We start from the raw sequence: 249,254 nt of genomic DNA, 5'->3' as shown, positions 1-249,254 counted from the left end.
CAAGGGGAAGCCTCCCACACTGTTGGTGGGAATGTAAATTGGTGAAGCCACTATGGAGAACCGTATGGAGGTTCCTTAAAAAACAAAATAGAGTCACCACATGATCCAGCAATCCCTGGGCATATATCTGGAGAAAACTCTAACTTGGAAAGACACATGTACCCCAATGTTCATAGGACTATTTACAATAGCTGAGGGAATTCCTTGGCGGTCCAGTGGTTAGGACTCTGCGCTTCCACTACAGGGAGCATGGGTTTGATCCCTGGTTGGGGAGATCCTGCTTGCTGCATGTCAGGGAGCTAAGATCACACAAGCCTTGGGGCCAAAAAACTAATAAAGACTTCAAAAATGGTCCATGTCAAAAAAAAAAAAGTCTATATATTCCATGGAATATTATTACTCAGCCATAAAAAAGGAATGAAATAATGCCGTTTGCAGCAACACGGATGGACCTAGAGATTATCATACTAAGTGAAGTAAATCAGAAAGAGGAAGATAGGTAGCATTATGATAACGCTTATATGTGGGATTTTAAAAAATGATACAAATGAACTTATGTACAAAACAGACTCACAGACATAGAGAACTTTTCAATGGGGAAAGGGGGAGGGATAAATTAGGAATTCGGGATTAACAGATACTACTATACAGAAAATAAACAACAAGGACCTACTGCATAACTCAGGGAACTATATTCAGTATCTTGTAATAACCTATAATGGAGGGACTTCCCCGGTGGCGCAGTGGTTAAGAAGCCACCTGCCAATGCAGGGGACACGTGTTCGAGCCCTGGTCCGGGAAGATCACACATGCCGCGGAGCAACTAAGCCTGTGCGCCACAACTACTGGGCCTGTGCTCTAGAGCCCGTGAGCCACAACTACTGAGCCGGCGTGCCACAACTACTGAAGCCCGCATGCCTAGAGCCCGTGCTCCGCAGCAAGAGAGGCCACCGCAACGAGAAGCCCACACACCACAACGAAGCGTAGCCCCTGCTCGCCACAACTAGAGAAAGCCCGGGTGCAGAACAAAGACCCAACACAGCCAAAAAAAAGAAAAAAACCTATAATGGAAAATAATCTGAAAACGAATACATATATATGTACAACTGAATCACTTTGCTGCACATCTGAAACATTGTAATCAACTATACTTCAATTTAAAGAAAAGATGCAAGAAGATTGGGTAGAGCAGAAAGTCCTCGCAGGGTCAGGACAGAAAACAGTGTACGGTTCATGATGGCAGGTTCACCGTCTGCGTTTTTACTCCATGCTTCGTAATGATAGTAGAGGAGTAACAAAACGAGAGTTTCCATGAGCAGTGGAGATGTCAACACATTTCTGGACTAAAGATGAAACAGGACGATGGTGAGAACACTTCAGTCTGCTGACCACTTGAGAAGGAAGCCATCCATCAGCCTTGCAGAACCCTACAGATGCTCAAGATTACAACTCCAGGTATAACAAGGGTAGAAGACTCGAGTAGGATTTGTACACAGAAAAATCGCCCTCTGTTTAAGCAGTCAGGATGCCTAGGAGCCAGGCATTTGCTGCCTAAGCAAATATAAGACTTAACTTTTTTGTCTTTTTTAAGTTTCTCAGCCTCAAGGCAAACTTGGTCTGATAAACCAGAGGCAGTCTGTCATGTAATCTGACTGACATACATCAGGATTCTAGCATGCTTTTTTTTTTTTTTTTTTTTTTTTTTGGCGGTATGCGGGCCTCTCACTGTTGTGGCCTCTCCCGTTGCAGAGCACAGGCTCCGGACACGCAGGCTCAGCGGCCATGGCTCACGGGCCCAGCCGCTCCGCGGCATGTGGGATCCTCCCGGACCGGGGCACGAACCCGTGTCCCCTGCATCGGCAGGCGGACTCTCAACCACTGCGCCACCAGGGAAGCCCTCTAGCATGCTTTTTAAAAAAATTTTTATTTATTTATTTTTGGCTGCGTTGGGTCTTCGTTGCTGTGAGCGGGCTTTCTCAAGTTGCCGAGAGCAGGGGCCACTCTTCGCTGCGGTGCACGGGATTCTCATTGCGTTGGCTTCTCTTGCTGCGGAGCACGGGCTCTAGCCACGCGGGCTTCAGCAACCATGGCTCGTGGGCTCTAGAGCGCAGGCTCAGTAGTTGTGGCCCACGGGCCCAGTTGCTCTGCGACACGTGGGATCCTCCCGGACTAGGGCTCGAACCCGTGTCCCCCACATTGGCGGCGGATTCTTAACCAACTGCGCCGCCAGGGAAGTCCTCTAGCATGCTTTTTAACTGCCTCAGTTTTTTTTTGTTGTTTTTGTTTTTGTTTTTTGCGGTACGCGGGCCTCTCACTGTTGTGGCCTCTCCCGTTGTGGAGCAGAGGCTCCGGACGCACAGTCTCAGCGGCCATGGCTCACGGGCCCAGCCGCTCCGCGGCATGTGGGATCTTCCCTGACTGGGGCACGAACCCGTGTCCCCTGCATCGGCAGGCGGACTCTCAACCACTGTGCCACCAGGGAAGCCCATCATGACTCAGTTTTTATAAGCATATAAGCAAAGATCCCAGACATTTGAAAAAATTCTGCCAAAAGGGACCACAAGATAAATAGAGAAACTGGTCCGGGAGGAAACAATTTAGGGAATAAAAGAACTTAATACTTCTAGTGTATTTTCATGGATATCCCAGATGTTGAAACTAGACTTCTGGGCTTGGCTATGAAGAACAACCCATTTTGGACTAGCCTGGCACAGGCCAGTTATATAAAGACTGGACAAAACACATACAAGTAACTTGTGAAAGGCTTTGGGGAACAACCAATGTAGGCCACACCTGAGGGGAAAGGAAAGCATACAGAGGTGAACTTCATATTTACTCCTGCTTTTTCTTTCAGGACATTTGCCAGTTTAGTGTGGCAGGATAGACTCAGAAAGTGGTAGAAAACTCTCAGTGGTGGAATAAACTCAGAAAGTAGCAGTCTTTGACTTGGCTGAGTTCACGGAGGTTGGACCAGACACTTGGGACTTGAGGGTGAAATTCCCAGGTGGGCATTGAGCCCCAGAATGCACATGCAATCTTCCCTCCAGGCATCTGCCAACTCCTAAGCTGCTCGTTGTGGCGAGACCCCCAATGGTCTCATCGGAAAGCAATAATGGAGGCTAAGTTACTGAGGAGAGAGCTGAGCAGCCACGCAGTCCTAGGGGAGGCAGGTTGAGGTTCAAAGCCTCCATGGTTTTTAGTACTGATGCGTATTAGCATCTATTCAAAGAGAAAAGCAGTAGACAATAGAAACAGATCCAGGGCTTCCCTCGTGGCGCAGTGGTTAACAATCCGCCTGCCAATGCAGGAGACACCGGCTCGAGCCCTGGTCTGGGAAGATCCCACATGCTGCAGAGCAACTAAGCCCGTGCGCCACAACTACTGAGCCTGCGCTCTAGAGCCTGCGAGCCCCAACTACTGATCCCGTGTGCCACAACTACTGAAGCCCGTGCGCCTAGAACCTGAGCTCTGGCAACAAGAGAAGCCACCGCAGTGAGAAGCCCGGACACCACAACGAAGAGCAGCCCCTGCTCGCTACAACTAGAGAAAGCCCGCACGCAGCAAAGACCCAATGCAGCCAAAAATAAATTAATAAATTTTTTAAAAAAAAGATAGAAACAGACCCAGATTTGATTCCAATGTTGGAATTATCAGAGACTGAAATAACTATGTTCCCAAAGGAAAAGATGGAGAATTTGAAGAGATCTTTAGGGGATTTCCCTGGTGGTCCACTGGGTAAGACTCCACACTCCCAGTGCAGGGGGCCCAGGTTCGATCCCTGGTCAGGGAACTAAAACCTGCGTGCTGCTACTAAGAGTCCGCATGCCACAACTAAGAAGCCAACAAAGATCCCACGTGCTGCAACTAAGACCTGGCAAAGCCAAAATCAATCAATCAATATTTTCAAAAAAATGTTAAAAAGAGATCTTTAAATTAAAATTTTTAAAGTTTAACAGGAATTGTTAAAAAATAATCGAATGGAAATTTTAGAACTGGAAAACAGCAACTGAAATTAACTAGTAGTTGCCTTCGGTAGTTGATTAGATACTAGACGTGCTAAGGGAAAAAAAGAGGAACTTTCCTTTTTTTTTTTTTTTTTTTTGTGGTATGTGGGCCTCTCACTATTGTGGCCTCTCCCGTTGCGGAGCACAGGGTCCAGACGTGCAGGCTCAGTGGCCATGGCTCACAGGCCTAGCCGCTCCGCGGCATGTGGGATCTTCCCGGACCGGGGCACGAACCCGTGTCCCCTGCATCGGCAGGCGGACTCTCAACCACTGCGCCACCAGGGAAGCCTTAGAGGAACTTTCCTGAAAGAGAAATCTCACAATCTTTTCTTTTTTTTTTTGCCTGCACCACACGGCTTGTGGAATGTCAGTTCCCTGACAAGGAATCGAACCCATGCCACCTGCAATGGAAGCATGGAGCCCTAACCACTGGACAGCCAGGGAATTCGCTCCACAATCTTTTTAGGAAGTTAACTGAGGATATACTTTACCAAAATGAGAGATTTAAAAGAGAGGTTCCAGTTCAGCAGAGCAGTGGAGGGAAATCCCAGGATGGCAGTTTCTAGAGAGCATTTGGTCCCGATTGGGGTCAGAGGATTGAAGTTTCCAAGGAGCTTCAGAATAAAAAGATTCAGTAATATATCTTGTGATGGAGAGTTTGAAAGAAATTAAGAATGTGATGAAGGGGCTTCCCTGGTGGCACAGTGGTTAAGAAGCCGCCTGCCGATGCAGGGGACACGGGTTCGAGCCCTGGTCCGGGAAGATCCCACATGCCACGGAGCAACAAAGCCCATGTGCCACAACTACTAAGCCTGTGCTCTAGACCCTGTGCTTTGCAACAAGAGAAGCCACTGCAATGAGAAGCCTGCGCACCTCAACAAAGAGTAGCTCCTGCTCGCCACAACTAGAGGAAGCCTGCGCGCAGCAACAAGACCCAAAACAGCCAAAAATAAATAAATTAATTTTTTTTAAGTGTGATGAAGGAAACAAAAGTAGATAGACATTACAGAAAAGAACAGAAGCTGTTCAAGATAGGAAATGTAATCACAGGACAACATTTGAGCTCTACAGCCAACAGTAAGTACTTAGACATACGGTGAGTGCTTTATTGATTGACCTAAAAACTGGTACCATAAAGCTACCATGGGAAGAGAGGGGAAAGGTTGTAAGAGCAGAAAATCAATGTGTAATATATTGCTAACATCTAAAATTGAAAAATTGAGAAACGGTATGTTACTTAGCTGCAGAAGCAACTAGCTGATGAAACATCTACACCTTGTTGCCGCTTGCAGTGGGGAGAGTTAGGACAGGGGCTGGTGCTTTTCATTATTCGTCCTTCTGTATTATTTGATTTTGTTTTTAACTCTGTAACTACGTTATTTTTTTGTTAAAATAAGAGAAATATACTAGGAAGGAGAGAGGGATAGACAAACCTACTCTAGTCCTCTCACTTTGCAAAAGCCCTTTTCTGGACTCCATCCCACTAATGGTGAAGTTAACTGAGGATAAACTTTACCCATCCAGCTGATGGTATAAAGCAACAACCAGACTTCTCCAGCCTTGTCTACATCTACATTTCTTTAGAGCATCTGATACCACTGCCTACTTCTTTCTTCAGAAACACTCTCTTCTCAGGACCTCCCTGGTGGTCCAGTGGTAAAGAATCAGCCTTCCAGTGCAGGGGATGTGGGTTCGATCCCTGGTCAGGGAACTAAGATCCCACATGCCACGGGGCAACTAAGCCCACACGTGTCAACTACTGAGCTAGTGCACCTCAGCTAGAGAGCCTGTGCGCCCCAAACTACAGAGCCCATGCACTCTGGAGCCCACAGGCCACAAGTAGAGAGAGAAAACCCACACGCCACAACTAGAGAGAAGCCTGTGCACTGCAACGAAGAGCCTGCGTGCAGCAACTAAGACCCGAGGCAGCCAAAAATGAATGAATAAAATATTTTTTAAAAAAATAAAATAAATAAATAAAAATTAAAAAGAAATTCTTATGGTTTCTCCCACCTGGGGTTTCCTCCTGCATTTCTGGCCATTCTTTGTCTTCTTCTGAACTTTTTTTTTTTTTTTGCGGTACTTGGGCCTCTCACTGTTGTGGCCTCTCCCGTTGCAGAGCACAGGCTCCAGACGCGCAGGCCCAGCGGCCATGGCTCATGGGCCCAGCCGCTCCGCGGCATGTGGGATCCTCCCGGACCGGGGCACGAACCCGTGTCCCCTGCATCGGCAGGCGGACTCTCAACCACTGCACCACCAGGGAAGCCCTTCTTCCTGAATTTTAAATGTACGAGTTTTGAGGACTCAATTCTAGGTTCTCTTCATTCTATATTCTCTTGCCTCCAGCTTTCTTGTCCATGCTTATGGTTTTATTTACCACCTTCGCCCAAATTCTCAAAACTGCTTGCAGGCCTTGGATATTGCACGGGCTCCTCAAAGTCAGAATATCCACTATCCCTCCGCCAGCATAGACCATCATAGCAAAAGGCCTCACAAGCACCTTAATATCCCCTTCTCCTCCACCTCCCAGTCCTCATATACAGTTAAGACACGTCCCAACATTTCTAAATCTGTCCACTTATCGTCCATGCCTCTGCGCTGGTCTAAGCCATCATGGGGTTACTGGGATAGCCTCCTGATCTGCCCCATGCTTCCACTCTTCCTCGCATCCAATCCAGTCTCCACACAGTGTCCACAGTAACCTTAAAATACACATTTGAAAAAAAAAATACGCATTTGAATATCACATTTTACTCTTAGGAGTTACCATGAAGTCCAAAATCCTCAGCGTGAGTATGCCAACACACAAGGCTCTGCATCAGCTGTATCCTGCCAACTTTTCACCTTCATCATAAACCACTCCAATCCTTACGCTGTTATCCAGCCACGTGGGCTCTGTCTGGAAAGTGACCCACGCCCCACCTCTTGATGATCTTACCTCCAAGGGCTCTATGTCAGTGTCCTTCGTAGATCATCACCTCCCCACTCCCAATTCTGATCACAGCCATAGTTGCTTGTCTACCCTGCCCCCCCGCCCACCCATAGACTAAGCTCCGGGAGGGCAGTGGGCTTATCTGCCCAGCTCACCATCGTGTCCATGATCTTGGGCCAGATGTTTAACATAGTTTGTCCAGTGAATGTGGGAAAAAGGGACAGACAGGAGACAGGTGTGGCGAGCAGGACAGATGAGATGTCAGGCGGTGCAGACAGACAGAGGCTGCAGTAGGAGACGTCACAAACCCGACCAACAGACCGATGGGGTCTGACGGCAGGGCAGCGAGACCCGAGCGGTTGCAGATGGGACGGTGCGCTCGCTGGGCCTCGCCTCCGCAGGAGGCGCTCGTCTCCGGGGCGTGGCCTCGCGCAGCCCCGCCCTCCTCGCCGGCGACCGCCAGGCGGGTGCCTCGCAGCAGCGGCGGCGCCGACATGGCTGCTCTGGTGGAGCCACTGGGGCTGGAGCGGGGTAAGCGCGCCAGGGGCCCCTGCCCACCCAGCCCCGGCCTGCGTCCCGGAGCCCGGTCCCCTGCCCCTCCCCCGGCAAGGCCCGGGCGGGTGGGCGGGCCCGGCGGGGGTGGGCGGGGCGCCGAGAGTCGGGCAGTCGGTGGGTGTGGGAGGGTCCGTGGGCGAGCGGGCCAGAGAGGGGGCGCCCGCTACACACCCCTGCCAGGGTGTGTATGGGGATCCTGAGGACGCAGGGCGCCCGACTGGCCGCAGTCTCTGCCACGGGCGACTCTGCGCGTGTCCGACTGGGACTCTGCTGTCCTTCCCGGGGTCTGCGCTCGCCCTTACTTGGTCTCTGGCCGCATCTCTCCGTCCTTCTCTGCGTCTTCACGTCTCTGACACTTGTGTGTCTGTGCGCCCCGCCCCCGCTCCGCAGACGTGTCCCGGGCGGTGGAGCTCCTCGAGCGGCTCCAGCGCAGCGGGGAGCTGCCCCCGCAGAAGTTGCAGGCCCTCCAGCGAGTCCTGCAGAGCCGCTTCTGCTCTGCCATCCGGGAGGTGAGAGCAACGCGGCGCCGAGCCCAATCGGGCGGCCGTGATCCTCTTCCTGGTCGCCCCGAGCCCGGGGACTACGCCTCCCAGCAGCTACCGGGGCGGCCCTCCTTGGGTTGCCCGCGCTTCAACTCAGTGGTTCTTTGGGAGCTGTAGTTTCCGCGGCCTCCAGGTTGCGGGGGCGGGGCGGATCCTTGGGTGGGAGGGTCTGGGGGCCTGGACTACTGAGTTGAAGGGAGGAGGGGTCTGGCGGCTCCTTGATGCTGCTGCGTCCTCACCAGGTGTATGAGCAACTCTATGACACGCTGGACATCACCGGCAGTGCTGAGATCCGGGCCCACGCCACAGCCAAGGTAGGCGCCCCCCAGCCCATTGCTCATGGTATCCACTGAATCGCATGGTCCAGCTCAATATCTATCTAATGTCAGTCATTCATTCCTGTTTCCTCCTTCATGATTTTTGCCATATCTATGTACCACCCTTGCTATGATTTATTTATAATGTATTTTAAATAATCTTACATTTTTAGTTTGTGTCATATAAAGACATCTTTAGCAAAAAAAAAAAAAAAGACATTTTTAGCAACTACAAATGGAAACTAGTACCGAATGCCTGACTAGAAGATAACCAATGAAAACAGTGAACTAGCTTTAGTAAACACTGTAATCTTATTAAACTACAGTTAGATGCTGTTTCTTGCTGCTTGCTGGAGGCTCTCAGCTCTGTCCAGGCCTTGTTTCCCTCTGTTAAAAAGCGATATTGACAAGTGTTGAGTATTTAAGACGCACGCACACCAAATGGAGACTTTCTCTTTGACAGTCTGAAGTGTCCAAAGTGACTAAAAGGGATGTACTGTCACTACGGAGTGATCTTGTGTTGAGTTCTGTGGCAGATGCCCCGTGCTTGAGGGAAGCTCTCTGGCCTAAATCCCTCTCCCTGACGCAGATCCTCCACCCTAGTCCGCATACGCATCGTGGAGGGGCCCTCACCTCCTGAGGCTTTCTCTCTCCCAGGCCACGGTGGCCGCCTTCACAGCCAGTGAGGGCCACGCACATCCCAGGGTAGTGGAACTACCCAAGACGGATGAGGGCCTGGGCTTCAACATCATGGGGGGCAAGGAGCAGAATTCGCCCATCTACATCTCCCGTGTCATCCCTGGAGGTGTGGCTGACCGCCACGGAGGCCTCAAGCGTGGGGATCAGCTGCTGTCAGTGAATGGTGTGGTGAGTGGGGATCTGAGGCAGGGCTGGCTGGGGTCACAGCTTGCCCAAGGTAGCACAGTCGCTGTTTTTCACATTCACTCAACACGCACTGAACACTGCCTCTGTGTCCGGCCCTGTGCTGGGCTTTGCTGCAGACCCTGAGAGTAATTGGCCACTGCTCCTACATTCGAGGAGTCCCTCTCTGGTGAGGGAGATAGACCCTGACTGAAACAGTCCTAAACCAAGGAGATAATGAGGAAGCACAAAGCACTGTGAGAGCCCAGATGTGGCAGCAGACCAGTGTAGATGAGGGGAGTTTTTGCAGATGAAGGAATATTTGAGTTGGGTTTTGAAGGATGAGTAGGAGCTGGTGGAGAAGGGTGTTACTGGCGGAGGGTGTTGTGGGTAGGGTCTGTGACTCTGCACTCCTACGAGGTGAAGAGAAAGGGCTTGGTTCTGATGAAGGACTGGGGCATGCCGGTGATTAAAATCACTGTGCTTAGAGTAGATGGAGGCATGACTAGGTAGGTGGTTGGGGCCAGTCATGCAGGGACTGAGTGCCAGCCTGAGAAGCTGGGACTTTGTCTCAAGCCTCCTGGGGACCCATGGGAGGGCTGTGAGTAGGGGAAGGATAGGCTTAGCCCGGAGGCATAGAAAGACCCCTTTGGGACTCTACAGGGGATAGACTGAGGGAAGAGACTGGAGGCCAGAAGGCCAAGGAGGAGGCTAGGGTGAGGTCCAGTGGGGAGAGGATAAGGTCTGAGCTGGGGCCTGGTGGTGGGGACAAAGAAGAGGGAGTCAGGGCAGGAGGGATGGGGCTGGGGATCATCGGGCTGCCGGGAGGGAGGAAATAAAGACGAGTCTGGAGGTCTAGCTCGGTGACTGAGGGCATATGGGGCTTGTCCCTGACATGGGGAACTTGGAAGGTTTGGGGGGAGGACTCTGAGCCAAGAGTGACTCTCTCATGAGTACATGAGGCCTTTGCATCTTGGGGTTGGTACCAGGGTGGGGGCGGGGTGAGGGTGGTGGGCCCCAGGCCCAGCTGTCTGCACCGCCCCTGCAGAGCGTTGAGGGTGAGCAGCATGAGAAGGCAGTGGAGTTGCTGAAGGCTGCCCAGGGCTCGGTGAAGCTGGTGGTGCGCTATACACCTCGAGTGCTGGAGGAGATGGAGGCCCGCTTTGAGAAGATGCGCTCTGCCCGGCGGCGCCAGCAACATCAGAGCTACTCGTGAGCCCTTTGCCACCACACCCCTGGGGCCCCCACTGCCTCCGGTATCCCCAGACTCCCAAACCAGGCCAATGATTTCTGAGGCCCTGATTGCCACTTCCAGCCCTGGCTCCTTTCCCTGGGATTCTGACCCTTGACCCAGGCTCTCACTCCAAGCCATTCTGACTAAATACCTTAGGGACTGTTAGCTCACTCCCATCCCAAGATCGGGAACCTACTCCCTCTAGAACCCTCAGCCCACTTCCCTGGGCTCTTGGCTCTGGAACCCCAGTCCTGGATCTCTCCCATGCCTCCCCCGGTACGCTCCCCTGAGCTTGGCTCCCCTCTCTTCACCCTCCTTTTAGGTCCTTGGAGTCTCGAGGCTGAAACCACAGATCTGGACCCTAACCCTCACCCCCTCCCCTGTACAGTATTTATTGTCACCAGCTCCTTATTTAAAGATCTTTGACCCTCATTGAGTGTCTGTGTCTGTTCTGCATCCGGGGGTTAGAATGTCTGGAGATGTGGGAGAAGGAGAGAAGCCGAGGTCACTACCAGACCCTTTTCAGAGTCTGAGAGCGGAGCTTTGAGACTTTTCCCCAGGTCCGAAGGGAGAGGCTGGCCGGCTTCCTAGCGGCAAGTCCAGGTTGGAGGCTGGGACCCGGTCTGGGTCTGAGCGCTGGGTCAGAACTGAAGACAACTCCCCCTACCTTTCAGAGATTCTGAGGGCGGAGGCCAAGCCCCCTTCCTCTGTATCTGGTCTGACAGAGGAGGCCTGAAACGCGCAAAAGTCAGTGGGCGGCCTCTGTGTGGGCGGGGCGGAGCGAACCATTAGCCTCGCCCGCCGGGGGAGCCCTCCCGGCCGCGTAATCGTCTGAGTGGGAGGCGGGGGTGGAGGTGCCACGTGCAGTTCCCGAGGCGGGCGCAAGGGGTACAGAATAAGGTGCGCTAGCCGACTCGGCATTCACCCCACCTTCCAACCCGAGCGCGTGTCTCCGGGAACTGCCCCCGCCTTAAAATCCATTCTTCACTCCCACTCTCCTGTCCCGTGCGGCGCGAGGGCCGGCGCGCGCCACCGCCGGAATCCGGGGTCGCGACTCGCGTTCCACGCCGCGCGCCACTCGCTCCAGGTGACATCATCCCCCTGCCGGGCTCCGCCTCCCGCCCCAGCCGCCGCACGCCGCTTGCCTATTGGCAGTCTCACCTTGAGCCCCGCCTCCCGCTCTCCGCCCGTGAGACCCCTCCCAGGCAGTTCGGAGGTGGGGTTTAGCGGCCGGCCGGCGCAGACACCGCCTCCCATTGGCCACGCGGCCCCGTCTGTCAGTCTCCTGTTAAAGGGGCCACGACCGCCCCGGAGCTGGTTTGCGGGGGGGGCGGGAGGAGGGAGGAGGAATTTTTTGGCGGGGGAAGGTGGGATTTGGGGGGCGCTGGTGAGCACCCCTGGATCTGGCGGCTGAGGCCTCGCGGGGGGAGGCTGAACGGTGAAAGGGGCAGGGGGCTATTTTAGGGGGTAGAGGGCTGTGAGACCGTCAAGGGGAGGGGGGATCCCCAGCGCCCAAGCCGGAGCAAGAGACGCGGAGCCCGCGCGAGCGGCGGAGACAGGGCTCCGGAGCCACAGATCCGGGCCCCGGCCGCCGCCAGGGGCCCCGCCCGGTCCCCCCACCCCACCCCACGTCCCTCCTGCAGCCCAGCTCCGCCCGCAGCCGCCGCGGACCAGGTAGGTAAGAGCCCAGCCCGGCCCGCCTGGCAGCGCCCATCCCGGGGACCCGTCGCCGAGCTTCCCCCGCCTCCCTGAGATCCTGGATTCCCTTCTTCATCCCCTGGGACCTCAGAGCCCAGATTTCACAGCCCGACCCCAGAGACTCAGGCGTGCCCCTCCCGGCTCTCAGAGTCCCCAACCGAACCCTGGAATCCCAGGCGTACTGCCGCCTTGCGCCTCCTCCGGGGCCCAGGAGCCTGGATTTCCCAGGTCAGCCCCAGGAAGCCCCTCTGGACCTAGATCCTCCTCCTCGGCCCAGTCCTGGGAGCTCCAGACACCGGCCGCAGCTGTGTCAGACTCCCCCAGCTAGGGCCGGCCGCCCCCCCTCCGTCGCGTCCGCATAGTCCCCCATTCGCGCACCCAGTCTGCCCATCTCTGGTCCGCCGGCTTCAACAGCCGGCCGAGTTCCTCAGTCCCGGCCGGCTCGGCGGCCGCCCTGGACACAGGCCCGCTCTGGAGCTGTCCATGGTCACCGTTCTCGGCAGCCTCGCGTCCCCCATCTCCTGCTGCTGCCGCCGGGGAGGCGGCGCCGGCGGCGCGGGGATCTCCCCCGTCGCGCCTTTGACCTGGGGATACCCAGGCCCTCCCCGACCTGGGCGCCCGGGCCTCAGGGTTCCACTGGCCAGGCTCTCAGCTCCACCCTCAACAACCCAGGTTTCGGAGACCCCAGCTTCTACTTGAGGAGTCAGGGCTTCTGAATGTTCCTGCCTGGTGCACCTTAGGGATCTTGGCATCTGGGGACCCAGATCCCACCGGGCTCTGGGAGCCCTGTCAGTCCTCACTTCTTCTGGCTAAAGGCCCCAGCTGGTAGCCCTCACCCCCTCAGGATCTAGGAATCCAGATTTCCAGCTTTTGCTCCCTTCAGAGACAGTTCAACAGCCCCTATGCCCCTCAGACAAATATACCCATCCACCTGGCACCCCAGCATCTGCCCCCTTAGGGATTCAGGCGCCATGACTCTCTTCCTTTCAGGGACTCAAAATGCAATTCTTAATGCAATTCTCTGGCTTCTACCCACGCTGCCCCCTGGAGACCTAGATGCCTTGTCCCTGATCCTGCCTCCCCTCAGGGACCCAGGAGTTCAGACCCCACTTTCTATTCTGCCCACCAAAGCCATCTACCCCGGCCCTCCATCCAACAGGGACTCAGGCTCCAAACTTCCATCTCCTGGCTTTGGCCTCCACAGCGATTCAGGAGTCCAGTTCCCCAGCTCTGCCACCCACCACCCCAAGTGTCTAGCCACTCAGCTGTTACTCTTTTGAACCCAAGTCCCTACAGCCTCACAATTGCCCATCAAATTGACATCTCTGGTGGCCTTGAAAAACCCCTGCTTCATCTCCGTATCATCTCAGGTTCTGGGCTCCCTGGGGTTTCCAACATTCTCCCCTGAGACCAAGCTTTTTGAGATGTTTCCAGCACTCCATCACGATTCTTTCATATCATGATGTCACATCCTTCGAGTACACTCTCAGACTGGTGAGCCAAACATACATCCCTTCCTCCAGATGTGTTCTATGGCCTAGGTTCATTCTGTGATCTAGAATTGTCTTCCACATTTCCACCTAAACATGAGCCCTGGCAATGCTTCGTGTTCTAGATTCTTCCTAAATCCTAGAACACTCCCAGTCAACATCTTTGTTCCTTTTTCACCCAAGGTGCTGTTCTGAAGTCTAGGCTAGATGCTAAATTCGAGGCATGACCTTCCCCAGGTAAATTCAAATATCTAGCTAATGCTCCCAAGCCAAATTCTGATCTCACCCTCCCCTTCGACAAGTTCCTTTTTTTTTTTTTTTCTTTGCTGCACCATGCTGCTTGCTGGATCCCCGACCTGGGATTGAACCCAGGCCCTCAGCAGTGAAAACGCAGAGTCCTAATTACTGGACCACCAGAGAATTACTGACATGTTCCAATTTTTAAGAAGCCAGTCCTTGCTTATTTTCTTCTAAAATTTCATTTTGGGTGTGTTCTAGGTTCTAGCCACATCCTTGGCATTGCTCTAGATTCCATTCTCTTCCCAGGGGCATTCTAAGTGCTAGAATATGTGTGTTCCGGGCTTCCCTGGTGGCGCAGTGGTTGAGAGTCCGCCTGCCAATGCAGGGGACACGGGTTCGTGCCCCGGTCCGGGAGGATCCCACGTGCCGCGGAGCGGCTGGGACCGTGAGCCCTGGCCATTGAGCCTGCGCGTCCAGAGCCTGTGCTCCGCAACGGGAGAGGCCACAACAGTGAGAGGTCCGCGTACCGCCAAAAAAAAAAAAAAAAAGAATATGTGTGTTGCATTTATGTGCTCTAGCCTTTCTCCAAACTGTGCTATCCATTCTAGAATGCACTTCCTATTTTATTTAATTATATTTAAAATTTTTATTTATTTATTTTGGCTGCACTGTGTGGCATGCAGGATCTTAGTTCCGTGAACAGGGATCGAACCCACATCCCCTGCAGTGGAAGCGCCAAGTCTTAACCACTGGACTGCCAGGGAAGTCCCTGCACTTCCCTATTTTAGATTCCATCCAATTCTACAGTCTTAAATCTCGAGGATTCCCACTGAAGTGTTGTACATTGCATCTTCCTTCCTCAGGTTCTATGTTCTCGGCTCATCCATTCCCACCTTCTCTGTCCATCTTTTCCCTGGTGTGACCTTGGCTTAGAACTTGTCCCCTGGTGGATTGGGGGCTTCCTCCATCTGCCACTTCAACATTCTAAACATGCTCTAGGCTCTGTCCTCTTTTGGAGTCTTCAGCCTAGAAATGTCCTCATTTCTAGAACACACCACCCCCATCCCCACCCCCTTTGCCAGCTCAGTCCTTATGCCAGGAAATTCTCAATTGCCAAAATGCATCTTTCTGCATCTTCCCCCAGGCGATTCTAAGTTCCAGGCAAACTCCTTGCTATTTTCTAGGTTTTCCTTTGCCTCCAGGGCGTGCTCTGAATTCTAGAGCATATATTCTGCCTTCTGAGTTCTAACATTATCTAGATGCATGAAAAAACCAAGCATGCGATCTCTGCTTTATTCTGTAAAGATAAAATATACCTTTATGCCTTCATCCCTGGTAGGTTCTGAGTTCTAGATTATGTCTAGATTATGTCTCCTGACTTAGGTTTGTTATGTACTGCATTAGGTCTGTTCTTAGATATCATTACCCTCCCCTCTGTGTTTGGGGTTCTGGGGTGACCCAGACACTCTTTTAAGTTATTGGATTGCTCTTGGCTTGTTCAAAGTTCCAGACCTGGGCTCTAGAATATGCCCTTCTATCTGGCCCCATGTGTGGATCCTACCCCAAGCACATTGTAAATGTGGAAGTGTATGGCCTTTCTGCACTCTGTACTGTGTCTTCTTGCACGTGGCCTTCTAGATTCTACACCCAGCCTAGCTGAATTTTGTTTCCTTCTCACGGAATTTGAAGTTCTAGAACAGCCTCCCTAAAACATCCCTAATTGCATCTCATGAGTAGATTCTGGGTTTTAGATACCATGTTGGGTTTTGGTCTAAGTCTGGCCTGCCCTCTTATAAACATTTTCTTGAATCTGACCTCTGAGTGTTGGGATTCAGGTGTCTAGATTCCCAGATGCACCTCTTCAAAGACCCAAGGTTACAGGCACCCAGCTGCCTCCTCTCCCAGGTCCCAGGTCCCTCAGTCCCCTCCTGTCCTCCCAGGAGTCCAAGGCCCCAGTCCCAGGCTTAAGACATAGTCCGAATATTGGGTGGAGCTGGAAATTATCCACTCTGAGAACCGGTTATGCCTCTGCCTGAAGGGAGAGAAAGAAAGGAGAGAAGGAGTCAAAGTCCCTCCTGCTTTCGGCTCAGCTAGATGGACCCGTCTGACCTGATGTGTGTGGAGGGAGTGGCTCAGGAGACCTCCCTTCATCTCCACCCGCGGCTCATGCACCTGGACCCCTGGGTCCTGGGGGCCTTGACTTCTGAGTTCTGAGGGGGCAGACGTCTGAAGGCTGAGATTTCTGGGTCTAGGGTTGTTGGTTGAAAGCCCAGACTCTTGTGTCCTGGGAGGAAGGGGATGTGGTCTCTGATTCCTGGGACTGGGGAGAAGGCTGGAGGCTCAGACTCCTCAGTCTGGGGGAAGGGAGGGATAGGGGACCTAGATTCCTGTGACCTGAGAGAAGAGGTAGCTGGATCTTAGACTCCTGTGTAGTGGGAGATGGCTAGCATTGTCCCCACCATTTTTGTTTTTCCCGACTGGAGTGGGTCTTTAGATTCTCCTGGAGCTAGATATCTAGATATCTGGGAAGCTGAAGGAGGCAGGAGTTGGGCTGAATAGCAGGTGAGGACCATCCCTGTGACATTATACAGGTGACTATGTACCAGTGACCTAATTCTGTGAGCCCAGTTTTGTGGCCTCCTGAAGACATGGTCTCCTTCGCCTGGGCCTGAGTTTTCTAGCTCATGCAGTAGGTTGAAGGGGATTCTCAGCAGGGCCAGAATAGACAGTGATGGGCTGGGCCTGAGTCGCTTGAAGGGGCGGGGCTTGGACCGGAGGGGAGGGGCCTGCAAACTTTCCACATTCACTCAGGCAACGGGGCACCCGGCTTCGGTTTCTCTGACTCGGCTGAGCCTAGATTTGCTGCCAGTGTCTGATGGAGTCTGACCTGTTTCTCCAAATGCTCTCATCCAGGTAGCCAGGCCTGGTTTCCTGGGAGCAATGGGTTTCCGTTTATCTTGTGCCATGATTGGAATGTATGGGCCTCAGTTTCTTCTGTGCAGTGCTCGGGTTGTCCTGCCTCAGTTTTCACTATGTTGTATCCCAGTGACCGTGCCTCAGTTTCGCTGCCTGTGCTTTAACGAAGCCCCTCTCGGTTCCCTGCCCCCTCCCCGTAGGCCAGCACCGCCGCCATGATGTGCGAGGTGATGCCCACCATCAGCGAGGATGGCCGGCGGGGTTCGGCGCTGGGCCCGGACGAGGCGGGCGGCGAACTGGAGCGCCTCATGGTCACGATGCTCACGGAGCGCGAGCGCCTGCTCGAGACGCTGCGCGAGGCGCAGGACGGACTGGCTACGGCGCAGTTGCGGCTGCGCGAGCTGGGCCACGAAAAGGACTCGCTGCAGCGCCAGCTCAGCATCGCGCTGCCCCAGGTCTGGGCGGGGCCGGCGCGGGGCCTGAGGGAGGCGGGGCCTGGACTCGCGGAGGCACAGGGAGGGCGGTCCGGAAGGGGCGGAACTTGGCACTTGGAAGGGGGAGTGGCTTGCCGGTGATGGGCGGGGCCTGAGCCGCTTGAAGGGGCGGGACTTCGCAGAGATGGGTGGGGCCTCCAAACCTCCCAGTCCTAAGGAATGAGGGAGATGGGGAAAGGGATTGATCTGATTGTCCGATCCTGCCCACACCTGGATAGGAGTTTGCGGCTCTGACGAAGGAGCTGAACTTGTGTCGGGAGCAGCTACTGGAACGGGAGGAAGAAATTGCGGAGCTGAAGGCAGAGCGGAACAATACTCGGGTGAGGGGTCTTGGAGCGGGACCTAAGTGCGGTGGGCGGGGCCTTGGGTGTTGCAGCCTGACCCATTTTTTTCCCTCTATTTCGCCTTCCTTTCTTCTCCCTGCTCCTACAATTTGGTGGGTCTCCTCTGGTCCCCTCCTTCCTTCATGTCCCCTCCCCAATCTCCATAATTGTTCTCGTTTCCTGTACCACTCCTTCCTTGACCTGCCCCCCACCTCTGTTATCCCTCTCTTTTCCTGACCTGTCTCTCTCCATACCACTTTGCTTGGCTCCACCTCTTCCATGCGTCCGACCCACCCGTCTGAATCCTCTTCCTTCACTTTGCCTCTCTTCCCTTCACACTTTTCCTTGGTCCTGTGCCCTATCTCTGTAGCTTCTCCTAGAACACCTGGAGTGCCTGGTGTCCAGGCACGAGAGGTCACTGCGTATGACTGTGGTAAAGCGCCAGGCCCAGTCCCCGGGAGGGGTCTCTTCTGAGGTGGAGGTACTCAAGGCTCTAAAATCCCTCTTCGAGCATCACAAGGCCCTGGATGAGAAGGTATGAGAATTGGAAGAGCCTGGTTGTAGAACAGAAACTCGTGGTTGGCTGGGGCTGTGTTGAACGGCAGAAATTCTGGCCGTGATTGGTTGGGGATGGCCCAAGTGGGAAGAATGTTGACTGAAATTGACTGAGACAGGCTATGCAGACTGGGACCTGAGTGGCTGATAATAGAAAAATGTAATAGGATGGGGAATACCAGCGGGTGAGGCTGCCTTGGTAACTAGTTGGGGATGCACACATACTATAAATAGAGGAATGCTAATGTCACCCTATCAGGTCCATCCCAAAGGTGTTCTGCATCAACTGTCCTCCATCAGGTCTGATCTCCATCTCACACTGTCTTGCCCCCATCCCCAGGTCCGGGAGCGGCTGCGAATGGCGCTGGAGCGGGTGGCAGTGCTAGAGGAAGAGTTGGAGCTGAGCAATCAGGAGGTGGGGGCGTGACCAAGAAGGAGGAGGGACTAATGAACTACCAATGGGGTGGAACTGATTGGGTGGGTCCTAGAATCTGTTGGGAGCAGGACTAGGGCAGAAGACCAATGGGGTAGTAGGACTATGGAGAAAACCAGTGAGGTTCCTAAGGAGGAACTCATTGGGCAGGACTAAGGGGAGTACTGCCCTGTGACAGTGAGACTAAGGTGAGAACCAGGGCTGGGGCTAAGGGAAAGAACTGACAATGGTGGAAATGCCTGGGTGGGGAAAGTCAGGACACCTCCACAAGGACGCTAAGGTTAAGAATAAGGGTGGACTTCTTCTCTGGTGGGGGGCTAAGGAGACATATAATGACGGCACAGGGTCTAAGGGTAGACTGTGGGATAAGGGTGGCCCCAGCAGGACCAGTGCCAGTGGGAAGTAGAAACAGGGTTTCTAGGACCTCCTGTGCCCTGATCTCCCTTTCCCATTGCCAGACTCTGAGCCTTCGAGAACAGCTGTCTAGGCGCCGTTCGGGGCTAGAGGAGCCCGGCAAGGATGGGGATGGGCAGGTAAGAGGTGGAAGTCTTTCCTTCCGCTTGCTCTTCATTGGTCCTCCTCACTGTGATCCCACTCAGCCCCCTGACTTTGTGATGGTCCTTTTAATGTTTGGTACGATTCTCACTGACCCTAGGACATCTGAACGCCTCAGACTCTTACTGACCTTTGACCTCTGATTCAAGTCCGCTAGCTAACTTTTGTGACCTCCATGGCCCTTACTGATCTTTGATCCCCCCTCACCCCCATCAGTTTTCTCCTTGCATTCTCGATCTCTGTGTTCCCCACTCTGAGTTCTGTCCCTTCCTCCCTCACTGTCCCCATTCCAGACTCTTGCCAATGGCCTGGGTCCTGGCGGGGATTCGAACCGGCGCACGGCAGAGCTGGAGGAGGCCCTGGAGCGGCAGCGGGCGGAGGTGTGCCAGCTGCGGGAGCGCCTGGCGGTGTTGTGCCGCCAGATGAGCCAGCTGGAGGAGGAGCTGGGCACGGCCCACCGCGAGCTGGGTAAGGCCGAGGAAGCTAACGCCAAGCTCCAGCGCGACCTCAAGGAGGTGAGGCCGGAGCCCCTGGTGGGCTGCCCTCTGTCCCTTCCCTCCCCGCAACCCTGCCTGTCCCCCTTTGCCCATAGTCACAGAACTCACGAATCTGGATTCAGTCCACAAGCTGTGTGGACTCTTCTCCTCTCTGAGTCTCAATTTCCTCGCCTAATGGTATTTATGATCCTTGTCAGAGAGTTGGCACATGGCACATACTTGGTAGTCACCCAGTATCTGGTTGTAGTTATTATTGTTATCATTGGGAAATTCTCTTGCACCTCTTAACTGAACTCCTTTGTCTGCATTTCACCCCATCCTGGCTGAGGTTCCTTGACCTTAACTCCCACGCTGCGGGGACTGCTGTGAAACGTAGGGCATGGATTCTTGAAAGCATTGAATGAGAAAGAAGAGAGAGCACTTTAGTTTTCATCATCCACTGGGGCTTTTACCTCGGATTTCAATTGTGGATGGCCCCAGGGCTTATTGGGAAGTGTGGTCCCACCACACCGGCTCCCAGGCAGGAGTCCTTCCCCCGTGAGACCCTGGAGCACCTTCTCTGGTTTTCTAAGCATGCGCTACCCTGGGGGCTCTTGGGAGATGCTGCCTCCCAGGTGGAAGGGACCTTTGTTTCTTATGAGACCCTAGGGCACTTGCTCTGTGATTCTAAACCTGAGCTGTGCCAGAAGTTGCTGAAAAATCTAAGGCCTGGATTTTTGAGGCTAGTGGGCTAAGAAAAGTGGAGACATTCCATCTCATGGATCTTAGGTCATCCATATGAGGAAGGTCTAAGCCAGTACTACCCCAGAAATTTATGGGAGGGGCTGTACCACCATTTTAACTATCAGGTGGCGGGGGATCTAATGTTGGCTACGCCTGGGAGCTCTCGGCAGGTGTGGTTCCACCATTCTGACACCCTGAGGGCAGGGGACTTCATTTCCCAGGATACCTTGGGGTGCCTGAACTGGGGTTCTAAGCCTAGGCTACCCCCAGGGCCTTCTGGGAGCTGTAGTCCACGCGGCCTTCTGTCACCTCTGCAGGCGCTGGCGCAGCGGGAGGATATGGAAGAGCGGATCACAACGCTAGAGAAGCGCTACCTGAGTGCCCAGCGAGAGGCCACGTCTCTGCACGACGCCAACGACAAGTTGGAAAACGAGCTGGCCAGCAAGGAGTCGCTGTACCGGCAGGTGGGAGCACGGCCGAGGAGGGGCGGTGGGGGCGAGGCCGTGGCTAGTTTGACCTAGCTCCTCCCTTCCCCCCCGTCTGTGTCCCCCAGAGTGAAGAGAAGAGCCGTCAGCTGGCCGAGTGGCTGGACGACGCTAAGCAGAAGCTGCAGCAGACGCTGCAGAAGGCGGAGACCTTGCCGGAGATAGAGGCACAGCTGGCCCAGCGAGTGGCGGCGCTCAACAAGGTGAAGGGAGGCCTGGGGCGGCGCCTTGAGTCTCTGGGGCAAAGGGGCGGGGCTTGGAGGAGGCAGGGCCTGAGTCTGGAGGGATAGGAGACCCACAGCCCGAATTCTGCTGGAAAGGGTAGGGCCTGGGGTCCAGGGAAGGGACGTGACTTGGGATGGTTGAAGGGCCTGGAGGTTTGGTGGGGGCTGGTGCTCTCTAGTTTGGACTGAACAGATGGGGAGAACATGAGAAGGGGACAGGGCTGGAGACTAGAGGAGAGGGCAGGGCTTGAATCACAAGGGCAGGGTCTGGAGTCCTGTGGGGGAGGAGCCTGGGGCCTGGAAGCCAGCCTTGGAGGAGGTGGGGCCTGGAGGCTGACTGCATCCTAGTGGGACAAAGTCAGATGCCATGGGTTCCATCCTCTAGGCTGAGGAACGTCATGGGAATTTTGAGGAGCGGCTTCGGCAGCTGGAGGCCCAGTTGGAGGAGAAGAACCAGGAGCTGCAGCGGGTGAGGAGGCTTTGAGGCTTGGGGGATACGCCTGGGTGAGGGGGCTGTGCCGGGGGTCGGGAGCTCGGAGCAGGGACAGGGCTCAGGGCTTGAGCGCCTCTGCTCTGTTCTCCTCTGGGCAGGCCCGGCAGCGGGAGAAGATGAACGATGATCACAATAAGCGGCTGTCCGAGACAGTGGACAAGCTGCTGAGTGAGTCCAACGAACGGCTGCAGCTGCACCTCAAGGAGCGCATGGGGGCGCTGGAGGAGAAGGTGGGCGCCAACCTAGGATTCCAATAAGCTGGAATCTTGGGGCCCCAGACCTTTCCCCAAACAGTTATCTGAGATCTCCCCCAATGTGGGCATCCTGAATTTGAAATTGATAGACTGCTCGATTGCTGGGACCACCACACTTTCACCTAGTTTAAACACCCTAGAGCTGAATTCTGGGGCACCCACGGCCTGAATTCTTGGCTTTTGCCCAAGCCTCTAACCCTATGGACCCTCAAACTCTGAATCCGTGGAAATTTCACAGGACGCTGCATTTTGGGCTCCCAGGGACTCCCTGCCTTAGCAGCATCTTCGGCTCCACAACCCTCTCCCCATGCAGCTCACCATTCAAGCCCACCTCATTCCCCCTGGGGTCCCCTCAGGCCTGTCTCTGTTCACTGGAGGCTGCTTCCTGATTCCGCCCCCTCACTGCACCCCTGCCCCCCACAGAACTCACTAAGCGAGGAGATCGCCAACATGAAGAAGCTTCAGGATGAGCTGCTGCTCAACAAGGTAGGGAGGGGGCCGGGGGCGGGGGGTGGGCCTTGGGTGAGGGCCAGAGAAATGGAGCAGGCATTGCTGGGGCTGGAATCAGCCTGGCTGGGAGGGGCTGATACTCAGTGGGGGGGAGGGGGCAGATTCTGACCTGACATCTCCAACCTCCTCCCCCCAGGAGCAGCTCTTGGCGGAGATGGAGCGGATGCAGATGGAGATTGACCAGCTGCGGGGGAGGCCACCATCCTCCTACTCCAGGTGACAGTCATCTTCCTGTCCCACCTCTGCCCATGGAGCCCCCTTGGCCAAGCACATCCCTTCTGATACGAAGTCTCCCCCACCCCACTCCCTGTCCTCCTGAGATTTCCGCTGGTCCCTTTTATTCTTGACCCCTGACTTCATGACCTCTGACCGCAGACCCTTTTTCCTGACCTTTGACTTCAGATCCCTCTCCCAATCCTATGACCCCAAGCCCTTCCCCATGACCACTCACCTCTGTTTCCTTTTCCTGACCCCTTGGTCTCTGACTGCCCTCTCTATGCCCACAGATCTCTCCCTGGCAGTGCCCTGGAGCTCCGTTACTCCCAGGCACCCACATTACCTTCTGGCGCCCACCTGGATCCCTATGGGGCTGGCAGTGGCCGGGCAAGCAAGAGGGGTCGCTGGTCAGGGGTCAAAGATGAGCCCTCTAAGGTCAGCAGCCACTTCTGGGGCCTGGACTGAGCAGGGCTCGGGAGGGCAGCAGTAGGAGGTGGAGCCCAACATGCAGGGCTCTGGGCGGGGACTGAGTTGAGAACCAAGGTCTCCTGGACTCACACTGTCTCCTCTTCTTCTTCCGTCATCCCCGCTTGCCCCGATGGCTCTTCACGTCGATGTCCTGCTGCCTGGTGAGAACTTTAGAGGAACGATGGGGTGGGAAGAGGGGTGGGTTTGGGGGGATGGTATGCAGGGTGTAGAACCCTAGAATGGATGGGGCCAAGTGAAGAAAGGAAGTGGGCTGGGTCAAAGGAAACAGTGGAATCAGGGGAGAGGGCAGAGTCATGGGTGGTCAAGAAGAAGGACCCACCAAGAGAGAAAGCTGGGCTGGGAAAAGTGGGGGGGGCTGGGTCACATGGTGAGGGCAGTCAGTGTCAGGGGACATGGGCAGGGTTATAGAGGGTGGGCAAGGTCAGGATAGGTGAGGAAAGACCCAGCACCTACCTCGGCCCTTGTCCACCTGGCATCTCTCTGTCTCCACACAGAGATAGGAGTGGGAGCGGTCTACCCCTGCGGGGTCCATGCCACCTCCATTCCCTGGGGAGCTGGATGGCTCAGATGAGGAGGAGGCGGAGGGGATGTTTGGAGCTGAGTTGCTATCTCCCAGTGGGCAGGCTGATGTACAGACACTGGCCATCATGCTTCAGGAGCAGCTGGAGGCCATCAACAAAGAGATCAAGTGAGCACTGGCCCAGTTCTTCCCCACCCAGCCTAAGCTTAGCCCAAGGCCCCTCTGGCACTGGAGACTGATTTGCACACCTAAGCCCAACTCCTTTCCTAAACATCCTCAAGGAATTCTGCCAGTCCAACACACTATCCCGGAATCCCTGAGGAAATACCAGGAAGTCTCCTATGTGCTATATATGCATTACACACGCCCCGGCCGGTACTCACAATTTCCCAATATATCCAAGACTGCATCCCCAAATGCCAAAATTCACAATCCAATCCGTCAAGAATCCTCCATTACATCATGGCTTTCATGGCTTCATGCAACAATTACCCAGTGACTCCCAGTACCCTGCGAATCTCAACACAACACAAGGTCCCCCAGTCCAAAACACCTTGAGAACCTCAACTCTAGATAACAAGAATTTCTACCTAATATAACAACAATCCTCAATCTATTAAGAATCCCCCATCACATAAAGTCTACCCTGATTCCTCAGAAATTGCCCTATTTAACAATTCTCTAATAAAACTAAAACACTTTCCATGGGCCCCAGCAAATGTATCAACATGACCATCATCTTCCACTCAAACTTTTTGTGACTTGAGACAGTGACTCTCACCAAATGTCTCTATGACCTTCCCAGATCCTAGGTTGACCTCAGAGTCCCTGATCTCACTCTGCTCTTATTATGAGCTTGCTCTTGCTGTCCTCCTTGGAACTTGACCTCTTGCCCATAGTAATCCATTTATGCTTTTCCATAACCACTTGTTTATTATCAGCATAGTCCTGATGCAGATCCTGATCATCCTGTCATCCCTAATCTCTCCACGACCTCCTGAGCCTATCATGATATCTTGACTCCCCTTGAACCTGTGAGGCCATCAGGGATCCACCAAGACCCTCTAACTTCATTGTCCCTTCCTCAGAATTATTTTTGCTCCACCAAGCCTTCCTGGCCCATTGGGAGTTGGGGAACTCCCTCTCCTATTGTCTGCCTGAGTCCTCTCACCCCATCTCCCCCTTTTCCTCCTCAGGTTAATCCAAGAGGAGAAGGAGACAACAGAACAGAGGGCAGAAGAGCTGGAGAGCCGGGTGTCTGGCTCAGGCCTGGACTCACTGGGCCGCTACCGCAGTAGCTGCTCACTGCCCCCCTCCCTCACCACCTCTACCCTTGCCAGCCCCTCCCCTCCCAGCTCTGGCCACTCAACACCCCGTCTGGCACCCCCTAGCCCTGCCCGTGAGGGCACCGACAAAGCTGTGAGTATTCTTAAGTCTCCTCAGCTTGGTGGTGGTGGTGGGAGGTCATAAACAGGGCTCCCTAACAAAAAGCAACAATGACCAACACACCAGTGATTTTCAAAAGCAACCTTAGCTTTCCCTAAAAGTTCCAACTCAAAGGGCAAATGGGAGGCTGAGCCACTGGGTTCCTGAACCCTAACTTGTACTTTAGTCAGATGTGATCTACTTTTACCTGTTTTACACATTAAGTTTCTTCATAGGATTTTTATTTTTATTTTTTTACTTTTATTTTTTTATTTTTTTGGCCATGCCATGCAGCTTGAGGGATTTTAGTTCCCCCACCAGGGATCGAACCCTGGGCCCTGTCAGTGAGAGCACCAAGTCCTAACTACTGGATGGCCAGGGAATTCCCACTGCATAGGATTTTTAGAAAAATGTCTCTGTGACCAAATATACATTTGAGAACTACCATTAGATCCTCAGAATTGACCTTTGAGGGAGGCACAATATCTATATGCCCTATTTTATTGCCTTAAACTCAGATTTCCTACTTTCAGAACCTGTAACTCATTAGCTTTCCTTGAGGCTGAGCAGATCCCACTCCTGACACCAGAAGCTAAGACAGTATAAATATGAGCTTATCAAGCTCCAGGGGGACTGCAGTTATTGCCTTTATATTTCTGCAACTCACCCGCACATAATCTAGGCTATCTTTAGAAGTGGTTCCCCAAATCAGGGGGATCCCAGACACCTCGTAGACATCCCAACTAATGAGCCCCCAACATGACCCCTCCGATTCAATATAGCATCTCTGTCTCCAGAATCATGCCCCCAAGGAGGAAGCTGGGGCTCCACGAATGGAGGGACCAGCAATCCCAGGAGACACCCCACCTCCCACTCCTCGTTCTGCCCGCCTTGAGAGAATGACCCAGGCCTTGGCACTGCAGGCGGGATCCCTGGAAGATGGAGGACCCTCACGGGGAAGGTCAGAATAAGGGATGGGACAGGGAGGGACTTGCTTGGGAGGAGGCGGTGGGAGTGGACAAAGACTTGGGATGAGAGGAGGCATCCCAGATGGGATCTATCTGTCCTGCTCACGCAGTGAGGGCACCCCAGATTCCCTGCACAAAGCTCCCAAGAAGAAGAGCATCAAGTCATCCATAGGCCGTCTCTTTGGCAAGAAGGAGAAGGGGCGAATGGGACCACCAGGTCGGGACAGCTCTTCTCTGGGTGAGTCCCCTGATTCCCTCTCTCCCTTCCTTTCTTCCTTCCTTCTTCTTTACATATTCATTTGACATACAATCCTGTCTTCATTCATTTGGTAATTCATTTAGAACGCTGGAACCTTGGCAGAGGTAGAGGGGAGGAGAAGGGACAAGGAAAGGGCACTCTGGGGCCTGCCTGAGTGACTGGTGGGCAAATGAATTTGTTATGTTATTTACCTATTTTTTAAATAGAGAAAGAGGGAGGAGCATCCTAAAAGCAGGACCTCTGATGGGCTGGAGGCTGCTTGTCTGGTTTGTGAAATCCAAGTTAGTTAAATTTTCAGGAATTTTACGAGCTGCTTTGACATCACATTGGTCGCTTGAAATTGGTGGGATTATTTACACCATGGAAATTGGCATATGCTACAAATCAGGAAATACCTTCTCCTTCCCCAGGGAGCCAGTTGTTAAATATTTACCAGCACACTACTGCCAGCTTACCAAGGCCAGCCCAGTGAATCCAGCCCTATTTTGGGGATTTCTCCAATTCCTTGCCTAGGAGGTGACATTGGTCCCTGTCTGGTTTTATCACTCCCTCTGTGTGGCCGCATTTACTAATCCCTCTGGGCCTCTGCTTTCCTGGCATCCTTCTCAACCCCCCAGCATCAAAGATTCTGCCTCCCCTTTGAGACTCTCCAAATTTTGGCCCCTCCCTGCCTCCAGCTGGAACACCCTCAGACGAGACATTGGCCACTGACCCTCTGGGGCTAGCCAAGCTGACAGGCCCAGGAGATAAGGACCGAAGGAACAAGAGGAAGTGAGTGTGGGTGTGTGCTGTGGAGGTGGGGAGGGTTGGTCATAAGTGAGAAGAAAATTCTGGGAGGGGGTGTCCAAGATCCTGAACTTGCTTGCCTGGGAACTTGGGAACCCCTAGTTTTTCTTTTCTTTTTTTTCCCTTTTCTCTTGATTAGTATGGATCTGTTGTGGGGAGGGAAGGTAGATTACAAAGATTCACATGTATTTTTTTAGCCTTCTGCCATGTTTTTTACATTCATAAAAATTGCTTTGGTGGGGGGATGCGGTTGGTGAAGGGGGCCATGCAAGAGGGCTAGGTGTCTCTGTGTCTGCGATCTCCTGCCCTTCTCCCCAGGCATGAACTTCTGGAAGAGGCCTGCCGTCAGGGCCTGCCTTTTGCTGCCTGGGATGGGCCCACTGTGGTCTCCTGGCTAGAGGTACTGGGGCCCAGAAACGTCCTGACTCTTTATCCCCAACTGGTCTGAGAAGCCCACCCTTAGGGCTGGCTGGGTCCACCTAGTACCATCCTCCTAACTCAGAGGTGGCGGTGGAGAGGAGTTGGTGTGGGGGGAGGCCCTGGGAGGGGTCAGGCTTCTTGTAGATCTTCCTGTTGCTCTTTTTCCTTCTCCCCTCACCCCTGTCCTTCTGGCCATGCCCACCTTGGTCCTGTTGTCTCTCTCTATCTCTTTGTGTCTTCCTATGTCTCTCTCTCTGTGTGTGTCTCTATTTCCCTGCCTCTCTCCCCATCTCTGTGTTTTTGTCATTCCCCGTATCTCTTCCCATGTCTCTCTCTGTCTTTTGCTCCTTTCTTTCCCCATCTCTGCCTCTCATCTCTGTGGGTCTCTCCTCGTCTCTGTCTCTCCCCATCTCTCTCTTTCCCCTCTGACTCTGGTCTTACCCTTCTATGGCTCTCCTCCATTGTTTTCCTGTGTCTCCCTCTGACCCTCGCATCTCTTTGCCTTGCCCTCCTCTCACTGCTTTCTCATGTCTTTCTGTTTCTCGCCCATTTGCCTTTCCCCATCTCTCTGTCTCCCTCTCTCCCTTTCTTTCTGTCCCTCTCCCATTTCTCCCGTTTCTCCTCCCGTATGTCTCTGTCTCTCTGTCTCATTTTTTCCCCATTTCTCCCTTCCTCCCTCTGGTCCAGCTGTGGGTAGGCATGCCTGCGTGGTATGTGGCCGCCTGCCGGGCCAATGTCAAGAGTGGTGCCATCATGGCCAACTTGTCAGACACGGAGATCCAGCGCGAGATCGGCATCAGCAACCCACTGCACCGGCTCAAGCTGCGCCTCGCTATCCAGGAGATGGTCTCACTCACCTCACCCTCTGCTCCTGCCTCCTCCCGCACTGTGAGTGTCCAGGGGCCAATCCCAGCCCTTGCTGTCTCAGGGCCCCGCCTACTGTCCTCAGAGTAGCCAATCCTGGGCCGCTCACTCCAGCTCTGTCTGATACACCCTGCTCCCCACAGTTTCTCACCTGGATTATCTCTTGAGAGCGAGGCTCCCTTCAGGTCCCTCTGCCTCCCCTCAGGCTGTTTTACACACTGCAGCCAGAGGGATCCCATCCCGGAGAAAAAGCCAAATTCATATGGTTCTCTACAGGGCCATTGATGAGGGGCCCCTACCCACCCCTCCCTTTTCTACTCTGCTTCTTGGCCCTTGCTGCTCCCTTTCCTAGGAGCACCCCTCCCTCTTTTTCCCCCAAGGCTGGCTCCTGCTCATCCTTGAAGTCTCAGCTCAAATGTCACCACCTCCAAGAGGCCTCCCTAACTCAACAGCTAAACTAGTACCGGCCCCATCACCCCAACACATGAACACCTATTTTTTTCCCCATAGCACATACTGACTTCTAAAATTTTATCATTTTGTTCCATACAGAAAATTATGTGTTCCCATGCCTAATTCGGCTCCTCCAGGAGCACGACCCCCTTCCCCTCCCCCCTCCCCTGTTCAGAAGCCCTCTCTCAACCTCTGTAACACCCCTCGCCCCTCAGTCCACAGGAAACGTGTGGATGACACACGAAGAGATGGAGTCCCTTACCGCGACGACCAAGCCTGTGAGTGCCCCCTGCCGGTGGCCTTGGGTGGCACTAAATTTCCTTCGGGAGGAGCGGCGGAGTTGGGGGGCAGATGAATCTGTAGCTGTCTGTCCGTCTGTTCGTCCCTCCCGCCCTCCTCCGCCTGCCTCTTAACCCACCCCTTCTCTCCCCTCTTCCCACTAACTGGTCAGGAGACCAAGGAGATCAGCTGGGAGCAGGTAGGGGGCGCGGGGCGGGCAGTGGGCGCATGAACAGGCTGTGCACGCTGCATGGACGCCCCTCCTTCTCCGAGCCCCGCCCCTCCCCTCGCCGGAGCATTCCATCCTCACCGTGGGAGGGGGGCGCTGCGCGGAGCTCTGCTCTTGTCTGTGGCTTGGTGGGGGTCGGCGTAGAAGCCCGGCTATTCCACTGTTAGTGGTGCACGGATCATTCCATTATGCTGGGTTGCGGGGGCTCCAGGGGCAGTTTCATTGCTCTAACTAGAGGGAGGTGCTGAGCAGCTCTTTTACCTAGAAAAGAGGGAAGTGGGATTGTTCCACTGTACTGGGGTGAAAAGGGAAAGCATTTGGGGCGGGGGGCGGCAGGTCAGGGTGAGAAGTTGGGGAGAAGGAGCTACATTTTGTTCTCAAGAGGGGAGCGGGATGACCTCACCTGAGACAGAGGAGCTATGCTGGGTCTTTGTTTCCCAGCAAGGGGGAAGGTATGGATTATTTCCTTATGCTAAGAGGAGTGAAGGATTTGGGGTTGATCCAGAATATTGTCCTGGGCCAGATATAGCTAGACTAGTATTTTGGGGACAGTGCAAGAGTGGTGGATAGATCCATTATCATTTGTTGGGGAGAGAGCTACATTGGACAATCCGTTGTGCTGACTTGGGGGAGTAGTGATGTTGGACTGATCCATTGTTCTGAGTTGGGACAACTTTAGACTAGAGCTTCTTAAACTTTAATGTACAGTTCAGATAACCTGAGAATCTTGTGAGAATGCAAATTTTGATTCAGTAGCCTAGGGTCTGAGATTCTGCAATTCCAGCAAGTTCACAAGTGATGATAATGCTGTGGGTCCAAGGACCACACTTTGAGTAGACAAGGGTCTATGCTGTCATAATGAAGGAAAGGGAGACAATTTTGGATTGTCCATTGTCCTGAGCAGAGATTGGCCATTGTCCTGCTATAGGATGGAGAAAGAACAACCTCGGATCTGGGGGAGGGGGGTTAGACTGTACCCTTGCATACATACATGGGATGGGGTCAGAGGGCCTGACTCCTCCCCCACCTGCCCATGGCCCCAGATCCTGGCATATGGCGACATGAACCATGAATGGGTGGGGAACGACTGGCTGCCCAGCCTGGGGCTGCCCCAGTACCGCAGCTACTTCATGGAGTCGCTGGTGGATGCCCGAATGTTAGATCATCTTAACAAGAAGGAACTCCGGGGCCAACTCAAGATGGTGGACAGCTTCCACAGGTGGGGGTCGCCTGGCCCATGGGGGCAGTCCAAGGGGGTAAGCCCCACTTCTAGAGAGTCTTTGGCAAATAGGACCAGTGATGGGGAATTCCTTGGACTATCTTTGGTCCTCTAGCCCTGATTGTCAGGCAATCAAGACTCCTGTGCCCCTTCCACCCATAAGAAGGCCCACTAGGAAAAGCCCAAGTCCTGAGACAGCTTAGCTAGTTGACCCCATACCCCTTACAGGTGGGCTAATAGGAACTGCTTTTTGAAAATATGGCAACTCCTGGGAAGGTCAGCAGTCAGTAGAACAGATCCAATGGAGCAATTCCCCAACCTCTGCCAGAAGACCACAGACAACGGGGAGAGCCCAATAGGAGTAGCAGTCATTGGGGTATGAGGGCTCATCTGTAACTCCACTATCTCTGCTACTCAGGGTGAGTCTGCATTACGGGATCATGTGCCTGAAACGACTCAACTATGACCGGAAGGACTTGGAGCGGAGGCGGGAAGAGAGTCAGACCCAGATCCGAGGTGAGTAGAAAAGGGTAAACGTCCCCCTGGGAGCCAAGTTGGAGGGGTTTGGAGCAGTGCTGCAGGAGGCATAAATAGGGGAGGGAAGGGAGGCCAGGGAAGAGAGGGGGTGGAGCCAGCATAGGGGCGTGGCCAGGAAGAGGAAGTGGGGATGGAGATATGGGATAAATTGGAAGGGCCTGGCCCCAGGAGGGGAGCAGCTGAGGGTCCCTTCTGTCCCCAGACGTGATGGTGTGGTCCAATGAGCGGGTCATGGGTTGGGTGTCCGGGCTGGGACTGAAGGAATTCGCCACGAACCTCACGGAGAGCGGGGTGCACGGGGCGCTGCTCGCCCTGGACGAGACCTTCGACTACTCTGACCTGGCCTTGCTCCTGCAGATCCCCACACAGAATGCACAGGTGAGCTGCCGCTAGGCCCTGGGCATACTGGGCATCCCCACCTCACAGATTGCACGCTGAAACCCCTCTCCCACCTCTCCTCCCCAGGCCCGGCAGCTCTTGGAGAAGGAATTCAGCAACCTCATCTCCTTGGGCACAGACAGGCGGCTGGATGAGGTGGGCGCAGCAGCAGCACAGGAGACTCCACTCCCAGCTGCACCTCTAGGCTGGGAGCTGAAGGGGTGGGGCTTGACTTTGCCAGCGAGTCGTGGTTGGAGGAGGTGCCAGAAAAGGGGCGGGGTTAAAGGAGGGAAGGACCCGGAGAGGGGTGGGGTCAAATGAAGGGGCGGAGTCGGAACGCGGCCCTAGTCCCTCACCGGCTGCCGGGCCCCTATACCTAGGACAGTGCCAAGTCCTTCAGCCGCTCCCCATCCTGGCGGAAGATGTTCCGAGAGAAGGACCTCCGAGGCGTAACGCCTGACTCAGCTGAGATGTTGCCCCCCAACTTCCGTTCGGCCGCAGCAGGGGCCCTGGGCTCGCCGGGGCTCCCTCTCCGCAAGCTGCAGCCGGAAGGTGGGCGGATCCCAAACGCGACAGCCTCTCCTCCCCTCCCTTTCCTCGGGGGTAGGAACCTCCCTCTTCAGGTTCTGAAATGGCCTAGTCCTTTCTCCCCCAACCATAATAAATGGACCGCTCCTATAAGCCAACCTCCTCAACCCCACTACACCCCCTTTCCAGGGTGGGAAATGAACTCGTCCAGTGTCACCTGGGATACTTTGAAGGAATCCAAGGCTATGGGAAAGGGGGAGAAACCGGCTTGGAGCTAGGCGGTCGTTGTCATCTCGGAAGGGGAAATCCAAGGGAGGACGCTTGGGGTTGAGGATCGGAGAAATACTGAGGGAGGAAGTGGGCGTGTGTGTGTGTGTGTGTGTGTGTGTGTGTGTGTGTGCGTGTGTGTGTGCGTGCGCGCTTTCCAGGCTGAACCGCTGCTCACTCTCCCTCCAGGCCAGACTTCTGGGAGTTCCCGGGCAGACGGCGTTTCTGTCCGGACCTATTCCTGCTAGTGTACGCCTCCAGGTGAGGACTGTACTGGGCGCTCTTGGGGTTCTGGGCGGCACAATGGATCTTCACAGCTGCACGCACTGCCTGGCGTCAATGCAGGTGACCTTACTCGGACGGAAGAACCTTTCAGAGGCTGGGCTGTTTCCCCTCCTGCCCAGAGTATGGTCTCGCCGGGGAGAGCTTGCTGGGGAGCTCACGCCACGGACTGGACCATCTGTACAGACAAGCGGGGAATGCCGGTCCCTGCCTCACAAATGGACTGGGCCTGGACCAAACCACATGCACTGGACTGAGAGGGGGGAAGAAGAAGGCAGGAAGAAATCCCGCCCCAAACTTCCGCCTCTCTTTCCAATACTTTGTAATTTATTGATCAGTTTCCGATGGGAGATGGGTGCCCTTTCCCCGCGGGAAGGGGGCGGGGCTTCCCTCCCGGGCCGCATGCGGGGAGAGGCTGCCCCCTCCCCTTTCTTCCCAGTCGCGGGGCCCAAGTCGTCCTTCTTCGTCCGAAAGGAGGGGAGGGAGGACTCGCTGCTAAAAGCCTCGCCCTTTGTGCCACTCAGCCCTGCCCCGCGGCGTCCGGTCGCCGCTGCCTGGGGTCAGCCGCGGGCGGGGCTCCCTCTCTCTCCCCAGTGTCTCGTGTCCCCGAGGCCCCTCCGCCCCCCGTGCTGTGGCCGTGTCCGTGCCCCGGGGGGGGGGGAAGGGGGTGCAGAACTGCGCTCCCCGTTCCGCTCCAGCTCCGGGGTTTGCATGGGAGAATCCTCTTTCCACGATGCCCCTGGGCGACGTGGCGTGGGGAGAGGAAAGACGGTGGGGAAGCCCTCGCCCCCGACCCTTGGTCGGCCTCCCTGCCCCAGGCGTCACTCAGTGATCACGGGTAAAGAGAACTGTTTCAAAAAGCTCCCGTGTTGACTGATTTATTTATCAGGACCTAGCAACCAACCACTTCGAGGAGTCCAGGCCCCTTCTCCTTCAGACCCCACCCGCATTCCCCGGTGCCCAGAGGATCCAGACCCCAGGCCTGACAATGAGGTTTCGGGGAGCACGTTTATTCAGAGAAATAAATATGGCCCGTGGAAAGGGGTTGGAGGGCCAGGGAGATGTATCTGCGCCGCAGCCGTGTGTCTGGGTTAGGGTTTCGGAGTTTCCAGCATGTCTGCCAGGGCTCTGGAGAGAAGGACGCAGAGGTTGGACAGCCGAAGTGTCCAAAGCTCACACCAGGGCGCTTAGAGATCGTTAACCTGCTCATTTCACCAAGGGGGGACTAGAGGCTCAGGGCTTTCCAATAATTCATAGCGGGACAGCACCTTTCTAAACGGGGCCCTTAAACATCCCCCCTCCACACACTTACTGGTACAGGGACGAGGAGAAATAGTCGACGTAGCTTCCTGTAGGAGAGAAGAGGCTTGAGGGGTACACCACGGGTGAAATTGGGGGCCACTTTTCACTCAGTCCAGGACCAGGACTAGCTCCGCCCCCTTTTCTGGATTCCTTCCCCCAAACTAATTCCTTCTACAGCGACTCCTCCCTTCCTCCTGGCTCTAAGTGTTCTAAGTGTTCCCATTCTCCAATAGCCCCACGCCCCGCCCCGTCCTTCGAATTCCACTTGCTTTGGCCCCAACCTCTTGGTTCTAGGCTAACCCCTCAATCCGAACCTCTTAGGTTTTGGCACCTATCCCCAACCTTCCCTCTGCCCGGCCCCGCCCCTCCGTGCTCCTCCCGCTCGTCACAGAGTCCCAGTCTTGGCCACGCCTCCGCACATAGCCACGCCCACAACCTTCCAGCCTGCTCCTCAGGTTGGCTCCACCCACCAGGCCCCGCCCCTTCATCAGGTTTCTTCTGGGCCCCACCCATGCTCACCCGGAGTGCAGACAGTTTCGCAGAGCAGCGGGCAGAGGTAGCAGAACTGGCAGTGCTGGGGGCGGGGGTGGGGAGAGAGAATGAGCGGTACGAGGTGGTCAGGGGCGGTGTTAGGATGGGGCGTGGGCCGTACTTGGGCAGGAGGCTAGCTAGGCGGAGGTTAAGGTCAGAGGCAGGATCGGGTTTGGAGTCAAGACTGCATCAGGGGTAAAGGGTTAGGTCATTTTGAGGGCAGAAGATTTGGGGCTGGGGGTGCTCAGATGGTCCCGGGCTGTCGGGAAACCTGGTGGATCCTTGAGTCTGGGAGAAGTCTCACCTGGCACTGGTCGCAGTGCTCTCCCATGTTCTCCTCGTCACAGTGACAGTTCTCACATTCAGTGCATCGCTGGGGACCAGAGGAGCCTGGTTAGGCAGGGAGGGACGTTTGGGAGCCACCCGCCAGTCCTCCACCCTGCCCACTGGACATATTCCCAACTTCTCAGCCTCATTACTTCTGACACTGAGCTCAGTATCTTCCTCCAACCTGCTTAACCTGCTTCCCACCCCCTCATTTCCCTATTGCAAGGCGCCCCGACGTCCCCTTGTCACTGTGGGCTGGACCTTTGGGTACTCTCTTCACCCCCTCTCTTCCTATTCTCCCCATAGCCTGTCAGTCTCCAGTCCTGTCCCACCTCCCTCGGCTCTGCCTTGAACCTTCCTCCCTGTCCCCACATCTGCAAGTGCAGCTCAGGCCTCACCCTCTCTTTCCTGGACCACTATCCCCGCTTCCCCTCCTCCCCAGCCTCCTCCCCAGCCTCTGTCCCCGACTTGGCCCCAAAAGTGTCTTTGTTTACTCGGGCCCGTTGCTCAGGGCCCTCCCAAGGCACACCAGAGCCCAGGAACAAACTCTAGGAACAGCTTGGTGGGTGGAGCTGGGTTGCGGACATACATTGCAGAAGGAGCAGTAGCCACACAGGGACCCTGGCTGGTAGTTCCCATACTCCTGGGCATCCTGCTGATCTGTGGGGACAAGAGGGCAGCAGTGACCCAGGTTGACTCCGCTCCTCCCCACCCCCATCATCCAGTCAGATCACTTACCCATGTCCTCACCACTCTCCTCTTCACTGGAGGCACCTCCAGACACCTCCCTCCTGGCCAGTGGGTTGGGGATGATGGTGAAGGGGAGCTCATCCTCTTCCAGCCCCTCCTCCTCATCTTCTTCCTCCTGGTGGTCTTGGCTCAGTGGGACCCAAACCTCAGCCCTCTCTTCCCTCCTCTCCTCCTTCTCTTCTTCCTCCTCTTCTTCCTCCTCTTCCTGGCTCAGGCTGAGGCCATGACCTTCCTCCTTGTCTTCCTCATCCTCCTGGTCCAGGCTGCCATGGTGGGTACCTTCTCCTCCCTCCTCTGAACCTTCATCATCATCTTCATGGGAGCTGTGATCCTCTTCCTTCTCTTCCTCTTCCTCCTCAGAATCACTCTCTCTTAAATGGCTTCTATCCTTTACACCCATGTATTCTGGGGACTGGTGGTTAGTCTCCTCTTTGATGGACTCTCTGTGGCCAGTCCCTTTATCTCTGTGGCTTTGCTGCCTGTGGCTGGGAGCCTGGTGGCCAAGCTTGGCAGAGGTGTCCTCATCTTCCTCCTTGGGGACTCCGCGGTGGTGATGGCCACGGACTGCTCTTTCATGTTCCTCTGGGAAGTCCTCCTCCTTAGTGCTCTTGTGGCCTTGGGGCTGGTGGCTCGCAACATGGTGGCTGAACTTGACTGTGATCTCCTCCTCGTCGTCTCCAAGGCCATGGTGGGTGTGTCTGGGAACCTGGTGCCAGTGTTCAGTGGACACATCCTCATCCTCATCTTCCTTGTCTCTGTGGCCTTGATGTCTGTGGCTAGGGATATGATGGTGGTGTTCATCTGAGACATCTTCATTGTCTTCCTTCCCATGGCCTTGACTCCTGTGGGTCTGGTGTATGTACTCAGTGGAGACATCATCATCATCATCTTCTTCTTCTTCATGGCCTCGGTGTCTGTGGCTGGGGCCATGATGGTGGTGTTCATCTGAGACATCTTCATCCTTTTCCTTCCCGTGGTCTTGGTGTCTGTGGACCTGGTGTCCATACTCAGTGGAGACATCCTCCTCTTCCTCTTCTTCATCCTCCTCTTCTCCATGGCCTCGGTGTACATGCCTAACGATATGATGGTGATGCTCACTGGACACAACTTCGTCTTCGTCCTCATCTCGACGGCCATGGCTCCTGTGGCTGGGGAAGTGGTGCCCGTGCTCAGCTGAATCATCCGCCTCTTCATTCCCATGGCTTCTGTGCCCACGGGCCTGCTGAGCATGCTCTGTATGTTCCTCCTCATCAGAGGTGTTCTCATCTCCCACCTTGTGGCCTTGGTACCTATGGTCTTGGGATTCTCTGGAGACATCTTCATCCTCTTCTCTGTGGTCTCCGTGGCCCCACAAATGATGCCCACTCTCCGTGGAAACATCCTTGTTCTCATCTCCGTGGCCTCTATGGCTGTGCGTGGGGTGGCCAACCTTGCCCGATGCGTCCTCTGAGGGCCCCGAAGCTCCTGCATTGTCGTTCCAGTTGCTGGGCCCCAGCCCAGCCCCTCTCAGCTGCTGGGTCACGGCAGTGGGGAGAAGCAGGCTGGCCACTGCAGCCCAGAGGAGAAAAGTGTGCAGCCATGGCCCACAGTGGCCCATGGGGACAGACAGGCAGCAGAGCTTCTCCCAGGGCTGGCTCCCACTGTGGCTATGGCTATGTGGATGAACGTTGGGCTCCTTCTGTTTCTTTCTCCCTGTGTTGTTCCTTTGCTGTGTCTCTCTCGGCCTCTGTCCCCTGGCCCTCACAGCCAGGCCCTCTGAGGCAGTCTCCAGAGCCCCTTACCCTCCTCTCCGGCCCGCCCTCCCGCTTCCCAGCCAATAGGGTCTCTCCCCTCCCCTCTCTGTGGCTAAATTTACTCTCAGCCCCGAGTTATTCTGGGTCAGTCCCCACCTGCCCCTCCCCTCCTGCTCCTCCCCCTCCCAGCTGGGGAGGGGGTGGATGAAGGGGTCTCTCCTTGGCCAGGAGAGGGGAGCCAAGGGATTTGACTTTGGGTTGCCAACAAGTTCATGTTCGGCAGCTGCAAAGACAATGGCTAGATTTTTAGTAGGCCAATTTGGGGGGAGCCTGGGCCATGGGGGAGGGTAGCAGGAGGGATGTATCTGAGGGGAGAAACCCCTGCCCAGGAAGGACTGGGGGTTAGATTATGGGGAGTTTCTGGCCAGAATGGGCTACTCTGCTGAGAAGGTGGATGCCAATATGGAAGCCCTGGAATGGCGTGAAAGGAATTTTGCTCCAGCACACGTACCCATGACCTCCTGTCCCTGGAACTCAGATCTGGGGGCAGGGGATGGCGCCAGGCCAGGGCTATAAATACAGCGAGGGGGGGCAAGGGGCTCAGGTTACCCAGCAGGCCGCAGCTGTCCCTGTCAGAGAGTCGGCAGGAGACATGTGGCCCTGCCTGTCCGCATAGCAGTACCTCCCACTCCTCATCCTGTCACTGTCGCCCTCACTCTTTGGGTTCCCATCCTTCTTTATGGGTCTCCCTCTCTCTGTCATTGTTTCTTCACCAGCTCTCTCTCAGGGTCCCTGTTGCCCCCCTCCTGAGGATTCTGTCCCCTTCTCCCTCTCACTCTGAGTGTCTGCCACCCATCTAAATCTTTCCCTCTCCCTCTTTGGGTCAATGTAGCGCCCCCCCAATCTCTGTTCCCCCTTTCTGATTCTCTGCCCCCGCCTAAGTCTTAGTGTTTCCCGCCCCCCATCCCCCGACCTGGGTCAGTGTGCCCTCTCTCTCATCGCTGGCATTTCCTCTCTGCGTCTCTGTCCCCCTCTCCCTGGGTTCCTGTCCCCCTCTCCCTGGGTCCCTGCCCGCCTCTCTCTGGATCCTGTCCGACCCTTTGCCCCGCCTCCCGCTCTACGCTTCTCCGAGATTCCCCGCCCCCCAGACCTGGCCCCGCCCAAGGCTGGGCTGGGAAGTGGCGGATCCGGTTTGTTCAGGGCGCATCTAGAACCCGGGTTGGTGGATCGAATGCCGGGAGTCGGATAGGTTTCGGTGGCTGCGGCAGCATGGTGGGTGCAGAGAAGGAGCAGGTACAGCGGCCGGACCCAGGCCTGAGGGAACAGGGAGCTAGGGCCTGGCCTCCTGGTTTCCAGAGAGGAGGGTGCTTGAGACCCAGATTCTTGGGTCAGACAAAGGAAGGGGTTGCTGGGGGCCCGGACTCCAGGGTCCTTGGGGACGGATTGGGGAGGGGGTTGGGGGGGTCGAGTCTCCTGAGTCCGGGAGAGGAGGGCACTGGGGTCCCGGACTCCTGGGTCTCCGGCTAGGGCGCGGGTGGGTCACTCCGTGACCCACAGGACCTAACTGGATCCACCCCACCACTCCTTGTTCCTGTTTCCAGAGCTGGATCCCCAAGATCTTCAAGAAGAAGACGTGCACGACTTTCATCGTTGACCCCACAGATGCGGGGTGAGGAGTTCGCCCCGGGGACAGACCCCAGAGTGTCCCGGGTCCGCTGACCCCGCCCACCGCAGACCCCGCCTTTCGGTTCCTTCCCTTCCCCAGTCAGAGCCGATACTCCCAAGGGCGTTCCCTGGTGGCTCTCTACTTCGGGGAGGGCTTGGGTCAGTCTGCAAACACTTCCAATTTCCCATCCTCCCGCTCAGGTTCAGTGTTCAAGACCCAGGGCTGGGTTCTGGTTTTTTCCTTCCCCGTGTCCCTTCTGTGTGTCTCTGCCTCCTGGTGTCACTTTCTCTGTCTTTCTTTCTTGGCTGTCTCTGTTTCATCCATTCACTTGTTCATTCATTCCTCCAAGAAATTCTCACTCAGCACTTCCAAGGGGGCATTATTTTCAAGAGCACAGGCCCTGCCAGGGTTCAGATTTCAGCTGGGACACGTGCTGTGTGGCTTCGGGCAAATCATTTCACTTCTCTGGGCCTCATCTATCATCTGGGCATAAAAACAGGCTCTAGGGCTTCCCTGGTGGCGCAGTGGTTGAGAGTCTGCCTGCCGATGCAGGGGACACGGGTTTGTGCCCCTGTCCGGGAAGATCCCACATGCCGCGGAGCGGCTAGGCCCGTGAGTCATGGCCGCTGAGCCTGCGCGTCTGGAGCCTGTGCTCTGCAACGGGAGAGGCCACAACAATGAGAGGCCCGCGTACTGCAAAAACAAAAACAAAAAAATCAAAAAAAACCAGGCTCCATTTCCTGCGGATATTGTAAGAATTAAACAAGTTACTGCTTATGATATTTCTGAAACAGTGCCCAGCACATAGTAATCACTGGAAAATATGTCCATAGGAACCACCGGAAGGTAGCAATTACTAGCATGTGTAGGGCCTGTGCTTGTGCTGGGTGGCTGAGGGGTGGGGAGTGGCCACCATTAGGAGTTCCTGGCCTTCAGTGATGGTCTCTCAAGTGGGTTCTGGCTTTCTAGTGTCCTCAAGGCAATCTTTGGGGTATGGGAAATGTCAACGTTCCTAATTTAATGTGTGTTTTATTATGACTATATTAGTGCAGGATGGCTTGAATTATGTATAAATAAACATATATATTATTTGGGGGTGAGTGCTCAAAAACTTTTACTGATGGAAAGGGCGGTCAAGGAATTTTAGGAACCTCTGGTCTGGTGGGAGGAAGATGATTATAAGGCAAGGAGATGGGAGCTGCAAAGGACAAGCCACTGGGCCCAGTGGGAGCCAAGAGGAGGCATCTGGTTAAGTCCGAGGAGGGGACACAGGGTGTCACCAATGGCTTCTGTAGGAGGAGGGGCTAATGAGGTGACATTGGAAGGTGATAAAGTTGGAGTTTGACAGTTGAAGGTGGGTTGGATTCCAGGAGTGGGAACAAGTATAAATTGCCCCCTATTGACTATGTGGCTTGCAAATGGGGCAGAGTTCAAGGTGCAGAGAGCATCTGAAAGAGGATATCAAGCAGGAGGGCAGGGCCAGTAGTCAGACAGCCTCAAATGTCACCGCGAGGGGTTGGGACTGAGTCTTGGTGTTCCGGGGAGCCATGGGAGGGGCAGAGTCAGCTCTGGGTGTGGATAGATGCCCTGAGGGCCACATGAGGATGAATAGGAGTTCAGGAAGCTGGGGAAGAGGCTGGGCAAGGGACAGGTGGGAGGAGAACAGGCCTGAGGCAGGCCAGGGCTGAGGGGATACAGAGAGGTGGGGACAGGGCAAAGATTCAGGGGCAGGAGCTTGGGGACCGATGGATTTGCAGAGTGAGAGGGGCGAGGGGAGGATGGGCCCAGACATCTGGTCTGGGGCCTGGGAAACAGTGAGCTTGTCCCCGAGATAGGAACCCAGGTGCATGAGTAGGTTTGGGAAATGTTGCCCAGCTCAGAGTGGGATTTCGTGTGTGGGAGGGGCCTGGGGGAGCCAGGGGCATTGCAAACCTGGTTCAGGGACTCAGGAAAGGTCTGTGACTTCCATCCAAGATTTGAGAAGTCCTAGCTGTAGGTGGTAATGGAAACTGAAGTGGAAGTAGGATGGGGGGAAGAAAGTGTAAAATCAGAGGAGGTTGCAAACTGGCAATTCTATGGCCGATGTTTTCTTTTTTTTCTTCCACGGAAGAAAGGATTGCTAAACACTTGTCTCTGAATGCTTCAAGACAGACATGCTGCCTCAAGTCAGCACAGCCTCCGGCACATCCGCTTATAATTTTCCACCTGATGCTTCTTTCTCTTATGTAATTACCTGCCTGGCCCTTGGGGGCATTGAGTTTGAGACCCATGTAGGGAAGGCATGTGGTCCTGGCTCTGGGGAACACCTACACTCAAGGGAGGCACAGAGGAAGAGAAAGCCACAGATGAGGCAGAGACAGAGCAGCCAGGGGAACGGGTGTACTCTGCCAGGGAAAAGCTTTTCTAGAGTCGGCCTTTTAGATATGACCAGTGCTACTTTGTCGGAGTCAGATGAGACCTGAATAGGAGCCATTGTACTCGGGGATGTGCAGGTAATTGCTGATTTTATCGGGAACAATTTCGTTTTCAGTGGCCACATAGAGAAAGGGGGGTAGGAGATGAGACGGACAGAGGGGGAGTCTGCCAGTGCTGTCTACCAGAAGTTTCTGCAATGGTGAAAATGTTCTATATCCATATCCAGTATGGCAGGCACTGGCCACGTGTGGCTCCTGATCACTTGAAATGTGGCCAGAGCAACTGAGGAACTGAATTTTTAGTTGTATCTAATTTTAATTTATTTGACTATAAGGAGCACGGTGTGGCTAGAGGCTACTGTACTGGACAGTTCAGGTTCTGGAACATTCCATGAAGAAATTTTGCCAGGAAGGGCTCGTGGGAAGTAGATGGACAGGAATGGAGGGGGGAGTCCAGGGACGGGGTTGAGATAGGTGAAAGGATCAAGTGGGTAAACTGAGGCATGCCAGGACCCTGGAGGTAGACTCAGGAAGAGGGAGGGATGTATCCTGTAGTTCTCACTGTGCCAGGAGCTGGTGTATTCTGTTTGGATTTGTTGGCCATTCTTTTAGTGACTTCACAATTCTTGTCAAATCCATGGACCACCTGTGCTATTCTTTCCGTAAAATTAGTCCTTAAATCATGGCTCACTCTGTTTACATAAATGCAGGTCTCCCCCGATATTTGAATCCCTTCTGGAATCAGGGACCAAAGAGATTTAGATACATTTTCAAATAAATCCCTCATCTCCCAAACCTGTGTGGCTTGCTGTTTTTAAACTCAGGTGCCAGTCCCATTAGGTAACAAGGGATACTTGCGTATTTATTTGGGGGGAAAGAAGTTTCACATGTGATCACCATAAATGCAAAATCTGTTCCATTTGCCACAAAGAGAAAGAAACAAGCCATAAAAGACAATCACAATGAAAACCAGGTAAAAAGTATTTACCGTCTAAGTGGATGCTGTTGCCAGCCCAGTTTTCTGAGCCTGACGCCAGCTTTTCTCTGTTAAAAAGAAAAAGTAAAGAGTTAGGCATTAAAAACATTCTAGCACCCAGCTGATCCTCTCTCCTTGACAGTAATTAGGAGAACTCAAAAAGGAATGACTTTCTTACTGTGTTGTTCAAGGTTATTTAAAGCTCAGTGTGGAGTTCACGGAGACCGGATCTGGTATGCGGGCCCCCATTTTAGGAAATGTTGTGTTATTTCATTGGCCCCTCACAGTTCTATGACGTAGGCTGGGCTATCATTGCCTTTCCATTTGAGGTGGAAATTTAGGCTCAGAGAGATGAAACTACTTGCTCAAAGTCACACAGCTGCCTTGGCCTCTAGTGCATGCGTGCTCTGTGATCACTCTCTTGATTTTCCTTTTCGTGTGAATACCATCTGTTTGAACTGGGGGCGGCAAGGACATCCCCAATGGCCCCCTGCACTTTTCCACGTCAGGCCCTGAAGGCAGCAGCGACTGTGGGGTCTGGTATGCAGACCTCCCTGCTCGGGTGCTCTTGAGCCACTGTGGCTTCCTGCTGGTGGGTGAGGTGACTGTGGTTGTTCTGCCCCAGTCTCTCCCTCAGGCTGGTCAGAACCATGGAGGGCCAGGGCCAGGGGCAGTATGGACTGTGAGCTCCTCTGGAGGGAGATGCGGAAATACGGACATTTCTACAGGATGCTTGGGGTCGGTGCGGACGCCTCTGGGCTTCATCCTCCTCCTTCCCCTCCCCCCTCAGGGGGACCTTGTGCCAGTGTGGGCAACCCCGGTGTGCCCACCCATCAGTGGCTGTGGAGGACGCATTCGGGGCAGCCGTGGTGACCGTATGGGACAGTGACTTGCACACCACGGAGAAGCCCACAGATGCCTTCGGAGACCTGGACTTCCTGGGCGCCGGCCGCAAGGCCAGCAATGTGAGGCTTGCATGTCTGGGCAGGGCCAGGGTTGACCAGTGGGGCTGCATGCCTCAGGGGCTCCCGCAGCCAGGGTCTGGGGGTATCCCAACTGAACGCTGTGTCTCCCCGTTTACCCATCCCTATCTTCACCTCTCCTGGATCCCTGTCCCCTCCACCCCTGTCTGTCTTTTCTAAGCCTGTCCCCCTCTCTCTGGGTCTCTGTCCTCCTCTCTCTGGGTCTCCATCCCTCCCCTCTGGGTCTCTGTCCCCGTCCCCCCTCCCCCCATCTCTGTGCTCCTCTCTCTGCGTCTCTGTCCCTTTCTCTCTGTCTCTGTCCCCTTCCCCGTGTCCCTTCCTCTTGTGTGTCCACAGTTCCTCCGGCTCTCTGACCGCACGGATCCAGCTACAGTTTATAATCTGGTCACAAACATATGGGGCTTCCAGGCCCCGAACCTGGTGGTGTCAGTGCTGGGGGGGTCGGGGGGCCCCACCCTCCAGACTTGGCTGCAGGACCTGCTGCGACGCGGGCTGGTGCGGGCTGCCCAGAACACAGGTGACTGAGGGTGGGCATCTGTCCCCCCCATCTCCCCCATTTCCCTGGAATTCTGTCTTTCCCCACTCCCGTCTTTGTGTGTGGGGTTTTGTCTCACTCTCTAGTCTCTGTCTGTCTCTGCATGCCTGTGTGTCTCTGGACCTCACCACCAGTCTGTGTCGCTGTGTAGGGGCCTGGATTGTCACCGGAGGGCTGCACAAGGGCATTGGACGGCATGTGGGTGTGGCAGTGCGGGACCACCAGACAGCCAGGACTGGGGGCAACAAGGTGGTGGCCATGGGCGTGGCCCCCTGGGGTGTGGTTCGGAATAGAGACACCCTCATCAACCCCAAGGTGGGACCCAGGGTCTTGGACAAGGTGGGGGTTGGGGGCCAGGAGTCTGGGGTCTGAGGGGGGAGGGGCTGGGGGCCTGGACTCCTGGGTATGAGGGAGGAGGGGCTGGGGCCCTGTAGTTCCGGGTCTGAGGGAGAACGGGGCTGGGTGTCTGTCCTCTTGGCCCTGATGGAAAGACTCCCTGGTCTGGCCACTTGTCCCCCAGGGCTCGTTTCCTGCGAGGTACCGGTGGCGCGGTGACCCCGAGGATGGGGTCCAGTTTGCTCTCGACTACAACTATTCGGCCTTCCTTCTGGTGGACGATGGCACCCACGGCCGCCTGGGCGGCGAGAACCGCTTCCGCTTGGGCTTCGAGTCCTACCTTGCCCAACAGAAGACGGGCGTGGGAGGTGAGTGGCTCCTTCCACTGGGGATTCACAGCCCAAGGCTCAGGATCCCAGTGGTCAGATCTGGTAGGAATTTGGCGGTTGCGGCCAGGGGGAGTTTCCTATGGTCAAGTGCCTCCTCCCATCATTTGCTGTGTTTGAAAAAATCATTATCTTGAAATCTACAATACCGAAAGGTGGACAGCTTGATGATTTTTTTTTTTTTTTTTTGCGGTACACGGGCCTCTCACTGCTGTGGCCTCTCCCGTTGCGGAGCACAGGCTCCGGACGCGCAGGCTCAGAGGCCATGGCTCACGGGCCCAGCCACTCCGCGGCACGTGGGATCTTCCCAGACTGGGGCATGAACCCGTGTCCCCTGCATCAGCAGGCGGACTCTAAACCACTGCGCCACCAGGGAAGCCCAGCTTGATGAATTTTTAACAAATTGAATCCACTTATGCAGCCAGCACCCAGATCAAGAAACAGTAATACCAGCCCCCAGAAGCTTTCTGCCCACACGCAAGAGCCACTCTATCCTGCTTGTCACAGCAAAGAGTAGTTCTGACCGTGTTTCATATGAATACAATCACACCAAACCCATGTTTTAAATTCTGCCTTCTCATATTCGACATTATTTCTGTGAGATTCATCCATATCATTTCATGAACTGTAGTTTGTAAATAACCCATGGATCAAAGAAGGAAAAAAAAAAGAAGCTAGAAAATATTTTGACCTGAATGATAATAATGTTATGACATACCAACACTTTGGGGATGCAGCTATTGCAGTACTTAGAGGGAAATCTGTAGACTTAAATGCTTACCTAAAATGAAAAGAAAAGAAAGATTGAAAATCAATGATTTAAGTCTCCAATTAAAAAAAATCCTAGAAACAGAAGAGCAAATCAAATCTAGAGAAAGTAGAAGCAAGGATATAATAAAGACAGGGCAGAAATCACTAAAACAGAAAGAAATGTCCAATGTGGAAAGTCAACTAAACAGAAACCTGCTTCTTTATAAACATTTCCTGTATTTTAAAAAGTGTCCATTTAATTCTTTTTTTTTTTAAGTATTTATTTATTTTTGGCTGCATTGGGTCTTCGTTGCTGTGCGCGGGCTTTCTCTAGCTGTGGCGAGCAGGGGCTACTCTTCGTTGCGGTGCGCAGGCTTCTCATCGCGGTGGCCTCTCTTGTTGCGGAGCATGGGCTCTAGGCGCATGGGTTTCAGTAGTTGCAGCACGAGGGCTCAATAGTTGTGGCTTGTGGGCTCTAGAGTGCAGGCTCAGTAGTGTGGTGCACGGGCTTAGTTGCTCCACGGCATGTGGGATCTTCCCGGACCAGGGATTGAACCCATTTCCCCTGCATTGGCAGGCAGATTCTTAACCACTGCACCACCAGGGAAGTCCCCCATTTAATTCTTAAACTTTACTTAGCTTTTTGGCAACTTTAATCTTATTTGTAAAATTATCTTTTTGGGGTGCAAACTGACTTTTTTGGGGTGTATAATTCTGTGAGTTTAGGCGTGTGTAGAGATTCATGTCCACAGTCAGGACATAGACCAGTTCTGTTACCATGAAGGCATTCCTTTTGCACCCAGCCCCTGGCAGCCACTGATCTGTTTTCCATCACTCTAGTCTTCTCTTTTCCAGAAGCTAAATAAATGGAATAATATAATACATGACCTTTTGAGACTGGCTTCTTTCACTCAACATAATATTTTATGGCAGCTTTAATATGTGTTTATTGGAACTAATCAAACCATGCGAAGGTATATAAGGAAATTCATAGCATTGCCTGAATTGTAGTTTGTAAATAACCCACTGGTCAAAGAAGAAAATAAAAAGACGTTAGAAAATTCCCTTCCCAGCTCCAATCCCTTCTATTGGGGTAATCTGTGTTACATGGTTTGGAGTTAATCCTTTTATATCTTTGTCTATGCTTATAAAATCCTATGCTATGCTCAGTGGTGTTCCTTTCTCTCTTTTATACTATACATATACATATCACTTTCTTATAACCATCCCTTTTAGGTACAAACTTCTCTATCTTGTATCTCCTTTTAATAGTTGTATGATATTCCTTGGTAATGGTTGTACCATCTGTTATTTAAATTTTTCTCAATTGGTGGATGCTTAAAGTGCTATCAGTGTTTGGCACTACAAACAACGCTGAATAAATATCTTTGTATGAACATCCATAATTACATCCAGGTGTTTTAAATTCTATACAGTAGATCCCCCAAGTGAGATTGCTCTGTGTGTATACTAATAGATAGTACTAGATCACTTTCTTAAAGTGTGTAGCAGTTTTCACTCTCATCAAGAATGTGTGAGAGTTTCCTTTTCTGTCCAGTCTTAACCAGCTCTGGATACTCTTGGTTTAAATTTTTTTTTTTTGGCAAATTTGATGGGTAAAAAGTGACATGCCACTTTTCATTTGATTTTTTAATTTATCTAACCACTGTTAAAAGATATAAACGTATATTTTGTTGGCCAATCAGATTTCCTCAATTATGAATTGTCTATTCATATTCTTTGCACATTTTTGAATTGGGTTATTTCTTTCTTGTCTTTTTGTAAGAATTCTTTGTATCCTGTCCTTAGTAACGCTTTGACTGTTAGATGTAAAATTTTTAGAAGATACTTTAATTATGGTGTCTACTTCCATAAAAATTCTATCATTTTTATGTGGTTAGATATATTTGTTGTTCCTTTTATAGCCCCTTGGTTTCCCTTGGTTTTTTAGGAAGGTCCATTTCACTCCAATGCTATACAAATATTCTAAGTCTTCTTTTTTAATATCTTATATTTTTATGTTTAAACTTTTAATCCATCTGGAAATGATTTTTAGGTGTTTTGAGATAGGGAGTCTACATTTTTTTCTTCCAAATGGGAAACCACATTCTCTTCATGTCCATTTAATAAATAAACCATCTTTTTCCAGCTAAATTGAAATGCCACTTAAGTTGTATATTCAGTTCCTTTATATGTTGAAGTATTTCTGAACCTTTTTCTCTTCTACCTCTCTATTTATTCCTGTGCCAAAAATATATTTTGTTTGGGACTTCCCTGGTGGTCCAGTGGTTAAGACTCTGCATGTCCAATGCAGGGGGTGCAGGTTCAATCCCTGATCAGGGAACTAAGATCCGACATGCTGTGCAGCATGGCCAAAAAAAAAAAAATTATATATATATATATATATATATATATATATTTGTTCCTGTTGTTTACAGCAGTTTAAAGACGTTTGAATATATATTAGGGAAAGTTTCTCCCTACTGTCATTTCTCAAAAATTTCTTAACTCCTCTGATATTAATTCTTTCATATGAATTTAAAAATTATTTTGTTCCATTAAGAAAAAAACAGGAAAACACTGCCAACCTCCTCCTACCTCCCTCTTTCTCCAAACTGCATTGAATTTATGTGTTACATTGTGAGAGGTTAACATGGTATTTGTTTTTCCATTTATTCAGGACTTGTTCTTATATAATGTTTATCAATTTCCTTATAAAAGTATTATACCTCTGTATGAATTAATTCCTAGGTATTTTATCATTTTTGTGAAAACATGGATAAGATACATATTATAATAGTTGTAGAAAAGTTTTTTATTTTTGTGTATTTTTTTGTATTAATTCTCTTAACCAAATTCTCTTATTAATATTTAGTTATTTTGAGTGGAGTCTCTCCAATTTTCTGAGAATATAAATCATCTTTCCTTCAAATAGATACCTTTGTCTCTTTCAGCTTAAAAAATATATGTACAAGTTTTCATTCCAATTATTTCATTTTCTTGCATTGTTACATTAGCTCAAAACTCCCAGATAAGTGTGAATAGTAGTAATGTTGTTTCAGTTCTTATTTTATTGGGAATAGAGTTCGTAAAAAACTTATATGAGTTTGCTATTGGGCTTTGATAAATATCTTTATTGTATTTGGATAGTCCTTTCTATTCCTTATTTCCTTTATTTTCTATTTGCACTTTCATCCTCTCCTGGCTCCTGGATGGTTAATCAGTTATAGGATTGACTCATGCCTCATTCGGGAACCCAGGAGTCCAGGCTCCCAGCCCTCTCCTCCCTTGAGAAATTGAACATTACTGTCTTCAAGATCTGGCCCCTCCCAACATCCTCAAAGGCATGACAGTTCTCATGTGCCTCCGGACAGAGGATTAGGCAGAAGCCAGCGTTTGCCCTGGGGACTCCTGGGAAACGTGGTTCTCTCCCATCGCTGACAGAGGCTGATGGGAGGCGACCAAGCCCTGTGCTCTCTTCTCTCCTCAGGGACTGGAATTGACATCCCTGTCCTCCTTCTCTTGATTGATGGTGATGAAAAGATGTTGAAGGTAATAAGGGCTCAGGTGCCTGGGTCTAAGGGGGGGCAGTAGCCGGGGGCTGTACTCCTGTGTCCTAGGGGAGGAGGGGGCTGGGAATCTAGACTCCAGGAGGTGTGAATACTTTCCTTCCCTAACCTGACTCCCCCTTTTGTCCTGTAGCGGATAGAGAAGGCCACCCAGGCTCAGCTCCCCTGCCTCCTGGTGGCCGGGTCTGGGGGAGCTGCAGACTGCCTGGCAGAGATCTACACTCTGGCTCCAGGGACTGGAGGAGGCAGGCGATGTGAAGCCCAAGATCTGATTAAACGTTTCTTCCCCAAAGGGGACCCTGAGGTCCTACAGGCCCAGGTATGACATTGGGGGTCCAACTCTGGAACCTGAGATGGGAGGGAGCTGGGAACCTGGGCTCCTGGACCTTGAGAGGTGAGGATGCTGAGGATTTGGAGACCTGGATCCAAGGGAAGGGGAATGGGGGCCCAGCCTCATGGATATGAGGGAGGAAAGGCTGGGAGCCTGGACTCCTGGGTTTAAGGGAGGAGAGGCCTGGGGGCCTGGATGCCCCCTAGGTTCTGGGAGTAGAGGGTGCTAGGCACCTAGACTACTGGGTCCTTCAGGGGAATGTTCTATATCTCTGTGGACAGGGCCAGGGAGTTGGGTGTGGGTTGCAAAACTTGGTATTCTGCAGGTGGAGAGGATCATGAGTCGGAAGGAGCTGCTGACAGTCTATTCAACTGATGATGGCCCTGAGGAATTTGAGACCATTGTTTTGAAGGCCCTTGTCAAGGGTAAGGCTTGGAGTCCCAAAACTTCCCCCATTGTCAGCTCAACTTTGGACACCTCTCTTGGCCTCGGCACTTTATCCATCCTCTCTAATCTAAATTGTGCCCGTTTTTTTTTTTTTTTTTTTTTTTTTTGCGGTACGCGGGCCCCTCACTGTTGTGGCCTCTCCCGTTGCGGAGCACAGGCTCCGGACGCGCAGGCTCAGCGGCCATGGCTCATGGGCCCAGCCGTTCTGCGGCATGTGGGATCTTCCCGGACCGGGGCACGAACCCGTGTCCCCTGCATCGGCAGGCGGACTCTCACCCACTGCGCCACCAGGGAAGCCCTGTGCCCGTTTTTATCTTTTTCCTTTTATCATTGCCTTTTGGGGCTTTGCACGGTGCTATTTGGACAATTTTCCCAAGATACTTTCATTATGTTCCAACGTTGCTTTCCTTCTGTTGTATCCATCCACCCATCCTTTCATCCCTTATCCATCTATCCAGCCATATGTACATTGATCTTTCCATCTACCCATTATTCCATTCATCCTTCATTCTGCCATCCATCCAAGCATCCATCCATCTTGCCATCCACCCATCCTTCTACCAGTTTATTCACACATCAAGTAACAATTCCATCCACTCATCATTCTTCCATCCATCCATTCTTCCATCTATCCACCCACTCACCCTTTCTACTTTCCCTATATGCTTCCAATATGTTTTAAGCCCTGAGGGGTGGTGGAATCAGAGAAAAACCAGAGTGCTGTCTCCCAGCAAGGAACTCCTGATATTTCACTAGAGGAATGAATGATGAAAACCAAGGTAGGGAGCATAATGGCTGCTTGGTAGAGGCTGAGGATGGAGCTCATTATTCATTCAACAAAGATTAGGCTCAGAGATAAAAGCAGATCCTACCAGGGTTGTTTGGACATAACCTTAAGTAAAATTCAAGACAAAAGCATGGGAGAGGAACTGCTGTCAGAAAGGGGAGAAAAATGGGGAGGTGGTATTTAAACCGGGCGGCCTTGAAGAGCCAGTAGAATTGGGAGTTAGTAAGATGCGGAGGTGGGATAAATAAGTGGTAAGGGGGATACCCAGGGCTCTGTGGGGATGTGGGCGGGGAGGGTCATTTTTGGTGTCAGAAGAGTTTTACAGGGAAAACACCCACTTAGATAAAAACTCCCAAGAGGCATAGTGTCAATTTGTAATGCGTTCTGAGTTCCAGGTCCCCACCCCAATTGCATCTACCATGGTCTGTGGTGTGGTAGTTATTTTTGACTTTGGAATCAGATAAAACTAAAATTTGAGTATCAGCTTGGCCCCCTCTCTGCTGTGTGACTTTGAGAAAGAGACTTTCCCTCTCTGAGCCTTAGTTTCTCTCTCTGAAAAATTGAGATAATACCTGGCAGGAGTGTTGTGAGCCTCAGAGGCAGATGATGGGCAGTGCCTGGCCCCCAGGGGGAGCCTAATAAATGGGAACTCTTCTTAATATGATTCCGTTTCTTGTGGGGACACATCCTTTAATAGAGGATGACAGTCAGTCGGCAAATCGGATTTACTTTACAGAAGTTAACTCATCAGCCTCCTGGGAGGAAACACAGCAGCTCTCTAAGATGTGGTTTGAGGGGGTGGTGTTTTAAGTCTGTTGCCTGCAGAAGTACAAGTGATCACACTCTGCTGGGGAAACTGGAGATGGCTGGACAGTCTCAGTGTTGGCAGAGTTGAAGGGATGGGGTTTCAGCAGGTGAGGAAGGAAGAGGGAAGGGGATGAATGCTTCCTAAGAGTCTAGGAACAGCCAGGCACTGTGCTGAGCAGCTGGCACACATTATTGCCCCTGATCCTCTAACCCTTCCTGTAAGGACCGTCTGCCCAGTTTGCAGATGAAGAAACTGAGGCTTAGAGAGGGGGAAAGTGACTTGCCCAAGGTCACACGAGGTTGGCCGCACACTTTTGGATCCATTAAATTATCCGATCAGATTTTTAAAGGCCACTTGTTCTTCCTTGTTCTATTTAATGACCTCCAAGGTCTTCCGAAGTCCGGCTAATGTTTACATTTTTTCTGCTACTTTTCGCCTCACAAATACTGCCAAGTTGCAGGAAACCAGAGTGACTCACATTTGCCATCATAGCCTGTGCTTTCCTGCACCAAGGCTTTTGCTCAAGCTGCTCCTGCCGCCCTGATGATTCTTTTCTCGTCTTAGATGCACACTTCCAAGTCCTACTGGTCTTTCAAAAGCCCTACCTCAATGTGCATCCCCTAGGAGGCTCCCTTGGGTCTCTCCATACCTCTGTGACTGTAGCCTCCCCTGGGTCCTAATCACATTCTATGCCCTCCTCCAAGGGCACCGATCACTCTAAGGGCAGTTATGTGGTTCTGGGACATATTTCCCAGGAATGAGCTCCTTCAGGGTAGGGACTGTATCCAATTTCTCTCCATCCCTCTCACTGCCTGGTCTGTAGCCTACCTCAGTAAATGTTAAATGAATAAATGATTCCCTTTCCTTGTCTTGGGGCCTCTCAACCACTGGTCTGAAGAGTTTTACATTCACCTCTGCCCCTGGGTTTGAATGACCTTATGCTTGTAATAGCCTGACTTCTTAAGACCCCAGACTCTGCCCAACAACACTGCCTTTATACGGAGTTTAAATGTCAGGCATCTCGAGTAGAAGCGATACAGACACTCATCACATCTTCCCAACCTCCCCTGACTTCTTGCCCCCTCTCCTTCTCACCCTTTCAGCCTGTGGGACCTCTGAAGCCTCAGCTTACCTGGATGAGTTGCGTTTGGCTGTGGCTTGGAACCGTGTGGACATTGCCCAGAGTGAACTCTTCCGGGGGGATATCCAGTGGCGGGTGAGGGGTTGGGGCCTGGTGACTGGGGATCCTGACAAAAGGGATGCATTTCCCCCACTCCCTGACTCCTTTGACATCTGGCTCTATCTTCCTTTATGGCGTGTCCAGCCTTCTCTTAATTGTCCATCCATCTCTGGTTGTCCATCTGTCCCCATCTTGTTCCCTCTCTCCCCATCCATCCATCCATCTACTTGCCCACCCATCCATCCTCTCATCCATCCCTCCACCCATCCATCCATCTGACCATCCATCCATCCATCTGTCACTCATAGCTCTGTACCCCCATCTCTTGTCCTTAATCTCTGACCTTACCTGGCCTTCTGCCTGTCTCTGTGCTCAACTCTTCCCCCATTCATTCCACCCCCACCAGTCTTTCCACCTGGAAGCCTCCCTCATGGACGCCCTTCTGAATGACCGGCCAGAGTTCGTGCGCTTGCTCATCTCCCATGGCCTTAGCCTGGGCCACTTCCTGACCCCTACGCGCCTGGCCCAGCTCTACAACGCAGCGCCCCCGAACTCACTTATCCACAGCCTTTTGGACCAGGTGTCCCACAGCACAGGCAACAAAAGCCCAGTCTCTGAACCCTCTGCGGAGCCACAACCCCCTAAGGTGGGGCAGGTGCTGCGGATGCTGCTGGGGAAGTCGTGCGCGCCGACGTTCCCCGCCGGGGGCACCCACCTGGGCGATGGCAGCATGGAAAATGTAAGGAACGGGGTGGGTGGGGGAAGCACAAAAGGGTCTGAGGGCGGGGCTATGCCAGGATGGGGCGTGGTCAGAGCACGGGGTGTGTGACTGAACGGGGTGTGGGGCTGATGGTTGGGGCGGAGTCAGGAAAGGTCTGGGGCGGAGACAACGCTCACCACGCCTTCCTCGCCTCCAGTCGTTTCTGCTGTTGGACAAGGCCACCTCAGAATTTCTGCTGGAAGCCGTCCCCGAGCAGGCACCCTGGAGTGACCTGCTCCTCTGGGCACTGCTGCTCAACAGGGCTCAGATGGCCGTGTACTTCTGGGAGATGGTGAGTGCTGTCTTGATCTCTGATTCTACTTGCTCCTACATTCCTGTCCTTTATTTCTACCGAACTCCAATGCTTGAGCAGTAAGATTCCCTGACCTAGGATATCCCTCGTCCCCCACCCCACTCCATTCTTGATATATGACCCCGAGTGCTGTTTCTTCCTCCCCACCCCCACCCCCCATATCATGCATTTCTTGTAACTTGCTTTCTCCATTAACAATATATATTGGGCATTTACCCTTGCTCATATATATGCATCAATCTCATCCTTTCAAAGTGGTTGCTTGTAGGAGGAAGTTAGACATTATCTGTAGCTGATGGGGATTCATTTCATCATAAATGTGCTTGCAGTTTAGATGCATTGTTGTAGTTGCAATGCAGAAGGGGACAAGACTAGAGGCAAGGATGCCAGGTAGGAAGGTAGAGCTTCAGGCAGCCAAGATGGGGGCCTGGATTAAAGCTGGTGAGACATAGGTGTTGGGACACATTTGAGAAGTTTAAAAAAAAGTCATGGTATTCGAATAGGATCAAAGATAGACCCTATCTTTATGTCAAAGAAATACCTTGACAGGAGTTCTTCAGCCCTGGGTTATTTTCAGCCCATCCGGTCATTGGTTAAAAATAAATAGATTTTTTTTTTTAACTGAGATAAGTGTTCCTCAGTGTTGTAGCATGTATTAGAACATCCTTCCTTTTTAAGGTTGAATTATATTCCATTGTGTGGATATACTACCTTTTCTTTATCCATTCATCTGTTGATGGACATGTGGATTGTTTTGACCTTTTGGCTATTGTGAATAATACTGCTATGACGAATGTACAAATATCTGTTTGAGTCCCTGCTTTCAATTGTTTTGAGGACATATCTAAGAGTGGAATTGCTGGACCGTATGGTAATTCTAGGTTTAATTTTTTGAGGAACTGCCATACTATTTTCCACAGTGGTGGTACCGTTTAAATTTCCACCAGCAATGCACAAGTGTTCCAATTTCTCCACATCTTTGCCAACACTTGTTATTTTCTTTTCTCTTTTCTCGTCCTTCCTCTCTCTCTCTGTCTCTTTCTTTCTTTTTTATAATTGACATCCTAATGGGTGTGATCTCACCGTGTTTTTTTTTTTAATATATATTTATTTACTTGGCTGCGCCGGGTCTTAGTTGCGGCACGTGGGATCTTGGTTGCGGCACGTGAGATCTTGGTTGCGGCATTCAGGATCTAGTTCCCTAACCAGGGATTGAACCCAGGCCCCCTGCATTGGGAGCTTGGAGTCTTAACCGCTGGACCACCAGGGAAGTCCCTCTCACTTGGTTTCTTTTTTCTTTAAGTTTTATTTTTATTTATTTATTTTATTTGTTTATTATTTTTGGCTGCATTGGGTCTTCGTTGCTGTGCGTGGGCTTTCTCTAGTTGTGGCGAGCGGGGGCTACTTTTTGTTGCAGTGCACGGGCTTCTCATTGCGGTAGCTTCTCTTATTGCAGAGCACAGGCTCTAGGGGTGTGGGCTTCCGTAGTTGTGGCACGCGAGCTCAGTAGTTGTGACTCATGGGCTCTAGAGCACAGGCTCAGTAGTTGTGGCACACGGGCTTAGTTGCTTCATGGCATGTGGGATCTTCCTGGACCAGGGCTCGAACCCACGTCCCTTGCATTAGAAGGCGGATTCTTAACCACTGCGCCACCAGGGAAGTCCCTGGTTCCTTTTTATAATTTCTATATCTTTATTTCTATTCTCTATTTGCTGACACAGCATTCTCCTGGCTTCCTTTAGCTCTTTGTTCATAATTTCCTTGAGCTTTTTGAGCATATTTAAGACGGTTGATTTAAAGTCTTTCTCTAGTAAGTAAATCCAGTGGCTACGTTTCCTAATTTCTTTTGTCCTGTGAATGGGTCATACTTTTTTGTTTCTTTGCATGCCTCATAATTTTTGTTGTTGTTGTTGAAAACAGAACATTTTGAATATTATAATATGGCAACTTTGGAAATCAGCTTAACTCCTTCCTTCAGGGGTTGTTGTTGCTGCTTGTTGTGGGTGGTTTGTTTAGTGACTTTCCTAAGCTATTTTTGTAAAGTCTGTATTCTTCGTCATATATGGCCACTGAAATCCCATTTTGTTAGCTTAGTGGTCAGCTAGTGACTTGACAGAGATTCCCTTAAATGCACAGGGGTGGGGGAATAAAGCCCTTCCACTTTGCAGGTTGGCTCTTTGTGGAGCTGACTTTTAACACTTAGGCAGGCTGTTTACAATCTGGCTTTAGCCTTCACTGCCTGCTTTTGCGGAGCCTAAAGGTGAGCCAGAGGTGAAAGCTTAGGGCTTTCCATGGTCTTTTCTGAGCATGCATCCAGTCTTGGTCATGTTTGTAGCCTTCTAGATTTCCTGGTACATGTAGGAGCTTTTTATTTTTTTGTTTTATTTTTACTTCTTGATTTATTTGGCTGTGCTGCGTGGCATGCGAGATGTTAGCTCCCCCACCAGGGATCTAACCCATGCTTCCTGCAGTGGAAGCTCAGAGTCCTAACCACTGGACCACCAGGGAATTCCCCATAGGAGCTTTTAAAACCCCTTACTCCCTCCAGCATCTCCTTCCCCAGCTGCTTCCCTCTTCTCTCCCAAGCTGTTCAGAGTATCTGTTGCTTGCCTCAGCTACTTGAGGCCTGTCTCTGTCTCTCCAGGGTTCCAGTTCTGTGGCCTCAGCTCTTGGGGCCTGTTTGTTGCTGCGAGTGCTGGGGCGCCTGGAGGCTGAGACTGAGGAGGCAGCACGGAGGAAGGACCTGGCAGCCAAGTTTGAGGGGCTGGGTGTTGGTGCGTGGGGCATGGGTGCCTGGCGGGGCAGAGACAGGGAGCTGCCATGAAGGGGGTTGTGAAACTACCCATTCCTCCTCTCGTCACTCTGCCTCTTCCCCTTCAATGCCCTCATCTCTTCCCTCACACCGTCTTCCTACTACTTTTCCTCCCTCTCACGTAAATGTCCCGCACCCAGACCTCTTTGGAAAATGCTACCGCAGCAGCGAGGAACGGGCTGCTCACCTGCTCCTCTGGCGCTGCCCACTCTGGGGGGATGCCACCTGCCTCCACCTTGCCATGCAGGCTGATGCCCGTGCCTTCTTTGCCCAGGATGGGGTACAGGTGAGCATCTGAGACACCAACACCCCAAACAGTTCTCAGCCGGACTGTGGGAAGTCTGGAGGATAGGCCCCTGCCACGGTGGGCAATCTGTGGTCTTGACCAGACTCTCCACCTGGAGACAACCCCTCTCCAGAAAGTCCCAGCCTTCTCCTGGAAGGGTTGCTCTTCCCAAAAGAAGCCTCACACCCTGCCACAGGAAAGCCAACCCTCCTAAAAAGTTCTACTCCAGGGAATCCCCCTGGCAGTCCAGTGCTTAGGACGTGGTGCTTTCACTTCCGTGGCCCAGGGTCAATCCCTGGTTAGGGAACTAAAAAAAGTTATATTCCGGATAGAGGAGTACCCGGGACTTTAGTAAGAAGTCTCACCTCTCACACAAGAAGTCCTTCCCATTTCCTTAAGAGGTGTCCACTGTCAGGCTTCAACAATTAAAAGGGCGTCATCACTGGACAATTACTTAGTGTTTTGGACATAGACGAACTCTGGTTTAGGAAATCCTACCCTTCCTTTGGGAAGACCTGTGTGCCCCCATAGTCACTCCCATCCTGCTAATCCTGACATTCTGAAAACACTCTCGGTCTCCTTAATCTAAATCTGACAGGGGCAAAGAGAGTCCCATCCTCAATACAAGAAGTTTTGCCTACCCAGCAGGAAGTCCCATTTCACTTCTTGGAATTATCTGTTGGCACCTCACATACTTTCCCAGAGTCCTTTGCTTTGAATGGTGGTGAAACTCATGGATTGCAGCTTTTGCCTCTTCTGTAACCTCCCTGTGCTCCATCTGTGAAAAAGGAGAAAATATTAGTACCTGTCCTCCTGGAGGTTTGGAGGGTTAAGTGAGCTAATCTATGTAAAGTGCTTAGCCCAGTATCTGGTATATCATGTTAACAAATGTGGGCTGTTTAACGCTATTACAATCTGGGACAGGTGTTCCTTGCCTTCGACTCCTTTCCCCCCACCCCCAGTGGTTATGGCCCTCACAGTGAGCATTTGCCCTGTGCTCTGGAGTGTGGCTTGATCCTTGTCTGGGGTCTTTGGGAGAGGGCTGTGGGGAGATTCAGGCTCCTAATCCTCCCCACATCCCACAGTCTCTGCTGACACAGAAGTGGTGGGGGGAGATGGACAGCACCACACCCATCTGGGCCCTGGTTCTCGCCTTCTTTTGCCCCCCACTCATCTACACCAACCTCATCACCTTCAGGTCAGTCCCCTGGGGTTAGATGGGCAGGAGGAGGGGGGGAGGGGAGATCAGTCTCTACTTCCTGCTGAATTCTGGCTGCCTTTCTACTTGGTCTGTCCAGTGCTTCCCCCACCCTTGTTCATTCTCTTTCCCTCCCCCAGACTGGGAGCATGCTGTGGGAAGCAAGCTTTTGGGGTGGGTCTCTGCAGTATCTCTAGTGGCAATTCCTCTGTCCTCTGGCCATGGCTCTGGGGGGAAGGTCACTTTGGGATGATACCTCTCATTCCCTGCAATGTCTCTGGGCGACTGAGTTTGGCTTGGAGAATTCCTCTCCCACCTGCCCTCCCCTTATTTCTCACTCTGTGTGTCCCTCCATGCCAGGAAGCCAGATGAGGAGCCCATGCAGAAGGACCTGGCATTTGACATGGACAGGGGCATCAGTGGGGAAGGGCCTGGCGAGTGAGTGAAGCACCAGCACTGTGTGGGGGTAGGGGGCACCCTAGGCAGCTCCAGGAGCACCAGGTAATGGGAGCAAGACCAGAGGGGAGAAGTGGGGCTTCGGGAGATGGTGGTTTCATGAAGCCACTGAAAATACTGAGGAAGTTTCCCATATGCCAGGCTCAAGGCTTGGTTCAACTTTGGTTCTGCCACCAAGGAGTTCCTCACTGAAAATCAATTTGCTTCATGATACATGTATTTCTGTCTTGATAAAGCAAGTGGAATCGGGTGGATTTGGTTCATTTAGGGATCTTTTGCCAATTTTTTTTTTCTGACTCCAGGGCCTTTGCTCTTAATCTCTGTGCTGTGGTACCCATGAAGGTGTTTGCAAAATCAGTCCTAAGCAAATGAAATTGAATATTTATCGATCTTCTGTTAATTCTGCAGAGCAGAGGTGCTGGGGGACTTGGCTCTGAGTCAAGCAGAGCGGGGTTCAAATCCCGACTTTGCCTTTGTAAGTGAAGTGGCTTCACCCCTGAGCCTCAGCTTTCTTTGCTATAAAGAGAAGGTTGTACGTGTGTTAGTCAGGTTAGGTTGAGTAATGCTGCAATGACAAAGTATTCCAAACTCTCAATGGGCTGGCAACAGTGAGGATTTAATTGTCATTCACGCTCCATTTTTGGGTTGTCTGTGGCTCTGCTCCACGTGGTCTCCACTTCAGGATAAGCAAACACCTCCTAGCTGAGATGTTGCTGGTCTCATGGTAGAGGGAAAAGAGACATGGCAAACCAGGTTCTGGACCTTAAAGCCTCCACTTGGAAGTGACACGTGTCACTTTTGCCCACATTTCATTGGCAAAAACTAGTCATATGATAATTCCTTAGCTCTTAATTCTCCCACTGGGAGGGAACCAAAATATTTGGTCCACAGTAATACAATATACCACAATGCCTGATGGAACAGTTGGGAGGATTCATGGAGATAATGTGTATTAAATGTGCATATTGTAGTGCCTGGCACAAAGTAAGTGCTCAGTTAATGGGGACTAGCATTACTACTGCTATTATTGATACACTTGTTTTGTTGAATGGTGTGTGTGTGTGTGTGTGTAGGTATAAGGGTCTAAATCTATGGTAATAGAGAAACAGAGGAAGAGGCCCCATCTTTGCACCCTCCATCTCTACTTTAATCATCTGAATGGGAACAGGGAGGAACCTCAGCCCCAATATTCCAGAAGAAAAAGTGTTTCTGGTAACTGTTAGAAACATCATCAGACTGCCAGAAGTCTATAAAACCTACCACCTGCTGTGAAACAAGTCAAATTTAAATGTATTACGTATATACAAATTTTTTTGAGACAATGCACAAAGAATACAAAATATTTGTCAAGGTAGAAGAGAATACTAAGAAAAAAATTTGGACCACTGAAAAAAATTAGACAGAGGCTCCCAATGTCAGGATCCATAGTGGTATCCTTGTCTGGTGAGTTCCCAACATTTGTACCATATGATGAGGACAATAGCTGAGGTTTCAGAACACTCACAGTGGGCAGCCAGTGCGTTAAATTGTTTTGAAAATCAGTTCATTTAATTCTCTCAACAACCCTATGCCATAGGGCCCGTTATTATCCCCATTTTACAGATGACATAACTGAGGCATTAAGTCACCCACCTCAGATCATGTGATTGGTCAGTCGTGGAGCTGGGATTTGAACCCAGATCTTCTTGTTCCTGAATCTGGGCTTTTAGTCACTGTAGAAAGCCACCTCCCTGGAGAGCTTTGTAAAAGGACAGATTCCTGGATGCTTCTCCTCCAGGGAAGCATCCAGGAATCTGTGTGTCTCCTGCCTGGAGGTGATTCAAGATGGCAGACTTTGGGGAGCATTCTGACCCACCACATATTTTTGTTACCAGGTCTGTTTTCTCTTATTATTGGGGAGCTGGTTCTCCTCTCTGCATCTCACTTTCTTTAGCTTTTACTGTTCTTTCTGCTTATTTTCTTTAGAACAGCCTGAAAGAAACAAAAAAAGAACAGCCCTATTGAGATATAGTTCACATACCATTCAGTTCACCCATGTAAGGTGTACAATTTTCAGTCGTTTTCAGCATATTCACAGAGTTGTAAAATCATCACAAAATTTGAAAACATTTTCATCGCTGCAGCAAGAAATCTTGCACCCATCAACAGTCTCACTCCTCACTCCTCCCTTCTCCCAGTCCCAGGCAACCACTAATTTACTTCCTGTCCCTACGGATCTCCCTGTTCTGGACGTTCCATATAAATGGAGTCATACACCAGGTGGTCTTTTATGACTGGCCTCATTAACTTTAACATCATGTTTTCAAGATTGATCCACTTTGTAGCACGTGTCAGTGCTTCATTCCTTTTTATTGTTTTTTGATTTTTTTTGCGCGGTACGCGGGCCTCTCACTGTTGCGGCCTCTCCCGTTGCGGAGCACAGGCTCCGGATGCGCAGGCTCAGCGGCCATGGCTCACGGGCCCAGCCGCTCCGCGGCATGTGGGATCTTCCCAGACCGGGGCACGAACCCGTGTCCCCTGCATCGGCAGGCAGACTCTCAACCACTGCGCCACCAGGGAAGCCCCTTTATTGTTGAATAATATTCCATTGTTTGAATCTACCACATTTTATTTATCTATTCATCAGCTGATGGACATTTGGGTTGTTTCCACTTTGGGGTTTTCTTTCCACTTGGTTTATAAAGAGAGGATGCCTTTCCAAGCCAGTTTATTTTTCCTTTTAGCTTTCTGAATTTATTATTATTTGTATTATTCATTTTTCTGTTTCTGATTTGAGGTCAGAATTAAGAGTTAGGATGAAACTGGGACAGAGGATCAAAACTCAGGTGAGAAGGGTCAGAGATATGAGTGGACCTAGAAGCTTAGAATTCAGATATGGCTGTACAGTCAGAGATCAGATATAGGGAAGGAAGAGTTATCTGAGAAAACTGTGCTGGATAATCTGATATCAGAATTTATGGGTTAGAAGTTAATATTCAGGGATGGGGTTGTCAAACCTGGTGAACCAAGACCATGAAAGTGAGGGGGTGAGAGGTCATATTTGAGGGCCAGAGGTCAGATAGATGGTCCAAGGTCAGACAGAGAGTCAGAGGTTGTGAAGGTGAAAGAAGAGGGACTTGGAGGCAAAAGCCAGACAAGAGTCAGAGGTCAGCCCAGAGGCCAGAGGTCAGAAAGGTGGAAAAAGTCAGAGGTGCAGGCTCAGCAGTCTTGATGGTAGATTTCAGAGGTCAGAAATTAGATACAGGGGTCAAAATTCAAGGTGATGGCGGACATCAGACTTAGTTTCAGGTCAGGCAGGGTCAGAAGTCGTGAAGGTGGGGAATGTCTGGAAAGGAGGATGAGGAGGATATGAAAGTTTAGAGGTCCTGATAATGGTGACAGTCAGGTGCAGAAGTCAGATTGAGCCCTTCTCCCTTCTCTCCCCCAGGCCCACAGACCCTAATGAGAAGATGCCCTTGAGGGTGTTGAGGCCGCCCAGCCGCAGGAGCTGCTGTGGGGGGTGCCGCCTGCGCCGCTGGCCCCAGTTCTGGGGAGCACCGGTGACTTCCTTCATGGGCAACGTGGTCAGCTACCTCCTCTTCCTGCTGCTCTTCACCCACGTGCTGCTCATTGACTTCCAGCCCGAGACACCCAGCGCTCTGGAGCTACTGCTCTACTTCTGGGCCTTCACCCTGCTCTGTGAGGAGTTACGCCAGGGGCTGGGTGACAGCTTGGGCAGCCTGGCCATGGGGGCCCCCAGGACAGACTCCCACCAGGCCCCACTGCGCCGCCGCCTGCACCTCTACCTCTCAGACGCCTGGAACCAGTGCGACATGGTGGCCCTGACCTGCTTCCTCATGGGTGTGGGCTGCCGGTGAGTGCCCCGTGACCCTACACTCCCGGCCCATGGCGGCCTCTGACCCTTCCTTCCTGGGGGTGGGGGCGTGGGAGTGGGGATGGGGGTGAGGGGTGGGGTTGGGGGTCTCAACTGTTGGCTTCCCTGCGGCAGGCAGAGGCTAAATCCAACTCCACTTATTCTTTTCTTTTTTTCATTGAAGTATAGTTGATGTACAATATTATATAAGTTGCAGGTATACATATAGTGATTCACAATTTTAAAATAACTCTGCTTATTCTTTTTTAAAAATAATTAATTAATTTGGCTGCACTGGGTCTTCGTTGCAGTGCGTGGGCTTCTCATTGCGGCGGCCTCTCTTGTTGCGGAGCATGGGCTCTAGGCGCGCAGACTTCAGTAGTTGTGGCTTGCGGACTCTGGAGCTCAGGCTCAGTAGTCGAGGCGCACTGGCTTACTTGCTCTGTGGCATGTGGGATCTTCCAGGACCAGGGCTTGAATCCGTGTCCCCTGCATTGGCAGGCGGATTCTTAACCACTCTGCCACCAGGGAAACCCCTGCTTATTCGTAAAAAAAAAAAAAAAAAATCCCATCTTGATTGAAAGTACTGCCTAAAGATGTTCTGTAAGCCGTTTGCTCACATGTGGATATCGGGCTTTAGGGCTGATAGGATAAAATGAGAACCCCACTGATCTTCATTCTAGATCTGAACTTTACAGGATGTTTCTCTAGTCCTCAACATGGTCCTGTAGCTGCACCCCTGTCCTGGACCCCAGAAATCAGGCTACACACCGAGTACCACCCTCACCTCCTCCCTCCTCTTTCTCTATAGCCCTGGGTCCCAGGCCCTGTCCTCCTGGCACTTGACTTTCTGTCTCATCCCCCTGTTTACTTCCATGCCTGCCTCTCCCACTTGGACCCTTGCCCCAGCCTCTCTTCCCTCCAGTCCATCCCCCACAGGGCCCGCAAGGGTGTTTCTACACCCAGAGCTGGCCTGTCTCTCCCTGCTTCTTGGAGCTCGCCAGCGCCCGTGGACAGCCCCTGCCCTTCTCTGCCAGGGCTGCCTCCCTGATTTCTTTCTCTTTTCTTCATTTACACTCTGGCTTGTCTGAGAGCCACTTGCAGTTCCTTCTTCACAAGGCCAGTGGCTTTGACCGTGATCCTTGGTATTTTGAATCTGTGTAATTATAAAATTGCAGTTAGAATTTTACCAGTACTGACGGATTCTTACCAAGGAACTATTTTCTAGTTACTTTAAACTGCCTTGATTGATTTTACATTGCAGGGCAGTGAAAGTACCTTCAATTATTTTCTTTTTCAGTTTCTGAAATTATTTCAACTTGATTAATTACTGTTTGGGTTAAGTTTTACAACAAATATTTGGTTCAACATTTGTGTTTTTGTCCTATCAAATTTTGCCAAAATCTAGGGTCTGTGTTTGTGAATTTTACTTTGTGGCTTTTATTTCTTGCATGTCTGGTTTTCCTGGGTCAAATTTCATAATTTTAAATTTCATCAGGGAGGCCTCAATGCTTTGTCAACTTTTTACTCCATAAAAATCTTGACTGTTTCTGCTTATTTCTTAGCTAATTTACAAAAAACTTAACTGTGAGGAATTACCCTCAAATATTTTCTGTTGCGCAGACTGGGCTATATAATGTTAGTTCATTTCTTCCATAGTTTCTAGATTGTATTGTGTGGTGCCAGAGAGAGGGCAAAGGGCAAATCAAAATGTCCTTGGGAATAAATTGTGTTGTCTTTGGGTCTTGGTACATGCTGTTCCCCCTTCCTGAAACACTTTTCCCTCCTCTCCTTGGCCAAGCGAACTCCTACACTTCCTCTCAGCCTCAGCTTTGCTGTCTCTGCCTCTGGAGGTCTTCCTTTCTCCTACCCAGACTCTGGGTCTCTTGTGTTCCTCTAACATCCTGAGAGTCCCCCCAGTAGTGCTTTGACCATGACTTTTGCTGTCGCTCTCCTCACACAAGATTATAAACTCCTCAAGCCACATCTATCTTGTCTCCCAGCAACTTAAAACATCTTTGAATATAGTCTATGCCCAAAGAAATGCAGAAGTGTGTCCTTATTGAACAAGATTATATTCAAATGAAGAAGAGCATAGAACAGAAACGGATTATCTTCCTCAGCCATTTCAAGCTTCCTCCTTTTCCCAGCAGTTACCTCCATCAACAGTTTGGTGCACATCCTGCCTGTTCTTTTTCTATGCATTTACCTACTTCTTTTATACACAGATATTATACACAGATGATACTATATTTTATTATTCTTTTGCAACCTCTTCTTTTCCTCTGTAATATGTCCTGACATTCTTTCCATGTCAGTATTTGCAAATATTCCTTATTCTTTAAAAATGTTGCATCAGATTCCTGAAGAAGGGTTTTAGTCTTCGCTGGCTAAAGCAGACAAGACAGACTTCTTCTTGCCAGATTTAATAAATGAATGAATTCCTTTCATGAGGCAGTGGGACAAAAATTCTGAACTTCAAGAGATAGAATTAGGCCCAAAATTTCTCTACAAAGCTTCTTTCATTTTCTACTTGAGATAACATGAAGTTATAATCAGATATTAGCTGCTCTGGGTCCAGTACTCTGATGGTGAGTTGTTTTTTTGTTTTTTGTTTTTAAATAAAAGTCCTACCTGGTAGGACACCACTGCTTTTGAACAGAGCAGACAAAGAACTTTGTGGTCACAACCTAGTGACTGTTTACAGGGGATGAAGTGTCCTGACATCCCCTCTTATAATCTGGATGGTTGACAGCAATGACCCCCTACTCTTTTCTCAGTTGACACACTGACAGGTATGCTTCCTCTATGCCTTGTTAAAAATGGCACAAAGTAATTCGACATGAATAATTTATTAAAACAGCAAGACAAGAAAGTTTTGTACAACACTGTGCTTCTGTTTATTCTTTGTATTTTGTATAAAGTATCTTCTGAGAGGAAAGGGCTAGGACCATGTGCTACCACCCTTTAGGAATACCAGTGATGTTTTAGACATTTTTGTCAAGCTCATCGTTTTTTAGGTGGGGGAAGAATTATTGGACAGGAAAAAAAATTCCAAAAAATCTCATTTTACACAGGAGAAATTTCCTGTGTTCTCCAGAATTGAATGGATGAATCGTTTTATTTTGCCGATCCCTTCCGGATGGACATTTCAGTTGTTTCTAATTTTTTATGATTCCAAAGTAATAATACATCTGAGATGTACACTTTGTGGGTCAAAGGGTATGTGTATTCTTGATGTGGAAGGCTTTCCTTGTAAAATAGATTCTTCCGGTTACACATCCACCATCTGGGTAAGACACTGCCCCCTTGAGGACATGCTTGATGATACCTGATATTTTCAATCTTTAAAATTTTGTAGCTCTCAATTTAACCTTTACATGTTTTGACAATCTGATGGGAAAAATGACCTCTCCTTGTTTTAATTTATGCATCCCTGACTCCTAGTTGGGTAAGTTGGGCATCTTTCATAGCTAAATGGCACATGTACTCTGTCAACTATCTTTTCATACCCTTCGCCCCAGTTTTTAATTTATTGTGTTCACCGATCTCTTGCATGTATATATTTTTTGGTAGGTGTTCTCCTTATACTCTGGATCCCAATCCTTGGTAGTTTTGTTCTAAGTATCTTCTTACAGTCTGCAGCTTGTCTTTTCACTTTTGTATGTTCTTTAAACATTCTTTTATTCTTTAACTTTTTTTTTTCTTTAACTTTTCATTTTGAAAAACGCCTAGACATAAAAAAATTTTGCAAAAACAGCACAGAGAATTCCCATACACCATCCATCCAGATCCCCCAAATGTTAACATCTTATATTATCAGAACCAGGAAATTTTATTTAAATTTCATCAGTTGTCCACTGATGTTCTTTTTCTGGATCAGGAGCCAATCCAGGATTCCATGTTGCCTTTAGTTGTCATGTCTCCTTAATTGTCTCTAATCTGGGACAGTTTTTCAGTCCATCTTTGGCTTTTATGATCTTAACACTTTTGAAGAGTCCAGACCAGTTAGTTTGTAGAATTTGCCTCTGTTTAAGTTTGTCTGGTATTCCCTCCTGATCAAATTTACGCTATGTATTTTTGGCAGAAAATTTTGTCTTTCTCTGTCCATCATATTTATGTTATCTTTTAATACACATGAGTTTTATATTTTAAAGTAAATATTCAGTCTTTTCCTTTATTATGATTTTGTGCCTTGTATATAAGACTCTTTTTCTTATATAACATTTATCTTATGTCAAGCTTATGAAGAAATTCTATATTTTCTTACTAAGATTTTGATGTTTTGCCTTTTACTCTAGGTTTTTAATCCCTTCAGAGTTAAAGTACATGATGCAAAATAGAGATATAATTTTTATTTTCCCCATAGGGATTGCTGATGTTATTCACCATTTGACTTTCCTCTGTGAATTGTGTGTTGTTATCCTTTATCCGATTTCCTGTTAGGTCGTTTGTCTTCTGCTTATTGGTTTGCTGGAACTCTCTATATTTTGCCTTGTATAGGTTGGACAAATATCCCTGCAGTTTTCACAACTTGTTTGTTACAGGGACCTCCCAGCTTTTTGCTAAGGCCGTTGTTCATGCAGCCATTATTTAATGGGTACCAGCGCCCTGCGTAGCCCAGCTTGGCACTGTCACGGGTGCCGAATTTTAATTTGAGTAAACCCCGGGTGAATCGGGGTAGGGGGGTGGTCCCAGGTCTGGCCCTGGGGAGGCCACATCCTCACCTTCAGCCTGGTGTTGGGAAGGCTCGGGGTTTTGCTTTACACCGTGTAACCCTTGAGTGACCCCTGCCGCGTCTGCCATACCCCAGGCTGACCGCAGGACTGTATGACCTGGGCCGTACTGTCCTCTGCCTCGACTTCATGATCTTCACGCTGAGGCTGCTGCACATCTTCACAGTCAACAAACATCTGGGGCCCAAGATCGTCATCGTGAACAAGATGGTGAGGGGTGGGGTAGGACTGGTGTGGGCGGGGCCAGAGGAGGAAAGGGGCGGAGCCAGGGAAGGTGTCGTGGAGTCTGGAACGCAATGTCAGGGAAGGAGGCGGGGCTTTGGATGCAGGGGCGGGGCCCAGATTGGTCTCATCTTCCTCTTCTGCAGATGAAGGACGTGTTCTTCTTCCTCTTCTTCCTTGGCGTGTGGCTGGTTGCCTATGGGGTGGCCACGGAGGGGCTCCTTAGGCCCCAGGACCGTAACCTCTCGAATATCCTGCGCCGGGTCTTCTACCGGCCCTACCTGCAGATCTTTGGGCAGATCCCCCAGGAGGACATAGACAGTAAGGGGGGCATAGACGGTAAGGAGGGATGAGAGGGCCTGACACCCTCCCTCTGAGTCCCCTCTCTCTCTCCTCTATCTCTGGGTCTCTGACCCCTCCTCCTTCTCTTTGCGTCTCTGTTCTCCCCTCTTTCTGGGATTCTGTCTCTCTCTCTGCTCTCCCATGCCCGTCTGGATTTCTGTCTTCCTTAGGTCTCTGTCTCTCTGGCTCCATCTCTATCTCCCTTCACAGCGAGCCTCATGAAGCCCGACAACTGTTCATCGGAGAAGGGCGTATGGGCGCGCCCCTCAGGGACCCAGGCAGGCTCCTGCGTCTCGATTTATGCCAACTGGCTGGTGGTGGTCCTCCTCATCATCTTCCTGCTCGTGGCCAACATCCTGCTGGTCAATTTGCTCATTGCGATGTTCAGGTGAGTCCCCACTGCTCTCTGATGATCTGACCTCATCTGGGTGACCTCACCCAGCATGACCCTTGACCCCAGCGTGATTCTTGATCCCAGCTTGACCCTTGACCCCAGTCTAAGCAATTCTAGTTTTAGTCTCTGAACTCTGATTTAAATCTAATGCTGGCTTGTCCCCCAACCCAGTCAGAGTCTGCTCCTGACCTGGACTTTGGAATCTGATCTGCTCTCTGAGCCCAGGCTGAAGATTTAAAAATTTTTTTATTGTGGCAAAATATATATAACAAAATTTGCCATCGTCACCATTTTTTTTTCATCGTCACCATTTTTAAGTGTACAATGCTGTGACATTAATTACATTTATAATGTTGTACAACCATCACCACTATCTATTTCCAAAACATTTTCATCACGCCAAACAGAAAGTGTGTATGCATTAAGCAAGGGTTAACTCCTCATTTTCCCCTCCCCTGCCCAGTTCCTGGTAACCTTTAATTTACTCTCTGTGTCTATGAATCTGCCTCTTGGAGGTGATTCATGTAAGTGACATCATACAATATTTGTCCTTTTGTGTCCGGCATAATGTTTTCATTGTGCAATCATGTTGTAGCACGTGCCACCACTCCATCCCTTTTTATGGCTGAATAATACTGATGTATTGATATAAGACATTTTGTTGATCCATTCATCTGATGATGGAAACTTAGGTTGGTTCCATCTTTTGGCTATTGTGGATAACGCTGCAATGAACACTGCTGTTCACAATTGCTGTTTGAGTCTCCGTTTTTTATTTCTTTTGGGTATATTTCTAGAATAGAATGCTGGGTCATATGGTAATTCTATGTTTAGCCTTTCCGCATCCTTACTAACAGTTGTTATTTTCCTTATTAAGAGGTTCTAGCCATCCTAGTGGGCATGAACTGGTTATTTCATTGTGGTTTTGATTTGTATTTTCCTAATGACTGGTGACATTGAGCATCTTTCCATGGGCTTATTGCCCATTTGCACATCTTTAAAGAAATGTCTGTTCAAATCCTTTGCCCATTTTTTAAAATAAATTTATTTATTTATTTTTATTTTTGGCTGTGTTGGGTCTTCGTTGCTGCGCAGAGGCTTTCTCTAGTTGCAGTGAGCCGGGACTACTCTTCGTTGCGGTGCGCGGGCTCCTCATTGCAGTGGCTTCTCTTGTTGCGGAGCACGGGCTCTAGGCGTGCGGGCTTCAGTAGTTGCAACACGCGGGCTCAGTAGTTGTGGCTCGCGGGCTCTAGAGCACAGGCTCAGTAGTTATGGCGCACAGGCTTAGTTGCTCCGCGGCATGTGTGATCTTCCTGGACCAGGGCTCGAACCCGTGTCCCCTGCATTGGCAGGCGGATTCTTAACCACTGCGCCACCAGGGAAGCCCCAGGCTAACTTTTGAACCTGACTCCAATCTCTACTTAATTCATGATAGCTTTCCCAACTTGACCTATGACATCTGACCCTGGACACTCCTAACCCAGCTATTAATTGCGTCCTGTAATAACCTCCAACTTTATTGATCTTGACATCTGCCTGCTGCCTTGGGCTTCAAACAGATATTGCGTGACAGCTAATCTTCATCCTCTCTTCCTGAAGGGGCGTTGACCTCCAGTGACCCTTGATCTCTGGTCCCCACAGCTATACCTTCGGCAAAGTACAGGCCAACAGCGACCTCTACTGGAAGGCGCAGCGCTACAGCCTCATCCGGGAATTTCACTCTCGGCCCGCACTGGCCCCGCCTCTCATCGTCATCTCGCACGTGTGCTTACTCATCCGTCGATTGCGCAGGCTCCGGGCCAGCTTGCCACCTTCCGCAGCCGTCGAGCATTTTCGTGAGACCCCCGGCTTTGCCCAAAAGAGAGAGACCTAGGGGGCGCAACCTGGAGAGAAAGAAGAGCATGTATAGGCTGGAGGAGGAGGACGCCCAGGAGCACTAGTGGGCAGGGCTTAGTCTGTCAGGGTGCTGGGCGTGGGATATTAGTGGGAGGCCTAGAACGGCGAGGGGGCGTGGTCTGGGAGATCACCAAAGCTCACGGTTTTGGGTGGGGAAGCTGGGTCTAGGAGCAGGCGTGGCCCGAGGATGGGCGAGCCCTTTGACTCTCTCCTGACCCCACTGTCCAGGGGTCCACCTCTCGAAGGAAGCGGAGCGGAAGCTGTTGACGTGGGAGTCAGTGCAAAAGGAGAGTTTCCTGCTGGAGCGAGCTCGGGACAAGCGGGAGAGCGACTCTGAAAGTCTGAAGCGCACGTCGCAGAAGTGAGGGCGGGGCCTAGCTCTGGGTGGGGCTTTTGGCTTATGGAACAGAGCCCATGATTTAGGTCCTGCAAAGACCCAGGCTAGAGGTGGAGCCTGCAGGGACAGGGTCCTGGAATGCTAGGGAGAAAAGCTGAACCACTGAGGGCGGGTCTTCGAAGGTGGGCGGGGCTGGTAGGCTGCGGGCACCGATCTGAAACCCTGGATCCCCAGGGTGGACACAGCATTGCAGCAGCTGAGACAGATCCGCGAGCACGAGCAGCGTCTGAAAGGACTGGAACAGGAGGTGAGAACCCCGGGCCAGGCTGGGGGAGTATGGCTGGGGTGAGGGGCAGTAGGGTTCCAGTCTGGTGCCCTGAGGTCCTCCCTGCTCCCCAGGTCCAGTACTGTAGCCGTGTCCTGGGCTGGGTAGCCGAGGCCCTGAGCCGCTCTGCATTACTTCCCCCAGGGGGGCCGCCGCCCCCAGCCTCACCTGGGCCTAAAGGTCAGTGTGTGTGGTGTACCTGTATCTCTGGCATCTGTTACTACCTACGTCTGTGTCCCTACTTTCCGGGTCTCTCTTCCCCTATGTCGGAGTGTTTTTCTCTTTTACTGGCTTTCCTTAGTCCCTGGTTCACTCTCAGTCTCCTTTGGGCTTTTTGTACATCTTTCTTTTTGCCAGTCTCTTATTTTTTTCTGTCTTCGTCTCTATGCCCACCACCTCTTCTCTCTTCCCCCAGACTGAGCCCTGCTGGTGGACTTCAAAGAGGAGCTGCCATAGGGAGTTTTGCTCCCAGAGTAAGGCCTAGCAGGTCCTTGACCCCTGCACCTGGCGACCTTGTCCTTGAGGTGAACCTCATGCCCATGGACTACCACCTCAGCTGCTGTCACAATCACTGCAGGGAGTGTCATCCATGCAAACCACAGCAGGCTTGGATCCTCCCAGAACCAGCCCTACTCTGGGAGCATGAGCCGCTGGAGCCCAGGCATTCATTGCCTTTCGAGGCTGTACCACAGTCTGCTGGGCCAGAGAAGGCTGCAGGGTCGTTGAGGTAAAGGACCAGAGCCCACTCACAGCTCCCCACACTGGGGAAATAAAGCCATTTGAGAGGAGTAGCATGCGGATGCTTGATTCTTGGGGAACTGGTGGGTGTATAGATCCTTTGGGGATGGGGGCTGAAGCTGGGGATGTGTTTGGAGTCCTTGGTTCGTTTGCTGCTTTATTTCAGGTATCCCCCAGCTGTTTCTTCCTCTCAGCCCCACTATTCCTGTGTGACTCAGGCCCAGCACCTCTTGTCTGCACTATTTTGATGACTCTCACTTCAGTGGGACAAGAACCCCAACCATCTGTGCCCCCCCCCATTCTTGCCTACCAATGAAAGAAGAACTCAGAGATAAAAAGGAGAGTATTTCCTGGAGTGGGGGTGGGTGGGTGCTATGTACATCTGCTTTGGCAATAGGGGTACAGATGATGCAAATTTGAGTAGATAACTGCATATGTGTCTTTAAAAAGTCTAATTAGTGGAAAATTGCAGGCCATGCACGCACGGAATTGAGGCAAATATGCATCATTATACATGCCGTTTAACTAAACAACCCATAACAAACTAAACTGGTAATGACAAGGTTGAACTGACAGCAATTATTAGTAAAATAGCAAAAAAGCCACCAACAACCAACACATCCATAAATGCAAACCAAAACATCCTTTTTCCAAATTGGAGGAATTCCAACTGTCTGCCACTTTGGATGCAGAGTAGCTCTGAAATATTGCCAAGTGTTTTGTGGCAACCAGATTTCTCTGGAAGATGCTGAATCAATTCTCACTAACCCAAGTAGTAATAATAACAGTAATGATGACGGTGGCAACAACAACAGCTAACACGAGTGCTATGTGTCTGGCATTGCGTTTAAGTTCTTCACAGGTGCTAAATCAAGGAATTCTCATGACAACCATATATTAGGTAAGTACTAATGTCTCCATTTGCAGATAAGAAAACTGAGGCACAGATAAAAGTTAAGTGACTCACACAAGGTCTCACAGCTAGTGGCCGAGTTTGAATAGGAATCTGGGCCATCTGGATCCAGAGCCTTTGTAAAGCACTAATTTATATTTAGAAATGTTAAATGCTACGAAGCCCTAGGAATTCACTCAGTGGGCATGCTGCTTTATTAAGCTGTTGTCTCTCAGCTCCAAATCTGCCCTTCTGTATACTCAGCTCTGTGACGCTGGGGCTGGGACTCCGCAAGCCCCATTTGTTTTGCCAGCTGGGTTCCTATTAGACTCTGCCTAGAGGGGGCGCTAGCGGGAGAACGGTGACTGGAGGAGGAAGAGGGGATTGATTTGCTGCTTCCTGTTCCTGAGCGGAGCCCCAGAGCATTGCTTTCTCTGGTTGCAGCTTTCAGCTTCCCCCGCCCCAGCACTCCCACAAGTTCTGTTTATGCCCTCAGTCACACCCGCTCCATCCAGGCAGCCCCTTTTTCTAGCCTGAGTTTCAGCTCCCAGGGTCACGTCTCCAAGAGTTTAGGTTCTGATAACTCTGTTCTCTCCCATTTTTCTCTCCAGTCCTGGGGGTGATATTTGCTTCGTGCAGTTTACTATTTCTGTGCTAACTCTGCTTCTTTATATTTATTTACCAGTTTTCTGAGACCCGTTTAATATATCTGAGACCCCTGTATTAATTTATTTCTGTTGGAGAGATACAACCTCCACTTCATTTCCACACATAAATCAGTTTGGAAACCAAAAGACCTGTAATTGAAGAGGAGGCTAGGCGCTCTTGAGGAATTACAAAATACTCCTAAAATTTATATTTAAATCTTTCTTACTTGTATATTTTCCCGCAGTGAACCTACTTCACTTCTCTGTTGCACAGCCCTAGTACAGTGGGAATCCTGGCCCCTTAAAATGACAATTGGTGACCACAAATGTCTCCACTTGTCTTGGTGCTGTGTTTTTGGAAGCCACACAGAGTTTAACTGGGCCATTACAAAGGTGGAAGATACTTCCTTTTAGGAGTGAGGAGGACCTCTTGCAGGTCACCAGCAAGGCCAGTAAGTGACTGGGTGTCCATTAACCAAAAGTGAGCAGCATAGCCATGATCTGCTATTCTAGGGTCCTCCGGAGGGGTTGCTGAGGGCATGCAACAGCTGTGGCATTCACTAGCCTGTGATCCAAAAGAACCCGTAAGATATGTGCTCCAGTCTCAGATGTGGGGAGGGAGTGACTGTCAGTAGAATATGTAAGCCACTAAAATCTTAAACAAATAGGTCATTTGAAAGAGAGGTGTATTTTATACAAAAATGAAAACTCCAGATAAGAGGCTGCAGGTCGTCAGAGAAAAGGAGGCAGCAGGGTGGAGTGAGGACTCAAGAATGCATGTGCTTTGTGAAGGCTGAGGACCTGCTCCATTAAAGGGACAAGTGGGGCTAGAGGAGACAGCTGTAAAGGCTGCTCAAAGCTGCCGCCAAAAACTGGAATGGATTTGGTAGCTCCTGTGAAGCCTACTTAGACAAGCCAAGGGGCTGATACGCAAACCTAGACTGAATTAGAGAAAACTGGGTATCGGATATGTTTTTGTTTCTCTTGGGTAAATACCTAAGATTGGGGTGTCTGGGTTGTATAATAAGCGGGATCTTAGTTCCCCAACGAGGGATTGAACCCGGGCCCCAACAGTGAAAGTGCTGAGTCCTAACCACTGGACTACCAGGGAATTCCACTGTATAACTTTATCTGAGGCTGCTTAACTCTTTTCCTAAGTGGTTGCACATTTTACATTTCCATCAGCAATGTTATGAGAGAATTTCAGTTGCTCTGCATCCTCACTAGCACTTGCTATTATCAGTATTTTTAATTAGCCATTCTAAGAGGTTTGTAGTGGTGTCTCACTGTGTTTTTTTTTAATTTTTAAAAATCTTAAAAGATTTTATTTAGGGCTTCCCTGGTGGTGCAGTGGTTGAGAGTCCGCCTGCCGATGCAGGGGACACGGGTTCGTGTCCCGGTCTGGGAAGATCCCACATGCCGCGGAGCGGCTGGGCCCGTGAGCCATGGCCGCTGAGCCTGCGCGTCCGGAGCCTGTGCTCCACAACGGGAGAGGCCACAACAGTGAGAGGCCCGTGCACCGCAAAAAAAAAAAAAAAAAAAAAAAAAGGAAGATCCAAAAATGCTATCAGCAGCTTTGACCTAAATGATATTTATAGAAACTCATAACTGCAGAATACATACACTTTACCAGTGCTAAGCCATAAAACAAGTATCAATAAATTTACAAGGATTGAAATCAGAGTATGTTCTCTGACTACAACGTTAGTAAATTTAAAATCAGTAACAACATATTTAAGGAAACTCCAAATACTTGGAAATTAAAGAATATATTACTAAACAATCCGTAGGTCAAAGAATAAATCACAAAGAACTACCAAACACTTTAAACTGAAGGATAATAAAACTATAAAATATCAAAATTTGTGGAATGCAACAAAAGCAATGAGAAGAATTTAGAGAGAGATAGATAGAGATATCTATCTCAATAGAGAGAATTCTCTCAATAGAGAGAATTTTATAGCTTTACATGCTGAAACTAGAAAAGAGGTTTAAAATCAATGTCTTACAAGAAGGTTTCAAGAAAAGAAGTAAATCTAAAATGGAAAAAAAGGAAAATATAAAATCAAAAATCAATGAAATAGAAAACAGACACTAGATGAAAGTAAGAAATCCAAAACTGGTTGTTTGAAATTATCAACAATATAATAGGACAGAAAGAGATATGCGCATCATCAATCTCAGGAATGAAAGAGGATTATTACTACATATCCTATAGATATTAAAAGGATAATAAGAAAATAGTATAAGAATTTTATGCCAACAGACTTAACAACTTAGATGAAATGGGAGAATTCCTTAAAAATACAACTTAACAAAATTGATATCAAATGACATGGGAAATCTGTATAGTCCTATGTCTGTTAAATACATTGAATTCCTTATCAAAACCCTTCCCACAAAGAAAATTCCACACCCAGATGGTTTCAAATAGTGAATTATATAGAATACTGAAAAAAAAACCACACCAAGAACAAGTACTTCGAAAATAGAAAAGGAGGAAACACTTTCCAATCCATTTTATAAGGCTACCATTACCCTAATGCCGAAACCTGATAAACATATTAGTAAAAGAGACTATTTAAGACCAATATCTTCATGAACATAGATGAAGACAAAAATCCTCAACATAAGTTAGAAAGCAAATCCTGCAATATATAAGAGTAATAACTAATGATCACATGGAGTTTGTCCCAGAAATGCAAGGTCGATTTAACATATGAAAGTAGCAAGGTAGGAGACTTCCCTGGTGGTCCAGTGGTTAAGACTCTGTGCTCCCAGTGCAGGGGGGCACTGGTTCGATCCCTGGTTGGGGAACTAAGATCCCACATGCCGCAACACGTGGCCAAAAGAAAAAAAAAAAGTAGCAGCAAAGTAATTCAGAAATAAACCATATAGTCCTTTTTTTTTTTGGACCACGATGCACAGTATATGGGATCTTACTTCCCTGACGAGGGGTGGAACCTGCACCCCCTGCATTGGAAGCACAGAGTCTTAACCACTGGACCACCAGGGAACTCCCAGCATATGGTTTTTTGATTCTTGAAATAGAGTACAAAGACATCCAACTAGGAAAGAAAAGTCCTTTCTGGAATAACTGAATATCCATATGAGGAAAAAAATGAAACTCGAATCCCATTTCACACCATATACAAACATTAATTTGATATGAATCATTGATCTAAATGTAAAATCTAAAACTATAAAGCATTTAAAGGAAAACAAAAAAGAATACCTTTGTGACTTAGTGGTAGGCAAAAATTTCAAACATAGAACATAAAATGCAATCATCTTTAAAAATTGATCATTTAGATTTCACCAAATTAAAAACCTCTGCTCATCAAAAGACTTAAGAAAATCAATAGGCAAGTCAGAGACTAGGAGAAAATGATCCTGAGATACACAGCTGACAAAGACTTGTATTTAGGGAATATAAAGAACTCCTACAGCTTAATTAAAAGACGTACAACAGGGGTATGGGAATAATAGGTACAAACTATTATGTATACAATAAAAAAGCTACAAGGACATACTGTACAACACATGGAATATAGCCAATATTCTATAATAACTATAAATGGAGTATAACCTTTAAAATTTGTGAATCACTATGTTGTATACCTGTAACTTATGTAATACATCAACTATATCTCAATTTTAAAAAGATATACAATTAAAAATGGGTAAAGTATTTAAAAAGACACTTCACAAAGACATACAAATGGCCAATATATTAATACATCTGAAAAAAGTCCTCAACATCATTAGTTATCAGAGAAATGCACATTAAAATCACAGTAATAGGGGCTTCCCTGGTGGCACAGTGGTTGAGAATCTGCCTGCTAATGCAGGGGACACGGGTTTGGGCCCTGGTCTGGGAGGATCCCACATGCCGCGGAGCAACTAGGCCCGTGAGCCACAACTACTGAGCCTGCGCGTCTGGAGCCTGTGCTCCGCAACTGCGTGATAGTGAGAGGCCCGCGCACCGCGATGAAGAGTGGCCCCCACTTGCCACAACTAGAGAAAGCCCTCGCACAGAAAAACGAAGACCCAACACAGCAAAAATAAATAAAAATTAATTAAAGCTCACACCAATCTCATGATGTTAGTTTAAAAAAAAAATCACAGTAATATACTATTAAACCCCCAAAATTAAGTATAATTGGTACAAGACTAATGGTGTCCTCCCAGATACTTTGCAGAAATAAACCGAAATCTTTCCTGCAGTAAGACACCTTAATCTTAAGGCCTTAAATTATTCCTACAAATAACTTGTCAAGAACAGGGAGAATCATAGCACATAAGGGGAAAAGGGCACTAGTGAGAACTGACAGAAACAACAGATGGCAGAATAAAATGAGCAAAGACATCAAATAAAGGAATCATTAGACAAAGTCAATAAAATAACTGGTTTCTATTTTTTAAGAAATAAAGGAAAAGTTTGAAAATATCTGAAGGGAACAGGACTCTATAAAAAGTGATTTCACAGATTTAAAAAGAAATGAAGAACACAATAATTGAAATTAGAAGTTTACTGAATGAATTTAACAGTGGATTCAATTCTGCTGAAGACAGTATTTGTGAACCGAAATACTTAGGTCAGAAAAACAACCAAGAACATAGCACAGAGAGATAACAACATGGAAAATACAAAAGGAGGTTAGTAAACACAGAAATCAAAGAAATTTTTGAAAGTCTGACAGATATTTAATTGTTCTTTTCAGAAGGTAAGAACAGAAAATGGTGCAGAAACAATGTCTGAAAAGATTAAGACAATTTTCCAGAACTGGTGAAATAAACCAATCTCAGATTCAAAAAGCCCAACGAAGTCCACTGGAGACAAAAGGAACTCTGTATACAGACATTATTTTATATAAAACACTTATAAGAAGAATACAGACTATTGCAAAGGAGAGACATAAAGGTGACTTCTCAATATCAAAAATGGAAGCCACAAGACAATGGTAGGATATGATCAACATATGGAAAGAAAAAAGCCTGCTCATCTAGTACCTTAAATCCTAATAAAATATTTTTAAATGAGGGTAAAATAAAAATAGTTTAAAACAGACAAAAACATTTTGACAATCAGTCACCAACACATCTTCATTAATGGAAATTCTAAAACATCTTTCAAGCAGAAGGAAAGTAATCCCAGATGGGTGATTTGAGAACCAAGAGAAATAAAGGACAAAAAATACATATGTAGTAAATATGCAAGAAAATCCGAATAAAAAAATAACTATATGAAACAAAATAATAATGTCCTAGGAGGTTAAAAAGTAAAAATAAAAACCATCAAAATAATAAAATATAAGTTGAGAAGAAAGTAAATAGAATTCAAATATTTTAAGCTCTTTGTATCTTCTGGGAGAAGGGGAGACATACTGTAACTTCAATAAATTAAGTGTGCATTTTTTAAGTTCTAAGGTGATCACTAAATAAATACAGAGTGTACAACTTTATAACTATAAGGAAGAGAACATTATAATATTAAAAAAAATACTGGTCTGTACCAAAATTGATAAAATTACGAAGATTAACACCAAATGCTGGCAAAGATGTGGAGCACCTGGAACTTTCATACACTGTTGCCAGGAGTGTAAATAGTACAACCATTCTGAAAATGGTCTAGCAGTTTCTTATGAAAATGGGCTTTTTAAATCTTAGTTTCTTATTAAACTGCTAGACCCAGTAATTCCCCTCCTATGGATTTACCTAAGAAAAATAAAAACATATGCCACAAAAAGACTTTTACAAGAACAGTCATAGCAGTTTTATTCATAATAGCCTAAACTTAATGAAATAGAAAACAAACAATAAAATCATCAACAAAGCCCAAAAGTTCTTTGAAAGAACTAATAAAGTTGACAATCTTCTAATAAGCTTGATCAAGAAAAAGGAGGACTTCCCTGGTGGTTCAGTGGTTAAGAATCCGCCTGCCAATGCAGGGGACATGGGTTTGAGCCCTGGTCCGGGAAAATCCCACATGCCATGGAGCAACTAAGCCCATGTGCCACAACTACTGAGCCTGCGCTCTAGACCCTGTGAGCCACAACTACTGAGCTCGCGCGCCTACAGCCTGTGCTCCGCAACAAGAGAAGCCACCGCAATGAGAAGTCCATGCACCGCAACAAAGAGTAGCCCCCGCTCACCGCAACTAGAGAAAGCCCACACGCAGCAAGGAAGACCCAACGCAGCCAAAGATTAATTAATTTTTTAATTTTTTAAAAATAAAAGAAAAAGGAGGAAAAGTACAAATAACCAGTATTAGGAATTAAAAAAAGGGGACATTACTATAGATGCTGCAGATATTAAATAAATAATAATAAAGAATATTAACATTACTGCACCAATAATTTCAAAAAATAGGTGAAATACTCAAATACCTTTTAAAAATTAACCAAAGAACTACCCAGGAAAAATAAAGAACCCAGGAAGTCCTATAATCATTAAATAACTTGAAACTGTAACTGAAAATCTTTCAAACACACATATGTGTTCATGCACACACTTACACAGACATATATGCAAACCTTTCTAATACTAGATGTCATTAATGGCAAATTCTACCAACCTTTAAGAAAGAAATGCTCTTCTAGAAAACAGAAAGAGGAACACTCCCCAACTTATAAGACCAGCTCAACCTTGATACCAAAATTTATCTGAAAACTCAAAAGCCCAAAAATAGCTAAGATGCTCCTTAATAAAAACAAAGTGAGAAGACATGCTCTAACAAGTATTAAGGCTTATTATAAATTTGTAGTAAGGCAGTGTGAATTGAGACAGGGGCAAACAAACAGGCTAATGGAACAGAACAGAGAGCCTAAAATTAGACCCATCGTTATATTAAGTCTGATACACGATAGATATGCCTTAGCAGACCTGTAAGTAGGGGGTGAACTTCTCAATAAATGGTGCTAGAACAACTGGGTATCCATACAGCAAAAAAAAGAAACTGACCCCTACCTCAAATAACTGCAAAAATCAATCTCAGAGGGACAAAAGAAGTAAATGTGAAAAACAATACTATAAAATGCTAGAAAATATAAAAGAATGATCACTGTGTTATACTACTCCAGGGGACAAAATTACTGCTCATGTGAATGTGCCCCTTGAAACACCACACCTTGGTATAGGAAAAGATTTCTCATAAAAGACACAATAAGCAATGACCATAAAATTTCAATTTGATACATTTTACTACACTAAAATTAAAAACTTCCTTTTTTGAAAAGACCCCAAAAGGAGAACAGAAAGAAAAACTGTAGAATGGGAGAAGATATCTGCAACCTACCTAACAACAAATGACTAATATCCAAAAGATATAAAGAACACCTACGAATTTGGAAGAAAAATACGGACAACCCAATAGGAAAATGGGCAAGAGGCTTGACAGGCACTTCATAAATATTTTATAATATTTAAATAATTATTAAATAATTCATTTAATTAAATTATCCCAATAACTATTACAAATATGTCATTAATAATCAGTGAAAGGCAATTAGAATTACAATGAAATACAACTGCACACCAACCAGATTGGGAAAAAATGGAAAAGTCTAATAATACCAGGTGTTGATGAGATGTACAGCAACCAGGAAGCCTCATCCTCAATTAATGTTACTGTATATTGTCATAACTACTTTGGAGAACAACCTAGTATTAGTAGTAAAATCAAATATACACATACCCTATGGCCCAACAACTCCCAATATATTCCCTAGAGAAACTCTTTCACTTGTGCAACAGAATACAGTAATAATAATAACTAACACATTGTGCTTGCTTTGTGTCAGGCATTGTTCTAAATGCTTTACATTTTTAAATTACATTACTCTTCACAATAACCTTAGGAGGTGGGTACTATTATTACCTCCATTTTACAAAAGTGAAAAAAATTTAAACAAAAAGTTACACAACTTTCTCATCGTTACACCTCCAATGAGTGGTAGTCAGGATTTAACACAGTCTGGTTTCAGAAGCAGCTCTTAACCAACTACATTCTTCTACTTCTCACAAGACTGTTCTCAGCAACATTATTCATAATTGTCATAAAGTTGAAAGACACAAACGCCCATCAACAGTAAAATGCATAAATCATAGACTATTCAAACAAAAGAATACTATGCATACGTGAAGAAAACAAAGGAACTACAGCTACACTCAACAATATAAATTTCACAATGTTGAGCAAAAGAAGCACAGTGTAAAATATTCTAGACAGAATAAGTCCATATTTCTAAGTTCAAAACAGAAGCAAAATTAAACTAGTAATTTAGGGATGCACATATACATGGAAAAAGTATAAAGAAAATCAAGGATATGATCACCACAAAAGTCAGACTTGAAGTTACCTCTAAAAGGGAAGAAGGGGTACTTGATTGTGAAATGATAATGAGAGAAGCTCTTTCAGAGTCATGGTAATATTCTTCTTGATCTGGGTGGCAGTTACACAGATGTAAGCTTTATAATTATTCATTTAAAACTCTGTCTATACATTCTATGCCCTTTTATACATTCTATGCCCTTTTATACATTTTATACATTCTATGCCCTTTTGTGGATGCATATTTCATGATTTAGAACATTAAAAATAAAATATAAAGAAAAGAAGAAGAAATGGCCAGAGAATTAGGAGAAATGCCAGAAGGAAATGCTGTCACAAAAGCTAAGGATATGAAAAAGAAACAGAGAGCCTCAGATTATCAACACAAAAGCAAGTAAGAGAAACTCTAAAGCGTGTCCATAGTGAATTCTTTCCTTTGGGTTTCAGAATAAACAGAAAAACAGAAATCTTAATTCAATTTGTTCAAAAGTTAACCAAGAAGAGGAAGGTGGTGGGATGAATTGGGAGATTGGTATACATATGAAGATACATATACACTAATATGTATAAAATAGATAACAAATAAGAACCTGCTGTATAAAAAATAATAATTAAATTAAATTAAAAAAAGAAGAGTCGGCAGCTTACCTAAGATCACAAATCTTCACTATTACTAGATGGTTTGCCAGCAGCTGAAATGAACCATAACTCAAAATTACAAGGAGTACTTCTGATTCCCATAATGCATGTTAACACTGACCCTGACACTGAGTTCCACTAAACAAAGGAAAACTGTATCCATGAAAAATATATCCACCTTTCTTGAACACATTCAGAAAGTGTATTCTGGTAAATTGGTACATTTACCAGAATTTACAAGTTTTCTGGTAAACCGGTAAGTCTGACTTACAGCAAACAGATTCTGCCAACCGGCCACTGTGACACCTAGAAAGCCCCTTGCTTCCCTGGCAAACCCTTCCTCGCCGCCTGGAGAGGCCCTGATGGCGGCCCAACGTGTGAGGTTCTACATCACCCTTCCCAGCAACTGCTCTCCTAGGCCCATGCCTTCCGGAGAGCGCTCGGGCCTCCCGGAAATGCCCATTCCTCTCCCTTTACCTCCTCCCCTGGAACTATAAACCCCAAAGATGAAAGCAGGGAGCTGGCGTCCAGCTTCCTCAAGGAGCAGGCAATAACTTCGTCCTTAACAGGCGTGTGAAGAGGCTAGACCCGGTCTCTGCCTCCTGGGAGCCCGAACCAAAGGGCTTCCCCAATTGGGCAGGGACCGACGGCCACTTCCTGTGAAGGTCGGGCCTTGGGATTGGCTCAAAGTCAGATCTGGTGAGCGAAGGGGCGGACGCCAATTTCCCAGGTCCTAGGGGAGAAAACAGGAGGGCCCTCTCGGGCCGTTTGACCTCTCAGCTCCACAGAGCCCAGGGTCTGGGAGGCTCTGTCAGGTGGCCTGTTATCCCTTGGCGAAGTCCAGTGACCCCAGGGGGTGACGCCCAACCTCACACACCCCAGATTTATGAACGTTTCAGGGATCCTGCGGGAGCCAATTCACCCTCACCCTCGAGGCCTGGACCCTTCAGCCTGGTCAATCAACCGAAAATAAGGGTCTAGAAGGCTCAGCTGAGGAGCCTAGCAACCACCTCGGGCCCCTTCAAGCCTCAGGCCTTACCGCGCAACGCTCCTTGCTCTACCTCAGGCACCGACTTTCCCGCGTTCCTCTGCGCATGCGCCGCCGCTCCCCTCGCTCACCTCTCCTGACGGAGGGAAAGATCCTGCGGCTCCACCCCCTCCAACAACCCACCTCGCTCCCTACACGCGCGCACACGTGCACACATGCGCATGCGTCCCTCCTTCCTTCCTTTCCTCTAGTGCAGTTTAGACCACGTGCCCAACCTTCCCTTTCCATCCTCCTGCACTGCTCAGTCCAGGCTCTAAGCCGAGTCCCTCGTCTGGAGCATGGGCTTCACTTCCAGTCCCCCGAGTAATGTGGAGGTGAGGATGAGGTGGGAGGATTGGTCTTCCAATTCATTTCTTTTTGCCTTCAGATCTTTGACAGTAAAACTTAAGTCTCCCCATACTACTAGCCAAACCTTAAGTATGTGTCCAATAAGACAGACGGGAACCTTGCCTTCAGAGAATTCTGAAGTCTGCTGGGCTTGCAGACAAGAATAAAAAAGCTAAAGATTGGGCTTCCCTGGTGGCGCAGCGGTTGGGAGTACGCCTGCCGATGCAGGGGACACGGGTTCGTGCCCCGGTCCGGGAAGATCCCACATGTCGTGGAGCGGCTGGGTCCGTGAGCCATGGCCGCTGAGCCTGCGCATCCGGAGCCTGTGCTCCACAACGCGAGAGGCCCGCATACCGCAAAAAAACCCAATAACAACAACAACAAAAAAAAGCTAAAGATTTACTGGAAGTTCTTGGTCTCAGGACTGCTTTTATACTCTTAAAAATGAAGGACCCCAATAATTTATGTGGGTTGTACTTATGTGGATTGTTTATGTGAGTTATATCTATCAATATTAAAACAGACATTTCTGAAATACGTATTATCATCAAAAACTCATTGTGTAAACATAACATTTTTAATAACTAATTTCCACACCAAAAATAATTTAGAGAGAAGAGTATTTTACATTTTTGCAGATCTCTTTAATGCCTGGCTTACTAGAAGACAATTGGATTCTCATATCTGCTTCTGCACAGGGTTTGTCAAAATAGCTCATGTGCTGTAGCTTCTGGAAAACATCACTGTATACTCAAGAGAAAGTGAGAGTGAAAAGGCAAATGACATCTTAATAGTATTATGAAAATAATTTTCACCTCATGAACCCCTGAAAGTGTCTCAGGAACCACCAGCGGTCCCTAAGCCACATTTTGAGAACCACATTTTGAGAACCACCAGTGGTCCCTAGGCTTAGATCATTATGACTGAGCAAAAAAGATGTAAAGGAAAATGTCTAGGTGCTGTAAGAATACATTACAATCTGGGGAAATTATTCAATCCTTAACACAGAGACCTAATTTGGAGAGAGTGTTTCTGAGCCCAAGCTCATGCTGCTGATCGCACATCAGGCCAATAAATCCTTGCTGGGGCAAGGAATAGCAACTTTATTTGGAAAGCCAGCATACCAAGAAGATGCTGGACTAGTGTCCAGAAGAACAATCTTACCAGAGTTAAAATTCAGGCTTCTTTTATACCTATGTGACCTGTAGGTCTGGTCACAATGTTCCTATAAGCCTCCAACAAGACAACTTATTTTCTGTTTTCCAATTTTTTATCTTTATATGAATGGAAGAGCATTATACATTTAAAGGTCAGAGCCTTGAGAATGGGCTATCATGTGTATTTCAGGCTTTGGCAACATTCTTTTACAAAGATGCAGAGCCAGCAAGACTAAGCACAGGCAACAGAGCACAAGGGTTAGAACTAAGGGAATAGATCCAATATGGAGTCAGGCTTGTTCTTCTCTGTTACAGGAGGAGTTCCCTGAGGAAGTAACACTGAAACTGAGACTTGAAGGTTGATTTACTAGGTTAAAAATGGAATATGAACATCTCAGCCCCTGAGCCTATGCAAAGCCCTGGGGCAGGAAAATCTGTGAACTCAAGACACCAGTCAGTAAATGTTTATTGAATGATATGTGCCCCACACTGCCCTAGACCCTAAGGATACTGTATGAAAAAGATTTTACATTCTAGTTGCAAAAGCAGGAAACATGTAAACAAATAAGAATTTCTGAGAATGGGAGTGCTGTTAAGAAAGCAAAACAGAGTATGATGAGGGGACAAGGCAGAGAGCTGTAGACAGTAGTCAAGTAAGACCTCTCTGAGGAAGTGACATTTGGCAGAGCCTTGAAGGAGATGAGGAAAGGAGCTAGGAACAGCATGAGGAAGAGCATACCAGGCAGAGAGAACAGCAATGACAAAAGTCTGGAGGCAGAAGTATACTTGACAGGTTCTTGAAACAACAAGGAAGCCAGTATGGCTGGATCCCAGTGACTGAGGGAAGGGTGGTAGTAGGTGGAATGAGAGAAGTGGCAGGGGCCAGAGTATTGAATGGAGGCCCTTAGAGGTCATGATGGGAAGTTGGGTTTTTTTCCTGAGTGAGATAAGAAGCTATTAGAGGGTTCTGAGTCAAGAAGTGACTCATGTTTTAACAGGAGGATCCCTTTGGCTTCTGGGCAGACAATAGGATCTGTGGGCTAAGGGTAGCTTCCGGTGGCTCAAGGCATTCCTTGGCTTGTATCTGCATAACTCCAATCTCCACCTCTGTCTTCTCCTTCTCCTCTAGGAGTGTCTTTCCTCTGGGTGTCTCTTTTAAGAATATTTGTCATTAGATTTAGGGCCCACTCAGATAATCCAGGATAATCTCATTTTGAAATCCTTAACTACATCTTCAAAGACCCTTTTTCCAAATAGGGTAAAAAAAAATAGGGTCACATTCACAGGCTCCAGCAGTTCGGACAAGACATATATTTGGGGGGACTACTACAGTAGGTCTGGGATGAGGACTTAGAAATATGTTAACAAATTCCCAGCCGACACTGATGCTGCCTGTGTGGGGACCACAACCAGTGATGCAGAGAAGTCAAGTAAGATGCGGACCAAGAATTGACCACATGGGTATCACTGGTGACTTTGACAAAAGTGGTTTTGGTGAACGAGTCAGAATGAAAGCCTTATTGGAGTAGATTCAAGGAAGACTTGGAAGAGAGGATTATAAGCTAATATTTTGGATATGTTGGGTTAAATAAAATATATTATTAAAACTAATTTCATCCTTTTTTTTAATGTTTGTACTGGTGTGATCTGTAATAATCAAAAAACTGGAAACAACCGAGATGTCCATCAATAGTTGAATGCATAAATAAATTGTGGGATATTCAGACAATAAAATACTTGAAAGTGGTGAGGATATAAGAAATATTGCTACTTATTCCATTGATGAATCTCATAAATATAATGTTGAACAAAATTAAGTTAAACACAAAAGAATAAATACTGTATGATTCCATTTATATCATGAAAAACAGGCCAAACCAAAATATAGCATTATAAGTCAAGAGGAATGGGATAGTGATTTGCAAGGGAGAAAATGGTTTCTGGGTCGATGATGATGTTGATCTTTGTTACATGGGTATTAACATTGTGATAATTCATTGAGCTGTATATTGTGTTTTGTGAACATTATTATATGTGTCATCCTTCACCATAAGAAAGCGGTAAAAAAATAACATTATGCACTCAAAACTACTAAAAGAAAAATTGAAAGCACTGGAGTTTATCACAGATCTGAATTTTGATGCTGGCTAAAATGCGGTGACAGGTATTTTACCTGTAGCCGTCAGGATTATTAAAGCTAGTTGCTTTAACACACAACCCTATTTACTAATACTAATACTAACAAACAAATTTTATATACTAATAAAATATTATATAGTTTAATGCAATAAATTCTTACTTACATAAAGTCCAAAAGGCTCTCTTCCAAGGAGAAACCAGGGACCTAAGCTCTTTTATCTCTCAGCCCTCCCATCCTTAAGTCCTCCAATAAATTCTCAGCTTACAGACAGCCAATGAATGAATGAAGAGAGACAAGGTAAAAATTGTACAGGACATTTTATGGCTGGGTCCACAAATGCCCTACATCACTCTGCACCCACTCCACTGGCCCAAGACCAGTCACATGGCCTCAACTTCACTGCAAGGAGGCTTGGGAAATGTAGTCTTCCTGTGTGCCTAAGAAAGAGGAAACCAAATTGGTGAGCATCTAGCAAACCTCTGCCACCTTCCTTTGGATCTCCAGGTACTCACGTACTCATCTCTGAGGAAGCGAACAGTGGGTAGAAAAGTGGAAGATTGGTGTATTAGTTTCCTGTGACTTCAAGAACAAATTATCACAAACTTGGTAGGTTAAAACAACAGAATTTTACTCTCACACTATTCTGGAGGCCAAAAGTCCAAAGTCAAGGTGTTGACAAGGCTGCATTCCCTCTGGAGGCTCTAGGGAAGAAACAGATAATTGCCTCTTCCAACTTATGATAGCTCCAGGAGTTTTTTGGCTTGTGGCTACATAACTCCAATCTCTGCCTCCCTCTTCACCTGGCATTCTCCTCTTCTCTCCGTGTCTTCCTATGTGTCTCTTATAGGACACTTGTCATTAGATTTAGGGCCTGAATAATCAAGGTTGATCTCATTTTGATATCTTTAACTTAACTACATCTGCAAAAAACATCTTTTCCAAATAGGATCACATTCCAGGCCATGGATATATCTTTTGTTAGGGGAGGGGGGTCACCATTCAACACATGACAATCATTTCAGAGGCAATTATAATTATTTGTGTGGAAAATAATAAGAGCCTGGATTAGGATGGTAACCATGGAGTTCAACACAAGTGGATGGATTCGAAATGTATTTTAGTAGTGGAGCATAAAGGACTTCATGGTGGTTTAGAAGTGGGCGCTCAGGGGAAGGGGTGGTGAGTCAGTGTCCTAACTGAGATTTGAACATAGGGCTGTGTAACCTAGGTATGAGCTTCAAAAAGTCTCTTTTGGAGCCACGTAAGGAATCGACTGGAGGGGAGAGAATAAGGCCAGGGAAGGGCCTGATGTCTGGGTCCAGGTGGGAGAACAAAAGTCCTGAGTCAGCCCGAGCCACGAGGACAGAGAGGAGGGGACAGAGTAGAGAATCAGGGGGAGGAAGGGATTGGCTTAGGGACTGATGGGCCATATGAGAAAGAGGGAGAGAGGAAATGAGGACATCACCCAGGGGTTGGTCCACCAAGGAATAAAGAATTTGTGAACTTGGAGACAGATATTTTGACATTATCCAGTCAGAGGAGAAAAAAAAGAATGGAAAAGAGAGAATTCAGTTTGTTTACGTTTTGTTGAGGATTGTGGCATCTATGTTCTAAACTTACACCTCAAGGAACTAGAAAAAGAAGAAATAAGTCCACAGGTAGCAGAAGGAAGGAAATAATGATTAGACCAGAAATAAATGAAACAGAGACTAGAAAGAAACAAAATAGATGAATGAAACTAAGAGTGGGTTTTTTGACAAGATGAGCAAAAATTGAAAAACTTTTAGCTAGACTAAGAAAAAAGACAAACGGCTCAATTAATAAAATTATAAATGAAAGAGGAGACATAACAAATGATACTACAGAAATACAAAGGATCATAAGAGACTACTATGAGCAATTATACACCAACAAATTAGATAATTTAGAAAAAATGAGTAAATTACTAGAAACATACAACTTACCAAGACTGAACCATAAAGTAAATCTGAACAGACCAATAATAAGCAAGGAGATTGGGTCAATAATCAAAAATCTCCCAACAAATAAAAGCCCAGGACCAGATAAGTTTATGTGTGAATTCTACCAAACATTTAAAGAAGAATCAATACCAATCATTCTCAGACACCTCCCAAAAGTTGAGGAGGAAGGAACACTTCCAAACTCATTTTATGAGGCCAGCATTACCCTGATATCAAAGCCAGACAAGGACACTGCAAGAAAAGAAAATTATAGGCCAATATCCTTGATGAACGTAGATGCAAAAATCCTCAATAAAATACTAGCAAATTGAATTCAACATCACATCACAAGGATCATACACCATGATTTAGTGTGATGTATCCCTGGGATGCAAGCATGGTTCAACACATGGCAGTCAACACATGTGATATGCCACATTAACAGAATGAAGGATAAAAAGCATATGATCACTTCATTAGATGCAGAAAAGCACTTGACAAAATTCAACATCCTTTCATGATAAAAATTCTCAACAAATTAGGTATAGAAGGAATGTAACTCAACATAATGAAGGTGAAAAGGTAAAAGCCTTTCCTCTAAGATCAGGAATAATACAAAAATGCCTACTCTTATCATTTCTATTCAGCATAGTACTGGAAGTCCTTAGCCACAATAATTAGGCAAGAAAAAGAAATAAAACTTATCCAAATCAAGAGGAAGAAAATTATCTGTTTGCAGACAACGTGATCTTATGTAGAAAACCCTAAAGACACATCAAAAACCTGACTAACAAATGAATTCAGTAAAGTTGCAGGATACAAAATCAACATACAAAAGTCAGCTGCAGACTTCCCTGGTGGCACAGTGGTTAAGAATCCGCCTGCTGGGCTTCCCTGGTGGCGCAGTGATTGAGAGTCTGCCTGCAGATGCAGGGGACACGGGTTCGTGCCCCGGTCTGGGAAGATCCCACATGCCGCGGAGGGGCTGGGCCTGTGAGCCAAGGCCGCTGAGCCTGCACGTCCGGAGCCTGTGCTCCGCAATGGGAGAGGCCACAGCAGTTAGAGGCCCGCATACTGCAAAAAAAAAAAAAAAGAATCCGCCTGCCAATGCAGGGGACATGGGTTTGATCCCTGTCCAGGAAGATCCCACATGCCACAGAGCAACTAAGCCCGTGCACCACAACTACTGAGCCTGCACGCCACAACTACTGAAGCATGCACTCTCTAGGGCCTGTGCTCCACAACAAAAGAAGCCACCACAGTGAGAAGCACGCGCACTGCAACGAAAAGTAGCCCACGCTCACCACAACTAGAGAAAGCCTGCAAGCAGCAATGAAGACCAAATGCAGCCAAAAAAAAAGTCAGCTCCATTTCTATACTCTAACAACAAACTATCTAAAAAAAACTTAAGAAAGCAATTCCATTTATAATTGTATCAAAAATAAAACACTTAGGAATAAATTTAACCAAGGAGGCAAAAGACCTGTACACTGAAAACTATAAGACATTGAGAAAAGAAATTGAGGAATACACAAATAAATAGAAAGATATCCCATGTTCTTGGATTGAAAGAATTAATATTGTGAAAATGCCCATAGTACCCAAAGCAGTCTACAGAGTCAATGTAATCCCTATCAAAATTCCAATTTTCACAGAAATAGGAAAAAACTGTCCTAAAATTTGTATGGAACTATGAAAGACCCTGAATAGCCAAAGCACTCCTCAGAAAGAAGAACAAGGTTGGCGATATCATACTTCCTAATTTCAAACTATATTACAAAGTTATAGTGATCAAAGCAATATGGTACTGGTATAAAAACAGGTACATAACCAGTGAAACATAATAGAGAGTCCAGAAATACACCCATGCATATACAGTCAACTAATTTTTGAGAAGAGTGCCAAGAACACACAGTGGGAAAAGGACAGTCTCTTCAATAAATGGGAAAGCTGTATAAGCACATGCAAAAGAATGAAACTGAACCACTATTGTACACCATTCACAAAAATTAACTTGAAAAGGATTAAAGACTTAAATGTAAAACCTGTAACTGTAAAACTCCTAGAAGAAAAACATAGGGAAACAGCTCCTTGAGTTTTACCACATTGGTCTTGGCAATAGTTTATTGGATAAGACACCAAAAGCACAGGAAACAAAAGCTAAAATAAACAAGTGAGATTACATGAAACAAAAGAGCTTCTACATAGCAGAGGAAACAATCAATATATTGAAAGGGCAACCTTTTCAATGAAGAATGTGAGAAAATATTTGCAAACCATATACCTGATAAAGGGTTAATATTCAAATTACATAAAGAACTCATATAACTCAACAGTAAAAAAGCAAATAACTCAATTTGAAAATGGGCAAAGGACCTGAATAGACATTTTTTTCCAAAGAAGACATACATGTGGCCAACAGAGGTATGAAAAGGTGTTCAGCATCACTAATCATGAGGGAAATGCAAATCAAAACCATGAGATTCCACCTCATAACTGTTAGGATGGCTATTATCAAAAAGACAAGAGATAACAAGTGTTGGTGAGGATGTGAAGAAAAAGGAACCATTGTGCACTCTTGTGGGAATGTATAAATTGGTGCAGCCACTATGGAAAACAGTATGGAGGTTCCTCAAAAAATTAAAAATAGAAGCACCGTATGCTCCAGCAATGCCACTCCTGGGTATATATCCAAAGGAAATGAAGTCAGTATCTTGAAGAAATATCTTTTCATTCATGTTCATTGCAGCATTATTCACAATAGCCAAGATATGGAAGCAAATGTCCTTCAACAGATGAATAGATCAAGAAAATGTGATACATCCCTAACCCTAACTTTAATATATATATATCACAATGGAATATTATTCAGCCATAAAAAAGAAAATTCTGCCATTTGGGACAACATGGATGAACCTGCAATGGGGGGAGGGGGAGGTGGCATTCTGCTAGGTGAAAGAAGCCAGAGAAAGAAAAATACTGGTACCATTTTACCATGTAAAATATTTTTAAAAAAAAAATTAAAAAAAAAAATTTTAAAGGCCAATTTCATAGAAACAGAAACAGATTGTAGAATGGTGGTTGCCAGGGGCTGGGGGGGGGGAAATGGGGAGACACAGGTCTAAGAGTATAAACATTCAGTTATAAGAGGAATAAGTTCTGATCAGAAGATCTAACGTACAGCATGACAATTATAGTTAATAATACAGTTTTGTGTGCTGGAAAGTTGCTGAGAGTAGATCTTGAGTGTTCTCACCATACACACACTAAGTTTACTATGTGAAGTGATGAATATGTTAATTAGCTTGAGCCGGCAATCATTCCACTACATACATATAGGTATATACATATGTACATATATACATATAAAATCATCATTCTGTACACTTTAAATATGTACAATTATACTTGTCAGTTATTCCTCAGTAAAGTTGGAGGAAAAAAGAAAGCCCCGAGTCAAAAATCAGAATATTATTAATATGAATTGATTTTTGATGACATTAATAACAAATAATTACATTTGGAGACTTAAAAAAAAAAGTGGATGAGATCGCTCAGAAGAAAGAGAGGGTACTGGGTCTCTAAGAAGGTCTGGTTTTCCAGGGCCTGGGTGGATGTCAAGATGGTAGGAGCATCCATGATGTTAAAAATCCATGAGGCGTTTAGGACTTGACAAATTGAGGAGCCTGCAGGGCATCAGGGGAGACCTCAAAGGCTGCTGGCTGCGGGGCTCGGGCCTAGAGAATCAGGTACTGCACACCCGGATCTAATGGCCAAGGTCCTGGGCTCAATCCTGACTCCCGTGGAGCCTGCCCCTCTAGGGGCCTCACTGCAGAAGCAGGAAGTACTGCCCGAGGCTCAGCTTCCGCCCTGGGTGTTCTGGTACCGCCAAGTCACCCCCTCACACTGGGGACCTTCCCACTTGGGACCTGCAGCACTTTCACTTCCCCCAGGTGCGCAGCCCCTGGCCCAGCACGTGGGAGGACCTTGGTCTACACTTGTTGCCAAGAACAGGATGCAGACTCCGAGAGAGGGGCAATGTCGGGAAGGTGGGGGAAGGGGGTAGATGAACAGAGAAAGAAGGGCAGGCACATAGATAGGGGCCAGAAACCAGACAGGGAAAGGATAGAGACCTGGGGCGGAAGGGGACAGAGACCCAGAGGTAAAGAGAGGATAAAGATCCAGAGATAAAAGAACAGAGACCGAGGGAGAGGAGGACAAGAAACTGGGAGGGCCAGGAAGCGGGGACAGAGATGAATGCAGAGATGGCAGAGCTTTGCAGGCGGTGAGGTCAGAGTGTCTGTGAGGTCGGCGGCTGTCCAGGGCCGGCCTGGGGTCCTGGTGCCCAGAGTAGGCGGGTGCAAGTAGATCAGGATTCCCTGCGCGTCCCCCAGCCTGAGCCATGGAGACCTGGGAAGAACTGCCTGGTGTGTCCTCGGTGCCCACCAATTCCAAGGCCCCTCAGGTACTGGTGTGTGCATCCCAGTGGGGCAGGTGAGGGAGATGGGGACAGAGACACAGAAGAAAGTCACCTCGCATGTAAAGGGAGGGGGTGGGGCTCTGCCCCTGGAACTTCCTCTTTCTCTGAGTTCTTCCTTTCTCTTCTCTCTCGGCCTCTCCCTATCTCTCTCTCAGGCCTGCGTCCCCCTACTGCCACCACCCCTTCTGTCCTGTCCCTCCCACTGTTCTCTCACACCTCTAGGAGAAGATGTCAGCCCAGGACAGCTGCCTCAGCCTCATCAAGTACCTCCTCTTCGTTTTCAACCTCTTCTTCTTCGTGAGTTGCCTCCCGGCTCCCCAGCCCAGGCCCCAGCCCCTGCCGCAGCTGCCCAATCCCAAACCCTCCTTCGCCCACCGGCCATGCTCTCCTCTCCTCTCCCCAGGTCCTAGGCAGCTTTATTTTCTGCTTCGGCATCTGGATACTCATCGACAAGACCAGCTTCGTGTCCTTTGTGGGTAAGGGAGCTGGGGCAGTCCGGGTGGGCCTTCCTGGAGCAGGCATGAACTGGGCTCCCTTCCAAGGACCTCCTGTGGTCTCCCTCAACCCAGGGAGGCCCATGGTGCCCAACTCCCTGTTCTGATCGCAGGCTTTGCTCCACCACTTTCTACTGCCATAACTCTCCGAGCCTCAGCTTCTTCCTCTGGCAAATGAGTTGTGCATACCAGTAATAATAATGGCCATTTCTCAGACACTTCCTAGGTGTCAGATCTTGGGCAGAGGCTCATCAGATTCTCCCATAAATCTTCCCTCTCTTGAGGCTCAGAGAGGGGAAGACACTTACTGGATGTCACACAGCAAGGAAGTAAAAGAACAGATCAACACTAATAATAATTGTAGGAAAATAACAATGGGGTAATAGTCAAAATCCTAATGGCTCATATATAATGTGTTCGCCCTGTGTAGAGGACCAGTTGAACACATGCCTCCCATGTGTTGCTCAAAACAACCCTAGGAAATAGATAACATTATTCCCTAGGTCTCAGGGAGGTTTAGATGGCTGATCCAGTGTCACAGAACAAATGATGGGGCTGAAACTATTGGGGGTGGGTAGGAGCTGACGGAGGAAAGAGAGACTGAGAACAAGAGGGAAAGACAGAGACCAGGAAGAAAGAGGGACAGAGATCTAGAAAGAAGGGAACAGAGATCCAAAGAGAGAGAGGGACAGAGACCCACAGAGAGAGGTGGAGAGAATCCCAGAAGGAAAGGGATAGAGAGATTCAGGGTGGGACAGGGACAGAGACCCAGAGAAAAGGATGCCAGGAGCCCAGGAAGAGGTCCCCCAGGTTACTGTCCCCCGCTTGGGTAGTGTGTGGGTATGGAATGGGGCTGCCTGGAGCTGTGCACATGGAGCCAAACGTCACTGCCTCTCACCTCCCCCAGGCTTGTCCTTCATGCCCTTGCAGATCTGGTCCAAGGCCCTGGCCATCTCAGGAATCCTCACCATGGGCCTTGCCCTCCTGGGCTGTGTGGGGGCCCTGAAGGAGTTCCGCTGCCTCCTGGGCCTGGTGAGTGCCCCTCCCCCCTCCACCCCTAGGCTCATTCACATCTTGCCCTCAAATAGAGCCCTGGCAGCTCCTTCATCCTGCGGAGGGATTCAGCCTGACCTCTCCACTCTGCCTCTCCCCAGTATTTTGGGACACTGCTGCTCCTGTTTGCCACACAGATCACCCTGGGAATCCTCATCTCCACTCAGAAGGTCCAGGTGAGTTCCCCTTCTCCCCCCGCCAACCCCAGCTAGTGGGTGGTAGAAAGAGACAGAAACAAAGGCAGACAGGGGCTGACATAGACAAAGAGAAATAACAGAGATAAAGAAGACAGAAAGAAACAGAGATACGGAAAGACAGAGACAGATGCAGAGACTAGCAGAGAGACACAGAGAAGGAGCTAGAGACAGGGAGGGCCAGAGAGACTCACCGACACGGACAGAGGAAGAGAGACACAAATCCAAAAGGAAGCAGGAAAACAAACAAACAAACAAACCTCAGAGAAACAGAAGGCTCCGAGAAAGAGACAGAAACCGAATGAGATCATGGGAGATAGTGGAGAAACGGAAAGACAGACGATAGAAACAGGCAGAGAGAGAGAGATTTTGAGGGATAGAGACATAGCTAGCCATTCAGCGAAAAACCGAGGCCGACCTGAAGATGCTCAGGGACTACCTGAGGCTAAGACAGCCACGGAGTGGCTGGAGTGGGTTGGGGCAGATGGCGGTGGGGAGGCAGGTGGTGGTTCATCCTCACTCTCGGCCTATCAGCTGGAGCGGAAAGTGGAGAACGTCGTGCTGAAGACGATCGAAACCTACCGCGCCCACCCGGAGGAGACGGCTGCGGAGGAGAGCTGGGACTACGTGCAGTTTCAGGTGCGTGAGGCCCCCACCCACCAGGATCCCTCCCTCTAGCTCTGGGATTCTGACGTGGCTCCGCCCACTGCCTGGAAGAGACTTGGCCCCGACGCGACCCGAGCCCCCAGCTCTAGGACCCTAAAGTAACCCTACTCACCTACTCCACCTCCAGCCGCGGCGACGTGGCCCAGTGCCCCAGCTCCCAGCTCCTGCAGTGGCTCCGCCCCCCGCCTCGACAAGACTCCACCCTCAGCCCCAAGGCCCTAGCGTGACCCCACTCCCTGCCCAATAGTGACTCTGGTTCCCAAGGGACCCGACCCAAGTGAGACTCCATTCCCTGGTCACTCACATGACCCCGCCCTCCCAACCATTTGTCCCCTCCCTGAGGCCGAATTGTACTGCCTATCCACTCTTCAGTCCACAGCACGATTCTGCAGTTCCTCCCCCGGGCCCCATGACCCCTACCCCCGTGACTTGTCTCTCCCAACCTCATGTTCGCCTAATGTCTCCTGGCCCTGCCATGACCCCAGCCCAGCTCACAGTCCCCCACCCTGCACCCACCACTTAGCCCTCTACTCCCCAGTATGACCTCATACCCATCACCCAGTCCCCTGATCCCCCAAAGCATCTTGCATCCCTCCAGCCCCTGTTCCTCTGACTCTTGTCCCTCTCCTAGCTGCGCTGCTGCGGCTGGAACTCTCCTCAGGACTGGTTCCGTATCCCCAGCCTGAGGAGCAACGAATCGAGAGGGCATCGCGTGCCCTGCTCCTGCTATAACTCATCGGCGACCAACGACTCCGCAATCTTCGATAAGATCTCCTTCCCTCAGTTCAGCGGGCTCGGACAACTGGCGCGGCCCCGACACAATGCAGACATTTGCTTGGTCCCCGCGAACAGCTACATCTACCGTGAGGTGGGGAGGATTTGGAGCGCAGGACGTGGGAGGGGCCTGACAGGGTGGAGCTACGAGAAAGGGAGGTACTACAAGAGGGGCAGAGCTCCAAGGGGCGGGGTCTTTTGAAGGGCGGGGCCTAAAGAAAAGGCCTAGGCGAAAGGGCAGGATCTGGAACGCTGATGCCTGGGGAGGGGGAAGGCTTGGACCGTCCGAAGCGGAGAGACTAGAGAACCCTGGTAACTAGGGAAGGGGGGCGGTACCTGAAAGAAGGGTTAGGGCTGGGCGGAGGAGAACAGTGGGCCCAGGCTTGAGGGCGAATCCCCAAAAGAACCCTACCTGTAACCTCTCCCCTATATCCCCAGGGCTGCGCACGGAGCCTCCAGAAGTGGTTGCACAACAACCTCATCTCCATAGTGGGCATTTGTCTCGGCGTGGGTCTACTTGAGGTGATCTGGTCCCGCCCCCACTCGCGATTGGTCTAGATGGCCCCGCCCCAAATTGCGCGTCCAACCATTCTCTCAGGGAAAGGCTCATGCGTGGTACAGCGTCAGCCAATCCAGGCCCTCCTGAGGCTCCACCTGGGACGAGGGAGGAGACCTAGCCTCTGTGAGCCCTGATTGGTTGCGCGGAGGGAGCAGGCGTTCCCACCCTTCCTCGCGAGGCTCCCATTGGTCCTCCTTGGCATATCATCCTCCTGCTATTGGCCGCAACATCCCTCCCCTTTCCCCTCAGGTGAGTGTGGCGGGGCTGAGCCTGCTACTACCACGCAGCATGCTCCACCGGGAACGCCAGCCGCAGGTTCGAACTGCGGGCCCGGCCCGAGCACCGATGGCAGCGGCAGGCGCTATGGTGTGCTGAGCAGCAGCGGGCGTAGCGGCAGTCTGTGGGTTGGCTGGGGCATGGCGGTGCCTGCCCTAACTGGGGGGACAAGGCCCCGCAGGGTAAGCTGCCCATGGCTCTGGGGCCCTGGCCCCTTTGGGATCAAGACGAGGAACAACCTGAGACCGGGAGTGTAGGCGCGGAGATGGAGGCCGAGATGGAATTAGAGGCCGAGACGGAGGGCGAGATAGATAAGCCTCCGGAATAAAGGACTTTGGGCTTTCTCCGGATCACGCGGCTTCTCAGACTCTAGACCTATGCTAGACGCAGCTGGATTCCCTCTACCCCACCCTATTCCTTCCTGCTTCAACTCCGCTCCCACCCCTCCCCGGCCCGCCCTTTGGTGTCCTACCCAATGACCTCTAGCCCTTTTACCCTTAATTCCGCCATATTCTCCAAACTCCCGTCCCTGACAGTCTTTCACGACCAGGCCCAGTTCTCCCTCTAGTCCCGCCCATCTCCTACCTACTCCCTTCTCCACACCTCCCATGACGCAGCCCCGCCCAACTCGCGGGCCCTTATTTTCTTCCCCTGGCCCCACCCCCTAGGTTTTTTCCCTGGGGACCCCCAACTCTCCCCGGCACCCCCTCGACCTGTCTGACCGCGTCTCCTTTCTCCATAGCTCAGCTTCATGACGCTCTCCATATTCCTGTGCAGAAACCTGGACCACGTCTACGATCGGCTCGCTCGGTACCGATAGGCCCCGACCTTCCCGAAGCCCTGCCCCGCCCCCCTCAAGTGCCCTGGGCATTTAGTTCCCTGTCGCCTGTAAATATTTGTTTAATCCCCAGCTGGTCCCAGCCATTGAGCCCTCATTCCCCTCGGGGACCCAGAGGTCTGCCTCACCCGCTGTTGTCACCTCTCCCGGGGGACCTGGGGTTTCCGGCCACCAGCTTCCTGCCCCTAAAGACACCTCATTTCTTTGCCTCTTCTGTCGGCCTACCACCTCCCACTAGATTATTTTTAGCCCAAACGCCAAATAAATCCCCTGCGTTTTGGTAAAATAGCTTTATCCTCTGTCAAAACACAAACCAACACACTTTGGGGGGAGGGGAGGAGAAGGAGGCAACACAGTCTAGCCCCACGGCTCATTTAGAAGAGGACATGAGACTTAAAAGCCTCACCCCACTGCTTGCCCAGCTGAGAAAAAGTCACGACCCTAACACCCACTTATAAATATCTCTTGTTATATTAAAAAAAAAAATATTTCCAGGGCCCACCTGGCTCTACTCCTGCACAGAAAGGGTTAACCTTCAAAATTCAATATCAGGGTCCTGGGATGGGGCTGGTAAGGAGAGGCAGATTGGGAAGAAGGGGGGTGCTGAAAAACAGAGAGGGACAAGCCAATGTGTAACTGGGGCCCTCCAAGACCTCCAAAACAGAGAAGGGGGAGGATGCCTGTCAGAGACAGAAACGAGTGCTGTCCCACCGGTTGTCTCACTCCTGTCCCCAGTGTCAAATGCTCTGGAGTGATCTGTCCTTTCAGACACCCCTGGGAGGTCCCAATATCAGGATCCATCCTTTCCCCTCAGTCCCAGCCCATTCAACTCACCACTGAGCTTTTAAGGTCCTAAGAGGGAGCAGCCCACCCACCCCCACCCCCCCGCCAAGTAAGAAACGTGAGGAAAGCTGGAGGTCCTTCCTGGGAGGAGGGTATTCCGGGGGTGAGCCACTTCTGGGGTCCCCCTTCAGTCCCTGACCAGGCGGTAAATATGGTGCTGGGCCCCCCGCTCACTGGTGGAGACCTCGAAGACATAGGCGGTGCAGAGCAGCAGTTCCTGGGTGTCTCTGTTTGTCACCACCTGCCAAGGAGGCCAGGAGAAGGGGTTTATGCTTAGAAGGGAGGGCAGGGAACACTGTGCCCTGCCCGAGGAATCATGGGATACCCAAGAAAGGGATCCCCACCATGTCATGTTCCCCCAGGTAGATGGGATGCCAACATGCCAGGTTCTAGGTCTCAGGGTCAGTAGGGAGGGACCTCACATCAGATGCTATATCACATTATAGGGTCAAGGGGGTCCCCACCACATCATACTTCCCAAAGTTAAAGGAGATTCTACCATATCATGTTCCCTGGGCTAAGGTTAGGTTCCCTGTGAAGGGGGTCCCCTAGGCTGAATATCCACTGTAGGGTGTCCTCCAGGTCAATTTCCCTTTTATGAGAATGCTGTGGAATCCCCACCATAACAGTTCCCTGGGTAAACGGGTCCCCTAAGCTAAGGGTCAAGTGTGAGGTCCCCACTGTGTCAGTTTCCCAGGTAAAGGGTCCCTAGGCTGAGGGTCTGTTGCAGGCACTCCCCTCCATATCAGGGTCCCTGCTCAGGCCCAGCACCAGCGCATCACCTGGAGGATGGTGAAGTTCTCCAGGACACTGTTCATCATATAGCGCTCAGGCAGCTGCCGCAGCTTGTGCAGAAAATTCACCAGGTACTCACACATGGGTGAGCGCAGTAGGCGGTACACGAACCTCCCGTCCTCCAGCTGGGCACGCTCCGTCTGAACCAGGGGACAGGGAGTGGAGAGGACAGTGACTCAGAGACACAGGGGTCACCCCAGGAATTGAATCCCACTCCACGCCTCCTCTCAGATGGCACACCCACTCCCCACTGCCATCTTCCCCCCATTGCCCCATCCACAGTGACCAAAGATGGGCCTGAACCCTTGGGTACCCAGCTCAGGCTCACTGAGCCTGGAACTAGGGACCCCTCCAGCCCCTCAAAGCTGTGCTCTGAACCCTCAAAACCCTCCAGGCCCTCAGATACCCTCAAACCCTCCAAAGACCCTCCATGAGATCTCCGAAGTCTATTTGACCTCTGGACTTGAGAGCCCCCTCAAGCCCTGCGCAACCTCTAAGTGTGACCCTTGAACCTCCTTGCCCTACGGACTCCTCCAGATCCACAAGAACCTTTTGAATCTTAGTGACTGTAAATCTCTGTACTACACAGTATCTTTAAACCCTCAAAGTGACCTCTACACATCACTTTGGAACTCCGTATTAGCTCTAAGCCCGTGCATTAAAGAGGTTAGGACACCCCGCACCCACCATGCAGACCCCCAAAGGCCTGAGCTGTTGTGGCTCCCAGTCCATTTAGTCTGCACCCCCAAAGTGGCAGGTGGCTGGGCACTCACCCGCCCAGAGCTCCACCCCTCCAGCCTCACCTCCACCTTCTCCACCACCTGCTTGCCAAAGGAGCAGACCTTGGAGGAACAGGTGAGGGTCATGTGCTCCAGGCTCTCGTACTGGCTGCTCACTCCATAGAAGCCACCACTGCTACCGCCGGCCCCCACCTCCTCGCCACTCGGGCCCCAATTCAGGTCCGCCTGGGGATGGGGAGGCACAGGTAAGTTGGAGGGGGTGTCCCTTATAAACAGTGGGGACTCTTCTAAAGTGGGAACTGTGCTTCTTGGCCTGGTGTCACCCATTGCCCTGCAGTTGCCCATCTCTTTTCCTCAACATTTAAAGTCCCCACCTCTCCATGGGCCAGTTTCTGGAGAAGACCCACCGTTCCTTCCATCAGTGTTAAACATGTCTGGGTCCCCCATGGTCCTGACCCTCTCTCCTCAGTAACTTCCCCACCAAGGAGGCCCTGGAATTCAACTTTTTCTCCTGAAACCCCCAACTCAGGTGTTCAGCCCCTTCCAAGGGCCTGGTTACTAAGGAGGCAGCTATTCCCTAGCAACCAGAAGCTCTCCCTCAGGGCCCTTCCTGACCCTGGTTGCTAAGACAAGTGGCTAGCAACGGGGCATGGCGAGGTCTGGGGAAGCCTGACTCCTCTCTAGAAAACTCTCCCAGGCCCTTTCAGCCAATTCTCAGGTGTCAGATCCCTTCATGACCCCAGTGGCCAATTGGAAGACAGTCCATTAGGCCAAGTGGAGCCTAATGAAGCCTAAGACCCCATCACATCTTTGGTCTGAGCCCCTTGGTCACCTTCCCAGGAGGCATCTCTCTTCCTTTTCCTAACTGTAGTTGCTGACTTGGTCAGGTCATTCTCCAGGGTGGTTTAGTGCTCTCCTCAGAGGCCTGACTCCATCCATCACCCTGGCAACAGGGCCTTGTGAAGCTAAAGAAAACAGAAGGCCTTCCCGGCCACTCCCCTGCAGCCCTTCACATACTGGGCTTCTGAAGGGTTGCTCTCCAGACCTGGGACCTTGTGAGGCGTGTCTTAAGCCCTAACAATGCCTAAAACTTCAGCAGCACATCCTCAGAGCCGTCTCAGGCTGCCACATCACATACCAGAATGCTTCATAACCATGGAAGCTACGGGCTTTCCTTCTTGAAGACTATGTATATCCCTCCACAGCCCTGGTTACCACAAGAGTTAGCACCACCTAAACATTCAAATATTGATTGAACCCCTATATATAGCATCAGTCATTGTACTGGACACCACACCAAATAAGCCTAAGAAACCCTCTTATTCACAATTACATACCTGGCTCAGGGCTTATATACATTAAGTGCTCAATAAATGACTGCTAAATAAATACAGGACTTTACAAAGCCACTCCCCAGCTCCTTCAGTCCCTTCCTCAAGGCCAGACATTCTTAGCAACAGGGTCTGGTGAAACCCAGTAAAGCCTCGTCCCCTCTTTAGAGACCAAACACTCCAGGATTCATTTGCTAAGGGGAAGGAGCTATTCCTTAGCAACAAGGTTTGGTGTGGTCAGGTGGGACACAGCGAAGTCTGAAATGTCACAAGCAAATCCCCAGGGCCGTATAAGTTGCGTGACTGGGTGTGGCAAAGTCTAGTGGGACCTGGGGAGGCTGGAGGTCTCCACACCTGCACTGGTCCCATCCAAAACTCCTTGGTGTTCCTTGCTGCTGAGGGGGCTGACACTCTGAGCCATGAGGACTGGTAAGGCCCAGGCTGACCTGGTAAGTCCTGAGACTCTCCGTTAGAGCCAGTGGCCTTAGCTAGGAGGCCACGTGACTTGTGAGCACTTGTTTTTGGTGGAACTCACCCAGAACTTGACCAGGAAGAAGGCGTGGGGGGGCCCACGATCATACAGCTCCCGCAGACCACCCTTTTTCTCAGGGAATTTGTCATAGATCTGCCGGACGTCCACACTCTCGAGGGGGGGCGCTCCGGGGCTGGGGCAGTGCTGGCTGATATGTACAAACAGGTGCCTCTGGTACTGAGGAGGGACAGCCACGGGTGAGGAGTGGGAGATGGGCTGGACCCGCAGCCCTTGCTGCCCAAGCTCATCCCACACCCCGTCACCATCGCCACAGCTCCTGCTTGCTGTTCCACTGGGCCCAGCTCTCAGGCACTGTCCCCACTCCCTGCTGCCCCTTTACTCCCACAGTATCTCAGTCCCCAAGCCCTGTCCTTACTGTCCAATTCCCTGCCCTGTCCCCTGCTCTCCATCCCCACAGCCCTGTCCTCTCCCACCCTCACCCCAGCCTTCTCCCTGGCCTCCCAGCCTCCAATCTCCTCTTCAGTTCTTCACTCACATGGCTAAAGAGCTAACCCTGGCCCTCTCCTGCTCATAATCCTCCCATGGCTCTCCAGTACCCCTAGGACAAAGCCCACACCCCCTCAACCTGACCCTGTATTGAATAGGTATTCATGGATGGACGGATGGATGGGTGGAAATCCACAGAGCCCACATCAGGACTTCCTATCTGTTCTTATTCTTATCACTTCTGTCCATACCTTGAAAATATTCCCCTTCTTCTCTTCCAATACAAATCCTCCTTCTGTCTTTCCAGGCCCAAGTCCGTCCAAATCTGCCTCTTCCTGAAAGCCTCCCTTGATCGCAATCAGATGGCATCTCTATACCCTACCTTTTCCGTGGTTCCCCATTACCCTCTAAACAAAGTCTGGGTCCCTCACTCAGCTTGGCAATGTCAGTTCCTCCAGAACCAGCACCTACCCACCTATCTGCAGCCTCACCAACTCCCACCATGTTCAATTATTTGTTTCCCTGAAAACTTCATGCTGTTTCTCTGTGTCTGAAACATCCAGTTCCGCACATGGCAAATTCATCTCAGGGAAGTCTTCACTCACTCCCCCGGTATAATTACTCCTCTGTACACCCACAGAAATGTGAGCTTCCCCTATCCCAGCACATACTTGCTATTCAACAGACATCTGTCGAGAGACCTACTGTGTGCAGGCACTATTCTGGGTCCCAGGGCTACCTTACCTCATGGAGCTACCGGCAGAGACAGAAATTTTAAAAAATCATTCCATGGATAATATAACCTTCAGAGAGTGACATATGCTATGAAAAAATAAAGCATAGTAATGCTGGCAAGACTGTCATTTTCCATAAAGTGACTTGGGAAAGCCAATCTGAGAAGACAAGCAAAGGCCTGAATGAATGGAGGGAGAGAATGGCGATATCTGGGGAAAGGACATCCAGATGCAACGGCCCTGAACCAAGTGTGGGCCTGGCATGTTTGAGAAAGGGCATGGAGGTCAGTGTGGCAGAGCAGAGTAAACAAGGGTGAGAGGGCAGGAGGTAAGATCAGAACAGGAATGAGGGTCAGATCAACCAGAGCTTTGTAGGCAACTGAAAGGACTTTAGCTTTTGTTCCAAGTGAGATGGGAGGGTTTTAACCTCATCTGACTTGGGTTTTACCAGGACCACGATATACAGCAACTGGCGTTTAGGTCACTATGGCAGAGACTCTGTGTTCACAAATCCCAGTTCCTTTTCACACAGCTAAACTACATTTCCCAGGCTCCTTTGCAGTTAGGTGTGATCACATGACTAAGTTCTGGCCAATGGGATGTGAGCAGACCTAATAGTTGCCACTTCCAAGCCAGATTCATAAAACCTGCGTAAGTCTTGACTCTCTGCTTTCCACCATCTGCCAGCCAGATGCAGAGCATCCAGCAGCATCTTCTGAAGCCCTAGAAAATGGCAGAGCCGCAAAATGGAAGAAGCCTGGATTCCCCAAATCACTGTGTGGAAGGCTCCTACCAACCAGCCACACTGAAATGTTAATGAGTGAGAAACTTCTATGTTGTTCAGTCCCTGAGGGTTGGGAGTTACTTCTTCTAACAGTCAGTCCACTCTGACTAATATGGCATCTGTCTCCATCCTAGGCCAGGAAAGCTGGCACCTAGAAACAGATTTTCTTCTCCAGGCTCCCAGTATCCACCCCAAAGCCTGGCACACAGTAGGCACTCAAAAATGTTTACTGAATGAATGAACAATGTCCTGGATGAGATTTCTCTGGCCTTTCCGATCCATGACCCCATGACCTTCCACTTCCTTTATTCTAGTAGTTCTCAAAGTGTGGTCCCTGCACCAGCAGCATCAACATCACCTGCGAGCTTGTTAGAAATGCAAGTTCTCAGATCCTACACCAGAACAACTGAATCAGAAATTCCAAGGGTGGGCCTAGCAATCTGTGTTTTAACAAGCCCTCCATGTTATTCTGACACATGCTAAAATTTGAGAACCCCTGCTTTATGCTTTCCCTTCCTATAACCCCCTTCATTCCAAAACTCCCCAGTGACTATCCCAAAATTTCACTCACAGAGTCAGCTGCATCCGGAGGTTCCACAAAGGCTGAGAACTCTACCAGCTGCAACCGAGCAGTGCCCAGAGCCCGAGCCTGCCAGGCTGGGGGTGATGGGGCAGGTGGGGGCAAAGCAGGAGGTGAGAGGGCTTGGGGGGGCTCGTACCCTAGAGAGAGAAGAACAAACAATAATAATTGCTAACATTTATTGAATATATCAAGCACTGTTCTCTCTTGCCTGCCTCCACTTAGAAGCTGAAAAAGCTAAATACTCACTTTCCCAGCCTCCCTTGCAGCTAGAGGTGGCCATGTGACACAGTCCTGGCCAATGAGACGTTAGGGGAAATCTGCTGGGGGGCTTCTGGGAAGGAGTTTCTTCCTGAATGAAAAAGACAGAACTTTGGGAGGAGAAAGCTTTTGGCTCTGGCCAAGTCCTGCTTGGAATGTGTTGCCTGGAGTCACAACAGCCATCTTGGGATAATAAAACAGAGGCCAAGAGACCTATAGAGATGCCAGTTCTGGTATTGCTGAGCTGCTGAACCAGAACAGGAGCAGCCCACCTCCAGATTTTTTGTTATGTGGAATCATTAAAGCCTTTACTATTTAAGGCACTGTTAATTTGGATATTCTGTAACTTGCAGCCAAAAACATTCCCAATTGATGAATCTGTGGAACCTGAGAGCTCTCTTTCACCAATGTGAGTACTTAGGACCACATCAGCATGGACTTCTGGAAGCCATCTTTGCTACCAGGTGGGCAGAGCCTGCCTGGGAATGAAGCCACCACAGAGGAAAGCAGACCCAAGCAAGTCCTGATGCTACCATTTGAGCCCCTGGATCCAGCCATGCCTGAAGCCATAACTCCTGAAATAACAGTTACCTGAACCAATGAATTCCCCCCCCTTTTTTTTGGTCATCTAGCTTGATTTGGGTTTCTGTCATGTGCAGCTAAAGAATCTTGATTAATATATCAATATCCCTGATGTCCTTTAGGTCAGCAAGTGACAGACCATAAACCCAGTAGATCTGGCTACAGAGGCCAGGCTCTTAACCACTATAAATTCTGTGACTCATCTTTCCATACCCCCACAGGCCCTGCCTGAGAGCTGGATCTCAGTAAGAATGTATCCCCTGATCAATGGAAGGTTGAAGGAAAGGCAATCAGGGCTGAGAAGAGAGAGGGGAAAACAAGAGAGGGTGCGGAACCGGCTCTTACCTGGGAGGTCAGTAGATGGAGGAGTCAGTGACAAGGAGAACGGTGTCTGCGAGAATGGCTTCACACTGAGGGAGAAAGGAAACTGAGGGTCAGTAAGAAGGAAAGATGCTAATCGTACCATCTAACATTTACTGAGGGGCCATGACAAGCCAGACCCTGTGCAAGTACATTATGGGTACCATTTCATTGAAGCCTCAACTATACTTCAATAAAATAAATGTTTAAAAAATAAAATAAAATAAAGCAGGGCTGTCCAATAGAATTTTCTGCGATGATGGAAATGTTCTGTATCTGTGCCATCCAATACAGTAGCCACTGGCCACATGTGCCTACTGAGCACATGACCTGTGACTACTGAGTATGAATGTGGCTAGGATATTTGAGGAACTGAATTCTTTTTTTTGGCCACGCTGAGTGGCTTGCGGGATCTTCCCAACCAGGGGTTGAACCCGGTCCACAGCAGTGAAAGTGCCGAGTCCTAACCACTCTACCGCCAGGGAATTCCCAAGGAAGTGAATTCTTATTTAATTTTAATTAACTTAAATTTCAATAACCACATGTGGCTAGTGACTGCAGTATTCGACAACAAGGCTCTAGAAGCCAATAACCTATGGGTAGCCCAGGAGATAGTGGTGAGGAGACTGAGATGTCAGAGGGCAGGCAGAGGCCAAGTGTCAAAAGATCAGGATCAGAAAGACACAAACTCCGTGGACATTTAGACCTGAACCCGCAGAAACCATAACCTAGTACTTGCCATCCCAGTTCTGAAATCTAAACCCCAATACCCTACCCTCTTACCCATTAGGGCCACTGCTCAAATGCCACCTCCTCAGAGAGGCCTCTCATGACCCCTGTCTAAAAAGAGGATATATACCCTGCTTTATTTCCCACATTTATTCTTTTCTTATTAATGCTTATTTATTTATCTATATGTTTATTGTCTGCCTCCTCCCCTCTCCAAGTATATAAGCTCCACGAAAGCAGGAATTCTAATTTGTTCAATGCTGGGTCCCCAATACAAAAAGAGTACCAGGCACTTTGTAGGTGCTCAATAAACATCTGACTGACCAGCCAATGGCTTAATACTTCTCTCAGTTTCTGGAACTCCCCAAACTTTCACACCTCAGGGCCTTGGCACATGCTGTTTTCTCTACCTAAAATATTCCCAACCCCGTTATATACCTTACTAAGTCCTACTTGGCCTTCAGTGTTACCTCCTCAGAAAAACCCCCAGAACTCTCTCCGTCACCCAAGAACTTGTTTTGATTCTCCACACTACGGCACACACTTCAATTCTGTGTTTATTTAGGTGATGATTTAATTAACATTCGTTGCCCCCATTTGACTATCAGCTCCATAAAAGGTGGGACCCGATGCCCAGTGCGATGCTTGCTGAACCACCCCTCCTTCCAGCCCAACCCTCTCCCCTGCAAACCTGTAGTTCCTTCAGCCCCCAGGGACTTGTTCTGACCCTTTCCTGTGTCCCCATCCAGCAGCACCTCCCCAGCAAACTTTTTTCTCTCCCAGCCTGGATCCACTGCCACCTCCGTGGGCTGAAAAATCCATTTCCCATGAGCCTCTGGGGCCCTTTCTATCTTCTAGGCTTAAAACATATCCTGTCACCCTCAAGGCTCTCTCAGAGCTGAAAAGGGGCCCATTTTCTTCCTTCCGACTCTGAGAGAAGATAAAGAGCCCTGCTCTACCCTCAGGCCCAAGAACCACCTTTATGGGATGAGAACAAGCCTTTCCCATGAGCCTCTGGGGCCCAGACAATCTCACTGGGAGGTCATTATCCCCATGGGCATCCTACAGGCCCCCTCACATTCATCACATCAATCCCATGCTGAGCTTATTTCCTCAAATCCACTCCTTCCCCAGGTTGCACATTTCTGGATGGTCCCACCAACCCCAGTCACCAGCCAGACCCCAAGCACTCCCCTTGCCTCGTCCCTCCTTCTCAGTCCATCAGGCCCCAGCCCCATCCCTCCTTCTCCTCTCTTCCCCATCCCCTCCTCACTATCCCAGCTCAGACCTAGTCTTCTTCTCCGGATCACTGCCCCAGCCTCCTCCCTGGGATTCAAATTCAGATAGCCTGACTCCAGAATCTATGCTCACAAAAGAGTTGGGAGCTGGAAGATGGGGTGAGAGAGGGCTGGAGGTGGGGGGGGGAGCAGGTGCTGAGCCAGAATAGGAAGTACTTACTCTGGAACATTCCAGGGGGGCCCAGAACCCCCCGACCAAAACTGGAAAAGCTCTGGGGTCTGAAGAGACAAAGAAGGGGGCTCAGTCAATTTCCTGTTGAAACTGCAACCCCACCGCTCCAGCCCTGAACCCCACAATCCCCAACCCAGGCCACCTGAGGACCGGTGGGACCAAGTTTGGCCTGCAGGGAAGGTGCTGAGATGAGCTGGGCTGAGGACATGGTGGCCATTGTCTGGAAAGCCTTGTCCTTGGAAACCTGGTCCTGGAGGAAATGTTGGAGGTCCATGTTAGTGGGAAGTCCCAGTCGACACAGGAAGGGTGGGACAATGACATGGCAGGGCAAGCCCGCAGAGATGCAGAGCCAAGGCGAAGGGTTGGGTGAGGGTCCAAATCCCTCTCACTACAGCCCCCCGCCCCTCCTGGCCTCCTCAGGAATGTCTGGGAAAGGGAGAGGGTGGGAGGATGCGTAAGGGGACTTACCACATTCAGGGCCTGCCCATGGGGGTGGGTGAGGGTGCCAAAGGAAGAAAGAAAACACGACTTAGGAAATGAGGCCTGGACTGCCCCACTCCACCTTCCTGCCCTCCCAATCCCTATAGTCCAGCCACCCTGAGCTGAGCGATGGAAGGAAGGGGGAGCAAGGGATGAATATAGAACAGAAAGTAGAGAAAGCCAGGCCTAGAGGAGGAAAGGGGTTCCCAGGCCCAGAATAAAAGACAGCAATGAGGGTTTCTAGGTTCAGAAAGAGCCGGAAGTGGAGGTTTCCGAATACACAGGCAACAGGAAATGAGACTTTTAAACCCAGAGAGAAGAGACGGTGAAGGTTTCCCAGCCCAGAAAGGAGGGGGACAGTGAGATCCACAAAAGACCAAAGATTGGGAGTGAAGGTTTTCAGACTTAAAGAAAAAGGATGGGGAGGCTTCTGGGCACAAAATGAACAGGAAGTAGTGGTCCCCAAGTCCTAAGGAAGAGGCAGAAAAGACCCCATACTCAGAGGAGTAGAAAATGAAGGTCTCAGGCCAAGATGGAACAGGAAATCCAGAGGATGCAAAAAAGAAAAGAGATATGAACATCTCCAAAAGGAAATGAAGATTTCTGGGCACAGAAAATGCAGGCAGGCAACATGGAAAGATGAACCAGAAGGAGACAAAGAGGAGATCCTCACAGCATAAGAGGGAGAAGACAGTGAGGGGAGGGGAGGAGAGGAGAGGGAGGGTGAAGACAGCAGTAGTCAAAGGACAGGCCCAACGACCCATCCTTCTGGCCTGTCCTAAGCTAAATCTCGGTCCCCCTCTCTCTATGACACTTCCTACCCAGGGTCTCTATTCACCCCCTTGCTGGGCCACTAACCCCCACCTTGGGTCTCTGCTCCCCTCATCTGTCTACCTCTGTGTGACTCTGTCCCCATCTCCGGGTCTCTGTCCCCCACCCTGGGTCTCTCCCTCTTTCTCTGGACCTCTGTTGCCCTCTCTCTCTGGGTCTCTGTCCCCCTCTCTCTGGGTCCCTATCCTCCTCTCTCTGGGTCCCTATCCCCCCTCTCAAGGTCTCTGCCTCCCTCTCAGGGTGTCTGCCACGGTCCTTTGACCTCTACCTTGAGCTTGGACTGGATTTCCCTCGATTTCCTTCGGGCCAAAACCTGGATATGACTAGAGACCTGAAGGGAGTGACAAAGAAGCAGATTCAGGCCACAGCCACTCACCCCTTGCGTCCCGTACCCCTTCCCTCCCTCCAGGTGTCCCATGGAGCTGCTGAAACACGAAAGATGACAAATACATAGAAAGCGCCAGCTGCCTTGGAGCGTAAGAACACAGATGTGTCCATAAAGGCTATTCTTTTCTCACTAACACTACTGATCATCCCAAGACCCAGCAAATCCGGGTCTTATTTCTCTTCCCCATCCTTTTCTCTCTGGCTCTTCTGGTCTGTCTTACCCTCTAGTTCTCATGCAACTGCTAAGAGAACTACACCACAATAGGCACAGTTAGAGTGTACTAACAACGGGGCCAAAAGGAGAGGCAAAAACACACGAACAAGCCTCTCCTCTAATGTGAATCTCCTGGTAGGCTGACCCTGACAAGACAAGCCCACTCCAAACAGAAGCCCACAAGGCAGTCCTGAGACCTGTTTGCGAGTTCGAGTCTTCCCTGTTCTCAGCTTGATGTAGCGGGCAATCAGTTCATTCCGACCTGAAAAGTCAAAGATGGAACAGAGTTAGACCTTCAGCAGAACTTCCCAACAGAGAGGACACCAGGGGAGGAGAGAGAAGCAACATTTCCCAGAGGTCCACAGCAAGCCGGGGGCTATAAGGGAGAGGAATTATGACTGCAGGCTTTGGAGCCAGGCTGCCTGGGTTCAAATCCCAGTTCCTCCACATACTGGTTCTTTGTGGCCTCAGGCAAATCATTTAGCCTTGCTGGGCCTTGGTTTCCTCATTTGTGCAAATGGTGATGCTAACTCCTACCTGAGTCATTCTGAGGATGCAATGTGCTTTTATGTGAACTGTGCTTAGAGCTCCATCAGTGTTGCTTAATATTTTTATTAACCAGTGGGGGCTAAGGCAAAAGAGCGGGCTGGACTCACCATACATCTTGCCTTCATCGGACAGGATGATTTTCCGCCGGCCACAGGGTGGGTAGATGGCCAGGGCCTCCTGGAAGCTCTGCTCGATGTCTGGACTCCAGACACCCTCTGCGTCTGGGCCCCCGTCTCCCCCCGCCCCCTCACTGCCGCCAGTGCCCTCCTCGCTTCCTTCCTCACTTCCTGTCCAGCCGCTGCCATCGTCCAGGGGGGCCCCAGCCCGGGGTTCCCCCATCTGGGCCTGGAGGAACACAGAGTTCAGCAACATTCCCTTGACCCACCCAGAGGGACCTCAGAGCAGGGTGGGCTAGAAGTCCAGACTGCTGGGTCTGAGAGAGGAGGCTGGGGGCACCCAGACCCTTGGATCTGAGGGAGAAGAGGTTTGGGGATCTGGACCCCTGGGTCTGAGAAAGGAGGGGGCTGGAGGCCGAACTCCTGGATCTGAGGGAAGCAGGAGACTGGGGGCCTGGACTCCTGGGTCCTGGGGGAGAAAGGGGCTGGATTTCTGGGGCAGCTTAGGGTGAGAGCGTTCTCCTGTGTTCTCAGGGGAGCCTGGATTGTGATGAAGTCTTGAAGACCCCAGAGTAATGACTAGGGTCCAGGAGGGCTGAAAATTTGGGTGTGGATTACTGGTTTAAAGAAGACAGGAGTCAGAGCCTAGTTGCAGGGAAGGGGGACGTGGGTGAGATCTTCTCAGTCCCACCCCGAGAACAGGTGCCAGGATGTGAGCAGCAGCTGCTAGAAAAGAAGGAGGGGCACAGGCCCTAGTAAGGCTGAGGGGAGATCCAGAGAGAGGGGGACAGAGACTTAGAGAGAGAGGACAGAGTCCCAGAGACAGGGAACAGAGACCCAGTGTCGGGGGACAGAGACCCAGAGGGCAGGGGACAGAGACTCAGGGCACAAACTCAAGCCAAGACCAGGAAAGACCTACAGAACCACAGACTGGGGGACTGGGGCGTCCTGCCATCAGGAGAGTCAGAACAAAGGGCCCAGGCGTCCCCTCCCCCAGTTTCCCACAACCCCCATCAGGGGAGGGGCTGGCCAGCGAGGGCGCCTCCTCTCTGGCCCCCGGCCCCGCCCCTTCCCTCCCCTTCCTCCCCCCCCCCCCCCCCCGCGGCATGGGCTCGGATCCAACTCAAGTTCCCAGTGACTTTCCGGAGGCCGGGAACAGGGGAAAACTTTTTCCAATACAGTCAGATCCCGCCTCCCTGGCGGCTCCACGTCTTCCACAGCTTTCCCAGGACCCCAGAGTCCAGGCCCCCAACCCCCTCCTTCCTCGGACCCCGGAGCTCCGGCCCAGACAGACAAAGACCCCTGGCCGAGCCCAGTGGCGCTGAGGCATTCAGGACCCCCGTAGGCCAAAATCCCAGCCCAGCTCTCCCCCATGTGGCCAGACAAAGGGACAGAGGAGCTGAGTCAGAAAGGTCCCCACTAATTTCCTGCCCTAGGCCCCAAACCTCCAAAGAGACAAGACCGAAGATCCAGAAAGCACCGTAGCCCCCCCTTCTGCCACCCAGGAGGCCTCCTTTCTCCATGAGGAGGACCAGGCGCCCACAAATGACACACACAAACCAATTCGATCAGAAACAAGCATGGGGCCCTTTCTCACTTGAAACCGATACCTCCACGGACATTCCCCCCACAGTCCCCCATCCTCACCGACTCCCAGGCGCATACTCCCAAACTCAGACCCATCAACAGACACCCCAACTCTGGCAAAAGTTCCAACTCCACACTTAGACTCAGTCACGAGCGCAAACTCGGGCCCCCCCCCGGCAAAAAGAGGGCTGCGAGCAATTCAGAGACGGTCCCACAAACACCTCAATTCATAACGCATAACTTCCCACCCGAACTCACACACCCCAAAGCAGGATCCCCGACTCCCGCCGGCGCCTTCCTACCTACCTCCCGGCCTGGGGCTGGGGAGCCGCGGGCGGGCGGGGCGCTGCGAGGGAGAAAGTTGCCCGGGAGCTTTGTTTGGGAAAAGTGGGAGGGACCGGAGGGGGGGCGGGTCCGGGCGCCGGACAGCGGGAAGGGGGATCCGACGGTGACAGTCTGGGAGAGGATTTTTGCTTTGGGAAAAGACAGGTGAAGTCTAGCTGAGGCCTGGTGAGAATTTCGGGATTCTGATGCTTGGATCCCTGAGAGAGGAGGAGAATTGGGGGTCTGGACACCTGGGTCTGAGGGAGGATTGATGGGGACCAGGAAACCTGTCTGTATCTGAGAGAGGAGGAAACTGGGGGCCAAGATTCCTGAGTCTGGAGGAGGAATGGTCTGGGGGCCTGGACTCCTGGCTACCCTCTAGTGTAGTTTGTGTGTTGGAGATGTGGAAGTGATTGATAGGACCACAAAAGAATCCTGTTCAGCGTCAAGTATATTTTTGAGACTAGAGGTATGGGGATGGGTTTTTGATTGACTTCCACTGATTTCTTTTGATTGATTGGTTTCCTTGTGACCTCATCAGAGTTAAGGGTCGTGGGCAAGACGACTAGGAGTTTATTGGAGGTTCACCAAGGTGGAGACTCCCGCATCCACACGCACTAGTGGACTAGAGGTGGCAGCTCTCCCAGGACCCAGGGAGAGCCTCGGTGCCTGAGGAAAAAGATGAGGGTCCCGTAATTATACCCCTTAAAGATGAAGGGTCCCTTAAAGATGAGGAGTTGAGTGTTCAAACTCAAGAGACAAGAGGGGCTGGGGTCCAGACTCTGGGGTCCTGAGGAAAAAGGGAGCCCGGATCCCGGGTTCCTTGTAAGGTGGTACAGAGGACTGGATTTAGGGTTTCTTGAGAGGGCGGAGCTTTTTAGTGGAACCGAAGAGGGCTCGGGGTTCAGCGTCCCTACATTGCACTCTATTGAGCGTATTAATCGTTTCAAAACCTGGAGAAGACGAAAAAGGACACGGAGAAACTCTCAGAGATAGATACAAAACTAAGCAGTGGGATAATCAGAAGGACTGCTCGGACGCGGGTATTTCATGAGCAGAGAGAGCCTAGGAATGGAACTGAGGGCGCTAGGGGCAAGATCTGGGGCACAGAGGTGTGGCCTAGGTGCGGGGGCGTGGCTCTAAGACAGGGGCGGGGCCACCTGCGATTGCAGTGACTCCGGCACGATGGCCACGATCAGAGAACAGGGGCAACACTGGGTCTCCAGTGCCGAGGTCAACCGACAGGAGCGTGGTCTGACTATGGGGGTGTGAACTTGAAATCAACGCCCGGCTCTGGCTCAAGGGGCGTGGCCCTTCCCTTAAGGGCGTGACTGTCCAATAGAGGGCTGGGCTCATGGGTGAGGTCAGCAAATGGGGGCGTGGTCAGACAATAGAGGCGAGTCTAGGCCTCGAGGAGCTCATTCAGCGCTCCAGGTATCCGGCCTGGGCTCGAGATCAGAACTGTTTGGATTTAACAGTCCGTGGACGGCCAGAGACTGAGAGTCCGGTGACCAGGCTGTGGTCTAGTATAAAGGCGGGTCCCAGAAGAAGGGGCAGGGCGTGGGAGAAGGTGAGGAGGAGCGAGGTCTGAATACGAATGTGGGCGAAGAAGAGAAACGAGATCTGTTGTGTGAGGCAGAGCCCAGAAGAGACGGGCCTGAGGGGAGGGGAGGGGCCTGACACAATGGAGGAGGTTGGAGCAGAAGATAAGGGGCGGGGGGGGGGAATGGGCGGGGTGTGCGGAGTTCCTGGGCCAGGGATAGGAAGGAGTTGTTGTCTAGCGTGGGGGTGTGGGCACTTAGGGGACGGAGCCTTTATGGGGGGGCGGGGGGGCTCTGACCCCTGCCCTTGCCATAGCCTCCCGGCCCGCCCCGCAATGTGGCACCCGCTAGTCCTGTTGTTGCTGCTCCCCTCTGCCTCGGTGCCCCCCTCCACTGCAGCCCCGATCCGCGATGGTGACGCCCAGGAGAGCTCCTCGGGTTTTCTAGGTCTCCAGAGTCTACTCCAAGCCTTCACCCGGCTTTTCCTGAAAGTAAGCGCTGCCGTGTGTTGGGGAAAAGAAGAGGTACAGAGAAGAGGGACAGGGGCAGATGGTGACTGAGGGATGGAAGGGGTTCAGGGAGACAGAGTGGGAGACGGGTCGCGGCCAGATAGAAAGATAGAAAGAGGAGTCAAGGGACAGAGAGAGCGTGCAACAGGGAGACCGAGAGATAGGAAGAGAGGGAGGGAGACAGGCAGAGAGACAGACAGACAGGCGGAGAGAGGGATGGGCACAGAGAGACAGAAGACCGATAGAGGCAGGAATAGGAAAGTAATGGGACAGATGGGGAAAGGAGGTGACCTGGTTAGGCCCTAAGGGTCAGAGGATGGAGAGAGAAGGGGATGCTGCCAAGGATCCTGCCAAGATGTCCTGGGGAGTCCGGAGGTCCAGCAGCTCACCAATTCCTCCCCCAGCCCCAGGATGACCTGATGCGGAGCATGGACAGCTTCTTCTCTGCTCCTTTGGACTTCCGGGGCCTCCCTAGGAACTACCACCAAGAAGAGAACCAGAAGCACAGGCTGGGAAACAAAACTCTCTCCAGCCACCTCCAGATTGACAAGGTGCCTATGCCAGGGAGTCCCTCCTGGAGTCTCCCTAAGATCCCTCATGCTGCAGTATCTGTCAGGGAGGAGGGCATAGGAGGAAAGAAGTTTTTTCTTACTCTTCTTTGGGTCCTCACAGGTGACCAACAACAAGACAGGAGAGGTGCTGATCTCTGAGAAGGTGGTGGCATCCATCGAGCCAGGAGAGGGGAGCTTACAGGGTGACTGGAAGGTTAGGACATGCCCCCAGCAAAGTATCCAAGCCCAAACACTTTCTGTAGTTTAGGAGGAAAAGATGAATTGACTCTCCCACTCCCTCTGTGCTGGACACCCTCTCTCTGGGCCTCAGTTTTATCATCTGTCAAAAGGGACTAACCAGCTCTCAGAAATGAGGTTTACAACCTCAGAGTACATCCTTGCTTGCTTCAAACCCCAGAGGGTTTTGTAAGCCAGACAGTGCTTTTCATTCCAAGTGTTTGGTAAGATTCACCCTCGTAAACCTCAAAGTGTGTTTTGATCTCAAAGTGCTCTGCAAACCTCCAAGGATTTTTTAATCTATCCCAAAGTGCTTGGTAAATCTCTCCCTTGTAAACATCAAAATGTGATTTTTAATAATTCCTAAGTACTTTGTGAACCCCAAATGCTCTGTGTATCTCACCTTCGTAAACCTCTAAGAGTGATTCTAATCACAAAGTGCTTATTTTTTGATCCTAAAATGTTGTAAGAACACTCAAGTGCTTGGCAAACCCACATGGTTCTCCCACACACACTCCCAGTTTTTTATTTTGAAGATTTCAAATCTACAGAAAAGTTGCAAAAACAATAGTACCATAAACCTGTATCCACTTTTCCACAGAGCAGGGTTTCTCAACATCAGCACCATTGGCATTTGGGGCTGGATAATTTTTTGTTGTAGGGGGCTGTCCCGTGCCCTATACGATGTTTAGCAGCATCCCTGCCTCTACCCACTAGACGGAAGTAGCACCCACACCCCCTCCAGTTGTGACAACCAAAAATGTCTCCAGACTTGGGTTGAAAACCACTGGCCTAGTTTCACCACTTGTTAACATTTTACCATACTGACTTTCTTTTTACTTTTTTATTTTTGAACCGTATGACAGTAAATTATTGACATCATGACACTTCACCCCTAAATCCTCCAGCAGATATCTCCTAAGAATAATGCATTCTCTTGTGTGTTACCGTAGTCCCATTTTTACACCCAAGAAATCAGACTATTATCTCTGTATTAGTTTGCTAGGGCTGCCGTAACAAAGTCCGGGTGGCTTAAACAACAGACATGTATTGTCTCATGGTTCTGGAGCCTAGATGTCCAAGATCAAGGTGTCAGCAGGGTTGGTTCCTTCAGAGGGCTGTTGGGGAGAATCTGTTCCATTCCTCTTCCCTAGCTTCTGGTGGTTTGCTGACAATTCTTTAGCATTCCTTGGCAGGTTGAGGCATCATCCCCATCTCTGCCTTCATCTTTGCATGGGGTTCTCCCCATATGCATTTCTATGTCCAGATTTTCCCTTTGCATAAGAACACCAGTCAGATTAGAGCCCACTCTAATGACCTCATCTTAACTAATGAAAACTACATAGTGACCCTATTTCCAAACGAGATTACATTCTGAGCTACTAGGGTCCTAATGGACCTCAACATATGAATTGGAGAGTGGGGGAGACACAATTCAACCTGTAACCGTCTCCTATGGGGCTTCCCAAACCTCAACGTACTGAAATGTAGACTCTGATTCAGTAGGTCTGGATGGGGTAGGGCCCGCTCATTTGCATGTCTAACAAGCTCCCAAGTGATGCTGACGCTGCTGGTCCACAACCCTCACTTTGAGTAGCAAGGACTGAACAGACATTGAAATGTCCCTGCTGGACCAAAAGCTGTCCACAAGAGCTGATGTGATTGATGTTTGATCCAGGATTCAGTCAAGGATCACATGTTGCAACTGTAGTCATGATTCTTTAATCCTAAAGTGCTTTGTACATTTCAAACTGCTTTCTAAACCCCGGGGAATGCTTAATCCTAAAGTGCTTCTGAAACCTCCAAAATGTGTTTTCAAACCCAGAGTATTCTATAAACCTCAGAGTATTTTTAATTCTAAAGCGCTTATAAACCCGAGTGTTTTGTAAACTGCAGGGTGAGCTTTTAATTCCCAAAGCACCCCATAGGTGGCAAAGTGGGTTGAGTATGCCAGGGGAGCATCTTGAGGCTGTCACTTGGAGTTTGAGAGGGTCTCCTTGTCCCTCTTCACCAGGTACCCAAGATAGAGGAGAAGGAGGCCCTGGTGCCTGTCCCAAAGGCCATGGACAGCTTCCACCCGGAACCCCACCCCCGAATGGTCTTCTGGATCATGAAGCTGCCACGGCGGAGGTCCCACCAGGATGCCCAGGAGAGCGACCACTGGCTCAGTGAGAAGCAACACCGCCTGCAGGCCATCCGGGATGGGCTCCGAGAGGGGACCCGTGAGGACATCCTCGAACAGGGGACCCAGAGCTCCTCTCATGCCAGGCTGCCTGCCCGCAAGACCCACTTCCTGTATATCCTCAGGCCCTCCCAGCAGTTATAGTGGGGGGACTGGGGAACACCTGCATGTACCCCCCCACCAGACCCCACCCCAGGCACCATATGGAAATTAAACTTTTTCTTACATCCAGCAGCACTGTCTCCTTTGGAGATCTGTCCTCAGGCCTCAGCCAGCCAAGCCATGGCAAGTCCCCCCAACCTTATCCTTCAGCATGACATCTGGCTGAGATGTTAGTTCCTGCCAATGTCTCTGTGTTGTTTTCTGATTCAGACGCCATCTGTCTTCTGACTGAGCAACTCTGTGACCTCCAGCCCCATCAGTATCCTCAGTCCCCATCCCTGTCACCTCCAGCTCTGTCTGCCCTCCAGCTCCCAGCTCTTTCACTCCAGTCCTGTCTGTCCACTCTGCCCTTGCATTAGTTTCCTGTTACTGCTGCAAAAAATGACCACTAATGTAGCAACTTAAAACAACACAAATGTATCCTCTCACTGGTCTATAGGTCAGGATGGCTGGGCTGGTCCTCTGTGCAGGTATCACAAGGGCAACATCAAGGTGTTAGCCAGCGGGGTTCTTACCTGGAGGCTCTGGGACAGCTCTGCTTCGAAGATCATTCAGGTTGTTGGCACAATCAAGTCCCTTGGGGTTGATCTGAGGTCCCTGCTTCCTTGCTGGCTGTCACCTGGGCCACCCACACTTAGTTCCTAGAGGTCTCTCTCCGGTTTTTGCATGTGGATCCCATACTTCAAATCTCACGCGTGGAATCTCTCTGTATTTCCCTTCTGCCCCATCTCCCTTATGTGTTCCTCTTCCTCTTCCAGCAGGAGAGAGTCCTCTGCCTTGAAGGGCTCATGGGATTGGATTGAGCCCACCTGGACAACATATTAAACAGGTTCCATGAATTAGAGAGGGGCCATCTTTGGGGGGCCATTATTCTGTCCAGACCCTGTCACCTCCAGCCCCCAAGTCTGTGTTTCCAGCCCCATCTCTGTTACATCCACCTGTCTCCACTCTCTCATCTTTGTCTTTTCATTCCCTGACACTCAATTTACATGCTGATTCCATCTCGAATTGCTCTGTGTCTCTCTCCCTTTGTCCCTCTGTCTGTCCCTCCATGAGCGTCACCTCAGACTCTAACTCTGCAAGCCAGGCCTGCTGCCTCAGCCAGATCTGGAAGCTCAGAGACCCTGTCTTGGGTGCCCTGCCACTGTGCCCCCATCCCCCATCCCCAGAGCACCCCCTATTCCCTCCAAAACCCCTCTCTCAAGACCCACCATTGACGGAGTTCCCTGGCGGTCCAGTGGTTAGGACTCCACACTTCCACTGCAGGGGGCACAGGTTCGATCCCTCATTGGGGAACTAGGATCCCGTACGCCATGCTGTGTGGGCAAAAAAAAAAAATTGAGAAGGCACATGAGGGTCTTTATGGTGCTGCGTCTTGTAGGGGTGCAGACACAACATGCACTTTCTCCCTCAAAGCCCAGGTTCAGGGTTGGATCACCCCACAGAGAGACTCAGCACATTCAGGAAACTAGCAATGTGTGGGCATAAATAAAAGAGAACTTCCTTTTGAAAAAAATAGGTTTTTGATTATTCCAAATAAGCACCAATAGGTCCTCATGGAGAATATCAGAACTTGACTGGCCTTTCCATACCTTCTCTCCCCACACCCCCAGTCCCATTCACTTTCCCACCATTGACACTATTTCTTGTGTTTTTGGTAAGTGTATTAGTCGGCTAGGACCGCCATAAGAAAAACCACAGACTGGGTGACTTAAACAACAGAATTTTATTTTCTCACAGTTCTGGAGGTAGAAGTCTGAGATCAAGGTGTCGGCCAGTTAGGTGTCTTCTGAGGCCTCTCTCCCTGATTTACAGATGGCCATCTTTTCTTTGTGTCTTCATGTGGTCTTTTCTCATGCACGCACATGTCTGCATCCAAATTTCCTCCTCTTGTAAGGACATCAGTCATACTGGATTAGGGCCCATCTTAGAGACCTCATCTTAATTTAATAATCTCTTTGAAGATCTGTCTCCAAATATGATTGTATTCTGAAGTACCAGTGGGTAGGGCTTCAACATATGAATTTTTGGGAGGACACACATCAGCTTCTAACAGTACATATTCTTGCTAAATATGATCATTCCTTTTTATGCATGTATTTGTAATTTCCATAGGTGGTATTACACATGTCATTCTTATGGGGCTTTTTTTTTTTAGCACATTCTTGAAGACTCCTCCATATTGCATTGGTACATCCAATATCCATCCAATCCACTGAATAAATTCCATGGTCAGTCTTCACCACATGTAACCTTTCCACACTCTCAGTGATGCACAACTGAATTGCTTCTGACTTCTCACCATTACAAATAATGCTACAATAAACATTAGTATATATGTCCCCCTGTGGTCCAGAAGGAGGGCAGGAGGGATCTGGGGAGCTATAACCAGAAAAGAATTGCTGGGTTGTAGGGGATGCCTCTACCTATTTTGATTAGGTAAAATGTTCTGACAAGTCTACTCCCTCTAGCAGTCCATGGGGATTCCATAACCTTAACCACACCTGGCATCTGGGGAAATCGATGTTTCCCTGTCTGTAGATCAATAGAAGTATGCATCCATAGGTGATCCAGATACTGGCATTATCAGACACAGACCTTAAGGTAACTATGATTAATATGCCCAAAAAAATAGATGAAAAGATGGAGAATTTCATCAGAGAACCGGAACCTAAAAAGTGGGGGGGAGGAGATGGAATCCAGTATAAATTTTAGAACTTATAAATAAATTAAAAATTCAGCAGATGGGTTTTACAGCAGATTAGACACAGTGGGAAACAGTTCAGTAGAAATAGCCAGAGTGAATCAGTGAAAAAGGATGGAAAATATACAAAAGACATATGAGACATACTGGTCATGGTGAAAAAGCCTTTCAAACATATACTGAAGTCCTAGAAGTAGAGAGAAAAGAGAAAGAGTACCAAGCAACATTTGAAGAGACACTAGCCAAGAATTTTACAAAGTTGATGAGACATCAACTCACAGATTCAAGCTTTAGGAACCCCAAGCAGAATAAACACAAAGAAACCACACTTAGGCATATCACATTAAAACCTATGAAAACCTAAAACAACAACAAATCTTGAAAGCAGCCAAAGGAAAAGGACACTTTACTTCAAAGAGGAAATAAGACAGACAGCTGACTTGTAAATAGGAAAAAAAAATGGAAGTCAGAAAACAATTCAATGACACAGTCAAAAGGCTGAAAGAAAGCCATCGTCAATCTAGAATATCATACCCAGTGGAAACATCCTTCAAAAGTAATGGCAAAGGGACTTCCCCGGTGGTCCAGTGGTAAAGAATCTACCTTCCAATGCAGGCAACACGGGTTCAATCCCTGGTCGGGGAACTAGGTTCCCACACGCTCCAGGGCAGCTAAGCCCACGCATCACAACTACTGAGCTCGCATGCCTCAATGAGAGAGCCCGCATGCCACAACTAGGACCCAATGCAGCCAAAAAAAAAAAAGTAATGGGAAAATAAAGACATTTTTTTCAGACAAACTGAAACGAAACATTTATCAGCAGCAGTCCTGCACAAAAAGAAATGCTAGAGTTTGTCAGGTAGGAGGAAATGCCTCCAGATGAAAGTTCGGTAATGAGGGGAGATATAAAGAACCCTGAGGTAAGTATGTGCCAAATCTAAATGAATACTGACTGCTTAAAACAATAACAATAATATCTTGTGGAATTTAAAATATATGCAGAATTAAAATGAACGACAGGGAATTCCTGTGGTTAGGACTCGGTGCTCTCACTGCCAAGGGCCCGGGTTCAATACCCTGTCGGGGAACTAAGATCCCACAAGCTGCTCGGTGCAGCCAAAATAAATAAATTAATTAAATAAATAAAATGCAAGACAACAGGCAGGAGAAGCTAAATGGAATTAAAGTGTTGTTAGGTCCTCACGTAGTCCAAGAAATGACAAAAGTACTAATTTAAAGTAGAACTCTAATAAGCCAAGGAGGCCTATGGTAGTCTCTAGGAAAACCACCAAAAAAAGAATAAAAGAACATAACCATAAACATAACAGAGGAAGAAGAAGAAAACATAACAGAAGAGAAAAAAAACAAAAAACTTGACTAATATAAAAGAAAGCCAGAAAAGAAGAGAATACACAGAACAGATTAGATGGGGGAAATATAAAACAAATAGCAAAATGGTAGATCTAAAGAAAAATATCAGTATTACATTAAAACTAAATGGAACTTTATCAGAATTGTTCCGTTAAGACTCGTGCATTTTAGCACATGTAAAGTTTACCTGAAAATAAGAAATGTTAAAAAAAATAAATAACAATATAAAGTGGGATGAGGGTACAGGTATAAATGAGAGAATGGCAGAATGCTGACCATTGTTAAAGCTGGGTGTTGGATACATGGGGCTTTGTTCTGCTCACTTTGTATATATTTGAGGTTTTTCAAAATGAACGGGGTTTTTTTAAGTAACTGGAACTAAATACTCCCAATAAAGGCAAAGATTTTCTGATCTACAACTATATGCAACTGTATAGCTGAATTTCACAACAATTGAGCAAAAGAACCAGATCACAAGAGTATATACTATATGGTTCCACTTATACGGAGTATGAAAACAAGCAAAAGTAATCTATGCTGTTAGCAACAAGGGTAGGGGGTACCCTTGGGGAGACTGCTGGTGCTGTGTCTGGGTGGACAAGGGTCTAGAGTTATTAACTTTTGTCCTTCCTGGTAGAGAGGGGAGAGGGAACACCTTTACAAATTTATGTCCATGGGGATTCCCTGGTGGTCCAGTGGTTAGGACTCCAACCTTCCACTGCAGGGGACATGGGTTCCATCCCTTGTCAGGGAACTAAGATCCCGCAAGCCACATGGTGCAGTCAAAAGACAAACAAACAAACAAATTTATATCCAGCTTTTAGGCAAATAGGGAAGGGCAGAGAGCTTTTCGTGTATCTGCTTCTTTTCAATTGTATTCAGTTCAAAATGATCCTTATGCCACAGTTGGATATTTTGGGGTGGCATATTCTGCTACCCTTTACTGTGTATAAGATTAATATACCCTAATCAATTATATTCCTAAACATTAGGAACAAAAAGATTTTTAATGCAATTTTTAAAAATATGATTTGCATTAGCAAAACAAACAAAATACCTAGGAATAAACCTAACAAAAGATTTGCTAGATCTCTGACATTACTGAGAGTAATTAAAGAAAATCTGGATAAATAATTCATAGTAACAGTATACTTAATTGCCAAAAAGCAGAAACAACCCAATGTCCATCGAGAGTAAAATGATTCAGTCGTGGCGTATTCGTACAATGGAATATTACACAGCAGTGAAATAAATGACCTACTGCTACATGATGCATTCTATAAATACAACGTTGAGCAAAAGAGGCCATAATTCAAGGCGGTTACCTTTGGAGGGTAATGATTAAGAGGAAGTGTGAAGATTTCTGGGCTGCAGGCAATACTCTTTTTTTATATGGATGGTTTCATTAATGTATTACTCTATAAAAATTTAATTGAGGCATAACTTAAGATTTAGCACTTTATGTATAACTACACTATAAAATGGTTTTTAAATTATTTTAGGTTTTACAGAATTATTTTCCTCAAAAAAAGGAAAAAAAAACAAGAAATACTGAAGGAATAAAATGAAAGAATGAAATTATACTAATAAAGTTAACGATGTCCAACACTTACCAGCCAGGGCTAAGAAAACTCTAGGCAAACATTCTTATTGAACTCTCATAAGACCCCATAGGGTGGATATTACTTGTTCCCATTTTAGGGAAGAAGCTGAGGTTCAGAGAGGTGAAATCACTTGCCAAAGTCACAGAGCAATGGCACTAGGTTTGTCTGATTCCCTATCTCACACTGTTAACCATTCACCACATCACCTGTCAAACAGGTTCTTTCCCAGGTCTTATAACAAGCTGCCACCTAATAGCCAAAATAATAACTATCAATTAACAAGGATTACCACCTTAAGTCCTCAAGGTGACCTAAGAAGCAATTATTATCTCCATTTCTGGGAGGAAAACTGAGGCTCAGAGAGGGTAAGCCATTGTGCCAAGGTTACAGGTAGGAAGTGATGGAGCCAAAATTCAAACCCAAGAATGTCTGACTCCAGCCTTATCATCACTCTAACACTGACCAGTAATTACCAGGCACGGATTCTGTCCCTTCATTCATTCACTCAACGAAAAATTTTGAGCGCCCACACTGGGCCAGCCATGTTCTAGTCCCCAAACAGCCTCCTACTGCTCAGAGCTCACATTCCAGTGGGGGGTGACAAAGACAGTACACAAATATAGAATATGTCACGTGGCGAGACGTGCCACGAGGACCAATAAAAAAGAGTAAGTAGAGAGATGGGGGGTCTGAATTACAGGCAGTGTGTCAGAGGAAAGCCTCTCTGAGGAAGTAACACTTGAATGAATAAGGATGGGATGTACGGAAGAATGCAAAATGATTCCTTTTCTGTGTCTAGGCTAGCAAAGAGGCCGAATGCGTGGGACATCTTTTACCCCTAATGCCCCTCCTTAGGAGTCAATTTGGGATATAATTCTCTTCCTCGCTCTAGCCAGAAAAGCTGAGGCTATTTTTCCTCCACTCTCTCCTAAAAGGAATGAATAAAACGGTTTGGGAAAGAATCTTTCGGGGACCTATCAATACATGGTGACTGGAGCCACAAAAAGGCATGAGAGTGGTGAGGCAGGACAGGGCAGGGCATCATTGTGACGGTGACCGGCAACCTGGCACGGAACAGAGGGCAAAAGGGAGACGGCTTGCTGACTGATAAGAAGTGGGGGATGGACCAGGGGTCCCTCAGGCCAACGCTCCCTTGCTTGGGCCCATTTCACCTAGGCTTGAGGGCGTAGAGAAGATTCCAGCGCACGTGACGCAGCCTCCGCCGCCCTCTCCCGGCAGCTGTAGTCCCTTCACCCTTCGCCCGCTCGGCCAATACGCATGCGCCCCCTTCACGAGCCTGGTCGCGCGCCCCGGCAGCCCTACGCATGCGCGGCCTTACAGGTAACCGACTACACCCGCGCACGCCTGGCCCCCGTGTGCGCCTGCGTCGGGGGAGGAGCTCTGAGACGCCGCGCGCGCTCTCGGTCCCACCCCGCCGCCTTTGCTTTTCCGGGCGGGGTCAGCGCAGGCGTCTCTCCTCAACGACCCAGGGGCCGTTTGTTTGTCGTTCGTGGCCCTCAGCTGTGTCCCTAGACTGGGACGTGGCCTCAGGTGCGCCCTGGCCGTGGCGAGGTTCCCCGGACCAGCCGGGTCAGAGCCCCTCCTGAAATCCTGGCAGAGCCCCCAAGTCCTAGGGGAGAGTCCCCAATATCAGGGCCTTCTAAGGCTTGTTAAAAGTCTTTTTGAAATCCTGACCAGATCCCCTCAGAAATACTGAAAGGAACCCCCCAGGAAATCTTGTAGATGACCCCTGAAATCCTGTCAGAATCTTCTAGAAATTCTGTCAGACTTCTCCCTCAGAGCCTGTCAGAGACACCCCCCCAAACCCTGTTTCGCTCCTCCCAACTCCTATCAGAACCCTCCCCCCAAGTCCTGCCAGAGGTCCCCAGAAACCAAAAATCCTGTCAGATTCCCCTCCAAAATCGTGTTAGAGACGCCCTCCCCCGAAATCCGGAGACTCCCCAGAAATCCAGTCAGAGACCCCCTTGAAATCCCCACAATGCTTGCTTGGGTCCTCCTCCTGCTAGAATCTCCCCGTCAAAGACCCCTGAGGTCCACCAGAGCCTCCCTCGGTCCCTCACCAGGAGTGTGTCCCCCAAGCCCTGTCAGAGGCTCCCAGGGCCTGTCAGCACCCTCGTTCGCAGGGACCCTTCCCCACTCAGGCCCCACAGCCGTCACCCCCCTTCTGCACCCCCCAGCCTGGTCCACACTCTGGAAGGGTCTCTCTTGAAAGACCCCTTTTTCTAGGACCTTCTAAAAGCCACCAGGAAGTGTGCACTCCACAGCTGTGGACCCCGTCTGGCACCAGGGAGAGCAGGGCATGGGGAGTACTTGGTGAGGAAAGGGGGGGCTGAGTGGGTGGGGTGAGGACAGACAGGCCCCAGGTGACCGTATGTTGACCATGTGCCCCAGTGTGCCCAGTTCAGCCTTATATGGGCGCCATTGTCTGTTGTCATTATTCGTAGCTCCCCTTTCACTCTTGAAAGTGTCCTGGAGTTGGGACAGTAAGTCTTATGGTCAACCTGGGTATGATGGAAGCAGGACAGGGCACTGTCAGGGCACAAAGGAGGGAGTCCCTAACTGCTCTAGGCACTCAAGGAAGGCTCTCCAGAGGAGCTGGGAGCCTGGGCCTGGGAGGACCGTGGGAAGATGCTGGGTCCCTATATGGGCCGTGAGGGACCTGGAGGTCGGCCAGTGGAGAGAAAAGTGGCAAGAAGAAGCCAGGAGTTTCAGGGACCGCTCTGTGCTGCACCAGCCTGAGGGGCTGGACATAGTCCTGAGGGCACTAGGGAGCCATGGGAGGGCTGGGAGCAGGAGAGAGGTGGGGATCAAACTCACAGGCGAAGCCAGCAGTTCCAAATACAAGCTGATAGGGCAAGAATGTCAGTAGCCCAGGGTGGTGTGAGAACCCAGGGACAGCCCCTCTTTCGGAAACGTTTTCCAGAGGAGGGGACATGGGAGCTGAGACAGGAAGGGCCAGTGAAGAGGATGTCCCAGGCAGAGACCTGGAGGTGGGAAGAACTGGCTCAGTTTGGGGAACAGCACACAGTTCAGAGTTGCTGGAGCAGCAAGTGGGATTTGGGGTCAGGGAGACAGGTGGGATCAGGCCATGAAGGGCCTTGGATATCGAGTCCAAGGTCTAGGCTTTGTCCACGGAGTGCTTGGGCGCTGTGGAAAGACATTGAGCAGGGGAGGGGCGGGTAGCTCTGGGGCCCTGTGAGGATGGATTGGGGCGGGAGACTGGAGTCAGGAAGCTGGGTCAAGGGCCCAGGGGGAGAGGCTGAGGCCTGACCAGGGGCCATAGGGAAGGAGAGGAGGGGTCAGGGGAGAGTCACTGGGCAGGAGGGACAGGGCTGGGGAACTTGACAAACTGCGAGGAGGAGGGATGGCAGGAAGGAGTGACCCTACCCCCTTTGATCTCTGCCGCCCACTCCTTGGGCCCCCCATTTTCCCAGCTCACACGTCCAGTCCATAAAACAGGTCTGAGTGGGAGCTACACTGGTCCAGGCAGGGGTAGGCAAACTGGTTCTGAGAATCCAGAGCGGCCTGGCGCACAGGTGGGGCAGGGCAGGTCTTCATCCACGGGTGGCTGGTCTGGGGAGGCCATTCCCCTGTTTGTCCTTCCAGGATCTCTTGAAGAAGCTGGTCCCTTTTCGGTCCCTCCCAGTGATGTGGGGGAGCTGTTAGCTTCGCCAGCAGCTGCAGAGCAGCGGGGGTGGCCCATGGACCTGCCAGAGAGCCAGGCGGGTGGCCCTGCTGCCGAAGGTAAGTGGCTGTGTCCCTGTTTGTCCCGTGGGAGGATGAAGAGGGAGGAGTGGGTGGATGGGACACCAGGCTGTGACTTGGGGACTTGGGAGAGGTGGCCTGGGGTGGCTGAGCCTCCACCTCAAGGCAGGGTGGGCGGTAGGGAGGGATCCTCGATGAAGTGCCTGCTGTGTGCCCACCTGCCTGGACACCTTATTTCATTTGCTCTGGGGAGGCCAGACTGCGAGAGTAGAAGCCTCTGCATGCGCTGTGCCCCCTGCCTGGAGCACCCTCTCCAGTGACCCACAGGCTACCCTCACTTCTTTCAGATCTCTGCTTTCTGTAAAGCAGCTGCCCTGTCGCACTCTCTCCCCTTTCCTGCTTTACTTCTCTTCATAGCACTGACATCTATTTGTCTGTCTGTTTAGACTCTGTCTCCCCCACTAGAACCTGAGCTCCACAGGGCAGCCTCGGTTTTATTCACTCTGGTATTCCCAGTCCCTAGAGCTGCGCTGGTCAATGTGCGAGCCATATATGTAATTTAAAATTTTGTTAGTAGCCACATTGAAAGAAAAAAAAAGAAACAGACAAAATGAATGGCAATAATAGATTTTATTTAACCCCATATATCCAAAACAGTATCCTTTCAGCATACAACAATATAAAAATGTGTTGGAGTCATTCTCTTTTTTTCATACTAAGTCTTCAAAATCTGGTTTACACTGATAGAGCACCTCAATTTACACTCACCGCAGTTCAGGTCTCAAGAACCACTGTGGCCAGCGGCTGCCCTGTTGGTCACGCTGCACTGGAGCAATGCCTGACATGTAATAGGAACCCAGTTGCTAAGTCCTTGAATAATTGGATGGATGCAGACCAAATGGGTGTGAAAGCGGCTTCAGGAGGAAGATGCTGGGTTGCCCTTCCTGAAACTCATCTATTAAGTGAGAGAGCTCGAGGGAGACTGCCATCCTAGAGGAGAGGCAAGACCCCTTTCTTAGAGGCTCCTAGCAGGCCTGGACTCTGGCCTCAGGAGGCTCTCCAGATAAGAAGGTAGGAGGCAGACACCGGGGTTCGGGAAGTGAGGGCAGGCTGACCGAGGGACCAACATCTAAACATCTAAACTTCGTCTGCACCAGCAGAGGGCGTGCGGCCACCGAGGAACCCATGGCCAAGGGCTGAGCCAGCTTTGGGAGGCTCCCGAAGGAAAGGGAGGAACACACCCAGAAGGGATGGAGACCGAGGAAGGCAAGGGGGGAGAGAGACGAGACAGCGGAGGAGGGAGAGAGAAGGCTCAGGGAACGGAGAGTCGCTGAGGTGTGGGGAAAGAAACACAGAGACAGGGAAGAAAATGGGAGCGGTGGACATGGAGACAGGCAGGCAGGACTCAGGGGACAGAGAGATGGGGAGGAGGATGGGGAGAAAGAGCCAGAGAGAAAAAACTAGAAAAGGGACAGGACAGAGACAGAGCTAGAGACACTGAGGAAGGAAATGAAGGAAAGAAGACAGGAGAGAAGCAGAGTGACATCTTCCTGAGGGGCCCCGGGAGGCAGAGTGTCACATCTGCACTGTAGATACATGCAGATCCTCAGATCCCACGACATCTGGAGCCAGCCAGTCCTGGGTGACCTCACTGGGCCTCAGGGTCCTCCTCCATAACATGGGGGCACAGTGAGAGGAGGTGTCTCCCCCAACTATACATTCCCACTCCCCTTCCCTAGAAGCATGAGTTCAAACCCAAGGGGACAAATTTTAGCTCACTACAAAGAACCCTTGAAGAATCAGAGGGATGAGAAAGGGCACTCATATGTTGAACATGTGACCTTGGGCAAGTTTCTAACTTGCCCGTCTCTAAGTATCCTTATCTTTAAAGTGGAGCTAATAATAGCAGCCACCATGGTTCGTGTAAGATGCTCAGAAGGGGCCTGGCTCCTATTAAAGGCTGAATACATGTTCAGTTTTATTATTGAGCTTCCACCATGTGCCAGGCCCTCTGCCAGGACCTTTCCAGATTTTATCTCATCTCCTCCAGGAGCGAAGTAACCACCCCGCCACCCATTTTCTGGAGGAAGAAACTGAGGCTCCAAGAGCCTGAGTCCCTTGCCCAGATTGCCCCCTGAGTCTGTCAGACCTTGCAGCCTGTGCTTGGCCCTCTGCTATACCCAGCTGTCCAGGGTCAGGGCAGGGAGCCTCATAGGTCACTTCCAGCCCTGGGAAAGAGGCTGGGCTGGCCCAGTGGGTCCTGGGGTAGAGAATATACAGGCTCCTTCTATATCTTGGAGCATTGGTTGAGTGCCTGTTATGTGTGGATACAGCAGTGGACAAACAGACCCCAGGATATTCACATTGTGCAGAGGCAGGGGAGAGGGGGTGCTCTTCAAATACATAGACCTAGCCCTCCCATCCCTGGGGAGGGGAGGTCACTCTACCCACCCATTTTACCGGTGGGGAAACTGAGGCTCCAAAAGGAGAAAAGACTTGCTCACAGTCATGAAGCTGGACTCTGAGCTCCTAACTGCTCCCCACCCACCCACCCTGCCTGGATTGCCCCATCCCCCTTCGTTTCAGGCCCCAGGCCGTGGGCACTGATGTCGCCAGCCTCAGGGATGTGGGAAGGAGAGAGACCCAGCCCCGAGGCAGGCTGGGAGACCGGAGATGCTGCCGGGAGTGATCGATCCAGGCTGCCCGCGCGATATTGGATTGTTCCTGGCTCCTGGGCCCACCTTCACCCTCGGCTTCTCCCAGAATCCTCTCTTCTTTGCCCTCCTTCACCCTTAGCCCCCTCTGAGCCGAGCCTGGGAAGCAGGGGAAGAGAGGAGGAAAGGCTGTACTCAGAGTCTTTGTTCAGTATCTGGGCTCGTGAGCCAATTGAACACAAAGGATTCAACAGCAGGGGCACTTCCTGGCCTGAAAGATGGGGCCCACATTCCCAGGTCAGGGGATGGAGGAGGTGACTCAAAGACCCTCACATTGCGGCTGCCACCCAAAGCTTCCTGCGGTTCCCCACCAGCCCAAACTCCAGGCAGCTTGAAATGAATTCCTTTCCCTCTGCAGGAGCCAGGACCTGGGGTCACCCCTCTTTGCTCTTCATCGTCCCCCCTCCTCATAGGTGGGCTGGCACTCTTGTCTCCTCAGTGTACCTCTTGGACCAGCCAGAGGAGGGGAGCCTGGGGACACCACTCAGCTTAGAGGAACAAATACTCAACTCCACGTTTGAAGCTTGTGACCCCCAGAGGACAGGTCAGAGAATCAAGGAATTATGAGGGATGGAGATGGGCGGCTGGGAACTGGGGAGCCATAGCGAGAGGGATGGGCTAGGGTGAAGTGGATGATTGTGGGAAGCTTCCGGAAGGAAATGGATAAGGGGATGGAGGCCTTTCAGGACAAGGACAGTGAGGGGAGGAAACTTGGGGAACGTTAACAGAGGAGGGTGGGGCTTTGGGGCCTGGGAGAGGGAGGAAGGGCAGCCACTGTGGACCTGGTGGGGCACAGCTGGTCCTCTTCAGTCCACCTTCTGAGGTGGGGATGACTGGGCCCCATTGCCCAAGGGCCATGGTGCTGGGGTGCCACCAGCCCAGCCAGTGGTCCCACTTCAAAGCCATTGCCTGTCCCGATCCCCCACCCCTCACCTGCCCGACTCCCTCACAGCCTGCTTTCTCCCCAGGCACTGTGGCTGTGACCCATGTACTAGCCTACCTGGAGGCTGTGACGGGACGGGGTCCCCAGGATGCACGCCTCCAAACACTGGCCTGCAGCCTGGACCCCAATGGCGAGGGCCCTCAGGCCACTGTGGACTTGGACACCTTCCTGGTCATCATGCGGGACTGGATTGCTGCCTGTCAGCGGGATGGGTGGGTCCCCGCACCTCCCCCCTCCCCCAGGAAACCCTTCCTAAGATCTAACCTCATACCTGCTTACTGCAGCCAGCACCCTTTGGGCACAGCGACCTGCTGTAGTTGGAAGGAAGCTGAGGAGGAGAGAAAAGTAGAGATGGGGTTGGGAGGGGGTTCTGAGGACAAAGTGCCTGAAATTGGGAGGCAGAGGGAGTCTGGGGGCAGAAATAAAATGGGCTGGAAGGAGGAGAAGGGTGATTGTTAAGGGGCTGACAGAGGCCTGTCCCCATCCCTCCTCCAAACCCAGTCCTTGCCCCTCCTGCTTTTCCATCTGGCCCCGGGCGCTTGCCATCTGGCCTCACCTTCCTCCCCACGGTGCTCACTCTTACCTGACCTGTCCCCTCCCACCACCCGCCATCCCCCTGCCAGTGGCTGGTCAGGAGTGGGCGGGTTGTTGCAGGGAGCTCTAAGCCTCATCCCTTTGATACAGGGGATTAGAGCTGGAAGAGGAGACCGCCTTTGAGGGAACCCTGACCTCCCAGCAACTGCCATCTGGTGAGATTGTTATATATAGAATGAAGCAGGCAGGCCCAGGGTCAGACAGTGTGGGGAACTTCCCACCCAGGGGCAGAGCAGGGGATGGGGCAGGACTCCAGAGACCTTTGCTCTAACCTGGAGCTGCGAGTTTGGCTTTCTAGGTGCCTCCATGACATGACTGCCTCCCAGCTGCCCTGAGCTTTGGGGTTTATTTGTTTTTTTCCTCACGGGTTCTTTCCAACTCCTCCTAACACGAGCCCTGTTACAGAGGCCCCTCCTACCTCTCATCATCATCTTCATCACCATCATCAAGCCGGCCCCTCCCTGTACTCTAGTCCCTGCATTCAAGGTCCCTCTGGTCTTGTTGCTGGCACTGCCCCACTCCGGCCTGGCCTCAGCTCAGGCTGTTTCTCAGCGTAAACTTTCCGTGTCTTCTCTAATCCTTCACACCTGATAGGGAAGCCCTGGTGGGGAAGGCCTGGGATGCTGCAGGCTAAGGTCCCTTTCTGTCCAGCTCCCTCAGCACAGACCTGCAGTCCTCCCCTGCAGAAATCTGATTATCTGACTCATTACCTGCCCTGCTGTTTGGTTGGCTGGTTTGCTCACCATTCTACCCCAAAGTCTTCACACACAGGAGGTGCTCCATAAAAAAGTGTTCATGTTCTATTTCTCCAGGCTTATAAAAACAAAACAAAAGTCAAAAAATATAGCTTTCTTGTTATTCTCTGGAACCTCCTCCAACCGGGCTGTGAGCAGGGAAGGGGCAGGTCAGCTCCCGGGGAGGAGAGGCTGGAGGCCAGGAGTCCAGGGAGGAGGCTGTGGTGAGGATCCAGGGGGAGAAGGAGAGGCCTGAGGCAGGAGGAGTGAGGGAGCCAGGACAGCCCAGGGGCTGGGTGGGTGAGTGGGAGAACTGGGAGGACAGACAAGTTTGGGGCAGTTGAGGTGCTGCCCAATGTTGGGCATGATGAATGTGGGGTGGTTGGGGGCTATGGGGAGATCCAGTCTGAGCTCAAGGTACCCATGAGCAAGAGGCTTTCTGGATGGTGTGTATAATTGCAACCCCAGGAGCAGATGGGATCACCCAGAGTGAATCTGAGGATGGAGGCCAAAGGAAGACCAAGGCCGGAATCCTGCAGCAATCCAACATCTCAGGCCACCTGGGAGCCCACCACCCTCTGTCTGTCTCCCTCCAGGATGCTCAGAAGCTGAGGATCCAGCCAACCTGGAGAGCTTCGGAGGCGAAGACCCCAGACCCGAGTTGTACCTATCCTCAGCCCCTCCCTGCCCTCCCCCTGCCCATGCCCTCCAGCCTGCCTAGGGCCCAGGGCCTGGCCTAAGGCTTGGGGTCCTTCGGGAAGTGGGTGAGGGACACAGACTGTGCTAATAGCACAGGGAGAGTGGGGCAGTCTCCTATTTCTCTTTCTCTAGAAGAGCCGCATCTCCCCGACACCAACACCTACCCCGACCTGGGGAAAGGAGGCCAGGGCTGTGGGCAGTGACCCTGGACCTTCCCTGTCCCCAGGCCCGCCACAGCTGACCTCCTGAGCAGCCTGGAGGACTTGGAGCTCAGCAACCGCCGGCTGGCTGGGGAGAACGCCAAACTGCAGCGCAGTGTGGAGACAGCCGAGGAGGGTTCCCTGCACCTTGGGGAGGAAATTTTGGCTTTGCGCAAGCAGCTCCGCAGGTGGGCCCGGCCCCGCCCACCCTCCTGCACACCCCCGTGTCCCACCTGCCCACAGGCACAGGCTCACTGCCACTTTCTTAGTATTTTAGGTAGAAACTGGGTTTCTGTCCCCCACACTCAGTCTCTTTCCCTCCTTTTTTCTCTGGGTCTCTGTCTGGGATTTCTCTGTTGCTCTGAGTGGATCTACGTCTGTGATCTCTGTCTTCCTCTCTCCCGTGTGGCCCACCTGCCCCCGCCCCCACTCAGTACCCAACAGGCTCTGCAGTTTGCCAAGGCCTTGGATGAGGAACTGGAGGACCTGAAGACTCTGGCCAAGAGCCTGGAGGAACAGAATCGCGGCCTTCTGGCCCAAGCCCGGCAGACGGTGGGTTTCTGGCAAGAGGCACAAAGGTGCACTCTTCTTCCTACTATCTTGGAGTCTGAGCAACAGAGACTGACTATGGAGTGGGAAAGGGCAGAGGTCTCCCGGGCTTCCTCCCTCAGTCCAGGCCCTGCTCCCCAGACTTTGGATCCAGATCTACTTGCCATCCCTCTCATGACAAAGGGGACAGCAGCAGTCAGCAGGGCTCCCCAGACGCATTCCCCCGGTCCTGCTCTTCAGTGACCCAGGCCCAAGTTGTGTGCCCAGGGGTGGAAAAAGGGCAATCTGGGGGCAAGGAGGCCTGAAAAGAAGGCTTTGTTCTCTCTCTGGGCTCGGTCAGGAAAAGGAGCAGCAGCAGCTGGTGGCTGAGATAGAGAGTCTGCAGGAGGAGGTGAGCTGAGGCCCAGTGCCCACCCCTACCCCTTCCCCAGTCCTCAGGATCTCCCTGCCCTACCCATTGCTGCCCCAAACACCCCCAGCCGCCTGCAACAAACACCCTTCAGTCTGGTGAGGGAGACCTCAGAAGCCCAATCCCAATGTGTGAAGTCCCTGAAGGTCACATGGCTGCATGTGAGGACTGCCACAGTCGGTAAGAGGGTGGGGCATGGGGCGGACTCCCGGTTACGTGAGGCTGCCTACATAAGCATGGGCCAGTCTGCCCTTCTCTGTGCCTCAGTGCCCTCACCTGCGAGAAAGGGAAAAATAATGGAATCTCCCTGGTTGGATTGTGTGAGATTTAAACAAGAGGATGCTAGGTACAAGGCAGGACACATGGAAAGAGCTCACTAGAAGATAGCTAGTGTTGTTCATATTTTTTATGGTGGAAAGAGCACAGGCCTTAAAGTCAGCCCTGATTCAAATCCCGTCTCTGGGAATCCCCTGGCAGTCCAGTGGTTAGGACTCTGAGCTTCCACTGCAGGGGACACGGGTTCGATCCCTGGCTGGGGAACTAAGATCCTGCATGCTGCACAGCACGACCAAAAAAAAAAAAACAAATCCCATCTCTGCCACTTACACAACAGACAGCATTTAGGTATGTGACGTGCCCTTTCCGAGCCATAGTTTTATTCTCTAAGAACAGGAGAGAAGGGTATCTGTTCGTCAGGATTGTTGTGGGGATTAAATGGCCACTTTTAGCCCAGAGCCTAACACATAGCATGAAGAGGCCCAGTCCAACCTCAGGGCTGACTCAAGCCCCATTCTGAGACAGAAAACATCGTCTTAGTTAATTCTGGGTCCACCTACTCCTTTTAGGTGGAAATAAAGCCCACACGGAAGGTGGCATCTAAGTTGCTGGAGATCCATGCAGCATCTCAGTGCTCCTCAGTCAATGTCTGTTCTCTCTGCTGGTCACAGACTGATGTTCGTTGTCCCATCTGGTCCTTAGCCTTAGTCACCACTGCACGCTGGCATCCACCGGGGGGCTGGCATTGCCTTCTGGTCTCTGGATGTACTGTCCTCACTGCATCTGCTGGTGGTATCCCTCGTCGGAACCCGACAACCCACAAATGCCACTGGGGTTCCTCCACACCCTTTTAGGGGCACAGAGGAGGTTTAGCTGCTTTCCTGTGACTTTGTGTCTATAGGGGCCTCACTGGGCCTTCTGTGCCTTAGCTCCTCACACAGCCATCTCTGTTCTATTTTTCACACACCTTGCTGCTTCACAGACTGAGCTGGGAAACACCTCTCTCAGATTCCCAGATGTTCCAGAGGTTCTGTGGTTCAACTGCATCCATCCTGTCCAGCCGTCTAACCTGGGACTTGGGACTGGCCTCAGGGCCTATTTTCACTCTGTTGTTCTCTTCTTTGACTCTTCCTGAACTCCTCCTCCAGCGCTGAGGATCTCTGCCCAGTCCAGGCAGTAATACTCATTCTGCCTGATCCTCCCACATCTCTGTCCTATGTCTGTATTATGGCTTTTACACGTAAACCAAAAAATTTTCCGCTATCATTCCCTGGCTCTTCCATGAAAATTCCCTCTGTCGGGACAATGGGAATCTCGCTGCAGGATGGCTGCCATGGTGTGAAGCATGGGGTGCAGACAGGATGTGACTGTTTCTTCTAGAACATCTCTTTTATTGGGGGTATAGTTGTTTTACAACGTTGTGTTGGTTTCTACCGTACAGCAAAGTGCCGTAGAGTTCCCTGTGCTATACAGCAGGTTCTCATTGGTTATCTATTTTATACATATTAGTGTATATATGTCAATCCCAATCTCCCAATTCATCCCACCCTCTCCCCCAAAACATCTCTTTTTAAGAACAAGAAGAGGGCTTCCCTGGTGGCGCAGTTGTTGAGAGTCCGCCTGCTGATGCAGGGGACACGGGTTCGTGCCCCGGTCCGGGAAGATCCCACATGCCGCGGAGCGGCTGGGCCCGTGAGCCATGGCCGCTGAGCCTGCGCGTCCGGAGCCTGTGCTCCGCAACGGGTGAGGCCACAACAGAGAGAGGCCCGCGTACCGCAAAAAAAAAAAAAAAAAAGAAAGAAAAAAAAAGAACAAGAAGAAACTTTCCCTGAAGCCCCATGACAGGACCTCCCTCTCATATCTCATTGGCTAAAGTGACATCAAATGATTATAGCCGAACCACTCCCTGGCATGGATAACACAGCCACCGATAGGTCTGGGATACTTTCAGCTCGGAAGAAGAAAGCACCAAAGAACCGGTGGCTTCAGTCTGAAGGACACTAATTAACTTAACAAGAGGTTTTGAAGGTTCTGGGCTGGTTTGGCAGCTTTTTGACTTGTTTGTCTGCCCGTGGCCTCGGGATCACGGATGGCTACAACAGCTCCAGACCTCACGTTCTCACTCAAAGCAGGACAAAGAGGGACAAATGCTCCTCTCACGGCTCTCTCTCTTCATAAGAAGGAAACATTTTTCCAGGAGCACCTCCACTCCAGCCCCGCACCAGCAGACTCCTCTCACAGCTCACTGGATTACATGACGAGAGGCTGGGATAATATCTGACCTTCCTCAGCCTCTGGAGTGGGAGGCAAACGAGTGAGAGGGGGTGAGAATGGCTGCTGGGTTAGCTAACCAGCTGGGTATCTGTCCTGAATCTGCTGAGATTTCCATCTTGATTCACCTCCAGAGCTGCGGCTGGGACCCACCTGCCCGCGTGGATAGTGGACCCCCAAGGAAAGTAGGAGAGGGAATAAGCAGGGTGAATGGCAGCCGGCAGTCTCTGCCTCCTCCTGGCCCAGAAGGCCTGTGCCAGGTCAAGTGCCTTGAGCAGCGCCTGGGACATCCTAGGCGCTTGATAAACAAGCTATTCTTGGTTCCCTTCCCCCACCTTTCCCTTCTCAGCAGCTGCCTACAGACCATCTATAGATCAAGTTCTCAAGTTACAGTAGAATAATGCTGGAGTAAGGGACACTCAGCTTTCCTACGAGAACGAGAACGTACAGAGCAGGGCTCAGGTTACTGCAGAAGGAGGCAGGAGCGGCTGAGTAACCAGGTTCCCTGCCGAGTGGCCCAGGATCCAGCCTGTAAATCCCGACCAGGTGGACAGATGTTGACACAGCATTCCTGGCCCGTCCTTCCTCTGCCCTTCACCTGGCAGCCCAGGCCCACTGAGCCTGAGAGGGGGAGAAGGCGGCTGATGGAGGACTTGGAGCTGAGCCAGGCTGGAGTGAGGCGGGGAGCTGACCTTGGTATCCCTAGGGGCGCAAGGAGGAGGGATGTGGCCAAGGGTAAGTCGACTGCCTCCGTGCTCCTGAAATGCTTTCCCCAGTGACTGCCTCATGTCAAAACTCAGTGCAACTTGCTAGGTTTTTGGTGCCTGGAAGCTCTAGACTGGAATTTGGTCTGTTTTATTCTCAAATCCCATTTTGTGGCTGGCGTGGGCTGCCCTCTCCCAGCCCCCTTGTTTTCGCAGATAACTCTCTTTACCCTTGAGGACTCAGACCCAGTACATCCTCCTTGCAAAGCCTGGGCTCCCACAAGGCCCAGGGCCCTAGGCCCACCTCATGTATTATCATCTGCTTCTGTGTCGGTCTCCACCTCCAGTGATGAGCAACTTGAGATGAGGGACGAAACTCGTTCCCCATTCTCATCCAGGGCTGCATCTGGCTCAGAGGAGTCTGGGAGTTAAAAGTGCAGGATTCGGGCTTCCCTGGTGGCACAGTGGTTGCGAGTCCACCTGCCAATGCAGGGGACGCAGGTTCATGCCCCGGTCCGGGAAGATCCCACATGCTGTGGAGCGGCTGGGCCCATGAGCCGTGGCCGCTGAGCCTGCGCGTCTGGAGCCTGTGCTCCGCAACGGAAGAGGCCACAGCAGTGAGAGGCCCGTGTACTGCAAAACAACAACAACAACAAAAGTGCAGGATTTGGAATCAGATTTGGGTTTGAGTCCACTTACTCTCCACGTGACCTTGGCCAAGTTTCTTAGCCACGCCAATCCTTAATTTCTTCTGTAAAACTGGGGATGATTACAGTGTAAAAATTAATAATTGGGACAGCCAGACTTTACATTCTTCCTGAAAGGCACAGTATAACGCATATAGCAGTATCCATGAAATCTTCCTTCCAAAAATTAAACAGGAGTCTGGACAAGGCCCTGGACCTACACATCAGTTTATAGGAAATAATGAGGGGGGAGGAGCATGGTAAATATCCTGCACAGGGAACAAGAACACAGTAAAGCAAATCCAAACGCACCAATTCTACAGGACAAATGACCTGGTTTCTTCTACAAATGAAGGACCTGAAAAAATGCCAGGACTGGGGAGGCTGGGGATCACTGTCAGATGAAAAGAAATGGGAGGTTTCAACCAAAAGCTGTGGTGGACCTTGTTTGGATCCTCATTCAAAGAAGCTAAACGTGAAAAGACATTTGTGAGACAACCGAAACCAAAAAAGAGCACTGGGTGTGCAATGATATTAAGGAATTATGAATAATTTTGTTAAGAGTGATCACTGTATTGTGGTTTTACTAGAGGAAAAGTCCTCAAGTAGAAAATACAAATGCTGGAGTAGTTACAGGTGAAATAATATGATGCCTGGGGTTTACTTTAAAATACTCTGGTTAAACAAAACAAAACAAAAAAATTTGAAAAATATAGAAGAAATAAATGGGGAGAATGTATATGATTATTGAAATTGGGTGATGGATAATGGGGGTTCATCATACTGGTATTTTTTGGGGGGGCTGTGCCCCGCAGCTTGTGGGATCTTAGCTCCCCAACCAGGGATTGAACCCAGGCCCTCAGCAGTGAGAGTGTGGAGTCTTCACCATGGACTGCCAGGGAATTCCCATCTTTATCTTTAAAATAGGGCATAAGAAATAAGCTAACACTGGCAAGGTGTTCAGTAACTATTAGCAATAATAATTAGCTCATTTAATCCTCACAGCCACCCCATGCATCCTATCTTATCTCCATTTTTGCAGCTCTATTTTGATTTTTCATCCGCAAATCAAAGCTGAGATCCCATAGGATGGTTGGAAGGATTAAATGGGCTAAAAGATAGACAGTGCTGAGCATGAGGCCCAAGGCACATCAAGTGCTCAGCAAATGTCAGCTATGAATATTAACATGGCCATTTGCTGAAGTGAATGTGACCAGGGTCCCTTCTTTCAGAACGAGAAGCTGCTGGCCGAGCAGGATGGAGTGAAAAGGAGGAGTGAGGAGCTGGCCACGGAGAAAGAGGCTTTGAAGGTGCCACCCGTCCCTAGCACCTTGACAACTTCCTACCACCCCGAGGCCATTTTTACAATCACCAGTTTCAGCCCCCGTGGTCTGGTGAGATCAGGGACTTCAGTCAAGCCGTCAGGTTCCCAGGGCCAGTGGGCAACTCAGCTGAAACCCCTCTCGGTGTAGCTGATGTCCAGAGACATGGTTGGAGGTTGAGGAGAGGGGCTCGGGAGAGTGGGCAGGCCAGGGAGGGCAGGCCAGACAGATGGACGGGCTCCTTCCTTGGCAGCGGCAGCTCTACGAGTGTGAACGCCTCATTTGCCAGCGAGACGCCATCCTCTCCGAGGTGAGGGGGCTGGGGGAAAACGTTTGCCTTCTGTGTGTCTCCTGCCCCAAGTCTGCAAAGGGAAGTCCTGCTTGGCTGTAATCCTTGGATAATTAGCCAGGAGAGATCAGAGTGGTTCCCGGGAAACTGGTGCTCTCCCTCAGGCCCTAGCTCTTCCCCCAAACCCACCCCGCCTGTCCCCCCAACACCCAGCCTCAGCGTCTTTGGAGGGCTGGGCCCAGTCTCAGTCAGCTTTGGGCTTTCCCAGCGCACTCGCCACGCGGAGAGTCTGGCCAAGACCTTGGAGGAGTACAGAACTACAATCCAGGTAACCCACTGGCCTGGCCCCACTCTCCCCACTTCTCTTTTGCCATCTCTGGGATTTGCTGCCTGCTTCTGTCTCTGTTGATCTTTTTCCAAGTCTCCACGTCTTGTTTCTTCCATCGCTACTGTTTGACTGTGTGTCTCTCTCCCTCTCTGTCTCTCTCTGCCTTTTCACCTTTCCTCTGTTCCTTCCTTTCTCTCTCTCTATCTCCATCTCCTATCCACATTCCTTTTTTTTTTTAATATTTATTTATTTATTTGGCTATGTTGGGTCTTAGTTGCAGCACACGGGGTCTCTGTTGCAGCGCACGGGCTTCTCTAGTTGCGGCACACAGGCTTCTCTCTAGTTGTGGTGTGCGGGCTCCAGAGCACGCAGGCTCAGTAGCTGTGGCACGCGGACTTAGTTGCCCCAAGGCAGGTGGGATCTTAGTTCCCCAACGAGGGATCGAACCCACGTCCCCTGCATTGGAAGGCAGATTCTTAACCACTATACCACCAGGGAAATCCCTCCCATCCACTTTCATTCTCTGTGGGTGACTTCTCACCACATCTCCCCTCCTCCTATTTCTGATCTCTGCCGGGCTTGTTTAGATTCTTGTCTCGGCCTCTCTCTGGGTCTAGTCCCTCTGTCTCCTGAGGCGACTCCTCTCTCTATACCTTGTCTTCAGAGTCTCTTGCACCCCATGTGTCTCTTGCCTCTCTGTGAATCTGTTTCTGTGTCTCTCGTTTTTCCATGTGTTTTATCTCTGCCTTCCTTTTCTTAATTTTCCTGACTGATAGGTTACCTTCTGGGTTCCTGTTGCTCTTTGCCTCTCTTTGGCTTCCTAAGTTTCTGTCACTGTTTCTTCCCCTTCTCCCTTGGCAATATGTGTCTGGAGGAGCCCAAAGAAGTCACAGGAGTGGAACTGACCTTGGAAGAGGAGCCCAGGCATGAGGGGTGGGGAAAAATGGAGACCCAGGGGTCCCCCACTTCTTCCTTTGCAGGAACTGAGGCTGGAAATTTCACACCTGGAGGAGCAGCTGAGTCAGACCCATGAGGGGCTGGATGAGTGAGTGGAATGGCAGGGGTGGAGGAGGCAGGAGGGGAGCCCCAGGACAGGGACCCCTGGCCTCCAGCCCCAAGGTGGGCAGGGCAGCAACCCCAGCATAGGCTGACGGACAGGTGGTGGGCAGGCATGGAGGCAGCTTTCCCCGTCCTGACTGTGTGGCCAGGCTACCCGAAGGGGCTCAGGTGAGGAGAGTGGACTGGACCAAGCTGCCACGACCATCGCTGGGTGTGGAGATCCAGGCCATTCGGCAGGTGGGCCTGACACCCCCAGAACACCCTAACCCACCGCCAGCGGCAACTCTGACCCAGCCCTCTCACACCACCCCAGTTCCCCCAGGACCATCTCAGTCCTTAACTTCATCCCTAACCCAGTCCTTGGTCTGAGCACCAAACCCCTGCCGGGTGCTGCCCCCACCGAATCCCCAGCCCAACCTCTCACACCACCTTCTTTCCACCTCCCATCCTCACGCCTCAGCCCATCTCCATCCCACCTCTGACCTGTCTTCTGCCTTAATCTGACTCTCCATGGCCTCAGAAACAACTTCTTCTCTCCCAGAAACAGGAAGTGGCAGCCGCCGATCTCTCCAACCCTTTGTGTGGCGTGTGGCAGTGGGAGGAGGTCATCAATGAGACCAATGAGGAAGCTGAGTTTCCACCTGAAGCCCCAACTGGGGGGCAGGTGAGCACAGGAGGGACTCTGAGACCACTGGATCCAGGGGCCGGGAGAGGGGCCTGGGACACCATGTGCCTTCACTGTTCCCCATCTCATAGACAGATGTTGACTGAGGGCCTGCTGGGTGCTGGCCAAGGAGCCCCCAGCCAGACAGGACACCACCCCTGCCCTCTAGGGACTGGCCTGCTGGTGTGGAAGACAAAAGTGAACAAAGCAAACACACAAATTGCATGCTAGTGGTTGTTGTCCTTATTTCAAATACACTGTCAGGAATCACCTTATTTAAAATGGGACTACAGTGGGAAGGGAGTAAGTGAATTGTTCTTCTTGACACCATAAAGGTACAGTAAGCATTTACCTTTTGAATATGTCACCTTTAAGAAAAACTTAACAAGCCCTCTACGTAATCTTGAATTCAACAATAGCCATTGTTTTATGACTTCCGTAATTACCTGAACAATATTTCAAACGTTGTTTGAAACAACGAAGACAACTCATCTTCAGTGTTCACAGCTGAAAAGTGAGATTTTAAGCTGTTAGTGCCAGAAGAATTCCTTTTTTTAAGGAAATATTGCTAACAGCTCTGTAAACAACGCTGTATTGTCTTGAAAATTATACTGCTTCAAAGCTGTTCATCATCCTTAAAAGACAAACTCGTTTCTCTGTTCACTTTTTCCCTGAGTTGAGAGAAGCTTCTGTTTCTCTTTGACACCAGCGCTCCTGTGGGATTCCTCACTGACCTCTCCCACTGCTTCTGCGAGATTTAGGCACCCTCATCCCTCATCCTGTTACTCATGGGAAACTGAGGCTCAGAGGGCGATCACACAGCTTGTGGGGGGCGGAGCCACGCTCCTCAGGGGAAGTGTAAATTAGAGCGAGCTTCTGCTGAGAGTGGTCCGTTGCCTCCTGGAGGGGAAGGCTGACCCGGGCCTCCCGGTGCTGCCTGCGCTGGCTCCTGGGGATACAGAGCGGAGTCATTCAGGGCCTGGATTCTCCAGCGCTCAAGGCCTGGTAGAGATCATGCAATCAGGCCATCCCAATGCAGGATGATCCATGTGCTAGACGTGGGCGGCGGGCCCTGTGGGAGCCTCGAGAAGAGAGTTTCCATGTTGGGTAGGCGACTGAAGGAGATATCACAGGGAAACTGACACGAGTTTATTTTGAAGAAAGAAAGAAGTTAAGTGGTGTGATAAAGGAGAGGTCTTCCAGGCAGTGGGAACAGTAAATGCAAGGATGTGAGAGCGTGAAACCACATAACATGTTTGTGGAGCAGAGGGCAGTGGGGGTGACTAATGAGAGATGAGGTCTGGCTGGATAATGAAAGGAATTCCCTGTCAATGAAGCTGAGAGTCTGTGCTTTTCTCCATCAAGCCACAGGAAGGCTGAGGGTAGGGAGGGGCAGGTCACCTCTGGATGTAGAAAGACCCCTCTGGGGCCACATGGGGACTGACTGGAGGCTGAGAGCCTGGGAGGCCAGGGAGGAGGCTGGGAAAGTGATCCAGAGGTAGAGGATGAAGGTTGAGCCAGACCAGGGCCTTGGGATAGAGAAAAAGGGACAGGCAGAGAGAACTGGGGCAGGGAGACAGAGCTGCCGACCTGCTGACAGCGGGGTTGAGGGCGCTGGATTCTGGGAAGGGAGTAGACAGAAAGACGCTGAACTTAGCTTGCCACCCTCTGAGGTAAGCACCCTGAGGGATAGGGGGGTGCTTCTCAGGGGCAGTGGGTGCACAAGGCTGGAGCTCAGGGATGTACTTATAAAAGTGTCGAGTTGGTGGTTGAGACCACAGGCAAGGATGGATGTCTCCAGAGAAAATGGAGGGGGACCTGGGTCCCCAAGACTGGGAACTTGGGAGGAGAAGAGTGTTGGAAGGGAAACGTTGAGCCTCTTTGGGGCCCAGATGAGTGTGAGAGGCGCAGGGGTCCTGAACTCCTGGGTCCTGAAGGAGAAAGGGGCTTGCTGGAACAACTGTCCTGCTTCTGGCTTTTCTGCTCCTGGAGGGATGCTAGAGCCACTCTCAAGTGGGGCCCAAGAGGAGGGCAGGGCTTAGAAGCAGGTGGTGAATTCTTGGCAGGTGTTGCAGCCTGGGAGACCTAAGCTTTTCTTTCCCACAGAGAAACTTCCAGGCAGAGCCTGCATACCCTCATGAAGGAAGGAAGGAGCGATCAATGTGGTAAGAAGATTGGTCCTCCCTGAGCCATCCCTCTGCCTCTAGCTGACGCCAACTCTCAGATGGCTAGAGTACAAGGCCTGGAAGAGCCCCGAGGGAGTGCATCACTCATTCCCTCGTTCCTTCATGCTGAGGCCACCCTGGGCCTGCAGACCAGGATGAGTGAGACCCAGCCCTGCCCTCAGACCCTGATCGTTCCAGAAGGACATCCAGCACCCAACCCCACCTGGGGGGAAATACTTTTGGAGGAGGCCCTGCTTGGGATCCTTTAGGAGTGGTATTCGTATAGGAGGCCCTTAGACAAGAAGACAGTTGTCAGGCAGATGGGACAGCTCAGTCACTAAGTCACTGTCACTGAACACACCTCTCCCAAGGCCTCCAGGGAACTGTGGGATGAATGAGACCAAGACTGTGCCCCAGGAGAGCAGCCAGACAGTTGGGAGATCATCAGGGGCTCTGGAATCAGACAGCCTGGGTTCAGATCCCAGCTCGGTTACTTTGTGATGGGGTGGAGTGAACCCCTGCCCTGTGATTGTTACCGACTGTTACGAGGCTCATGTGCAGCCTCGGAGGATAGAGAAAGCACTAGATGTCTGGGCCCACCCTCCTCCATGGGGCCTCTGCCTTCCTGCGGTGCCTCTCTGTTCCCCCTCCCCTCTTGCAGGCTCCCGGCTGCGGCGACTAATGAGGCTGCCTGCCGCGGCCTCTAATTGGACTTGTCTGGGAAAGCTGAGATTGGGCAGGATGGGGGCCCTGGAGCTGTGACCTCCCCCAGCGTCACCAGGGAATGGAAGAGGGGGCTGAGCAGCGGCGTAGACAAGGGCTGGCGTAGGGGCTGGACATCCGAGCAGGGTGCGGTGGGTAGGGGCAGCATGATCCACAGATTGGGAAGCTGGGAGTGAGGGAAGTGGTGAATCCTGTGACCCCTAGACGTGACCAGGGGCGAGAGCTTGGACCTTGAGAGAGGGGCTGGGGGTCCCCGAATAGAAGTCCCAGAGGATCAGACAGCTGTGTGTCTGACTGGGGCAGAGGCTGGGGCCCACGAGCCTGGATTGGATGGGAGTTGAGGAAACAGCTGTATCCTGAGGGTGTTGGGCCTGAAGCTGGTAGCTAAGGCTGGAAGGCTGGATCCCTGATCCCCAGCGAAGGTGGTTGGCAGGTGTTGTGGACCTCTGGGTCTCCAAGGGACGTCAGGGCTGGCCAGCTTGAGGCCTGAGTCCCCAGAGAGGCATTTCAGGGGCTCAGACAGCTGTGACCATAGGAGGCGCAGAGGCTGGAGCTTGCACACTTAAGATAAATGATTTGGGATGGGGGCAGGGCCCACACAGTTGGGTTCTGGAGTCAAGGAAGTCTGAGCTGGAGTCCCAGTTCTCAAGACCCAGTAAGACCGAGACTGACTGAAAATGGCCCAACCCACCAGGCAGGAAGCTGGGCCAGGGGGTGGTGTCCCGGAGAGATCTGAGTCTCTGGTGTTTTGGGTGTGAGAGAACCAGAAGCCTCTGATCAACTGGGGGATCAGCTGGGAAAGTAGCAGCTGAGAAAGCCAATGAGGTGGAGAGGCCCCTGACCCTGTAGGAGTCACATACTCTGGAGAATTTGGTGAAAATTCCCTTGAAAAAATACAGATGCTGAGACCTACTCGCAACAGTTTGCTTGTTGGCAAACTCCAGGATATCCTCCAGGTCTCTCCACGGTGCCCATCCATGTTAAGAGCCCTCCTTTAAAGGTTCTGCCACACAGCGGGCGAATGGGAACCAGGCAGGGGAGACAGATGCTTGCAGCGACTTTCTTGTCACCCCAGGTTACCCAGGAGAGAGGAAGAAGAGGAAGCAGAGATCCCGGTCATGGTACGCAGTCCCCTGCACCATCCACTGCAGGCCCTCAGATGAGGCTGCTGTAGTCACAGCTCCTCCCCAGCCCCTGCCCACACCCACAAGCAGGCCAAGAGATAACGATGCCCTCGCTGCAGCTAATGAGAGGAGACGGTGCTGTAGAGGGAGGCTGCAGGCCAGTGGGCGGCCAGAATGTTCCCAGGGGACCCCCCAAGCACACATACAGGGCTGCAGCCGCTACACCACAGACGTGGCTACACCCCCGGGTTGCAAAAATGCACAGGCACAAGCGCCCACACTCAGGAAGGGCCGGGCCCTCCCTGGCCAGCCCCAGAACTCCTTTGGGGCACCGCACCTGTCACAGCTGCCCTGCCCGGTACCACCCACACCAGCTCCTTTGCTTCTCAAAGTGGCAGGTGACAATCCTGATTCTTAGGCAAGGGAAGAGAGGGAAGGAAATTTGGCGAGGTCAGAAGCCTGCAGTCCTCAGATAAGAACCGTGAGCCCCGAAGGTGCGCCAGCCTCCGTTCCAGGCACCTGGGACCCTTCAGGGCCCACACCGTCCAACATGGTCTCTCTGAGCAGCCTGACCCCAAGCCCACTTCTTTCCCACCACACCACGCTCCCTTCCATGGAGACTGGGGCCTCACCTCAGTTTCCTCGCGGCTAGTGCGACAGCAATCTTTACCCAGCTCTCAGGGTGAGGATGAGTGTTAAGGATCAGGTAGTAAAGTGCCTGGCACAGAGCAGACACACAGGAGGCGACAGTGGTGAAGATAGTGGCTGGGGTTGGTGTTCCTGGAACTCTTTATTTATTATTGTATTGTTATTACCATATCATCATCCACAGAGCAAAGGCATGGGTGGGAAAGCCTGAGATCTGCAGAGGGGATGCCCTTTCAGAAAGACACGGGGGATGAGGTGGGAAAGTGAGTCAGGAGGAGTATTGGGGGCTTTAATCTTAAAGTGCCTGCTGGGCCTGGCACAGGGCAGGAAGATGGACCCAAAGAGTATACATGGGGGCTTCCCTGCTGGCGCAGTGGTTGAGGGTCCGCCTGCCGATGCAGGGGACACGGGTTCGTGCCCCGGTCCGGGAGGATCCCACATGCCGCGGAGCGGCTGGGCCCGTGAGCCATGGCCGCTGAGCCTGCGCGTCCGGAGCCTGTGCTTCACTACGGGAGAGGCCACAACAGTGAGAGGCTCGCGTACCGCAAAAAAAAAAAAAACAACAGTATCCACGGTGGACTAGGCCCAGCCCAGGGCTGGGCTCCTCAAGAATATGGGGTCTCTGCCCTCAGGGAGCCTGTATACTTCCAGAATCAGATAGAAGATGGAAATAATAATGTTGAGTAGCTCACGCAGTTATTGTACGCTCACTGTCTGCCAGGCACTGTTCTGAGCCTGCCCCCTGATTTTTTGGTTTTTGCCCACATTCACTCACTCATTCTCCACTTCAGCCCTGTGAGGTGGGTGCCGTCATCATCCCCATCCAGCACATGGAGAAAGTGGGGCCTGGAGAGATGGGGGAACGTGCCAAGGGACACATAGCAGGAAACTGGCAGAGCTGGGAGCTCAACGCAGCAGTGTGTCTCCGGGAGGCTCACGCACTGAACCACTGTGTCCCACCCCCTTCCATGTGGTCGCTTCTGTCCAGCGGGCTGAACCTAGCACCGCTCCCAATCCAGGACCCGGTGTCTCAAGTTTGTCTCCTTTGTCCTTCCAGGTGGATCTCCCCATCCCTCTGGGAGACTCACACCCTGGAGACATCCCAGGAAGCCCTCCTGAGAGGTAGAGGGACCCAAGGGCCTGGGGGCAGACTTGGGGGCAGAGAAAAAGTCCAGCACCATCGCCCTGCCTTCCTTTCCCCCCAGCAGGCCCTCAGAGCCGGAGCTGCAGCAAGCCCTGGTGCCGGTGGTGAAGGAGCTGGTCCCAGTCAGGAGGCCAGTCTGGGGCCACCTCTGCCTGCGCCCCCTGCACCCCCAGCAGCTCAGGTGCACCCCAAGGCGTCTCCAGAAGGAGGGTGATGGTCAGACAGGGCACTTCCGGGATACCATGGGCTCCCCTGGGCCCCCCAAGCACTGTGCTGCCTCCCCACAGAGTCACTCGGCACCCGCTGATCCTGGCGCCAGTCCTGGGCCTGCTGCTGCTGCTGCTACTGCTACTGCTGCTGCTGCTCTCGGTCCGGCTGCTGGGCCAGTCCCCGACCCCCACCTGGCCCCACCTCCAGCTCTGCTACCTCCAGCCGCCTCCAGTGTGAGGCACGCATCCCGCCGCCTCAGAGCGGCGTCTAGTTCAGTGATTTAACAGGGGCTCTTTTTACTGTTAATCCCGTGGGTGTGCCACTGTGATTTGGGATTATCCCACTGCCGGGACCCTAGATACAGTGCTGCAGGGTCCACAGTCCTGTATTGGGTTTTTATGTGAAGTCTCTTGTTTTTTTAACGTTGACAACTACGTTTCTTAACAATAGCAAAACACAACCAGTAATGGATTAAGCACTAGGGGTTATATTTCCCTCACAAAACAAGTCTGGAGGAGGGCAGTTGTGGACCCACAGCTCAGTCTGCATAGCACAGGGACCAGCATGCTGTGATTCTCTGTGACTCTCTTGGCCCTCCCCCTGTGCTCAGGAGGTGGCAGGTGTTGTAGCTTCATACGTCATATCTGCAGGGAGAAGGGGACACATCTCTTCCTTTTTATAAAGAAAAGCAATAGCCTTCCCAGAGCCAGCAGCAGACTCTGTCTCATCGGCCAGAACTGTTTGGCATGACCACCCCTAGCTGCAAGGGCAACTCGGAGAGCATCTCTCTTGGCAGAAAGAGGGAGAACAAGATGTGGGCCAGGCACACACATAGATGTCACCAATGGCCAGCAGGAAACGGTGTGCCATTTGTTCATTCAGCAAACACTTAGTGATCATCTATTTGCCATGGCTAGACCTTAGAAGACAGAAAAATAGACCCTCCAATGCCAGGCTGAGGAGCATTGATTTTTCTCCTGAGGATGATGGGAGTTTGGGGGACATTTAATTACTTGTTTTTGGTTATTTACTTTGTAATTGAGGTATAACTTACATACAATGATAAATGGACAAATCAAGTATCAGCTGGATAAATTACTGCACATGTAAACATCCATGAAACCAAAACCCGGGTCAAGATATAGAACAGTTTCAGCACTGTAGAGGCTTCCTTGGGAGAGCTTTGAGCCAGGCAGGACAGTGATAGAGGTAGCTACAGGCTCTGTGAGAGCTCAGGAAAAGCACCTAACCCAGCCTGGGAGGTTAGAGATTTCTTCCCAAATAGGTGACATCTGCATTTAGTCTTGGAAGATGGGTAAGGTTGGTTATAGTAAACAGAGGTGGGGGAGGGTGTCCCAGGCAGAGGGATAAAAGTGTGTGAAGACCAGGTGGTTGGAAAGCACCTCTGTGTGTAGAAAGCCATAGGCAGCACCATGTTGCTTGGATTTAAAAAAAAAAAAAAAAAAAAGCCAGGGAAGGATTTGAGGCTTTAGAGTTGTGAGAAAAAAGATAGGCAGACAAGAGCCCATTAAGGGTTTTGAACACCAGCTTGAACTCTACTGCCAAGTGCCCAAGAAAGTGCTGTGATCAGGGAAGGGGCAGAATCAACTCTGGGTGGGAAAGAGACCTTCTGAGCCTGTACAGAGGATGAATAATAATGGAGTGAGGCTGGAGGCAGGAGGTGGGGAGAAGGCTGGGGCCATGGTCCAGGTGAGAGAGCATGAGGTCTGAGCTGGGCTGGGTGCATGGATGGAAAAAAGGGCAGGGCAGAAAGAGGCAGAGCAGGAAGGACAAAGCCAGGACTGACAGGCTATGAAGGAGGATGAAGAGGGAAGGGGCAAGGACTGCACCTGCATCTGACTCACTGACTCGTAGACAGTGGAGCCATTCCCAACATAGGGAACCCATGAGAAGGTGTGGGCTTGTGGGGGACACTCGGAGCTCATGTGGGGAGGAGTGAGTGTCTGGGTTCCAAGAAGTGGCTGGAGCCCTGAGCACTGAGCTTTCAGTCTAGAAATGGGGGTCTGGATGTTATTAGCTGTGATGGTGATTGAAATGTGGGGATTGCTGAAATTTCCTGAGGAGAAGGGAGTAGAGTGGGAAGGGGTTTGGGGCACCATTTTGTGAAAAGCCTCAAATGCTAGACAAGCGATCTGGGAGGATGGACTTCCCTGGTGGTCCCGTGGTTAAGACTCCCCGCTCCCAACGCAGGGGAACCAGTTTCGATCCCTGGTCAGGAAACTAGATCCCGCATGCTGCAACGAAGATTCTCGCAAATAAGACCCTGCGCAGCCTAATTAATAAAAAAAAAAGACGTGGGGAGGAAGTACAGGAAGAGCACAGGCCAAGACGGAGTTACCAGGCCCTTCAGCAAACAGGATGAGGCTTCTCACAGGGTTGTGAGGCTGAAAGAGCCAATACAATGGTATGTGGAAGAGTGCCCAGCATATAGTAACTGCTCATAACATTTTAATTCTATTTCTCCATGAGAGTAGTGGAATGGTCTAGACTTCTGAAGTTGCACAGATTTGGGTTCCAATTATCCTTCACTAGCGCTGACAACTTTCAGAGCCATGTTTCTTTGTAAAACTATCTGGCCAACTCCAGATAGTTGTAAGGATTAAACACAGTTATTCATTGTTCAGTATTTCTGAATAACAGGGAAACAGGCCACACCCCACAGCCTAACGGCCAATTAGGGCGCGGTCCGCCTCTCGGAAATGCAAATTACGGGAGAGCTTGCCAATCACCAAGCGCCAGCCCCGCCCCCTTTCCCCACGTCGACTCGCCCAGCTCCACTCTCTTCTCTAGGCCAATCAGAGCGCAGTCCGTGCGAGCTGCGCCACGGGAGCTAGGTTCAGAAACCTCGCAGTCCAGTTAAGGGAGTGAGTTGCCATGGTCACCACTGAGGGGCGGGGCGGAAGGGCTGGCCGAGCAGAGAGAGAGAGAGAGAGAGAGAGAGAGAGAGAGAGAGAGAGAGAGAGAGAGAGAGAGATTCTGATTGGCTGCTTCTTACTTCCTTCACCGGTGGGCCAGGTGTTTCCCCGCCTCCGTCCCGTGCCCCCAGGAGCCTAATGCCTTTCTCCTTTCTCCTCTCCTCCCGCCCCGACCAGGCGCCCCAATGGTCTCCCGGGAGGCGCGCAGTTAGAAAACCCTGAAGAAACTGCTGCAGGCTGCTGCAAGAGAGGCAGAAACCCTTCTCTATTTTTTATTTTATTTTGGGGGTCTGCGGCCCCGTGGCTTTCGGGATCTTAGTTCCCTGACCAGGGATTGAACTCGCCCCAGCAGTGAAAGCGCTGAGTCCTAACCACTGCATCACCAGGGAATTCCTGGAAACCCTTTTCTAATAATGTGTTTTGCTTCCAGAAGGGCGTACTTAAGTCTTCTAATGGTGTATCTGGTTTAATCCTCAAAATAATGAGGGAAAGGAGGCTGGAAGGTTAGAAGCCGTTCCCAATACCACACAAGTAGGTTTAGGGGAACCCGGTTTTGAATGGCAGATGCATCTCCAGAGTCCCCCCATCGCCGCCCCCCCCCAACTTTCCACTGGGCCCAAAGAGAAGTCGGGAAGTGATGCGAGAGCGGAAAAAGAGAAATTCAGAGAAAATGAGAGCCGGGAGAGAGACGAAGACCTAAAAGAAGAAAGAAAGAAAAAAAAAAAAAAAAGACACGAAGGAGTCAGGCAGAGAAAAAAGAAAGTGATTAAGAATGGAAGGAAGAGTTTTAGGCAGAAAGAAGAGTCGAGAGAGGAGACAGAGATTCCCCAGAAGGCCGGGAAGCCATGAGGGTGAAAAAGAAGTATAGAGACTCAGAGAAGGACAGATACCCAGAGAGCAACAGAGACCCAGAGAAAGGGGCAGTGACTCGGAGGGGGACAGAGACCTGGGAGGTTACAAAGAACAAGAGGAGAAGGGGACAGAATCGGGGATGGGGTGGGAGCAGATATGCGAGTGGAGAGGGACAAAGGCACAGAGTGAGAGGAAAGGACAGAGCTGGGGCGGTAGTGCAGAGAGAGGATGAGTAGAGGGAGAGATGAGAGAGGGAACTGGAGGTAGACGCCCCCGTGCACACACACACACACACACACACGCACCCTCCCGCTACACACACACACACACACACACACACACACACACACACAGAGGCGCAGGAAGGAGGCGCAGTCCCGACGCACAGCAGGGTCTTTATTAAGGTGGGGCGGACGGGACGTTCAGGGCGCGTCCAGCACCAGCAGCTTGTGCATGTAGGAGTTCAGCCAGTGGCGGCGCTCTAGGGCGGCCAGCAGCCGCGCGCGCTCCCGGAAGGCCGCATCGTCCGCCAGCGCCAGGCTCCGACGCGACTGGGGGGTGGCCGGAACCGCCCAAGCCCGGCTGGGGGTGTGGAGTCTGCCGGGAGATGGAAAGAGGCGGTTTCCATGTGTCCGGGCCCGCCGCCCGCCACCTGTCCTCCCCGCGGTCTAACTCGAAGCCCTGTTACTGCACTGTCTGTGGAGTGGCTCAGTCTCTGTCCCCTGTCTCTCTGTTTCTCTGTGTGGGTTTCCGTCTCTGTGTTCACCACGTTCGGAGCCTCCTGAGTACAGAGACCGAGTCTGATGCACCTGTCCGGCCCCAGCGCCCTGCGCATGCCTGGCACACACCAAGACCCAATAAACGTTGCTCAAGGAACAAACCCGTTCCTGCTTCGGCTCCTTTCAAGTCTCTCAAAGCCTTTCTCAGAATCCTTGTGTATCTCTTTGTCTTGCTGATTCCCTGTCCACCCCCCATCTCTGTCCTCTCTCTGGGTCTCTGTTCCCCCTTTCTGAGTCTCTGTTCCCCATTCTCTTTGGGTCTCTCCCCACCTCTCTGAGTCTGCACCCTTCCTGGGAGACCTGGATGTCCTACGTACCTGAAGACCCCCGCGGGAGGCAGGGCGGCTCCTGAGGCGGTGCGGTGGCCCCAGGACACAAGTAGCAGCAGCAGCAGCAGCCGTGCTCGGGGGCTCCTGGGTACCTGGCGGGTCTCCATCACCTGTGGAGAGACAGGAAAGAGCTCAGTGAGGCCCGCGTCCTGGCCCAGAACCCTGACCCCAGCATCCACCCACCCCCTGCAGCCCGTTTGCGGGGCCCCCTACCGCGCAGTGGGTTCCGGCAGTGAGGCTGGCAGCCCCCTTATATCGCCTCCACAACCCCCGCAGCGGGCAGTGACGCAGACCAGGGGGCTGGGGGCGCCAGGTCACCCCCCCACACCGGCTCATTAGGAGCCGCCAGCGATAATGAGGAGCCGGGGGTGGGGGCCCCGCCGCTGCCTTAGCGGCCACCCACTAATTGGGACCAGGAGCTGGGACCTGAAGAGAACTGGGAGGGGGAGAGACATACAGAGAAGTGGACACAGGGGGTGTGTCAGAGGGATAAAAATAGAGACCGGCGGAAGGACCATCAGAGCAGAAGCCAGAGACACAGAGAGAGAAAGAGAGACAGAGGGAAGCAACAGAAGAGGGACTGATGGGGAGAAGCAGAGACACAAAGAGATGAAGTAACCATGACAGGGAAGGACAAAGACAGAATGACAGAGAAAAGGGAAGAGAGGAAGAAAGGGAGCAACAGAGGAAGAAAGAAGGGAAAAGGAAGGAAGAGAGAAAAGAGAGGGAAAGGGACCAAGAGAGCCAGCTAGAGATGGAGGAATGAGGGAAAGAGGACTCAGAACGACAGGAAATGGAAGGACAGCCAGCCTGGGCAGAGAGGTCCAGAGATGAATCCAGACAGTGAGAAAACCAGAAAGAAAGGGTGAGAAATGGGGGGAGAGGGTTGGTAGGAGAAAGCGAAGGATATGTGTGGGGGGAGGGACGGTGAAGGCAGGTATAGTGACAGGCAAAATCAGGAAAGTCTTAGAGACACTGCAAAGAGGGGAAAGAGACAGACAAGGACCCTGACTACCCTGAGGATGTGTCCAAGCCCTTCCCGGGGAGGAACTTGGGGGTGTTGTGAAGATAAGGCCCAATCCCCCTAACACTGGCTCTTAAGAGGGTGCTGTCTACACAATGGAATGGTAGGCAAAGGTTGGGAAGTCCCAAAGGGCAGTAGCAATCTGAATCTCTGATTGACAGGACATGGGAACCTAGACTCCTAGTTCCCCAGAGAGGAGGGGAACAGAGCCTGGCTCTGGGAAACTGGATTCCTGGATCTGAGGGGAGAGGTCTGAGGGTCCCGACTCCTGGCTCTTGAAGTGGGAGGCTACCCGAGACCTGGATTCTTGGGTTTGGGTGTAGGAGAGGGCAGAAGGCTGGAACTCCTGGCTTCACAGGGAGGAGAGCTTGGTTGGGCCACATCCCTCCACCAAATGATCCAGTCCCTAACTCCCTTCCCCGCTCCAGAGACAATGTCCCTTATCTCTGTCCCTTTAAAAGTTCAAACCTGTTGCTAGGCTCCCAGGATCCCCAGGGTGGGGGTCAGGTGCGTCATGTCCTGGGACCCTACCTCCTGCCGCCCTGCCCAGAGCCATTCTGCAGCATTCACTGATCTCTGCATTCAGCTCTGCTCACCTGTTGTTATCTTAGACCCCACTGAGCAGGTAAGAGACCCCAAACCCCAAGTGATGCTGTCTCATTTGGGTGTACGCCCACCCCACCTCCACCTGACCACAGACCTAGGCATCTCTGCCCCAGACCAGCCCCTGAGACCTTGAGATCCCAGCTCCATCCTCAATAAACAGAGACCTGAGTCCTGCCCCACAGCTCTTTCCTCCTGAAGGCTGAGGAATCCAGACCCTTATACACCTATCTCCAGAGTTCCCAATTTCCTTCTAACTCAGGACCCAAGAGTTCCAGACACCCATTTCCTTCCTCCCCTGTAATCCAGCCCCCCTCCAAGCTTTGCTCCCTCAAAATTCTAGGCATCTGAACCTTCAAGCCTCTCTTTTCTAAAGAATTAGGAATTTAGACCCACATTTAGGGCCCTCCACCCTCTGGGAGGCAGGAGGCTGAACCCCCAGCTGCCTTCTTGACCAGGATCCAGGAGTCTCCCTCCTCCCCCAGTTACAGGCATTTAGGCCCCCTCCTCCCTCAAATCCAGGCGTTCAGGCCCTCAGCCCCCAAGCCTTCCTTCTGAGCCTCCTCTAATGTAAACAACTGTTGAGTCAAGGTGTCCCCAGGGCCCTTGGAGAGGAAGAAATCCCATGTTCCCCTCAGAGGTCTACACCCTTCGAAGCCGAAGTCAAGGAGGTCTGGGGGCTTGGAAAGGTGTGTTTCTTTCCCAATTTTCCTGGGACCCCTTAGGGAAACAGATAAGGAAATTTACTACGACTCCCAAGAAGCCCTGCGTCTCAGTCTCCCTTAGCTACGGCGGCTACGGCCTCACAGCCTTCAGGGAGTTGCAGGTGGCTTCTTTACCCGGCGCCCCGAGCTGGGCGGAGAGGCGGTCTACCCGGAGACCAGTGGGCGTGGCCTCCGGCGTCGCCTCCCTGGCGACTTCTGGCTTTAACCCCTTCCTTCCCGCTCTCCCACTGCTACAGGTAAATTCCAGAGCTATGAAATCCTTCAGCCCGATCCTCCTGCTTCTCGTCTTTCTCTTCGCCTGGCTGGGTTCCAAGTCTGCCCCTTGGGCCTCACCGCCTGAGGGTTCCGACTTCTCGCGGATAGACCACCCCTCTCAGCCCTCCCCTCCTGCATCTGAAAATTCCACTCTCAATGGGCCTAATCCAGAATCCCCCAGGACGGCTTATCCTGAGCCCTGCAAGACACCTCATGCGGTTTCCCCTGAGCCCTCCCCCCTTGAATTCACTGAGACCCCCAACACTGACCTCCAAGAAAGCCCACACCCTGACCCTCCTGACCCCAAACCTAACTCACTCAACACCTCAGTATCAGAATCCCTGGACATCCTCCAAATTAAACCCTCCAAAATGACATATCCAGAACCTTCTGAGACCCCCAAACCTGACCCAACTGAAATTCCACACACAGAATTCCCTGAGACCCCCAAACCTAATTCCTTCAAAATTTCACACCCAACATTTCCTGAAACCCCAAACACTGCCCCTACACAAACTCCACACCAAGAATCCCCAGAGATTCCCAAATGTAACTCCACTGAAATCTCACATGCAGAAGCCCCTGAGATCCCAAATCCTGACCCCACCAAGACCTTTGACCCCAGATCTCCGGAGACCCATGACCCTGACACCACTGAGACCCCAAATTCTGAATTCCTCCAGACACTCCATCCTGACCCTACCGAAACCCCCCACCCAGCGTCTCATGTAGGCCACAATCCCAACCCCACTGAAATTCCCCAAACAGAATTCCCCACTCCCGCCTACCAAGATGCAACAGAGATTCTCCCAGCCTCTGATCCTGAGATCTCCACTAGTCTTCCCCCAGAAACACCTACACCCTTCAAGGAAGAAGTTACTGCCCTACATGAGCTGCCCCTGAATCCCAAATCAGAAACCCTTGCAGCCACCCAGCCCGACGCCCTTAAATTGCCCACCTCAGAATCTCCTGGGGCCGTTGACCTGAAAGTCCCCCAGAACTCTAGCCCTAAAGGACCCGACGCCCTTCCTCCTTCAGCCCAGATTGTGAGGTCCCCTGCTCCTCCAGGGCCCCCCAGTCAGCCGGCCCCTGTCACTCCGCGGGCCCCCCAGCGGCGCAGCCGAGGTGAGAGAGTCAACACTGTCATCGTGGTGGAGCGAGTGAAGGAGACTGGTGAGGGACTAGGGCCCGGACTCCTCGGTCTGAGGGAGGAGGGCCCTGGGAGCCGGACTCCTGGGTCGAAAGGATGAGAAGGCTGTAAGCCCCTCTTCGGAGTCTGAAGTGGGGAGGAGGCTGAGGGCTGGTACTGCAGGGTCTGAGGGAGGAGAGACTGGGGGCCGGATCCAAGGAAGGAGGAGGGTGGCATCTGGATTCCTGGGTCTGAGGGTGGAGGGGGCTAGGAGTTTAGACTGCTGTTCCTGGGCCTCCTTCCTTCAGGTGTGACCCTAGTGGGGCGTCCCCCGGGCGAGGCAGGCGGGGCCCTGTGCCTATTCCTCGCCGGGACCGGGCTGCTTATTGGCATTTTCCTGCTCCTGTGGCGTCTCTACCGCCGGGCGGCTCGACACCGGCCCTTCGCACACCACCGGCTCCCGAACGACGGAGATGAACCGGGTGAGCCACCCCTGTAGCGTCCCGCTCCTTGAATGCCTGCACGTTTCCTTAACCTGGTTTCACCTGGAACTTCAGGGCGCCCTACCTAAAAGTACAGGTCCCCATCCAAGGTCAGTAGAAGCCCTGAACCCTCCAGGGTCAAGTTCTGCCCCCCAATCTTCTGAAATTTCACACACACATGTCCAGTTCCGCCCCCAGCCCAGCCGGGAGTTGCCGCACGCTCGGAGCCGCAGTTCCCTACAAGGCCCGCCCCTTCCCCCTCCAGGAGCGCGGCAGGCCCCGCCCCTGCTGCGTGGACGCCACGCCCCCTCGTCTATTCAGGGGTCCTTTAATTCGAAAACCCCGCTCCAATGGAAGGTCGGAATCCTCTTCCCTGTCTCCTCATTGGCCAGCGGCTCAGGAGAGGGGACAGGCCCCCTGTCAGCCTATGGATGACCTCGTTCCTTTGTCCCCACAGTTATGCATTTGGATGCCCCGAAGGACCCCTACAACCTCTACTTTTATGCGCCGGACGCCTGGGTCCCTTCACACATCGCTACCAAGCAGCCACTGCCCACCCCCCCCACTGCCACCCAAGCTGCCTCCGCCATCCCGCGGGGGCCGCCCCCAGCGCCTGGAACCTCTCTCCCCCTCCACGCTCCCAACAACTTCGTGTGAGCCCCTCAAGACCTGCTCCTTCCCCAGACGGAGGAAGGACCCAGAGGTCCTGTCCTCCTGGCCTGCTTTGCTACATAGGGGTCCTCTAGGATAGAGGGTCCTACACGCAGAGATAGGTGCTTTAAATATCAGTGGAAAACATATTCTGAGGACGAATAAATCACGTGTTCCCACAGCTAGACAACTCCTCTGGCCTAAGTCCTGGGGGAGGAGAGTGGTTGGGGTCCTAGAATCCCGGATGTGAGGAGGGAGGAGGCTGGGCGCCTGGACTCCTGGGTGTCAGGGAGAAGCATGTTGGGGACCCCCAAGGCCAATGACGACTGGGTGTGTACACCAAAGCATTTTATTGGGAGAGGGGCAGGGCAGGATTTACAATCACAGAGACAGAGACACAAAGACACAACCCTGCCCCGGGGAAAAGCACCCCTTTTCCCCAGCCCCATTCCCTTTCCTGGGATTCTGTGACTTCTCCTATGTGTGTTCCCCAAATTCTAAGCCGAAATAGGGGAATCTGAGAGGGGAAGGATCCCAGATTTGGAGTCATTTAGCCCCTGAGGGAGGCAACAAATGGCCACTGAGAAAATGAGGGCAGTTTGAAACCACCCAGAAGAATAAAGTGCAAGGAATTGGGGGGAAGAGGAGCGTCTTGAAACCACCATGGGAAAGTTCAATGCCGGTGGCTTCAAACCATTGAGTTGATGGACTTGAGCAGCCACTATTTAGACCTGAAAACCGTGTCAGAAAAAGTGCATGGGAGTGAAGAGAGGCATATTGTTAAAACTGCCATTTTGGTTGTTTCCCTAGGTATTGTGCTAAGCTAGGGAGAAGGTCTTGGGGAATTTGGTGCTGCAGCAGAATATGCTGGTGGAGGGAGGGGTGAAGCGGGGGGGGGGTGCTTGAAACTGCCATTTCCCCTCAGAAACGCTGGTGAGAATCAATCCCTAGTATGGCAGGGATGGGTGATTAGGTAAACCAACTTGGAAAATGCAGAATAGAGTTGGGAGAGATTTGAAACTTCTAGAGGAAGACCTTGAATTTTTCTGAAAGGGGAGGGGGGGCTGAGTAATCTCAGGGCTTAGCCTGAGAGTCCCTGGGGTTCAAGGAAAGGGGGAGGTGCCCAAAACCACAAGAGAGAGTGAGAGATTGAACGGTCCATTCAAATAAAGCCCTGAAAGGAGAGATTTGAAACCACTGAGGCAGAAAAAGTGGAGAAGGGAAACTTTAGGGGAATTTGGGTATCCTTGAAACTGCCAGTCTGCAGCTTCACTACCCCTGAGAGGCAATTGGGAGGGGAAGAGGATTTGACAGCACTGGGAACAAGGGAGAGTGCTTCTTAGGCCTGAGGCAGGACAGAGAGGACTGGGGTTCCTTGACACTGTCACTCAGGCCAGAGATGTGTGGAATGGAGGTCCTGGAAACTGCCATCCAGTGGGAGGCACATGGTCAGTAGTCCCGGACAGGGGGTGGGGGTCTTGGGGGTTGAACTGTGCTGTGTGTAGCTCCATAGGAGGGAGGGGGAGCAGGGGGTGCCCCGGGGGGCTCAGCCTCATCCTCCATTTCGCTTTCGTCACTGCCAGCCAGCTGGTCGTGGCCAACAAAGCCACATTTCTCTTCGCTCATCTCCTCAGGCTCCGCCCACGGCTGCTTCTCTCCGGAAGCGAAGACCCCGTAGAAGATAACTCCTCCATAGTGCACCAGGGAGGCAATGAGGAACACATACTGCCACTCCTCCCGAGTCTGGGGAGGGGACAATGGTGAGGTGAAGTCAGAGGACAGAGAAACAGAAGGTGGAGAGAGAACCTGAGTGGGGCGGGGGATGGGGGAGGGAGGCCCAGAGAAAGGGAGACCGAGATCCAGAAAGAGGCTGAAAGAGACCCAGAGAGGGCAGGGATGGAGCCCAGGGAGGGTGATGCACGTCAGGAAGGTAATATACACAAATTTGGAGGGCAAGTGGGTCAGGGCCCGTGCACGAACCTTGTGCTTAGTCATGGCACCCACGATGATGGGGCACACCATGCCGGACAACGTGCCCACGCCGTTGGAGATGCCCATGAGGATGCTGGCATAGCGCGGGGCGATGTCCAGGTGGTTCACGTTGAACCCTGGCGAGGCGAGCCAGGAGACGTCACAGCCGATTCTCGGTCGAGTGACTCCTCCCCCACCCCTACCTCCCCCCTCCCCGCCGTTTTGCTCTTTCGAGTCAACCTTTTGCGAGGCTGGGAAGTCCCCTTCCTGAGCCAGGAAGTTCCCCACAGAGGTGACCAGAGTTCCCCCAAGGGTCGGATCGGCGGTTCTCACCGGAGATAGCGAAGCCGCTGAAGCCCACTGCGAGGACCAAGAAGGAGATGGCCACGCCCTTGGAGTGCGAGTAGCCGACCACCAGCAGCAGCGTGGCTTCCATGCCAAAGCCTACAGAGAGCCGCTTATCTGAGCGCAGGCCGCCCCACGCCTCTCCAGACCCGTTCCCGCCGCAGCCGACCCCTATTCGCCCCAGTTTGGGCATTTCCACGCCTGTCCCTGGCTTTGTTCCCCATTCTGTCCGCGCCCGCCCTAACCAAGCTCTCACCTCCCCAGTGCCTGGCCCTTGACCACGCGCACAGGCTCGCCGCCCCGACCTGGCCCTCCGTGGCCCCACCCACTGACTAGGCCACGCCCTGAAGACGCAGGGTCCAGGCCCCACCCAGGCACCTTCGCACCTTCCCTCTCTGTCCCTATTCATTACACTCTGACCTTTGTCTCTCCAGGTCCCCCCTCTTCATCACCCAGTTACCATCCTACTCTGGCCAGCCTCGTATAGACCCCGTCCTTCCAGACCCAACGTGGTCTCGCCTTTGCTCCACCTGGACGGCCATACCTGCCTTGCCCTTCTACCCCTCGGCCCCTGAGGCTGCCACCTGCCATTCTGTTCCAGCCAAGTCTGGTCTCACTCTGGCTCAGCCTTTTTGGACGCGCCCCTGTGCACGCCCTCTGACCTCTGCCCCTTCCCCAGAGTCCGGCCCCCTAGATCTGCCCCACGGCGCTCTGCCCCTCCCAGGCTGTCCCAGACCAGATCCAGGCCCCGCCCCACTCACCCCCACAGTTCATCAACTTGCGCACGTTGGTGGTGGACATGATACGGCGGCTCCTGAGGAAGTCAGCGATCTGGCCTCCAATGGGCACGATGATAGTCATGACCAGGTGAGGCAGCGCTGACACCAGGCCCACCTGCGCCAGCGGGTGTACAGGGAGGGGGCTCAGGGGCCACGGGCCCGGGGTCTTCACGGCTCAGGTACCACTGGCTCCTCCCTGTGCCCCGTTCCAACCCCTTGGGATCCAGGTCCCTCTCCTTCTCCCCTCAACCCCCGCCGCTCCCTCAGCATCCTCCTTTCTGGGCCCAACCTTGCTGATCTCAAAGCCGAACACTTCTTCGAAGTAGGCGGGCTGGGAGATAAGAAGCAAGTAGAACGTCCAACTGCGGCAGAAGTTGGCCACGATAATGGCGTAAACTGGCATGGACGTGAAGAAGCGCCGCCAGGGTGTGTTAAACTTCTGTGGTGGGCGAGAGGAGGGACGGCTAAGACAGAGAGCAGGGCTGGGCGCTCTCCGTGTCCCTATAGGGCTCCCGCTATAGTCCCGCAGAGACCCAGGTTTCCCGATCTCACTAAAACCTCCAAGGACGCAGGGTCGCCAGCCTGACCACGTCCCCATGGGAACGTTGGCGTCCTAGCCTCACAGTAACACTTCAGGGATGCAGGGGTCCCGACTCTACAGTGGCCCTCAGGTTGGCAGGTGTCCGGAGACCACGATGACCTTCAGAGACTCATAAATGTGGACCCAAGAGTCTCTTTCCATCCAATTACGCCCCCTAATTCTAGCCTCACCCACCCCAAGGTCTAAGCAAAACCTCACATTCTAATCCGCCTCTGCAGGTTTAACCACGCCCATCAGTGGTTCCGCCCACCTGGCCACCTCGCCCTGCCCTCAGCACCTGCTATTGCCGTTCTCTCCGGGCTTTAACCCCGCCTCCTAGGTTCTAGCTCCATCCACCTTGCGTTCCCATCAAGTCTCCTCTAAATGTCTATGGAAGCCCACCAAGATCTACATGCAGTGCGGGTTCAAAGCCCATTTTTGTCCTGCGTCCCCGCCTCGATATCTCTCCTCTCCCCACCACGCCCCCGCCCCGCAGGTTTGGGCCCGGACCGTGACGGGGTTCATGAGTTTGGCGCTCTCGCCGATGGCGTCCTCGATGTACTTGCGCTCCTCCTCGGAAATACTAGGGTGCAGCGCCGGAGACTCGTAGGAGACAAGCAGCCAGAACAGGTACCAGAATATCCCGAAGCTGCCTGGGGGGGTCAGGAGGGGGATGGAAGCGAGGTGACGACCGGCCTCTCTCTGCCCCAGCGCCACCCGGACCCAGGCGTCCGGGCCCCTCACCGTAGACGTAGAACACAGAGCTCCATCCTGAGTACTGCACCAGGACCCCGGCGAGAGGCATCGCGACCACTGCCCCAGCATAGGAACCTATGGGGGATGATACAGGATGGAGAAGAGTCCCATTCTCCCTCAAATGCAATAGAGCGGATTCCCAGCCCCCACCTTTCTGGGACACAGATGCACAGGCCACAGCCCCTCCTCCCTCAGATACTTCAGTCTGGGTCACCAGCCCCCTCCTCTCTCAGACCCGGGAGTCCAAGCCCTCAATCCCCTCCTTCCTCAGACCTAAGAGTCCATACTCCAGCCCCCTACATCCCCAGACTCACAAGGCTGGATCCCAGCCCCTTCCTCTCACCGCAAAAGGCTGTTGTTGCCAGGCGACTCCGCTCTAAGGGCGGGGCCCATTTGCTCCAGATCCCGTGGCAGGCGGGGTACGTGACCCCCTAGGGAGGAGAAAGCCAAAGTCAACGAGAAGAGGCGGAGCTAGAACGGCGGCGGGGGTCATAGGGGGCGGAGCTTTACCTCTACCAACCCCTGCAGGATCCTCACGAAGATGACACAGCCATAGTGGACACGGGCAGCCGAGGGGATCAACATGTTTAGAGTGGAGGTAGCCACAATAGCAAAGCCAAAAACCCTGATAGGAAGAGTTCGTGGTCCGAGAAAAGAGTCCAGCTATCCCGCCATACCTAGGATTCTGCCCTTTCCTCCCACAGCAGGCGAGGCCCTGCGCCCCCCGAACCCCAGGCCCCACCTTCTCTGTGACCCCCACCTTCCACAATCACAAGCCCCGCCTTTCTCTAGGACCCCGGTCCAGAACCCAGGCTCCTCCCATTTTCCCGGAGTCAGACCCCAAATGCAAGGCCAAACCCTCTAGCTCCACCCACACTCTGCCGCCCACTTTGAGACCCCACCCCATACCTGTTGGCTGCGAATTTTTGGCAAATAAATCCTCCAGGAATCTGGGTGACAATGTAGCCCCAGAAAAAGGAGCCGTGTATGAGGCCAACAGTCTCTGGATCCCAGGTGAACTGAGCTTGCTGTGGGCCAAAAGTCACATCAAACCAGCGTCTCTGCCCCAGGTTCTGCTCCTCCACCAATCAGCACCCACAGACAGTCCCTCATCCAATCAGCAACAAGGATCCCCTCTCGCCTTCAAAACACCTGCCAATCAGATCTCGTGCCACCTACCCCCAACTCTACTCCTCCATGTTGCTGGGACCGCACTACCTTAGCAGTGGGGCCTGTTGCTGCCTAGAAGCCTAGCTCTGCCTGTTTCCCTGTCTCAGGGTCCCTTCTCTGAATGTCTAGGGGCCCATATATGGGGGTGGGGATTCTTTCTCCACTTTTAACCAATGTACAAACCGTTTGCTGATTGACCAGGATGGGGTCTAGGCAGGGACAAGAAGTAGCCAAAGGGTAGGGCCTGATTGGAAGGGAACAAGGGGTGGGTAGGCCACAGCCCAAATCAGGAATTTTTTTCTGAGGCAGGGTCATGGCCTATACGGAAATTAAAATAGGGAGAAAGTCTGAAATGAGGCGGGGCTTTAGGTAACGACCAGAGCAGATAGGGGAGGGATTTAAGCAACGGTGGAACTTAAGAAAATCCAGAATCAAAATTCACGGTGGAGCCTGAGTTGCACCTGGGATTAAGATGCAACACTGGAACAGTTGTGGGACGCAGGTGTAGTAAAGTTGCTAGGAGGCCCAAAATGGAGCAGGGGCAACACATAGGGAACCTAATGACTGGCAGTCTGCATTTTGAAATCAGAGACCTGAAACAAATAGGGGCGGAGGTTCATTTAGATAGGGGCAGGGCTTAGGAAGGGAAGAGCCCCGAGATGAGATGGAGCTGAGGGGGCAGCACAAATGGGCGGGGCTACTCAGGCTGTGGTGTGGAAGGGGCGTGGTGTGGGCGTGTGTGACGTCATCAGAGGGCGTGGGCAGTGTTATCAGCAGCCTGAGGTAGCGCCCGCCCTGAGCTACCTGCACCACCACGTGGCCCCCGTGGTGGGTCGTGCTGTTGTTGACCATGGAGACAATGGCCACGCCCAGGTTGCAGCGGATGCCGAAGCTGATGCAGAAGCCCAGGCCGCTCATGATGGCGATAATGTAGCGGCGAGGGAGACCAAAGCAGGTGCAATCCACGACCGGCGGGTCCCGGGTCTGCGTCGTCACCGGGCGCCCATCAGCACTCAGCTCCAGCGTCTCTGCACCTTCCTGCCGCTTCTCCAGAAGACTGAGAGGCAGCAAGGGTCAGACACGGACGTCCAGTCCCCAGCCCCCTCCGTCCCCAGCCCCCTTCTCCCATGACACAACAGTCCAGGGCAAAATCTGCTTTTCAAGACCCGGGATTCTAAGCCTGCACGCCCTCTCTTCCCAGAAGTCCAGCCCCTGATTCCCTTCTTCCCCCTCTGGATCCAGGAATCTGGACCTCGGTCTCAATTTCCCTCAGATGAGGAATTCGCACCCCCAGGCCCTTCCTCCCTAAGACTCGAGTGGGGAACTCCTCAGTTCCTTTCTCCCCCAGCCATGTCACCTCTTGACTCAGTTGTTTTAGACCCAGGCTACCCTTTGCGATCCAAAACACTGTGACCCCAGCCCTCCCCGCCAAGGTCCAGAGACACACTCCAGCCCCCTCTTCCAGATATGAGCCTGTTTGAGGAAGCAAAAGGCGCTAAGGAGATGCTTCAGCAAAGGTGTCCAAAGAACAGATGCTTCTCAGCCACGTCTGCTATATATACGGTCCCCCCTCCTCCCCTGCCCCCTGTGGCACGCCCTTCCCTGCTTCCAGGCACCAGTTGTGGACCTGACATCCAACTGACTCCATTCAGCCACTGAAAGCCCATTCCCAGGGATTGGGGGTGCAGAGATGTCCAGGGCACTGGAATCCAGCAGCCCAGCTGGATATCCCTGGAGAGCCTTGAGTTCAGGCTGTCAGCCTAGGGGGTAGGGAGGAGGAGTGGTGGGAGGTGTCCTGGCAAGGGACAGATGGCCCTGGTAGGGGGATTGGCTCAGTCCCCAGCGAGGCTCTCGCCCCCGCCTGTTCTGGATCCAGGATTGAGTCTGTGATGACGTATAGGGTACTTGGAGGGCCACCTGAAATCCAGAGAGAGGCTGCAGGGAGAAAGAGGTGCCCTGAGACAGGTGTGGAAAGAGTCAAAGGGAGGGCTACAGAGACAGGGTGGGGAGCGCAGAGGCTGAGAGAAAGAGGGTCAGAGACACAGAGGAAGGAGAGAGACCCAGAGAGAAGGGGACAGATATCCAGACAGAGAGAGACAGACATCCAGTCAAGAAGAGAATAAGACAGGGGCAGACACCCTGAGAGAAGGTGGGGGACAGAACAAAGACCCTGAGAAGGAAAGGGACAGAAACCCAGAGAGGGACCCAAAGTCAGGTAGGGACAGAAACCCAGGAGAGAGAACATAGAGGCAGAGACCTAGAATGCTGAGAGAAAGATGGAGAGACTATAGGAGCGTGAGGAGAGACAGACTAGGGATATGACTTGTGAGGTGCGGCCCCACTCCGAGGCGGGTAGGCAGCCAGGGGATCGGGCTGGATCCCAGGAAAGGGCTAGAACAGATGGAGGCGAGGGAGACTGGGACGGGGGAGGAAAGAACAGCCAGACGGTCTGGGAGGAGGCGGGTGGAAGAGATGAGAACAGCAGCCCTCCCCATCCTAGAACTTAAGGAAGTGGAGGAGGGGGTTAAGAAACAGGGGGTGGGTGGAGAAAACGACGGGGGAGCTGACAGAACCTGGGGGGATGCGGAATGAGACCCTGAGCAGAGAGTTAGAGAGAGGGGAATGGAAGTCCCCAGAAAGAATAGCACAGGGTGGTAGGGACTGCCCCCCCATCAGAACAGGCCAGCCAATGAGATTAGAATTGGACCCAGGTTGCTCTCACATGCTATTTGACTCTGAAATTCAAGATATGATTGCAGCCCCTGAAATGTGATATTCATTGCTAATACTAGGACATAGATCTTAGATCAAGGCTTTCTAAACCGAAGGAGGCAGTCTCAGTATTCCATACCTATAAAATGGGGGCAGGAGTAGAATGTGAGGTTACAAAGAGGGAACTTCAAGGTGATATTATCATTTCAGAAGAAGAGAAGCAGGGATGTAGAGATGAAGGTGGCCCCAATGCTTCACAGAGGACAAGAACAGAGAGGGGAGATGCTGGATGGGGTCTCTTTCCCTCTCTGGAGGCCTGGAACTCAGGTCTAGGGACTTGGTGGTGAGGAAAAGCAGCACTTAGGAGGCAGGTAACCAAAATGAAAACGGTGTCTCAACCTCCCTCTCTGGGTCTTTGCCTCTGCTTCTGCAGATTCTCAGTGCACTCCCCTCTCCCCCCTCCCAGGTCTCTGTCCTCTTATATCCCTTTGGTTCTCCCTTATCTTCCTATTGTACAACTGAGGAGACTGAGGCTCAGGAAGCGGAAGTATCATGTCCAAGGTCACACACAAGAGTAGCAGTGGGGCCTGATCACTTCCTGGCCCTCAGCATCACCCCTCCCAAGGCCTGGCTCTCAGAAAGGAGGTATTTTGGCTCCTGTCTCTCCTGTATTCCCCTCCCCCCCCTTGTCCTTGTCCCAAGTCACCTGGGTTACCGTGTGTTTCCTGGTCTGAGGGAGTTTTCCACCCACTCCAGCATCACTCATCTCGAGGAAGTCTGCAGCCTCCATCCCAGACTTGGTAGGGAGACTGACCTGGGTTCGAATGATGCCATATTTACTCAGCCATTGTTTTCCCCCCCTTTTCCAAGTATGCCTCAGTTTTCCCAGCTTTGTCTAGAGGATTAAAAGGAATCAGGGTGTTATGTCCAATACAGGGCATTCCCCCCCTCTCGCCAACCATCAAAGTGAACCCCAGGATTCAGATGCTCTTCTGGGCTCAAACTCCTTGGTGACTGTCCTGGTGGGAGCCCTGAACTCTGGGGTCTGTAGGGGCTCAGAAGGCAGCTCAGAGAGGTGACGGTAAGGCAGAGACAGATGGAGAGAAACCCAAACACAGAGAAGCTGAGAAACGGAGACTGAGGGAGAGCGCCTGAGAAACACATCCCTCCCGCTGCCGTCCCCCTTCCCAGCCCCTCCACCAGCACGTCTCTCTCCCTCTCCTGACTTCACACTGATGTATTTTGAGAAACTCGTGAAAGGAGGTGAGAAAAAGGGTGGGGAGGGGCTGGAAGATTAGGAAAAGAAGGGGTGAGGTTATCTCATCTCCCCACCCCTCTCCCATCACTGTCATCCTCCTGCCCCCTCCCTTCTGTCCAGCTTTTTTCCCATCTCTCATGTTACTGGAGGGTGGGGTAATTTTGGAGCTAGGAGGTGATCTGCAGCAAGCAGGACTAGTGTTATACTTAGAGAAGGACTCGCATGGTCTAGTGAGCTGGTCAATCAAGGATGGGATCAGAGCTGTGGGCCAAGGGGACCCAAGGGTCTGAGGGAATGGTGGCAGGGGCATGGTACTGATGAGGCCATCTCCTCCCCGCACTGTGGCCAGATATTTTTAGGCTTCTCCGCAGCTGAGTAATTTCTCTGACTTGGAGCCAGGGCTGGGGTTGGGGGTGAGGGACTTGGGAGAGGTGTCCAGACTGCTCTGGGGACACCCAGGTCACTGGGGTCATCTCCTTGGCTGGAAGGAGGTCTCTCTGAGCTCTAGCCTGTACCCTTTGGGAAGTCTGTCTTACCCCAGGAGCCTAATTTTTGGCCAGCAACTCCCTTCTCCACTAGAGACCCAGGATACCCTGGCTTCTTCCTCCCAGCTTAACTCTCCTCAAGGACAAGGACCAATGGGCCCCAATCCGATTTAGCTTCAGATTAAACCCTCTGAGAGATGGAAACTGACAAACACACAGAGATGGAGAGACCCGGGGTGGAGAAATAAAAACCCAGAGAGGGTCAGAGACCCAAAGGAGAGGGTCAGAGACCCTAGGGCAGGGAGTTGGGGGACAGAGATTCAGAGAGAGAGCGACAAAGACCTAGACAGAGGGGTTGTAGAGAACTAGTGAGAGCAATGGCCAGACAGCGGGACAGACTCAGAGATAAAAGGAAACAGAGACCTAGAGAGAAGGAACAGAGCTCTCAAGAGAGGAGCCAGAGAGAAGATAGGTGAACGGAGACCCAGAAGCGGGGGAGGGAGTCAGAGACCCAAACGAGGGGGATATATAATCCCAGAGAAAAGAGCAGAGCCTGGGATGGGGTGGGGCGCAGAAGAATGATGGATGAGACAAGACTAGGGAGAGCGGCGCCGTCGGAGACTGAGGGAGAAAACTGGACAGATGGGTGCCCCCCCACCCATGGGTATCGTCTGTCTAGCTGTCCGACTGCGCCCAGGTGGGAATGGGCGTCCTCCTCGGACCCTAGCGCTCTTCCCCGCCCAGGACCCCCACCGTGCTCACCGGTGCAGCCTCCCGAGGGCACGACCCGCCAGCTTCCGAAACTCCTCCTGGCGGAACTCCATGGTGGCTGCCCCTGCTGCTGGTCCCTCCCCCCCCCGCCGATCCCCCCGCCCGCGGGCCCGGGCGGCCGCGTCCGGGTACCCGGGGTCCGCCCCGGCCCGGCCGGCCCCGCAGCTCCGCTCGGGGGGAAGGAGGCTGCGAGTGCGGGCTGTCTGGGGGCTGTCACTGGACTCAGCGTCGGGGGTGGGGTGGGGCAAGGAGAGGCCCCGCCCATCCATGCTAGACCCGGCCCCTTGTATTCTAATCCCGCCCACCTTTCGCAGCTCCCCATGCCGGTTCGTGCCCCGCCCTTCCACTCCAAGACCACGCCTCTGGGTTCTGAACTCACTTGTCTGGGTTGTATCGCCCCCAGTTCTGTTCCTTCCCGGAGTTACTCCCCACTCATCCATCCCCCACCAGCTCCTTCTACCCAAGATTTTCTCTCCTCCCCATCTGAGATTTGCTCCCCCCAATTCATTCCCCCTAATTTCGTCCCCGCATTTTCATCCCCTACAGTTTCATCTTCCTCTGAATTTCCTTTGCGTTTCATCCTCCCAGCCCTATCCCTCCGAATTTCTGTGCCCTTCAGTTCCACATCCTGCCCAGCGCCCTCCATCCCCAGGCCGCCATATCCTCAATTCCAACTTTCTCATTCAGAGGGTTCTTTTCTCATTCAGGGAATTCCTTCCCCCTCCCTAGATTCCAACCCCCATTTCGATACACCCATTGTCCCTTCTAGTTCTTCCCCATCCAGTTTCTTCGCCCTTGACTCCCATCCACCTGTTTCCATTTTCCCCTTTTGAATTTCATGTCCCTCCAGTTCTATTTCCCCTCTAGGCGCATCTCCCCTTCCAATTCCTTCATTTCCGATTTCCTTCCCATCTGGGTTCATCCCTTATAGTTATACTCCCCGCACCCCCAGTTGCTGGTCATTATTCCCTCCCTAGCCTCGGATCTATCTCCACCCTTTGAGTCCTCTCCCCACCCTGAGTTCTGTCCCCACCCCTTGAATTGTGTCCCCTTGATATTTCTTTACCCCTGAGTTCTGTCCCCTCCCCTGGGATCTGTCCCTGCTTTGATTTTTGCCCACACCCCCTGGAATCGGCACCAGGTATACGTCCGTGAGTTCTGTCCCCAGCTACTGAGTCCTCTCCCCGCACCTGCGTTCTGCCCCACCCTTTGGGATCTGTCCCCGCCCCACCCGGGATCTGTCCCCGCCCCCTGATTTCTTACTCCACCCCTGAATTCCAGCCCCGCCCCTCTGGGGTGGAACCTCAACCTGTCTCCAGCCCGCTGGCAGGTCCTGTCCCGCTGCTTTCGCCGCCAGCCCCTCTCTCCGACGCCAGATCCAGGCCCCAGGAGGGTACTCCTTTCCTCACTGCCTCCCTGGGTCTGGCCAAAAATACATTTGGGATTAAATTTTCATGATGTGACACAGGTCCGCGAGGGAGTGAGAGGGAGCAGCCGGCGCGGCGGGCGGGCGCCACGGAAGGGGTGGCCCGGCAGCCGCTGCCGCTGCAGCCTCTAGCTTTGTCTCGCTGGGCCTCTGAGTGTCACAATTTTGCCTATGTTTGAGAAAACCCCGGATTGCCAGGGAGGAGAGGCTGGAGTCTGGGACTCCTGGGTCAGAGGGAGGAGGGAGCCTGGGGCTCGGACTCCAGAGTCTGAGGGAGGAGTAGCCCGCGGATTCGTCCACACGCGCCACCCTGTGGTGACAGAATCCCCGGTCTGGGTGCGGAGGCGGCGGTCGCGGCTCCGGGCCAGGTGTGAAGGTGGAGCAGATGGTGAGGAGGAAGGAGTGGGAAGGGGGCCCAGCAGCTGCCAAATCCCGGACTTTCGCCGGAACCATCACCATGGAGACCGAGGAAGGCAGAGAGGACCCAGCCCTACACTTTCGGGACCCGGGAATGAGTTCTTCCTCCCACGTAGGGTTCCCGTGCAAACTACAAGTCCCAGCGGCCGCTGGACTTCACCATTTGCTTCTGAAGGGCCGCTTACTCCGAGGGCCGCTGGGAGTTGTAGTTCTCTGAGACAACGGGCTTAAGTTGCGTTGCGCCCTCTGGTGGACACGGCGCCCAAGTTCGCCATTTCCGAGGCCCAAGGGACCCTACTCAATGTCAACCCCAAACCTTTTCACCTTCTCACCATCTAATCCCTCTTTCCCCACCCAATTCACTCAGTTCCAGCCACAGTGGCCTCCCCGCTGTTCTTCCAACATCTACCCCTGAGGCTCCTGCATTTACCTATCCTCCTAGGATTCACTATGGAAGGTGTGTTGGCAATCATTCATGAACTCAGCAAATATTTATTGAGTTCCTACTAGGCGTCAGGCATTGTCACACCATAGGGGACATAGCTCTAATGAGAGTATCACTGGGTATTGGGGACCACCAGAGGAGGATTCTAACTCAGCCAGGGAAGATCAAAGAAAGCCTGAAGTTTGAAAAGCTTCCCAGGAAAAGCTCACTAAAAGGGATGACTGGGAGGGTCGGGGTAGGGCATGGGTGTAGAGTAAGGAGATGTGCCCTGTGAGGGCAAACAACCAGAGGTACTGGAGTAGACCTGGGTAGGTGTACTGGAAAAGAGGATACTAAATAGGGGAACAGCATGAAAAACTGGTGTGGTCAGGACACTGCTCAGTATGACTAGCCTGAGTGACTGGGAGGAAGAGACCACAAGGGAACATGAAGGGGGACTTCCCTGGCAGTCCAGTGGTTAGTACTCCACACTTCCACTGCAGGGGACATGGGTTTGATCCCTGGTCGGGAGCTAAGATCCCATGTGCCCTGTGGTGGGAAAAAAAAAAAAAAGGGAACATGTAGGCGACCAGACAGCACAGAACATTGAGTGCTAGCTGAGAGGCTTGGACTTTCTCCTAGGGGCGCTGGGGAGCCAAAGAGGGGCTGTGAACAGGAGTGGGGCAAGGGCAGCTCTGGGGCCTTGAGAGAAACTAACAAGGGGAGAGACTAGAGGCCAGGAGGCCAGGGAGAGGATTGGGGGAGAGGACGAGGCCTGAGCTGGCGGAGCGACCGCCATGGGATTCCAGTCCAATGTCCCTCTTCCCTCCCACTCCCCATTTACTCCTAGCCAGACAAAGAACAAAGGCAAAAATCTTTTATTTCAATTTTAGGGAAGCCACCCTCCTCTTCCCTCCATGTAGAAGCACAGGGAGACACCCAGTCAAGAAGGCATGGACAGAAGGGGCATCGCCACCATCAATTGCTGAGGAGAGAGAGGAAGGGGAAAGAGGTTCAGGACCTGGGGATCCAGCCCCCAGCCCCCTCCTCCCTCAGACCCAGGATCCAGACCCCCCAGCCCCTCCCCCCTCAGACCCAGGGGTCCAGGTCCCCAGCTCCTCCCCCCTCAGACCCAGGGGTCCAGGTCCCCAAGTGTCCCTGGTTCCCCACAACCCCCAGCCCCCCAGGTACCTTTCTCTTCTGATGGAAGGCTGCCTTGCTCTCATCACAGCTGATTCGCAGGGGGATGTAGGCATCCAGATGGTACAGCTGCTGGGGGCCCCCCATCACCAGGCGATTCTCCCCAATCTCCAGCGACAGTCCCAGAGCGCCTTCCTGGGGATGCAATGGAATCAGCCCACCCTTCCCTTCCCAGCAACAGGACGATAAGAACACAGACCAGTGAGAGAACTCTCGCGTGTCGGGATACCATATTTAAAGAGTCTCACCTCCCAAGAAAAAAGTGGGACACAGTAATTACAGGTTTATGACTGAGCACTTACGACGCACTGGGCATCCTCAGGACAGCACCGGAAGTGGGCCTGAGGCCCCCATGGGACGGAGGAGGCAACCTGCTCCGAGTGCAGCACTGGCCAGGCTCACACAGATCTGACAACGAGCCCGCATCACTCCCCCTCCAAGACCCCGACCCTTCCAGACCTCATTCTCCTACTCTGGTGGAGGGTGCACTCACCAGTTTGGGGAGGTCAATTTCGGCCAAGAGGAGGTCAGGGGCCTCCAGCCAGAGGTTCAGGTGAGGCTTCTCAGGGCTGGGGAGGAACCAGACCCAGAACTCAGAAGAGCCGCCAAGTCTTTACCAGGGCCGCTCCCTCTCTTTCTCCCTCCCAGCCCTGCAGCCTCAGGACACCTTCCCAGAGGGAGTTCTGCTTCTCCTCCCTCTGGGTTCCCAGAGCCCCAGGACACCAACACCTACAGGATGGCGGGAGAGATTCCAAAGAATGTCGGGGAGACAGGAGATAGGGAGCCCACTGAATGCCCACCCTTTCTCAGGTCTCGGGGAGTCGGGCATGTACAGGTTCCCCAGCTCCTGGATCCGAGGACGCTGCTGGGAGCGGATATTCTGCTGGGAGATAGAGCCCAGGAAAGATCTGTTCTTCAATATGCGCCACTCTGAGGGGAAGGAACACAGGATCAAAGGTCACATGGCTCAGGGTGTCCTTTGCTCCCTCCCCTAGAGGAAGAAGGGGGTCTTGCACTGCGAGAGCCTCATGGGAGAGGCTCCGCCCTCTGCCGAGGATACCAGGGATCTGACCACACCCCCAAGCTTGACTTTAGGAGGCGTGCCTGCCTTAGCCCCGCCCCTCGAGGCTCTCAAGACCCCTGCCTGCTCCCTCTCCCCCTTCCCAAGACTCACACATCCCTCTCCCTGAACTCCACAGCCCAGGGGCTAATATAATCCCTGCCCACACGAGTCCCACTTCTCCCAGGGGCCGCCCCCAAGCTCCTCCAGGTTTGGCTCCTCCCTGTGGCCCAGGCCCCGCCCCTCACCTGGATTTAGTGGCAGGCTGTATTTGTCCTCAAGGCCCTCCCTGGCAATGGTGATCACGAGCTCCTGCAAGAAATCGCTGTTCTAGGAGTGAAAGAGGGAGAAGAGATGTGGGAGGGCTGGGTGATGGAGGGAGAGGCCCCGGCCCAGGCCTCCCCTGCAGCCCCGCCCCCAACCTGCATCCTCCGGTAGAAGTCGCTGTTGACGGCTACGTCGTAGGCGGTACAACCCTGGCCTTCTGCCGGGAGAGAAAGGGGGTGAGACCCCAGCCCTTGGTGGGAACCCCACGGCCCAGGCACAGCCAAGGAAAACACAATCAAGAATAGCAGCCACAGACCCAGAGACATTAGGAAGTCAAGACACGCGGCTGCCAGTCTGGATTCACACCAGCCTCGTCTCCCAGCTGCAGTCTCTTCCCCTCTGGTCCTTCCCCACCATGTCCCAGAGCTGACCCTGACCCTCCCCAGTTCATAGTCCTCCCAAGGCCCCCCAGCACCCGCAGGGGGAGGACTGAGTCCTTCAGCCTGGCACTGGAGGCCCTGTGTGGTCTGCCCCTCCCACCTGGAGAGAGTTCACTTCTCCAGCAACCTCATCCCTTTAAATTTCTTCCAATCACTCTTGATTACTGATCAATTCAATTCAATCATTTCTCTCCAGCCTCTGGACCCCTCTGTCCTCTCTGCCTAGAACCCTCTTTTCTGTCTTGGCCTGATGAACTGCTCTGGTTCCTTGAAATCTTATATCCGACGTCTCCTGCTCCAGGAGGCCTTCCCTGATCCCTCAGTGGGAGTGAAGAGGCCCCCCACCCCACCCCGAGCACAGCACAGAGTCACACCACATTGAAATCACATCTGCCTCCTTCATCCTCACCCATGACTGAGAGTTTCTCAAGGGCAGGTTCTGGGTTTTGATAAGTCCCTACTCCCCAGGGCACTGGCCAAAGCTTCATCCCAGGAGGCTTCAGGGGACATATGTGAATTGAAAACACAAGGATGTAGAGACAGAAACTCCACAGAGACAGAGGTGAGACAAGGCAGAGACACAGAGACAGAGGAGAGGGTGGAGGAGAAAACAGGGATGGGTTAGGGCTGGCCGAGGACTACAGCCAGGAGATCAGTTAATGAGCACCTGCCCAGCCCTCCCTTGCCCTGGGGTGGGGCAGAGAGAAGTGCCAGCCTGGCCAGGTGAGCAGAACCAGGACTGTCCGGTGAGAGTTCTGGATGCCCAGGAGGCTAGGGATATGCCATGGGGAAAAGGATCAGTACAGGGGTGCCAGGTTTCTAGGTCCCGAGGGAGGAGGGTCCTGGGCCCTGGATTCTAGGGAAGAAAGGACCGAGGGGGCTAGATTCCTGGGTCCTCTCAAGGCACTGACTTGCATCCAGTTCGGCATGCGGCTCTCCCAGACTCATGGGGATGCGAAACCCGGCTTGGTCCTCCTCCAGCATTTGAAGCAGCTCATCCTCGGTCAAGTCAGCGGGAGGAGGGATGGAGGGAGAGTGACAAATGTTGATGAAAACTTTCCCTTCAGATGAGTTGGTCTTTATGCAGAAACCTGATGGGAATGGGTTTGTCCTTGACCATCTGTCTCTGCATGGGTCTCAGTGTCCATCCTTCTTTTGATTTGTCCCCCTCCTAGAGTATTAGTCCTCCACTTTCTGGGTCTGTTCCCCTTCCTGCCCCTGGGATTTCTGACTCTCTGTCTTTGAGTCCTGTCCACCTAGTCACCCCACATCTCTCTTTTTTTTTTAAATTTTTATTGTAGTATAGTTGATTTACAATGTTGTTACTTTCTGCTGAACAGCAAAGTGAGTCAGTTATACATATATATAACTCTTTTTTAGATTATTTTCCCATATAGGTCATTAGAGTATTGAGTAGAGTTCCCTGTGCTATACAGTAGGTCCTTATTAGTTATCTATTTTATATATATTAGTGTGTATATGTCAATCCTAATCTTCCAATTTATCCCTCCCCCTTACCCCTCCTCTCTCTGGATCTCAGTCCCTTCCTTGCCCTCTCTGGGTTTCTGTTCACTCCCATCACCCAAGGCCTCTATACACCACTACTGTGTCTCCTTCCTCTCTCCTTTCCCTATGTCCCCTGCCCCCAGTCTGTGACCACCTCTCTCTGGGACTCTATCCCTCTCTCTTTGGGTTTCTGTCTTTCTCACCAGGTTGAGGTTTTATCTGTGTAGATTCTGGTCTGCTTGTCTGGGCTTGCTGGAGCTCCTTGGAGGCCTGTGTGAAAGAAAACAACGTCCAGGCTTGGCGTTTGTGCTGTCAGAACCCCCTCATTTGTTCCTCAAATGTTTAGTGAGCAATTTTTACGTATATGAGCTAGGCAGGGCATGAGACATACTATGTCCCCTTCCTACTTTGAGGAACCCGAAGGACAACCCTGATCCCACTCCCATTTCTTCCAGAGACTAGCGAACAGCTAGCAGTAGTAGTAGTTAAGCAACTACAACTCCCGTAGGCACTGTTTCTCCACCACCACCCCCGCCGCCAGTGTATTCTGGGAACTGTAGTCCCGTTTCTGAGCGCGCGCGCGCGCACACACACACACACACTCTCTCTCTCTCTCTCTCTCTCTCTCTCTCTCTCTCTCTCTCTCTCTCTCTCTCTCTCCCTCTCTCTCTCTCTCTCTCTCTCTCTCTCTCTCTCCCTCTCCCTCTCTCCCTCCCTCCCTCCCTCCCTCCCTCTCTCTCTCTCTCTCTCTCTCTCTCTCTCTCTCTCTCTCTCTCTCTCTCCCAAATCCTCAGGGACCCAGGAGTCCGTTCAGTCCGCACCTGCAGCAGCAGCTCCTCGAAACGCGCCGTCTCAGCGCTCATCGTCTCTGCCTCGTTTACCTCCGGTACCAGCAGCTTCAAGTCGGCCATGGCCCTGGGGAAGAGACCTAGGCGTCCTCAGCAACAACCTTCGGTTGGATCCGAACTCTGAGGCCTGCTCCCGGGCCCTCAACCGACTCCCGACACCCACAATTCTGTACGCAAATCTAAGAATCTGGCCTGAGACTACAGTTTCACTCAGGTCAGATACTGCATCAAATCTCTTGGGAGCCAATGTCTCTAGATGCCCTCTAAGCCCTATGTGCCAAGTGTTTAAATGAGAGCCACTCTTCTGGTCTCTGCGTAGCCAGGAACTTCCGACTACCCCAACGCTCCTTCATCTATCCTGCAACCGCATTCGGTACCAATCACAGAACAATCTAGTCTAAATCTGAAGCCGCGCCCTTCACCTCAACCAATCAAAACTAATCCAGAAAGCCACTAAACGCCACACTTCCGATATGGATTAAAGCCACACTTCCGCTCCTTCCCTACAGCCACATCTGGCCAGGTTACTGGGCAAAGCTGGCACACTTTTAAAACCTTAATTAACTTCAGTGTCCATCCTAAAGGACTCCCTTCTGATCTCTGAACAATCACCTCGTCCCCAGAGGTAGACTAGATTCTCGAGTAAAGATATTTCGGGCTAAAAGCTGCACTTTCGGTCTCCAATACGAACAGGGTGGTGGGAAGACGCCAATACGGCCACTCTTCTAAATCTGGAGGCCTCGTACCTATTTGAAGGCATCCATATTTTCGTTCCCCACTCCCCCAGCTTTGAGGAATGCGCATGCTCCAAACTACACTTCCCGGCGCAGACCTATAAGCGGAGTCACCGGGTCCTAAGGCGGGATTACGCTCTATCTCCTGTAGCCCCGCCCTTTGGCCTGGAGGGGGCGGTGCCGCCCTTCAGACCTCGAAGTTCTCTTGGGGAGAGAGTCCCGCAGTCCGTGGAAAGCGGCCTGGGAGCGTGATGGCTGCGACGCGCACAGGATCCCGCGCCTGCGAGATCTTCACCACGCTGGAATACGGACCGGTGCCGGAGAGCCACGCATGCGCATTGGTGAGGGCTTGCCCGGCCGGCGCTGCCCATCCCCCTTCCTAGTCCTCCGGGCCCCGTTTTGAGCGCGGACTCCCGTGATCCACCGCGGCAGCTCAGCAGCTCCGCCCCTCTCAGCTCCCGTGATTCCCGCCGCTCCTTAGGATCCACCCCGGAGGACGTTCCCTTGAGCCCTTACGGTTGCTGCCTGTTAGCTCTTTAGTCTGTTCTCGCGAGCCCTAGTGGCTGTCGTGTTCCACGGTCCAAAACTCAAGGTGGTGCTTCTCCTATTCTGCAGAATCCCCCGAGGGGCTTCTGTGATTCTTCAGGGCCGCCTCAGAGCTTCCTGTGATCCCCTGGGACTCAGAATTCCTGTGGGCGTAGACTTCCCGTGATTCCTCAGAATATCCTATGGCCCCCGGGGTCCCTCGGAATTCCTGGGGGGGGCTCCCTTGGTCGTCCGGAGACCTCCGCGGAGCCCCCGTGAGTCGTCAGGGTCACGTCAATACTTGTGGGGTTCCTGTAATCTCGGGAACCCTCGGAATCCCAGAATACATCAGAACTTCCTGTAATTACCTTCAACCCCGCAGAATAACCCCGTGGGGCTCCCGTGATCCCTCCGTGTACTTCAGAACTTCCCTAAGGCTCCCGTAATCCCTCAGGGTCCCCCAGAACGATCTTGGGGTTCCCATGTATAACTTCGGTGCCTCGGATTTTGTGTAGTTACCCAGCCCCCTCAGAATTCCCCCATGGAGCCATCCTGATCTCACAGGGCCCTCTAGCACCTAGGTGTGAGAAGCTTGGGCTTCTCTGGAGGGAAAGAGGAGGTTAGAACAGTGGTCCACGTGGAAGAAGATGAGACCAGAGCCTGGTGCGGACTGTAGAGATGGAGAAGAGATGAGGCACAGATGCAGGAGGAACAGGGTTTGCGGTATTGAGAGGACAAGGACAATGCCTCGGGTCTGGGTTTGGCTGTCTCTGTCCTCCCCCCCACCCCATGGTGAACCCAAGAGGAGTAGGGTGGCAGAAAGTTTGGGAAAGACTATGGGCTTGGTTATCACATGGTGATGATGAGAGGGAAAGCCTTGGGCCATGTGCAGGAGTCAAATACTACTTGTGCCTGAGCCTCAGGCCTAGAGACAGGGTCCTCACAGTAGGAAGATAATTGAATGGTGGGAATGATGAGATTATCTAGAACTATAGTGTAGACTCAGATAAGAGGATCTGGGATGGAGTATAGAGAATTCCCATACTTGGAGGTTGGTTAGAGATGGACTATTCTGAAATAGCAATAATGTGATAATAGCTTATATTTATTGGGTGCTTTCTATGTGCCAGCCTCTGTGTTCAGCATGATCTCATTTAATCCCCAAAACAGTAATTGTCATTACTTTAGTGATAGCAGACAGAAGCTTAAAGAGGTAAGTAATTTGCCAACAGTCAACACATCTTAAAAAATGTGAAAATGAGATTTGAACCTGAACCCTGGGATTCCAGAGCCCATGCCCCCCATCCCCCCACCCCACCCCCCAGCTCAGTCTTACAATCTGTGGGCCAGACTCAACCAACAAACATGTTTTCTTTGGCCTGAACTTTATTTTTTTAAATGTGAATTCGTGGACAAGTAATTTCATGTAAACATCCGGGATTCCAGCTTCTCTTGAAAATAAAAATCCAAAGTTTGGCAACCTTTGGCTCACATACCCTGACAAAGATTATCTGGCTCCAATGGCTAACTGTCTTTTTAGACAAGTCATGAGTTCCTAGTCTCCACCAGGACCCTCTTCTCACACCAGCGTGGCCTGCCAGGACCCTGTGGAACATTCTTTCTGGGTTCTATTTTTCTTTGGGGGGGGAAGTTTTGCAAAGTCACACAGAGTACTTAAATTATGAACTCCCATTTATCCATCATCACTCAATGTCAACAATCATCAACATTTCTTCCAATGTTGTATCTCTTCGTTCTCTCTTTTTTTTCCTGGAGTGATTTAAAACCCAGATGTCATGTTATTTTCCCATAAGTATTTGAATCTTCATTTCTAACAGGTAAGGACTCATTTTGTAACATAACCACCAGGCTGTTTTAACATTAACAGTCATTCTTTAGTATTATCTAGTGCCCAGCCCATGTTCATATATGCCCGACTATTTCAAAAATGTGTCTTTCCGTCGGGGGGGCATCTTTGAATTTGAAACTTCCGAATTTTTACTTCACTTAAAAATTTGGGGGGCTTCCCTGGTGATCCAGTGGTTAAGAATCCACCTGCCAACACAGGGGACGCGAGTTCAACCCTGGTCGGGGAACTAGGATGCCACATGCCACGGGGCAACTGCACTCGTGTGCCGCAACTAGAGAGAAGCCCACAGCGAAGAAGCCCACACGCCCCAGTGAAGACCCAGCACAGCCAAAAAAAAAAAATTTTTTTTTACTTTAAAGAAAAATGAGGAGGCCCAGTTGGTAGGGTAAGAGAAAAATCAGGAGACTAAGGCATCAGGGATGCTAAGAGAAAACAGTTTGGGGAATTCCCTGGCGGTCCAGTGGTTAGGACTCCTCGCTTTCACTGCAGGGGGCCCGGGTTCAATCCCTGATCGGGGAACTAAGATCCCGCAAGCCAGCGGCCAAAAACAACAACAACAAAAGCCAGTGTGCAGAAGGAAAAAGTGGAAAAGATGTCTTGGATTTAGAAAGGATTTAGGGAAGACAGGGAGAGAAAGAAACAGGAAACAGACAGGGAGAATGAAATGCGATAAAATGAATAGGAAGTCTTAAGTAAGTGCTGTTCTGAGCCTATGACACATATGGATCCATTTAATTCTCATCACTGTCATGTGAAATAGGGAGAGACTGTGATTATCTCCATCTTCCAGATGGGTTAGCCAAGACCAGGGTATTTTAAGACCCAGGCTAAGACTGCACAACAAGGAAGTTTCAGAGCCACGATTCAAACCCAGGCCATGTGGCCCCAGGCTCCAGGGACTCCCTACCTTGAGCTCAGTTGGGCACTTCACAGCCAAATAAACTTCACCTGGCAAGGCAGCATCAGGCCTGTGTCTTCAGTGGGGGGGCGGGGGGTGTCACATCCTTCCCGAGTGATGACAGCTGAGGTGGGAGGGAACGCCATCTCATGTGGGAAGGTATGGGAGTCACCTGGCTTAAAAGCCCCACCTCCCAAAGAGCACGTGATACAGTCTCATGGGCATTGCAAGGGTCCTGGCAAGGAACATGCCCATCACAAGAATGCAGAGCACTCCAGGAAGCCCCAAAGTTCTGGCTTCCCACTGGATATTTAGGGTATATTCCCAGTTTTCCCAGTCCAGGTGCAGTGGACCAGTCGGGGGTCAATATTGTCTAGAAATATAACTGAATTGTATCAGATTTCCAGGGAAATAGAAAGTCATTTCTATTCAAGAAGGTCATTTCTCCATGGAGAACAAGTTTTATTAATCCTTTGTTCACATTCTCCATGTGTAAAAGTCAATAGGACGTCCCTCATATGTTGTTGGTGAGAATGTAAAGTGATGCAGCTGCTGTGGAAAACAGTGTAGTGGTTCCTCCATGAATTACTCAGAGCATTGCTATATGAGCCGCAGCTCCACTCTGAGATATATGCCCAAAAGAAGTAAAGACGTTATTCGAAGAAAGACTTGTACGTGAACATTCACAGCAACACTATTCACGATAGCCAAAAGGCAGAAACAACCTAAATGCCCATCAGCTGATGAATGGGTAAAGAAAATGTGGTCTCTCCAGACAATGGAATATCATACAGCCATAAAGAGTAATGAAATTCTGATCCATACTGCAGTGCGGATGAATCTCGAAAACACCAAGCTGAGTGACAGAAGCTAGACACAGAAAGTCACGTATCGTAGGATTCCATTTATATATGAAACGTCTAGAATAGGCCGGTCCATAGAGACAGAGAGCAGATTAGTGGTTGCCAGGACTTGGGGGCAGGGGAGAAGGGAGGGTGAGTTCTTAATGGGTATGGAGTTTCCTTTTGGGGCGATGGAAATATTCTAGATTTTTTTCTTTTGCCGTGCTGCTCGCCACGTGGGCTCTTGGTTCCGTGACCAGGGATCGAACCTGGGCCTCCAGCAGGGGAAGCGTGGAGTCCTAACCACTGGACCGCCAGGGAATTCCCTATGTTCTGAAAGTAGATAGTGGAGATGGTTGCACAATGTTGTGAATGTATTGTTAGAAAATGCCCTGAATTTACACTTTAAAATGGTGAATTTCATGTTATGTATTTTTTATGTTTATGTGTATTTTCCTCCTACACGGGAAAATAACTGATGGGGCAAAGGGGGCGGGTATTCTCTTCCCAGAGGACTCTGGGTAGGGATAGAGCTCCGCCAGCTGCCTCTCAGACCCCTTTCCGAACTCTCTCCACCTCCCCCAGGCCTGGCTGGACACCCAGGACCGGCACTTGGGTCACTATGTTAACGGACGGTGGTTAAAGCCTGAACACAGGAGTTCAGTGCCTTGCCAGGATCCCATCACAGGTATGCGGTGTCCCCCAGTCATGGGAAAGAGGTGTCTATGGCCCCAGGTGTACCCACCAACAATATACCATTCTCTCTGCTCAGGGCCCTGAGAGCAGGGAGCAGCTGGTGGGAGAAGAAGGCTGAGATTTCTGGCTCATCTTAATAACAGTCCTCCTAATTATGGTTCCAGGTCCCTGTGAACACTTTTTTTTTTTTTTTTTTTTTTTTTTTGCCGTACGCGGGCCTCTCACTGCTGTGGCCTCTCCCGTTGCGGAGTGCAGGCTCCGGATGCACAGGCTCAGCGGCCACGGCTCATGGGCCCAGCCGCTCCGCGGCATGTGGGATCCTCCTAGACCGGGGCACGAACCTGCGTCCCCTGCATCGGCAGGCAGACCCTCAACCACTGCACCACCAGGGAAGCCCACTGTGAACACTTTTGAAGTCATTGTCTCCTAAAATCCCTTCCTTGCCTGTGGGAGGCAGTCAGAGCAAAGACCTATATAGATTTATCTGCATTTGTCAGATGATAAAACTGAGAACCTGTGTGGGGTAGGGGGACCAACTTTACTGCCTTGGGGTGCTCCTGGGCTCCAAAAATGTCAGCCCCCCCCCAGTTCTGACACGGGTTCCCCCCACCTGCCAACTGGGTTCCCCCCATTCATCTCCCCAGGAGAGAACTTGGCCAGTTGCCTCCAGGCACAGACGGAGGATGTGGCAGGAGCCGTGGAGGCTGCCAGGACCTCGTTGGAGAACTGGAGCACACAGCCTGGAGCCTTTCGGGCCCAGCATCTGACCAGGTGATGCACTTGAGGTTTGGACCCCAGGAGATGGAGAAGGATTTGAGAACAAAGACTCTATATTTCCCAATATCCCACTGAATTCACTGGCTGCTAAGACTCATATACCCAGCATGGCTTTGAGCCTTTAGCAGCTAAAACATCCATTTCTTACTGTTCGCTGGGACTAGAAATGACAAAGCCTGTTTCCCAGCATACCCTTGGGACTCATCCAGGCGCCATTTCTCAACAGCTCACTGGGCCTGGTGAAGCTCCTGAAACTGTTTTCTAGCACATTCTTGGGGAAGTTAGAGACAAAGATTCCATTTCCCAAAGAACAATTGAACTTAAAGGCTAAGCTTTCATTTCCTAGCACATTTGGGGGTTACAGGTGGCCAAGATCTTTACACAGCACCCTGAGGTTTTGAGTGTTTACCAGACTACATTTCCCATACATCTTTGGTGCCCTCCACCACTGGTAAATAGTGCTGATGCCCCAGGGGTTCCTGGGGATTGTACTTCAGGTATACACAGGGCGTGCTCCAGGACTCTATCAGGCCAAGGGGCAGTGGGAAATGACCATCCCAGGACTTCCCTGGCGGTCCAGTGGCTAGGACTCTGCGCTTCCACCGCATGGGGCACAGGTTCGATCCCTGGTCGGGGAACTAAAATCCCTCAAGCCGTGCGGGCGGCCAAGGAAAAGGAAAAAAGAAAAAAATGACCATCCCCCCTGCTTGCTCCACAGGCTGGCCAAGATGATCCAGAAGCACCAGCGGCTGCTGTGGACCCTGGAGTCCCTGGTTACTGGACGGGCCATTCGAGAAGTTCGAGACAGGGATGTCCCTCTGGCCCAGCAGCTGCTCCAGCACCATGCAGTCCAGGCACACACCCAGGAGGAGGCGCTGGCAGGCTGGGAACCCCTGGGTGAGAAGCAGGAGTCCCAGCCCCCAGCCCCCTCCTCCCTCACCATCCAGCAGTGCCTGCGCCAGTCTCATTTGTTCTTGCAGGAGTGATTGGTCTCATCTTGCCACCCACATTCTGCTTCCTTGAGATGATGTGGAGGATTTGCCCTGCCCTGGCTGTGGGTAAATGATTGGCTGGGGGTTGGGACTCCGGGGTCTGAGGGAGAAGGGGGCCGGGGGTCTGGACTCCAGGGTCCTTGAGCTGCCTGCCTTCCCCAGGCTGCACGGTGGTGGTCCTCGTGCCCCCAGCCTCTCCGACGCCCCTCCTTGTGGCCCAGCTGGCAGGGGAGCTAGGCCAGTTCCCAGGAATCCTCAATGTGATCAGTGGCCCTGCCTCCCTGGGGCCTGTCCTGGCCTCACAGCCTGGAGTCCAGAAGGTGGCCTTCTGTGGAGCCATCGAGGTATCTTCAGGGGTGGGAGGGTGTCTGGACACAGCTGGGGGGCTGGAATGCTCCTCCCCGCTGCTGACCCCTGCATGGGTCCCATAGGATGGTCGTGCCCTACGGCGGGCCCTGGCGGGCCAGGGTCCCGAGCTGGGCCTGGCACTGGGGGCTGAGTCGCTGCTGCTACTGATGGAGACGGCGGATGTGGACTCGGCCGTGGAGGGCGTCGTGGATGCAGCCTGGTCTGACCGCAGCCCGGTGAGACCTGGGGGCTGGGCCTGTCTGTCTCCAGACCCTGGGGCCCCATGACTTCATTCATTTTATTTATTTATTTTTTAAATTAATTTATTTGGCTGTGCTGGGTCTTAGTTGCGGCATGCAGGATCTTCGTTGCCACGTGTGGGATCTTCGTTGTGGCATGTGGGATCTTTTAGTTATGGCACGTGAACTCTTAGTTGCGGCATGCATGTGGGATCTAGATCCCTGACCAGGGATGGAACCCGGGTCCCATGCATGGGGAGCACAGAGTCTTAACCACTGGACCACAAGGGAAGTCTCTTCATTTGTTTTACTTTTCAGTTCTTTGTGTCTCCAAACTCCTATCTGTAGACCATCGCGTGTGAAGGTCCTCATCCTCTCGAGTTTCTGAATCTCCACGTTCCCGGCTCTCCTGGGCTTCCAGGCTTGGGGGCTCTGTGTCTGTTGTTCTTTAGGACTCTTCATTTTTCTGAGTGTCCATGTCCTAGTTTTCTAGCGTCTCTCTTCGCTCTGCGTCACCAGCTTTCTGTAACTCCACATCCTCCCTGGGGTTTGGGGCCTCAGGGAGTCTCCTGGTCCTCGGCCACTTCTCCCTGACCCTCCTCTGATCTGTGCACATATGTCCCCCAGGCTTGGCCCTCTGCGGGGATGTGACCCACCCACGTAGGCTCCGAGTTTGCCCACCCTATCCCTCCCTTTTCCTAACAGGGGGGACTCAGACTTCTCATCCAGGAGTCCGTGTGGGATGAGACAATGAGGCGGCTCCAGGCGCGGATGGGGCGGCTTCGCGGTGGCCGAGGGCTAGACGGAGCCGTGGACATGGGGGCCCGGGGAGCTGCTGCACGTGACCTGGCCCAGCGCTATGTGCGCGAGGCCCAGAGCCAGGGTGCACAGGTGAGCCTGGGCACAGACTCTGGGGTGCTGGGGGAGGAGGGACCTCAAGATCTGACTCCTGGGTCTGGGGAGGGATGGGTCTGGGGGCCTGGACTCCGGGGTGTGAGCAAGGAGGGCCTGCGGGCTGGACTCCTGGGTCTGAGGGAGGAGGGGTCTGGGGTCCAGACTCCTGGATCCCTGGGGAGGAGAGGACTGGAGTGAACTTGCAGATCTATTTCTCTGTCTCCCTAGGTCTTCCAGGCTGGCAGTATGCCTCCAGACAGCCCATTCTTTCCCCCATCCTTGATCTCTGACCTCCCTCCAGCCTCTCCATGTAGTCAGGCAGAGGTAAGCCCCTCAGGGTCTCAGAGACCCTAGGCCATCCACCCATCCTCAGCCGGACATGGGTGGCACAGCACAGAGGCCCCCAGAGTGACCATTTGGACTGGGTCTGGGGGCTGCTGACTGCTGTAGGCTGGACTCCTAGTGGGTGGGGTGTTGGAGGGAGGGGCTGGCCAGGCCGCCTGAGCTCCCTTGTCATCCCTTCCAGGTTCCGTGGCCTCTGGTCGTGGCCTCCCCTTTCCGTACTGCTAAGGAGGCGCTGGCCGTGGCCAACTGGACGCCCCGAGGAGGCAGTGCCAGCATATGGAGTGAGAGACTGGGGCAGGCCCTGGAGCTGGCCTACGGGTCAGTTCACACCCCCTGGGCACACAGGGGGCCCTGCTGGGATGGCCCCAGCTTCAGTCTCGATGTCTTCCCCTCTCTCTGGGTCTCTCCCCGCCTCTCTGACTACCCCTCCCCACCTCAAGTTTGTGCATTTCTCTCTGATGTCCCCTCCTCCCCACAGGCTCCAGATGGGCACGGTCTGGATCAATGCCCACGGCCTCAGAGACCCTGCAGTGCCAACAGGTGGCTGCAAGGAGAGTGGGTCTTCCTGGCACGGGGGGCCAGATGTGAGTGCACCCCTCCCTGCCCATCACCACCCCTTCATCCACCTTGTGCCCTTCTCACGTTCTCTTGACTCTGTCCCTCTCTCAGGGTCTGTATGAGTATCTGCGGCCCTCAGGGACCCCTACCTGCCTGCCCTACCTGTCGGAGAATCTGAACTATGACACCTTTGGCCTTGCTGTTCCCTCCACCCTACCAGCTGGGCCTGAAACAGGGCTTAGGTGAGCTGTTCTAGGGACCACAACTCTCAGAATTCCTGGAGTGTGGAAGGGGAGAGGGGAAATTGTGGCAGGCTCCTCCATGGACTGGAGGGAGGTTCCTTAGAGTCATCAAGGGGTCCCTGAGTCCTGCTGAGAATTTCATTCTGGGTCTTACGGCTCACCCCCACCCGCCAGGCCTGATGAGAGTCTCAGGTCTGCTAAATGAAGGTCTGTGCTCTCCCAGAGACTCAGGGGGCCAGGAATGTGGGGTCCCGCAGAGGCTCATGGGAGCTCGAGTGGTCCATCCATCCTGTGGGGTGGGGATGGGGTCTGAGCAGTCCCTGCCCCAGCACCCACCCTCACACCTCACCCTACTCCAGCCCAGCACCCCCCTATGGGCTCTTTGTGGGAGGCCGTTTCCAGGCTCCTGGGGCCCGGAGCTCCAGGCCCATCCGGGATTCGCAGGGCAATCTCCATGGCTACGTGGCTGAGGGTGGAGCCAAGGATATCCGAGGTGCCGTGGAGGCTGCTCACCAGGCTGTCCCTGGGTAAGGAACGGAGGTGTCACATGAGATAGCCCAGGGGGCGTGGGGTGTCAGAGGGGGGAGTCTGAAATCCCAGGACTAGCTGATGCTGATGGGACATGGGGTCTGGACCCCGAGGACTGTGGGCTGTGGAGTCTGAGCTCCCAGGGCTGACGGGATGTGGGTCTGGCCCCTCACTCTCCTCCCTGGGCAGATGGGCTATGGGGCCTGGACCCCCAGAGTAGGAGCTGTGGACAGAGGTGGGGCACCTGGAAAGAGCCAGGATGAGGAAACCAACCCCCAATGTGCCCTGTCCACACACAGCTGGGTGGGCCAGTCGCCAGGGGCCCGAGCAGCCCTACTATGGGCCCTGGCGGCCGCACTGCAATGCCGAGAGTCCACCCTGGTCTCGAGGCTGGAGAGGCATGGAGTGGAGCTCGAGGTCGCCAAGGCGGAGGTGGAGCTGAGCGTGAGGCGGCTTCGGGCATGGGGGGCCCGCATCCAGACCCAAGGCTGCACCCTGCAGGTGAGAGGGGTCTGTGGGCGGGCAGACAGGGCAGGCAGTCTGGAGTGGCGTCAGAGGAGGGGCTCCGGAATGAGCCAGACTGAGGGTCCCGGCCCCAGTGGCCTCACCTGTCTACACCTTGATTTCATCCTCTGTATAATGGGTATCCAGCCCACTTCATAGAGTAGTGTTTCAAATTGTTGTTAGTGACCTATTACTGGGCCATAAGACCAATTTAGTGGGTCATAGCCCTGCTTTGGTATTTTTGTTCTTGTTTCTTTTTTTAACAAAAGACAACAGGATAGAAAATGTAGAGTGCATTGCACTGAGTATTGTTTGGTATGATTTTTGTTTTGTTTATATATATAATATGCAGCTAAATATAGATATTAGGTTGGTCTGAAACGTATGGTGGGTCCAGTGAAGAAAACGTGAGGATTCAGTGACTCAAGCAATGGCATGGGCACACTCAGGGATAGAGATAATAGAAAGATAATGGAAAGATAGCTAGTCATTTGACCTGGGCTTCCTCCATAAATGATATACAATTATACAGTGGTACCAACCTTGAGGAGTTGTTATGAAAACTAAGTGAACCGAGCATTTAATGTCTGACGTGTAGCCAAGGGCTCAGAAAATGTTTGCTTATGGATGGCCAATAAGCACATGGAAGAATGCTCCGCATCATTAGTCATTGGAGAAATGCAAGCCAAACCACCATGAGGGACCTCCCTAGTGGCGCAGTGGTTAAGAATCCGCCTGCCAATGCAGGGGACACAGGTTCGATCCCTGGTCCAGGAAGATCCCACATGCCGAGGAGCAACTAAGCCCGTGCGCCACAACTACTGAGCCCACACTCTAGAGCCCGCAAGCCACAACTACTGAAGCCCATGTACCTCGAGCCCGTGCTCTGCAACAAGAGAAGCCACCGCAATGAGAAGCCCGCACACCACAATGAAGAGTAGCCCCCGCTCTCTGCAACTAGAGAAAGCCCAAGCAACGAAGACCCAGCACAGCCATAAATAAATAAATAAATAAATTTAAAATAACACACACACACAAACCTATAGGCTAGATTTCGAGACCTCTACACATATTAACTCATTCTATTTTAACAGCAAATCTCTGAGGTAGGCACTATTATTATCCTCATTTTAAAGATGGGAAACTGAGGCCCAGAGAGGTTAAGTAACTCACCCAAGGTCACACAGCTGATGTGAACCCAGCATCTGGCTCCAGAGTCTATGCTCTGAAATAACACCTGGTTTTATTATTTATGATTGGAGTTGTTATGGAGAAGCAAAGTTGGGAATGAGAGGAGAAAAAGGGTGGGTGATACATGAGACCAAAGGAGGGCAGTCAGGCTCCCCTGCCCCGCCATTGACCTCCTGCCTGTCCCTGCAGGTAGCAGGGCTGAAAGGCCCCGTGCTTCGGCTGCAGGAACCTCTGGGTGTGCTGGCTATTGTGTGCCCGGAAGAGTGGCCCCTGCTTGCCTTCGTGTCTCTGCTGGCCCCTGCTCTGGCCCACGGCAACACTGTGGTCTTGGTGCCCAGCGGGGCCTGTCCCATCCCTGCCTTGGAGGTCTGCCAGGTACAGTCGCCTGCCTGCCTGCTGCTGCTCCCAGCAGCCTGTGGAGCAGCAGATGGATGAAAGATGCCCCAAGACCTGCAGGAGCTCAGCTCTCACCCCACCCCCTTGGTAACCATGGTAACCTGCATCCTGGCACAAAACCTTCACTCCTCATAGACCCAGTGACGGTTCTCTCCAGACTGTGAGCCTTCACCAGTCATGACCGCAGTTCCATTCCTTCCAGGACCCCCATGGCCACTCCCCATTTGCCCATTCTTCACCCTCCCCGACAGCCCTGGGGGTCTCTGACTCCCTCTCAACCCTGGGTGACCCACTGTCCCATCCCCTAGGATATGGCCACCTTGTTGCCAGGGGGCCTGGTGAATGTGGTGACAGGAGACCGGGACCACCTGACCCGCTGCCTGGCCTTGCACCAGGACATCCAGGCCCTGTGGTATTTCGGATCTGCCCAGGTACCTTTTGTTTGCCATCTCCAGTGTCTTAAACTTCACCAACAAACTCTTCCTTTTCTGGGGACATGGCTGCACCCCCTTAGAACACCCATTGCTAAGGGGGAGAAACTCCTTGGCAACCACGTTTTGAGATCCTGCCCCTTTACAGCCCTGGTTGCTAAGGAAGAGGATCTCTTTAGCAGCAAGGGCCTGAGATCCTGCCTAGCCCAAAGACCTAATCTCATTGGACAACCCATTGCTAAGGACCACACCCTAGCAACAGTGTCAGAAGCCTACAGTCCACCCTCTTAAACCTCCTGATGGTAACAGATGGGAACTCCTTGTTAACGATAACTTCGGGCCCCATTCCTTTGAGTGTGGGCTGTTAAAGGGGAAGAAGTTCCATAGCCGTAAAGGTCAACCTTGTTTCCCTCAGCATCTGGAAGGTTTGCTTTCTAGGAGCTGAACATTCTAGCCACAGAGCCTAGGCAAGCCTTCAGGCCCCTCCTCAATAATAGTCCTTGTTGCCAAGGAAGCAGCTGCTTAGCAACCAAGCCGATGGAAATGCTGACCACGCCCCCCCATCTCCCCACGCCAGGGCTCCCAGTTTGTGGAATGGGCCTCAGCAGGAAACCTCAAGCCCGTGTGGGTGAACAGAGGCTGCCCGCGGGCCTGGGATCAGGACGCCGAGGGGGCAGGCCCAGAGCTGGGGCTGCGGGCAGCACGGACCAAGGCCCTGTGGCTGCCCATGGGGGACTGATTGCCCAAGTGCCACCCACTCTATCCTGGACAGAGGACAGATGGACCCCAACCGATGCCAGACGTCTGGAACATTCCTCTTATTATGGTTCCAATAAACTCTGACCAATCTTGGCTGTGCCTCTGAGGGGAGGAAGGGAGGAAATAGCAACTTCTGGGCTATTGAGGCCACTTCAGTTCTGAGGCTCAGCAGCCGCATGGGCTGGCGCCAGGACAACTCAGTGTCTGTGAAATAGATACAAGGGACTCTAAGAACCTTTGGACAGGGCCACAGCGACTCTTGTCTCTTCTGGTCTTTTCTATCCAGTGGCTCCTGCTCCCTGGTTTTCTCTGCCTCTGCATTGCCTCAGGATCTGTGGTGTGCTGGTGAAAATAAAATACAGTAGCTCTCTGGAATAAAATAAAATCCATGGTTAAGTAACTTTAGCCAGTTCCATGGTGCTCCTACCACCGTGTCCGTTTCAAGCTCCAGATGATTGAACAACCGGCTGAAAATTCCTGAATTTTTAACAGTTCCCACGAGCCACCCCAGCATACCACTGTTTGAGAATTCTTTCTGATGCAAGGAACCCACACACACTAGCTTAGGGTAAAAGGACATTTTCTGGAAAGCTACAGAGATATGGAAAATAGGGCAAGATACACAGCCGGGAACCCCAGGTCCTGAGAACCCGAATGCAAGCAGGAGCTGTATTCAGGTCCCGTCTCAGTGGGTCATGTCATTTCTTGGGTCTTGTATCTGCCTGTCTGCTTCATTCCAGATCCTTCTAGCCATGTGACTTTAGGAAAGCTTCTTCACTCTTTTTTATTTTATTTTATTTTTGGCTGTGTTGGGTCTTTGTTGCTGCGTGTGGGCTTTCTCTAGTTGCGGCGAGCAGGGTTACCCTTCGTTGCGGCGCGTGGGCTTCCCACTGCAGCGGCTTCTCTTGTTGCGGAGCACGGGCTGTAGGTGCACGGGCTTCAGTAGTTGTGGCTCGTGGGACCCAGAGCGCAGGCTCAGTAGTTGTGGCGCACGGACCCAGGTGCTCCGCGGCATGTGGGATCTTCCCGGACCAGGGCTTGAACCTGTGTCCCCTGCATTGGCAGGTGGATTCTTAACCACTGCGCCACTAGGGAAGCCCTTCACCACTCTTAAGCCTCAGTTTCCTCATCTATAAATTGGGGCTAATAATTCCAACCTCACTGGGTAGATTCTGTGATGGTTACACAAAACATGCTGTTAATTAGAGGTTGATTTTGTCCTGGGGCAAATGAGAGCAGACAACCTCCTGTCAGTATTTGACTAAAGCTGGGCAGAAGAGATAACCTCTCCCAGTATCTGGACGTTTGGACAGGAAAGACACAGGAACGTCTTGGAGGAAATTCCCTGGAAGGCTCTACTTCCTCTGGGGTTTGATAACTTCCCCCCAGATTCCATGGGCTGCCTCAGTGACCTTCCTGTTAGTCCTGTTGCTTTAACCAGCCAAAGCCAGCTACAGGAGGTCTCTATAGCCCCAGCCCAGACCACAGAGGACACTTAGTGCCACATCCACAGGAGAAGAAATCTGATTGGCCAGACTGGGGTAGATGTCCACTTCTGGTCCAGTCTTCTCTGGCTTAGGGGCAGGAGCTCCTAGTTAAGGCAGCCATCCAGTTGGTCAACAAAAATCGGTTGAGTGCCTGCTGTGAGTGGGGCACTGTTGTAGGTGCTGGGGAGGGCCATGAACAAGACAGAACTTAGCCTTGTGAGCTCGTGCAGTGGATGAGGGGTATATTCATTTCTTGTCAGTGCTGTGACAATGACCACAAAGTTAGTGGCTTAAATAAAACAATGCAAACATATTATCTTACAACTCTGGAGGTCAGAAGTCTGAAATGGGTCTCACTGAACTAAAATTAAGGTGTCAGCAGGGGTTGGGAATTTGTCCCAAGGGCACTAGGGAGCCATAGAGGATCTGTGAGCAGAGGAGAGGTAGGCTTAGCTCTGGCTGAAAGACGCTGATGTAACCTAAGGTGACAGGTACAGTACTATAGCAGTGGTAGAAGCTCAGGGCACTCTGGGGGCCTGAAGAAGACACCTTTCCCAACTTGAGTGTGTGTGTGTGTGTCTGTGTATGAGGTGAAGGCGACAGAGATGGCAGGAATCTTCCCAAGGCAGGTGCCACTTCACTGAGTTTTTTTTTCCCCAGCCTTATCGGGGTATAATTGACAGTTAAAAGTTGTATATATTTCAGTTCTACAATGTTATTTCTTAAGGTGTGCAACATGATAATTTAACATACATATGCACTGTGAAATGATTACCACAATCAAGTTAATTAACACATCCGTCACCTCACATACTTACCTTTTTTATTTGTGGTGAGAACACTGGAGATACACTCTCACGGGACTTCCCTGGTGGCGCAGTGGTTAAGACTCCGCCTGCGAATGTAGGGGACATGGGTTCCAGCCCTGGTCTGGGAAGATCCCACATGCCGCGGAGCAACTAAGCCCGTGCATCACAACTACCGAGCCCACGTGCCACAACTACTGAGCCCGCGTGCCTAGAGCCCGTGCTTCACAACAAGAGAAGCCACAGCAGTGAGAAGAAGCCCGCGCACCGCAACGAAGAGTAGCTCTCACTCGCCACAGCTAGAGAAAGCCCGCACGCAGCAACGAAGACCCAACACAGCCAAAAATAAATAAATTACTTAAAAAAAAAATCCACTCAGCCACTTCCAAGTATACCATACAGTCTTGTTAAATACAGTCACCATGCCATGCATTAGATCCTCAGAACTCACTCATAGCTAAAAGTTTGTCTTTTATGACCAACAACTCTCTGTTTCCCTGACCTCCCAGCTGCTGGCAGCCACCATTTTACTCTCTGGGTCTATTAATTTGCCTTTTTTAGATTCCCCATATGTGACACCATACAGTATTAGTCTTTGACTAATTTCACTTAGCATAATGTCCTCCAGGTTAATGGCAGGTTTTCCTTCTTTTTGTGGCCAAATAATATTCCATTGTGTGTATATACACACATCTTTATCCATTAGCCAATGGACACTTTTTTTTGTTGTTCTTTTGTTCTTGGCCGCGCTGCGTGGCTTGTGGGTTCTTAGTTCCCAGACCAGGGATTGAACCCACGCCCTCGGCAGTGAAGGCAGTGAAAGCGTGGAGTCCTAACCACTGGACCACCAGGGAATTCCCTCTAGTTGTTATTTTGCTAGGGATCTTCACACCTTTTTCCATAGTGGCTGTACCAGTTTACATTCCTCCTCACCCTCTCCGACACTTATCTGTGTCTTTTTGATAATAGCCATCCTAACAGGTGTGTGAGGTGATACCTCATTGTGGTTCTGATTTGCATTTCCCTGGTGATTAGTGATTGCACTGGGTCTTGAAGGACAATGAGGACCTAATTAGGTTAGAAAAGTGGTGGTGGGAGAGCATCCCTGGCAGAGGAAACAGCCAGTGCGGCCTTTGCACATGCTGTTTCCAGAGGTGAGAAACAGCTTTGAGGAAACTAGTGGTTTCAGTCGTGGCCCCCAAAAGATAATGTCCTAATCCCGGAACCTATGAATGTAACCTTATTTGGAAAAAGTCTTTGCAGATGTAATTAAGTCAAGGATCTCGAGATATCCTGGGTTATCCAAGTAGACCCTACATCTAAATACAAGTTCCCTTATAAGAGGCAAAAGAGGAGAAGACAGAAGAGGAAAAAGCCATGTGAAGTTGGAGACAGAAATTGAACTCAATTTCTAGCCTCCCTCCCCTTCCCTCGAGGTTGGAGGTGAGAGGTCGGTAAGTTAGACTTCTTCCTGTGCCTCCAAGCCCCAACCCTCTAATCACATGACTGGTTTTTCTGGTCCTGACCAGCCCCCATCCTGAGTCCCTCATTAGTGTAAACTCAAGTGTGGTCAGGGAGCGCCCCTCATCTATGAATAACGAAGACAAGCCTATCACCTGGAAGTTCCAAGGACTTAGAGTTTGTCTCCCAGGAAACAGCCGGAGACCAGATGCATTCTCCAATACACCACAAAAATGCCGAAGGGGCCAGGATCCACTTGTTCATTCATTTAACAAATGTTGATTGAGCACTTGCCATGAGCCACGCACAGTTCTTGGTGCTGGAGATCCAGCAGGGTAAGCGGACACTCACCGTGGTCCTCCCAGAGCTGACGTCCTCATAGGAACAACTGACAATAAAGAAGAAAAGTAAACGGCAAGGTCGTTTATAAAGAAGGTCATGAGTGGCGAGGGAGAGAGCAAAGCAGGGATGAGTGGGAGTGCTGGGAGGGGGGTGCAACTTGAAAAAGGGTGGTTGGGGAAGGCTTTGCCTTGTGTAGTTGAGCAAAGACCTGAATGAGATCAGGTTGAGCCATGTGGGTATCTGGGGGAAGGGCATTCCAGGCTGAGAGAACCACCAGTGCAAAGGCCCTGGGCCAGGAGCATGCCTGCCTTAGGCCAGCTTGGCTGGATTTGAGCGAGGAGGGAGGAGAGAGGAGACAGGGGACAGGGCCAGATCCTGCAGGTCTGTCTAGGCCACAGTGAGGACTTGGAATTTTGTGGCAGGTACGGGGTTGGGCGGTGGCATTGGAGCAGATGAGGGACGTGAGGGGACTTAGGTCTTCACAGCCTCCCTCTGGCTGCATGTGGAGAACAGGCTGTGGCAGGTGAGGGCTGAGGCAGGGAAGCTGATAAGGTGAGTAGGAACAGTGATATTCAGGCAGGTGATGGTGGTGGCAGTGGGAGTGATGAGAGGTGGTCGGATTCTGGATACATTTTGATGGTCAGCCAACAACTTTGCTGACGGACTGGACTGTCAGCGGATAGTGAGAGGCAAACAGAGTCACAAGTCCCCTCCATGCCTTTGGGCCTGAACACCTGGAAGGATGGAGCTGTCACTTACCTCGATGTGGAAGGTGACTGGGGTTGGGGGCTGGGGCTGAGGTTTCAAGGCAAAGATGAAGGGCTCAGGGTGACCGCCTCCTGGCCCTGTGTGATTAGCTCTAGCTAGAGGCAGATCCATGTTGGAACCGCAGCTCCCCATTCACTCTGTCTCCCCCCCGCAAGGGAACAACCCAACCTCAGCCCGCTTGAGCGGGAGTCCCACTGAGGCGCCCTTTGCGGCGTCAGCTGCCACTGTCACCACCAGGTGGCGCCCCTTGCACCAGCCCGATTCCCCCCCCCAGCTCACTATCTCCCCCCAATATTTCCTTTCACTTTCGATCTCTGGCTGTCACCCGGCGTGGCCCCTTCCACACCCAGCTGGGGCAAGCCTGGTGCGTGAGGAGAAAGGGGATCCTGGTCCCCGAAGGGCGGGGCCGGGATCCCCCTCTTGGGGCTGAGCGGAGAGGGGTGGGGGTCGGATTCCTGGGTCCCTGGCCCGGGGAGGGCTGCGGGCACCGGACGTCGGGGTTCTTAAAAGGAGAGATGAGGAGTTTTCACCATAACCGTACTTCACGCAGGAAGCTCTATAGAGTAGGAGGCGGAAACTTAGCCACATCAAAGGACCGAGGGAGGGGCGGAGGGGCGGGGAGGGGGAGGGGCGGGGAGGTGAAGGGGCGGGAGGGGCGGGCAAGGAAGGGGCTGGGGTGCGGGGGTCTGAGACTCGCTCTTCTGTCCCTTCCAAGATCCGGCCACAGGCATGAGGGGCCCCGGGCCGAAATGATAGTGCTGGCGCCAGCCTGGAGCCCAACTGTGCGTATCCCTGGGGGTTAAGGTGGGGGAAAGGAAGAGCGGTGTCAGGATGGGCAGAGCTGAGAGGGGAGATGGACAGAGTTGGGGTGGACAGGGTGTGGGGAGATGGACAGGGGTGGGGAAGATGGACAGAGTTGGGAGGAGATGGACAGAGTTGCGGGGAGATGGACAGGGGTGGGGAGAGATGGGTAAGGGTCGGGGGAAGAAACAGGGAGGTGGGTACAAATGGTAAAGCTGGGACCCAGATCTAGGGAGAAACAAGAGAGATGAGCATGGAGGGGCAGAGGGATGGACAGAGATGAGAAAATTCTGGGCAGAAGTGAGCAGAAGTGGAGAGAGATGGGTCGAGGTGGGGAGATGGGGGGCGAAACAGATGGGGCAGAGGAGGGTGAAAACTGGTCAGCGCCCGACCAGAGGCAGAAAGAGATACAGGAAAGATGGTCAGAGGTGGGCACACAGGAGCCAAGAGGAGGAGGAGCTGAGAAGTGGAAGAGCTGGAAAGGAGAAAGAGGGAAGAGAGAAAAGGGGGCCGGAGGGGGCAGCCTCGACAAGGGAGGGGGCGGGGCGGGGCCAATGGAGGCCTCACCCCACGCCGCCCGCAGACCTCGCTGCTGCTGCTACTGCTGCTGCTCAGCCCCCGCCTCCGCGGGGCCCCGGACTGCTCCTTCCCCCACAGCCCCATCTCCTCCACCTTCACCAGCACCATCGGCAAGCTGGTGAGCGTCCCTGCTCCAAATCTGAGGCCCAGGTTCTGTCTCTAGGTCTGAGTTCCCCCTGTCTAGGTCTCGGTGGGTGGCTCCCTGTCTCCCCACTCTGGGTCCCCGGCTCCCCTCCCCCAAGTCCCTGCTCCCTTCTCTCTGGGTCCCTGTCCCCCTCTCTCCGGGTCCCCGCCCCCTCCGGGTCTCTGTACCCCTCTCTCTGGGTCCCCATCTCCCCACCCTGGGTCCCGCCCCCTTCTCTCTGGGCCGCTGTCCCCCCGTCCCCAGGTCCCCATAGCTCTCTTTCCTCCTGTCTGCAGTCAGGCCTGACTTTGTTTTCTCCCGCAGTCTGACTACCTGCTTCAAGATTACCCAGTCACTGTTGCCTCCAACCTGCAGGACGTGAGTCACAGATGGGAGGGGCCCGGGATGGAGGTGGGAAGGAGAGATTCAAAACTCACCACCCCTCAGGGAGCCAGGCTAGTGTGCTGACCCGGCCCCCTCCTCCCCTGGGACCCTGGAGTCCCGGCCCCCAGCCCCACCAGTCTAAGCCCCCTGCCCCCTCCGTCCACGAGACCCAGAGCCTGGGTGGTCTCTCCCCAGGACGAGCTCTGTGGGGCTTTCTGGCGTCTGGTCCTGGCCCAGCGCTGGATGGGACGGCTCAAGACTGTGGCTGGGTCCCAGATGGGGAAACTGCTGGAGGCTGTCAACACCGAGATACACTTCGTCACCTCATGTGCCTTCCAGGTCAGCCCTGAACTTGGGGAACAAGTGAGGGGAGCGTGATGCTTTCCTAGGGATTGGAGGCAAAGGTCTGCTAGGACTTACTGGAGATTTCCTTTGACCTGATCAGCCTGAGGGAGGTGGAGCTGGAAGCCCAGTCCTGCTGGGGTCCCTCAGTGCTGGGAAGTGACAATTCTCTAAGTACTGGAGGATGGCCAGGGGTCTGAGCCCAATGCACCAATTCTAAGTTTGTTTCTCAGGCCCTGTTGAAGGATATTGCTAAGGGGTTCTCACCCCTAGCAACCCGGAGAAGGAGGGGATCTAAACTCCCTCCTGATCCAGGTCTGACCGCATTGCTAAGGAGGCTTCCCCCTAGCAACCTGGGGGAGCAAGGCTCCAAACTCTCTGTGAGACCCAGGGCTTGCCCTTGACCTGAGGTGATGCTAGGGGTGATGCCGTGGTGACGTCTCCCTCCCCTGCCCCCAGCCCCTCCCCAGCTGTCTTCGCTTCGTCCAGGCCAACATCTCCCACCTCCTGCAGGACACTTCCCAGCAGCTGGTGGCCTTGAAGCCCTGGATCACGCGGCGGAATTTCTCCAGGTGCCTGGAGCTGCAGTGTCAGCCGGGTAAAGGTGCCCAGCGCCCCATAGCGCACCGCCCCACCCCCTCCTCTCCCACCTTCACTAGGCCCTCACCCCTTCCACTCAGGGCTCCCCAGACCCCACCGTGTTCCTATGGGCTGTGTGACTTTGGGCCTGTCATCCCCCTCTGGGCCCCAGTTTACCCATCTCTGAGAAGGGATTAACCAATCCTGCCTGTTTCTCTGAGGTAGCTGTATGCCATAGAAATAGAATGAGAGTCACACATTTAAGTGTAAATTTTCTTGTAGCCATGTTTAAAAAAAGTTAAAAAGAAAAAAGGTTAATTCACTTATTTTTCAGGATTCTTTTTTTTTTTTTTTTTTTTTGCGGTACGCGGGCCTCTCACTGCTGTGGCCTCTCCCATTGTGGAGCACAGGCTCTGGACGTGCAGGCTCAGCGGCCATGGCTCACTGGCCCAGCCGCTCCGCGGCATGTGGGATCTTCCCAGACCGGGGCACGAACCCGTGTCCCCTGCATCGGCAGGCGGACTCTCAACCACTGAGCCACCAGGGAAGCCCAGGATTCTTAATATTTGTTATTTTTTAGCATATTATTGGTGGATTTATTTTTAAAACTTTTTTATGTTGGGATAATTACAGATTCAAAGGAAAGGGGCATAGAAACTGTACAGGGAGGTCCTGCACACCCTTCACCCAGCCTCCCCAGTGGTACCTTTTGCTTGGTAACATTAATTCTAGCACAATGTCAAAACCAGGAAATTGACATGGCTGCAATCCACAGAGTTTATTCAGAGTTTACCAGTTATATATGAGTGCATGCATGTGTATGTGTATTAGTTTGTTACAGCTGCTGTAACAAAGTACCACCAACCAGGTGATTGAAGCAGCAGCAGTTTATCTTCTTACAGTTGGGAAATTGAGGGGTGAGCAGGACCAGCTTCTTCTGAGGGCTGTGAGGGAAGGATCTGTTTCAGGTCTCTCTCCTTGGCTTCTAGATGGCCATTTTCATGTTCACATGGCACTCTCCCCCTATGCATATCTCTGTGTCTAGATTTCCCCTTCTTATAAGGATACCAGTCATATTGTATTAGGGCCCACCATTAACAACCTCATTTTAACTTGATCACCTCTTTGCAGACCTGATCTCCAAATAAGGGCACATTCCGAGGTACTGTAGGTTAGGATTTCATCGTATGAATTTTGAGGGACACATTCAACCCCTAAAAGAGAGAGTGTGTGTGTGTATGTATGTGTATCTATGTAATTTTTTCACACATGTAGCTTTGTGTAACCACATGTGAGTTTGTGCAACTAGATCTCGTCCTAAAACTCCCATCCTAACCCCTGTCAGCCAGTAATCTGTTCTCTATAATGATGTTATTGAATTTATTATTATTATTATTTTTTTTTTTTTGGCTGTGCTGCATGGCTTGTGGGCTCTTTGTTCCCCAACCAGGGATCAAAGCCGTGCCACCTGCAGTGGAAGCGCATAGTCCTAACCACTGGACCGCCCGGGAATTCTGTGATGTTATTGAATTTATTTATTTATTTAGCGGAGCCTTAACCACTGGACCACCAGGGAAGTTCCTTGAATTTAATTCTCATAATTTTATAAATTTTAAAATAATATTTAAATCACAAATTTTGGGAGGGTGCACGCCCCGCAACTTGTGGGATTTTAGTTCCCTGATCAGGGATCGAACCACGGCCCTCGGCAGTGAGGGCTCAGAGTCCTAACCACTGGACTGCCAGGGAAGTCCCTAAACCAGAAATTTTACTAACTCAATATTTTTTATTTAACCCAATATATTTTAACCCAAAATAATATCATTTCAACACATAATCAATATTTTTAAAAATTACTTCATGAGGTATTTCACATCCTTTTTTCCCTACTAAGTCTTTAAGAAGTGGTGTGTATTTTACACGGACAGCACATCTCAGTTCAGATTGGCCGCAGGTCACATATTTATTTGCCACGTGAGGCAAGTGGCCGCCATATTGGATGGGCCAGCCCTAAAGTTTCAAAGTGGGGAATTCCCTAGAGGTCCAGTGGTTAGGACTCTGAGCTTTTGCCGCCAACGGCACAGGTTCAGTCCCTGGTCAGGGAGCTAAGATCCTGCAAGCCACGCGGTGTGGCCAAAAAAAAAAAAGTTTCAAAGTGAAGTAACTTTATTGGAATATGACGAGAGGCCACGCCCTGTGAAAACTTAACTTGTTCAGTTTATTAAGGTTTCCTTTACGGCCAAGTATATAATCAGTTTTGTAACTGAACAAGGTCTCAGGAAAATAATAGTTTGTTTTGTTTTTTGGTACGATCAGGGTTGAATCAATGTGTATATATTCTATCAACCTTATCTTGGTATTATTCAGAGACTTTCTGTCTTCGTTATATTTGTCTACAAGATGTGTCAAGTTCTGAGAGGGATGGTTAAAAACCTCCTGCTCTAGGGACTTGCCTGGCGGTCCAATGGTTAGGACTCCATGCTTCCACTGCAGGGGGGCACAGGTTCCATCCCTGGTCAGATCCCGCAAGCTGTGCAGGGGGTGGGGGTGGGGGGACATAAGAAAACCTCCCTCTCTAATTATATTCTTCTCAGTTTCTTCCTGCATTTCCAATCATTTAGTCATTTATATATATTTTTTTAATTAATTAATTTATTTATTTTTGGCTGCGTTGGGTCTTCATTGCTGTGCGCGGGCTTTCTCTAGTTGCGGCGAGCGGGAGCTACTCTTTGTTGCAGTGCGCGGGCTTCTCATTGCGGTGGCTTCTCCTGTTGCGGAGCACGGGCTCTAGGCGCATGGGCTTCAGTAGCTGTGGTGAGCGGGGTCAGTAGTTGTGGTGCATGGGCTTAGTTGCTCCGCAGCATGTGGGATCTTCCCGGACCAGGGATCGAAGCCATGTCCCCTGCATTGGCAGGCGGATTCTTAACCACTGTGCCACCAGGGAAGTCCTAGTCATTTATATTTAACGTTGTCATTTGTATTTACATGTATCACTAATCATTCAACCAACCTTTATTAACCATCTCCCTGACGCCTGGCATTGGAGACACAGCACAGAACAAGATCAAGTCCATGTCCATGGGAGGCTGACCTGCTAATCAAGGAGACAGACGATAAACATGTAAACATATAATTAATCAGGAAAGTGAGTGTAATGAGCCCCATGCAGGCAAATTAAAACAGGGTGATGGAATCATGGGCTGAGGTGGTTAGCTGGAAAGTCACTGAAAGTTGTGAAAAAGGGAACAGCCAGTGCAAAGGCCCTGAGGCAGAAACCTGCCTACCTGTTTAAGGAATCATGAGGAGGCCCCAGTGGCTGAGGCCAAGTAAGCAAAGGGTAGAAGGTGGGTGGTGAGGGTACAGAAGGAACAAAGGGGCCCAGATCAAGTGGGGCCTTGTGAGACATCATAGCTTCACACTTTGTATCTTTCATCGTTCTATTATCTGTCCATTCATCCACTCAGATATTTACTTTATGTAAATTAAACTATTATTTAGTAAGCAGTAAGTAGTAGGTTCTGGCAATAAGGCTCCTGTCACCCTCGTGTAGCTCATAGACTATTGGGGGAAGAAGACAAATAAGCAAATCGATACATAAGCACTAGACACACATTTGTCCCTTTATAAAATAAAATGTAGGGAATTCCCTGGAGGTCCACTGGTTAGGACTTCCACACTTCCACTGGCAGGGGCCTGGGTTTTTTGGGTTTTTTTTTTGTTTTTTTTTTTTTAGGGGCCTGGGTTTGATCCCTGGTCGGGGAACTAAAATCCCACATGCCGTGTGGGCAAAAAGAAAAAAAAAGTACAATGATATATTTGAAATAAAAAGTTATTAATGGCTTTAAAAAATAAATAGAATTCAACCTTACTACATGCTAGACACTGTTCTAAGCACTTTCGGTATAGTCATGCATTTAATCTTTGTGACAACCTTATGAAGTCGATACAATAATTATCCCCATTTTATGGATGAGGCGACTGAGGCCCAGAGAAGTGAGCAGCCCACCTGAGGTCACACAGCAGGACCAGGCAGGCCTTTTTTTCCTTCCCTGGCCTGCCCCTTCTTCTCAGTCACCCAGCCTCCTCTCTCCTGGCAGACTCCTCCACCCTGCTGCCCCCAAGGAGTCCTGGGGCCTTGGGGGCCACATCCCTGCCGGCCCCGCAGGCCCCTCTTCTGCTTCTCTTGCTGCTGCTGCTGCTGCCCGTGGCCCTCCTGCTGCTGGCCGCTGCCTGGTGCCTGCACTGGCGAAGGAAGAGACAGAGGATGCCTTACCCTGGGGAGCGGGTGAGCCAGTGGGGTGGGCAGAGGGCGTGGCCGGAGTCAGCTGATCCTTTGGGGGCCATAGGTGCCCTGCCTGGAGCACTGACTCCTCATCAACCTGAGGACCCCGGACTTGGTGTTGGCGTGGGTGGCATGTGTGGTGGGGGCCGGGTGGGGAACTTGAGTAGGGAAGGGGTGGGTCAGTCTGCATGCAAGAAGACCCTTCTGGGGCCATGGAGGGGGACAGACCGGAACAGACAGCAGACTGGAGGCCAAAGAGGAGGCTGCTGGGCGAGGGTTCAGGGACAGAGGACAAGGCCTGAGCCAGGGCCGGACCATGGGGACGGAGAGGAGGGGACGGGCAGAGTCAGGGGTCAGGGATCATCGGGAGGGATGGGGCTGGAGACTGACAGGCTTGGTGGGGGGTGCGAGGAAGGAGGAAGGGGAGGTGGCGCAAGCAGAGGACGCTGGGTCTGGCCCAGTGGGGAACCTGGGGGGAAGAGGGAGATTCGGGAAAGACAGTGAGCTCAGTGGGGACCTGCAAGCATGAGGACACCGCCCACCCCGACCTCCAGGGAGGTATACAGGAGTCTACAAGCCAGGAGAGAGCGGCCTCCTGGAGCAGGCAGAGGGGACCGCCTCTGCAAAGCCCTCCTGGTGTGAAAAAGGTCAGAGGGATCTAACAAGAAACATCTGGCGTCAATGGCTCACACGTAGAGTGCCTCAGTGTCTCAGGTCTTGCGCTGGAGCTTCCTACAGATTAAGTCACTTAATTGAGAAGCTGGTGCCATTATTATCCCCATTTCACAGAGGCGGAAACCAAGGCCCAGAGAGGTAAGTCATTTGCCAAAAGTCACACAGCTCGTGAGTGACAGAGCCAAGATTTGACTCTGGGCCTTCTGATTCCGGCCTCTGTGCCTTTCACTCTTTTGCCTCAGTTTCCTTATCTGTACAAAAGACTCTAAAAATAATCCTTCTACCATAGAGTTGTTGAGAGGTTAAGGGAAGTGACCACAAAAAACCCTTTGAGCAATGCTGTCCAAGGAAATAGAATATAAGCCACACCACACATGTGATTTTAAATTTTCTAGTAGCTGAATCTTTTTTTAAAGTAAAAATAAGCAGGTCAGTATAAAGAATATATTTTAGGGAATCCCCTGGTTGTCCAGTGGTTAGGACTCTATGCTTCCACTGCAGGGGGCACGGGTTTGATTCTTGGTTGGGGAACTAATATCCCGTAAGCCCAGTGGCGTGGTCAAAAAAAAAAGAATATATTTTATTTCACCCTGTGTATCCAAAATGTCATCTCAACATGTAATCAATACTTTAAAAAATTATCAATGAGATATTTTTACATTCTTTTTTTCATACCAGGTCTTCAGAATGTAGTGTGTATGCACCACTCACAGCACATCTCAATGCGTATGCGAAATTATCAGAAATATTCGATCAGTATTTAGATTCCATGAAATTTACAGTTGCATAAGTAGATTCGTATACTCAAGTTCTTTGAAACCTACAGAAGTTTTCCAATAACTAGATCACGGAACAATTTCTAAATTAAATGATCTTTCATGTCAGCATTTGTTTTGGGGAGTACTTTTTTTTTTTTTGGCTGCATTGGGTCTTCGTTGCTATGCACGGGCTTTCTCTAGTTGTGGTGAGCAGGGGCTACTCTTTGTTGTGGTGCTGTGGTGCAAGGTCTTCTCATTGCAGAACACAGGCTCTAGAGTGCAGGCTCAGTACTTGTAGTGCACGAGCTTAATAGCTCTGCAGCATATGGGATCTTCCCAGACCAGGGCTCGAACCCTTGTCCCTTGCATTGGCAGGCAGACTCCTAACCACTGCGCCACCAGGGAAGTCCCGGGCAGTAATTTTTATTACAATTCTTTTTGAGATACAATTTTTTTTTTTTTTTGGCCACGCCTCGCAGGAGCTTCCCTGACCAGGGATTGAACCTGTGCCCCCTGCAGTGGAAGCTCAGAGTTTTAACCACTGGACCGCCAGGGAAGTCTGAGATACAACTTTTTTTTTTAAACACATTTTCTATCTTTTTTTTTTTAAGTCTTTATTGAATTTGTTACAATATTGCTTCTGTTTTATGTTTTGGTTTTTTGGCCGGGAGGCATGTGGGATCTTAGCTCCCCGACCAGGGACCAGGGACCAGGGATCGAACCCGCATGCACTGCATTAGAAGGTGAAGTCTTAATCACTGGACCACCAGGGAAGTCCCTGAGATACAATTTTCAGTTGAGAAGTTTTCCTCCTACCCTTGTCCCTGTTCACACCCTGTTTTCCCACTCTCCCAATAACCACACTATTAGTTTAAGTTTAAATTAGGTAAAATGAAAAACTCAAGTGTCTCAGTTTTGCTGGCCACATTTAGAGTGCACAGTATTCACATGTGGCTGGTATCACAGCTGTCCTGGAGAGCGCAGATCTCTCATGGTTGCAGAGAGTTAGTTCTCTTGGCCAGCAATGCCCAAACACACAGTGAGCATTCAGGGTGAATGGAGTTGTTTTTGGCATTGAGACTGTGCCAAGCCCTGAGCTTGTTGCTTTCCTCTCCTCTGTCCACGGAGCCTCAAACAGCCCAGCGAGTCATCTATCATCCCATTTTACAGAGGAGGACACTGAGGCCCAGAGAGAGGAGTCACCTGCCCGAGGACACAGAGTCGGAAGTTGGAGGAAGTCAGCTAGAAGCTGGTCCTTTCCTTGGCCACATTGCTCCTGTCACTGTCTCCCCAGGATGGAGGCAACGCCAGCACCCAACAGCAGCCCCGGCCTCACCCTCCCCACTCTGTACAAAGCCCTTGTCCCCAGGAAAATGTATATAAATCATCCTTTTCTACCAGCTCTGGCCAGGCCTGTCTGTGGATGGGACAGGGTGAGTGGATGGGGCAGTTTGGGTTTGGGTCTTGGTTTTTCAGTTAATGCAGTGTTTCATTCAATACCTATTCTCTGAGGCCTCCTGGGCCCCAGGGCCAGTGCAGGTCAGGGCTGGGACCCACACGTGAGTGAGAACCAGCCCCACCCTCTCAGGGTTCCTGGTCCATGGGGGAGAAGACAGGGGCCCCAGAGAGCCCCAGTACAGGATGACACACGCTCTAATGGAGGTAGCATAGGCACTGTGGGAGCCCCGAGGATGTACCTGAGCCAGCCTGAGATAACAGGGAAGCTCTCTAGAGAGAAGGACTCAAGCCAGATTTTAGAAGGTGGGGGTGGAGGGAAGGGCATCCCAGTCAAGGGGAACCGCCAAAGCAAAGGCTTTGTCCAGAAAGTCCAGAAAGTGAGAAGCTCCTTTGGGGAACACTCAGGCATCTAGAAGTCATTCCTTCATGCGTTAGATCTCATGGGGAAGACTATCTCCACCTTTTTGACAGGTGAGGACACTGAGGCCCATACACGGCCAGGGATTTAGCCAGATCACAAGGAAGCCGGACAGGCACCGGAATCCAGATCTCTAAGCCTAGACTGAGCGCAAAAGGGCATGCCTCGTTGCCCGCTGTGGGCCTACACGTATTACCGCTTTAGGGGGTAAGAGCGCTTCTCCTCCAGCCTTCTCGCCCCCGTCCCACCGCAAACACAGCGGACAACTCGCGCGAGGATTACCAGCCCCTCCTAAACACGGCAACGGAGGCTGAACAGCCCCGCCCCCGCAGAGCCCCCTCCTACCCCACGTGATCTCGCCCGGCACAGCCATGGCCGCCTAGGTTCGATAGAAACGATACTGATTGGACAGTCAAAAGACGACCCGCCTTCCAGTGGGCCTTTCTGCGCACGCGCACGGCACTCTGGCCCGTGAAAAGACGGAAAGCGGCCGTGTTGCGTCACTTCCTCCGCCCCTGTTTCAAGGGATAAGAAACCCTGCGGTTAAGGTTCCTTCTTTCCCAGGCGGCTGCCGAAGATGGCGGAGGGGCAGGTACAGGCTCTGCGCGGGCCGGGGCGGTGTGGGGCCGGGGTGGGGTCGAGACCGGACCGGGGTTGGACCTCTTTTCTCTCGTAAGTGTACTGTGGAACTTAAGATCGATAACTGAGCAAAACAGAAAGCTTTCGGGGTAAGAGGAACCCAAAACGGGAATATAAAGCGGTTTTTACGCTCTGGGCTGGCTAGAATGCGGCATCATTTTTCCCCCAGGGGGCAGTGATCGGGGCTTCCAGCACAAGAAAAGTTATTTTAAAACTAGGCCTGATTTACCTTGATCTTGGCCGGGTCTTGGCCGAATTGGGCCCGTGTGTCCTCAGCGGTGGGGAAGCACGCGGAAGGCAGCTGCGCGGCCAGGGGACGAAGAGAAGCCGAGGATTGGTCAAAATGGAGGGTACTTTCGCCCTGCCCAAAGCGCGGGTTGTTTCGGCCTCGTGGGAGTGCGTATTAGGGGTCTCCTGCAGCTGTGGGTATTTTAGCGCGAAATCTTTGCAGCGGGTCGAGAGAGCTCCTGCCTACAGGGCATGCAGGCGCGAGTTGCTCTTTTCCTTTCTCCTGGGGGTCGAGGAACTCTTTAAAGGTCTGCTGGTGCTGGAAACAGGATTGTAATGAAATGTTTACAGCAGTGGGATATCCTTTGTCCTTAACGATCAGGAGGTCCTCAAGGACGGCAGCAGAAACTTAACTGACTTGGCTCAGTCTTCTTTGGTAACCAATTAGATATAAAGGAGGGGATGGCTCTGGAAGGGGTGTACCTGTGATGGGTCTATGGTTCCGGAAGGAAAACCACGTTTGGGGCCAGGCAAGTGGTAGAGTTCTCCGAACCTGTGTCCCTGCATTTACGGCTCCTGGTATAGTTTGCCTTGTATTCTGTGTAATTCAGCTCATTTAGTGTTCCTGAGGCAGATATTGGAGATTTGGAGGGTTTTGACCAAAGTCACATTGTCAGGAAGTCTGGTTTTAGATTCTGTAGCCTTTTACACCGGCTTCCAACAATCACAACATGTATAGGAAGCCCTTGGTAAAGAGTTGGTACTTTCACTCTTGACAAGAAGTTGAGGATTGGCGTTTGAGCAGTTCGCGGGAGGATGCAAATCTAGTCAGTACCAGAGCCAGCCAGGGCTTTTGACTACCCTTCCTAGTTTCATCTGCTCTGAACCTTCATGCTAGAAAAACATCTTTGAGACCAGGACAGAATCAGATTCTGTCGAGATTCTAAGGTTTGTATCCAGATCACAGGTTCTTCTGCCTGGAGGATCAGTATTGCCAGTCTGGATTCAGATGGTAGCTCATTCGCTGACTGTCAGGCATAATCTGGGCATAAAGATTCTTGCCCTTCAAGCAGCTGAGATGTGAGGGGAGTCCTTGGGTATCTTACCCCACTCACTGAAATCCTGAGTCATTTGCTCTCTTGGCCTTCTCTGTATAGTGAGGCTTAGTTCTTAGTTCCTGTGTCTCTTACTTGGTTAGCAGGCACCCTGGGAGGTAGGTGAAATGATCAAGTAGGGAGGAATGATTGTTTGAGGTGGGGAGTCAAAGCTGTGGGTGCCTCTGAGCCCTCTCAACCTATCTCCAACAGGTCCTGGTTCTCGATGGCCGAGGCCATCTCCTGGGCCGTCTGGCGGCCATCGTGGCTAAGCAGGTGCTTCTGGGTAAGTCTGCCCCCTGCCCACAGCTTCCCCAGACATGAGCCTCGAGGTCAGTGATGAGCAAAAATCACCATCTTTCGTTTGAGTCTGGCGACCATGAGATCAACCCCATGCACCGCTCTGAGACCTGCCAGGCTCCTCCCCTCCTAGGTTGGGGGCTCTGGGCTCTGTCAGACTAACAAATTGAACTTAAGCACGAGTCCAGCTCCGCCGATTGCTGCTCTGTGACACGGGGCAGGAGACTCTGTGCCTTCCTTGTTCGTTGTGGTCGGTTTGAGACAGAAGGAGCCTCCTTTCTGGGTCCTTAGCAGTAATTGGGCCTGCTTCCTAACCTTTGACCTCCTTGATTGTCTCATTTTCCATTCCCTCTAGGTCGAAAGGTGGTGGTTGTGCGCTGTGAGGGCATCAACATTTCTGGCAATTTCTATAGAAACAAGTGTGAGTGAGGGCCTGGGAGGAGGGCTGGAGAGGGTGGACCTCTGTGGGGCTCACACTTCACGGGCTCCTAAGCAGTCCCACCAGTGGGGGGAGGTCCTAGTCTGAGTTCCCGAACACGCCCTCGGAAGAAAGGTTGTGTGCTGCGTTGGAAGGAGTTACCATCTGCCTGAGGACTCTTGAGGCCTCACACACACTCCCCTTTTGCCAGTGAAGTACCTGGCATTCCTCCGCAAGCGGATGAACACCAACCCCTCCCGTGGCCCCTACCACTTCCGAGCCCCCAGCCGCATCTTCTGGCGGACAGTGCGAGGTGAGCTGGGCCTGAGGACCACAGGGGCTGATGGGGCGGGTGGCCGGTGATGAAGACTTTTCCCACTCTTGTTCGAGTTTCCCAACCATGAGATGACTCCACATGCACTACCATCTGAGGCCGCCTGCCTGCCCGCCCGCCCAGGTGGGGCAGCGGGGTCCTCGCATGCCCCGCTGAGCAGGTCTGTTGTCCTCTGCCCACAGGCATGCTGCCCCACAAGACCAAGCGAGGCCAGGCCGCTCTGGACCGCCTCAAGGTGTTTGATGGGATCCCGCCACCCTATGACAAGGTGAGCAAGACCCATCTCCCTCAGCAGCATCTTTGTGTCTGGCGTCTGTGATGTTCTGCAGTTACCTACATTGTTTGATCCTCGTGAAAACAGCACTGGCTGAGACGCCAGCCCCAGCCAGCCTTCTTCCCTGTCTGTCCCTCACTCCAGGTCTCTTAAGTCCCTCTTCTTCTCTAACAGAAAAAGCGGATGGTGGTTCCTGCCGCCCTTAAGGTTGTGCGTCTGAAGCCTACACGGAAGGTGAGTTCCGGGGTCTGCTGAGTGATGCCTTGGGGTCCCAGGCTTCCTGGGGGGTGCACCTAGGGCCTTAAGACTGGCAGATGATGGTTTTTTCTCACGATGGTCTGCGGATGCCACTGTGGACAGTGCCGATAATGCCAATGGCTCAGCTGATGCCAGGAGGAGCAGAGAGCCCTGCCAGGGGTAGCCGTGTCTCTTGAGCATGGGCTTGCTGAAAAGTTGTATGGCTAGACTGGGATCCTCTAGGACCGGATGTCGGCTCCCTTCCCCTAGTCACCCTGGCCTCGTCTTCTTACAGCTTCGTTTCTCCCTCTCCCCCCGCCCCAGTTTGCCTACCTAGGGCGCCTGGCTCATGAGGTTGGCTGGAAGTACCAGGCAGTAACGGCTACACTGGAGGAGAAGAGAAAGGAGAAGGCCAAGATCCACTACCGGAAAAAGAAGCAGCTCATGGTGAGGGTGGGGCTGTGGCTGGAGGGGCACCACGTTTTCTGGGGCAGGGTCTGGGAGCTGATTACTCTTAACTTGGGTCTTAGTTGTGCCCTCAGAAGGCCCTGCCTAAGGCCCAGTGTGGGTGGCCCCCTGGGATAAGGGCAGTCCTAGGGAGCAGCCACTAACCACCACCTGTCATCTTGACCCCACAGAGGCTACGGAAGCAGGCCGAAAAGAACATAGAGAAGAAAATCGACCGATTCACAGAGGTCCTCAAGACCCATGGATTCTTAGTCTGAGCCCAATAAAATTGACTGTTTCTTCTTCATGCTTGGCCTGGCCTGCCCTTCCTCCATCGCCACCCTAGGATGTGGGGGACCCCAGGGGCTGCCATCCAGGTGCCACAGGCAGCCTGGGGCTTAGAAGACTGGGTATAGCAAAGGCGCCTTAGCCACTGCTGTTTAAGAAAGGCCTTTTTAAAAGCGTAGACATTTGTAAGGGCTGTGCAGGCAGAATTTGCCTGTGACCTATTCATTCATGAGAGTTTTAGGACATGGACAGTTCGAACAACCAGTGCTGTTGCAATACTGGCAAAAGTGAGTTGGAAGACCTAATTGGAAGGGCCACTCACATCGCTTACAGGGAGTCTGTTTAAGCTTCCCACATGGTCAGGTACTATACTCTGCAGCTGTTAGGATGTGAGAGAATGCTTGGGCAGCACGAGTCTGGGGTTCTAAAAGGTGTTTATGGGGCTTCCCTGGTGGCGCAGAGGTTGAGAGTCCGCCTGCCGATGCAGGGGACACGGGTTCGTGCCCCGGGCTGGGCCTGTGAGCCATGGCCGCTGAGCCTGCACGTCTGGAGCCTGTGCTCCATAACAGGAGAGGCCACAACAGTGAGAGGCCCGTGTACCGCCAAAAAAAAAAAACTTCTAAAAGGTGTTATGGAAGGGAAGTACGGCCCAAGGGGTCACAGGCATTGCCCTTGTGTCTTCCCTATATTTTGTGATCCAAAACTAATAAATTATTTTTAAAGAAGTTTGGCGTCTTTGCAGTGTGTGTCTGCCATAGAGGCAGGCCCAGGGGAGCAAGGCCCTCGGCGGATGGGAGGCTTTGAAGAATAAAACTGGCTGTGCTCTTTCTGCAGATGATGGATTAGAAACTGCCTTTCGTGGAGGAGTTGGCCTTTGTAGAGACTGACATGCCAAGGAATTTGAGGTGCCTATGAGATTGGTATTTACGACCTGTAGAGCCTGGTGTTGCCCAGTTTGCATAAAGTTGTCTTCCCTAATTCAGCTGCAAAGTATGGAATTGCCACCATTCTCTAAAACTGGTTCCTCACTGTGGGGCATGTGGTCTCTTCCAGTCTGCCACGCCAGGCCACGCTTAATGTGAAGAAATGGACAAGAAAAACACTGTAAATGGTGGTTAGGCATTAGAGAAAGTGGGATTTGAAAGCTCTTGGTGCTTTGTAAGATTAAAACTAGGCTGGTTAGATCTGCCAGGGTGAGTCCCTGAAAGGGTAAACATTAGGGTACCCAGCTCTGGACAGTCACCCTTGGTCACCTCTCAATACTTGACCCAGGTGGGCCCCCATCCCCATCTTACTGATGAGAGTTATATGCAGTCAGCAGTGTCAGCCAGGATGACACTCAGGGGTCTGGTGTGACGAAGGTACGCACATCTGTACTGGGAAGAAAGCTAGATTTGTGCTGCCCTTGGGACTGGTAGGCAATACTTGCTAGTTGGTTCACGGGGCAGATCATAACTTGGTGCACTGTGCCGTTCTCTCTTGCTTAATCTCCAAAATGTCTAATATACCACAGTGGCTTAAATTTTCTCTAAGAAAATCATTTTGCAAGTGGGTGCCCTACCCCTCTGGGGCTCCTGCTCACCAGCAGAGCTGCCTACAGAAGCAACTGAAAACCAGAGTTTAAGTCTTAAGTTTAACAGGACTGCATGTAAAAGCACAATATAATCCCCTGGAAACCACAATCCCTTATATTTGGCTTAAAAATGTAAAACTTGCCACTTCTAAAGACACCCACCATTAAAGAGATGAAGACAGGTCAGACTGGGAGAAGTTATTTGCATATCATCTCTTGCAGGACTTGAATGCCAAATATATAGAAAAACTCTTTAAAACTCAGTAACAAAGAGATAACCAAATAAAACCGGCCAAAACATGAAAACACGTTTCACCAAAGAAGATACACAAATGCCAATAAATACATGAGAAGATGCTCCTCATTCCTCAGAATGCAAATGAAATCTCCAGGCATAACCTTAATCATTCCTGCAGAACAAGTACAGGGAATCAGAACCTCTGGGCCAACAGAATGAACGTTTCCAAAGCTCCAGTTCCATCTTGCCCAACTGCCCACAACCAAAGCACCCTCCAACAGAACGTGACGTGCCAGTCCCAGGTCAGCCTCATCTCCTGGTCTGTGGGTGGGGTGCAGGGATAACGTCTTGTTTTAATAGACATTTCTGTGCTCACTGGGGAGGGCGAGGGTCTCCAGGTCTCCTAGCTTTTGGATTTCTGTTGTGAAATGCTAGTAAATGTCTGAAATCTGGCAGAGACAGGGAAATACGCCCTCAAGTGGTAACTAGAGTTGGCTGAAGTTTATTATTGGGCACCAAAGCTGTTCACACTGCAGTTAAAAAAATTGATGTGGTGGGTTGTAAGTAGCCTTAAAATGATAATGAAATTGAGGGGCTTCCCTGGTGGTCCAGCGGTTAAGACTCCACGCTCCCAATGCAGGGGGCCGGGTTCGATCCCTGGTCAGGGAACTAGATTGCGCATGCCGCAACTAAAAAGATAAGGATACTGCATGTCACAACTAAGACCTGGCCAAGCCAAATAAATAAATAAATAATTTAAGTAATAGTGATGATAATGAAACAATAGAAATGAAAAGGAAAAAAATCAGTATTACAGAAAGGAAAGGAGAGAGGTAAAAGACTGAAAAATTAGAAAAGAGGCAGAGAGAAAGGCAGAGGAGGGTGAGAGAGGTGTGTGTGTTTGGTCACAATGCAAAATGCATTTCCTACTGTGGGTTGTGATCAAAAATGTCTAGGAAGCTAAGGACCTAAACATCTCCAGTTCGCCCTCACCCCTTCAGAGTGAAGCAGTATTTCTTTTCTTTACTCTTCCCTTATCAAAATCTCACCAGCTGCTCTGAGCAATTTGCAAAATATTGAGCATTTAAGACACCAGACAGGAAATCATACCTAATCTCACCACCTGGAGATGTAAACCACCAGGGCAATATCATGCATTTCCTTCCAGGCTTTTTTCTAAGTTACAAACTTTTATGCAGACTTTTATAGGTAACTTTTGTACATAGTTTAGCACACATTGTAGACAGCAACTCCGGGTCCTGCTTTTTTTTTTTTTTAAACTAAATATCATAAATCCTTTCTAAGTCATTCAAAAACTCCAGAACTTACTTTTTCTTCAAAAAATAAATTATAAAGCTACTACAAGGTCACTGGGGGGAAGACATAGCAGGTTCTAAAATGAAAAGTCCCTCAATGCCACCCCAGAGGGACTGAAACAATGATAATTAAAAATGTATCATTCATCACCTATATGTGGAATCTAAAATATGACACAGATGAACTTATGAAACAGAAACAGACTCACAGATATAGAGAACAAACGTGGTTGCTATGCGGGGCTGGGGGGGAGGGATAGATTGGGGGTTTGGGATTAGCAGATGCCAACTATTACATAAATAGGCTGGGAAAGCAAGGTCCTACTGTGTAGCACAGGGAACTATATTCAATATCCTGTGATAAACCATAATGGAAAAGAATGAAAATGTATATATATGTATAACCGAATCACTTTGCTGTACAGCAGAAATTAACAACATTGTAAATCAACTATACTTCCATAAAATAAATTTTAAAAAATGTTCAAAATTCACAAAGCTATTAAGTGTAAAAGAAATTTAAATAAACTTCAAATGATTTTTTGTAAGTTTGTAGCATTTATATTTCTTAAGTTATTACAACTTAAAAGACATCATATATATTACATATACATATATATGCAACCAGCCTTCGCTGTCTAGAAGGGCATTTTTTTTTTTTTTTTTTTGCGGTACGTGGGCCTCTCACTGTTGTGGCGTCTCCCGCCGTGGAGCACAGGCTCTGGACGCGCAGTCTCAGTGGCCATGGCCCACGGGCCCAGCCGCTCCGCGGCACGTGGGATCTTCCCAGACCGGGGCACGAACCCGTGTCCCCTGCATCGGCAGGCAGACTCAACCACTGCGCCACCAGGAAGCCCTATGAGGGCATTTTTTATGTTGATAAAAAATATTCTAAATCTTCGCTGTTCAATATGCAAGCCACTAGCCACATGTGATTACTGAGCATTTGCAGTATGAATAGAATGAGTGAAAAATTGAATTTTAAATGTTATTCAATTTAAATAACCACATGTAACTAATGGCTGTTACTGGACAATGTAGTCTATAATACCTAAAAAGATAAGCCACACTATATCATGTAATAAGCTTTAAAAAATGCATTAAACAACAAGGACCTACTGTATAGTACAGGGAACTGTATTCAATATCCTGTGATAAACCATAATGGAAAAGAATATGAAAAAGAAATATATATGTAAAAAATTGCAGTCGTCCTATAGATTGTCCATAAACATTTGAATAAATGGGTCATGCCATGCCTCTTGTTCTGCACTTTGCTTTGTCCACATACAAATTCAACAGAGGGTAGAATATTTTGGAAGACACATTGGCAGATGATAACAGGGTGACAGCAATTGCTTCTGCAGAGGGAAACTGGGTGCACGTGTCCGGGGAGAACAGTGAGGGAAAGATTCATCTTTCACAATTTACTTTGTACTTTTAGAATTTTGTACCATGTGCATGAAATCCCTATTCAGAAGTCATCGCAAATTTAAAGATTAAAAAGTGAAACGTGTTTGGCAGCGTTTTCATTTCCGGATTGGTTGACTTACCTCATGTTTATTACGTGCTTGCAGAGTGGTCCACGATCAAGCTATGCCAGGATTTACCCATCTGCCTATAAGTGGACATTTTGGTTTATCTAATTCTCCATTCATTTGGTCAGTTATTTAACAAGGACAAACTGAGCACCTACTATGTCACAATCACCAGAAGCCCTGGAGAACAAAGGCAACGAAAATTCCTGCCCTCATTTTAGTGAGGAAGAGGAAACAAAGGATAAATAAGAAAGCATGAAAGGGGAGGGGGCAGGGGGAGTTTGGAATTAACATATGCACACTACATAAAATAGGTAAATGACTAGGTCCTACAGTATAGCACAGGCAACTATACTCAATATCTTGTAATAACATAATGGAAAAGAATCTGAAAAAGAATATATATACATTTATATGTATAACTGAATCACTTTGCTGTACACCTGAAGCTAACACAACATTGTAAATCAACTATACTTCAATTTTTTTTTAAATTGGAGAAAAATCAAAAGAATAATATTTTGTGACCTGTGTAGAAGTTTGTTGGGAGCACACATTTTATGTTCTAAATGCAATGCTTAAAAAAGTCTTTACTAGGGAATTCCCTGGTTGTCCAGTGGTTAGGACTCTGTGCTTCCACTGCCATGGGAACTAAGATGACACGAGCTGCATGGTGTGGCCAAAAAAAAAAAGAAGTCTTTACTAGACTCATAAGTGAAAAAAACAAAACTCATGTCTTCTTCTAGTACATTTATGGTTTCATTCCCCAAACTCACCTAAATTTTATCCTTACACATCAGAAATTTACTTTGGCATACAGTAGGTGGTAGAGATCCAACTTTATTTTTTTTTCAGATGGTTGCACACTTGTCCTAACACGAAATCACTGAATATTCTGTACATTCCCCAAAGGTTTTATTATTTATTCATTTATTGTGATAGGTAAGAAGTGGATTTATTTAGAGAGAACCACACTCTGTGGAGTTAAGAGCGCTGGGAAATTTTAGACCAAGACTTAACTAAGGAAAGAGGCATAAGACACCTATCCGTGCCAAGGTCTGGAGTTTGAAATCTCCCAACAAGGTGCAAGTCAGTTAGAGTGTGGACAGCTGTCAGGGTTGGTTTGAGACACCGGGTTCTTGCCACCACTGCCCAGAAGGGGGCCGGGTACCAAATAGGTGCTCATTAAGTGTGAAGTGACTGTAAAAAGGACTCAAAGCTTCCTTCTTTAAAGGTTAGTGACTAAGAACGCTGGAGCCAGACTGCCCAAGTTCAATTCCCACCTCTGCCTCTCATTTTCTGCGAAACCTGGAGCAACTAATGCCTCAGTTTCCCCATCTGCAAAATGGGAATAGTAACCGAACCATCCTTAGATTGTTAGCACAATGCCAGGCACATGGCAACTGCTCTGTTAGATTTTGCTTGACAAGAATTTAAAAAACAATAAATTAGTATTCAGTTATAGACGTGCACTGACAAACGCAGCAGATACTAGCCCCATGTAGCTATTTATATTTAAATCGAATAAAATTAAAGTTAGGGCCTTTCTCACCTTCTGGGATGGCCCACACTCTGTGGAATATGTTTCTCTCTAAATAAATCCACTTCTTACCTAAAAAAAAAAAAAAAAGTTAAAAATTCAGGTCCTCAGTCGCACGCACCCCACTTCCAGTGCCAGTGACTACTGTGTTGGACAGCGCAGGCACAGAACATTTCATCACAGCGGAAACTACTATTAGACAGCGCTGTTACAATCAGCAGAAGGCCTTTTTATTTTTTTAATTTAATTTAATTTTTTCACGAAACCATTGTCTGGGGATGAAATGGCCCATAGAGGAAAACAACGTTCACTAAACTGCTCAAAACTCGTGGGTAGTGCCCGCTCCTCACAAAGATGGCGGCGCCGCAGAGCATGCATGCTCCTAAGACTTTCCGGTCTCCGGTCCTGCAAAAAGATGGCCGCCGCCACAGCCCGTTTAAACCCTGAGCGGACACAGCCACACTGTCCTCAAACCCCACGTGGTCCCACTCCCCGCAGAAACAAGGCCGCCTCCCTCCAACTCTCGCGATAACAAGGCTGGCCACTCTTTCCCACCGTGACCTACCGCGACGGCGCGCAAAGATGGCCAAAGAGTCTCGCGAGACAGTGTCTGTCGCTTCCCGCCCCTCTGCCATGAACGTCATGGCAGCGTCCGTGCGGTCTCCGAATCGCGCGCTTGGGTAGGGCAGTCCATCAATCAGAGTCTCGCCAAGGCTCCGCCTCAAATCGGGTTACCCTGCCCCTTTTTCGTCACTTCCTCTCTAGCTTCTGTGCAATCGATAAGGAAACCGGGACGCCGTCGCGGCTTTCCTTTTTTCAGGCGGCCGGGAAGATGGCGGACATTCAGGTTCGGGCTCGGGGCTGACGCAGACGTAGCGGGGCCCGGGCTTCAGGGGCGTGTCCTGGAGAGCGGGAGTCCGCGCCCCAGTTTGGGGGTTAATTCTGGGCGTCCTCGATTTCCCAGGGAAATTCGGGCAGAGGGCGCGTGTCTTGGCGTTAATCTCGATTGGCGCCTCCTAAATCTTAGGAACTCCGCATTTAGGGTGTAATTAAGCCTCAAGCTTTTTAGGAGTTATCTTTTTTAAAACTCAAGGTTTACAGAGTGTTTTTCTGGAGGCCTTAGGCTGTAGGGTTAATCCTGTGAGAACTGAGTCCTAAGGGCTACTCCAGGGAGCCCATCGTTTTGGTATTTAATTTTGGAGCCACATGTAATTAATAAGGAGTGACTCCTGGGTGGGTATCTTTGTGTCTTGGAGAATAATTCTTGCTGAAGGGTGTCCAGGGTGTTAGAGGGATGGTTCTGTATCTTTGGGTTTTAAGGGGTGAATTCTGCAGGCGGTGGAAGGTGTTTTAGACCGTAAATACCGACGTAACCCCGGGTTTAGAGTTGAGTCTGGGTTAGGGGTAAATTTGGGTGAGTGCAGCGTTTGGGGAGTTAAATACTGCAGAGGATGAGATCTGGGGGGTTTGTGAAGCTTTCCAGACCAGGTTGCTGCCTGCTGCAAGCTTACCAGCTTCCACCTCATCCCTGTAGACTGAGCGTGCGTACCAAAAGCAGCCGACCATCTTTCAAAATAAGAAGAGGGTTCTGCTTGGAGAAACTGGCAAGGAGAAGCTCCCGCGATACTACAAGAACATTGGTTTGGGCTTCAAGACACCGAAGGAGGTACGGGGACCCTCAGAAGAAAGAAGAAGATCCCTGTTTCCCTGCACGTGTGCCCAAACTGAGTTGCCCTATCCGCATCTGAGTGGCTGTTGCTGGGGCTGCTGGGAAACGTAGTTTTGTGTCTACAGGGAGGCCACACCCCTGTTCTTTTCAGGAACTACCATTTAGGGCTCGCTAATCCTCCTTATCCCTTCAGGCCATCGAGGGCACCTACATTGACAAGAAATGCCCTTTTACTGGTAATGTCTCCATCCGAGGGCGAATCCTGTCTGGTAAGTGAGAACCTCTGGGGGCTTGGGTTCAGATTCCCGGGTCTGAGGGAGGAGGGGCTGGGGACGCTGAGACCCCGGGGTCCTGGGTGAGGAAGGGGTTGGCAGACTCCCTGGTTATGGCGGGCACTGGCAGATGATGTCTGTTATTTTCACGATGGTCTTCAGATGCCCACCGCAGGCACTGCTGAGAAAGCAGTTGGCACAGCTGATGCCAGGAGCAGGGCTTCTTGGGAACCCTGCTCAGCGGCCCCCGATTCCCAGCATGCCCTGGGCTGCCCATGGCTCCCTTCCGTATGGGGCCTGACCCGGGATCTGCCCCTTCCCCCCAGGTGTGGTGACCAAAATGAAGATGCAGAGGACCATTGTCATCCGCCGAGACTACCTGCACTACATCCGGAAGTACAACCGCTTCGAGAAGCGCCACAAGAACATGTCTGTGCACCTTTCCCCCTGCTTCAGGTGAGCACGGTGGCCCCAGGTAGCCCCGCTGAGCTGCCCTCCCAGGCAGAGAGGAGGAGGTGGGCTGCACAAGAATCTGGGTGGCTTGGGATGTGCTTTGGCCGTTAACAGGACGCCCTGGCTGCCGTGTGAAGGTAGTCAGCTGTTGGGGGCGGGGGCGGTTAGTGAGGGGACCCTGTATCACCATCTTTGGGAGCCTCCCGTTCTCTGCAAAATGGAGGTGCTAGTTGGAGGTCTTCTGTCCTGGAAGGGTAGGAGCATTCTCTGCATGGCATTGAGCTTGGCGCCTTTCATAGTTATTGCTCATTAAATAACGACAGGGCGGCGTGCAGTGCAGGTGGAACTGGAAATAGCAGCTTGGTTGGGGTTTGGAGGAGCCAAAGGTGACAGGTCTCTACCTGGAGACAGGCACCTTTAGGGCCTGCTTGGGGCAGAGTCCCTCTGACATGGTGCTGCTCACCCCCACAGGGACGTCCAGATTGGTGACATTGTCACAGTGGGCGAGTGCCGGCCCCTGAGCAAGACGGTGCGCTTCAACGTGCTCAAGGTCACCAAGGCTGCCGGCACCAAGAAGCAGTTCCAGAAGTTCTGAGACCAGACCCCTGCCCACTGCCCCAAACAAAATAAAAGTTATTTTCCCAGTCACGGGCCAGGTTCCGTATCCATGCCCTTATCAGAGGGAGGGCGTGTCCCTGGGAATTAAGTGGGGTTGATGTGAAAGATGGGGCTGTTTTTCATTCTCTGGGGGCGTAAGGATGGGGACCAAATCCTGCTTCCTGCCCTCTCGTCTCTGGGTGAAGACAACCTGTAGCAAGATGCTGCCCCTCTCTGGTCTTTTGGTCCTCGTCAGCTTTTGGTGTCGGAGTACCTAATGCCTTCTACTTGGTGTTGAGCTCCCCCTGCAAGTCTCTGGGGAGGAAGTGAGTGAGGGTGGAGGTTCCTGGGTTCTCTAGACTCTGGGCCCTTTCTGGCCTCCGAGGGGACGGTAAGGAAGAAGTAGTGGCCCTCTGGGCTTTGCTGGGGGTCAGCATGTGTTGGGTGTGCTTGAGGAGTATACAGCTGCGCGGTTCGGAACTATGAGGGTCTTGACTTCAACCTGGGACTGTATACCCTGACAGGGAAGGAGTGGGGCAGGGAAGCAAGGCACCCGCCCTCCTGCATGCTCCACAGTCCCCTCCTAGGTGGACACCATGCCTGTTTGCAGATAAGCAAACTCATCTAAGGGGGCAAGTTCTCTGCCTGGGGTCCCCCAAGGAGTAGCTGAGCTCCACGTGTCAGATTATGGACATTTTCTTTGCCTAAGAATGCAAGTAAGGAAATTAGCCTTTAAGATAAGTCGCTTAGTAAGGCCAGCCAGCAGTGCGGGGCTGCAGGCTGCTCAGAAATGGATAGGAAGTCCGTGGAGGTGGGACTGATCTGGGACAGACCAAGTGGGGTGGCCTTGGGTGAGGAGAGAAATTGGAGATGGGGAGAAAGGGGACAGAGCCAGGCAAATGAAGGGGAAGGGATTTCTGACAGGGCAGGACATGGTGACCTTGACTGTCAGGGAAAAAACCTGGGAGATGGAGAGAGCTTAACAGCTGGTAATGGCAGGAAGGCTTTCTGTTAGAAGCAGAGGAAAATGGGGAAAGGAAGAGGGAACTTGAGTGTCAGATACAGAGATCAGGAGAGAGATTTGGGACAGAGCCCTCAGCTGAACACCGAACAGGGACAGAAACCACAGCCCAGGGACAGACTCAGATTCCAGAGGCAGAGATGGGCCTGGAGAACATGACAAAGAGGCACGCGTGGGGTGGGTGGCGGGTGCGGACAGAATGAGAAACACCACAGAGAGGGACCCAGGGACTTGGGGATCTGAAGCAGAGACCCTCACCAGAGCCACAGCTGGGCAGAGATGGAGGCATAGGCAGAAGGGAAGTGCCGGAGTCGCCCCGCTGCCTTCACCCCTGGGGGCCTGGCGTTGCTGGGTCCCCAGGTCCCTGACCCCCATGCCTGTACCAGGGACTGAGGCACACACTGGTACAAGGGTTGGGAGACAGGGCCGTGAGGAGAGAGGAGCCGCCGCTGCTGCCTCCCAGGACTTGACCTCTGGACCGGCCCGGGGGCTCCTTTTTACCCAGGCCCGGCGAGGGCGGGGGTTCCTGCCAGAGGAAGTGGGGGCCGCGTCAAAGAGGGCAGGAAGGGGCAGGGACGGGTCAGAGGGGGGCACCGCCCTGAGGTTCAGCCTGCACTCCTGCCCCACCCAGTGCTGGAGGGATAGAGACCCTGAGGAGGGGGACTGGGACCCAGGGGCGGGGGGACAGAGCTGCGGAGAGGGAACAGAGACCCAGCGGGGGATCTGAGGCCACTCCAGGAGCCCACACCCACAGGTGTTTCCGTTTGGGGTGGGGCCGCCGTGTTTACAAAAACAACAGCCCAGCTCCCCTGCTTCCTCCCACGCGGCGGGTTCCTGGGCGTCTCCTCGGCACCCCATCATCAGGCTACCTAGTGTCGGTGACCGTGTGCCTGGTGGGGACACCCGACAGGCTTCCTGGTGGGTCAGCTCACAAACTCCAAGGAGAAGGCTCCCCGGGCTGTACCAGTTCTCTGGCCTGATGAGTGGGAGAGGATTTTACCTGCCTTTCTTAGAGAACTGTGACAGCTAGAGATTCAACTCCTAGGCCCAGGTCACAGCCTCAGAGCTTCCCCTCTGCCTACCTGCCTGCCCCCATCCTCACTCTGCCTGCACCCCTGACTTGCGCCCTCCTGCCTTTGCACTGGCTGTGCCCTCTGCCCCGAGGAACCTCTAACACCAGGCTTCCACCTGGCTCCCTCCCTCATCCCTTAATCTCTAATTCTCACCAACCTCTTTCCACTTGGAGAACCTCCAACCCTCCCAATCTCCCTTCCCTGCTTGAATGTCTTACATAGACAGGAAAACCCGTTTATGGCATATTTGCTGTACAAATCCTGTATGATATGGCACGTTTATTTGTTTACCTGTTGACCCCTGGAATACAAACTCCAAGAAGACACGGAATCTCTGCAGCCCCAGTGCCTGGAACAGATTGTAGGTGCTCCAAACATGTTTAGTTGAGTGAATTTATTTATTTATTTGTTTGTTTAGTTTTGGCTGCACCATTCCCTGACCAGGGATCAAACCCAGGCCCTTGACAGTGAGAGCGCGGAGTCCTAGCCACTGGACCGCCAGGTAACTCCCGGAGTGAGTCCATTTAAAGTTAAATCCTCACGTTCTCACAGGCCAGGCTTGACTCCTAGTGTTACCCAAAAACTGGGTTCACCTCTTGGTGGGTGTCGAGTCAAAAGACACACAGAGCGAAACATCAGGAGAACGAAGGATTTATTACCTGCGGCAAGTAAGGAGAACACCGGGGATCTTTCCCAAAGCAGTGCCTCTCCAACAGCAAAATTGGGGAAGTTTTAAGCTAAGACGACATGCATATTCATGAGGGGGCTGGAGCAGAGAATTCAGCACAGAATTGGGGCAAAGGTCGCCAGGGTCCAAGCTTTAGTTGATTGAAGTCAGGAGGGTCAACATTTTTCTGTCCTTCACCTGGCTGGGGGCCTTAGTTCCTGAAGAGCTCAAAAACTGTATCAGACTGTTCTGTACATCCCTTGAGGAGGAATTAGGACTCTGATTATTGTTGAACTATTGTTTCTTTGACTGCTTTTCCTTTTCTCTTTGTTCCCTAACTTCCCTTAAGATCAAGGATTACTGAGACCTGTTCAAGGGCAAGCATTGCAGCCAGGCTTAGATCACAAAACGGCTTAAGCCAGAATGGCTTCTCTTATGTCAAGAAAGCCACTCCTGGTTCTTTTTTTCCGGGGACCCCCTAACCTATCTGTTTACACTAGGTCTCAAGGCATGGAGTAACCGGAAGCAGTGAACATGCTGAGAAACCTCCAAATGTAAGCATTAAGCCTGCGGGCTCTGTTCCAGATTCTAGCCCTGCTGTCATTAGCTGCATGACCTTGGGACCTTGGGCTTGACTCCCCCGAGAACCACAGAGCTTCAGTTTTCTAATCTGTAAAATCTTGCCTCCCTGCCCCATTGGGAGGATGAAATATGCTCACCTGTGTTGTTTGCGGTAGAACTAGTTCCAGTAAGTGATACTTCTTAGGGAAGTGATTATGTCGCATTCCTGAGCCTATTGTTAGAACAAAGCCCAGTGATGTCTTGGTGTAGCAGGCCCTGAGTCCCCTTGGACAGGCCCAAGGACAAGAGTCTTTGGCAGGTAGCCCCAGAGGTATTAAATGGTTGTGGAACCCTGGGTCTACTATAGCAAATCCTAGTGGTTTGTCATGGGATCTTGAGACTATTTTAGCATGCTTCTGGAATATTCTATCGTATGCCTCTTACAGGAGGCCCCAGTGGCCATTTTGCAGGGAAATTAGCTCCAAGCGCAATTTCATAGCAGGGTCCTGGCTTATGATGACAGCGGGTGTCAGGCCTGTTACATGAAAACAGGGCAGATATTGGTTATATCATAATGTATCATGGCCTCACATCTGTCACAGCAGACCACAGGATTGTTCTACTGTAGTCATACTGGTGAGCGTCACTGCAGCCCCCTGCGGTATTACAGCAGGACGTAGTAATGATGGATTATAGTGGGACCTCAGGGTCTTGTAGCAGGTTCTGTTGGCGGTTGCGACACCCAGGTTGTATGAGAGCTGGCGCGTGAGTACTATGTGTGGAGCGGGCACCAGGATTCATTTAACTGGCCCTGAGGTCTGTGAGTGGAGTCTAGGGAAAGGGGATCGGAGCAGGTTCATATGTTTGAGCAGCCCTGCTGCTGTATTTTAACACTGCCCTGAGCGCATCAAGGGAAAACCCTGGGGTCTCACATTATAGGAAGTCCCAGCTCCCAGACCCACGGATTGTTTCAGGGGTGAATATAGATTCTGCTAGAACATTCTAACAGGATACCAAGGCCGTTCTAGAAAAGTTATAGGGACATATTAAACCAGCCCAGGGTCATTCATTGTTGGCTTCATTCATTCTGCTAATGTTTCCTGTGCTGGCCCCTGGGGATGCAAGAGTGAGCAAGACAGATCCAGGGCCTGGTGTCTGCGAGCCTACCATCAAGTGCACCGCTGGGGACCTTAACAGCATCCTGAGGTGGGGGGGCAGTATGGGGAACAGGTTATTACTATGCTCTACTATGTGCCTTGTGCCAAACCTGTGAGTCATTAAAGCCTCTCTACCAAAGTAGGTACGATTATTATCCCATTTCACAGATAAAGAAACTGAGGCTCAGAGAAGCCCACCTGGAAGAGGCAGGATTTGGTCTTGAACTCAGGTGTGATTGCTTCCTGGGGTCAGTAGGGGGCACTACAGTGCAGGTGCAGAGAGGAGGGGCGGATGTCAAGGTGGTGATTCAGGGAGAAAGCTTGGAGCTGCCAGGGGCAGTCCCCAGGGACCAAGGCGGCTTCATGGGTGAGCGCTCCACGCTGTTCAAGCAGTTGTTCCAAAGGGACCCACGCTTGGTTAGTTTTGAAGTCGGAACAAAGGGCCCCACATTTTCATTTATCACTGGGCCCTGCACATTAGTAATTGTCCTGCTGGGGCTTTCTATTGCTTTATGATGGGCCCCTGAGGACATGATAGTAGGCCCCCAGGGGATCTAAAGGGCATAGGCGGAGGGACTTCCCTGGTGGTCCAGTGGTTAGGACTCGGTGCTTTCACTGTCATGGCCCAGGTTCAATCCCTTCAAGCTGCACGGTGCGTGCCACACCTCCCAAAAGAAAAAAAGGGGGGAGGTGTAGGCAGGGATCATTAGAGCATAGGACCCTGGGGATAAGACAGGAGACAGCCAACAGATGCTGTAAATGGTCCCTGAAGACATAGCAGGACCCCAGGATACTTAGCAGGGATTCCCAGTGGGTATTAAGGGACCTTGAGGGCTTTTTCTTTTGTAGCAGGAAGGAGGGACATTATGGGGAATGTTCAGGCCGACCTCTGAGAGGCCTCATGGCTAAACCCTGAGACCATTCTAACAGGAGGGAGAGGAGGTCAGAATGGGGACTTTACAGCAGGGGCACGGGAGGGCACCTTCCATGACCTTGACCGTGGTAGGCTGGATAAGGATCCCTCAAAGATGTCTGTGCCCTAATCCTCCAAAACCTGTGATTATGTGACCTTGTATGATACAAGGGACTTTGCAGATGTGATTAAATTCAGGATGCAGAGATGATCTTGGATTATCCAGGTGGGACCAATGTCATCACAAGGGTCCTTATAAGAGGGAGGCAGAGGATCAGAGTCAGAGAGTTGTAAGGAGGACCACAGAAGTCAGAGAGGAGAGAAGGTGCTGGCTTTGAAGATGGAGGAAGGGGCCACAAGCCAAGGAATGCAGGCGACCTCTAGCAGCTGGAAAAGGCAAAGAAATGGATTCTTCCCTGGAGCCTCCAGAAGGAATAGTCTTGCGGACCCATTTTAGATGTCTGACCTCCAGAACTGTAAGAACATGTTTGTGTTATTTTAAGCCACTAAGTCTGTGGTGATCGGTTACAGCAGCCATAGGACACTAATACAACATTCTAGACCCACTGTGGACGGCCACTGATGCAGGATCCCAGGACGCATGGATAAAAGCCTGTGGGAATTTTCCCAGAGCGCCATAGAACACAGAATAGCAGGCCCTTGGTATGTTCTAGCAGGACCCTAAAGACTTCCTGGTGGGACTTCCCTGGCGGTCCAGTGGTTAGGACTCCAAGCTTCCACTGCAGGGGGCATGGGTTCAATCCCTGGTCGGGGAACTGAGATCTGGCATGCTGCACAGCGTGACCCCAAAAAACACACTTCATGGTAAGGCTAGAGGCATTCTAATAGGGTCCTGGCAGGGCCCCTAGGGCTTAGAGAGGACACCCCAAGTTCATTTTGGTGACTCTCAAGGCCACATGAGGGAAGACTAGACATATTTTAGCAGGATCCAGGGGACCTTCTGAGCATGCAGTGGGAGTATTGCAGGATCCTGGGGACGTGTTAACAGGAACCAAAGGACTTTTTGGCAGGACAGGTAGATTAGGGGTCCTGAGAGGTGTTGAAGTGACACCAATGGGACATTGTAGTAGGATTGAGGACACCTAGAGGAACTACCCAGGGCTGGGTAAAGCAGGAGCTGCAGAGGGATGTGAGCATCACAGATGGACCTGGGACCACTGGCAAGGCCCCCAGGGGCAATGTACTTGGGTCCTGGGAGCATAGTGACAGGAACCCAAGGGCTTGTCATCAGGGCTCTGGTGGCATTATTTTAGGGTCCTAGGCAATAGAGGAGAATCCTACAGGCTGTGTGAGCCATTGGAGTAGGACTCAGGGTATCAAAAGGGGATACACAGAGCGTGTAGCAGGACCTGAGGGCCCTTTTTTTAAAAACTATTTTTAAATTTTTATTTTATTTATTTATTTTTAATTTTATTTATTTATTTATTTACTTTTGGCTGCATTGGGTCTTCGTTGCTGCGCACAGGCTTTCTCTAGTTGTGGTGAGCGGGGGCTACTCTCACTGCGGTGGCTTCTCTTGTTGCAGAGCACGGGCTCAGTAGTTGTGGCTTGCGGGCTGTATAGCGCAGGCTCAGTAGCTGTGGCACACAGGCTTAGTTGCTCCGTGGCATGTAGGATCTTCCTGCACCAGGGCTCAAACCCGTGTCGCCTGCATTGGCAGGGGGATTCTTAACCACCGCGCCACCAGGGAAGTCCTTTTTTTTATTCTTAGGTCGCACCAGGCAGCTTGTGGGATTCCCCAACCAGGGATCCACCCCGGGCCACGGCAGTGAAAGCGCAGAGTCCTAACCACTGGACTGCCAGGGAATTCCCTGAGGGTCCTTTTTTAGTGGGGTCTCAGGATGAGGGAGCAGCAATCCAGCTGGATGAGGGGCCACAACAGCAAGTTCCTGGGAAATGCGGAAAGTTTCTTGTCTGGTAGGGATGTTATAGAATGTCCTAGAGAGTCTGTCTAATTGTTTCTGTTTTTCTTTTTTTTTTTTTTTTTTTTTGGTGGCATTGGGTCTTTGTTGCTGTGCCTGGACTTTCTCTAGTTGCGGAGAGGGGGGCTACTCTTCATTGAGGTGCACAGGCTTCTCATTGCGGTGGCTTCTCTTGTTGCGGAGCACGGGCTCTATGTATGTGGGCTTCAGTAGTTGTGGCACGTGGGCTCAGTAGTTGTGGCCCACGGGCTTATTTGCTCCACAGCATGTGGAATCTTCCCGGACCAGGGATGGAACCCGTGTCCCCTGCATTGTTGGGCGGATTCTTAACCACTGCACCACCAGGGAAGTCCCTGTTTCTATTTTTCTATCTGTCTGTCTATCTGTCTACCTGCCTACCTACCTATTTGTCCGTCTGTTTTGTCCGTCTGTCTCTATTTTTCTAGCATCCATCTGTCCGTCGGTCTGTCTGTCTGCCTGACTGCCTGCCTACCAACCTATCTGCCTATTTTTCTATCTATCATCTATCTACCTCCTTACCTACCTACCTATCTGTCCATCTCTCTGTGTCTATCTGTCTTTCATGGGGAGGTTCTGGATAGGGCAGGGCCTGGTGAGAGATAGTAATAGAGAGAACCCAGGAGTGGGCCTGGGGAGCCCCGCTCAGCTTTCTGACAGAACCTGAAGGATTCGCTCAGGTTCGGCAGCAGGGAGCGAGCCTGGGGCTGAGGGCACTTTGTGGCCGTTCCTGAGTGGGTCACAGCAATTGTTCTGCGAGGGCTCAGGACTGATTTAGCAGGATTCAGGGATGGCGTGGCCAACTCTGTGGGATGTTGGTGTAGCCTCCTGAAGACTCTATCACTGGGTCTCAGGATACTATCTGGGACCCAAGGAGCTTGGGGGTGGGAGCCTGAGATTTTCAGAGACCCAGGGGCATGGTAGTGGCCTCTGGTGATGGTCCAGGAGAACTCCAGGGACACCAGCGTTAAAATTAGTTATGTCCATCATCAAAAAATCTAGAAACAATAAATGCTGGAGAGGGTGTGGAGAAAAGGGAACCCTCTTACACTGTTGGTGGGAATGTAAATTGATACAGCCACTGTGGAGAACAGTATGGAGGTTCCTTAAAAAGCTACAAATAGAACTACCATATGACCCAGCAATCCCACTACTGGGCATATACCCTGAGAAAACAATAATTCAAAAAGAGTCATGTACCAAAATGTTCATTGCAGCTCTATTTACAATAGCCCAGAGATGGAAACAACCTAAGTGTCCATCATCAGATGAATGGATAAAGAAGATGTGGCACATATATACAATGGAATATTACTCAGCCATAAAAAGAGACGAAATTGAGCTATTTGTAATGAGGTGGATAGACCTAGAGTCTGTCATACAGAGTGAAGTAAGTCAGAAAGAGAGAGACAAATACCGTATGCTAACACATATATATGGAATTTAAAAAAAAATGTCATGAAAAACCTAGGGGTGAAACAGGAATAAAGACAGACTTACTAGAGAATGGACTTGAGGCTATGGGGAGGGGGAAGGGTAAACGGTGACAAAGCGATAAAGAGGCATGGACATATATACACTACCAAAAGTAAGGTAGTTAGCTAGTGGGAAGCAGCCGCATAGCACAGGGAGATCAGCTCGGTGCTTTGTGACCGCCTGGAGGGGTGGGATAGGGAGGGTGGGATAGGGAGGGTGGGAGGGAGGGAGACGCAAGCGGGAAGAGATATGGGAATATATGTATATACATAACTGATTCATTTTGTTGTGAAGCTGAAACTAACATACAGTTGTAAAGCAATTATACTCCAATAAAGATGTTAACATATAAAGAAAAAAAAATTAGTTATGTCCATTAACAGAGGAATGGTTAAAGAAGATGCGGTACATATATACAATGGAATATAACACAGCCGTTAATAAGAATGAAATAATGCCACATGCAACATGGATGGACCTAGAGATTGTCATACTGAGTGAAGTAAGTCAGACAGAGAAAGAGAAATATGGTATGATATCTCTTACAGGCAGAATCTAAAAATAAATGATACAAGTGAACTTATTTACAAAACAGAATCAGACTCACAGACTTAGGTTACCAGGGGGGAAGGGTGGGGGGAAGGGACAGTTAGGGAGTGTGGGATTGAAATGTACACACTGCTTTATTTAAAATGGATAACCAGGGACTTCTCTGGTGGCGAAGCGGTCCAAGGAACATCAGAGTAGGGTCCTGAGGGCCTTTAAAATGAGAGCCCAGGGGCTGGAATGGTGCTCCGGAGACAGCTGGATCCCAAGGGACGTAGAGGTGACGGTTGGGCATGGCAAGTTCCCCAAGGTATTTTAGGACTCATGGGACATGAAAGCGGGATCCTTCAGCATCAGGGTGGATCTTAGTGGATATTCTAGCAGGACCCAGGGAGAGTCATGAAATGAACAGAGGTCCCTCACTTAGTTGAACATAGATTTACCATCTGTCATCGTTTAACACATGTGTCAACTTGGCTGGGCCACAGTGCCCGATTGTTTGGTCCAACATTACTCTGGATGTTTCTGTGAGGGTGTTTGGGATGAGATTTACACAGAAATCAGCGGGCTCTGAGTAAAGCCGACCACTCTTCAAAATGTGGGTGGGCCTCATCCAATCAGTTGAAGGTGGAAAACTCCCCTCCCCCCAGCAAGCAAAGGGGAACTCTGAGAGCAGACTGCCTTTGGATTTCATCTGCAAGATGAACTCTTCTTGGTTTTCCAGACTGCCTGCCTTTAGACTTGAAATGTAACTCTTTCCAGAGTCCCCAGCCTGCCGGCCATCCCTATCAGATTTTGAACTCACCAAGTCTCCACAATCACGTGTGCCAATTCCTTATACCAAGTCTCTTTATATATGTGTATATATATATATATATCCTGTTGATTCTGTTCCTCCAGAAAACCCTGACTAATACATCATATGACCACCTAGCAAGTCCACTCCTGGGTATATACCCAAAAGAATTGAATACAGCTATGCAAAAACAAAACAAAACAAAAAACTTGTACACAAATGTTCACAGCAGCATTATTCACAATAACCAAACAGTGGAAACAACCTAAATGTCCGTCAGTTGATGAATGAATGAATGAAATGTGGTCAGTCCCTACAATAGAATACTATCCACCTGATGAATTGGGAGATTGGGATTGACATATATACACTAATATATACAAAATAGGTAACTAATAAGAACCTGCTGTATAAAAAATAAAGTAAAATTCAAAAAAAAAAAAAACTATCCCCCCATAAGAAGGAACGAAGTCCTGATACAGGCTACCATGTGGATAAATCTTGAAAACAATCTTCTGGGGCATTCCCTGGCCATCCAGTGGTTAGGGCTCCGTGCTTTCACTGAGATCTTCCACAAGCCGTGCAGCGCGACCAAAAACAAACAAAAACAGTATGCTAAATGAAAAGCCAGACACAAAATGCCACAATATTGTAGGATTCCATTCATCTGAAACGTCCAGAATAGGCAAAATCCATAGAGAGAGAAAGTAAATTTGTGGTTGCCAGGGGCTGGGGGGAGCAGGGGCCCCTTAACGTCTCTAGGGTCCCCTTTGGGGTGATGAAAAAGTTCTGGAACTAGATAGCGGTGATGGTTGCACAACATTGTGAATGCACTAAATGTAACCAATAGTAACGCCTTTGTTTTGTGCACTTTACCACAGTAAAACAAATGAATGGGAGCATTATAGCAGGAGTGTGGGCTGCCGGTGGGTGGTTGGAGGGTGCCCCGAAGCATGATAGAGTATACTGGGTCTGTGCGTTATTAAGGTCATATCAGAAGATATTAAAGAACTGCAGGCGCACTTTAAGGGGCCCCTTGGGGGAGGGGTTGGAAGGAGGAAGTGTGGAAGTATCTGGAGGACTTTTATCACAGCAGGAGCTAGTGACGGGCGTTGGGGGTGGTGGGGACAGACAGCGACCTAAGAAGGGGACGCACACAGACCTCCCAGTTTGGGACTCCGATAATGTTGATTCCCAACTTCGTCATGAATTTGCTGGGTGGCTGACACCCTCAAGATAAGAAAAGCAACAGAGAGAGAAAAAAAAAAAAAAGACACAAGTTTCTAGAGAGAGGCAGAGACCAACACTCAGGCTGGGCCCAGGGCCCGGGGTGTGCCCTGCAGCTGGGGGGCGGGGTTGGATATTCCTGGAGTCGAGGAGCCGTCTCCGGACAGGATGTGAGAGAGGAACTGGGGTCTCTAGTCACGGGAGCCAGCTGGGGCCGCAGGAGGGAAGGGATCGTGGCTGCCGTGAGCAGAGCTGGGGCCCAAGACCGAGGGTGGAGAGGGCCGGGCGCCCGGACTCCAGGGTCTCAGGGAGGAGGGAGCCGGGGATCTGGACTTTGGGGTTTGAGGGAGGAGGGGCGCGGAGGGGGGGGCCGGGACCCGCGGGTCTGAGGGAGGAGGAGGAGGCGGGGCCGAACTCCGAGCAAGGACTCTCAGCCTATCCAGGCTCTGTAACTAATTAACCAGCTCGGATCCAATTAAGGGGTGAAAGTTCATCGAGGAGGAGGGCCTTGTTGTCATCCTCCGGGATCGAACCCCTCCACCCGCAGTCGCTGGCGCGCGGGGTGGCCGAGGGGAGCCGAGCGGGAGCTGGGGGAGGGAGGGAGGGGCGGGGCGGGGGTCCGGAGGAGTCACGCGCCCGCTCCCGCCCCAGGTCTCCCATTGAGGATGCGGGTCCGCCGGCCTCAGCCCTGGGGGCTCGGTCTGCTGCTCGTCCTCCTGCCTGGGACATTGAGTGCAGGTGAGGGGGCTCGGGGGGGCGCCGGGGCTGCCGCGGACGAGGGAGGTGGCGCCCTCCGGGAAAAGAGCAAAGGAAGCGAAATCTGTGGTCCCACTCGAGCCAGGCGCTTCCTTCTTTGCCTCATTTGACTTCGTTTCTCACGATCTCCTCCCTCTGGCGGTGTGTCTGGGAAACACCTGTCCCCTTCTTACTGGGTCTCTGTCCCTCTCTCCGGGTCTGGCCCTCCTCTCAGGTTCCGACCCCTCTATCTGCGGTGGGGTCTTTTCTCTCTCGGGGTGTCTGTCCTGCTTCCATCTAGGTACCCCGGCCCATCTGCTCTCTTCACCTGTGTCTCCGGCAGAGAGCCATCGCTCCCTCCTGTACCACTTCACGGCCGTGTCCGCCCCCGCCTCGGGGACTCCTGCCTTCTGGGTGTCGGGCTGGCTGGGTCCACAGCAGTACCTGAGCTACAATAACCTGCGGGCTGAGGCTGAGCCCTACGGCGCTTGGGTCTGGGAAAGCCAGGTGTCCTGGTATTGGGAGAAAGAGACCACAGACCTGAGGAGCAAGGAGAAGCTCTTCCTCGAAGCTCTCCAAGTTTTAGGGGAAGGAGGTGAGACTGGAACTCCTGAGTCTGAGGATGGACGGTGCTGGGCCCTGGATCCTGGGTCTGAGGGAGGAGGGGACCAAGGCCCCTGCTCCTGGGCCCTGCTCATCTGTGTTTGGGCATCCCAGGTCCCTACACCCTGCAGGGCCTGTTGGGCTGTGAGTTGGGCCCTGACAATGTCTCGGTGCCTGTGGCCAAGTTTGCCCTGAATGGCGAGGAGTTCATGATGTTTGACCCCAAGATGGGCACCTGGGATGGGGACTGGCCTGAGTCCCAGACCATCAGTATCAAGTGGACGCAGCAGCCCGAGGCAGTCAACAAGGAGAAGACCTTCCTGCTCTACTCCTGCCCCCACCGGCTGCTGGGGCATCTGGAGAGGGGCCGAGGCAACCTGGAGTGGAAGGGTGAGCAACCCCGCTGAGAGTCCTGACGCCCACGGACCCCTTCATCCCCACAGCCCTGCCCAAGGCCTCATCTTCTTCCCCAGCCTCTCCTCCCCAGCCTCCAGGCTTCAGTCTACCCCGCTTTCCTGCAATCATGTCCCAGAGGGTCTTTCTCCACCCCAAGCTGCCCCTGCCCCTCTCCTGCACGCGGCCCTCCTGTGGCTCCTAGAGCCCTTGGGGCACAGCTCAGGCCCCTCAGCCGGGCATTGAAACGCCATGTGGCATGGCCTCTGTCCCTCTCCTCAGCCTCACGTTTCTCCATCTGCTCCATTTGGCCAGACAGAATCACCCGGAGCCCCTTCAGCTCACACCAGGCCTCCCATTTCTTCACCTTTGCCAGTTGCACTGGTGCCGGATGCCACCGGTGTCAGGTTCCACTCTGGCCCATGAGGCTTTCGCTTGCCTCTTTTGGACACCCACAAGATCTTGTGTGACCTCTGTTACACACAGCGTATGTCACTCTGAGCTATAATTACACACACGGCAGGGGAACTTAAGGGCTGTAGTTACAGCTGTCTTGTCCTCAGCCTCCCCCACAGTGCAATTCCTACTTCCATCTCGGCCCTCAATGTAGGCAGTCCTCCACCTAGCAGCCAGAAGAATGTTTTAAAAACATAAATGAACTCCCATCCCACCAGTGCTTAAAACTGTCCCATAGATCCCCACTAGTCTTAGACTAAAATCCAGATTCTGTTCCAAGGCCTGCAAGCTCCTCATGGTCTGGCTGCCTTCCACCACTGTAATTTCACAATACGCCCAACGACAGTGGCCTTCTCCCTTTCCTCCAATATGTCAGGTTCTTTCCTTCCTCAGGGCCTTTGCATCTGCTGTTCGCTCTGCTTTTGATTCTCTTCCTTGGGATCCAACCATGACTGGGTCCTTCTCATGCTTGAGGTTTGACCTTGGATGTCAGCTCTTCAGCAGGGCCCTCCCTGACCACCCTGGCTAGGAAGTACCATCCCACCCCCATTATTATCTCTCATGCCACTGTTTTGTCCATTCATTCATTATAGCATCTTTCTTTTTTTTGTTTTGTTTTGTTTTGCTTTTTATTGAGGTGTGACTTACTTACCTAAAATACACGGCTCAATTAATTTTTTAACTTTAAAAAAAAACACATTTATTTATTTATTTGGCTGTGCTGGGTCTTAGTTGCGGCACGAGGGATCTTTAGTTGTGGCATGCGGGATCTAGTTCCCTGACCAGGGATCGAACCCGGGTCCCCTGCCTTGGGAGCATGGAGTCTTCACCACTGGACCACCAGGGTAGTCCCCTCAATTAATTAATTTTTTATTTTGGCCGTGCTGCACGGCCTGTGGTATCCTATTTCCCCAACCAGGTATCGAACCTGTGCTGGACGGCAAAGGAAGTCCCTCTCTTCCTTTCTTTCTTTTTTTTTTTTGTCTCTCTCTTCTAGTCCACTGATTATTGGACTGAAATTCAGCCAATACCTCACTCTCTTGATTAATGTAGCTTTATAGAAAGTTTTGATATCTAGCAGTTAAGTTCTTCAGTTTTATTGCCTTGATTATGCCATGTCATTTGCATCTCTAGATACATTTCTGCTTGTCAATTTCTGCCAAAAATTCTGTTGGGATTTCAATAGTGATTGAGTTGTATCTATAGATTAGTTTGGGGAGAATTGACACCTTAACAATATTAAGTTTTCGAATCCATGAATACAGTATATCCCTCTACTTGTTTAGATATCCTTTATTTTCTCTCCGTAATATTTTGTAGTTTTCAGTGTAGAGGTCTTACACCCCTTTGGTTAGATTTTTTTCCCTAAGTATTAGACATTTTTTGATGCTTCTGTAAATGGTAATTCTAAAAATTTCATTTTCTTATAGTTTGTAGTTATAGAAATACTGTTGGTTTATAGAAATACTATTGAGTTTTATATATTTTCCTTGTATTCAGAAACTTTGCTGAATTCACTTACTGCTATTAATTTTTCCTAGATTCTTTCGGATCATGTCATATTTGACATGTTTTATTTATTTTCTTTTCTAGTTTTAGTAAATTTTATTTATTTTTCTTATCTTAGGATCCCCAGTACAATGTTGAATAGACTGGTGATAATGAACATCTTGTAGTCTCAAACTCACAGGGAAAGCATTCAGCGTTTTACTATTAAGTATTATGTTAGTTATAGATTTTTATGTTGATGCCCTTTGATGAATTAAGGAAGTTTCCTCCAACTCCTAGTTTGCTAAGAGTTTTTTTTCTTTCAATTTAAAAAATATATAAATTTATTTATTTATTTGTTTTTATTTTTGGCTGTGTTGGGTCTTCGTTGCTGTGCGCGGGCTTTCTCTAGTTGAGGTGAGCGGAGGCTACTCTTCGTTGTGGTGCGTGGGCTTCTCATTGCGGTGGCTTCTCTTGTTGCAGAGCATGGCCTCTAGGCACATAGGCTTCAGTAGTTGTGGCTCACGGGCTCTAGAGCACAGGCTCAGGAGTTGTAGCGCAAGGGCTCAGTTGCTCCGTGGCATGTGGCATCTTCCCGGGCCAGGGATCGAACCCGTGTCACCTGCATTGGCAGGAGGATTCTTAACCACTGCGCCATCAGGGAAGCCCTCAATATTTTTTTCTTTAATAGATCTTTATTGGAGTATAATTGCTTCACAATACTGTGTTAGTTCCTATTGCACAACAAAGTGAATCAGCCATATGCATACACATGTTCCCATATCCCCTCCCTCTTGAGCCTCCCTCCATCCTTCCTATCCCACCCCTCTAGGTCATCGCAAAGCACTGAGCTGAGCCGATCTCCCTGTGCTATGCTGCTACTTCCCACCAGCCAACTATTTTACATTCGGTAGTGTATATATGTCATGTTACTCTCACTTTGCCCCAGTTTGCCCCTCCCACCCCAAGTCCTCAAGTTCATTTTCTATGTCTACCTCTTTATTCCTGCCCTGCAATTAGGTTCATCGCTACCATTTTTTTTTTTTAGATTCCATATATATGTGTTAGCATACGGTATTTGTTTTTCTCTTTCTGACTTACTTCACTCTGTATGCCGGACTCTAGGTCCATCCGCCTCACTTCAAATAACTCGATTTCGTTTCTTTCTATGGCTGAGTAATATTCCATTGTATACATGTGCCGCATCTTCTTTATCCATTCATCTGTCGATGGACATTTAGGTTGGTTCCATGTCCTGGCTACTGTAAGTAGTGCTGCAATGAACATTGTGGTACATTGTCTCTTTTTGAATTATGGTTTTTTCAGGGTATATGCTCAGTAGTGGGATTGCTGGGTCATATGGTAGTTCTATTTTCAGTGTTTTAAGGAACCTCCATACTGTTCTCCATAGTGGCTGTATCAATTTACATTCCCACCCCAACAGTACAGGAGGGTTCCCTTTTCACCACACCCTCTCCAGCATTTATTGTTTCCAGATTTTTTAATAATGGCCATTCTGACTGGGCGTGAGGTGATACCTCACTGTAGTTTTGATTTGCATTTCTCTAATGATTAGTGATGTTGAGCATCTTTTCATGTGCCTCTTGGCCATCTGTATGTCTTCCTTGGTGAAATGTCTATTTAGGTCTTCTGCCCATTTTCTAAGAGTTTTTCTGTTTTATTTTTTTATTTTGAATGGTGCTGAATTTTATCAAGTGACCATTTGCTTTGTCCCTTTTATTCTAACGTAGTGAGTTGTATTAGCTGACTTTCAAATGTTAAACCAACCTTGAATTCCTGGAATAAACTTCACTTGATCATAATGTGTTATCCTTTATATAAGTTGCTTGATTCTATTTTCTAATATTTTTAGAGACTTTGAGTGTATTTACATGAGTGATATTGGCCTTAAATTCTTGTTATGTCCTTGTGAGGTTTTGTTATTAAGGTACATTGGCTTCATAAAATGTGCTGGGAATGGTTTCTTCTTTTTCTGTTCCCTGGAAAAATTTGTGTAAGAGTGGTATATTTCCAGCTTCCCTGGTGACGCAGCGGTTGACAGTCCACCTGCTGATGCAGGGGACACGGGTCCGTGCCCCAGTCCGGGAAGATCCCACATGCCACAGAGCGGGTAGGCCCGTGAGCCATGGCCGCTGAGCCTGCGCATCCGGAGCCTGTGCTCCGCAACGGGAGAGGCCACAACAGTGAGAGGCCCGCGACCGAAAAAAAAAAAAAAAAGTGGTATATTTCTTCCTTAGTTGTTTTGTATAGTTCATTAATTATGTCATCCAGACCTGGATTTTTTTTTTTAAAGAAGGTTGTTCTATTTATTTATTTATTTTTAAAATATTTATTTTATTTATTTATTTGGTTGCGCTGGGTCTTAGTTGGGAAGAACTCTTGGTTGTGGCATACATATGGGATCGATTTCCCTGACCAGGGATCAAACCCGGGGCCCCTGCATTGGGAGCGCAGAGTCTTAACCACTGCGCCACTAGGGAAGGCCTTGGACCTGGAATTTTATTTGTAGAAAAGTTTTAAATTATTGATTAAAAATTTTAAATAGTTACAGGATTACTATTCAATTGTAAAACTTCTTTTTGTGTCAGTTTGAGAAGGTTGTGTTTCTCAGGAATTTGTCCAGGTCATTTAAATTTCAAATGCGCTGGCATGAATTTTTTTTTTTTTTTTTTTTTGTGGTACGCGGGCCTCTCACTGTTGTGGCCTCTCCCGCTGCGGAGCACAGGCTCTGGACGCGCAGGCTCAGCGGCCATGGCTCACGGGCCCAGCCGCTCCGTGGCATGTGGGATCCTCCCGGACCAGGGCACGAACCCGTGTCCCCAGCATCAGCAGGCAGACTCTCAACCACTGCGCCACCAGGGAAGCCCATGAAATTTTTCATATCCTCTTACTATCTTTTTTTTCTTTTTTTGGCTGTGTTGGGTTTTCGTTGCTGCACACGGGCTTTCTCCTGTTGTAGCAAGCGAGGGCTACTCTTCATTGTGGTGCGCGGGTTTCTCATTGCGGTGGCTCCTCTTGTTGCAGAGCATGGGCTCTAGGTGTGTGGGCTTCAGTAGTTGCAACACGCGGGCTCAGTAGTTGTGGCTCGCGGGCTCTAGAATGCAGGCTCAGTAGTTGTGGCACATGGGTTTAGTTGCTCCGTGGCATGCAGGATCTTCCCGGACCAGGGATCGAACCCATGTCCCATGCATTGGCAGGTGGATTCTTAACCACTGCGCCACCAGGGAAGTCCCGCTCTTACTATCTTTTGAATGACTGTTGGGTCTGTCTTATTTTCCCTCATCACACTTTCATAAACTCTTTCCATTTTATTTACATGTACACAAATAATCGTCTCTCTCCCCTCATTAGAACACAAGCTCCATAAGTACAGGGACTTTTGTCTGTCTTGTTCACTGCTGTATCCCCAGTGCCTAGAAGAGTGCCGGGCACATCACATGGTAGATGCTCAGTATGTGTCATTGTAGGAAGGACTGGGTGAGAGATGGATACCCTCATGGTGGACAGGTTGGGTCTCTGTACCCCTGGGAAGGCCCTTCCCCCTTTACCATTATATTCTCTAGGCTCAGGAAGTCGCAGGTCACGTGGTGGGGCCTCCTGGATAGAGTGGAAGGAATGGAGTCCTCTCTATGTCCCTCTCCAACCCTGGGCCTGGCCTTGGGGGTTCATGGGCCTGGGACTTAGGCCTGTCTGCCTCTTTGTCTGCAGAGCCACCCTCCATGCGCCTGAAGGCCCGACCGGGCAGCCCTGGCTTTTCTGTGCTCACCTGCAGCGCCTTCTCCTTCTACCCACCCGAGCTGCAGCTGCGATTCTTACGGAATGGGATGGCAGCTGGCTCTGGTGAGGGTGACATTGGCCCCAACGGCGATGGCTCCTTCCACGCCTGGTCATCACTGACAGTCAAGAGTGGCGACGAGCACCACTACTGCTGCGTGGTGCAGCATGCAGGGCTGGCCCAGCCCCTCACTGTGGAGCTGGGTGAGGTCCCGCTGGGGGTGATGCTCCCTGCTTCTGGTTGCCTTTTCTCCCTCTACTGCAGCAGTCCTTCCTGAGTCTGACCACCTTCCACTCCACTGCTGCTAGTTCTTCTTGCGTCTGACTGTTTTCTGCCCCACCGCTGCCAGTTGTTCCAAAGCCTGACAGCCTTTTGTCCTGTGTTGCTTGCCTCCCCAAGTCTGAGTGCCTTTCATCCTGCTGCTGCTGGCCTCATTGAGTCGGGCCACCCATTAACCACTATGGAAAGTCCTCCCTAAGTCTGACCACCTTCCATCCTGCTGCTGCTGGCCTCATTGAGTCGGGCCACCCATTAACCACTATGGAAAGTCCTCCCTAAGTCTGACCACATTCCGTCCTGCTGCTGCTGGCCTCCTTGAGTCGGGCCACCCATTAACCACTATGGAAAGTCCTCCCTAAGTCTGACCACCTTCCGTCCTGCTGCTGGTGGTCTTCATGGAGTCTGACCATTCGTTGTCTGCTGCTGCCAATCCTCTATGAGTCTGATGTTCTACTGCTCTGTGCCCACCCCTCCTCTCCAATTTGGAACACCACCCACCCTGCTGCTACAGGTCTCTTGACCAGAGTGACTAAGACCCCTCTTGCTATGGCTGGTTCTTACATACAACCTGGGGGCTTTCTAGACCTAGAACATCATGTGAGTGGCCTTTCCACTCCCCCAAAACTTGGTGCTGGGATCTCTGAGCTTGGGAGGGACTGAGAACCCCCAGTCCCCTGTCCTGACTCAGATGTGCTGGAGGGTCCATTAAATATATCACAACATTCTCTGGCTGCAGAATCACCAGCCAAGTCCTCGGTGCCAGTGGTTGGAATCGTCATCGGCTTCTTACTGCTCATGACAGTGGCTGCAGGAGGAGCTCTTCTGTGGAGGAGGATGAGGAAGGGGCTGCCAGGTGTGGGACAGGAAGAGGGAAGTGCCTCAGAGAGAGGGACAGAGATCCCCCAAAAAGGGGGAGACACATTCCTGGGGGGACAGAGGACACACACACACACACACGCACGCACGCACGCACGCACGCACACACACACACACACACACACACACACACACACACACACACGTGGGGGAGGGGAAGTCAGAGACCCAGAGGATTTCAAAGATTCTAATCTCTCCCCCTTCCCTCTTTCCTCAGACCCTTGGATCTCTTTCCGTGGGGACGATGTAGGGGCCCTCCTACCCACTCCTGGCCTGTCCAAGGAAGCTGAATCTTAGGATATAAATGCATTCGCAGCGACTGCGGATCGTCCCCCATCCTGGCTGCTACCAGCTAATGTAGTGAGGTCCTTTTCATGCTGTGAGACCTCCTGGAATCCTGGTATTTCTGAGCCTCCAGAAGGAGCCCGATGTCCGCCCTCTGAATTTCTCCTTCTGTGGCCTGCCTCAGTTTCCCCTCCTGATATATATGGCTCTCTTCCACCTCCACATATAACATGGGTTTGGGCCCGAATCATTGTGTTCTCATCGTTTCAACTTTTTAGGAAATTGTGGGGGGAATAAATGGTGTAAGCCTTGGGCTTCAAATCTCTCCTGAGGCTAATTTGTTGCCATAGTGGAATCTACCAATTTTATATACCAAGTCATATATTTTTAATAAATTTCACAAATAATTACTGGATGTTTGTGCCCGGCATTTTGAGGAATTCTTGGCTGGAGTCTGACCTGACTCCTTGGAGGAACGGAAGAGTTATTCCCTCCTTGAGGGAAAGGAAAGCCTCCTCAGGCTTCTTGCTTCCCTTCCTAAAACTTGCGGACAAAGGGGAAGATAAAACTACACCTCCCGTGAGGCTTTGGAGCTAGAACAACTGCAGGTGGTCGGGCACGGCGCCCCGACGCCTGCCGGGAGTTGTAGTTCCCCCGGCCGTGTCACTCCGGTGTTGCCCACCCCGCCAGCCCTGGGAAGGGGCGGGGCGAACCTCAAGGGGCTGCTCTTTCCTTTGTGGACGTGGCGAGGGGCGCCCTTGGCCCGCCCAGCTCTCATCGGCCCCGCCCCATGAGGCCCTCAAGAGCGCTCATTGGTAGGAGGGCGGGCCTCTGCGCTGCAGGAGGCGGGGCCTGGCTGGAGAGCAGCCAAATTGGGCATCTTTTTGGAGAACTCGGAGTGGAATTTAGAGAGCGAAGTGAAGCTGCCTGACCGGGTAAAGGGAGGCGGGGGCGGCTGCCCTGCCCAGCGAGGACGGTTCGGGTCCACTTGGGTGGAGGATTGGGGACCAAGCTGAAAGCGATGCCCGGGGGCCTGCATGATTTCTTTCTGGCCACGACCCCGCCCTGAACTATGCTTGGGAATTGCGCCACGTCTCCCGCTTGAATCCTCCCCACTTGCGGCCCTGGTACGCCTCTGGGACTTCCTCAGAGGATTTGGTCCCCACAGCTGGCTTAACCTCAGAGAACCCCGCCTCCCTTCTCCCCTTCCTGTCCCTTCTTGAGCTCAAAACTTTGCAGCCAGCTACCAACTCTCTGTCCTGTCCTAGGCTCCCCCATCCCCATCCTCCTGTCTCCGTCTCTGTCCTGTTCTCTGTGACCCCTGACTCCTAGCCTCCACCACTCCTCAGGGACTGATGATGTGGCAACCGTCACTTCTGCTGCTGCTGTTGCTGCTCAGGCGCGGAGCCCAGGGAAAGCCATCCCCTGACGCCGGCCCTCATGGCCAGGGGAGGGTGCACCACGCGGCCCCCCTGAGCGAGGCCACTCATGATGACGCTCACGGGAACTTCCAATATGATCATGAGGCTTTTCTGGGACGAGAAGTGGCCAAGGAATTCGACCAACTCACCCCAGAGGAAAGCCAAGCCCGTCTGGGGTAGGAGAGAGATGGAGGGGGAGGAGGATTCAGGGTTGTAATTTTAAAGAGGGAGGAGGTCAGGGGAGGCCTCGATGAGAGGGTAATATATGAGACACGTGGGTGTATGGGGGAATAACATTCCAGGCAGAGGGAACTGTAAGTGCAAAGGCCCTGAAGCAGAATCGGGCCTGATGTGCCTGATGTGTCTGAAGAACAGTGAGACCTATGTGACTGGAACCCAGTGAGTGGAGGGAGAGAGTAGAAGGTAGTGGCAGAGAGAACAAAGGGGCCAGGTTGTGCAGGGCCTTTGGGGCCACAGTGAAGTTTTAAGCTTTTCTCTGAGTGAGATAAGGGCTGTGGGATGGCTCTGAGCAGAAGGAGGACGTGAGCTGACTTAGGCTTTAACAGGATCCCTCTTACCATGCAGGGCACAGACTATAGCGAGCAAGAAGCAGGGAGCCCAGTGAGGAAGTGACTGCAGTCTTCCAGGTGGGAGAGAAGAGACTAGGGTCACCAGATTCAGGGTGGAGATAGCGGTGGCGGCCAGGTCTGCTGGCTGGGATATTGTGCATGGATGGGGTTGGGTGTAGAAAGGACGGGGGAGGAAAAGCAGTGATAGACTTACACATAATACAATGCCTGGAGCTGTTCAAAGTGCTTTACGAGACTTAAGTCGTTTAATCCCCACACGGATTATGAGGTATGTTCTGTTATTTATCCCCATTTTACAGAGGGGGAAACTAAGGCACAGACAGGGTAAGTGACTTGCCCACGGTCACACAGCCAGCAAGAAGAGGTGGCAGGATTTGAACCTAAATGTCTGGCTCTAGAGCCCAAACTCTTAACCACCGCTGGAACCTCAGGGTAGCCGGACCCCTACGAAACAGAGCAGAGACAGCCTAGCGCGGGAGGAAGGGATCAGCGACCTGGGCAGGGCCATCTCAAATTCAATTCTGGGGACTGGTTTGCGGGGATTTCGGGACGGTGACAGGAAGAAGGGCTCCACGTGGCCTGTGTTAGCGCTTGGGTGAGAACACAGACCAATGACGGGGCATTGCCAGGGGAGAGGGATGGGACCTGGGAGCCGAGAGGCGTGGCTCGAGAGGCGGGGCATGAGGTGGGGGCCTAAAAGGGCTTGACATGTGACATGGAGGTGTACAGGATCAGGCTGGAGCACGGGGAGGAACGGGTGGAAGCCGAGCCTGCAGTGTTGGGGCTGATGGTTGGGGCAAAGCCTGATAACGGCTGGGAAAGACTAGAGAAAAGGGGCGAGTCGCAGCATACCTCGGGGCTGCAGAGATACGGGCCTGAAATTGACGCTCGCAGCCCGGGAGGGGGCCGAGCAGAGGCGGGGGCTAGAAGGGCTAGAGGTTCTGAAGACTGGCAGAGCCAGGGGAAGGGGGCGGGGCCTGAGACGGCAAGAGGTCTGGAGAGTCTGTAGCCGTGGCAATCGGAGTTCAGAGTGAGTCTTGGGACAGGGAATCTGCGGGCGAGGGGCACGGTGTGACTCCCTGCCCCCTGCCCCCCTCCCCAGCTCGTTCAAGCTAGAGATGGAGCACGTGCAGGCCAGAGTGGAGAGTGGGACCCTGGATTGTCATAGGTCCTTTCCCCAAGCGAGCGTGTCGTGGACCGCAGTGCCAGCCACAGGCCCGCCGCGTCTCGGAAAGGGCGTTATTGCCTCTGGGAGCGGACCCTGGATTAAGGGGGGGCAGAGCCCTGAGGAGGGCGTGGTACCGGGATTGACAGGCGCCTCCTCCCAATTTGCTGGCGACTCAGGGACAACATTTTCAGCCCTATGTGGGGGTGTGTCTCGAGTTCCTGGAAGAAGGCGGGACCCGGGGGTCGGCGGGGCCCGAGACTGACGTGTGCCCCGCCCCGGCTCGCAGGCGCATCGTGGACCGCATGGACCGCGCCGGGGACGGGGACGGCTGGGTGTCGCTGGCCGAGCTCCGCGCGTGGATCGCACACACGCAGCAGCGGCACATACGGGACTCAGTGAGCGCAGCCTGGAACACGTACGACACAGACCGCGACGGGCGTGTGGGTTGGGAGGAGCTGCGCAACGCCACCTACGGCCACTACGAGCCGGGTACGCGAACCGACCCCTGCTCCCCACACACACCATGACCCGGACCTTTTTGACACCTTCATCCTGAGAACGTTAAGCCCGTTAACTAGATTCATGACCTTTGACCTCCGACCCTTGACCAGGGTCTACCCACTTCTAGAACCCCATCACCCTGAAACCCCCAACCCTTTATCTCTGGTTTCTCATTCTGACATCCACTGGGGAACTTCAGATCCTTGACCAGGGACATCTACCTCCTAAGCCCTATTGGCCTGACCTTTGATCTCTGACCTCTCATCCTGAGAGCCCCAAGCCATTTATTCTTCCTCTGCCTCTGGATTCCCTCCTCTCCAACCCCATGCCCCAGTCCTCGGCCCCCCACGGCTCTTATCCACTCCCTCCTGGACCCTCAACCCAGCCTCCCCCTCCAGCCTGTCCCTCGCATACACCCAGAGGGATCTTTCCACACTCAGAGCTGACCTTGACCTTCCCCTGCTCACAGCCCCCCATGGCTCCCCAGGGTCCCCAGGAGAGAGTCTTAGCTCCTCAGCCCAGTCTCACCCAACCATCCACCATCGTTTTTCTGCATTTTCTGCCCCAGCTAAATGGATCTTCTGCAGTTTCCCCGAACTCACAGTGCTCTTCAAACCTCTACTGCACATACTGTTCCCTTTGTTGAAAATGTCCTTCCCCTCCTCTGTGTCCAGCAAGCTGAGTCAGTATACTGCACCAGAGCGTGACTTCGGGGCCCAGTGGGCCAGTATCAACTCAAAGTCCATCCTTCCTGGCTGCGTGACCTTGGGCAAGTTATTTCCTCTCTCTGATAGTCAGCTTTCTCCTTCATAAAGTAAGAATAAATGAAAAAAAGGAATTCCCTGGAGGTCCAATGGTTAGGGCTTCGTGCTTTCACTGCCAACCGTGCGGGTTCAACTCCTGGTCGGGGAACTAAGATCCTACAAGCCGCTCGGTGCAGCCAAAAAAAACCCCCAACAACAACTACTACAAAATAACTCATTTTGCTTGCTTTTTGTGAGAATTCATTGCAATTTTGTAGATAAAGAGCTTAGCACATAATAAGCTCTCACTACAAGGTAGCTACTATTAATTATTATTATTTCGGTGGAGGTCTCCCTGCCCTGACTCCCCAGAGTTAGATTCCTTTGTCTTTTTTTTTTTTTTTTTTAATTTTTGGCCACACCCTGCTTCATGTGGAACCTCAGTTCCCAGACCAGGGATTGAACCCGAGTCCCCTGCATTGGAAGGTGGAGTCTTAACCACTGGACCACCAGGGAAGTCTCAGATCCCTTTGTCTTAAAGCACATCCCACCAAGATCCCTCCTTCCCCAGGTGAAGAATTTCACGATGTGGAGGACGCAGAGACCTACAAGAAGATGCTGGCTCGGGACGAGCGGCGTTTCCGGGTGGCTGACCAGGATGGGGACTCAATGGCCACTCGGGAAGAGCTGACGGCCTTTTTGCATCCTGAGGAGTTCCCTCACATGCGGGACATCGTGATTGCTGTGAGTGGGGGCCTGAGGAACGCTGCTTCCCACCTCCCTCCCGGGACCCAGGCTTCTGATGCCAGGACTAGCCTCCCAGCACTTACCTTCGGGGCTCCAGTGCCCACCCTTCAACCCCCCAGTATCTAATCTCTCCTGATCTGGCCTCCCCCTTTCTGTGCTCACATCTGGGGTCCAGGCACCCAGCCTGCCTTCAGAAAACCACATCCCCCAGCAGTGCCTTAGATAGCCCCCATCCTGGCTGAACCCCAGGAAAATCCCAACCCCAGACATGGAGTGTCCACTCTGAGGCCATTCCTGCTGGCCCCCCATCTTCTATTACTTTATATATATATATATATATATATTTTTTTTTTTTTGCCAACTCTGTCTCTATTTTAGAGTGGCAGGATTTTTTTCTCTTCTCTCCTTTCTTTTTTTTCCCATTAGACTTTAATTGCTAGAGCCATTTTAGGTTCACAGCAAAATTGAGTGGAAAGTCCAGAGATTTCTCCTGTACCCCCTGCCCATGCCAGGTGTAGTTAACTTCTTCCACCCAGTGGGGTTTCAGTACCTATAAGACAGCTCAAAGGACATGGCTCAGAATATTATCTATAGCCCTTGAAGAGGAACTAAAGGGTCCTTGACTATGCTTAATGACTAAACTAATAATATTTTGTTCTGTTTGACTGTTTTCCTTTGTTTCTGCATTTTCTCAGCCCTGATGCCTCTTTCTCCCCAGGAAACCCTGGAGGATCTGGACAAGAACAAAGACGGCTATGTGCAAGTGGACGAGTACATCGGTGAGTGGGACCTGATTCTCTTCCCAAGGAGGCCTGTCCTCTCCCAAGCATGGGTGGCAGCTGATATATATCAGCCATTAGAGCGAAGGCTCTCTGAAGTGGGGCAGGGTTGCTGCCTGGGTCCATCCATCCACCCAACATTTACTGAGTATCCACTGTGGGCCAGGCCTAAGGAACATTTACTGAGCACATATATTTCCTGGGCCCAACAAATCTTTATCAAACACCCTTTGTGTGCCAGGCTCAGGAAACATTTGTTGAGTCCCTTCTGTTTGCCAGACCGCAAAAGCATTTATCAAGCACCTACTGTGTGCCGGTCCAGGAAACATTTATCAAGCACCTACTGCATGTTGGTGGTCGAGGATAGAGCAGAGAATATCACAGAGAAGGTCCGTTCCTGGGAAAGTGTGGAGTTTCTACAAAATCAGGGCTCAGGAGCTGTGTTTGGTTGGGATAGGATGTCAGGGAAATTGTCTTGAGCCTGCATTTACACAGAAAATCCTGCATCTCCTGTTATTCAGGATGTCGGGGAGCCCTCAAGACACCCCCCAGTTCCCCATTGGTTCTGCTTCTGTCCCTGTCCTCAGGGGTACAAAGAATTTGGTTGAAGGGAGGCTATTAAACGTGGAAGTCTTTAAAGTTTGAAAACATTGCTTTATAGAATGCTTTTATGGAACAAACCCATAGGCAAGACATTTCAATTTAAGCATCATTTATTTTTTTCTGAAGAAGATAGAAGTCTCTCTCTCTCTTTTTGGTCAGAAAGAACTCCAGGGACTTCCCTGGCAGTCCAGTGGTTAGGACTCGGTGCCTTCACTGCCATGGCCACAGGTTCAGTTCCTGGTCGGGGAACTAAGATCTCGCAAGACGCACAGCATGGCAAAAAAAAAAAAAAAAAAGACGTAAGACCATTAAAAAAAAAAAAAAGGAAGGCTGAAGGCTAAGTGGGTAATTGTGTGCCTGGCATACCTGTTCCATCTTTGAGGCCATCCCTCCCTGTGACAGCCCCCTGGCCTGGCCCCGGAGTAGAGGAAGGCATTCTGTTCTCATTATGGTGGCTTTGTGTCTGGTATAAAAAGACTTGTCGGGTTGTAATGTCTTCCAAATGTATCTGTGGGCCCTTGGGGTGAAGAGCTTTTCAAACATTTACAAATAATTGGAACAAAGGAGAGGCTCCTAGCATCTCCAGGGACGTTCTGGGTGTGGTGAGCTGTTCAAAGTGTGGCTATAGAGGATCTCCCACTATGGGTGCCTCCTATGTGCCAGGCACTGCACCACACAGCGCACACTCTGTCTCATGCATGTGTCGATCAAATGGATGGATGATTCGATCAATCACATGACCAATCAATGAAGCCAATTTCACCTGCAGCATAACGATCACCTGCAAGTCGGGTTTGTTATCAATTCCATTTAACAGAAGAGGAAACTGAGGTGAAGGAAAGTGAAGTGGGTGGTCCGAGGTTCCGGGCTCCAGGAGTGTCAGGGCCAGGCTGGGAGGCCCCAGGAACTGCCCCTGATGTCGCCCCCTCTCACCCCCCAACCCCAGCGGATCTGTACTCGGCAGAGCCCGGGGAGGAGGAGCCAGCCTGGGTGCAGACGGAGCGGGAACAGTTCCGGGACTTCCGCGATCTGAACAAGGACGGGAAGCTGGATGGGAGTGAGGTGGGCCACTGGGTGCTGCCCCCTGCCCAGGACCAGCCGCTGGTGGAGGCCAACCACTTGCTGCACGAGAGTGACACAGACAAGGTGCAGGGGCGCAGGGGGATGATGCTGGCCCGGTGGGCAGAAATGACCAAAACGTGGGCCTGGGACTTCGGAGTCCCTATTTGGCTGGAGAAAGCAAGAGGGACAAAGATGGAGGTGGGGAGGGAGAAAAGCAGGAACAGAGACCCAGGGAGAGGGGGACGGAGACCATGGGAGCCATACTTGGCTCCAGGGAGGAGTCTCACAGGCAGGGCCCCGTGGCATCCCGCTGACCTCTGACCCCCTCTCAGGACGGGCGTCTGAGCAAGGCTGAGATCCTGGACAACTGGAACATGTTCGTGGGCAGCCAGGCCACCAACTATGGCGAGGACCTGACACGTCACCACGATGAGCTCTGAGCCCCAGCGTGCCCACTGCAGCCTTGTCGCCCCATGGGCTGACCCGCAGAAGGGCCCCAGTGGCCAGGGCCCCCTGTCCGGCCCTGAAGGTTGCGGACACAGCCTCCGGTGTCCCCCTGCTCCTGGGCTCTCATGGACCCACAGGGTCAACTTCTCTCCCTGAGACATCACAGCCCCCCCAGATCCCCCCAAGGGCTCACAGACCCAAAGTGAGGGACCATCCACTTCTCACTGGCAGAGTCTCCCCGCCCAGACCAAGGCCCCCTACGCCAAGCTCAGTCTGTAAGAGCCTCCACTAACCCCCAGCTCCGAATCTGAGCCTCACACCACAGAGACGAGAAACACTCCCCCAGGTGCCCCGAACTTGCCCCCAGCACTTGCCCAAAGGATGCCTCCTCTCTGCCAGGGAAGCAATAAAATCTAGTGCTGGGGCCCCATCTGTGTGTCTCCCTGAGGGGGTAACAGGGGCCTTGGGGGCTGTGGCTGGGAGAGGAACATGCTGGGAGTTGGGGGGCTGTGGGCTGAAGGAGGGGACAAGGCATTTGAAGAGGGAGCTCTGGGGGTTGGGCAGGGTTTGAGGTCGTCCCTGGAAACAAAAAATAAAACTAGAGGGCAGAAGACCTAAATAGACATTTCTCCAAAGAAGACATTCAGTGGCCAACAGGCACCTGAAAAGATGCTCAGCATCACTAATTATTGGAGAAATGCAAATCAAAACCACAATGAGGTACCACCTCATGCTACCAGTCAGAATGGCCATCATTAAAAAGTCCACAAATAATAAATGCTGGAGGGGGTGTGGAGAGAAGGGAACCTTCCTACACAGCTGGTGTGAATGTAAATTGGTGCAGCCAATGGAAAAGAGTATGGAGGTGCCTCAAAAAACTAAAAATAGAACTACCATATGATCCAGCAATCTCACTCCTGGGCATGTAACCGGAGAAAACTAATTCGAAAAGATACATGCACCCCAATGTTCATTACAGCACTATTTACAACAGCCAAGACATGGAAACAACCTAAATGTCCATTGACAGATGAATGGATAAAGAAGATGAGGTACATATATACAATGGAATACTACCCAGTCATAAAAAAGAATGAAATAATGCCATTTGCAGCGACATGGATGGACCCAGAGATTATCATACTAAGTGATCTAAGCCAAAGACAAATATTATATTATCTCACTTATATGTGAAATCTAAAAAATTATACAAATGAACTTATTTACAAAACAGAAACAGACCTACAGACACAGAAAACAAACTTATGGTTACCAAAGGGGAAAGTGGGGGGAGGGATAAATTAGGAGTTTGGGATTAGCAGATACACAGTACTATATATAAAATAGATAAACAACAAGGACCTACTGTATAGCACAGGGAACTATAGTCAGTATCTTATAATGACCTATAATGGAAAAGAACCTGAAAAAGAATATATATACAGCTGGATCACTTTGCTGTACACCAGAAACGAACACAACATTGTAAACCAACTATACTTCCAAAAAAAAAAAAAGTGAACCCTAATATGTCTATACACTTTAGCTAATAATGATGTATCAATACTGATTTACCAATTATAACAGTGCCACACTAGTGCAAGATGTTAATAGTAGGGTAAACTGGGAACTCTCTACCTTCCACTCATTTTGTAATAGGGAAGAACTTTTGTATTCTATTACAAGTTAATCACTAAAGGGATTTTGCCTTTAAGCTTAAATCATACATAATAACCCATCTCGGGGAACCCTGCCTCCCAGGTGACGAGCATTAAGCTAAAACACCTTTGTTTAGCTCAAGGGAAACCTCCTGACCAGGCCCACCTGTGAATGGCTGAGGGAAGGAAGAAATTAACACCTCCGGAGTGTGACCCGGAACCAGGACTTTCTCTCTCCCCTTTTAGTATAAAAGGAGCCTGAATTCTAACTTGGGAAAGATGGTTCTTTGAGATGCTGGTGCACCATCTTCTCAGTATGCTGGCTTTGTGAATGAAGTCACTATTCTTTGCCCCAAGGACTCATCTCTGGATTTATTGGCCTGACGTGGGGCAAGTAGTACCAATTTTTGCAAAGCCTGCCAGGAGCCTTGCTGCTCATGGCCAACCAGCCCCGGTTGGGGAATTTTCGGGTAAGGCCCTAGCAGCTGCCGGGACCGCTTGTCCTGAGGATCTTCCCTTCAAAATTCCCCAAAGCAGCACCAGCTGACCCATCGCTCGGCAGTGGGAGCAAGAAATTGACCTGTGGGAGCCGACAGGCTCCATACAGCAGGGTAAGTAGTTCTGGTGTGTACAGCCGGAAACTTTTTCCTCCACTTGGGGCTTTTTCCTCCGGAATAAGCCCGTTTGTTTTGTATTTGAGCGGGGGTACCCTGTTGGAGAGAGGCAATAACAGCTGGACTTTTCCCCGATTTGTGAACGGGATCGTTTGTTTCTTTGGATGCTGGCGTTTGTGTGCACTGTTTGTGTTTTGTTTGTCTTGTATTTCTGTCTTTAAAAATTGGGGAATGGGGCTTCCCTGGTGGCGCAGTGGTTGAGAGTCCCCCTGCCGATGCAGGGGACACGGGTTCGTGCCCCAGTCCGGGAAGATCCCACATGCCGCGGAGCGGCTGGGCCCGTGAGCCATGGCCGCTGGGCCTGCGCGTCCGGAGCCTGTGCTCTGCAACGGGAGAGGCCACAGCAGTGAGAGGCCCGCGTACCGCAAAAAAAAAAAAAAAAAAAAAAATTGGGGAATGTTTCTACTATCCCTAAAGAAAGTCCTCTGGGGTGTATTTTGGGTAGGTGATCTGATTACTATTAATCCATGACTGAGAGGAAGATGATATTTCATGGTAACAATGTGTGGCCACAGTACCTGTTAAGATCTCCACGAGAGGGCTAGGGAGGGTTATCTTGGGACCCTGTGCCCCATGTAACGTCACCCTTGCTGTGGTGTTAATTCTGTTGCCTGCAGTCTCCTGTGTTGTTGGTCTGGATCCAACAGCTCTCCAAGGAGTCGCGTTGCCTGAGGGTTGAGTTGATGGCTCTTGTGATATGTAAAATCCCGTGACCAAACTTGAGGGTTTATTTAGGTTTTTGTTTGTTGTTAGGGG

General features: G+C 51.3%; 18 protein-coding genes, 2 long non-coding RNA genes, 5 other non-coding genes and 1 pseudogene across 75 annotated transcripts; 20 read left to right on the top strand and 6 right to left on the bottom strand.

Annotated features, from left to right (window-relative positions):
- Positions 1-7,259: 7,259 nt before the first annotated feature.
- Positions 7,260-10,877, top strand: LIN7B (lin-7 homolog B, crumbs cell polarity complex component). Its single transcript, XM_060130243.1, has 6 exons — positions 7,260-7,467; positions 7,882-8,000; positions 8,276-8,347; positions 9,008-9,217; positions 10,260-10,423; positions 10,768-10,877. Exons 1-6 carry the CDS (start codon positions 7,260-7,262, stop codon positions 10,787-10,789), a joined length of 795 nt encoding a protein of 264 aa, XP_059986226.1. The 3' UTR covers positions 10,790-10,877.
- A 1,064-nt stretch (positions 10,878-11,941) lies between these two features.
- On the top strand, positions 11,942-33,314 carry PPFIA3 (PTPRF interacting protein alpha 3). Of its 7 annotated transcripts, XM_060132575.1 has the most exons (29): positions 11,942-12,119; positions 16,990-17,244; positions 17,502-17,603; positions 17,977-18,141; positions 18,502-18,576; positions 19,053-19,127; positions 19,443-19,664; positions 20,687-20,833; positions 20,923-21,057; positions 21,464-21,547; positions 21,670-21,801; positions 22,249-22,311; positions 22,472-22,551; positions 22,842-22,986; positions 23,541-23,728; positions 24,757-24,979; positions 25,768-25,946; positions 26,064-26,191; positions 26,890-26,983; positions 27,317-27,398; positions 28,106-28,306; positions 28,951-29,013; positions 30,287-30,462; positions 30,881-30,978; positions 31,202-31,377; positions 31,465-31,533; positions 31,758-31,929; positions 32,362-32,433; positions 32,518-33,314. In XM_060132575.1, the coding sequence occupies exons 2-28, from the start codon at positions 17,005-17,007 to the stop codon at positions 32,418-32,420; spliced, it is 3,573 nt and encodes a 1,190-aa protein (XP_059988558.1). In that variant the 5' UTR covers positions 11,942-12,119; positions 16,990-17,004; the 3' UTR covers positions 32,421-32,433; positions 32,518-33,314. The 7 variants fall into 7 exon arrangements, with proteins under 7 accessions (XP_059988558.1, XP_059988559.1, XP_059988554.1 ...); XM_060132576.1 differs by having other exon boundaries at positions 25,783-25,946; positions 32,362-33,314; XM_060132571.1 differs by having other exon boundaries at positions 32,362-33,314.
- A 129-nt stretch (positions 33,315-33,443) lies between these two features.
- Positions 33,444-37,140, bottom strand: HRC (histidine rich calcium binding protein). Of its 2 annotated transcripts, XM_060132579.1 has the most exons (6): positions 35,353-37,138; positions 35,204-35,274; positions 34,592-34,660; positions 34,276-34,330; positions 33,767-33,803; positions 33,444-33,582 (listed from the first exon to the last, which is right to left on the bottom strand). In XM_060132579.1, exons 1-6 carry the CDS (start codon positions 36,959-36,961, stop codon positions 33,546-33,548), a joined length of 1,878 nt encoding a protein of 625 aa, XP_059988562.1. In that variant the 5' UTR covers positions 36,962-37,138; the 3' UTR covers positions 33,444-33,545. The 2 variants fall into 2 exon arrangements, with proteins under 2 accessions (XP_059988562.1, XP_059988561.1); XM_060132578.1 differs by lacking the exon at positions 33,767-33,803 and having other exon boundaries at positions 35,353-37,140.
- A 1,124-nt stretch (positions 37,141-38,264) lies between these two features.
- TRPM4 (transient receptor potential cation channel subfamily M member 4) lies at positions 38,265-74,136 on the top strand. Of its 13 annotated transcripts, XR_009536899.1 has the most exons (27): positions 38,268-38,390; positions 38,699-38,766; positions 42,944-43,118; positions 43,473-43,653; positions 43,823-43,986; positions 44,192-44,375; positions 48,634-48,695; positions 48,846-49,031; positions 49,369-49,468; positions 52,189-52,301; positions 52,672-53,004; positions 53,183-53,317; positions 55,983-56,112; positions 56,291-56,436; positions 57,522-57,634; positions 57,995-58,072; positions 61,518-61,943; positions 66,757-66,889; positions 67,048-67,222; positions 67,454-67,631; positions 69,279-69,472; positions 69,762-69,894; positions 70,105-70,177; positions 70,252-70,375; positions 70,611-70,922; positions 71,152-71,834; positions 73,805-74,136. XR_009536899.1 is itself a non-coding variant. In XM_060129680.1 (25 exons), exons 1-25 carry the CDS (start codon positions 38,367-38,369, stop codon positions 70,613-70,615), a joined length of 3,612 nt encoding a protein of 1,203 aa, XP_059985663.1. In that variant the 5' UTR covers positions 38,265-38,366; the 3' UTR covers positions 70,616-70,989. The 13 variants fall into 13 exon arrangements, 7 of the variants coding, with proteins under 7 accessions (XP_059985663.1, XP_059985662.1, XP_059985661.1 ...); XR_009536900.1 differs by lacking the exon at positions 71,152-71,834 and having other exon boundaries at positions 73,805-74,134; XR_009536897.1 differs by lacking the exon at positions 73,805-74,136 and having other exon boundaries at positions 71,152-73,788.
- An 18,589-nt stretch (positions 74,137-92,725) lies between these two features.
- CD37 (CD37 molecule) lies at positions 92,726-97,696 on the top strand. 3 transcript variants are annotated; one of them, XM_060130399.1, is made up of 8 exons: positions 92,726-92,853; positions 92,960-93,032; positions 93,958-94,082; positions 94,205-94,279; positions 94,832-94,936; positions 95,595-95,831; positions 96,176-96,259; positions 97,315-97,696. In XM_060130399.1, the coding sequence occupies exons 1-8, from the start codon at positions 92,785-92,787 to the stop codon at positions 97,390-97,392; spliced, it is 846 nt and encodes a 281-aa protein (XP_059986382.1). In that variant the 5' UTR covers positions 92,726-92,784; the 3' UTR covers positions 97,393-97,696. The 3 variants fall into 3 exon arrangements, 2 of the variants coding, with proteins under 2 accessions (XP_059986382.1, XP_059986383.1); XM_060130400.1 differs by lacking the exon at positions 92,726-92,853 and having other exon boundaries at positions 93,017-93,032; positions 93,981-94,082; XR_009536966.1 differs by lacking the exons at positions 92,726-92,853; positions 92,960-93,032; positions 93,958-94,082; ... (2 more) ...; positions 95,595-95,831; positions 96,176-96,259 and adding an exon at positions 96,286-96,754.
- TEAD2 (TEA domain transcription factor 2) lies at positions 97,686-112,124 on the bottom strand. Of its 6 annotated transcripts, none has more exons than XM_060130394.1 (12): positions 112,069-112,124; positions 110,167-110,404; positions 109,708-109,772; positions 108,067-108,078; positions 107,741-107,848; positions 107,587-107,645; positions 105,385-105,449; positions 104,188-104,336; positions 101,655-101,828; positions 99,852-100,013; positions 99,036-99,188; positions 97,686-98,494 (listed from the first exon to the last, which is right to left on the bottom strand). In XM_060130394.1, the coding sequence occupies exons 2-12, from the start codon at positions 110,396-110,398 to the stop codon at positions 98,381-98,383; spliced, it is 1,293 nt and encodes a 430-aa protein (XP_059986377.1). In that variant the 5' UTR covers positions 110,399-110,404; positions 112,069-112,124; the 3' UTR covers positions 97,686-98,380. The 6 variants fall into 6 exon arrangements, with proteins under 6 accessions (XP_059986377.1, XP_059986380.1, XP_059986378.1 ...); XM_060130397.1 differs by lacking the exon at positions 112,069-112,124 and adding an exon at positions 109,178-109,240 and having other exon boundaries at positions 110,167-111,196; XM_060130395.1 differs by lacking the exon at positions 112,069-112,124 and having other exon boundaries at positions 99,891-100,013; positions 110,167-111,198.
- Positions 103,405-105,528, top strand: LOC132509398 (uncharacterized). Its single transcript, XR_009536967.1, has 3 exons — positions 103,405-103,652; positions 104,190-104,309; positions 104,811-105,528. It is a non-coding gene; the product is annotated as an uncharacterized LOC132509398 (long non-coding RNA).
- A 1,368-nt stretch (positions 112,125-113,492) lies between the features above and the next one.
- Positions 113,493-117,340, top strand: DKKL1 (dickkopf like acrosomal protein 1). 4 transcript variants are annotated; one of them, XM_060130675.1, is made up of 5 exons: positions 113,493-113,656; positions 114,027-114,118; positions 114,541-114,687; positions 114,809-114,901; positions 116,939-117,340. In XM_060130675.1, exons 3-5 carry the CDS (start codon positions 114,556-114,558, stop codon positions 117,248-117,250), a joined length of 537 nt encoding a protein of 178 aa, XP_059986658.1. In that variant the 5' UTR covers positions 113,493-113,656; positions 114,027-114,118; positions 114,541-114,555; the 3' UTR covers positions 117,251-117,340. The 4 variants fall into 4 exon arrangements, with proteins under 4 accessions (XP_059986658.1, XP_059986656.1, XP_059986659.1 ...); XM_060130673.1 differs by having other exon boundaries at positions 113,944-114,118; XM_060130674.1 differs by having other exon boundaries at positions 113,504-113,620; positions 113,944-114,118.
- A 9,250-nt stretch (positions 117,341-126,590) lies between these two features.
- KASH5 (KASH domain containing 5) lies at positions 126,591-148,207 on the top strand. 4 transcript variants are annotated; one of them, XM_060130116.1, is made up of 19 exons: positions 126,591-126,712; positions 129,827-129,931; positions 130,356-130,542; positions 131,015-131,079; positions 132,255-132,321; positions 132,584-132,745; positions 132,992-133,109; positions 133,447-133,497; positions 138,685-138,762; positions 139,028-139,084; positions 139,332-139,391; positions 140,372-140,436; positions 140,600-140,687; positions 140,998-141,114; positions 143,221-143,279; positions 145,078-145,123; positions 146,832-146,896; positions 146,980-147,099; positions 147,206-148,207. In XM_060130116.1, the coding sequence occupies exons 1-19, from the start codon at positions 126,670-126,672 to the stop codon at positions 147,363-147,365; spliced, it is 1,713 nt and encodes a 570-aa protein (XP_059986099.1). In that variant the 5' UTR covers positions 126,591-126,669; the 3' UTR covers positions 147,366-148,207. The 4 variants fall into 4 exon arrangements, with proteins under 4 accessions (XP_059986099.1, XP_059986098.1, XP_059986097.1 ...); XM_060130115.1 differs by having other exon boundaries at positions 140,992-141,114; XM_060130114.1 differs by having other exon boundaries at positions 146,980-148,207.
- Positions 148,208-151,338: 3,131 nt separating this feature from the next.
- PTH2 (parathyroid hormone 2) lies at positions 151,339-152,131 on the bottom strand. Its single transcript, XM_060131734.1, has 2 exons — positions 152,013-152,131; positions 151,339-151,513 (listed from the first exon to the last, which is right to left on the bottom strand). Exons 1-2 carry the CDS (start codon positions 152,129-152,131, stop codon positions 151,339-151,341), a joined length of 294 nt encoding a protein of 97 aa, XP_059987717.1.
- Positions 152,132-154,627: 2,496 nt separating this feature from the next.
- Positions 154,628-156,993, top strand: GFY (golgi associated olfactory signaling regulator). The gene is given in 4 exon segments (XM_060132059.1): positions 154,628-155,804; positions 156,069-156,242; positions 156,700-156,800; positions 156,802-156,993. Coding segments are annotated over 4 exon segments (1,644 nt in total).
- A 1,349-nt stretch (positions 156,994-158,342) lies between these two features.
- Positions 158,343-167,788, bottom strand: SLC17A7 (solute carrier family 17 member 7). Its single transcript, XM_060130733.1, has 12 exons — positions 167,712-167,788; positions 163,299-163,551; positions 162,234-162,352; positions 161,835-161,949; positions 161,668-161,755; positions 161,313-161,399; positions 161,079-161,221; positions 160,278-160,427; positions 159,971-160,103; positions 159,198-159,308; positions 158,874-159,001; positions 158,343-158,636 (listed from the first exon to the last, which is right to left on the bottom strand). The coding sequence occupies exons 1-12, from the start codon at positions 167,771-167,773 to the stop codon at positions 158,343-158,345; spliced, it is 1,683 nt and encodes a 560-aa protein (XP_059986716.1). The 5' UTR covers positions 167,774-167,788.
- Positions 167,789-170,850: 3,062 nt separating this feature from the next.
- Positions 170,851-176,367, bottom strand: PIH1D1 (PIH1 domain containing 1). Of its 5 annotated transcripts, none has more exons than XM_060132044.1 (10): positions 176,236-176,367; positions 175,282-175,375; positions 174,664-174,730; positions 173,866-174,045; positions 172,670-172,731; positions 172,496-172,577; positions 171,988-172,117; positions 171,681-171,756; positions 171,179-171,322; positions 170,851-170,972 (listed from the first exon to the last, which is right to left on the bottom strand). In XM_060132044.1, exons 2-10 carry the CDS (start codon positions 175,369-175,371, stop codon positions 170,931-170,933), a joined length of 873 nt encoding a protein of 290 aa, XP_059988027.1. In that variant the 5' UTR covers positions 175,372-175,375; positions 176,236-176,367; the 3' UTR covers positions 170,851-170,930. The 5 variants fall into 5 exon arrangements, with proteins under 5 accessions (XP_059988027.1, XP_059988024.1, XP_059988023.1 ...); XM_060132041.1 differs by having other exon boundaries at positions 172,496-172,559; positions 175,282-175,388; positions 176,236-176,363; XM_060132040.1 differs by having other exon boundaries at positions 175,282-175,388; positions 176,236-176,359.
- On the top strand, positions 176,179-189,477 carry ALDH16A1 (aldehyde dehydrogenase 16 family member A1). 4 transcript variants are annotated; one of them, XM_060132036.1, is made up of 17 exons: positions 176,179-176,383; positions 180,763-180,865; positions 181,518-181,644; positions 182,369-182,547; positions 182,631-182,708; positions 182,805-182,986; positions 183,074-183,226; positions 183,935-184,120; positions 184,352-184,447; positions 184,650-184,786; positions 184,947-185,052; positions 185,138-185,268; positions 185,628-185,795; positions 186,096-186,297; positions 187,681-187,866; positions 188,196-188,318; positions 188,896-189,477. In XM_060132036.1, exons 1-17 carry the CDS (start codon positions 176,294-176,296, stop codon positions 189,055-189,057), a joined length of 2,409 nt encoding a protein of 802 aa, XP_059988019.1. In that variant the 5' UTR covers positions 176,179-176,293; the 3' UTR covers positions 189,058-189,477. The 4 variants fall into 4 exon arrangements, with proteins under 4 accessions (XP_059988019.1, XP_059988020.1, XP_059988022.1 ...); XM_060132039.1 differs by lacking the exon at positions 176,179-176,383 and adding an exon at positions 178,373-178,405; XM_060132037.1 differs by lacking the exon at positions 180,763-180,865 and having other exon boundaries at positions 176,234-176,383.
- Positions 189,111-193,764, bottom strand: LOC132510235 (uncharacterized). The gene is made up of 3 exons (XR_009537253.1): positions 193,183-193,764; positions 191,383-191,459; positions 189,111-189,446 (listed from the first exon to the last, which is right to left on the bottom strand). It is a non-coding gene; the product is annotated as an uncharacterized LOC132510235 (long non-coding RNA).
- A 193-nt stretch (positions 193,765-193,957) lies between these two features.
- FLT3LG (fms related receptor tyrosine kinase 3 ligand) lies at positions 193,958-203,865 on the top strand. 6 transcript variants are annotated; one of them, XM_060132046.1, is made up of 9 exons: positions 193,958-194,305; positions 194,657-194,723; positions 195,326-195,439; positions 195,770-195,823; positions 196,025-196,168; positions 196,631-196,743; positions 200,848-201,035; positions 201,587-201,845; positions 203,636-203,865. In XM_060132046.1, exons 2-9 carry the CDS (start codon positions 194,691-194,693, stop codon positions 203,646-203,648), a joined length of 918 nt encoding a protein of 305 aa, XP_059988029.1. In that variant the 5' UTR covers positions 193,958-194,305; positions 194,657-194,690; the 3' UTR covers positions 203,649-203,865. The 6 variants fall into 6 exon arrangements, with proteins under 6 accessions (XP_059988029.1, XP_059988032.1, XP_059988034.1 ...); XM_060132049.1 differs by lacking the exon at positions 201,587-201,845 and having other exon boundaries at positions 196,685-196,775; XM_060132051.1 differs by lacking the exon at positions 203,636-203,865 and having other exon boundaries at positions 196,631-196,775; positions 201,587-201,839.
- A 985-nt stretch (positions 203,866-204,850) lies between these two features.
- RPL13A (ribosomal protein L13a) lies at positions 204,851-208,619 on the top strand. Its single transcript, XM_060129755.1, has 8 exons — positions 204,851-204,933; positions 206,516-206,588; positions 206,958-207,023; positions 207,232-207,333; positions 207,537-207,622; positions 207,803-207,862; positions 208,190-208,312; positions 208,504-208,619. Exons 1-8 carry the CDS (start codon positions 204,919-204,921, stop codon positions 208,588-208,590), a joined length of 612 nt encoding a protein of 203 aa, XP_059985738.1. The 5' UTR covers positions 204,851-204,918; the 3' UTR covers positions 208,591-208,619.
- On the top strand, positions 206,632-206,715 carry LOC132510574 (small nucleolar RNA Z195/SNORD33/SNORD32 family). The gene has a single exon (XR_009537373.1). It is a non-coding gene; the product is annotated as a small nucleolar RNA Z195/SNORD33/SNORD32 family (small nucleolar RNA).
- Positions 207,373-207,457, top strand: LOC132510573 (small nucleolar RNA Z195/SNORD33/SNORD32 family). Its single transcript, XR_009537372.1, has one exon. It is a non-coding gene; the product is annotated as a small nucleolar RNA Z195/SNORD33/SNORD32 family (small nucleolar RNA).
- LOC132510575 (small nucleolar RNA SNORD34) lies at positions 207,662-207,732 on the top strand. The gene has a single exon (XR_009537374.1). It is a non-coding gene; the product is annotated as a small nucleolar RNA SNORD34 (small nucleolar RNA).
- LOC132510578 (small nucleolar RNA SNORD35) lies at positions 207,938-208,024 on the top strand. The gene has a single exon (XR_009537377.1). It is a non-coding gene; the product is annotated as a small nucleolar RNA SNORD35 (small nucleolar RNA).
- A 6,874-nt stretch (positions 208,620-215,493) lies between the features above and the next one.
- RPS11 (ribosomal protein S11) lies at positions 215,494-217,847 on the top strand. The gene is made up of 5 exons (XM_060129757.1): positions 215,494-215,652; positions 216,340-216,471; positions 216,668-216,743; positions 217,073-217,202; positions 217,671-217,847. The coding sequence occupies exons 1-5, from the start codon at positions 215,638-215,640 to the stop codon at positions 217,792-217,794; spliced, it is 477 nt and encodes a 158-aa protein (XP_059985740.1). The 5' UTR covers positions 215,494-215,637; the 3' UTR covers positions 217,795-217,847.
- LOC132510579 (small nucleolar RNA SNORD35) lies at positions 216,872-216,961 on the top strand. The gene has a single exon (XR_009537378.1). It is a non-coding gene; the product is annotated as a small nucleolar RNA SNORD35 (small nucleolar RNA).
- A 1,169-nt stretch (positions 217,848-219,016) lies between the features above and the next one.
- LOC132510245 (uncharacterized) lies at positions 219,017-219,690 on the top strand (annotated as a pseudogene).
- A 9,672-nt stretch (positions 219,691-229,362) lies between these two features.
- FCGRT (Fc gamma receptor and transporter) lies at positions 229,363-238,430 on the top strand. 6 transcript variants are annotated; one of them, XM_060132677.1, is made up of 7 exons: positions 229,363-229,436; positions 229,846-229,932; positions 230,231-230,524; positions 230,647-230,922; positions 236,599-236,868; positions 237,681-237,797; positions 238,038-238,430. In XM_060132677.1, the coding sequence occupies exons 2-7, from the start codon at positions 229,860-229,862 to the stop codon at positions 238,115-238,117; spliced, it is 1,110 nt and encodes a 369-aa protein (XP_059988660.1). In that variant the 5' UTR covers positions 229,363-229,436; positions 229,846-229,859; the 3' UTR covers positions 238,118-238,430. The 6 variants fall into 6 exon arrangements, with proteins under 6 accessions (XP_059988660.1, XP_059988662.1, XP_059988663.1 ...); XM_060132679.1 differs by having other exon boundaries at positions 229,365-229,436; positions 230,273-230,524; XM_060132676.1 differs by lacking the exon at positions 229,363-229,436 and having other exon boundaries at positions 229,742-229,932.
- Positions 238,431-238,498: 68 nt separating this feature from the next.
- On the top strand, positions 238,499-246,608 carry RCN3 (reticulocalbin 3). Of its 2 annotated transcripts, XM_060132682.1 has the most exons (7): positions 238,499-239,040; positions 239,455-239,702; positions 241,571-241,773; positions 243,100-243,272; positions 243,994-244,054; positions 245,604-245,803; positions 246,052-246,607. In XM_060132682.1, the coding sequence occupies exons 2-7, from the start codon at positions 239,461-239,463 to the stop codon at positions 246,157-246,159; spliced, it is 987 nt and encodes a 328-aa protein (XP_059988665.1). In that variant the 5' UTR covers positions 238,499-239,040; positions 239,455-239,460; the 3' UTR covers positions 246,160-246,607. The 2 variants fall into 2 exon arrangements, with proteins under 2 accessions (XP_059988665.1, XP_059988667.1); XM_060132684.1 differs by lacking the exon at positions 238,499-239,040 and having other exon boundaries at positions 239,058-239,702; positions 246,052-246,608.
- The last annotated feature ends 2,646 nt before the right edge of the window (positions 246,609-249,254 follow it).

This window comes from Lagenorhynchus albirostris, chromosome 19 (assembly GCF_949774975.1).
Source record: "Lagenorhynchus albirostris chromosome 19, mLagAlb1.1, whole genome shotgun sequence".
Lineage (NCBI taxonomy): Eukaryota > Metazoa > Chordata > Mammalia > Artiodactyla > Delphinidae > Lagenorhynchus > Lagenorhynchus albirostris.
This window is presented reverse-complemented; position numbering and strand designations above follow the sequence as displayed.

Excerpts from the sequence above, each read along its gene's own strand:
- PIH1D1 (XM_060132042.1), bottom strand. Across the intron at positions 172,732-173,865 it reads GCATGCCGAACTGGATGCAA|AAGGCCAGGGTTGTACCGCC; the intron begins GTCAGTGCCTTG and ends CTCTCCCGGCAG. Across the intron at positions 170,973-171,178 it reads CCTTCCATCAGAAGAGAAAG|CAATTGATGGTGGCGATGCC; the intron begins GTACCTGGGGGG and ends CTCTCTCCTCAG.
- SLC17A7 (XM_060130733.1), bottom strand. The coding sequence starts at position 167,773 with ATGGAGTTCCGCCAGGAGGAGTTTCGGAAGCTGGCGGGTCGTGCCCTC. Across the intron at positions 161,950-162,233 it reads CAAAAATTCGCAGCCAACAG|GGTTTTTGGCTTTGCTATTG; the intron begins GTATGGGGTGGG and ends TCTTCCTATCAG. Across the intron at positions 161,756-161,834 it reads TCCTGCAGGGGTTGGTAGAG|GGGGTCACGTACCCCGCCTG; the intron begins GTAAAGCTCCGC and ends TCTCCTCCCTAG.
- RPL13A (XM_060129755.1), top strand. Across the intron at positions 207,623-207,802 it reads TCCCGCCACCCTATGACAAG|AAAAAGCGGATGGTGGTTCC; the intron begins GTGAGCAAGACC and ends CTTCTCTAACAG. Across the intron at positions 207,863-208,189 it reads GTCTGAAGCCTACACGGAAG|TTTGCCTACCTAGGGCGCCT; the intron begins GTGAGTTCCGGG and ends CCCCCGCCCCAG.
- RCN3 (XM_060132684.1), top strand. The coding sequence starts at position 239,461 with ATGATGTGGCAACCGTCACTTCTGCTGCTGCTGTTGCTGCTCAGGCGC. Across the intron at positions 244,055-245,603 it reads GCAAGTGGACGAGTACATCG|CGGATCTGTACTCGGCAGAG; the intron begins GTGAGTGGGACC and ends CCCCAACCCCAG. Across the intron at positions 245,804-246,051 it reads ACGAGAGTGACACAGACAAG|GACGGGCGTCTGAGCAAGGC; the intron begins GTGCAGGGGCGC and ends ACCCCCTCTCAG.
- TEAD2 (XM_060130397.1), bottom strand. The coding sequence starts at position 110,431 with ATGTTGCTGAACTCTGTGTTCCTCCAGGCCCAGATGGGGGAACCCCGG. Across the intron at positions 109,773-110,166 it reads CGATGAAGGCAAGATGTATG|GTCGGAATGAACTGATTGCC; the intron begins GTGAGTCCAGCC and ends TTGACTTTTCAG. Across the intron at positions 104,337-105,384 it reads TCCATCTACTGACCTCCCAG|GGTACGAGCCCCCCCAAGCC; the intron begins GTAAGAGCCGGT and ends TTCTCTCTCTAG.
- ALDH16A1 (XM_060132036.1), top strand. The coding sequence starts at position 176,294 with ATGGCTGCGACGCGCACAGGATCCCGCGCCTGCGAGATCTTCACCACG. Across the intron at positions 185,269-185,627 it reads GGGCCTGAAACAGGGCTTAG|CCCAGCACCCCCCTATGGGC; the intron begins GTGAGCTGTTCT and ends ACCCTACTCCAG. Across the intron at positions 187,867-188,195 it reads CTGCCTTGGAGGTCTGCCAG|GATATGGCCACCTTGTTGCC; the intron begins GTACAGTCGCCT and ends CCCATCCCCTAG.
- CD37 (XM_060130399.1), top strand. The coding sequence starts at position 92,785 with ATGTCAGCCCAGGACAGCTGCCTCAGCCTCATCAAGTACCTCCTCTTC. Across the intron at positions 94,937-95,594 it reads GGGACTACGTGCAGTTTCAG|CTGCGCTGCTGCGGCTGGAA; the intron begins GTGCGTGAGGCC and ends TCCCTCTCCTAG. Across the intron at positions 96,260-97,314 it reads TCGGCGTGGGTCTACTTGAG|CTCAGCTTCATGACGCTCTC; the intron begins GTGATCTGGTCC and ends CTTTCTCCATAG.
- FLT3LG (XM_060132046.1), top strand. The coding sequence starts at position 194,691 with ATGATAGTGCTGGCGCCAGCCTGGAGCCCAACT. Across the intron at positions 195,824-196,024 it reads TTGCCTCCAACCTGCAGGAC|GACGAGCTCTGTGGGGCTTT; the intron begins GTGAGTCACAGA and ends GTCTCTCCCCAG. Across the intron at positions 196,169-196,630 it reads TCACCTCATGTGCCTTCCAG|CCCCTCCCCAGCTGTCTTCG; the intron begins GTCAGCCCTGAA and ends CCCTGCCCCCAG.
- RPS11 (XM_060129757.1), top strand. Across the intron at positions 216,472-216,667 it reads GCTTCAAGACACCGAAGGAG|GCCATCGAGGGCACCTACAT; the intron begins GTACGGGGACCC and ends TTATCCCTTCAG. Across the intron at positions 217,203-217,670 it reads CACCTTTCCCCCTGCTTCAG|GGACGTCCAGATTGGTGACA; the intron begins GTGAGCACGGTG and ends TCACCCCCACAG.
- LIN7B (XM_060130243.1), top strand. The coding sequence starts at position 7,260 with ATGGGGTCTGACGGCAGGGCAGCGAGACCCGAGCGGTTGCAGATGGGA. Across the intron at positions 7,468-7,881 it reads GCCACTGGGGCTGGAGCGGG|ACGTGTCCCGGGCGGTGGAG; the intron begins GTAAGCGCGCCA and ends CCCGCTCCGCAG. Across the intron at positions 10,424-10,767 it reads CAGCAACATCAGAGCTACTC|GTCCTTGGAGTCTCGAGGCT; the intron begins GTGAGCCCTTTG and ends CCCTCCTTTTAG.
- FCGRT (XM_060132677.1), top strand. The coding sequence starts at position 229,860 with ATGCGGGTCCGCCGGCCTCAGCCCTGGGGGCTCGGTCTGCTGCTCGTC. Across the intron at positions 230,923-236,598 it reads AGGCAACCTGGAGTGGAAGG|AGCCACCCTCCATGCGCCTG; the intron begins GTGAGCAACCCC and ends CTTTGTCTGCAG. Across the intron at positions 237,798-238,037 it reads GATGAGGAAGGGGCTGCCAG|ACCCTTGGATCTCTTTCCGT; the intron begins GTGTGGGACAGG and ends CTCTTTCCTCAG.
- PTH2 (XM_060131734.1), bottom strand. The coding sequence starts at position 152,131 with ATGGAGACCCGCCAGGTACCCAGGAGCCCCCGAGCACGGCTGCTGCTG. Across the intron at positions 151,514-152,012 it reads CCTCCCGCGGGGGTCTTCAG|ACTCCACACCCCCAGCCGGG; the intron begins GTACGTAGGACA and ends ATCTCCCGGCAG.
- TRPM4 (XM_060129678.1), top strand. The coding sequence starts at position 38,367 with ATGGTGGGTGCAGAGAAGGAGCAG. Across the intron at positions 38,767-42,943 it reads GTTGACCCCACAGATGCGGG|GGGGACCTTGTGCCAGTGTG; the intron begins GTGAGGAGTTCG and ends CTCCCCCCTCAG. Across the intron at positions 44,376-48,633 it reads ACAGAAGACGGGCGTGGGAG|GGACTGGAATTGACATCCCT; the intron begins GTGAGTGGCTCC and ends TTCTCTCCTCAG.
- DKKL1 (XM_060130673.1), top strand. The coding sequence starts at position 113,963 with ATGTGGCACCCGCTAGTCCTGTTGTTGCTGCTCCCCTCTGCCTCGGTG. Across the intron at positions 114,119-114,540 it reads TCACCCGGCTTTTCCTGAAA|CCCCAGGATGACCTGATGCG; the intron begins GTAAGCGCTGCC and ends TTCCTCCCCCAG. Across the intron at positions 114,688-114,808 it reads GCCACCTCCAGATTGACAAG|GTGACCAACAACAAGACAGG; the intron begins GTGCCTATGCCA and ends GGGTCCTCACAG.
- PPFIA3 (XM_060132575.1), top strand. The coding sequence starts at position 17,005 with ATGATGTGCGAGGTGATGCCCACCATCAGCGAGGATGGCCGGCGGGGT. Across the intron at positions 31,534-31,757 it reads CAGACAGGCGGCTGGATGAG|GACAGTGCCAAGTCCTTCAG; the intron begins GTGGGCGCAGCA and ends CCCTATACCTAG. Across the intron at positions 31,930-32,361 it reads CCGCAAGCTGCAGCCGGAAG|GCCAGACTTCTGGGAGTTCC; the intron begins GTGGGCGGATCC and ends CTCTCCCTCCAG.
- KASH5 (XM_060130113.1), top strand. The coding sequence starts at position 126,670 with ATGGACCTGCCAGAGAGCCAGGCGGGTGGCCCTGCTGCCGAAG. Across the intron at positions 133,110-133,446 it reads TGGCCCAAGCCCGGCAGACG|GAAAAGGAGCAGCAGCAGCT; the intron begins GTGGGTTTCTGG and ends GGGCTCGGTCAG. Across the intron at positions 143,280-145,077 it reads AGGAAGGAGCGATCAATGTG|GTTACCCAGGAGAGAGGAAG; the intron begins GTAAGAAGATTG and ends TTGTCACCCCAG.
- HRC (XM_060132578.1), bottom strand. The coding sequence starts at position 36,961 with ATGGGCCACTGTGGGCCATGGCTGCACACTTTTCTCCTCTGGGCTGCA. Across the intron at positions 35,275-35,352 it reads GGAGAGTGGTGAGGACATGG|ATCAGCAGGATGCCCAGGAG; the intron begins GTAAGTGATCTG and ends TTGTCCCCACAG. Across the intron at positions 34,661-35,203 it reads GCTACTGCTCCTTCTGCAAT|CGATGCACTGAATGTGAGAA; the intron begins GTATGTCCGCAA and ends TCTGGTCCCCAG.